This window comes from Podarcis pityusensis (genome assembly GCF_964106645.2).
Source record: "Podarcis pityusensis genome assembly, chromosome: 4".
Taxonomy (NCBI): domain Eukaryota; kingdom Metazoa; phylum Chordata; class Lepidosauria; order Squamata; family Lacertidae; genus Podarcis; species Podarcis pityusensis.
Window position 1 is genome coordinate 59,066,428 of NC_138027.1, and position 288,358 is coordinate 59,354,785.

General features: G+C 46.1%; 1 protein-coding gene and 2 long non-coding RNA genes across 13 annotated transcripts; 2 read left to right on the forward strand and 1 right to left on the reverse strand.

Moving 5' to 3' along the window:
* The first annotated feature begins 55,292 nt into the window (after nucleotides 1-55,292).
* LOC308476648 lies at nucleotides 55,293-134,159 on the forward strand. Of its 3 annotated transcripts, none has more exons than XR_013986026.1 (3): nucleotides 55,293-56,410; nucleotides 131,026-131,504; nucleotides 133,945-134,159. It is a non-coding gene; the product is annotated as an uncharacterized lncRNA (long non-coding RNA). The 3 variants fall into 3 exon arrangements; XR_013986027.1 differs by lacking the exon at nucleotides 55,293-56,410 and adding an exon at nucleotides 80,613-80,911; XR_013986028.1 differs by lacking the exon at nucleotides 55,293-56,410 and adding an exon at nucleotides 127,646-128,900.
* On the reverse strand, nucleotides 58,648-119,008 carry LOC308476650. 2 transcript variants are annotated; one of them, XR_013986031.1, is made up of 4 exons: nucleotides 118,832-119,008; nucleotides 86,083-86,392; nucleotides 68,714-68,800; nucleotides 58,648-64,804 (listed from the first exon to the last, which is right to left on the reverse strand). It is a non-coding gene; the product is annotated as an uncharacterized lncRNA (long non-coding RNA). The 2 variants fall into 2 exon arrangements; XR_013986030.1 differs by lacking the exon at nucleotides 68,714-68,800.
* A 499-nt stretch (nucleotides 134,160-134,658) lies between the features above and the next one.
* BCOR (BCL6 corepressor) lies at nucleotides 134,659-221,250 on the forward strand. Of its 8 annotated transcripts, none has more exons than XM_081004359.1 (15): nucleotides 134,659-134,732; nucleotides 174,802-174,932; nucleotides 176,581-176,659; nucleotides 178,304-181,108; nucleotides 181,746-181,799; nucleotides 182,226-182,409; nucleotides 195,488-195,766; nucleotides 196,099-196,452; nucleotides 199,419-199,747; nucleotides 200,231-200,368; nucleotides 209,459-209,625; nucleotides 217,222-217,367; nucleotides 219,229-219,306; nucleotides 219,457-219,607; nucleotides 220,126-221,250. In XM_081004359.1, the coding sequence occupies exons 2-15, from the start codon at nucleotides 174,847-174,849 to the stop codon at nucleotides 220,409-220,411; spliced, it is 5,136 nt and encodes a 1,711-aa protein (XP_080860485.1). In that variant the 5' UTR covers nucleotides 134,659-134,732; nucleotides 174,802-174,846; the 3' UTR covers nucleotides 220,412-221,250. The 8 variants fall into 8 exon arrangements, with proteins under 8 accessions (XP_080860485.1, XP_080860487.1, XP_080860482.1 ...); XM_081004356.1 differs by lacking the exon at nucleotides 134,659-134,732 and adding an exon at nucleotides 136,483-137,014; XM_081004362.1 differs by lacking the exon at nucleotides 134,659-134,732 and adding an exon at nucleotides 136,483-137,014 and having other exon boundaries at nucleotides 196,201-196,452.
* Nucleotides 221,251-288,358: the final 67,108 nt, after the last annotated feature.

A 288,358-nucleotide genomic window follows, 5' to 3' on the forward strand; every position in this document is an offset into this window, starting at 1 on the left:
GCTGTAGGCCAGACCCTTATCTCAACTATCTCTGTGAGCCAAATTTGAGAGCCTTCTGGGGCTACCCACATGCCAATCACCTGCCATCACAATGATGTCAGGTGGTGTGGTCCTTTGAAGTCTTGACAATCAGCTGGTTGTCCCTGAGGGTCCCTGCAAAAATCATTTGAAGCCCTGGCAACCAGCTAATTCTGTGCTGATCAGTTTTAGAAGCCTGCACACATAATACATATATATGGCACCTGGTGATAGACAGGTGACTGTGGCTTGGCCAAAATGACCTGGTGGACCAAATGGGGAGACCTGGTGGACCTAATTAGGCCCATGAGTTGGCATTTCCTCTCCCCTGCTGTATAGGATTGCAGCTGCATGTACCTCCATGGCCTCTTATATCATATATTTGTAAAATGCCCAGCATCATGATGGATAGGGTGTGTGGAAGGAGGGTTTCTATATTACACTGGTGCTGGTGGGTGGGTGGGTGTACACACACACACACACCACGCTGTGGAATTGCTGTCAATGAGGGTCTGGTCTCTCGCTGCCAGCGTCAGAGAGTAGGTTTGGCTGCAGCTGCAACAATGTGCTCAAAGTTGATTGCTTGACTTTTCCCCACATTGGGCTGAATGACAATCATTGCTTTATACTGAAGGAAATAAAAGGGTTTACTGAGGGACAAAACTGACAAAGAAGTGAAATCTGCTTCCTGCCCTTGGTGACTTCAGCAGTGAAGAAGAAAGGCAGCTGCTCTCTGCCCTGTTATATTCTGAGTTCTGTTTCTTGGTCATACTTGCTGGGAGAGTGGAATAACGTGTTTTGAACTAGCTTATAGATAGATATGATATTAGGGGTGCCGTGTGATCATTCATTGTTAGGCTGATTGCTCGCTAATAATCGGAGACAAACTGATTATTAAAAATAATAATAATAATCAAAGACAATCAGTTGATAGTCTCTGAAGGCAAGTTAATGAGTAGAAATCACTTTCCCTAACCCTTTGGAAAATAACATCCTTCAGCTAGTGGGAGGAGCAGAGAAATAATTGTGGTTTTGCAGATTGAATTGGAAGGCAAGAGAGAGAACTGTGAGGTTAGCTGGCCTGGGAGCAGCAGAGGGTCCTCACTACTGCACCTAGTGTGAAGCTAGGTCAGCAGTTTTGGACACTCCTTTAAAAATCTACCTTCACTATGCTCTGCTTATGTGGGGGGGGGTGCGTGCATGAGGCGGCGGGGAGAGAGAACATTTATTAGCAGTATTTCATTCACAGATGGATCTCTGAGCCATTTATATAATTTGCAGATCTTACCCTAAGTCCACATAGCTCTCCCACCTTAAGAATCTAAGTTCTTTGGGTAGGATTGGTAGGTTGTGGGAGATTTTCAGTCAAACCAAACAACATATATCTATGCTAGTTAGTAAATGAAGGGGTTAAGCTGTTAGGGACTACAGAGCTGTAAATTGTTAGAGAAGGCAAGGCTAGGTCACGCCTTCAGGGTGGGAGGGAGGGAGGGTGTCCATGTCCATATCTCCTCTTCAAACCATGTAACTGAGCAGATGTCTGAAACCGGGGCTGCAGACTCAGACTGTGTGTTTGAAACTGCATTTTGTAACCAAGAATACCTTGCCTGTGTTGTGTCTGCTGTAGCATTGAACAATGCATGAGTGAAATCTCTGTAAGTAAAGCATTTAAGCTTACTTAATGTTGTACTCTATTCATTCCAAGAGAAGTAGAGGCAGAGGAGCACACTGTAAGCGCTTAAGACCTATCTTTCCCATGCTTTGCAAACACTGCATGTATATCTGTTCGAAACTGCTGGGATCTTTTGACTAGAATCAAGCCCCACGCTTTTTTGAAATCAGGCAGTCAGCCATTTTTTCCTTTCTTAGTTTCCTGCACAAGTGGGCCTTCAGGATTAATTGGTATTCAGCAGTTATTTCCCAACAGTAACAACCTGGAGGTTCATGCTGTAGTTTTAAAGTGGAAGACAAGGCAGCTATAGCTTCTGCTCCTGTCCATTTCCCCCTCTCAGTCCATTTCTCTGTCTGATTCCTCCCTTGCCTGCTGTAACAAGCAGGAATCCAGGTGTGCGGCACAGCTGACAAAGAAGGGAGGCAACAGGACTAGATGAGAAATGGATAGGGGAAGACACAGCTCTCACTGCATGGGGAGATTTAAAGGCACATCATGGATCTTCAGGTTGCAACCTGCCATCCCTACCCATGAAATATTCGCTAACACTGATAAGCAATTCAGGCCAAATGCTTTTCCACACACAACCAAAAGCATTTCCCCCTCCTTCTAAGTGGTCGTGCAAAGAGGCTCCGGGTCCCATTTTAAGACAATGCTGTTTACTTCCTATCAGTGTATACACCAGTTTAAAGGCCTCTGCTGTAAATGCCCTGTGAACTGAGCTGAGCAATATGGTCACTAAGAATTCCACCTTCCAGGCAGGCAGGACTTGTGTGCCTTCAACAGCTGTGTGGCAAGCAGAAAACCAATCCATGGTGCTTTCCTCAATAGGTATACTCTCATGCCTGGAAAAACCGCCTTGGGTGAACTTCTGTCTGCCCCAGAGCCCTGCCAAAAAAGAGGTGGTGACCTTGTTCATTTGTTCTGTCCTAAACTGATCTCCCACTCTGGGTCACTGTAGGAAGGTCAGGTCAGCTGGCTAAAACCTTTCTAAAATAGATGTGTACTTGGATTAACATATGAACTATGCACAATGGAAGGGCTATGCAGAGAAAGATTCGTTAATGTTTATCTGACTGCTGCCAAACCTCCCATTTAAAAAAGTTAACTGAAGAGCATGAAGGAAACCCTAAGTGTGGGAAATTTATGGCATGCACTGTGACCTTGCTCTGAACTGAAGTCACTGCCACTTCCCTCCTGGGCTGAAAAAACACTGCTGTAGCTCTCCCCAGACTATTTACGGTACTTACTATCTGGTTTATAAGGTGTGTCTTATCTACGTTGCTCAGTGTGTATGTAGATTTCCAGTAAACTACAGTACTGCCCCTTTCACAGAGGGGCAAAAGGAAGAACATTCTCCGTAAAACAAACAACCCCACACAGCCACCCTAAAGCAGGCTTTGCATTGTGACCCGAAAGATAGCACTGTAACATCCACTAAATTTTGTATAATTATAAATAAGTTAACTGATAAAATTCACCTGACACATCTTTTCGTTTTACCAACTTTGTTTTGTGAAATAAATATTTCTTATATGTTCAGCTTCTGCCTGAGTCTCCAGGTATCAAGGTTTTACCTCACACACCCACACACCCCAAAAAGTTTTAGCTCACACAAAAACCATAAGATAACCCATGGTGGTTATACAGTGGTACCTCAGGTTACATACACTTCAGGTTACATACGCTTCAGGTTACAGACTCCGCTAACCCAGAAATATTGCTTCAGGTTAAGAACTTTGCTTCAGGATGAGAACAGAAATCATGCTCCGGCGGCGTGGCAGCAGCGGGAGGCCCCATTAGCTAAAGTGGTGCTTCAGGTTAAGAACAGTTTCAGGTTAAGAACGGACCTCCGGAACGAATTAAGTACTTAACCTGAGGTACCACTGTACAGTATACAGAGGTGGGATCCGCTTGAATTGATGGCAGGGCAGTGGTGAGTTCCAGTTCAATTGGTGGGAGAGGTGGGAATCTGCTTCAGACCCCAAAGATGGAAAACAAACAAATATGTATCCATGCCTACTAAAACTTTATGCAGAAGTAAAACTATGTTTGTTAGTGTCTGAGAGAAGGGAACTCTGTTGCTGAATCAAATGTTCAATGTTCACCTCAAAATATTGGTTCCCTCCCTCCTTCTTATTTTCCTGCAGAGGTGAGATACCTATTTTGGAGCTGAAAATCACATTATTTGGGTGGAAAGCTGTTGAGAGCTGCAATCCAATAGTGAGCAAGGATCCAAAGTAGTTGACAATGGCAAGGGCATACCTGGGGGTTGGCTAGGTCAGACCCTGCCAAAGGGCACAGGCCCAGAGTGGGTGGGAGCAAAAATATAACCTCTCCGTTCTTGCTCAACATGGCTAGGAGCTCACCCACCCACCTGCATGCTCCCCTGGCCCCTCTCTACTGTTCTGGGCAACTAGGCAAGATGGGGAGGTACCAGTGCAGCTCTTTGCCAAAGGTGCAAGCGAGCCCAGATACGCTACTAGAGACTGGCCAAGACACAATCATGTACACTTAGCACATACACACTTGTCACACAGTGAAGACAGACAGGCTTCTCTCTCACACACATAATCTCTCTCCACTCCCTCCCTCCCTCCTTCTCCCCTCCCCACTCCCTTCTCTTTGTGTGTGGTTGTGGCATGAGCGAGGAGATCTAGCAGACCAAGTGGGGTGTTTGAGCCCCTAATCCTCCCTACTGTCACCGCCCCTGCTCTTTAGCTTTATAAAGTATCTGAGTGTAGTCTGAGTCATTCTTAAAAGTATCTCTCCCTCCATTGTTCTCTGTCAAGTGCTGGAAAGGCCAAGAACTAATTATCAAGATCATGCTCTTGAAAAAGTGTGTTGCAGACAGCGTTTAATAAATTCAGGTACCTGATGAAGTGGGCCCAGGTCCATGAAAGCTTCTGACGGTCATAATAAAACTTGTTCATCTTTTTAAGATGCACAGGATTCTTTGTTATGATATCATCATAAACTTTTGAAAAGCTTACAGGAGCATTTTAGCTCTGTCCTCTGACCTATTATCCCCCATCCCCTGGGCCAATAAAACTAGGTCAGCCACTCTTAAATTTGGATTCATTCAAATCACATTCCTCAAGGTATGTTAAAAGCAAAAAATGCTTGTCAAAAACACCTACAAAAGCGAGACACTTCATGTTATCACGCTTAAGGCAAGAGAGACGGGATTAAAGCCTGTTTTCCGTCTATTCTGTATGTTAGTTTTGATAGGATCGCAAAGATCTGCTACTTTTGTCACTCAGGCTAATGCTAACTATGGAGCAAACAAGGTAAGTGTGGATTTCAGAGGCCAAAAGGGCAACTATGGGACTGAAAATCCAAAGTGCTCTGGGACGATTTAGCAGCTCAGATCTTGCGGGCTTACTGTAACTTCCTGTCACATTATTTGGAAACTCCCTGGATGGGTGGATAAATAAATAAACGAATGCTCTGCTAACACTTTAGAGCAGGGGCAAGTGAATGTTTTTCCAGCCTGAGAGCTGAATTCCCTCAGGAACAGCCTTCTGAGGGTCTGCATGCCAGAGGTGGGTGGGGTCCAGCGGTGGCCCATCCCATTTCATCACCTGAGGCAAAATAAGAAAGTGTTGCCCTGTGCCTCCATAAAGCATCCACCCCTCTTTTATCATCAGGTTTACTAGATACAAAAGGAAACAGGGCTCCTGCACGTTTGGTAAATCTATACACAAAGGAACGTTAGCAGACACATAGCTTTCTTCCTCTGCCAAAACGCCCACTTCTGCAAAGCGTTTGAAGATACCAAAGCCCTTTCTTCCTTTGCACCTTGCCATCCTACCTCACAAGCAAGTGAAGCTGACAGAAACCGAAGATTTGTGCTGGAGCCAGGAACTTATAGTCTTCTAAACATTCTTGTTGTTGCTGTTAAAGTAGAAGATCCCTGTAATATCAGAGGTACGTGGGGGAAAGTGACAGAGATTTGCTAGTGCTTGCAATTTTTTCCTTTAAAACTTTGCTGCGAGTAAGCGCTATGAACACAGTGAGACTTGCTTCTGAGTAAGCAGGCAAAGAATCAGGCAGCCCTGCAAGTGGGGTGAAGATGAGCACACACACACACACACACACACACACACCCACACACCCGCTTGGCTGGTCTGGCAGGGAAGGTTGCCATATTTTTAATGACCTTGCTCCCCTGCCTTTAGCAGCAGCCTGACACACTGACATTTGGGAGCCAAAGCTTCTCCTGGCAAGGAGATAAGCAACAGAAAAACTTCGGCTGCTAAAATATCTGTGTTGCCAGCTATGGTTAAGGGCACAGAAGTGGGACCGTTAACAAATACAAAAAGGTGGCTAGTCTAATGAGGTTTGGCTTTTATCTCTTGGGCCTTATCCAGGCTCCATTGCTATACTAAATGACAAAGAAGCTGGGATGTAATGGTTGCAGGAGTTACTGGTACCCACTGGTTTGGTAGTTCAGTCCCATAGTTGCCCTTTTGGCCTCTGAAATCCCCACTTACCTGGTTTGCCTCCTACTGTTTGGACTGGCAAGAATCAGCATGGGGATGTGCTGGGGGCAGAGTGCTGTATCAGTGCACCCAGCACCCCAGAAAATCTCTGTTTGGCACTGGAAGCAGTCATGGTGTGAGTGTTCCTTGCTCAACAGTCTCTTTTTCCTTTCTATCTTTTCTTTTTAAAGGTAACATTTGCATCCAGCGTTATTGTTGGGCTAAAGATAAATCACTTTTATGTCGGTGCTAAAATGCTCTTTGAAACATCATCCTTAAACAGGTTTCGTTCTTCATTTGTATTTTTTATTTTTTTTTTGCTGTTTGTCCCCTTTGTCCCACCAGAGATGTAACAACTTAGCCCAGGCTTAAAATAGCTTTCAAGGACACGAGCTCTGTGCTGTCCTCTTCTGAGCAGCCAATACCTTTTGCTCCACGGAATGCCTTTTATATTTCCCACCCCTGCTTCTATATGTCATAAATACCATCTTCTAAGGGCAATGAGTATTGCTGTCTATTGCCAAGGTAATTCAGACCTTAACTGGGGCTCAAGGGGGCTTGGTCTTAAAACTTGTTTCAACATGATTTTGTTGTTTGGTCGTTTAGCTGTGTCCGACTCTTCGTGACCCCATGGACCAGAGCACGCCAGGCACTCCTGTCTTCCACTGCCTCCCGCAGCTTGGTCAAACTCATGTTCGTAGCTTCGAGAACACTGTCCAGCCATCTCGTCCTCTGTCGGGCCCTTCTCCTTGTGCCCTCCATCTTTCCCAACATCAGGGTCTTTTCCAGGGAGTCTTCTCTTCTCATGATGTGGCCAAAGTATATGGAGCCTCAGCTTCAGGATCTGTCCTTCCAGGGCTGATTTCCTTCAGAATGGGTAGGTTTCATCTTCTTGCAGTCCATGGGATACATGATACCTAAATGCTGTCAGGAGTGGGGAACTTCAGCCCAGGAGACCTCCAACCCTCTCCATCGGCCCACTGGGACTCTCTCTGCAGGCCACACCTCCTCCCTATCCACACCCCTCACTTCACTGGTCCTGCTTCACTCTCTCCTTGAGTGTTTATGCCAGGCTTGAATCCATCCTTGAACTCTGCTGGGGTGGAGGATAAAAGAGGGATATGTGAGCATGTGAGGGAATGAGCCCATTGTGCAAAAGTAAATTTTACGTTTGTTGTTGTTGTGCCCACTTTTGACTCTTTCCCAGGTGGCTCCCCAGAAGGGAATGCAGCTTTTCTCTACATTGTGTGAAGAACAGAGTTCCTGTGAGCATCTGCAGAATGCCTGAAATGCTCCTCTGAGGAGCGTCCATAGTATCCTCGTAGAGGACTTCCATATATCAGAGGGTATAAGATTCAGGCTGCCTTGAGGTGCGGCAGCTCTCCTTTCAGAAACGAAACACTATATTTTTTGTTAGAACATGGGAAATCTTTGATGTTTCCCACTGTGAAGATTAAAAGGAATATTACAGACTGTTTAAACATTAAATCAAAGATTGTCAAACATTGTCACCATGACCCTTCAAGATTTAAGGCTGAAATCTTATGCACACACTTACTCTGGCTGGAGTAAGTGCCACGGAAATCGGCAGACTTACTTCTGCTGTTTTTGCTTTGTATATTATGAGTCCCCTTCAACACAATGGCATGGATCCTAGATGAGTTAAGGAGGTTTACCATGCTGGGATGTTGTTAGATGCCTAGGTCCATAGATACACATTTGTATAAAATTGGGGTGGGTGAGTGGGTGTGTAAATCATTACTAGAATTTAAATTTCACACAAGGTAAGCTGACTAATTTTCCATCTAAATTACTCAAGTAGCATTTTCAGTTTGTTTGCTATCCTCCTACCCCACATGACCCAAGTTGTTTCAGTTAATTTACCCTCACAGAAGCAAAGTTTCTTGTCGACTGCAGCCAACTGGACCCACAGAAAAGCCTCTTTCTTCAGGGCCAGAGACCCTCATGAACGATTGGAGATTAGTGTTGGATCTAGACACATCAAAGAAGTGATAAAAGCATTGTAAACTTCATACAGGGAAGTTCGGTTGGGGGAAAACGGAACTCCACAGTGCCATCTGGCGTCATAGTAAATATAAAGCATATAAAGCGCTTTATCTTTACAAATGTAGGTGTGGAGAGGGTTGTGGGAGGGGAGAATTGCACAAAACTGGGAACTTTTCTCCCTTCCCTAACAGCACCTTGTGCCCCAGCCCACATTGTTCTGGAGGACAGCTACCCAGAGAGGGAGTTGCATTTGGGGAAAGAGACTAGAAACTTCCCTTCTGTAAACTTCCCTTAATATAAACCTATTTTAGGATCCAACAAATTTCTTATGTGGAAACCCAGCAACTAGCATAGAAAGCTGCCTACCAAGTCCTTGCTCAATATTCTGGCAGTGGCTCTTTATCAGTCCTACTTAGAGATGCTGAGGACTGAACCTAGGACCTTCTGCATGCAGAACATCATTTCTACCCCTGATCTACAGCCCTTTTAGCCAAATTAAAAAAACTTAATCTAATTCTGAAGACTGGACTGTTTTTTGGACACTTCCTTGTCATAGGGTGTGATGCTTTGTTTCTCCCAGAGAAAAACAACAGCAGGATGTCTCCTCAGAGAGACAGAACACAGCTTTGATTCCTTGTTCCTGTGAGAAAAAACAAAATGGCACTGGCCTTTGTGCTCAGTAATCACGGCCTTGGAGTGAAAATGAAGTGCATTCAGCCTTGGAGTGAAAATGAAGAATGTTATAGCTGCCGGGGAAGAGAGCTGGCTCTCATCTACTGGTCAATCTTACCCAAAGGCTGGATTGCTGGATACGGCAGATCAGATCCAAAGCTCATTGTAGCCTCAGATTTACAGGATGCTGCTATTTAATATCTGTCTTTGTTCTCTCTTTTATGTTTGACCTAAAATGCAATTTTGCACCAATATGAAATTTGGTGATACTCCAGAATTTGAAGCTTTTCATTTTGAACATTCACTACGTTCTCAGTTCTTTTCTATCTTTCCCAAAACTCACATCCTAAGCCATCAGATTCGAACAATATCCTTAGCTGGGAATTTTGATAAGACGGGATTTACAAAAATATAAATTCTAGGGTAGAATGTAAGCAAACTCAATAATTTGCTTGAAGATCATTTCCCCCAAAACCTTTTAATTCCAAGCAGATGCCTTCTTGACACAGAATAAGCAGAATGTGAGCAAAGATTAGGTGAACATTCCTCAGCTAACGTATCACTGCTAAGTTTTCTTCAGCCAGGAGGGAGCAATTCAAAGCGTGGGCTCCACATGCATAGGACCGAAGGATTGTTATACATTCGCAGAGAACCTTTGAATGGGCCTTTCATCTGATGAACAACATAAGCAAAATAATAATAATAATAATAATAATAATAAGGCACAGATATGTTATTTATGTCAAAGACAGCAATGGTTTCAGTTATGGACACATAGGAGCGAACTCCTAGGGGTCAAGGTCACTTCGCCCTCCCCAATAAATTATTTGAAGGGGCCAGGCCCCCCCAATGTTGTTGGACATTGCCATTCAAATGGGGTGTGTGTGTGTGTGTGTGTGTGTGTGTGTGCCATGTCATGTCATGTCATGTGATCAATTATGTGGGATGGGGCTAAACTGCCCCCCAGTATTTTATTCAAGTTGGCACCCCTGTATGAACATCATGAAACTGCACAGAAAATTTCACATTCCGATTCCTATGCAGTGCATGAACACACATTCTAAGTTTCTTAACAAAGTTTTCCCTGATCACTGCAAATGTAGGGCAAGACACAGAGTTACCAGGAAGTTACTGAGCTGTTATCCTGTTTCATATGCAACTAGACAAAGTGGCTGTATCTTGCAGGTCGCAGAGGGCTGGAAATGCAGGATTTCTTCCATGATACTTGAATGAATTTCCTACTTCCTTCTCCTTCCTTCTCACCTTGGGAAAGGAGACATCTATTTTGGATCGCTCTCCATCCAAGATGCAAGAGCAAGGTTGTTGCATCTCCTCCTTATTTATTTAGAAATAGGACCTTTCTTATCAAGCATGTGTTCCCTGCAATAAAAGAAGCTTTCTTGTTTTCCTAAATTTAGAGTTTCATTGTAATCCAGGGTAAAGTGTGCTCCTTCCACAGTGATCCAGTGTTAGATTCAACTTTTGCTGATGCATGTAAACTACAAATGTCATCAGCCTGGGGGAAAGGCATGTGTTGGGAAGAGTCCAGAGGACCAGAGAAAGAGAGAGGAATGGAAGGCTGCAGTTGACCCCCAAATCTCCATCCCTACCATAAAGGATAACAATTGAGATTATCTGTAAGCACACTTAGGCTTATACGCTCATAAATTATAATGTCAATAAATCCAAAGACTAAACATGACTATCTGATACAGAAGCATAGATTAACCACAGCCTTGGATTCCAGAAGAAATCAAACATTGCTGTCAAACATTGCTCTGACTCTCCAGCTAGTGGCTTTGTTTCTAGGTCACATCACTGCTACTCTGCTCCAAACTCTGCCTTCATCCTTTGAACTAAACATGAGCTGGGGAGAGTCCCCACCCATTTGCCATCTCACATAGAGCCCCTTTCCTTTGTTTCCCTTAATGGCCTATCACCCAGGCGATCACCTCAACACAGGAAGCAAACCTGGCTTATATTTTAACACTTGCTGAATGCAGGGGTTAGAAGGGTCTTGCATGCAGCCTAATGCCTCCCCCCTCAAAACTCATAACAGTATTATTTTGGAAGGAGAGTAGCTGTGTGAAGACAAAGGTGGTTTGTTTATGTTAACCCTTCCGGCCACTGGGTGCCACTATTAGTTTGCTAGCTTTCTTGAAGTCTTGCAACTTGACCATCACAGAATATGCAAAGAAGTGATTTGTATGAGCAGACCAACACACGTTCACTCAAGTGTAAGTCTCTTTGCTTTTAGTGGGACTCCAAAATCAGAGTGTTCATAGAAATGCAGGTTTATTTATCTGACAATAATTTCCATAGGGGTAGCACTGTTAATCTGTATCGCAGCAAAAAATAATGACCAAGACTCTTGTGGCCCCTTAAAAACTGAGACATTTGTTATTCTGTAAGCTTTTGTGGACTGAAGATTGGAGATAGGGCAGTGAGGTGGGAGAAAGGATCAGGCGGTGAAATGTTGGGAGTGGCCCTGCTTTGCCCTCCAACATCTATGTAAGATTCTGAGAGAACAAGTCATGAAGAAAATGTGGCAGAAATATAAGATGCTGTTCACAGAGAGGCCCATTGGATGTCACTGTTATCAGCAATATGTTAGCTTGGCCAACATCCTTGGTTTCTCCAGTTTGGGCTGCAAACCCAAAATCACTAAATTAGACACAGGAACAAGCCCGTGCAGAGGTGAGGATAGCTTACTCTTGTCCCTGACCTCAGAGGGCTAAGATGGCCAGGGGGTCCTGCCAGAGAGCAGCTGCTTTTTTGTTTGTGTTTATAGTGGTACCTCAGGTTAAGTACTTAATTCGTTCCGGAGGTACTTAACCTGAAACGGTTCTTAACCTGAAGCACCACTTTAGCTAATGGGGCCTCCTGCTGCCGCCGCGCCGTTGGAGCACGATTTCTGTTCTCATCCTGAAGCAAAGTTCTTAACCTGAAGCACTATTTCTGGGTTAGCAGAGTCTGTAACTTGAAGCATATGTAACCTGAGGTACCACTGTATAACTTTATTCTAACAAGACTCCCATCCCGGGCCTCAGGCAAGCTCTGCACGGGCCTGCACTGCAGCATTCCCTGAACTGCAGGTCCTCTGCTATCATCATCCCTAACCATTGGTCATGCTGTCTGGGACTGATGGGAATTGCAGTACACAACATGTGGAGGACACCACATTGGCTGCCCCTTGTTCATACTAATTGGCAGTAATGCTCCAGGGGCTGTAGCCCATGCTGGTCCTACTCAGAGCAGAGCAGACCCACTGAAGCCAATTAATGTGACTGACTTGAGTTCATTAATTTCATTGGTTCTACTCTGATTTCAAGCAGGGATCCTTCCCAGTCCTACCTGCAGACATCAGCAACTGAACCTGGGACATTTTGCATGCAAAGCTCTAACTTCTATGGCCCTTCCCCAAGGGTTTTTAAGGATTCCTTATATATGTATCATCTTTGAATTCAAAGATGTTGGCATTGTTCTGCTGGAATATGATAATTTGGACAGTGAAATGAAAACACAGGAAAAGACACAGAGATAGCATTTAAAAATGACCCCTGGATGTTCATTTGGAAGCACAAATCATACCATGAAAAACAGGAAAACCATGTATACAGAATTACACTGGAAGTGGTCTCCATGTGCCAGAACTTGGTCATTGTGAAGGAATATATAACTCTTGAGCCTTGGAATGCATTTCTAGGGATAAGGTTCTGCCTGCTTCCTGCTTTTTTTATAATATGCCAGAAAGAGAACCTAATAGCCATTTGTTTCTTTGACAGTATGGAGTGGAACACATTTGTAGGGATGGAATCCTGATGGAACTATGCATAAGTCTGACACTGTCTGCTATCATCCAGAACTGCAAATGGCGCTGTTGCTCTCTGCATGTATGCTGGTGAACACAGTATGTCTTTGGCTCACTATTATATGCCCCTTGTAGAATTCTGAAGCAAAGCGTCTGTCTCTGTTTACTGTCAGAAGAGCCATCTTTTCCATCTGATTTTTAATGGGACTAAATGCTGTATGTTGTCATGAACCTGGAGATGAACACAGACCCTCCAAGTGTCCCCATTTTTCAGGGATGTCCCTGGTTTAGATAAGCCGTCCCGGTTTCTGATTTGATCCCAGAAGGTTCCACTTTTCCTTAGGCTGTCCCTGTTTTCATTGGAGAAATGTTGGAGGGTATCCAATGTTGGAAGCAGTCTGAAGGCAATCCTGTGTAGGGAAGTTTTTTAAAAAATGTTTAATGTTTATTATGTTTTTACATATGTTGAGAGCTGCCCAGAGTGGCTAGGGCAACCGAGTAAGATGTGTGAGGTATAAGTAGCAAAATTATCATTATGGAATGAGACGTCCCTATTTTCATTGGAGAAATGTTTGAGGGTATGTGACCAGTGACCCAGACCCAGACCTGGAGACTGAGGTGCTGCTTAGTCCTGCTGTGCCCAGAGGGCTCGTCATCAGAACCAGACCAGGGCATGTGTGGACGGATGAGGACAATTGCTCATTTTAAAAGCATGCTAACAGGATGCTGCATAATTTACTGTGGAGATGCAACACACTGTTTATTGATATAAGTGTTTTGATAGATGGTATCTACCAGCAAGGTCTAAGAAATACCTGACAGGTGCCAACCCTCATCTAAGGTGCTAGACAGGTAAGGATAATAAAGAGCTTGCACGATGGGGTTGTTGGTAGCGCATCTTCTGCTAAATTTGTACAACAGCACTGAAATGCACTTGGGCAAATGTAATAAAGAAATAAGGGCATTTTCAATATGTGAGACTTAAAATTGGTTTGCTTAAATCAGTCTCGGATGCAAATATAAAAGCTACCAAGGGTGGAATGTACCTTTTGGTTCCTCTTCTACGTTAACAACATTTAAAGACATTTGCACAAATAGTGTCGGGGACCAGGACCAGCCCTATCATTAGGTGGAATGATATGACTGCCTCCTGTGGCAGATTTCGAGCATCATTCCAGAGCAGGCAATTGTCACTTATTATATCCCATTAAATTGTTACATTTTTACTTGAAGGGGGAGGGGAGTCATTCGTAGTGTCTGCCTTAAATCTCAAAACTTATTGGGTCAGCACTGAGAGAAGCTATTATATACTGTTACTAATTGTATTTTTTATTGTGATTTTTTTAAAAAATTGTTATTTGTCTTCATTTATTTCAACATCCATTCCCCACCTTTCAACAAGAAGGCTCCCCAAAGAGTGGCTGTCACCTTGGGAGACCTTGTGGTTGAGAGATGGGAGAAACCAACATAGAAATAAACGTACCTTACAGTGAAAATGAGACTTAGCACCCTGTGTGTGTGTGTGTTTTGCCAACATTGTCTAAGCTTCATCCTCCTAACTGCTTTGCTGGGCTTTTCATATTAGAGAGGAATTGCTTTGCAAGAAATCACCATTTCATTAAGAAAACATACCTTGGGCTGATAATCCATTCTCAGAAGCTGGACAATCGTTTGGTCTCATTAGACCTCTTATAAGCTGAAGCCGTTAGCAATGTATTTCCAGATTACAGCGTTGTAGGCAAGAAAAATTGTACCAGATATCATTTAATACCCCTGGGGAGATGACAGGAAGGAATTAATCTTCCAGTGCTAATTCACCCAGTGCTGTTGGATCAAAAATGACCATCCACGGGGGGTCTTTTATGGTGGAGCTTGCCATACTCTTCCTAATGTGCACAGCCCTTTCTTCCCATTTGGGAAATGGAGGTTTAGGATAAAATCCTAAAGCAGGCAGGGAGGAACCAAAGGCAATTCATCCACTTTACCCAACACACTGCCAGGCTCTTCAGTAGGGCAGAAGTGAGAGTGGAGCTCTTGCATTCCTCCATCCTTTTCTGGTTGGTTGGTTTGTAATGTATTTCGTTTTCCTCCCGTTGGGTATAATAACAGTAAGAAATGTGAGAGGATGGCTCCCTGTCTGATCTGATCTGATCTTACCTTATCTTATCTTATTTATTCATTTATACCCCAGCTTTCTTCTAAGAAGCTCAAGGTGGCATGCACAGTTTTCCTCCTCCTCATTTTATCCTCACAATAATAACCCTGTGACGTAGGTTAGGCTGAGAGTGAGAGACTGGCCCAAGGTCACCCGACTGAGCTCTGTTGCTGAGCGGGGACTGGAATCCTGGTCCCCCAGATTCTAGTACACGCCACTGACTCCCCATCTCCTGAAAACTGTGCACAGCATGCACAGTGAGATTTCCTCTTCATTCCCCTAGAACACAAAGCACTCTAAGGCAATAACAGACAACAGGGGTGGGTGTGGGGTGTGATACATAAGTAGCAGTCAAGTACAACATTCCTTGTTTTCCCAGAGTGGACATGCGGGGGAATGTTTGGTCCAGCCAGGAGGAAATAGAAAGTTTTTGACTGGCTGGTGCATGCTTCCTTTTGCATGTGACTAGAGGCGGGCATGACCTTACTTGTCCAGGTAACAAAAAGGACAAGGCATGCAGCACACTCTCTCTCTTTGACTTCCTCGTTTCTGGAGCAGCACCTCTTAGGTAGAATTGCTCTGTTGGCTCTCAGCCAACAGAAGACACTGGGAATATCTCCATATGGGATAGTTCCACATGTATATACTTTGTAACTAAGTCTGCCTTCAGGGATCCAACTGTGAACTGATGATGTGAGTAAACTTCTTTTATATACTTTACACAAGATTGTGGCGTGTTTATTCTTTTAAGAGGGATATAATGGAACTTACCAGGAATCTAATATTGAGAGGCTGAAACAAGCCTGCAACCAGCTATCTGCTGTGCATTTAAAAGGGGAATGTAAACTCTGCTAAGTTATAGAACTTGCTAGCGCAAGTTAGGAAGGATATTAATAAACAATATATCCTCTCCTCCCTCCCTGAACATTCCCAGAGTGAGGATTTCCCTACTTCTGATAGATTTCTCCTCCTCTGAATTCTGCTAAAGCATTCCTGATGGGAACAGATATTCTCCCTGGCTTATAACAGGCACACACTTTGGCTTTGCAGTGCGCTCCATTGCACCAAAAGGTGAAGCTGCCTCTCCCTGCCCCGACCCCCTTAACATGTGTGAATAATCCCAGATCTACAGTCTTCACACTTCCTGCTCTCTCCCTCCTTTCAAATTATTCTGCTTTAGCACCTACTGAAGAATAGCATGTAGTTGCCAATGAACCTTGGGAACTATACATAAGTGAATGTTTTGTCTTTAAAGGGGAGAAGGAAAGGATGCGAAGGGACCCAAGGTTAAAACACAGAAACAAGTGTGGCATTTTATCTTCTATAGTCATTGGTTGACAACTAATGGAAAGGAAAAATAAAGCCAGGTATTATTGGCCTGGGACAGTATGGAAATACATTGCAACATTATCTCTTCTCATTACTAAATTAAACTAAATACAGTATCTAAGGAAATCCATTAGTTTTTGAAATGTTAACAGTACAGTCAGTGGCGTAGCGTGGGGGGTGCAGGGGGGGCGGCCGCACCGGGCGCAACATCTGAGGGGCGCGCGCTCGCACTCGCAGCTCTCTGCCCCTACTAAAATCCACGGGTTAGGGGGCGCAAATTACTTGCCTTGCCCCAGGTGCTGACAACCCACGCTACGCCACTGAGTACAGTTATTCTGGCCTGTTGCCATCAAATTCTCAAAAAACAAAAGCCAGGACTCTGGCCAAGATCTATGGTTCTGGCAATCCCTGAATCCTACTCCCAAAATTATGCTGGTACTGAAAAATGGCAGCACTTTTCATGAATCTGTCACATGTGTACTGTGGACCAGTTTTTATTGTCTCCCCCATTGGTACTTTCCTCAAGAAGCATGTTGCTCTCTCATAGTATCTACATTCTCGCTTCAGTTCCTCTCAATTTCTCATTTCCCCGATCTTCAGGTCTCCACATTTCCACACCAGTCTGCAATTTTAAAAATAAAAGTCATCATGAAAATACATTGGCTTTTAGTGCAAATTTCTCCTTCTATGTACATTTCTGATGCAACTTTCCCTAATATAATGAATTTTTGTATGTTATTTTTACTAATACGTGCATTTTAATGCATGCTATACCCTAGTATATGCTCTCCTTTTTTACATATTACTTGGCTTGAGATATGCATTCAAAATTCAGAAAAGTGTAATTTTTGAAGGAAGGCTTTGTTTCAATTCATATATTGTTAGGAATGTTCAGCTTTAATTGCAAACTGAATCAAATTTCTCCATCAGCAATAGTCTTAATTAAGACTACAAGCTTTAGGCTGCAAATCTATTTGATCTGAACAGGACTTATTTCTGAGTAGGACTACAATGTTTAGGACTGCATTGTGGCTGTCAGTTTATTTTGTTTTATCTGGTGGTGCAAATTTTAATAAGAATGTTAAGGGCACTCTTCTTTATTTTTTGAGGCTGCATTGAAGTGCTTTGTAATAGGGATTGGGAAAGAAAATATTAACTTTCTAACAATTAGCTTTTGTTTATGAGGCCGTTCATTATCTACAGTGCCGTCAATAATTCAAAATAGGTACTTATAATGAGGATTTAATAATATGCAAATATATTACAATTTAATTGATTGATCAGTTGCTTAAAAGGCAGATAGATGATTAATCAACTGAAATTATTGAGCCCAGCTGACAGCCCTAATTTTAACCCATATGCACCGCACAACCTGACTTCTCTTTCTCATGAAATCACCTTTCTTCCTCCTCTGGCTTTCAATATAAAATCTGAAGACAGCTTATAGCAGAAGATTGCAGATGGTCAAAGCCACATGGACAGAATGCAGGGGCAAATCAAAGCATGAGCAAAACACCACTTTCTTCAGAGAACAGCTACACCAAAATAAACATATAGAAACTTTCTCATGAGCAGCTGAACATGTGTAAGAAACTTGTACACAGGTATGAACACCCCCAATGTCACCTAAAACAACTAGCACTGTTTGGAATCGTGGGGACTAGAGTCTTACTTCCTCTTTAGGGGAAAGGCCGTGGCCTGCTTTGCACACAGAATCTCCTAGGTTCCATCTATGGTGGCCTCCCCAGGTGGGATTGGGAGTTACCAGCTAAAACCCTGGAGAGTGCTGTTCCTGGGCCCCTCTTTTTTGCATATACTTAGGTTTTGATCTAGCTGTTGATTTTTGCAGTGAAATCGCGCTGCCGGGGACGGTGTGCTCCCCCCGCACTCTTCTTCCTCCGCCAGCGTGTGCAAGATGGCTTTGGAGGGAAAGGTTTCAGTTTCTCCAAGGTGGGAATACAGACTGTCCCACTTACATACATTGTAATACTGGAATATTTATAGATATTTGTTTATATACCACATGCCCCCTGCATGAAATCCTGGAGAGCTGCTGAAAGCCAGTGTAAACACTACTGAGCTAGATGGAGCCAATGGCTTGACTCTGTAGAAGGCAGCTTCCTGTGCTGCTCCTATGCACTTTTCACTCCACAGACACACACTCCCTGCTCACAGCAAGCTCCCTGTACTTGGTGCCAGCAACTTGATTCTAAAAATCTGTCACATGGAAGATGGAACAGACTTGGTTTGAGTCCTACTCTGGCAGGTAGGACTCAAACCAATGGATTCAAGTTACAAAATAAGAGATTTCGACAAAATATCAGGAAGAACTTTCTTTGACAATGGAACAGACTCCCTCGGAAAGTGGTGGACTATTCTTCATTTGAGTTTTTAAAGCAGAGGTTGGATGGCCATCTGCCATGGATGCTTAGTTGAGATTCCTGCATTGCAGGGGCATGGACTAGATGACTCTTGGTGTCCCTTCAAATTCTACGATTCTATGATTCTATGAACTAAAATACAGCCACAGTAAAATGACAGTACACAGCCACAATTAAAAGCAGGAGCAAAACTAAAGGAATTATTATTTTAACCATTCAAAGCTGGGGAAAATAAAATCACGTCTGAAAGCCATTCAAATTCAACGCAAGGGTAGCAAGATACAGGGGAGGGAATTCCACAACTGAGGTCTCAATGCTGAAAAAGCCCAGTCCCTCAAGGTGGTTATGCTGGTGTGGCCCAAAAGCCAAATAACATGATCTTAAATTGTTTAGGACTTTAAAAAACAGTCTGGTAGGCTGTAAGGTTCTTTAAGAACATGATTAATGGTCTCCCTTTGGACACATGCAATTTGGGGCCAAGAAAACTGAATGTGGATTTTTGCCCATGATGCATACATAATTAAAAATAAATTAATGGAGATTGACTCTATTGAAATCTCTTGAGCATCTTGGGTGTCCTTAACCACACAAAATTACTGCCACTGTTTCCCCAGGACATTTGAAAGCTTTTGTAGGCTCTTAGTTCATCCTCAGCTTTCTAAAGCTGGTCTCCTCCTGTCTCTCTGAAGAGGCCACTGACGGTCTCATTGAAGCTGGTTCTGAGGATTCTAGTTTTTTTCTCTGAACATTCTAGACTTTGATGTTGGATGAAACCATGAATAAACTCTTTTGTCTTCTGTGTTCCAACCACAGGAAGTTACAGTTAAAAGTCATTATATCAAGAAATGCTCTTTTATATCGATACTTCAGGCTTTGATACACTTTATTTTGGGGTTGCAGTCAGGGGTATTGAATTATTAAATCAAAGATTGATTATGCTTCTGTGGAGTATGTCAGTATAATCCACTCTTAATCTGACCAGTATGTTTTCTTTTCTTCAGTATTTCAGCTTCCTGCAACCTCTCTGATACTTTTCCCCCAGCACCTTGCCAGAGTTCTTGGTTTTTTCAGTGATGGTCTAAACATCCACTTTGTTTCATTTCCTGCCATTCCTTGAGTAATGGGGAAATCAGGGTTACCTTTGCAAGATCAATATTTTGGAAGGAGAACACTGGGCGTTTATGGTGTCTTTGTTTTTGAAAACATGTTTCTTTATACATTTATAGGGACAAGGAGTAGGAAGGGTGCAGCTGGGAACTAAAGCAAAACCAGCAACCTAAAATTCCCTTGCCAACTGACTCTGTGTACACAAAGGCCAAACTGGTCCTCAATCTCCTTTTTAGCAGAGAAATAATATCTGCCAGGTTAAGAGATGAGATGAGAATCTAGATGCACTGGACCTTGGGCTTTCCCACCTGAGCCAGGACCTCCCTGGTATAAGTCCTGAACCTGGGCTGAGCCACCTGCTGGTATAAGTTCCTCACTGTAGCTCAGACAGCAGAATTTAAGCCAGCGGAATTTATACTGGCAGAACTCCTGCAAAAGGGGTGTTCCAGGGGCGTGGCTGGGGCAGGGCAAGGAGAGGTCTACATCTGTTTCAAACCCTTTTGAACTCAGTCACATGACCTCTCAACCTAGTCAAACGTAGCTGGCAAAAAAGGGTGGTGTAAGCCAAATTACTCCTGACTGGGATTTGGAATAGGGTTAATTTGAAATGGCATAAATTACACTGGCTTTCTATAGTTAAGATTGCTAGGACTGATGATGTTATCCACAGTCCACAGGTATCATGTCATTTTTTTCTGATGCAGTTTTCCCCAAGCCAGCTGCACTCTGACTTGAGAACCATAGGCTTACTCAATGCTTCATGGATCTCTGTTGGGCATAACTGAAACATCTGTCTTGCTGGGGGTGGTCCCACATGTCTGCAGAGAGGGATCACAGAGGGACATCCCACTTCCCACCTGCTGCCTTGTCTTAATCCTGTTCTCAGAATTAAGGCTGCAATCCTAACTGTGTTTAATGAGAAGTAAGTCCCATTGATTTTGATGGAACATTTCCTGGTAAATGGGTTAGGAATGTAATCTTTACTCCCAAATAAATTTGCCTTAAAGCAAGAAGGGGGTGATCTCTGCCCACCCAGAGCATCTGCAAACAGGAAGGGGAAAATCTGTCTCCTCTCACTCACTTTGATTTTCAAAAGTGCCAATACTGGGAGAACTCTCTATAGTCAGGAGCCATGGAGGGTAAAGAGAGCAGAGAGTGCTGCAAAAAGGCAGAGAATCAAGCAGCACAAAGACAGTCTGAACAATTCAAGCCTAGAATGCACAAGCAGCCCCTTCCCTCCCCCTTCCTCCCCCTTGCCAACAACACCCCGTCCATCTCTGCACAAGAGAGCATCAATTGTGCCACTCGCTATAATAAATGATTGCTGGCTTTTTTAAAAAAAGGTGACATGAGGGGAAGCTCTGTGTGTGAGAGAGGGAAGGAAGAGGGAGGGGCTATAAATGCTAGGGAATTTAAACATTGAATCTGTGATGTGTCCATTTAGATGTTTCCTCTCTTACTTAAGAGTAAATCCCATTGTATCTGGCAATGTATAGGACCATGGCTGCAGATGATTTCCAGGGGGATGAAAGCTTCACCAATAGGAATTGGGAGTGGAAGGAGGGGTAGCGAAATCAACCAAGCAATTTGCATCTGGTGAAGACACGATGCCCCCCTCATTTGGAGGTACAGCAGGGCCTGGTGTAGAAGCACATCAAAGCATAGTGGTGTGTACAACACTGCACAAATTATAATTTAAATGTGTTTTAAGCCAGCAATGTGTACCCAGCCTAAGACTAGTTGATTCCATGCAATATGCCTTCGAGATTAGGCAACTCACAAATGTCATTCTGTCCTCAGCCACTTCAATTTCTACATGATAATAGAAGAATTCCATCCCATTGTCTTCTGCCTTCCCCAGAATAAAACCCAAATGGACAGGATCCTTCAGTTTGCAGGATCAACTTCCATGATGAATACCAGACAAGACTGCTGCTTATGTACTGGCAAATGTTGCCCATCCCCTTCCTTACAATGAAAAACAATTATCCTAAAATACAGTGGGTTTCTGGGGGTTTTCCTGTTGCTATTCTGTCTCTCACAGCTACAATAAACCTACCATTAAAATTATGGACTGGTCATTTCTTCGTCAGAGGGCAAACGGGCAAATTTAGCAGGGGATCAAATACTTTCCCCCATCACTGTATATATATTTAAACAAAAAATACTATCAGGAATTGTGACTGTCCCAAATCTCAATTTGAAGAAAGCACGTCCTGCTCTAGTGGGTCGTTCCCCCCCCCCCCCGCCCAATGCTTTGTGGTTTCTTATTGCCAGCACAAAATGGAAGGGGCTGCTTACATTTCTTTTTGCTCTCATGACCTGGACTTATATTTGCTGAAGTCTATAACAGATACCCAACACACTTCCTCTATGCTACCCCTGTTCTTTATGCTACCCCATTAACTGATCCCACAATTTCCAAGCCAAAAGGCCAGTTTTTCATAACTGTACTTTTGTCCAGAAATCAAAAAAATATAACCCGGGAGTGATGATGATCATGGGTAGAGTAGAGTGTATACACACCAGAGCAGAGAACTTTTTCCTTACACTATTCTGCATTGCGCCAGGTGCACTGACAATACCCTATATAAAGTAAAATAAGTCATTATGTAAGAAGAAAGTTTAGCAATGTTGGTACATTAGAAGAGGGCTGGATAACCATTTTCATTTCCTTTTTAGTAGTCATAATGGTGTTATATAACCTCTGGGGGGGAAATATAGTGATACCTCAGGTTTCAGACGCTTCAGGTTACAGACTCCGCTAACCCAGAAATAGTACCTCAGGTTAAGAACTTTGTTTCAGGATGAGAACAGAAATCGCACAGCAGGAGGCCCCATTAGCTAAAGTGGTACCTCAGGTTAAGAACAGTTTCATCTTAAGAACAGACTTCCAGAATGAATTAAGTTCTTAACCTGAGGTACCACTGTACTGAATTTTAGGCTACAATCTCCAGTGTGCTTTCTTAGAAACATCATGTATTTATTACACTTTCATCCTACCCTTCCTCCAAGGGACACAGAGCAATGTAGATGGGATTTCCTTCCATTGCATCCTTATGATTATCCTCTGAGGTAGACAGGATGCTGAAGGATAGTAACTCGTACAAGGCAACTGCAGGGATTTCATGACCAAGCAAGGGCATGACCTGAGGTCTCTGGTCCAAATCCAGCACTCGGTTCAGTACATCACACTGACTCTTAATCAAGTAGGATGTGAAGAGTCATGAAGCAAACAGTGCTGAATCCACAGTCCTGCATATGCTTAGCTCTTGAAGTGAAACAACTTAACTTTGCCTGGATTATGTTCATAGTTAGGATGGGATACTAATAATATATACACAGAGACACCTTTTTTATATATGTAAGAATTCATATTGAGAGGAATTCACCCTTTAAAGTGAATGTTGGATAAATGTGAAGGAAAAATAATGGGGAGAAACCCATTTGAAAGCCATTGCTTGAGTATACTTGTTCCAAATGTTTGCTTCCGTGAAAGGTTGTCCCTCTTCCTAACTCAGCTGCATGAAATCATCATACAGTATTTATGCCATCACACTGTTGCCTTGGAAATGTATGTGATATAATATGCAACATTTTGCCATTGAAGGATTGAATGGGAACAGCAGATGGCTGAGTAGATGGAGGGAAAACATTGTTTAAACAACAGAGATATTTTATACATAGCAAAACTAGCAAAGGAAATTGCTACAACTCATCAGTGCAAGTCTTTGCTTGTAAAACTTTCCTTAGGCTCATAGGGCAAGGGTGAGCTGTGGAATAATACTTCCAAGGTAGGACCTTAGCATTAAATATTAGATTTTGCCTGCAAACAACAGAAGTGTGAATTTCCCAGAGGAGAGCCTACTGTTGCTTCTCAGTATTAGTTAGACAGTCACAACTTGTCCATCTTAGCTGACTCAGCAGACGCCTCTGCAAAACAAACAAGCAGAAAGGCTTGTTGTGTAAAATAACATAAATGCAAGCCATGTGAAATCTTTCAGATACAAAAAACATTTTGATACTTGACCACTACCAAATGAAGATAAATTATGAATGTCTGGAGCATCAGACAAAACTTTGGCTTCCGTTATCATTATCTTCTCAACTCCACATTCAACATCAGAAAGTTTCCATGTCTTCTTGAACTAGACTGCACATGTACCCACACATCTCTTTAATATTTAACACAAAACATTAAAAATAGTGAAGGCCTTAAAGTCAGCGAGAAAGGGATCCAGCCAGCAGCGATAAAGGAAATGAAATAGCCGCCCTATTACCTGGTGATGAGTCTTCCATTCAGTGTTGAGTGAGCATGTGGTAGGTGTTTGGCTGAGCCCAGGACATACAATAACAGAGATTATTCTTGCACCTTGCCTGGGCAGATCTCTCTTCATGGGATCAGGACTATAGAAAGACTGGTGGAGACAATCTTAATTATAATGGTTTTTAATAGAAACAATGCTGATGGTTTGTTAATCTTGGAGCTCTTCAGTGGCATTGCCAGTTTTCCTCTAATCTTTCAGCCAGAGATCTAGTCAAGCAATCTTATTATAAAGCATATTTTAAGTCCTATCTATCAAATACAGGAGCAGCTGGCCCAGGAGCAACCAATATCTACATTTTTTTTAAAGGGAGCTTAGACAACAAATGCAGCAAGGGTTCTAAAGCAGTGATTCCCAAACTTTTCCCCAATGGGCCAGTGAAAAATTGCTGACCACTTTTGCTGCCTTTTGTAGTTCCATACAATTCAAATTGTAATACAATAAAATACAATGTAAGAAATAGAAAAATGAATAAAATTACAATTAAAGCGCAATGCAAATATTCAATGCCATGGATGTGCTGAATCCCATCTTCAACCACAAATCCACAGATATGCTGGGGATCATGCTTAACTTTGGCAGGATCATGACCAGTGTTGGACTGGCATTAAAGATACACTAACTGGCAGGTGGTGGCAGAGAGCAGTGCATGGCGAGGTGTGGCCGTGTGCAGTGGCAGCAGTGGGTCGCGGTGGCAGGGGTGGAGGCCAGGCGCCCATAGAAAAAAAATGTGTGTGCCTGGGCTCCCTGGAGTTAGTGCCAGAGGCAATGCACATCAACTTTGGGGGAGCCCAGTCCCCCCCACATATTTTATTGGGGGGGGCTGAAGGGACCTCACCTCCTAGGAGTTGGCTCCTATGCTCCAAGAATACATGGCCTGCTGCTGCCTAAGTGGGGTCCTTGGAGGTCGGACTGATCTCTCAGCAAATATGAAGCACGGATTATCTCTCCCCCCCAATGGTGGGTGCTGCCCTTTGGGGGGGTCTCCTGAGCTCTGCTTCCATCTGGAGTGATTCAGAGCAGGGGTTGTTCTCTCCACCGTGGACCTTTGGTTCCCACTTCAACCATCTGGTAAGGTTGATTTGATTCCTCCCCTTGTTCCCGATGTAGATCTCCACTGTCCACTCTATTTCCCCCCCTATTTTTAATTGATTTTCACAAAATTATAAACACACTAACAAATAAACCAACAAACAGAAATCAAACCTTATTAAAACTAATCTTATTAACATTGTCAAGTGACTTCCTCGTATCCCCCTGGTTGAATTTCAATGCACATCATTTTAACGGTTTTCCAAATCAAAATTCTTATGAACTTAACTTAATCACTTAACATCATTCTTTCTTTCCAATTCAGCATTAAACACGTTACTTCATCACATTGCTTATTTAAATCCTAAGCCTAACTGGTAATTGCAAGCTTTTTCCGATCCCACTGTCCACTCTAGGGGAGGGGGGGCTCCCTTTTGTGGTTCGCCTCAGGTGCCAAAATGTCTTGTGCCCGCCCTGCTCACAAGTAAGTGTATCATAGGAGCAAACTCCTAGGGGCCGAGGGGTTTCAAATAAAATATTTGAAGCAGCCGCCCCCCTAAAGTGGATGGGGATTGCCGTTCAAAAGGTGTGCGTACACCGCGTCTTGTGATTGATTATGTGGGGCAGAGCTTACCTGCCCTCCCCCAATATTTTACTTAAGTTGGCACCCCTGGCAGCTGTATACTAATAGGACGGTGGCCTTGAGAGACGGATGAGAAGCCTCCCGGAGACTTTTGAATCCTCCTTTCATTATCGACCCTATGCTCTGGTGGTGGTCTCTATTATTTTCTGCTGCAATTACCCACGGCGGACGTTCCGCCCTCCCCCATCTCATCCCATTATAAACCAGTATGGCCGTGTGGTAGATCTCTGCATGCTTCAGCCGAATGTCGGTTGGGAGAAGCGAGCAAGCGAAGGAGAGAATACACGAAGAAGGAGAATCGCGCTCCTCCTCCTCCTCCTATTCGAGGTTCTCGGGAAGCAAGGAAGGCGCGGAGCCAAAGCCTTCCTCTCTGGAGGACGAGCTTCCACTCTGCCTTCCAGTCCTCTGCCTTCCCCTTCCTCCTTCCCCAGTAATAAGCAGACTCTGATCTGCAGGGCTGAGCATGTGTTTGGCGGCCGCGGCAGAAGCAGAAGCAGAAGCAGGCAAGCAGGCCGGGGCCGCCCTCGGGACGGCTTGTTTGCGCTCAGAACCCTGCAGCTGCTTTTGCTGGAGATCCGGGGACGGGGGTGGGGTGGGGCGGGTCACGTGCTCAGCAGCCCCAGAGTAGGAGGTTTCAGCGCTCGACAGCGGCGGCAGCTGAGAACCGAGCTGCTGAAGCCCCAGAAAAGAGGCTACGAGGGCGTCGCTCCCCCCAAGTTAGGTAGAGGCTGGTGGGCAACTAGACCGGTTTAGCAGGATGCAGAGCCTGGGCTGGGTCATCCGCAGTAAGCCAAGAGGGGCAGGAAGGGGCAGCTGCCACCCCTAAATCAATAAAAAATACATAGCTAACTGAGGTTCTGCCCCCCCCCCAAAAAACCCTGGCTACGCCCATGGCTGCAGCTGCATGCACACTTACCTGGAAGTAAATGGCAAGACACGTATAGGCTTGCGCTGGAACTGGAAGGCATTCCTTCCGACTGCACCGTTGGGTGCATCTATCAGGTCAGACCTGCTTGCTTCAAGCAAGAGCAAACCGCACTCATTCTGTGATCAGCTGCACCATATTCCCCTTACAGCCACCCCGAGAAACTGGAAAAAGAGGGGGAAAGCTTATCCATTTTTACGACAGCACAATGTACTTCAAGTTCACTAATTCAGAATAGCCACCACGCTCTAGCTCCGTGTTCACAATTTCAGGCTTTAGGTTTGCAAGAATGTGCCCTTCGGAAGTCGCGAAGGAGGTCGCGATTGGCAATACCAGTACACTGGTCAGTAAAGGAGGACTTATTTATTCAGTAAGGCTCTTGCATCCCAAGCTTGAATGTGCCACAGAGTTTTCTCAGCTGCCACTCGGAAACATGCAAAAAGAGGGATTCTGCTGAGCTTTGTTAGTCTGCAGCACCAGAAACCCAAAGGCTGGTGGGTTTTAACATGCCCCTCGTAAATCCAAAGCGGCTTCTCTAATTCTCGCTAGTCTGTAAATCCGGAATCCTAAAAATTGTTTCCCAAGAGCATTTGCTGGTACTAGGGTAATCCCCTCTAAAACGCTCTAGTCCGCCAGGAAACGATTCAAGGCCTGTATGTCAACCACATTCTGTTCCTCCATATTGCTCGGGAGCAAACTGTAACTGAAATAAGGGAAACTTTTTAGGTTCTACTCTTGGAACTGCGCTCTTTCTTATTCAATAGAACATGCTTTTAACGATGTTGCTTAAGAACCGAGAGTTAAAGGTTATCTTCATTTTTCAGTCCCCAACTTCCGCCAGCTGTAGGGCAACTTCAAACCCCAGACGGATTTGTTCTTCCAACAGAGGTATCACTGAGGTGCCGTCCTACCCTAGGGCTGCGATTCCATGCACATTTACTTGAAATAAAGTCGCAAGTAAAGATGCATAAAATCGCACCATTCCCTGGCTTTAATCTACAAGCGATTAATTCAGCATCCGGATTCTTAAATATAATAGGCAGAAGTTATAATAAACTTGCTCCTCTGCTGCACCCAGGAATCTGTTTTTAGGATTTTCTGGAATTTATGAACCGACAGAGAATGGAATGTGTTTGAGCAGGTGCAGAGTGCTTTTTTTCTTCGCCACTGAACAATAATTACAGTGATGCGCCTGACATTCTGGCTAAGAGAGCTTTGTGGAAGCAAGCCCCCGTCAGCCCGGAAAATCTGTTTTCAATGAACGTCTGAAGAAACAATATAACCATGCAGAAATGCTTTTTTCCCCGGTAGTAACCGCAACCTGCCAAACATCTGCGATTAGAAACCAGGATAAACACAAACTTGAGCTCCAGCATCTCTATTTACATAAGAGGATGCCAGGAAATTAATGTGTTTACCACTGGAGCGTAAGGTTGCGAACCTAAGCACATTGGAAAAGAGGCTCCACTGAAACTAGCCGAGGTTTTCCTTTCAAGGCGAAGCTGTGCAAGAGGAAGTGCCAGAGTTTTTTGACCCAGTTCGCAGCTGAGAGACTCGGTTACGGTCTGAGGACGAAGCAGCTAGCCGAACCTGCACAGCAGGAGAAGAATTTACAGCTGGAGGCGGGGGGGGGAGGGAGAGAGAAGCAACGTGAGTGGCAGGAGGAGGGGGGGGGGTCACACCGCAGCCTCCCTTCCCTTCCACCTCCATGGAAACCCGCCGCGCGATTTGCTTGCTAAAGGGACAGCTCCGTGGAGACGAGCGGGCTGCGCTTGCAAAGCGAGCGCGTAAGCGGGGCTGTCCTCCCTTGACAAGGACAGTTGGCATGTGTGACAGCTGCACAGTGGCGGGGGATTATCTCTCTGGCGCACACACCCGCCTCGGCGTGGCAGGCAGCGGGCGAGCCAAGCGGCGCAGTTCCGGGCGCGGCCGGCAGAGGCCGCCAGAGGGAGCCCGAGCGCCGCCTCGCACAAAGGCTCCTTTCCTCAGCGCCTCACTCGGCGGCCCCGCCCACAGTCTCGCAGCCAGGCTCCTCGGAACCACCCCGCTCTCGGGCGGCCTCCGCGAAGGCCTCAGGAGGTGAGCGCGGCGCGCTGCGGCCTCCCCTTCCAACCGCTCCAGGGCCGGCTCGCCCGGGGCCTCCGCCAGCAGCAGGTTCGGCCTGGGCAGCGCGGCAGGCGAGCTTCGGGCGCCCGCGAGGCTTTCCCGGCCGGCGCTCTCCCCTTTCAAGCGAGCGAGCGCCTCGGCCCTCGGGGCTTCCGAGCGAGGCCGCCATTTGCATCCCTGGCGGGTGAAGCCGAAAGGAGCCGCCTCCAGGGGGCAGCGGCGGCCGCTGCCAGGCAAGCGAAGGGGCGGGGCTTGGCTGCCGGCGGGGCTCTCTAGGCGCAGACTCGGTTGCCTGCTCCAGGGAGCCGCTGGTAGTTCCCGTCTGGCCCCTTAAGAAGAAGCAGCCTCGTGGCGGGAAGCCTTCCTCCTCCTCCTCCCAGCTGCAAAGGGCTCTCTCTCGCGCTCCCTGCGACTGAGGTCCGCTTAAAGCTGGGGGGGGGGGGGTTGCGGCCCCCTCCCGAAAAAGCGTGGCTTTGACGGGAGCATAGGAGCCAACTCCTAGGGGCCGAGGTATCTTCTCCGCCCCCAATAAAATATTTGAGGGGCCCGCCCCGAAGCTGATGAACATTGCCATTCAAACGGTGCACATTCAAACGGAGCGTCTTGTGATTGATTATGCCGGACGGGGCTTACCTGTCCCCACCCCCCAGTATTTTATTCAAGTTGGCACCCCTGGGTGAAAGGGAGGGACGTCCCTGTTGCTCGCGGGACTCGGGATGCGCCGATGTAACAAGGCACCCGGCCGTGTCCCTGCCACAGCCTCTCGCAGCCGTTTAAGCAAAATGCAGAAATGGATCCGATCTTTCCCGGCAGCCTGTGAGGCCTTAGTTCAAACTCCCAAGTGGCTAGGTCCTCCCTTGGCGATTTCTCCATGCGTGGCTTTTCCTCCCAAGTGAGATGGTCTGATCTCTGTCCTGCGCGTTAAACAAGAGAGCCGCTCAGTTGATATGAATTCTCTTGATCTGGTGGCATGGGCCCTTGGTGAGTCTACTGTACGTTCATTGATCTTATGAATGAATGACTCCATTCTCGCCATTAATGCGCTTAGGCATATTTCTGGGAGGGGAACTGCCAGCACGCAAGGTGCGTTATGCAAGGAGGCTTTTCTGAAGAGGCAGCTGAGGCGGGAAAACCCTGGGAGGCGTGTGTGGCCTACGAGGCGTCCTGGCTGGATAAGTGGAGAAGGCGGATCGCTGCTTGAGGCTCTCCCCTTTCCGTGGATTGTTCTGAAGCATCTTGTCTTTCAGTCGGTGCAGATCAGGATACAAGATTGCTTTGTCAAGGAATGCCCTTCACTCGACATATCAGCGGTGAACTGGCAAAAGTTGAGAGTCTTCCCTCCGCAAACCAGATTAGCAATGCCATGTTACTACGCAATGCTGCTTTAGAAAGAGCAAAAAAGTAGTTAAAAGCTGGAACCATCAATCCAGCATTTCCGGGCCTTTTTACAAAACAGGCTGAATTTTTCTCACACTGGTGGTTTCCATTAAAAAGAAAACTACCGTCCGTGGGCCATTCTTTCCTTTGACAAGAATACGTAGGTGTGCAAGCATTGTATACCATTTGCAGACAGACACCCGAGGTGATAGCCTCCGACTAGACAGTATTTAAGTGACAGGCGAGAGTGCCTTGGGCATTCTTAAACGCAGCCACGCATTAACATGCAAGAGCGCCAGGCGAGGTGTTTGCTCGCTCTCCAGTGCAGAAATGAATTCAGTTTGCGGATTCCACGGTAGGGCTCTTACTGGTTGTACTCGTGCACGGAATAGCATCTCCATCGTTGTTTCGACATGCTGGCCGTTTTGGCAGTTCACAAGATTTGGTTGATTTATTCTGTTGGGCTTTCCAGTAGTTCTCGTGGAGCTCAGTGACCCGGAAGGAGGATTGTAGAGCTTATAGTTTGCTTTCCAGGAGCTCATCGATTTGATTAAAATTCTGGTAAGGAAACTGGAAATGCCACTGATGGTGGCCTCCATGGAAGTAGGATTGCTTCTAAACAAAATTTAAAAGGATTACTGTTAGGAATTGGAGAAAAACATCAGGAACATTTGTTTAGAAGAAAGTAGGTACCACCATTGTTTACCTCCTTCCAGAAAGGCATTGTGGTTGGCTTGGGGGTGGTGGTGGTACGAATTCAAAGGATAGGAATGACTTGATCCTACGTTCAAATGCCTTTCCCTTTCAATCACTGTCTCTCACTTTCCCCACCAGTGAAGTACAGTGGTACCTCAGTTTACGAACTTAATCTGTTCTGGTAGTCCGTTCTTAAACCGAAACCGTTCTTAAACCGAGGCGCACTTTCCCTTATGAGGTCTACCACCACCGGTGCCCTTTCACTGTTGTGATTCCATTCTTAGACCGAGGTAAAGTTCACAAACTGGGACACTACTTCCGGTTTTGCGGAGTTCGTAAACTGAATCATTTGTAAACAGAACTGTTCTTAAACCGAGGTACCACTGTATCTTAAAGAGTAGATTTAGGGGCAGCAAACCTTATGTGCTCTTTACTTGCTCTAAGCTTAGTGGTGAAGCAGAACATTTAAAACACCTAAAATACAGTAACTATGACTCATTCAGGATTAACTAGCAGGTGTCCGCAAGAAGTAAACAACAAATACCGGTACTTGTTTTCGTGTTTGAGTAATTGTTACTTTTGGCGGAATCATAATTATATAGAATTCTGGGTTATCCCACTTCACCGTGTACTATTTATTTTTTAACCCTTTCAAATCACATTTTGAGTGTTTTTGTTTTTAAAGAAGAACCATATAAGGCTATTCTCTCACACAAACTCATTTGGGTAAAAGATATTCATAATTAAGTATTAATGTAATCATTTCCCATCTTTTTTTTAAATTTAAAGATATAAGACTATGTAGTATTCACTTTTCTGCTGCCAAACACTAAGGGAAGTGAATGGGGAGTCCATATAAACTAGTAATCCAGAATTTCAAATTATCCCTTAGGGATCTTTAGATTTGGCCCGTAACAAAACTTGCTCTTGTTAGCCCTTACCTGCTTGGTATATCTGAACCACGGTGATAATAGAGCAAGCATCTGTTCAGCCTATGGAGCTGGTTGCGGAGATGTTTCAGGGTTTACGTAAAAATCTGGCTGAGGGCCCATGGTGCTTTTCAAAAGCCTTATTTGATGGGATCCTATCAAAGACAAGGGTCTCTTGCATGTGGGATCTTCATGTAAACAGATATTTGCTAGCTACTATAGGGGTATGGCAAACTCCAGTTAAGTGCAAAAGGAAAGGCAGACCTGATCTTAAACCACATTAGGCAAATCTAAAACCTACTGAATTAGTTTTAGGATCTGAGCATACACACACTGATTATAAAGAGAATACAGTGGGACCTCTGGTTAAGAACTTAATTCGTCTGTTCTTAACCTGAAGACCACTTTAGCTAATGGGGCCTCCTGCTGCTGCTGCACCGCTGTTGCGCGATTTCTGTTCTCATCCTGAAGCAAAGTTCTTAACCCGAGGTACTATTTCTGGGTTAGCGGAGTCTGTAACCTGAAGCGTCTGTAACCTGAAGTGTCTGTAACCCGAGGTACCACTGTAGAGATGTACGTAAACTGAATAGCTCAGACTTACAGCCTGCTTTTTCTAAGTACTGGACTAAGGCTGCAAAGCCTAACCTTGCTTACATGGGTGTAAGCCCTGCTGAATTCCATAACTTACTTCTGAGTAGGCATGTTTAAAATTGCACTGCTACAGAGGTTTACTTACTAAGCCTTACTTGCAAACTAAGCCATTTTTTTCTGATGAAGAACTCTGTGCAACTGGAAAACTTGCACATTCCTTTACCAACTGTAGCCTAATTAAATAGTTCCGTCAGCCTGTTTTTTACATTTATTGATTCGGTAGTTACATTTGTATGCCACCTTTTCTTCCCCTGAGCTCAAGGTTCTCTGCATTTCGTCCTCACAACAACTCTGTGAGGTAGGTTAGGCTAAGAAATGGTGACTGGCCCAAGGTCACCCAGTGATGCATACCCTGCCCTCCCAGGTCCTAGTTTGACACCATTACGCACAAGAAGTCTAACGGCTGTCTATGCTGAACGGCCAGGGTGCTGGACCTAGATTTTCCCATCTGTAAAATGAGGCTAAAAGAAAGAGCGCTGGCGTGGAGACAGAGTTGCTCTCGCATGGGATAGCAAACACAGTCGCGGAACATTAATAACGGCGGCCTGGGCTCTCTTTTAACAGCTGCTAACGTCAACGCTGAGCGCGAATCAAGGTGTTGAAAAGAGGCGAAGCGTTTGCCAACAACCCCCTCCCCCCCCCAAAAAAAAGAAAGGGAAAAGGAGGGGATGGTTTCCCTTTTTCACGTAGGTTTCTCGCCCCCCCTCCTTCCACCAGGCAAGGCGGAAAGTAACATCTGCTGTTCATTGCATAACGATCTCTCGGCTTGTCGTTTCAATGCAACCTTATTTGCATGGAGGAAGAAAGGAGGATGTTTTTCGGCTCTCCTGCGAGCCCTCCCCCACCCTGCCTCCGGGCCCTGATATGCAGCCTCCTCCGGCGGGAGAGCTCTCCCTAATTACAAGATCTTTTCCAACAGGGGGCGTGTAAACCCAGCAGCAGTTTGACTTCAATTCTGCCTTGGCGACATTTAATAGATTCTGGCAGCGTTTTCACTTACAGCCCTTCGTTAGGAGGGGGAATCGGGAATAATTACCCGGCAATAAAATATCTCTCCAGCACAAAACCTCGCCGCGCGAGGTCTTCGCCAGGAGGCTATTACTCTTGTCAATATTTTTTAGAGAAATACATTCGTATGTGATTTCCACCCCCACCCCCTCCTCCAACTCCGGCACAAACCCAACAATTATAAGATTGGCACCCTCCTCCCCGTTTTCTAAACTCCCGTTGATTTCTGCGGGATGTGCTTCCTTCCCTACGCTTGACAGCGGACGAGGAACTCGACGTCGCCTCGAAAACGGATTTTAAGTGGGGTGAGGGGGAAGGGGGGGGAATGGTCCTGAATGTTTTGATGCCTAGAAAACCGCTTCATACTAAAGGGGATCGCAGCGCTCGAACAGTGCGATTCTGACGAGCGAGAGGTCGGCTTCCGTGTGGCCTGCGGGCTGGCGTGCAAACAATGGTGTGTATGTTCGTTTGGAGCAGGCCTATAAAGCGGAGGTTTTCTCAAAGCGTGGATCCAGGTCCCATCAGAATCAAGGAACGCGAGGGTTGAATTACATTAGGAAGTGTTGCATACATTAGTTGAATTACATTAGTTCAGGTTGGAGAGAAGCTGCGACCGGGTGGTGTTGGTACAGAAGGAGTTGGTCAAGCTGGCCAGGTGGAAATATATTTGTAGGGCTGCAGCCAAAGTAGCTACACCCAGCGCAATTTCTAGGAGGTTAAATTAAAAACTGAAGTGGTAGAGGGGCCATTTTCTCGCTGCCATTGGAGTCTGAGACTTACTGTGTGCCACCTGATCTTTTACGTGTTTACTCGGAAGTAAGAAAGTGTGCCCATGATTTCAGGACATAAGAATCTGAGGAATTGGTCTGTCTAGTTCCACATCCTGTTCCTAGATTTCTGTGGGAATCTTGGAACAAGTAGGATGCGGGTAGCGTTGTGAACTATTTGAACTGTTGTTTTAGAAGTTCACACCTTAATCCTAAATATACCTAATGGAAAAGGAGATTAACTGAAGTCAACAACCCTTACTTTCAAATAAAGCTCTATACTATAAGAAGAGGGTATTAAATGCTGACATCAGTCGTACCCTTGGATGTGCTAGATCACGACGGCATTTGCTTCCCAGGAAGGTCCGTGTTTAGGAAAGCAGAAATGCTAAGGACCTGGTATTAACATTGAAGTGGGATAGAAGTGTATGTAAAGCGGCGTTCAGGAAAGGAAACTTCAGCCGCTGGCTCCACTGAAGCCTGAGTCTACCCACCGGCAGATCTCTTGTGTTTCACATTCCACACAGGACCCCAACACACACACCCTCCTGTTTCCAGTCAAGCGGGTAGACTGAGCATCACCTTCCTCTGAACTATGAATTTCAGTCAAAGGCGAGTAGGACAGGACTAAATGTGAGGCTGAGGTCGACAGGGAACTTCTTTTCAGTGTCACAAGCCTGTGGAATGTGGGGAGCCATAAGGACAGGTTCTTGCTTTGGGGCATGTGCAAAGCGCTCGCCGCCGCCACCACGGCACTACATGGGGAGCCTCCCTATCCCTGCTCCTAAGGTGCCTTCAGTCAGATAGTGTAACTTGTAGGTCGGCTCGACGCCTGCCACTCCTGAAGCCCCGTGGGTGGGAAATGGCTTGGATGCTTCTGGGAGGAGAGATCGTTTTCCCGATCCTCGTGGGCGACGAGAAGCGCCTTCGGCTCGGTTCCCGGGACCAAGAGGTCCCGTCGCCTGCTTCCTCCTCCGCCTCTCCTCCTCCTCCCTCGCCTGGGGCGACGTCGCTGGCCTTTCGGTCGCGGAATGTAAAGCCGAGCCCAGCCAGGGTTTCCAGGCGGCGTGCACGCCCGAGTCCGCAGCCGGAGAGGGAAAACTCCGTGCGCGGCTTTGCAGGCGGCCAGCTGCCTGCGTGGGGCGCGTGTGAATCGGTCAAGCTTCCCAAAGAGGGGAACCCAGACTCCTTGGTCCGCTGGCCAGTTCGGGGACCGTCTAACTTCGTTAGCCGGTCTCCTCCTCCTCCTCCTCCTCCTCCTCCTTCCCTCTCGCCCGGACTGGGAATCTGATTACCTCACCGCCGCCCCATTGACATGCTGGTAGCGGCTCCACGCCACTGGCAGACCTTGTTCTGTCAGCAGCGGGATCTCGAAGGGCGATATGCAGATTTTGAAGCCTGACACTCTCCCGCTCCCCTCCCCTCTCCTCCCCACCCGCCCGCAAGTCGATCGATCAAACAAATTATATTCAATAAGAGCTGGCAGGAGGCGAAGAGCTGGAGCTGGCAGAGCAGCAGCAGCAGCAGAGGCAGACTGAACGTTTCGGAGAGAGCCTGCCAGACTCGTAAATAAGGGAGGGAGGGAGGGGCGCGAGAGAGAAGGGCTTCCCACAGAGGAACGGATTTGATCCGACGTGGTTTGGACTCCGAAACCTGGCGGAGGGAATGGCGGGGCATCTCTGGAGTCACAACAAGGAGAGGTGCTGTACTCACTCCTCGACCGTGCAGAGATTCCTCCCGCTCCTTGGCCGCTGCCCCCCACGTATCTGGGGTTAGGGGGTCGAGGCTTCCAGCCCGGAGCGTGCGATCTCTATGCAGGGCAAGCTTGAAAGCTCTTCTGGCACGTCTCCTGGGGGGTGTGTGTGTTGTACTTATGCCTAATGAGGCTGTGCGCCCCCCCCCCCCCGCCGGACCATTTCTCTGCAAAAGTCGACTTAGCAGTCCTGTTGGAGCGAAGAGGCGGCTCGCTAGTCTTCTGGAGGGCAGTTTGCATACACGCCGCTTGCTTCCTCAGCGCCGGATGTCTGGCAGCTTAACGTGTGAACTGACTGCATTAGGAAGCATTGCGTTTGGGGTGGTGTACAAGTGGCTTCTGCGGCGGCTGATGTATCACAAGCCCCCACGAGACGCCGCCGTCGTCCAGTGAGGGGCATAACTGTGGGAAGCAGCGCAAAAGTATCAGGGTTTCCCTTAAGACATCGGCTCTTAACATACTTATTTGGGAACAAGTAACATTGCGGGGGCGGAAATGGCCATCCACGTAAATGTGTTTGGAAGTGGGGCAATTTCCCCAAGATCATAATGCTCCCACTTGAATTAATTGCGGGTTGGGCAGATGCCCAAAGATAGCAATCTGTCAAAAGTGGGGTGTGGGTGTGTAAGAGAGAGAGACCCTTTGATGTGCTGCTGTATCACTTAGATGCACGCACTACAGTGTATACCTGCACGCCCCGTGCGATGAGAGTGACTTGTTTTCACTGTAGGTTCTTCTGAGACTGGAAGAATGTGAGTCAGGATTGTAAGTTTTAATAGATAACGTAAGGCAGACAGATCTGCTCCTTGAGCTGGAATGTGCCCGGTCCCAGGGAACGGCGTTCCTTCACGATCCTTCTCCCAGAAAGACGATGGCAAAGGCAGACCCTTCTTTGGATCCCTAACTGCTTTGCATTTGCTGTCCGCTGCAGAGGGAGGCTGTAGCCTTAGCCCCTCCTCCTCGTCGTCGTCTTTCCTCCTTGGGAACGCCCTTGATTGGCCCCCAAGGGGAGAAGGTAAGAGGCAGACAGCTGCAGTTCTAGACGACCTGTAAGGGATTTAGGCGGGCTTTTGCTGTGCCCTGGGCCCCAGTGCGCAGCTGCAAAGAGGCGAGGAGCGAGGAGGGCAAGGTCACAGTCCTTTTCTGCGCGTGACTGTGTAAGGGAGGGTTGAGTTTGGCCTCTGATTTCCCGTCAATCTCTTTGCCCAGCTCGCCTGGTACTCTACAGCTGACCAGTCATGTGCCTGCTCAATTTCTGTCCTACATAATGTAAAATCGAAGTGGTCTCACACCACAAGGATTGTTTCAAATGAATTAAATGATGAAAAGTTAAAGGATCACCGGACTGGGAAGAGGTTGAGTGTTTTTTCCTCTGTAAAAGTATTGCTGGTGTCCTCTGCTGTAGGGTAACACTATTTTCCAAATATTTAAGAGTAAATATAATACTGTGGCCCTATGCATGCCTAACTACACGCGTACAGTACTGCACTGCAGATTGCTTAGACAGCAGTCCTATGCCCACTTACCTGGGACTATGCCCCACTGAACTCCATGAGACTTGAGTCATCGTGGAGGAAGCCTACTTCAGTAAGCAACCATTGTCAAAGCAGTGGTGTGAAGAAATGCCTTTCTGAGTTCACAGTGGGTTTATGTTCTTCCAGTCTAGATCCTATGGATTTTATTTAGTATATCCTTTTCATATACCATTTTTCAGACAGTATGTTTAAGTCAGCGTATAAAATATTTCAGAACAAATTTAAGTGACACAGTTAAAACAACCTCACACAATCAATAACATAGCATACAAATTTCAAACAAGAACATTCAGTCAAAGGCCAGATCTTTAATTGCGGAGTTTTTAATTGGGGTCAAACACTCATGCTACATATATTATGGTGTGGAGGGGAGTTCCATAATGGGAGTGGAGGGGCAGGAACCAAAAATGCCTTGTCTTGAGTCATTGCAGCACCAGCAAGTGTCTGTCCCCACCAGATTGCAGTGCCTGATTTTCCGGGGGGATATTTTGGGTGGGATAGAATTCCCAGAAGAAGGGATTCTCTAGTGTAAATGTCTCCAAACTATTTACCTTTCTTTTCTGCAGTAACCTGTCTCCATTCATTAACAATAATGATGTAATTCTGAGTCCACTAAAATTAACAATGAACAATGGTATCTGAAGTGTGCATGCACACGAAAGCTTATACCAATAACAAACTTAGTTGGTCTCTAAGGTGCTACTGGACAATTTTTTAATATATTTTGACTACGTCAGACCAACACGGCTACCTACCTGAATCTATTAACAATGAAGATTCTGTTGAATGTTTCTGTTCTAAGGCTGCAAATCTATGCAGTTTCCTAGGAGTAAGGCCCCCTGAACTCTGTGAGACTTATCACTTAGTAGGCTTGGATATTATTGCACCATGCAGGGTTTTCTCTCCCTAGAGAGAGAAAAGGAAAACCATCATCTTGTAAGCTAAGCATTAATGAACAACTGTCCATGAAATGGTTAAATATTAACCTTGTTTTATTGCGCAGAGCTTTGCTTAACATCTTACTTGCAGATTAAGCCCAACTCCTCAAGGCAGTTCTATAAAATTCATGTACATATGCATATTTCACTCACATTAATGTGACTTAAGATGGAGGTGTACAGAGTTGGGGCCATAATCTATACACTCGCATAACAAAGTCCTCTTATTTCTGCTTCTTCCTTCTGCCCAGATTTTCACAGGAAAGAAACAAAAGACACAACTTCCAAAACAGAGCTGAATGCCAAATGGGCCCATATGTTAAGATCACTTAATGCATGATTCTTTCCCTTTTAACACACAAAGGGAGGTGTTAAATACAACCCTCTTGCTTAAGGAGTTGTTAAATGGGTGGTTCCCCCCACTCTTTCAAAACATGCTAACGGGTGGTTTAGGGAGTCTTGATATCCCTTTGTGATGCTGTGTGGTGTGATCCTGGTGTGGTGCCAGAAATGTCCTTACTTACACCAGGAAATCTTTCTGCCAGGCATGGGGAGCCTGTGGTCCTCCAGATGTTGTAGCACTACAACTAACCATCGGCCATACTAGTTGGGACCAGATGGGAGACAGAGCCCAGCAACTTCTAGAGGTCCACAGGTTTCCCACCTTGCTTACCTGTTTCTCAGGCTGAGACCTCCATATGGCATGCCCAAATGTGTATTAAGGATGCATTGGGAATCAACATGCAAAGCATAAGAGTATGTATAGAAAGATCCATACGTGCCGACAGGCTGTATTTAAAGCATCTCTGCTTGCCTGGTGAGAAGGGATATGGAATGTGATCAATATGCTGCGGTGAGTGTTTAGCATCGATGCCAAGCGCTGAAAGTCTAATTAATAGGAGGGTCCAGAGCATCATATGTTTTGCCTTGGGGACACAGCAGAATGCAGACAGGACGCAGGGTGGTGATGGAATTGGCCTATTCTTAAATAAAGAATTCCTCCTCCCTTCTCGGATTAATCACCGAGCAGCAAGAGCGCTGATTTGCAGGTAGAGGCGAAACGTGCTCGGGGGAAACCTCGTGACATCTTCCTCCGAAGGATTTCAGATAATGCACCAGGACCCCGCGAGGAGACGATCTCCCGGGCAGCTCCTAGGATGCTTGGCGTTGTTGTTAACACATGTTTCAATTTGGGCTGGAGACTTGTCAATTACCCGCTGAGCTGCGAGTCAGCCCTCGGGCGGACGTGAAAGAGAACGGTGTGCTTATTAACCTCCCAGGCCTGGCAGAGGCTTTTTCACTCTCTTTTCCTCATCCTCCCAACTACTACCCATCCCCTCCGCCTCTTTCCTCGCATACACCTTCCCCCACCCCCACATCGCAGCTTCCTGCAAACTGCGCCGGCCTCGCCTCTCGCCGACCCAGATGGCTGTCCTTTGCCTCCTCCAGCCACACGTTGCCGCAAGGCTGTCCATGGTCGACCACAGCGGAGGAGCCTTCATCCGTCATGTCACAGGACCTTGATTCATTTAACAGCTGGAAGGCCATTTACCCTTAAGGAGCCAGGCTGGAGTGTGTTGGCAGAGCCGGCTGCGTTTTGGTGCCAGCCAGTCCCGAAAAGCAGAACAAGTGCACGCGTGCAACGCCACGCTGTGTTTTATTTCATTCATTAAAAACAAAAGCCACGCGCCCCCCTCCAGGAAGAGAACACCTTTCGCAGGAGTAAGATATGTGGGGCTGGCCTTCCAAGTGTGTCTAGAATCGGGGACGGGGAGCAGGGCTACTTTGAGAGTGCATTGCGTGCATGATACGTTTATCAATTGCTGTTATTCTTATCGTTGCCACATTTTTAAAACGGTGAAAAATCCCTCGGCCCTTCCTAGTAGTGGCACTTCCCTTCGCTTGAGGGAAGTGTAGATATGTCATTTTCAAGGATTTGCAGGACTTAAAAGGTTTTCTAGTCCTTCTCTGTCTCTCCTACTCCCTCCATCCCACGGGAGTGTACTATACATTACTTCGAAATATGGTAGTGAGCTGAGAGCCCCTCTGTCCTTGGCTGGGTGGGTGGACTGGATCCTACTTGTACCCCACAAAGCCATAGCAAGAGATTATTCTCCACAAGGACGTGAAACCACACGGGCCTCCATCTCTAGCGGTCAGGGCGAATAGTCTGCTGATCTGCAAACATTCAGGGCCACAACGCAGAAAAGCGAATCTCGTGGCCAGTGTCTGGATCGCTACAAAACAACGTAGCGCCATTTTAACGTCTCACTCATTTTTTAGACAAGGTCCCAAGCCAGTCTCATAATGAACTGCAGAAACGCCTTGATACCAGCTGAACCCACTTCCTCGGAAATAAAAGTATGAAAAGAATATAGATATATAAAGCCTGAGATCCTGGAAGCAAATTCCACTGACTTCGGTGGGACCCCTAACATTCCGATTCAAATATGTTTTGCATTTGTCAGTAAGCGGGTTTTAAATCAGGAACATTGTCTCGGAAGTGTTACTGTGGATCGGAGTCACAGCCACCTACAACCCGGATCTTAACCGTGTTCCTTGTTTCCCCTTTTTATATTTTAAATTGCACTGCGGCCTTGGGACGGACTGGATTCTGGCTGGCAAAAGCTGGTGCCTTCTCCGACGTTTCCTTATCCCTGTTTGCATTCCGAGGAAAACATTTGCTTTTCGGCTCGTAGCCGAAGATCGCGATCCCTCGACCTTTTATGGCCGGCCCGCGGCGTTTAGGCGCTGAATTGCGAGCTGCCCGCTCCGCAACTCGACCGAAGCTTCTGCCTCTTCCTCGCTCTCGGCGGGGCCGCCTCGGGCCTGTCCCCTCGCGAAGAAGGACGCCGCCGCCTCCTCTCCCCCCCCCCCCCGGCTCTTAGACTTGGCGTGGATCCCCTGGGCGGCTCTATCCCTTCTTCACCCGCCCGCCTCGCGCGGCCCTCTCCCTCTAGCTCCTCCTCGGCCGACCACCCCGAGCCTCTCTGACGAGAAACGCGACGTAGGCGGCGGCCTATAAATAATTTCCATTATGTTCAGCTGACAGCGTGAGGCGATTAATTTTAATAGCTGTATATTTGCCTGGCTCTCCTAATGCCCTGTAATGAGATGAGAAGCCACCCAACCCCAGATGGCTCCCTCTCTCTCCACCCAGCCCTTGCGAAGGAAGGAAAGGGAGAGAGAGAAAGGAGTGTGCGCGGGAGGGGGGCGGCCTGTTCCGGCTCCCCTCCCGCTTCTGCGTTCTTGCCAGGCTCTCCTGTTGAATCCTGTGAAAGATCTTCTCCGACGCCGGCCCCGAGTAGCTGATCCCCTGGCCGCCCCTCCACAGCCACCCGCTCACTTCGCCCCCTCGGGTCGTTCCGCGCGTCCCTCCCGCCCTGCGAAGAGGGGCAGGCAGGCCGCGCTTCATTTCCCCTCCCTTCCTCCTCGGCTCCGCAGTGAATGGGAGAGAGAGAGAGAGCCGAGGGAGCCATTATTATGACAGGGCACATTTTCTCTCTCGCGGTCTGTAGGCCTGAACGGAGCCTGGGCTCTTTCTCCTGTTCCTCCAGAAGAAGGCGGCGGCTTCCTCGCGGCTTTTGTGAGGCGGGAGGTGCTGGCGGGAGCGTGGCCTGCTGCGTTTCTTCTCTGAGGCGCGCCGGTGGCTGTCGCTAGGGGCGAGAGGGGACCGCGGATCGAAGGCCGTCCTATTAACCTAAATCTCCCGAGCTCCGGGTCGAGCGACGAGCCTTCGCCTCCCGCCCTCCGCTCCCCCCGCGCTTCTCCTCAGGAGTGTCTCTGTTTGTGTGTGTGTGTGTGTGTGTGTGTGTGTGAGAGAGAGAGAGAGAGATGTGGTAGGGGGAGGGAGCCGTGGGGGAAGAAGGCGAGGGGCCTCCGGAGGAGCTGAATGTGTGTGTTTTTGGTGAGGGAGTTGGGAGTAAACACGCTGCGGCGGCGGCGCCTATTCCTCGGCAGCAGCCAGAGCTAGCGAGTTCCGCCGCGCGCTCTCGCTCTTTCTCTCGCTCCATGGACAAAAGCCGAGCGGGACTCTGCTCGCTTTCCTTCTCAGGCCCGGCGGGCGGGAACGAGAGCGGGGGAGGGGAGGGAAGCGCGCGGGAACGAGCAGGGCCCCCCCACCCAGGGGTAGGTAGTAGGTCCCGGCGATGGCTGGCTGTGGTAGGTAAGGAAGAGAGCGAAGGGGGGGGGGGGCAGAATACATCTCCCTCCTTGGCCTTGAGTCCCAGGCCAGCCTGCGTCTGCCATTTGCCTCTCTCTGCCAGGTGGGACTGCGCGGAGGAGCAGGCACCTGTCTTTCCCCTCCTCATCCCCCACCCTCCTTTGTGGGGGGGGGGGTTGCTTTTTTTTTTTTAAATGAAAGAACTGCACACTGCTAATTACCACAGGTAATTGCGTTTCTTTTTGAAGGTCATTTGAAGTCACAGGCTCTGTGTGCGCCAGCGTTTTTTGTTTTGTTTTGTTTTTAATTCCCTTTTATCCTCGCAGAGGACGTGTGCTGGCGCTTTCTCCCATCCACCCACCCCTCTCTCTCTCTCTCTCTGCGCGTTTTAAATGTAAATAGGCGGGGGTGGGGGGTGATTTCCGTATAAGCCTATTATCGGCGCAGAAGGGCTACAGTCAGTCAGTCTCCTCTCTCTCTCCCTCCTTCCCCCTCTCTCACCCTCCTCTCCTCCTCTGGGTTCACAACAAGCTGTAGGGTCGGTGGGGCGGGGGGACAAAAATAAGCAGCGCCACTCTTCATTCTCGGAAGCTGAAGCTGCTTTTACAGAAGGCGAGGAGGAGATCGGAATCGTGAAGTGGGAGGCGGAACGGGCAGCTAGAGAGAAGAGGGAGTGCTATTTATCAGGAGGGGGGGGCGGACAGTTTTTTCTTTTTTTTAAAAAAGCCCACCCTGGAGGTTGGCTCCTCTCAGGCCAACCTCTCCGACTCCTCCCGAAGCATTCATAAAGGAGAACGGAACGCCGGGGAGGAGAAGGAAAAGGAAAGCGGCTGCATCAGACAGCGATTGAACACACGCGCACGCAGACACGCCAAGGTTAAAACCGAGAAGCGCCGTACTTGTACCCAGCCAACGTACTGGAAGCAGCTAAGCATTTTTCAACAAAGGGGTGGGGGTGGAAGCAACGGAGGAAACGGGAGAGAATGGTGCTTCCTTCTCAGCTGTCAGGGTGAATGGGGTCGAGGACCTTGCAGGTTCGCCCTCCGCACCCCCCTTGTGTGATCCCCATCGAAACACTGCATCCTTCTGGGTACCTCGGTGGTGGTGGTGGTACAACTGAGAAATCAGATAAATGAGTCTACATCTCACTACTACATCTCAACTTCCTTCTTTGAAAATTAACAAGTGTGACACAAGAAGAAATGTCACGTGAGAAGAAGCTCATCCTTTTGACTTTTCTGAACTATTGGCAACACCACCCCACATCCAGTCTTGTGGGTCCAGTACAGTACATGTAAAATGGCAAAATACACATGTGTGATTCACACATGCCATGCTTGCTTCCATCCCCGCACACACAGGAAAACAAGAATGATTTCCATTTAGTGGGAGTACAATGTGCTTAGTGGCACATAAAGGGGGAAGGGGACACCCTCTTGAAGAAGAGTTTGGCTCCAAATATATTTAGCTTTTTTGTGGGTGTTTTTATGATAGTGGCATGTACAATAGTGGGGGGAAATGGACAGTTGCAGGGTGCTGACATCCATATGCCCCACCCCCACTTACCAGGCCTCTTACCAGATCATCAGAGTGGTGTCAGGAGGGCAAGGAGACCGTGTATGAGATTCCAGTGAGGTTTCGTCAGTCAAGCAAAAGAATCGACCAAACTTCCCTTTGCGAGGCAGGACCTCTTCAGTCACAGAAGACTATGAGCTAGCCTGCTCCGGTGCCTTTGAAACATAGCACCCTATTAAAGAGGAACTGGAAACTAGGCCACAGGCTTTTGAAGCCTCCACATGTAATAACATTTGAAACATCACTCTTTTTCTCTCTGGGCAAGTGTGGACAAGACTGATCTAGCCACCTGTCCACAGCTGGTTAGAAAAAGGAGGAGGGGGATGGTATTTAGTCATCTGATGCTATCATCCAAAACACCCTTATGCTTGCAGATCTCCCTCCAAGTCAAAAGACTTCTACTGTACAACATATAATCAATAGCTCCAAGTGTTCAGAAGTCTCTCTCTTGTTTCTCCAAACACCCTCAAACCCTTAAAGATGGCTGAAATATCAGTATCATAGGATGATATAGCCTTTCTATTGGCTGGATCTTCTAGATATTTACTCCACTGAGAGAAAGGCAGTCACTTTTCTCACAAAGACACATCACGTATATGCAAAAGTAGCAACACAGACTTTATAGCCAGTGCTAGCTCCACTCTTCCTAATAATCCCTCTGCAACAAAGCGGACTTTTATTTAATTGTTTGTTTAAAGCTCTTTTTACCCAAAAAACCTCCCAGAGTAGTTTACCCAAAGCAGAAGTAAGACGGTCCCTGCTCAATCTAAAATATACTAACACGGTAGGGGAGGAAAGCATGAAGTGTGTGCAGGGGAGCAAGCTTAGTTCTTAAAGTCAGAATTCTTATAATGACCAGCTCAAATAGAAACTGTTGCAAAACCACCTTGGAAATGTGCTAAAAAGGTCCATCCAATACCATAAATTAGAGAAATTGCAGTATTCCTTAGCTTTCCCCACGAATATTCTGATTAGGGGTGGGGGGAAGTCTATTTATTTTAGCATAAATTACTGTTTCCTGTCTGAGTTGTTTATGTTGTATTTTGCTTGCAGCAACCTCCCTCCTCCCCTTCAAACAGGCTCCTCTAACTTGTTCAAGGTTTGAAGCCAAAAAAAGGTTTCCTTCCTCTAACTGGAAATTAGAACTAGATCTTAAGAGGAGTGGAATAAATTTTTACATTCTAGCATTTCCAAAAAGATTGATAGCATGTGTGCAATAAACTCCAAATGGTGTGTTTCAACAGGAGAGCAAAGCACATGCTTAACTTCCACTGAAATCCATGTAATTTTAAAAATTCTTCATTTTGCATGCTTTGCCCCTCATTTTTGTACAGTTAGCAGTAACTGAAAATGCATATCTAGCTCAAACTGACAGTTCTTGATGTAAAAATGACATAATATGTGCCTAACTACTTATGTGGTTATTATGCAACCTTCTGATACCTCAACTGCCAGTGCAGTGGCTAACATGTCAGACTAGGACCTGAGAGAACTGAGTTCAGATGCCCACTTGACCATGAAGCTTACTGGGTGATATTGGGCTGGTCACAGCCTCTCAGCCTAACCTACCATATGGAACAGCTGCATATTCTGGCATTGCAGAGGGTTGGACTAGATGACTTACGGGGTCCCTTCCAATTCTAAAATTCTATGAATATTTGATGATTCTAGAGTTCACATGGGGATTAAAAGAGTGAGGTGGGGAAGAGTCATGTAAGCTACCAGGAGCTTCTTGGAGGAAAAGGTGGGATATAAATGCAATAACTAAATAATCCAGGGTGGGGAGCCTCAGGCCCAGGAGCCAAATGCAGCCCCCAAGGCCTCTCTGTTCACTCAGAACTATAGGAGCCAACTCCTAGGGGGTGAGGTCTTTTCAGCCCTCCCTCAATAAAATATTTGAGGGGGCTGCCTCCCCCCCCAGTTAATTGGCATTGCCATTAAAACGGTGTGGGTGACCACATCTTGTGATTGATTATGTGGGGCAGGGCTTACCTGGGCCCCCGATATTTTATTCAAGTTGGCACCCCTGCTCATAACTCTTTTTGAATGTGACCTTGAACTGTAAGGCATTTTGCTTGTTTGGATGGAGGCTAGAAAGGAGTGGGTGGGTGTAGAAATTAGCCCACAGTACAGTTGGGTGGCGCTGTGGGTTAAACCACAGAGACTAGGACTTGCTGATCAGAAGGTCGGCGGTTCGAATCCCTGCGATGGGGTGAGCTCCCGTTGCTCAGTCCCTGCTCCTACCAACCTAGCAGTTCGAAGGCACGTCAAAGTGCAAGTAGATAAATAGGCACCACTCCAGTGGGAAGGTAAACGGCGTTTCCGTGCACTGTTCTGGTTCACCAGAAGCGGCTTAGTCATGCTGGCCACATGACCCGGAAGCTGTACGCCGGCTCCCTCAGCCAATAAAGCAAGATGAGCGCCACAACCCCAGAGTCGGTCACGACTGGACCTAATGGTCAGGGGTCCCTTTACCTTTACTTTACAGTTGCTTCCAAGTAAACACTCACAGAACTTTAAAGGGTTTCTATCACACTCCTCACTTCAGGGATGCAGGTGGCACTGTGGGTAAAACCTCAGTGCCTAGGACTTGCCGATTGCATGGTCAGCGGTTCGAATCCCCGCGGCGGGGTGAGCTCCCGTCTTTCGGTCCCAGCTCCTGCCCACCTAGCAGTTCGAAAGCACCCCTAAGTGCAAGTAGATAAATAGGTACTGCTTTATAGCGGGAAGGTAAACGGCGTTTTCGTGTGCTGCGCTGGTGCTGGCTCGCCAGAGCAGCTTCATCACGCTGGCCACATGACCTGGAAGTGTCTCTGGACAGCGCTGGCTCCCGGCCTCTTAAGTGAGATGAGCGCACAACCCTAGAGTCGGACACGACTGGCCTGTACGGGCAGGGGTACCTTTACCTTTTTTATCACACTCCTCTGTTCCCTGGGTTGCAGGAGAGTGTTTGCCTCTCCTAAAGGTTCATTTAAAAAGAATTTGAAAAAAGACCATTGACTCTATAGTGTCACAAGTCTCCAAAGTCAACTGCTTCACAAGTTCTGGCTAATGGCTTCAGAAGTGTTTTGTTTAGCTAGAAAGAGTAAATTGCATAAATTGAGGGCAGCGCTAATAAGAACTGGATAAGAAAAGGTGGTGGTGAGGAGCTGGAGCAGCAGTTCTAAGCTATGGTCTGAAGGCCCTTAAGGTCACCACCATGCGGAAGCTAAGCAGGTCTGGGTCTGGTTGTCCCCTGGATTGGAAAGGGTTGGGGAACTCCTTGAAACCCCCTGTATCAAACCTGGGTGCAATTAAATTAAGAAGATTCATAAATGCAGTTCTAGACCGTGCTTGATAGACTAAAAATATAGTAGTTACTTTTGAGCATCTGGCAAATATGGGGGCTGAATGTGGGAGCTAGAGTGTTGTTTTCATGAAACAAATGTCCACACAATGCCTGCTGCAGGAAAAACAAAATAAAGGAGGTTTCTGTAGAACTTCCGCATTTCTCTCTCTCTCTCCTTCACATGCCCTCTGCTCTGTAGTTCTCAAAGTGAGTATTTCCTTTTTCTCTTGCAAATTCCTCCTGAGAAATCCCCTTGTTGGACCCCCTCCTAAGCTAGTTCATTCCAGCTCCTTTTCTGCCAAGGCCAACTAGCCATCTGGGCCCATTCAGGGTGTGGGTTTAAACAATGGCTTTTCATATGCAGGCTATCTTGCTTAACTGGACAATCAGGAGAGTTTATCAGATAAGAAAGACTTTATTATTCAAGCTGCTATAGAGCTCAGGACAATACAGCCCGAGCCAATGTTAAGCGCATTTAAGTCTCATTGATTTCAATGGGAGAGAGCTGTGCACACTTTTCCTCTGAAATAATTTGAACGTTAAATGCCTAACTTTGTCTGGATTCTGCCCAGTATGTTTTGTAAGTATGTGGGGATGAATGGGAACCCCAGGGGACATCAATGGCTGTTACAGTTATGTCATTTGTAATGTTCCCTGGTCATTTATAGCCAGGGGTGCAGAGGCAAAATTTGAAGTACTTTCCATTACAACCCTCATAACCTTGTTCTGCAGCCACCATGTTCCATCAAAGACTATGCAAGAAATATTAAGTTTTGACCAATGCAGACATTACTACTTCAACACCAAACCAATTTTTTTTCTTCCTCTGCCTCCTGCATTGCTTGACATCCAGTCTGAAGAAGCATTATTGATTGCAAAATAGTGAAACATTTTGGTTGGTCACAATACTAATACACACACACAAACACACACACACACACACACACACACGTAAGTTTCCCCAGCCGATATACGGGGACTCTGGTTTCTCCCCCCCCCCCCGCCATCATAAAAGTGGCAGTCAACCCTTAGCAATGCATGTTAATATAACATTTCCTCTGATGGGTTACTTTTTGAAATAAAGCTTATTTATTTGGCATGCAGAAGACTTGGCAAAATAGTGCTTGGGAGATGATACCATTGTCCTTGCTGTGAAATAAGTGGTGCCATTTCCTTCCTGCCCATCCCTGCTCCACTATACCACCGCTTATTGTCCTAGTTGTTTTGTGCTGCAATTATAGCTTAAGGGCCAACATTACAAATAAATGCATATCGATATGTGGGTGAGGGTCTTGCTTTTCTATACATTGCTAATCTGCCCAAGATTCCACTTGACATTCAGGGCTTATTTTTCACCCTAGTAATAGCTGATAGTTCAAAGCATATCTAAGATAGCCTAGTACAGTGCTGAATCATTTCAGACCCTCCAATTGTCTTATAACTATGGAACCTTTTTGAGCCATAGCCAAAACTATTAGAAGCTCAAAGATGTCACTAGCTGAAAATGGAAGACAAATTTTGAAAATAGTGGACTCAGAAATCAATATCTTATCAAGAGCTTCACTGTGTCTTGCAAAGTATGAGAACCTATGAACTGCATCTCGAGTTTTTGTGGATGCTAATTATTTTCTGCATAAATTGACATGGAAATAAATTTGCCTTTCTGGAAATATCCAAAGACGAAATAAGTACTTCCCAATAAAATCATTCCCACATGGAACCATCTCAATTTACTCTCTGCCAGATGACAACTATTAAAAAAAAACTTGGACATGACATGAAACAGCTAAGTAGGAAAGAAATGACACGGAGAGCACAATAGCAAACTATACTGGGGAGGAGAGGGATTTGAAGAATCACAGAAAATTGATGTGCCCAGAAACTTCAAATGATCCAAAGTAAACTGCACAGTGAATGAAAGGAAAGACAGGTTCTAAAAGAGGAATAGATGGGTTCAGGCAGCAATGGATGTCAAAGCAGCAGCAGAGCATGTCTTCATGGTGCCTGGGGCAGGCATGCAAGTGCACATCAGTCCAGCCCCCTGCTGCTGACGTGACGTCAGCCCCGATCCACTTTGCAAGGCTGGGATCAAAGGGCACATGGCTGTTGCGTCCTCCTCATGCCACTCTGCCAACGCCCCCTAGAAAAATGTGTCTGGGGCCATTGCCCCAATAGCACCCCACACGCTATGCCCCTGTATCCAAGTAAAATCAGAAAAGCAAAGGCACAAAGTAAGTTGCAACACGAAACATGGGGTAGTTTAATAAGCATGTTATGAATTAGGGGTAAAAAGGACATGAAATTATAATCTAGGGCAGGGTGGTCAATGGCTTTTTCGGTGGCCCTTGGTAACATTTGATGCCCCCCCAGCCCTTTTGCTGCCTTCCCAAAGTGAGGTGCTGGGCTTTGAGAAGGACGTATGAGAGCCCTAACAGTGTCCTATACTCAGAGTCCTCCTGCCTCCTTCACAAAGCCTAGTTCCCAGCTTTGGGAAGAAGGTGTGAGGGCTCTAGGACCCTGTCAGAGCTTCACACTCCTTCCTAAAGCCTGGTGCCTCACTCATCTGGCTTTGGGCAGGCAGCATGAGGGCTGAGGGGGCATCCGATTTTAGCCTTGCTTCCCACCCCCTGAACAACATGGCAGGTTGCAGCCTGCAGGTTCCGTGTTGAAGTACTCTTGCAGCCCATTTGGTCTGAGAGGTTGCCCTGATCTAAGGGCAATGAGGGTGTTGTAGGACTGATGCTTAAAAATGTGATAACAAATGAAATGAAGCATAACTATCTGAAGGCCACAATTTTGGGCATGCCTACTCTGTGGTACATGAATTGCCGTTAGCAGGAACACAGAGTTTATGGTTTGCTGGCAAGGTTTTTTCTTGACCAAGACACTGTAGTAGCAGAGATCCAAAGATAAGAAGTGATTCAGTTCTGTGTTGGCTCCAAACACTAGGCCACTTCTTTGCTCCTGTGATCCCATTTCAGCAGTGTCTTTTGTACGGTTGTATTGTGTGTTGCTGATGGGAAGCATACTGTATGTGAGCCCTCATGCTGCCTTAGAGACGTGATCCATGGAGGGGAAAAAGCAAAATTGGACAGCATCACAAAGCAAACAGAGGGGAACCAAGCCCAGTGCATGAGACAAAACAGATAAGGGGAGAGAGAGTGGTAGAGACAGGCCAGACATTATGCCTTTGGTCATTTCTAAACAGGAAGTGCAGCTTCCTAACCAGCTTAGGCATCTGGAAATAGTAGGTGCAATAGAAAGATCCATCTGGTTTTGACTATATTTATTTCTGCCAACTGTTACTTTTATTTCTAATTTATAGTTTGCTTGTGGATATACTGTAGGAACAAAATACATGATACTCTTTGCCAACATGTCTGAGCCCCAGCCACAACTAAGTTAAAGCAAAGTTGTAGGAACCGTGGAACACATTGCTTGTGAGCAGGACTGCCACTGTCAGAACGATGCCAGGTTAAACTCAGTACTTTTGTTCTCAACTCAATGGAAGTATGTCACTGTCTGTTACACTCCAGAATTTGATAATTAATCATGCAAATTCCCTGATCTCTGTGTGTGCCAAGGGCAGAGCCAATACTTGCACTAATGCCTCTGAGTGATTTCTTGAAGAAGCTTGTGAGCACCTTGTGAACTTCCATCTTCAGCATGTTTTCTAATATAACTTTGGTCCTCCTTAAGCCAGGAACATCATCAACCACGCTAAGATGCTGATATGTGCACTTTCTCTCAAATCTCTGTCATAAAATGAAGAATGCCAAGGATATACACACACACACACACACACACACACACAACCAATGACCTTTGATCCTGGAGTGGTTTTGGTTAAATGCATTCTGTGCAAGCTTAGAGGTGAAGTCTGCAGAGGCTGGCTGGTGGGAGCTTGTGTGTATGTGCGTTACTGTGAACCTTGGTGCTGAAAGCATTCCCAGGTTGAGCCCTGATTCAAAATTAAGTCTAATTTTCACTTAAATTATACAACAGCCATTATCCAAATAGGTTTGGAGGAAGAACTCGTGCTGTTAATTAGGAATATTGGCTCTCTGATTCTAATCATGTTACATGAAAGTAAGGATAAGTTCACACAAGCATGTTCATTGCTTGATGACAGTAAGGCAAAATGAGGATTTGCCTCTGTGGAATGAACCATCACCATTCAAATACTAGAGACCACTTTCGTATCATGTGAGCCACTCAGAGGATAAAGCTACAGGGTGGCTTATATAAATATGGTAAGCGGAACAAAAAAACCAAATCGCAATACCTTTCGGCATGTAGGCTAGATTAACCATGGAGTGATGTACAAACAAGTTGGTTTATTTGAACCAGACCCTAGTCTCTTAAAAATGAATACAATTTTTGTTTCCCAGGTGTGCCCCAATCCATAGAGGACTTAAACGTTCTTAGTTTTTGCCCCCCACCCAGTGGACATCCCGTAGTCATCACTGGGGAGATGATCCTGGCTCTGAACGCGATGCACGTGGGATTAGCAGCCTGCCCGATCCACAGCCCAATTACTCGGACGAGCTGGGATTTAAGGCTTTCAGTTAGCTAGGTTACGTGACGCATCGCGTGAAGAGCAGTGCGAAGAGCGCGCTTCCGGGAGAGGGACAGCGTGAGTTATGCTGCGATTTTATGCATTTAGTTCCTTCCACCTCTCTGTCTCTCTCCACCCACCCCAGCCCAAGTCAGACTGAAATATGCGAGGGGCTACCCACCACACTAATCTGCTCTTTAGCAAGAGGCAAAGTGGGCGTCGCCTCCTTTGCTCCGTCGCCACCTTTCCCTGCGCTCACTAGTAAGAAGTATTATCCCTGTCGAGGTCCCTTTTATCTCGCATCATAAAATATGTACAGCGATTACCCTAGACATCCTCTGCAAACGGTCCTGGAGTGGGGTTATCTTGGGTCGTGCGGCTTTAGCAGGCAACAACAGGATCCGAAGGTAACTTAGGACTCCCTGGGAGACGGAAGAATGAGTGGGGGACGGGGACCAATTGTTAGTCTGCAGTTGACTCCCCCCTCCCTTATCAAAAGTAAATAAAATGGGGAGGGAAGGAGTCGCAGGAGCGGGGAGAGAAACGACAGGCTGTTTTTTAAGTACGGGAGGCATTAACTGGATTGAGAATAAAATAGAAGGATCTGTTTTCAATGTCCCGGACTGGAACAGTCTCTAAATCAAGAATATTGAATCGGAAAACGTGCAAGATAAGGAGCAAATGAGAAAGGGCACTGAGACAAAGCCTGAGCGCATTTTCGCAGACAGTTCTGTCGGAAGGGCAAGATAGGGCAGTGGCTGTGTGGGTGCGGGGTGGGAGTGGAGATTTAATGCAGCCAAGATCTCACCAGTCCTGCCTTCCTTTCTTCTTCAACCTCTTTTTCCCCACCTCAAGAGGGGAATGGGAGACGTGGCTGCGTGAAACAAGACTCGTAATAGGTCAAATAAAAGAACAGATGATAAAGAGTGCCTCTGAGGGTGTGTAGAGTTGTCACCCTCTAAGTCTCTTGTCGCGGATTCCAGGAAGGGGCCAAACTCAGATGCGTGCACCCGGGGATCCTTCACCTCTCCGGCCCTGATCCCGCTGCCTCTCCTGCTCAGGGAGCTCCCGGCCCGGGGGAGTCGGAAGAGGCAGCCCGCGGCCCCCAGCGCAGGGAGGGAGGGGAACAGGCCGAGCTCTTGCAGAGGAAGGAAGCCGAAGCAGCTCGCCCTAGAGGCGGGCTGGCGGCTGAGACGGGTGGAAGGGAAAGAAGGAAGGAAGGGGTGTGAGGAGGTGTAACAACAGCAGGGGAGCCGAAGCGAGAGAGCCGTGTGGCCTTGCCTCGCTCTTATCTGGGTCAAGAGGGTGACAGCGCCAAGGAGCGCCCGATCGGGAGCGAGAGACAAGGCGAGCGAGCTCTGCGCTCCTCCTGCCACCGCAGCCAGAGGTAATACGGCGCCTCCGAGGAGGAGGAGGAGGAGCCGGCAGTGGTGGAGGCGGTGGCGGCGGCGGCGGCTTCGCGATGTGCCTCCTCCTCCTCCAGAGCCGAGCCAAGTCCAGGTGCGCTGTGGTTTCGCTCCCGCTCCGGCAGCCCGCCTCCTCCCACCCCCGAGGCACACAAGCGCCAAGGTGGAGCAGCCGAGCCTGCCCTCGCCTCCCCTAAGCGGACCCCGATCTCCGCGGAGAAGGAAACGCCGGCTGCGGAGAGCAGCCCGGGCGAAGCCGGGCCCGGAGACGCGCAGCGGGTGGCACTTGGCCGGGTTCCCAGCCGCTTCCTTACTTCCCCACCCCCACCTCCTTCTCCTCCTTCTCTCCACCCCCCCACCTCCTCCAGCCTCGCGGCTCTGCTCTAGCAGACAACAGCCGCGACACTCCCGAGGTTTCAGAGCGCGCCGAAGGTGGCAGCCTCGATCCATCCGGCCTAGCTTCGCAGGGGGATTAGCCGGCGTTTGTAGAGCGCGTCGCGCAAAAGCACTTGAGGCGCTTGTTAGCGGGTGGAGGGAGCAGTCACCTCGGAGCAGGGAGCTCGAGGAGGCTTTTAGGGCTTGTGGATTTCACAAGTAGCGGCGGGGAAACTGTGGAGGAGCCGCTTCGCCCCTTTAGTGCAGCGCCAGCCTCGCTACCTTTTTATTTTTTAACCAGAAAGTGCCGCCGTGTCACTCCGGGCTTTAGCACCGGGGCAGCCCCAATCCTTGCAGGGATAAAGATGCTGCCGCCGTGTGCGCGCTTACCTGGGAGCAATCCCCTTTCTACACAGCGGGACTGACTTCCGAATAAACCTATCTGGCGGCTGGGGGAGGGTGTCTTTCTTGAGCCAGCGCGAGCGCATCCTGGCTTCTTAGTCAATGTCCTCTTTATTCCTAACGAGGCGGGGCGGGGGAGGTTGGGGACTCTCCCTGGGGAGACCGCAGCAGAAGGCGGGACGGCCGGAGCGTTGGCTGCGGCCCCAGGAGCACATCGCAGCTCGGTATCTCAGCCAAGGCAGGCAGCCGATGAGCCCGGCTGCAACCACCCTGCCGGTGCTCGTCGTTGCTGCTGCAGCCTTCCGCTCCTCCTTCCTTCCTTACCTCCCCCCCCCCGCGCCACCCCTCCCCCCAATCTGTGCAGACGCCTCCGCTTCGAGCCCCCCTCGCATTGCAGGGGATGATGGATCGTGCCTGGCGGGGGTGATTTGGTGTTGATCGCACATTATCACTGGCAGGTTGGACTGGTTGCTGATGGACGGCTTCTACCAGCGGCGCCTGCCCGTGCACACCCAAGGAGGGAGGGAGGGAGGGAGGGAAGGAGCGGCTCGCTCGCTAATCTGCCCTTAGCTTTCTCCTTCCTGCCTGCCTGCCTGCCTGCCTTCCTTCCCTCCCCAGCCAGCCAGCCAGCGCGCGGAGGGCATAGCACTGAGCATCTGTCAGAACATCTCGGCGGGTGACACTTGCCTTCCGCCCACCAGCAGCCCCCCACGTTTTCGCCCCTGGCAGCTCCCGCGAAGGCGCCGCCGGAGGCTCGCGTCGCGATGCGCCCCACAAGGGGGAAAAAGGCTTTAAAAGCGCCGTGGGGCGAAGAGAGAGGCTTTCATCGCGCTTAATCCGTCCGCTGCCCGCCGCGTGCTCCGCAGCTCCGAAAGGGAACACGCGGAATGTTGACTCAGCTCAAATCGGGGAGCGGGGAGGAGAAAGGGCTTCACACGTACATCACGCGATCTTGGCCCCGGCCTGAAGCCCGCACGCTGCCCGGCTGTCTGACTCGCCCCCTGCAGCGCTGGGTTTCGTAATGCCGAAGCACGAACGCCTTGGCTAACCTTGGCTTCCCCCAGCCGCGGCCCGGGAACAGGCGCAGTTGAGTGCCTCACCCACGGAACAGGGCCCTAGCCACAGGAAAGGGAAGCCCGTGCCGCTTTCCCAAGGCCGCCCTTCCCCAAACCGGTTCGTCCGGGTCCCGTGTCTGGAAGGAAGCCTGTCTGTCAGGCCTGCTGGCATCGCTGGAATGGGGCAACGTGCTTGTCGAGCGTCAGCCCACAAACCGCAACCACCTCACGGGCAGCCCCACTGAACAATGGGACCGGCTTGGAAATGGAATACTCCCTCCCCCCCGCACGAAAAAAGGTTGTGGATGATTGAAGCTTGGCGCTCAAGGGCTTAGCGCGTTTAAATGACACATTTCTAATTACAAGGGCGTAGCAAAAGAGCAAAAAATAGAAATCCTCTGGCACATAAGCAAACAAACAAAGGGAGGGAATGTTTACTGCGACCTGAGCTTTTATGACCAAGGTCCCCCCCCAGTGCCTTCTCCATGCCCCTCACGAGGACGCCCAGTCTCCTAGCAGGCGGCAGCGCCTTGTGCTTCGGGCGGACCTCAAACAGCCCGCTCAGGCAGCCTACGAAAGTCGCTTAGTTAAGTGGAGGCAGAGAAAGAGGGGTTCTTGTGCCAGTGGCCGGTGGCCTTAGGCAACCCCCTCCCCATCGTCCCCAGTACTTTCTGTGCAGTTTGGGGGTGATCACAACAGTGACCCGTCATGCAGGGTTGTTGTAAGGTCATGTGAATGGTGGAGGACCTGCGGCCCTCCAGGCCTTGATGGGACTCCGGCTCACATCAGTCCCAAACAATGGTCAGGAGTCCTGGGAGTTGTAGCTCAGCAGCACCCGAAGGGTGGCGGGTTCCTTGTCCCTGAGGCACGAGAATCGCTCTGAACCCTCTAAGGCGCATGGTATGCGCTAAGTGTGAGCATTTCGGCCACCAGCAGGACTCGCTTCTCCAACTTCGCGCGGAACTCAGAAAGGCGCAATCGGGGGCACCTTAAGTCTGTTTCTGGTCCCGACCTGGTGCTATTGGAACACAGTCCTAACAAAACCTGCGGCGCTGAACTTGCAAGTACACGTTCCCTGGACTTCGACTGTGTGTGTGTGTGAGAGAGATCGACCCTACTGCGCAAGCGCCATTCATTTCCATGGGAGCTCGCCCTGCACAGCCCCCTGAAATGAATGGCGGTGGCAAGAGTCGTGCCTGGTGGATCGTTCCCTAAGCCATTGAGCAAGGTTAGTGGCCGCTGGAGACGCAGGGAGGGAGGGAGGCTGTCAGAAGCAGCGGGAGCCCACCCGGGCAGATTAACCCTTGGGCTGCTGAGTACCACCAGCCCATTCACCCGCTGCCTTTCTTCGGCTGCTTTCGAGAGAAGTCAGGCTAGGCGGCGAGGCTGGTGTTGCGGGCTGATGCAAAGGAAGGGGCTTGAGGAGCTGGGGAGGGGGAAAGAGATCTCTTAGAGATCTCTGCTGGCTCCAGAGAGGGATGGCTGGTCGGGCAGGCGGCCTCCCCAGCTTTCTGGGGTTAACTCCTCCCCGCAGGTTCAGCTCGCCGAGGATTGTTTTCTGTTTGGAAATCGGAGAAGCGGGGAGGCTATTGACAGGGAAGCGAGCGCTCGCTTTCCCTCTGGAGAGCTCAACAGCTGCTCTCGGGCGGGCAGCGCCTTGAAATCTATTTAAAGAGAGGGAAAGGGGAGGAGAACAAAGCGGGGATGGATGGAGGGAAGGCGGGAGGGAGGGAGGGAAGGAGGGAGGGAGGGAGGGGAGGAGGACAAGCCGAAGCCTCTGAGGGGGAGAGCGAGAGAGCGAGGAGACAACGGCGGAGCAGCCGCTTTGCAGCCGGCCTCAAGATCTCACATCTGTACACTCTCCGATCGATGGCAAGGAGGAATAATATTTGTCAGCTGCAGACCTCCCCCACCTTTTCCATCTAACCCAAGAAGGAAGGGAGCCGGAGGAGGCCGTCTGTCTAAGAGGCATTTCCTCTCGGTTCCAAAAACAAAACAAGAATTAGCCCGTGATAAAAGAGGAGAAAGGAACCCCGCAAGCGAGTAAAATCCGAGCACTGGGCTGTAAAATAGTCACCTCCTGCCTGGTCCATGGTGTAGCTAAATGCAAAACCTTGGATTTAATCAGTATTGTCTGCCTTTTTTTAGAGTGCTCCGATCGTCAACACTTGTAAATCCTATTGAGTTCAATGGAGAAGAACGTCCAAGCAAGGGGGCCTAAAGATCGTAGTAAGAATTGGGCTTTTACACAGCATATCCTTGACTTGGATCTCTTTCTGTGGGACTTGCTTCCAAGTAAGAGTGCTCAGGATAGAGTCTGAACATATCCCAATCCTAAACACAGTATTTGGGAGTTAGTTCTGTGAGAAACAGGGAGCTTCTCCAAATATACGTTTAAGTGTGAAAGGCAAATCAGAACATGTCTGTTATTTCGACCTAAGTGATTTGTGGATCGCAAATCATAGTATGCACAATACTATATAAATTGATTAACGGTCTAATAGACCCCCTGCAAAAAAACAACAACCAAAACCCTTCAAAACCCTTTTGGAGAGGAGCCTTAATCTGGGGCTGTCAAATGAGACGTGTAGTCTGATCTTGACTAGGACTGCAACCTTACCCTTGAGGCCCAGGGCTTTCCCATTTATTCATTTTTTCCAAGAGGGCACTAAATGCCGATTTAATGTTCTTACGGAGGAAATCTTTGCCAATGCTCTTTTGCAGAGGGTTTCTAACTGTGGGTTTGTCCTGAGTGTGGAGGCTTCACGGTGGTTTCAATAGGGCAAAGAAAAGCAGTGCCCTCCTAATTTGGGACACACACACACACACACACACACACACACACACAGCCCTACCCGCCTCGCTTGATGTCCTTGGACCGAAGCCGAACCGGCTGGATGCTACGCCCAGAGACACAAACGAGGCGAGGAAATGCGTCCGATTCCAACGGGAATCTAAGTGTGATTCCATACTCTACATACGACGGGGCACCAGTAAAAGTCGCTCCAGTTACCCAGGGACCTCGGCTTCACTGGGCTGTGTGTGTCGGAGCTGTCTTCCTCCCCACCCCCACCCCACCCTTGGCCTCCCAGCGAACGGTTCGCGCACACATGGTCCGCATTTTGCACAGAGGGAGCAGCGTGTTTCCTTTCGCTGCGCCACGATCTGCCGGAGGAAGGGAAGGAAGGAGGCTGCAGATCAGAAGAGGCCGAGGCCGAACTGCAGCCTCGGGGGCGTCGCGCACATGCAGAGCACCTCGACCGCGAGCAGAGGCCGGGGTCTCCCCTCCTCGAGCGCGGCCTTCCCCGGAGGCGCGGCGCGCCAATGGGCCTTGACGTGGCTGCCCCCAGAGCTAATCGGCGCTGGATCCTGCCTTCAAGCGGCCCTTTGTGCGTCGGCCCCTCCGAGGGAGAGGGTGGGAGGAGGCCGGAGGCTCTTAGTGCTTCCCCGCCGCCTGCGCTGGGGGAGGGGAAAGCTCGCCCCGGGTCTTGTTTGCCAAAAGAGAAATTTCCTGGCGGGATGGAGGGAGGCGGCGGCGGAGATCTCCAGGGGCTGTGAATGCCTCCCCCAAATCCCGCAGGACCCGGACCCGGAGCATAGGCTGACATGCCGTCTCCCACAACCTCCAAATAAAAGTCTAACTTATTTGGAATTTACTTTGACATAAAAGAGCCCATACCTGAAGCACCACGATTTGAAAGTCAGTCCTACTGAAATGAACCCGACTCTGATTTTCAAGTCATCGCGCCGAGAAACTCAGTTTCAGGACAGAATATGGATTTAAGGTGTTTAGGTGCTGCTGTACACACAGGTTTCATGACAGTGTCGATATATGGTCGTTGGTCCCGCCTGTATCTTTCCCCATTTAATCCGGATTTACCCTGTCCAAGAAAAAAACCTAGTGAGGTCACATCCAGCACATGGCTTTCCCCAAAGAGCCCTGGAAAATGTGATTTATTTCTCATACCATTATACTTCCCAGCACCCTTAAACTACAATTCCCAGGAGTCTTTGTGGGAAAACCAGGGTGCTTTAAATATCCTTTGAATGTATGACGTGGATGAGACTGGAGTTAAAATAGCAGAAGTGGCTGGTGTGGGTGGCGGCGGCGCCATGCTTATATACCAAGAGGGTGTAGGGCAAAGCAGAACTGTGGCTGCACAAGAGAAACTGGCACAGCCAACCTGGCACTCCCCCTGGTGCACTCACATAACCACAGCCTCACTATTGCTCAGCTCTGCTACATCACTGTAGGCAGCAGCAACACCCATTGAGGAGGACGGCAGGGCATTGCCACACCACACTGACCATTCCTGTGGGAATATAGGAAGCTACCAGACCATTGTTCCATATACTGTCTACACTGGCTGGCAGTGGCTCTCTGGGGCTTCAGGCAGGAGACATTCCTAGCCCTACCTGAAATGCCAAGGATTGAACCTAGGACCTTCAATTTGCAAAGCAGATGTTCCACCACTCTGCTGCCCCCCCTTCCCCTCTTGTTAAGGACCTATTTGCTACATCTGAATGGCCAGTTCACAACATTAAGCCCTCATCTGAAATCACCTTTCCCTCCATAGGGCCCCTGGAGCAAGATGGCATTGCTTCACATCAGAAACACTTTTTTTAAAAAATGAATTTCTGAGGAAATGAGTGTAGGGATCTAAGCCTACAACAGAGAGTGTAAAAGAGAAAAACTTTGATGCAGATCCACCAACAAATTGCATAGAACACTTAGTCTGAAAACTAATGAAGGTAGCAAATCTAAGGCCTATGGAAGTTAAGGAGACTGGAGGTCTAGTTCACAAAGTAGCAGGTGAGGTTAGGTGATTACCGTACACTCTTCCTACAGTCTGTATTAATGCAGTGGGGGAATCCCCTCACTAAATGGTCATCAGTATCAAAAACTCCTGGACACAGAAAAGTAGACATTAGAGAAATGAGTTGTAGCCTAACTTCCATCATAAACTAGTTTCATTTCTACAGATTTGGGGTGGGAGAGAGTCATTCAGCCATGAGATCTTTCACATGCAGGCTGAAGTGCTACAGACCAGGAACCTCATATGCTCTTTGTAGGAATTCTTCCTTACAACAGCAATGCTGTTGCCATATTTTGAAGAGCAAAAAAGAGGGCACATTTGCCAACTTCTACTTTTAATTATAGATCGTTATGGTGGCTCTCATTCTGCATACCCATGAAAATGAGGATGTGTCCTGGAAAAAGAGGACATATGGCAACCCTATAAGGTTCAGAGGGTAAGACTGTGACTGGAAGCATGTGTGATGCTCCATCCCCAAACTGTTAATTCAGTCTCCACTCAGAACCGAGTCACAATTCCTTTAGAGCAGTGGTTTTCAACCAGTGTGCCATGGCAATCTGGGGTGCCTTGAATGATGGTCAGGCATGCTGCGGGCAACACTGGCCTCTGTCTCTCTTTCCTCCCTCCCTCCCTCCTCTGATGCCCTCTTGCATCTCTTGCATAGCTGTTTGTTGCAGCAGCCCTGGCTGCAAACTCTGCAGGCAAATTGTGCCTCTGGGGCTGGCCAGGGAGTGCTGGTTGCCAGGAGTTGATGCAGCCTCAGAGTAAGTAAGCAAGCAAGCAAGCAAGCAAGCAGGTGAGGGAGCCCAGCCAGCCAGTCCACCAGCCCTTGTTGTTGAGAATGGACAGACAAATCCCAGGCCCCTTTGGGGCAGTGTGAGGAGACACCTCTCTTTGGACAGGGAGGGCAGATCAGAGCCCAGAGGACTCCCAAGGGGAGAGGAGAGGAGGCTGAGGGAACGAACACTGCACAAGAGACGGTGTTTGAAAAAGGGTGAGAGGCTGCCAGCTCTGCAGGCAAGGGGTGACATAACTGGGCTCCTGAGCCCCACAGGGGTGCCGCAGAAAGAACATATGGTAGTTGGTTAAGGGAGCCATGGACTCAAAAAGGTTAAAAACCTCTACTTTAGAGGATCTCTTAAGTGATGTCCATGAAAATAGCAGCATTTGCTTGAAATCACAGCTGGGTTGAAACATTCCAGGAGGCTTAACTGGATAGGGCTTAAAACCAGGCATGGCCAAACTTGGCCCTCCAGCTGTTTTGGGACTACAATTCCCACCATCCCTGACTACTGGTCCTGTTAGTGAAGGATGATGGGAGTTGTAGTCCCAAAACAGCTGGAGGGCCAAGTTTGGCCATGCCTGGCTTAAAACAAAAAGAAAACTCAGAAGGAAATTCCAAATAAACACAGTCAGTGTTGCAACCTGAGCAAGAGAGGAAGAGGAAGAAATTGAGTGATTTGGTGATAAAAGGTTAAATAATGCAAGAAAGTAGAGAGTTAAAGTTCGGAATGTCAGTTGGCTCAATAATTTTATATGCCTTTTCATCAAGTAATTAATTAAAAGGTAATATATTTTCATAATATGAAAATCTCAGGATAAGTACCTCTTTTGAGATACTGAAATAGATACATAAATAAGTTATGGTGATGAAGAGGATAATAATAAAAAGCATTCAGATAGTACAAGTGCAAGTGCTTGACGCGTTTGACTTCATATGACGTTAGAAAGTCCCCGATACAGAGTTGGAAGGGCAGGAAGACGGTACACAAGTGGTCTTCCTCCTTCTTTCCCCCCTGTGTGTAGATCATATATTCTGAACACAGGATATCCTGGGTCCATAGCCTCCTGTGTGTCTGTATTTGTTCTGGGAGCTGGTGCTGCTAGATGACAGTCCCAGCTTCATTTATGCTGCGTCTCCTTAACTAAAGCTTTCAGGGTCTCCTTGCCTGCATTCTCCCAACCCCTCCTCGCATTCCCGACTGGCCTTTTGCTGCGGGCAGGAAGCCTGTTATTTTGTGACCGCTGATTAGGCGGAGAGCAGCCCCGCCCCCCAAGCCATCCCTGTCCCCCTCTCTGCTCCTAGAGCTACGCTTCGAAGAAGAAGCCCCCTTGCACCAGCCGTTTCTCCCCTCTTGGCTCTTTAAAATAGAGAGGTTGTTGTATTCTCCCACACAGAAGCGTCACGAACAATGCTTACATTCAGCCCATACAGCTCCCTTCTGTGGGACCCTGGCAAGAGAAGAGCCATTCTTTAGAGTGCGCGACAAAGAAACTGCAGCCCAACGGGGCTAAGGGAAGGCTTTGCAGAATCAGAGGCCGAGTTCTTCAAGCCACTGTCTCGGAAATAGGCCTCGCTGTGCAGACAATGGGCTCTGCCGAGGGAAAGAGGGCTCTTGAAATCACTTAAACCGGCCTGTCTGATGGGAATATGTCTAACAGTGCGAGCGACGCTGACGACCACAGTTACAGCCCTATATGAAGCACATCCCTTTGGAGTGGCTGCGGTGATTGAGCCCTTGAAGCTCCGTGGGCCTTATTCCCAAGGAAGGTCTGGAGTGGCCAGACCTTCAAAATCTGCTTGTCGCCCATGTCATTGTGCAGTTAGTAAATAAGACTGGGGAGAAGTGGCCCCAAGTCACTTGTAGATCGTTAACATCACTTGGTTTAGTGGTTTGTTGGTGGCAACGTCAGCCACTTGGGGCTTACCACGGATCACTCAGGCAGGGAGAAGGGAAGAGGCAGAAGCGGGTTGAGATGGAGGGATTTTTCACAGCTGTTAAAGGCACATACACAGCCCACTTACTTCCGACTACTGTACTTGAATCTGTTGCTTTAACACCATTCAGGTTAACAGAACTACGAATTTGGACAGATTCATGGTGGAGAAGGCTATCCATAGCTACTAGCTATCATGGCTGTGCTTCAGCCTCCCTGTCAGGCAGTAATGCTTCTGAATACCAGTTGCTGGAAACCACAGGAAGAGAGAGTGCTTTTGTGTTCCTGTCCTGTTCCCACAGACACTAGGAGAACAGGATGCTGAGCTAGATGGACCATTGGCCTGATCCTGCAGGCTCTTATTATGTTCTTAAATACTGAACACACTTGGTATATGACTGGGTCCTCAACAAATAGCCGCCTTCTTTCAGCAGACATTATTAACTTTTTACTGAATGTTAACTCACAATTTAAAACTCAAGCAGATATAAATGCGAAAAGAAACAGTTCCGCATCAGTCACATGAGGTGGAGCTTGTGCCTGTTGGTAGTGGGACTGTACGTTCCAAAATCATCAGGAAATTTCTGTTTGGGCCAATCTTTTCTAGGTATTTCAGGAAACTTTCCACTGAGCTTTAGGTCTCAAATCAGTTTGCAACCAGCTTTTTTCATTTGGCTAGCTGGTCTGCTGTCCAGTATGGGCTGGGTGGGAGAAGAGAGTCTTGCATTTCCTAAGCAGCTGGTTTAGTTAGTAGTTTAAGTATCTTCATCTCAAAAGCAAGGAGCCCATCCATGGTCTCAAGTTGGGGAGGTCACTTGGGCCATCTCACTGCCCCATGTTCTTCGACCAAGGGCTCAGGGCCAAGGAACTGAGGGTCCCAGGGCAGGTCAAAGGTCTGGGCCTTTGGCTCTCTCCATTGAGGCAAAGGTCTGAAGACTTAACTCTTGGGCCACTGAATTGCAGCAGCAATGCATTCCCTGGGATGGCTTAAGAAATAAATAAATGGAAATGTCTGCAGGCTAGCAATGAAGCCAAGTTGTCTCTCCTCCACTCCTTGCGGGTATACTTTCTTTTTTAAGGCTCTTCACTGGCTTGTGGACGTCTGGCCAAATTTACAAGCCAACTGACTCTTTCAGCACTGCCTGCCCCCTCCAGTAAATGTACTTCAGATGTCACTATAAGGGTGTCGTGTTTATAGTTCCAGCTAACCAGCCTGGGACTACCAACCTTGGTTTCCTGCTCCCCGTCATCAATGATGTATATAGGCAAACCACTGGAGGTGGATTACTTACTCCTTATCTCCTTTTAACAACCAGAGGGGTTAAAACAGTCATTTCCTTCCCCCACCCTCCGCTCCACGGAAAGCCTACGAATAAAGTGGAGATTCTCATCTGGGTTTACTGACTACGATTGAGCAACGGCGGGGGGAGGTTGAACGGGAGGGAGGAAGCGCTGCTGTAGGTTAGCGCGAAGCATGTAGCTTAATTGGGTTTAAAACCTCACTTCAATACTAAGTATTCACCTAAGGGTGGGTGTGCAGCCGTGTGCGTGCGTGCAGGGCAGTGCAGGATCCACTCTCTGGCCGTCCTGTTTCAGCAAAACAGGGTGTTTAAAAGGTAGCTAATCCGCATGAAGTGGCCTTGAGCATGCGCCCCAAATTGCACGGGCTAGCAGAGCGCACGAAAGATTTCCAGCCAAAGAGGCAGCAGCTGTTAAATTTGTTGGGAGAAAAAGCCTTTCGCCGGGCAGAGGTTGTTCTGTTTTGCTCTCCGCCTAAACAGAACCATGCACCGTTGAAGAAGCAATGCCTTCCTCCCCAGCGAGCGAGCGAGCGAGCCAGCTTTGCATCCCTCCCGCCCCTCCCCCCTTCTTAACCGGCTGGATTTGACCTTGGCGGCCTTGGTTGAGGCTGTTGTTTAGCTGAGGCTGCCGCTCAGGGAATATTTCACAGGGTGAGTCTCTCTCCTCCGCCGCCGCTCCTTTCAGCAACTGGTTTGCTCTTTGTATTGCTTTTACCTTTCGCAAGGAAAAACACCTCCCAGGATCTCCTTTCATCCTTGTTGCTGACATACGCTTCCTCTTCTTATCTGAAACCGAATCAAATTATCTGAATTATACCGAATCTTCTTATCTGAAACCGAACCAAACCGAATCAACCCTATTTTAGGGAAACCGAAGAGGAAGATTTTGTTTGTTTGTGGACTTGGCTCCGTTTATTTCCCTACTCCTCCTCCTGATCCCAAGGGCCACCTTTTCTGGCAAGGGAACCCCACCGGCCATACGAAAATCGTGGTTTGCGTTGGCTTAGACATGCAAGCGTGCTCCACCGAGCCGGGTCGTCGATCGGGCTGCAAGACGGAAGGAGACAGCGCTGTGTGGCAGGAAATCATTTGATAGGCCAGGGCAGGGGAAACAGCAACAGCTACGAGCCAGTTAAAAAACACAACCACGAGAAAAGCCCCGAAAAAAATACAGCCTCACGTTCTAAATCCAAGAGGCATCTGAAAGAGACCTTTATGAAACAATAGATGGGGGGGGGGGAGGTGTGTGTGTGTGTGTGTGTGTGTGTCCATGACGTGAGCCCTCTCTGCAATAACAGCAGATCGATCCCTGCTTTTTCACAAAGGCACCCACGGACAGCATGTTCGATGGTTTTTATATACACAGGCCTCCGTAAAGCCGAGAATGTAAATAGTTGCCTACACGCTGAAATTTTAATGTAAAAGCAGAGCGCCGTATGTTTGGCAGCCTTTGGCTGCCGAGCCTAGAAAACAGACCGCAAAACTCGGGAGCGCGAGCGGATTTGCAGCAAAAGTTGACTCGCTACCAATCGCGATGCAAATCGGGGCTTTCGAGCAAGCAGAGGGGAGGATTTATTTATTTACATGTCCATACAGGCGCATACATCCGTGCGCGCTGGGGCGCCCGACTGCACCGGGAAGACCACGGGGAGTGGGTGGATTTACTGCAGCCCAGTGATCTAAGGTGAATGGCTGCGCACGGGAAGGGGAAAGAGGCTCCCGGGGCTGCGGCCCCATCCTCGCGGGTGGCAGCTGCCGAGCTGCAGCAGAATTCCCTCTTGCTTGCCTTGCCTGCTTCCTCCGCGTCGCGCCTGCGCGATGAGCTCCCGAGGAACGCCTGCTCAGGAAGCGTGCCCGGAGCCTTACCCGCCGCTGGAGCGGCCTCTCCGGCCTCTTGCTCCAGCAAGGCATAATGCCACATTAATATGAAACGGCTTGCTACACAGAAAGGCGTCGCTAATTAGGAAATTGATGGGAAGGGGGGCAGGGCGACAGGCTTTGTGAGCTGCCTGTCGGAAAAGCAGAACAGACCGGTCCCTTGTCCCGACGCTTCCCCAGCCCTGGAAACTTCTCCAGGCATCTTGGAGTAGTGGCCATCCGAACGTGCGGGAGAGAGACCAGTGGGCCAGTGTGGCTTTGCAGTTTGCCAGCCACACCCTCGATGCGTGGAAGGATTTGAAGCTCTTTAGGGAATGTTGCGCTTAGATGAAATCCAAGGCCTACTTCTCTCTCTCTAGTGGTAAACCAGGAGTGGGAAACCTGTGGTCTTCTCAGAAGTTGCTGGACTACAACTCCTATTGACTACTGACCATGCTGGCTGGGGTGGATGGGCGTTGGAGTCCTTTCCATTAACATCTGGAGGGCCACAGGTCTGGGTCCTGCAGAATCCAGATAGGGCTTAAGAGATTGAATGCTCCCGACATTTTAGGGTGAGCGGAGAGTTGCCAGCACACAGCAAAGGAGCATGTAAAGGAAAATGGCTAGGTGAGAACCCTGATCTCTGACTCCGTTTTTCTATGTGGAGTGGACTCTGCACGGAAGTAGCAATGGTGGCTGGTGCCCATCGGTAGGGTGGAAGGCAAGGAGGCCATCAGTAGGTGGAGCCAGAGCCAATAATTCCCAAAAACAAAGATGGATGCATGGATGGGGCCGGCTGTTTATTGGCTTGCCCCCATCCTCTTTCTGAGATCTACAAGGGTAAAACTGAGACTAAGGAGGAGGAAGCTGACAGCCAGAGTCATCCCCTGGGCTAGTTATACACCAGAAGGCTGGCAGGTAGGAACTGGCTGAGAGCAGATTGAGGTTGGTGGGCACTGCCCTCTTCGTAACTGGCCAAGCCAGCCTCCACTTAGTAATCTTGTTGCATGGTATCTGCTTTGAGCAGGGGTTGGGTCAGATGACCTCCTGTTATTTAATGTGAGCCCCCACCAGACCTCAAGAGATGCAGCTCCGACACAGGTTCAGCACCTCAATGAGAACTGGGCCTAAGCCATTCCTCTTTAATAGGGTTCTGAGACCCTCTGCTCACTTTGATGGAATGTAGACACCTCCTTTGCTGAGTTTGCATGTCATTTCTTAGACCTCTTCAGATTCTTTGAAGCCCTCATTTTCTTGCCTACAATTGACTCCTCCCTACAACCTCTATTTGAAAAAAAATAAATAGAAAAAGCATTGGCATTTGAGAGATGATTTACTATGCAGTCCTCAAACTGTTGGACCAACTGTGCTCACACTTTTGCTGACTTATTTGCACTGATTTATGCAACTGTGGACTGGCCTAAGCAAAAATATATCACATTTATATGTTTGTAGATCTGTCTAAAGTGAATGTCTACATTATGAATACATTTTGTTTTAATTATCAAAAGCTCCATGTCAATGAGAATGCATTTAGACAGGCAGTTCACTAACTACTTAGGATGCTTGTGGGTTAGAAGGAAACTTTGAAACACTTCAGAACTAAACTTAAGGCAGCAATATGACCTTTCATAGATCCTTTACTCTGTCTTCATCATTATGAAACAATGGTGTTACCAGTGAGCGTCTAAGAACTCCAGTTATGTATACTGGCAGCTGCCAGAATGCCTTTGGCTAAATTCTTGAGAAGGAAAGAACAAGAACAACAAAAGCAACTGGCTTAAAAATGTTTAGAAAATGATGACCTATCAAAAAATCTTCAATACAATATCCATCTGTATTAAATGTCCAATTGTCAGTGGTTCACAGTGTGTCTAGTGAGATCACCTTTCCACATAGTATATTTAAATTTCTTTTCTGTAAAAGTTATATTTTTATTGATGTATGCAAAAATCAATAAATGTTATTTTAAAAAATAAATATGATCCTGCATCTGTTATAATCTGAAAAAGGTACTCTGCAGCTTTCTGCTTTATTGGCATTAGTCTTTTCCATTTGCCAAGTTGTTTTAATCCTGCTGAACGTTTCTGAAACTCAGTAGATTCCTGCCACATACAAGCCAAGTCCCTAAATGAGTACCAATGAACTTTTGTGGTTGGGCAGACATTTCCATAACTGTGACAACTAGAAGGGGAAATTGTAATCTAATTTGAAACTAATTTGTCCTAAATTTAGCATGGGATATGGGCCTCTACTAATGCTGATCTGGTGCCACTGAACTTCAGGGATGTTGGTCTGCTGATGTGTAAATAAGGGCTTGCATCCCGTACATCAGGTGTGGAAAGCCCTTTTCTGTAGAAGACCACATTGGCTTGGGGACAATCTGTTGAAGGCCACTTGCTTGAGGTGGGTGAGGCTGCAGCCAGTGGTGGGCAGGGCCAAAGTCAGAACCAAAGTGGAAGAGGCACCCCCTTCTCACCTTTTCTATCACCCACCTCTTTCTTCCTTCCACCCTCTTTCTTCCTTCCATTTCCCCTTCCTTGGCACCCTCATGAAATTAGTTGGCACTTGGGCTGCAGGCTGTCCTCTTCTGCCATGGGTGAAAGTGCTACATGAAGGGGGTCCAACTGAAATGGGTAAAATCCATGAACCAGTGTTGTTGAAATTATCAAAGCACAAGGGTTTAACAATGCACTTAATTTGCATTATTTCAGAGGTCTTAAAAACAAGCTGAACTTTCTCTGAACTGTGGCTCTTTCAGTGGAAGTAAGTTCCATTCATCTATTTCTAAATGAATGTGTTTATGATGGGACACCAGATTGTAAAGGAACTACTTACTTCAAAGCAGTTCTGTAGGTTTAAAAATTTAAGAGTAGTCTTGATTATGGATTGCAGACACAGCTATGCTTCCCCTGCTGCAGTGTTCTATTGCAGATGTCCAGAGAGGAGACAGATGCCCAGAAGGATATATATGGACACAACAAAGATGGGAGAGAAGACAGGTTTTGAATACATGAGTAGTAGAATATTGTCATTTGAATGACAAAAGGAAGTACAGGAAATATGAGACTCTGGTAGCTCAAGAAGGCCTTGTGCAGTTGAGTACCAAAGGGGGATATGGCTTCAAATAGTCATGCAGGGTATCAAATGAGATGAAGAGCCAAATTCTTTACCCATAATATTGCACAAAAATGACAAGGTTACCTGAATTTTAAGCCATACCAGCCAGCCAACCAACCAACCATAATTACTGCTAGATGTTCCTGTTAGCATCACTAAGAAAAAACAGTAGGCATTATATACTGCCCCCCCCTCCAGGGTGGTATTAATAGTACTTGGTGAGGATGCAGTTTAGATCAGGAAAACAGTGTAGGGGGGCAAAAGAACGTTCATGCAATGCTGCTGCTCTGGTCAAAACAGAAGCCCCTGTCAGTTAGGTTGCGATTCACTATCAGTTGAAATCTAAGGCCCAAAACTCAAGGGATCTAAAACATCCAATAATCAAGCCAGATTAAGATTGGTTGGCGCCATTTTAGGGGGTGCACAAGAAAACATGACTGTTTATAGAACAGAGATGCATAAGTCTGGTTAAAGGAACCAACATCTGGTGTCTATGATGCCAGCACTAACGTCCATTTTTCAGCCATTTTATTCATCCTTCTATATCACCGCAATGACCATGTGAGGTAGGTTAGGCTACCCAAGGCAGGAAGTGTGCAAAGACAGTGATACTGTGTTAAGTGAACATGGTTAGAGTACTTTCTTTTTGTATTTTCTCCTAGTGGTGGTGGCAGCTTGGGAAAGGGCATTCTCTGTGGCAGCCCCTAAATTGTGGAACTCCCTTTCCACCTTCATAATGCAGCTTTCAGCAAATGCTGAAGATGCAGGTGTTTTTTTTTTACCATGGCTTCTGACATTTGATATGTATGTTTTCCAGACCCACCTTCTTTTTGTAAGTTGCTTTAAAAAACCTTAAGTTATTGTAACCTGTCCTGAGAGCTTTGGGTATTATCATTGTAATGATATCTAATTATTATTATTGTCATCAAGGTTGGCAAAAAAAAACCTGTTTTCAGCTGGCTGCATTGTTAAATGGCATGTGCTGAGGTGTTGTAATTTTGTTGTTGTTGTAAAACTTACGACATTATAAGCATGTTAGTGTTTAGGATACCACAATACTTTTTTGCAGTACCTTATTTCACACATTCAGTTTGAGGGAAGGGGTCCCTATTTTTGGGACTGTACCCCCTTAATCCAGCCATGCCTACAAAGGACAGGGAATGAAACCCTGGAAAGCTGTTGCCAGTGAGTGTAGAACAATTCAGTATAAGGAAGCTTCCTACAAATACCATCTTATTTATTTATACAATCAAGTCAGTCTGCTGCCCTTCATCTGAAGATCTCAGGGTGGTTCACAGCATAAAGATACAAGATAAAAACACAAAATACATAATAAAAACAGGTACAAAGCAAACCAGTAACACCCCCATCCCACAAACACATTTTAAAAAATATAGTATCTTAATCAGCAAAAGGCCTGGTTGAAGAAGAATGTTTATGCCTGGTGCCTAAAGGTGTACAGTTGTACCTCAGGTTAAGAACTTAATTCGTTCTGGAGGTCCGTTCTTAACCTGAAACTGTTCTTAACATGATCTGTTCTTAACCTGTTTTTAACACTTTAGCTAATGGGGTCTCCTGCTGCCACTGCACCACCGCTGCACAATTTCTGTTCTCATCGTGAAGCAAAGTGCTTAACCTGAGGTACTATTTCTGGATTAGTGAAGTCTGTAACCTGAAGCATCTGTAACCTGAAGCATCTGTAACCTGAGGTACCACTGTATAATGAAGGAATAAAAAGGCCCATTCTAGTGCTGCCACTCTCCGAACCTCTCATGGAGGAGACACACAATGAAGGGCCTCAGATGATCATTGCAGGCCGGGTCTGGGTTGGTTCATATGGGGAAAGGTGGTCCTTGAGGTTTTGTGATCCTGAGCTGTTGTAAGGTTTTATGGGTCAGAACCAGCACTTTTAATTGGGCCCAGAAGCAAATTGGCAGCCGACTTCCGGGGTGGCGCCATCGGTAATGGCGGATTCCCTCTGAACTGGAGGGACCAGCTCCACAGGAAACGGGTCTTTTCCACTACGGCGAAGCGGGGACCCTTTCAAAAATCACAGGCGGATGAAGCCTGTGACCATGGGACTCGGCGGGCACCTTTAGCGCCCCCCCAACCCGCAAATGAACCCACTAACGGGCTCCGGAGCGAAGAGGGGGAAGTGGCGCGGTGCTGAGAGTCAATTGCTTCTTCCGTGGAGCGAAGCCGCACAGCCGTTGCCGGAGAGCGCTGCCTTTTTCCTGGGACAATTTGGCTTTTAAAACAATCACCCGTGAGTACTTAAATTTCGGACAATTGGACTCTAAATAAGGATTTGCGAGTAGAAAGGAAAATTGGACTTAGAAGTTTATTTCAATTTGGCACTGAAACCGGAAGGTCTAAACAGGAAGTCAGCCTTCCGTTTCTTTGTAGATAGATTAAAGCAAAGACATGGCAAACTAGAGTTCAGAAAATCGCTTGTAAAGGATTAAATTTCATCATTTAAAATTGTTGAACCCCCTTCGGAAGCAGGAGAAGAGGGGGGATTTTCTTTTCTGGACTGTTTAAACCTGCAGAAGTGAGTGTAAAGCAAAGTAACTTTCCACCGTCTTGATCCTGGAGCGGGGTGTCAGGACTGACGTTTTTTGAAGCTCACTGACCAGAGACAAACATTTTTGACAGATAGCTAAAAGAAGAGAAACATAGTGATTCCATTGTTCCCTTTCGCACTTTAAAGGAACAAATATTGACAAAATATCTGAAAAAGGAAACTTTGTTGTTAGATCTGTCTTTAAAAGAAAAGAACAAATAGAATTTTTTCCCCTAGAGGGAGCCTGTGAAACTGTAACCAATTCTGAATCGGGGAGCTTGCAGCTGCTACAGATTACGATCGTGGGAATAGACTTCTGACCTTCAGGACAATGTATTCAGAAGCTCTGCTGTGTGCTTTCTGTAAAACAAGTGCCCTACTGGAACAGCTACATGAGAAGACGGACTTGATGACTGATGCGATCAGAAATTTTGGACAGGCGGTGAGAAATTATATAGAGCCCACCCAGGAATCAAATCAGGAGTGTGCCCTGACAGAACAGATGAGGGAAGAGGATATTGCTGAATCTTGGGCGCCAGAGATGGAGGGAGCTGTGGCCCAGCAGGAACATGAGTTCTTGGATTTGACAAATGAACTTGGAAAAAGCCAGATTTGGAAAGATAAAGTTTGGTTTGGTTTGGAAATGGGGGGTTGGATAGACCCCCCTATGTAGGGATGTTTGGACTTTTCAAGTCTGGCAATAGGCCGTGAGATGTTTGGGGTTGTGGGGGCTCTTAATTTTGGAGGGACTTTGAAACATGTTCTTAAATACCACATGGAGTTTAGTGTGGACTATGGAAAAGAGGCTGATTTGTCGAGAAGGGTCAAAAACATTGTCAAGCTGGAGTTCCCACGAGTGAAAGGAGCAGGAGACAAAGGAAAATACAGCTATAAATATGAAGAAGAGCCGCGGAAGGGACATGGAAGGGACTTAAGGGCCTCGGACATAAGATTACCAGGTTAATGAGCTAGATTGATGGGATAGAAAGGACTGACAAAACCCGGGACCAGGAGGAAGAGACGCTGGATGAAGATTGGATTGTTTTTTATTGTTTTTATTAGGACTGTTTTATAAAATTGATGAATGTTAGAAAAATGTTGGAACGAAATTATTTGGCTTTAGCAAAAATGTTTAAAGAATTATGTAAGAATATTATGGTTATGAGAAATTGGTAAAAATAAGATCAAAGTCTTAAGCTTTAAGGTTTTTTAGAGTAAGATAAGATTAAAATAGATTAAGGTAATGTAATGGCAGAATATTATGAAATATGGAAAGGATTTGCTGCGACAATTAACAACTAGGATACAAAAAAAAGGGAGGAGGAGGAGGTCAAAGAAAGAAGGTAATGACAGTTAAGGATTTAAGAATGTTGGATTTGTTTTTAAATGTTTGTGGTATATTTTTGTCCTTTGATCGTGTTGTGCTATTTTTTGATTTTGATTTCTATTAATTTGTATTGTTTGATTGTGGTTTGTTTTTTCTTTGTTTTTTCTCTCTCTTTTTCTTTTTTGTTTTCTTTTGTAATTCTAAAATTTTCAATAAATATCATTAAAAAAAAAAAAAAAAAACAACCAGAAGCAAATTGGCAGCCAGTGCAATCAGGTCAGAATTGGTGTAATATGTTTAAACTGTCTTGCCCTTGTGAGCAACTTGGTTAGCTGGCAAATTCTGCACCAGCTGAAGTTTCTGAACCATATAACACATTGCACTAATCTAACCTAGAGGTTACCAGAGCATAGACAATAGTAGTTGGGCTGTCCCTGGCCAGATAGGGGCATAGGTGGGCCACCAGCCTAAGCTGATAGAAGGCACACTCACAATAATTATACTACACAGCTTTTGTAGAGTGTATCTTTCAGACTGTAGGAGAGAGATACAGGTTTGTGGTAGGGGTTGATCCTTGACACCTGGGTCAAAAATCTAGCCTTCAGCCTACACCCATCAAAGCTCTTCAGCCAGCTGAAACACCTCATCATCCAGCACCTCTTTCAGCGCTGTTTTTCTATCTCACATACCCTTCCTCAGTTTTCTCTCCCTGGTCTCTTCCATCTATTCCTGCAGCTCCCAGCTCCCTATCACTAAATCCTTTCTCACGTGCCTTTTCATGCTCTGCAACATCCTCCCACCTAATCATCCCAGACAATTAGCCCTGCCATCTTTCCTTTCTGATTCCAGGCCACAACCATGTCATATCCCGGCAGTAAATGCTGGCAATTTGCAAGCTCCGCAAGGCCACTCTGCTCTTCTTCACTTGACACAGTCCTTGACACTTGGGATGCATAGAGGGAAATGAGAGTATGATGAAAGAAGCATTTGCCCAGGCCATGCAGAAGCAGCCTTGGTGAATCAGCTCAGTCTTTTTTATTGACTCATATCGGTTTTGAAAAAACTATGTTTTGAGGGAATTTCACAGGATACTATAAAATTGGGTGCAGCAATCTCCCACCAAATCTACTTATTTAATAAAGCATATTTATTTTCTGTCTCTCACTGAAGTCCTGATGCATATTTTCCCCCACTGATGACAATGCAGCCTCACCAGGAAGAAATAGCAAGAATTAAAACTGACCAATAGGCAGCTAATCTCACAGTTGTGGGTTCAAGTCCCACACTGGGCAAAAGATTCCCACATTGAAGGGGGTTAGATTTGCTGGTCCCTTCCTACTCCACAATGCTATGATCTCATGTGTCAAATGGGATCCAATATGATCCAATAAATGTGCTTAGGATAAGGAAGCAGTCCAACAGATGGTACATTCCAGTGCAGGCAAGTTGCACGATCAAGGCTTCTAAAACCAGTGGACTCCAGTGGTCTATTAGAGAAGCTAACAATCTCATCCACAACTAAGAAAGAACTCCAACAGCCACAATTCTAAACATATGGAAGGCAACAATATTCACAGGAACAAGAGGTTCAAGCCCTATCTGTGTGATTTACTTTGCAGGTACAACATATGCTAGGATTTGTTTCCTTGTTTATTTGAGCAAGTATTTTTACATTGCCCTTCATTTAAAAATCTGAGGGAGTTTTGCAGTACATAACAATAAAATGGCACATTAAAAGCCAACACATATAGTAAAAGCAGTAACAACTACAGAAGACGGACAAATCTCAATAGTACTGGAATCAATGACCAGCAAAGGTCTGAGTGAACCAGTAGGTTTTCAGAAGCAGGACTGGGACTGGCCTTGGGATAAATAGCAGCCTGGGTGTGGTGTGCCTTCAATGTCCAACCCCCCCCCCCACAGCCATGGTCAGCTTTACAAGGCCACCCAGAGGGTTTATGGGGCTCGGTACTGGTGTGATGTTGGGATCCCTGCTGATGCCCCCTGCAAGGACCCATGCATGTGTGCACAAATGTGGGAGTCTACATACAAGAATTACTGCATGCACAAGCTGCAAATTCTCACCTGCAGATCTTCCTTGCCCTGGGATCAAGCAGAATGACAGATGTGCTTCATTATTTTTTTTTATTACATGGGAGTAAGGGAATAGGGATTAGGTTATACTTCTCCTGCCTGAGTACCTCCTCCAAATTCCAACCTCCTTGTGGCAGAGATTTTTTCTGCTTCCTGGGGCTCAGTCTCACATGTCTTCTGGTTCTGGGCTGCTGTTTGCCTTCTCCACTACTCACTCAGGAAGGATTATTCCCTTAAGGCCTGGCCTCACAACACTCCTACAGCTTTCCTGTGGCAACTGCCGCAGAAAATTACTCTCTGGTAGCACCTTGCCTTGAAATCTTAGGTGCATTCACTTACCATTGACAGCCAATGTTATGCACAGGACCCGAAGCAGGGGGCCCCTAGCTTTCTGCATGCATGGGGCAATTGCCCCATGCTCTGAGCTGTCCTGTGGCTTTCTAGTGCTGCCAAGTTGTATGGCTTGTGCAGAATTGCAAAACATATCAGTGTAGCAGGCCTACTTCCAGACTTTCCCCCAACAATATTTGTGAAAGGGCCCAGACTCAACTTCCTATTTGCTGTTCTGCTTTCAATGAACTCTTGCACCAGTTCTAGAAGCCAGGGCTGACCCAAAGCATTTTGCCCATGCCCTGATGTCAATGTCACCCACCCCACAGATCTAGGTTCTCACCCAGTCCCCTCCCTGCCCCCACACTGCTGCCACCCTGTCAACACAACTGTATCTTCACCTGTGACTGCCCCCATGACACAGTGGCAGTGGTGATGATGCAGTGGATGTCGGGTCAAGGACAATGATGCCTTGTCGGTGCAGGAAGCCCCAGCAGGGCTGGCAGCAATGCAACAGCAGGGGTTGGATCCCCTGCCTGAAATGGCTTCACCTGACCTCATGCATGAGCTGCCCCTGCTAGGATCCCAATGAAGTCTCTGCCATGTGGTATGGTGGCTCTCAAATATTGAATCTCATGGGTTTTTAGGACAACATTCTTCATTTTGTTCAGCAGGCACACAATGTGGGGGCTGCTATAAGTTCTCTGCCAGCTCTAAACATTCCCTCCTCAGCTACAAGAAGCAGGCCCTCTTTTGGAGTAGTATAACAAGCCTTAAAGGAACAATATATCATATACTACAGCCCTCTATGCTGTACTTTCTTCAGTCTTCTTCCCTTTTTGTTTTTCAACTTTGAACATTACCATTGCCCCAAAATATAGAACTGTAGCAACCATGTGGCCAAGCCAGCCTTGTTTTACTGTTAATTTTGTTTGTTTTGTAGCCATTCCTATCTTTTGGTAAGCTTTATTTGTTTTAGAGTATCTGTTTTGATATCTGTAAAAATAATGGAGAAAAGCTATAAACAAAAAAGGTATCCAGCTGACCTCTTACAGCTTACGTCTTGATTTTATTTGTCACTTATATAGTGCTTATAACATTTATAGTATTTGAAGTGCTAAGTGCTTGGTAACCTTGCCTCAAAGTAAAGCTGTGTTCCACGTCTTTTTGCCTAGCACAAATAACATCAAAGTGGAAATTGGAAAAGAAAAACACATTAAAGCTAACTGAAGGAAGATCATTTTTGTAGTCGGTAGCCAAACAACTTTGAGAAAAAGGCCACTTGCATTTTGCCACCCTGGCTCCAAAAGCTCAAAGAAGTTGGCCCCTGCTTTATTTTAGGGGGGAGAAGGTTCCATGAGCTAGGTGCCCTAACAGAAAGGGCATTTCGGGGAGCCATTGCTCCTCTCATGAAACACCCACTTAACATGAGGCCCATTAAAAGTCTTGAGCAGCATTGAGCTGAACTGAAGCACTTAGCATGAGAGTATAAACATTTTGTTTGTTTGAAAATGCTACAGTCCTCTTGCAGAACTGCCTGCGTAGGATCAGGACATTTCCTTTGATTTCAGTGGAACTTCATTCCAATTCTGGATTAGCAGTCTCTGCTGGATTTGCCTTCTTTGGAGCAACATGCAGGGATTGGGGCCTACTTGATTCTCTCTTCGTTCAAACATGGAACATAACTTAACCAAAAGGAAACACGGGCCAATTGTTTCCCCGCTCAGGCCAAGAGCCCTTTCGACAAAAATCAAAAGCCCTAACGAGGAAACACACAGCTAGTTCTATGCTTTATTCCGAAGAGGACCATCTCTTGTTTCCCCCCGCCTTCCATATTGGCCGCCCCTGTCTCCCCCTGCAGTTCCTGTGCCCTTTCTGGTTGCCTGCCTCTCTCTCTGTCTCGTGAAACTGACTAAGCTTGGCGCTGCCAGGCTTTGCATGTTCGTCAGTTTCACTCGGTGGCCACCAGCACAGGCGGTGCGGCAGGGAAACACAAAGCGGGGAAGGGAGGAGGGAGAGAGAGAGAGAGAGAGAGAGGCAGGGAGCGAGCGAGCGAGAGGAAACAACAGCCGGGGGGGGGGGAGGAGGAAGAAGAAGAAGAAGGGGAGGAGGGAGGAAGTAGGAAGGAAGGAAGGGGGGGGGGTCATCTGGCATCGCTGAGCAAAGGGGAAGAGCTGGCTGCGAGCCGGGAGGTTTATCACCTCGCCCTTGGTTGCGCTGGAGAGGAGGCTGAGAAAAGTTGAGCCTTCCTGCCCGCCCTTCTCCTTCCCCTAAGCCTCGAGACGCGAGCGAAGGCAGCCTCCTCCAGCTAGCCGCATGTCGGCGGCAACTCTCCGCCACGAAACGACTGGCTGATCCCCCCTCTGCTGAGAATAGCGTTTAACCGTTCATGCATCATGTGTGTCAAATAAATGCCTGATTGAGGCCCTCAGCGGAGGAATTAGCCTGCCTTGCGCTGCAAATGCACAAGAGGAAGGAAAGTGCTGAGGCATCCTTGCCTCGCTGTTTAGCCACGTTCACGCCAGGCTTTCTGATTGCTCCGGTGCTGTCGCGGATTTTCTTTTTCTCACTCCCGCAGACGCATTTTTTCTCTCCCCCCACCTCCCCCGCAGAAGAGGGTGGGAGAGGAGAGAGAGAGAGAAAGGGAGGGAGGGAGGCAGCTGGGTCACAGGAGCGTCAAACGAGGCTGAGAGACAAGCTCCGACGGAGCGCTCAGTTTAATTAAACCAAACAGCATTCCCGAACACTGCTCTCGGAGTCGGAACATTCAGCGCTCAACCAGCCCCCGGGTTTTTGTTTGCTTGTTTTACCTCCTCATCCTAACCGTTTGGATGAAAGGTCCCCTTGATCTGAATGAGAGCGGTTTCCGACTGCATCTGTTTCGGGTTTGGATGCAATCCTTGGCCAAATGCCCTTGGCTGGACCCTATAGGTTTCAGACTCATGACGCAGGCAAACCCTCGCGTTTTAGGTTACGTCTGGTTCAGGTCACGGAGAAGTCGCCGGGACGCAAAGCAGCTTTAATTCTGGACAGGGTTGTGGGTCTCTAGCCGATGGGCAGACACCAAGAAAAAGGAAGGAAGAGGTGGACGTGGACACTTCCTTCTCCCACCTCGACCTGAGCTGTTCCCGAGGGGAACCCGAGGACCAGGACTCGCTGGGGCTCCTCCTTGGCTTTCTAGGCCACCGCTATCTAATGCAACAGACTTCAGGCCTCCATCTCTGATGCCCCAATAAAGGTCAATGAGGGTGGAGCCACTGAGTTGAAAGAGGCGTTTGTGTAGCCCCCAGCCCCAACAACAGGGACACAGGAAACGGCCTTATACCGAGTGAGACCATTGGCCCGCCTAGATTGTGTACAGTGTACACACTGTGTACCTTTACAGTCGAAGCATATCCTTTCCCTCAAATGATTAGGGGCACTGAAGTGTTTTAAAGGTTGCTGGGAATCGTAAAGGGGTACATGGCAGTGCCCAGAATTCACTGAGGGAAAGGATGTATTTGGGGTGTGCTGCAAAGGAACAGAGTTTACGCATCCTCAGGATTGTCATCCACCCTCATTGACAGAGCCGCCGTGCCGCGCCACACACCCACGCGGATTTCAGGCAGGTGATTGAACCTGAAACCTCCTGCATGCACACGAGATGCTCCACCATTGAATTAGGGGCGGCGCTTCTCCTAACATAATAACAATAGCAGTGATTATGATGATACCAGTTCACAGACCTTTGAGATACCGAACACTGAAATTAATGCAAGCGGATGGCGCCCAAAGCCAGAGCTCCTCACCTAGCGAGGTAATTAAGCAGAAAACCTTCCGGCAATGACTGCGCTGTTATCCTCTTTCATCTCTTACGCGAACCTACACATTTTGAGTGGTAGTAATTTATGTCAGCGGGGCATATTTCCAAGCAATGTGCTTAGAATTGGGGTTTGGGGTCTTTATACAGATTGATTCCCCCTACACACACACGCTTAGCATCCTTTCCATGTCCCTGTCCCCTGTGGTAAAGGGATGGATTTTCATTTTGCTTCCCTTCCTATAGTGTTTAGTAGGAGTCGGCACTTGGCTCGTCTCTGGATGGATTAACAGGAGACATAAGGAAGCTCAGTCTGGTGTAGACCTCCTTCAATCACACGTCTTTGAGATTTGATGGACAAGTGAAAGGCTCAGGAGTAGAAGGAAGCGGTGGAAACTGGAAGGAAGCAGAGTTTGGCCAAGCATTAGGAGAACCTATCAGCCAATGCTGCCTGCCTGCCTGCCTGCCTGCCCCCGGAGATGGTGGTTTCTCTCCTTTGCTGAAGAGGCTGGAAAGGACAATGCAATGGCAAGATTTCTGTATTGCGCAGTGTGTGTGGAAATGGCTGAGCTCCAAGGTCCCTTAGGGAAAGGCTGCAGCTTAGTGGCTGAGCGTCTGCTTTGCATGCAGAAGGTCTCAGGTCCAATCCCTGGCATCTCCAAGCAGAGCAAGAAAAGACTCCTTGTCTGAAACCCTGGAGACCCACTACGGTCACGAAGTTGACAATACTAAGCTAGATGGACCAATGGTCAGAGCAGGACAGATGCCTATGAAAGGGCCCTTTCAGAATCTCTCCTCCTGTACTGCCTTTGGCACCCAGGGTTTAACTGGCGCTCGGGTTCCTGAGCTTCCTTCCCCGTCTTTTCTTTCTTTCAGTGCCAGAGTACAGTCAGGGAATTTGAGACGAATTAGATCAACCCAACAGTGCTCCCAGGTCAGAGCGGTGGCGGTGGTAGGCTCCCACTTCTCTGCTTCAGAGACTTAAGTGCCTTCATGGGCCGAGGCCCTCTCCTCTGTTTTGGTTCGTTACCTGTAAACAGCAGGTGAGCCCCCTCCCTTACGGCTACTCCGGCTTCGAGGAGCAGCTCCTGGCCAGCGCACCGAAGGCCTTTCCTTCCCTGGGAGAATTTCCAGTGACAAAATTCACCCGGCTGCAAAATACATCTATTTGATCGTACAAGCATTTTAAGAGGAGAGAGGAGAAAATAAGATAGCGCCAAACTATTTCAAAGTGAACTTAGAAGACAAGATGGAGACGTTTGGGGTGCGTGTGCTGGACCAGAAAGAGAGAGCCAGGGGAAGAGAGGAGGAGGAGGAGGCAGGAAATTGCTTCGGGCTCCTATTTGTGTGTCAAGTTTCAGTCCTCGCTGACATTTCTGGCTGAACGCCACAGTCCTGGAAATGGAAAATCAGGTGGTGCTGAGGGAGGCAAGGAAGGCGAAGTAGAGCGGGGTGTGCGTCTGTGTGTGTGTGGGGGGTGCGCGTTCCGCTGGCAAATGGGGCAGACCACCGCCTCTCCCCTCCCCTCCCCTCCCCTCCCGCGCGCGTCCCTCGGGCAGAGCGGCCGTGGCGATCGTCACTGTGCAGCGGAGGGGATGAATCAAGCAGGCATCTGAGCGGAGCGCGGGCACCTTCCGCAATCCATTCAGGCACTGAAGCGCGTGAAAGGCTGCTGATCGCTGCCATTGTTACACGCGGCCGATGTGGGAACCGGAGCCTCAGCTCTGGCAAAAGATAAATAGCCTCTGACAGCGCCTCCTCGCCAGGGGATCGCCTCCAATTGCACGCGGCGGATGCTCCCAGGTCGGTGTTGCTCTCTTTAATGCACTCAGCAGTCGCTCGTTCCCTTGGCCCCGTCCCTCCCCGCTTACACTTCCCTCCCTCCCCCACTCCCCTCCCCTCCCCTCCCTCCCTCTCTCTCCTCCTCCTCCCGCACCTCCCCCCGCCCTTCAGTGTTTGGAGTCCGGGATCGCCCTGCTACTGCATTCGCTTCACCACAGCGAGGTTTTCGGAGCCGCCGCGATTGATGTTGGCCACCTCCGCGTTCAAAGTCTTACTAGTCATGGAGCCCCCGAAAACCCCAAACAGCTCAAATCCACAAACCCCAATAAGCCGAAAGCCTACTTATTCACAGGAAGGCCCGGTCCGCAAATCCGTTCAGCTAATCCATCAGGTTTGGTGTATATACCAAACACAAGCCCCTTATAAGTCGACGTCTTTCCTAACAATCCTGAACTACGACCCCTGAAACCAGTCGCTTCACACATCTCATTTCGTCTTAATGGTGCTGTGGATCGGAGCTGTTCATTTCCTCTCCTTTTCCTGGGTAGCGGTAGCCTCCGGGGAGCGGGTTAAGGAAAGACCCGAACAGCGCAACCCATTGTTTACATGGAAGTAACTCCCATAGAGTTGAATGGGTCTCACTCGCTGGGCGGTGTGCATAGAACTGCAGGCTCCTGGTGCGCTTTAAAAATGACCCTGGCAAGCGAGGGTTATAATGATTAGGAGTGACCGCAGCCCTCCGTTCGCTCTCTGCTGGAATTAGTGCTGTCCGAGATCGCAGATCCCTATGGATTGGCAACGGAAATCGATCGCCTTCCTGACGGTGCGAGGGGAGGGTGAGCAGGGCTTGTAGAAAGGATAAGAGGTTTCCCAGAGGCATCCTGGACACATAAACGTCTTTTTTTTTTGCCTGAGCGGACATCTCGATCCGCCTCCCAGTTGAGCTGGAGCCCAACAAGTCAGCCCACCTTTACAAAGAATGGAAGGGGCCCCCGCGATTTTAGACTAAGTAGAGTCCCTTGGAAGGCAGGAAGCGAGCAGAAGTCCAGCCCAGCTCCAGGCTGAAACAGCTGGGGCTTCCTCCTTCCAAGCAAGCGCGTTCGGGATGACGTGTTGCCTTAAACACGGTTGTGGAAAGAGACGGGCCTTCCCATCAGCGTCCTGTCCAGCCATCTTGGCTATATATAGCAGCTTCCTTCCAAAGCCAGGAGACTGAATGCAACTTTATCGGAGTATCGTGCCCGGCCTCATGTGGAGCAATGCTTTGGGAGTGCGCGCAGAACACGCCCCCCCCCGCTCCATATTTTGCCTTCCAATTGGTGCAGCCTTGCAGCCTTTCCTGAGACCTGGGCATTGGCCCACACTGATATTTCGCTAAGCAGTTTGGCCCACAGGAAGCAACAGCTCCCTCTGCATGCAGCAGCCCTTGCACCTAAAGTGGCAAAAGACCCGCAGTCTTACTTGCGAGGTAAGCCTCTTTGAACTCTGTAAGGCTTACTCCCAAGTACTGGAATTGCAGTGCGCAATGAAACCGACTTCCCAGGGTGTTTAGTGATCGGCCAGGCAGCACCCTTGAGCCGGAAGTGAAAAGTCCCATTTAAACTGGAGCAAAACCCACTAAATAGGCTCGAACTGGGAGTAAGGCACAGTAGACACTCTCTCTCCCTCTCTCTCTCTGTGTGCTCATCCATACTGTCTTTTAGTGTAGATAGCAAGCTTCATGTACCTCCATTAGTTCTCCGTTGTCCATATCATGCTCCCCTCCAGACTACTGCCTTCCCTCCCTCAATCCGGATTTTCTCATACCAAGAATGCTCCGAAAAGAAGGCTATGAGAAAATCCAGACTGAGGGATGGGAAAGTGTGAAAAGGCAGTCTGCTGGAGGGGAACACGATACGGACTAGGAAGCTTGCTATCCACGTTAAAGGGCATTGTGGATGAGCCCTAGGCTTGCATCTGAGTAAACGTCCATAGGGTTAAGGCGGTTGATAGGAAGAGTTCCAAGTAACTCATTAAGTGTCAGCGGCTCTGTAAGCCTAGGAGAAGGACTCGCCTTTAGGGCAAGAACTCCGGCTGAACTCGTTTGCGGATGGCACTCCGGCGCCGTCCTGGTCTCGCTTTCTTCCTGGCTGCAGCGCGCTCGCAGGCAGCCGTTTCATGTCTGGCCACAGACGAGTCAAGCGGGAGGCTCCCGGAGAAAATCCTATCCTCAGGCTTTTCCTGTTGAGGGAACTTGGAGGGGCGCAGCAGAGGCGAGTCTTGCAGCGGACCTGAAGCAGAGCGGTGGGAAGAAGGCTCGGAAGAAAACCGGTTCCCCTTCCCAGCCTGTAGTCCCCGACTCCTCGGCAGGGGAGGAGGAGGGAGGGAGGGAGGGAGGGAGGGATGTAATGACAGGCAGGCCGCCAGCCTCTCCTCCCCCTCCTGTGCATAATCGGGCTGCTAAATGTCACCGTCAGGACTGGCGGTGGGTGCTGGGGCTCGTGCTCGAGGGACCGCCGTCTCTGACCTGGAATGAGTTCCTTTTTATTACCTCCACCCTTTCCAAATAATAATCATAATCCTCACAAGACACGCTAGTTTCAGAAGAAATTTATTTCAAGAGAACGAAGCCATATCTTAATACAGGGTTACTTCGAAGTACATACAATACGTGAAACTCCTTGTTCAGAGCATTCGTTAGTTTAGAATTAACCTTGCCTACTCCGCGGTGACCCTCCAGACGCCGCTACAGCTCCCATCATCTCTGACCATTGGTTATGCTGGCTACGGCTGAAGCCCAAAAGCAACTGGAGGGTCACCGGTCCACCATCCTTCCTCTCCTTCGGGAGTTAAAGGCTCTGTTAAATGGCCCTCAAGCAGAGAGGGATCTTTCCACGGCCCGGAACCAGAGTTCCAGTTAAATGGCAATGTCAGGGATCGAACACGCAAAGAACCTGTAAGCCGCCTTGAGTTCCATCCAGGAAAGAAGAGGGGTATCAGTAACAACAAGTGTTTTACCGCTCATTATGCCGTCTCCCTTTAGGAAGTCTCCCTGGGCGCAATGGGACTTGCTATTCCTGCTAACTAAGCCTGGGAGATCCTAATACAGTACGTATTCAGAAATGAGGGGTCTGGCTGCTCAGCGCTGAGACGAAAACACTCTGCGCTTGGTTTCAAATACAGTATCCTAGGGTTGAGTCCTGGCACCGGAAGCACGTTGTGGGACTTTGACGTTGCCAGACCAGGCTCCCTGTGTGGCCCCTGTGCAAGCCCCACCCCACCCCTCCTTTCCTCAGCATGCTTTGTTCTGTGGCGTCAGTGAGCAGGCTGAGCTACCGGTCTTTATTTTTTAAGCAGGCTAGTAAAAATATTTATCTTGTTTCAATGTGATCTAATGCTGTCTGGTGGTCTCTTCCACGATTGTTTCCCGTGCAGTCCCGGTAAGAGCACAGCCTTCTCTCTCTTGACTGCAACCCAGTCCTACCGATGTCTTGTGTCTCCCGGTGTTTGGGGGGGGGGGGTTGGCTGCGGGGAGAGCTTGGCCCAGGAATGGGCGAGCTGCCCTTGGAAAGGAGACGGAGACTCGCAGCCAGAAAGAAAAAGGGAAGGGAAGGGAGAAAGGGAGAGCGCCCGCGCCTTGCTTGTTCCCAGTGAGTCATCCTTTGCAGCGGAGCCGCGTTTGCAGGTGCAGCCAAGCTGGGCGCTACCTGCTCAGAGGAGGCAGGAGGCTTTGGCGGGGTGCAGGGAAGCTGTCTCCAGCCAGACCTCCAGCTTCTTCCGCTTGCCGCGGAGGGGTTTTTTCAGGCCAAGTCCCCACCTCCCACCCCTGAACTCGAGAAAGCGGTTTTTGGCAAGGCTTCATCCTCGACACTACGTGCTTCGGGCGCTCTGCGCCCCAGAGAATCCAGGCAGTGTTTTGCTAAGCGCTGCTTTCCATGCGCGGCTGCTGCGCTTTTAGGGGGATCGGTTCCCCCACCCCCAACTTCCCTTCACTGGTGTGTCTCAGCCTCGTCTCGTAAACTGCTAATGATTTATTACCTAGGCTAAGTGCTTAATTTGTGAATATGAAACAGATTAAAAGGAGATCGGCATATTTTAGCAGGCAGACCACGGCAAGGCCAGCAGCTGTTTCGAATTTGGAGGTATTTCCAGCCTCCTGGAGAACGCGAGCCAACCCCCAGCAGGAAGGGGGGCGGCGGCTGTCGCTCCTTCCTGGGATAGGAAAGGCCACCTTCGCCTCCCCCCACTTGGCTGGCTCCATCAGGACATCCCTAAGTTCCCTAAGCACTCACCGAGTTCCTTCCGTTGATTTCTGTAGGGCTGAAGACCCCATCTCATCATGTGTGCTTACTTGGAAATAAGTCTACTGGAATTCATTGGATATATTCTACCAAAGGATAGCTGCTTACCCCTTCAGTTGATGCTCTGTCACGGGCTCCCCGCCGCCCATAAGAGGCCTATTTTAAGCAGGTCTGTTCCTGCTTCTGTTTTATAGGTTTAACTGAGAGTTACTTTCAGGTAAGCGTATACTTAGAATTGCAGCGTAATGGAGTTTTTTAGGTCCAATGTCAAGATCACGGCAATTTCTGAATAAGAGTCACCTACAGATCCTACTAGCCGTCGAATAATTCAAGACTAGTTAGGGTGTTTTCTGTCCATTCATGCTTCTACGCGAGGAATTATAACCCCAGATTAGAATCGTGAGCAGAAATTTAGTCAACAACCAGTACAAGGTGGTTCCATCTTTGGGGTTTGGCTCCTGGTTTTGATAACAAGAAGCAGGCGTAACAGAGCTGGAAGTCAATGAATGAGGCTTCCGTGACACTTGATGATCCGGGGTTTGTTCCAGGGAGGCAAAGAGAACCATTTCAAATGGAAAGTCAAACCCACCATTAGAGAAGTTTCAATAAGCTGTTAGAAGAAGCTGGCGGCGCAAAAAAAACTAGCTGACACCTAAACAGTTAATAAAAGCAGGGTTACCCGCCGCCGCCGCCGCCGCCCCCACCTTCCCCTTCCAGGATTAACTCCAAATCAAGCCAGTGCAACCGCGGGCTGGTGGTCCCAGCAAAAGGCACGTGATGCTAAGGGCAACGTAAACATCCAGTGGAGAACAAAGACGAATCATTACAGTCACTTCTGCCGGCAAAACTTAAGCAGCGAGAGAGGAGGAAAGTTCTTGCCAAAAATAGCCAGGAGATAATCAAAATAAATACCTTTGATGTAGCCGTGCTCCGGCTGGCCGCCACTTTGTGCGGAGTTCCCTGCCGCTCCCTCCCCAAACAAGGAGCCCGCACAATTAAGCGCCTTCCTTTGAAAGGAGGCCGGGCGGAGAGGAGAGCTCGGCTTTTGTCGCTTCCAGGCGGCGTCGCACATCAAAGGGGTGGCGGCTCGGTCCTTGAAGGTTCCTCCGGCTGCGCAGACTTAGTGGAGCAGAGCCAGCGTGCGAACTGCCTCTCCCGCCCCGCTTGGGTACTTTTGTTAAGGGGCAATCTCGACCACATGGAAGCCTCTGGGAATCGGGGGCTGGGAAAGGAGGGAGGGAGAGGCAGACAGAGAAAATTAAATAGTATAGGGCTAGGAAAGCGTGTCAATATAGGCCTCAGAGATGGAGTATGGGCTGTGGGGGAAAGGGCCGTCTCCAGTCCTCAGCGCTTTTGGTTGTCCTACGCTATGCAAGCTGATTTCGGAGGGGGCCAGGGAACTCAGAGGCACTTCCGAGTCATCACGTTGTGACAAGGACCAGTAGCAGGGCTAGCAAAGACCTCTGGCTCAGGTGTCTGCCAACCTAGCAGCGAGTCCGGTTTCCCTTGGCTTCAGGCATTGCCTTACATGTTTTAAGGACTTCGCAGCAAGCTGTGGCTTCGATCCACAAAGAGCGTGCTAAAACCTAAAGCCAGTCAATATGTTTAGGACTGCCGCCTTCTCTTATCGGAGAACGGAACTGAGGTAAGCAGGCTTTGCCAAACAGAAGTCCAGGACTAGGACTCTTAAGACCAGCGTTCTTCGTAAATACGACCAATTGAAACGAGTTAACTTCCTTGTAAGAATGGCTGGGATCCTGCTTTCAGGACCCTTTGCGGCAGAGGCGGGGAACCTGTGGGTCTCCATTGCTAAACTACAACTCCTATCAGCCCCAGCAAGCATGTCCAGCGGCCAAAGAGGATGGGAGTTGTAGTCCAACAGCAGCTGGAGGGCCAAAGGTTTCCCACCATTGCTCCACAGAAGCAAACGATGCAAAGGTGGCCCAACATCTCGTTGTTTAAAACGAGCCCTCGGGAGCTAGTTTGCGAGCAGAGCGCGCGGTTGATGGGCGCCTTGATGGGCGTCCAAGGAAACGCAGAAACGCGGGGGTGGGGGGAGGATTCTGCCTGCAGTCTGTAATCTGGGTTGTTGTTATCTGGGTGATGAGGATGACAGCCATTTGTTTGCCTCCCTCCTTTTTGCGTTGGAGAACGAGAGCAGGATTCCGCCCGGAGCCTGAATAACCTTCAGGAATTCCTCTTGGCCCGCTTCCAAGCGACGCCTCGCACTCACCTCCCTCCCTGAGCCCATCCCATCTTGATAAGGGCGTTCGCCGTCTCCCTCTCTTTTCCCTTCAGAATCTGAAGGTGAAAGCTCATGGAAAGAGGAAGAGGAAGAAAGCGCAGCTCGGGCTAATTATATATCGCTTGCAAAAGTGGCTTCCCTTGGCTGCCTCGCGCGTTTGGCTGCCATAGCCAGCGAGCCCGGCCGCTCCTGCCCCTCCCGCCTTCGTCGCCACCGAAAGGCAGCTCGCTGTCCTGTATTTCCAATGACTAAGCTCAGGGGGACGGGCGAATAAACGCGCAGAGGACAGATACATAACACCAGGCTTTCCTTTCGCTTATACAAGCATAGGATCGACCTACAACCTCTAACTGCCCTAGGACGTGCTTCTCTCGGTAAACGTGCTTAGGATCGGATCGCACAAACCTGAACTTAGGCGTGTTGACTCGGAAGTAAGCGCACGTCTATCGCTTTTATAGTAACAGTGCTTGGCATTGACTTCTAGAGTGTTCAGAGAGCTTCCTATGCAACCATAGAACCCAACTCTTAGGGACCGATGTAAAATATTTGAGCCCCACTCTCCAAGTTGATGGGCATTGCCATTCAAATGGTGTGCGTGCGCGGTGTCTTGTGATGTGGGGCGGGCATTACCTCCCCCCCCCCTAATGTTTTATTCAAGTTGACACCCCTGGATGCAGACTTATGCGGTCGGTCGGTATTCTGAACCTCCCGGCCGCCGGCCTAGTAGACAGTGGGCTTGATGCTAAAAGATGGTGGGCTTAGTAGCCAAGGCGACACTTGAACCCGGGACTCCTCGGTCGGTGCGCTGCCCTCCCAGCCTCTCCATTGCACTAGCGCTTGTTTTCCTTGGCCGTAGGGGTCAAGCAGCTTTCCGGCCCGATCCCACGGTGCTCATTGTACTTCCTCCTAGGGAGGCTCAGGCCTCAGCAGCCTTGGCTGAAAATGGAAGCAGCGAAGGCTCCGGACTTGGATCGGATTTCACAGCGGGAGAAGGCGCCGGGCGGGGCGTGAGTGCAGCTTTCGCGCATTTTCCAGCCCAAGTGCCGGCGGGGATCATTAGCTGCGAATGGACAAGCGCTGCCTGCCTCCTGGCGCCCTATCAGTCAGCCCCGCGTGCTGCGCGAGAGAGAGCTGAGGGCTGTTGCCTGCCGGCGCGAGACCTTAGGGGAAAAGAGCAGAGACAGCTCGGCTGGCTGTGCACGAGGCGAGGGCGGCGGGTGGGAAGGGGCGAGATGGGTGGGGAGAACCCTTGCGTTGTATGGAGCAAGAGGGGATGTATGGAGGTGTACTGCGGAAGAGGTAGCTGCCGCCGCCGCCTTTCCATACTCCTTTCTGCGCAAAGGGAGAGCGGGTCTCTTACAGCCGCCGCGTTTCTTTGGGCATTGCTTACGAGCGCCGAGAAAGAGCCCTGTGTCATCCTCAGCAGAGCAGAACAGACAGTGCTGGCTAAGAGAAAAATGACTCGCGGTGCCCTTGTTGCGCCCAAAGTTATTGCTCTTGTGAGCCACGGACGCGTCTGGTGCCGGAGCGGTATAAATAGCTGGAGTGGGAGAGGGAGAGGATGCGAAGACCAGGTGTGCAATGTCACTGAACAGATTGCAAGCAACGGTTGATCCCTTGTCAGATGTTGCTGCCAATTACCAGGAGAGAGATGACAGAGAGCCGAGCAGCCTTTGGATAAAGGAGCGAAAGGAAAGGAGGAGGAGAAGGAGAAGGGCGGGAGGGGGACACCCACCAACTTTGGGGTGGGGAGGCTTAAGTCGAATACTAGATCATCACGGCTGACGATGCCTTTGTGAGCAAAGATATCGGAAAGCAAGGCTTGCGGGGATGGCTGGTGTTAACACCAAGTCCAAGCAGGCGCAGATGGAAATAAGATTTAATTTAAAATCAATGGGGCTTATTTCCATATATGCCAGTTTAGTGCCTGCCTCCTGCGAGATGGAAAGAAGTGGCTTCTTGGCTTCAGTGGGGCTTCACTGTGGGATATTCCGGTCCCATCCAAGTTCAATTACTAAGCCCAGGTTTTCAGCTAGACTTTATCTTTTATCCCAACTTACTTCCCAAGGCTGTTATGAGGCTAAGGTGCTGCTCAGAATTTCCTGGAGGAAGAGCCAGAAGCCTGAGGATGCAGTTGCCAGTATGCTCAGTGGGTTTTTACTTCTGAGTAAGCATGCATAAGATAAGATGGGACCAGAATATCTTATTTGGAATTTTGGGAGAGGACGCCTCATTAAACTAGGTGGGATTTTCTTCTTAGTAAATATACATAGGACCTGGCTATAAATTGAAGTTTAGCTAGTTTAAATGCTGCACACTGCTGCAAAAAGCAGTGATTTTAAAGCACAGTGCAGGAACACTGTTCCAACATGGCAGTAACATTTTGGCAATACAGTACAAACCAGGTTGTTTAGGAAAGTGACTAGGGTCTCTTCCTTTGGAATTTTTCATGGCCTCCTAAAGAAGAGGAGGGGAGTCCACTTAATCTTTCTGTTGGTAGTAGAAAGATAAATCATCCAGTAGCACCTTACAGATGAGCTGGATTATCTGGAGGCCTGGTTTTGTTAGGCTCAATTCTATCTCTTCAGGCGGCTGGTGGTAAACTGAGAGAAGAGTGTGTTCGTTACATACATAGACTGAAAAATTAAGGTGTGCATGTGTGCTGCTGCTATACCTTTGATTATTCTGGCAAGATGCTGAAACTTTCCACAATACTGAAAAGGAGTTGCAATTGCAGATTCTGATGTGATAAAATGCATACCCAGTAGTAGCCTGTCTCAAGGCTGAATTGCAGATGTATGAATGTAGGTCATATGACACCATATTGTTCAATAAGAATGAACTGTCTCATTGCAATTATTTGGTTTTAAATTCTGTTACGAGTAGTATGAAACCCCTTTCTTGTAGATGTTTGATAATTTGTGCCTATTTCAAATATACAAATTATCACCTGATGTTTTCAGCCATCAAAAGTGATGACCATGTGTCTGTGAATTTCCTTTTTCTTGAAGAGGTGAGAACCCCAAGACAACTCATTGATTAGACAATTGCCAAATTTCTCATGCACACAAGACAAGCTACTTTTTGAAGTGAGAGAACCACCTGTAATGTTTATTCAGTGCCTAAATAATTTAAACAAAGTCATACAATTAACTCCAATCTTGAAGTTTCCCATTCACTTTGTCCTTCAGAATCCTTCGGTTTAATAGGAGAACTCAAAGATTTATTGACCATCCACAGCAGGCTCTGGTATTTTTAACTGAGAAGAGAGGGGCTGGGAAAGCCTTTGTTTGGTATTCAGCAAAAATGCACTCCACAAGGCCTAAGCACATTGTGCTTATCCTAAGCTCACAGGGATGGACCAGAAAGCCTTGATTGTTCAGGCTGAAGTGAAAGCATTCCTGCTTAGGACCCGTCTCCTTTCTCTAATATGGAATCAGAGTAAAACATATAGGAAAAGTAATATCATTCTCATGCCATGTAATGTTGAAGTATTGCATTGTAATATGTAGTGTGAAAGAGCATACAAAAGGACATACATTTTAACTACATCCATTTCTAGTGATTGCTTTTGAGTTCTTCAGGGCTCTTTGTCTGGTTTATTTGGGGATAAGAGGAGATTCTCATTTGTATCCAGATTAAGGATGCTTACTAATAAACATACCATATTTTTCGCTCTATAACACGTACCCAACCATAACACGCACATAGTTTTTAGAGGAGGAAAACAAGAAAAAAAATATTCTAAATATTCTGCTTTAAAGGAGCCAACCGGACAGGAGCCGCTTACACTTATGTAAGCGGCTCCTCTCCTCTCCCACTTTGCTCCTTTAAAGCAAGCAGGCTCTCTGTCCCTTTCTCCTCCCCAGTCAGCGGCTCTTCTCCCGCTTCGCTGTTTCAAAGCGAGCCGCGGAGGAGGGAAGGAAGGGGAACCATGGATCCTCTGCTCACGACTGCAGCAGATCCCCCCGCCATCCGTAGGCATTCGCTCCATAACACGCACAGACATTTCCCCTTACTTTCTAGGAGGAAAAAAGGGAGTGTTGTGGAGCAAAAAATACGGTATTTAGTATACGATCCTAATTTATATGCCGATTTGGCAGAAAGTGAGCCTTACTTTCAAGGACACTTGCTTTGCATTCCCAAAACATTCTCCATATGAAATACAATGTAATAGATTAGCAGAAGGTTAAAAACTATGGCAACAATTTGGGAAATCAAATTTTACTTGAGAGTACTTTTCTGCCAGTAGAAAGTAACCCACCTTGCATGATTCCCTGACCAGGGCAACTGCCTGTATTTACCAGCAATACAGCTACTAATAATATTTACATAAGAAAATGTGACATTTGTAACTATTGTTCTGCATTACTACACTGTTCACCACACAAAGAAAACTCCTTGGTTTCCTGAGCTGTACCACAGTTGTGGCACACCTTCCATCGCAAAGTACTAGAAAACCAAAGTTTCAGTTCACACGCTCCCTAACCCATGATCCTGTAGTATGGCTGACCATATTAAATCCTCAGTGACCAACGAAACAAATAAACCATACATAAGAGATACACAAGTGGATCATTCACAACTGCAGGAGCTTTCTGCAGATAACTGGGAAATCAACCATGAAGTCATCATCAAACACCAGCCCCCACCCTGGCGTGTCTCTTTTGAAACTGACTGACTTTTCAAATGCAATCACTAACACAGAATGGGAGGGTCTGGCATTAGGAGTGGGGGGGGGGGAGTCTTAAATCCTATTGCGTATGTACAAGCCCTTGGGCATACCTAAAGTAGCACTTTGGATCCCAGCCAGAGTGAAAGCATCTAACTCTCTCTAAATACAAAGATGAATATTACATGGTTAGAATCAGAGGAAGAGTTTTCAGGTTTCAAGGGTACAAGGGCTACTTATTTTGGACCACGTTAGTGGGGAAATCGACAGGCATCTTGCGCGGTGCCAAGGCCCGTCCCTTCAACCATAGCTATATGATCAGTATAATGACATTTGAACTTGTATCCAGTATGCTGACATATTTTGCTAGATATGGAGACATTTTTTATAGATGTGAAAAAGAATGAGGGGAGGCCTGATCCTCAGAGAGAGAAATAAATAGCAGATCTGGCATCATGTTGAAGTGTTCTTTATCTCTGAAATATAAATGAGCCATATGTGAATTTGGGTGACCTTACACCAAATGCAAACATTCCAGAGGGTGGTGAGAATATCACCATTACTTTCTACTGGTAAAATGTAAGGCAGGGCAACAGGGATGTGGTCCTCACAGATGCTATAGCCTCTCAGATGCTACAGCCCAGCAGATTACCATAAATACAACTGCTGGAGCCTTCCCACCAACTCTACATTGTTCCTTCCTTGCCCCTCCCCTGCTGAATCAGAGTTGGGGGGAAATGCTTTCTCTTGTAGCCAACCAGCCAGTTCTCCATATGGAAAACAGACAGTTCACCACATGCTTGTCTGCAAACCCTGCTAAGTTCCCACCTATACATTGGTACCTTGGATTAAGAACTTAATTTGTTCTGGAGGTCTGTTCTTAACCTAAAACTGTTCTTAACCTGAAGCACCACTTTAGCTAATGGGGCCTCCCGCTGCTGCTGCACCACCAGAGCACGATTTCTGTTCTCATCCTGAAGCAAAGTTCTTAACCCGAGGTATTATTTCTGGGTTAGCGGAGTCTGTAACTTGAAGTGTATGTAACCTGAAGTGTATGTAACCCGAGGTACCACTGTACTCACTCAGTGGGTGTAAAAATTTGCAATGCCATCATGAAGTCATGGCTTCTGAATATGATGAAAAGAGTGATACATAAACCCCATTCATGCATTACATGGATGTAGGGTGTGAATCTACTGGAGAAGCAGTAGGGCTGTGCTTCTGACCCCGCCCACATGTCACATTCCTGGGCTAGCCCTGGCTTGAGTGTCCACATGCTGAGTGGTGAGATGCATGTTGAACACGTGAGCACAGCTAGGTCAGGCACTCAACATGTTTTGAATATGCACAAATAATAAGCGGGTAGCAATGATCAGAAAATGGCATTGGCCAAATTAAGTTATTTGAAATGAAAAAAACATATTAATGCTACAGTTATGCAAGCCACTGTCTCTGTACTGTTTGACAGACCTGCTTTCAGCTGTTATGGTCCCATGGATGGAAGACTAGCCCTTCATTTAATGTTTAAAGCAGGACTACCATGTCCTGTATACTATTTGTACATGGTGTCAACCCAGTACTCAGTTTACTGAGGGCAGGGATGATGCCCACCAGAGTTTCTGCCCCCTTTATCTTTTATGATGGCCACTTTAACTACTGTTTTTGGAAGGCTTCAGGGACATTTTTTCTTGGCTAAAACTCAGTGGAACCAGGAAGGGGACCTTATTTGTTTCATTAAGGTCACCTATGTTTCCCCCTGTAATTCAAGTTCCAGGTCAGCCTGCTTGTTAGACAGCACTATACTGGCACTTCTGTTCCGGAGTAAATAATCACCATGAAAAAGGGTCAGAGGCTGATAAATAACACAGAGACATATAATTATTGGGGACAGAAGTTAACCCTTATCTGTTTATGGGTCTGAGAATTATATCTGGGAAGTATATCAGTGGGAAGAGTGTTAGTTTTCAGAATACAATACAGTATTAAAATATTTTCTAGCCACCACGAGTGGTGGAAACACTTGCACTCTTTGGGCCACATTGCTCAGAATGCTTCACTTGGAGAAAGAACCCCTTTCTCCAGAGCAAGAATGGGGTTTGTGAGAACACACTGGCACTTCTTCTGCTAGGATGCAAAATAGTGTTAATTCTGGGAGCCCCAGTTCCTTCCTCTGTTCTCTTGGGATTGGTGTTCAGATTATTTAGTTTGTCAGGTATGTGTATGTTGCAGAATCCCCAGCCCAGTTTCACTCCCTCTTCTGAGATGAAGGATAAAGATGGCATCCCTCCCCATTCCACATTCAGAAGTCAACTAGATTGGCTGTTGAATATTACTACAGTATTGCAGCTTAGGTAGCAGGCTAATTTAGGGTGGCCAGAACAGGCTATATAAAATACACAGCTCTGTCCTCCAATAGACTGAACTGCCCAGAGGGCTCTTATGAGCAAACAGGGGGCTGCCACTGCTGCCCCAACATCTGCCACCTAAAGCAGTTGCCTCATTTTGGTAGGGCTGCCCCTGCTTACACACACAATGTTGCCTATCCTCCTGAAAATTACAGTGCACAACATAAAGTTTTATTTATCACTTTTTTGTTTTCTAAAAATTGTTAAAGCGATAGCTTGGGAATAGTATAGTAGATGGTCACAACCCTGAGTGTTGTTCATGCATGCTACTGGAACAGGAGGGAAATTTAAGTGAATTGTTGTTGTTTTCTCTCAGCTGAAGAATTACCAGTGTGTCATGCTTCAGGATTTCACTGCTACTGACACCAATCTCCTGCATTTAAATGTCATGGCTGCTGGATAAATGCTGTGTTTGCCTTTTGTGAACTGTGAATTTCTTTTTAAACATGCCTGAATTTATTTGGCACTTAGCCTGCATGCTAAAGAGGCAATTTGCTTGACTTCAGAAGTCATATATTGGCCCTGCATTGCTTATTTCAGGGGTAGGCAAACTAAGGCCTGGTGGCCGGATCTGGCCCAATCGCCTTCTAAATCTGGCCCACAGATGGTAGGGGAATCAGCGTGTTTTTACATGAGTAGAATGTGTCCTTTTATTTAAAATGCATCTCTGGGTTATTTGTGGGGCATAGGAATTCATTCATCCCCCCCCCCCCAAAAAATATAGTCCCCACATAGTCTGAGGTACGGTGGACTGGCCCACAGCTGAAAAAGGTTGCTGGCCCCTGGCTTATTTCATTGGATGTTACATAATTTATCATATCAATGTTCCTAAAAGAGGCTGCTTTTCAACTTTTAATTTTAAGGAATACAAGGACTGGTCCTTGCACCTTAAATTCCCTATGTCCCCCCACTCTGGGCTGAAGTGCAAAATGAATCTCTTCTCCTTCCATAGTGCACTGCAACAAGGAAAATACCTTGTGCAAAATCCATTCTTCACAACAGCAGGGTCCACCACATGTCGAGAAATCCTGCGGAGCTTGATAAACCAGCTTTGCAGCTACTAGTGATGAAGGTTTCAGCCCTACCAAACCACGTAACCCAGGCAGTGTCTTGTTTGTTCCATGATCTCATTATGCATACATTTATGATTCATCTAGTTTGAATGTGTACATTAGTGGCCTATAATAATAGATGAGCCATAAAAAAGCGGTATTGAATTGATAACACACCTGCATTTCTAGAATGAATATTTTTCTAAAGAAGTATCATAGTGATGAAAACTGTGAAGTCAAACTATTGATATGACAGAGTCTGGGAATTCTGACAATATAAATGTCAAAAATGTTGAGAAAATAGTTTTTTGTAGATTTAGAAAACCAACAGGGTGAAACTTTATTTTGCTGTTAATCCGCTACTGTTCCGGAGCATATGCATCAGATGTTGGCCAAAACCTACTATACAGCTAGAGAAGCTCTATGATCTTGATTACAGGATTTGACCAGGAAAGCCAGGCTTAAACCCTTGCTCAACCATGGATGACATTGGGAGCCAGCTACTATCTCTCTTCCTAATCTAATTTACAGGATAAAATGGGACTTGGAAGACTATGTAAGCAGATGAAAACATAATAATAAGTACAGTGGGTTGATGGGAATAGAAAATGGAGGCTTGGCATTATTGTGGTTTTCACTCAAAGGACTGCAGAGTCGTGTCAAAAACTTGTAATTAGGCCCTGCACTCAAACAGAAGGATAAGGTATTGATCTCAAAAACAGGAGCGGGAAGGCTGAGATAAATGAAACATGTTTTCAGTCCTCTCCTTAGGCAGGAGCCTTGGATGTCATGCCCGTGGAAAGCCAGTGGGCCTTCACTGCCAGTGTTTATCACTAAACCCAAATGGATATCACAGAAAAAGAAAACTGGAGAATGAACTCTCTATCAGAGATTAGGATATGAGGGTATATTTTGCCTTGCCTTCCATATTTGGAGTTCTGAGATCCTCCAATCCTGCCCCCCTCCAAAAGGAAATTTCAAAAAGCCCTCTAGCAGGGTTGTACCTGGTGCTTATTAGGTGGTGACTGCAGGTTTTTTTAGTGTTCCCGGAGTATGAAACTGCTAGGTAGTGGTAGTTACTCAATACAGTGGTACCTCGGGTTACATACGCTTCAGGTTACAGACTACGCTAACCCAGAAATAGTACCTCCGGTTAAGAACTTTGCTTCAGGATGAGAACAGAAATCGGGCCCCGGCGGCGTGGCGGCAGCAGCGGGAGGCCCCATTAGCTAAAGTGGTGCTTCAGGTTAAGAACAGTTTCAGGTTAAGAACGGACCTCCGGAACGAATGAAATACTTAACCCGATGTACCACTGTACATGCATCTTTCATTTTGCATAATACAGCTCATTTCTGATACGCAGTTAAATTACTGATAATGCCCTGTGATCCAGGAATGAAGATTTGCTTACAAAACCAGGTTTCTGCATGCACAGCCAGTACAGATGGAGATGTGAATCTGGATGTGTATCTGCACATGCCATGGTAGAGACACATCTCTATGTGCTGAGGGACAAATGGGGTCAGAACAAACGGGCAGTTGGAGGTGATAAGATGTATCCACAGTTTATTGTTATAGCTGTTTCTTGTTAGTTTCTAGCTCTAAAAAAAGAAAAGCCTGTTTGGTCTTTAGATAAACGACCAGGAAAGCTACACGCAACACATAGGGGCCCTGTTAAAATGGCTGAAAGGATATTTTAATGCAGATAAGGACGCACATCCCTATCCGGACTCATTAGTTGTTGCAAGTGACTGACTGTACATGACTAGAGCTGGATCTCGGTCATTCACAGATGAGCAGAAGGGGAGCAGAAATACAAGGCTATGTTCAGGGCAGTAAATATTTTGAGGTAAGAAATATATATCATAAAAAGAATTGAGCATGATTTTAGGGGGAAATATAAACGTATTCAGTTTACATATTATGGTCTGAAATCCGAATCTGCAGATTTATGACAGGTGGAACTTTTGAGAAGGGGGAATAAACGAGGGAGCAGTTTGTGTTTACCAAATACCGTCATATAGAATTGCATGCCAATGGCGGGGAGATGGCAGCAATCTTCCTTCTTCCAGTTAGAGCTCAAAGCCAGAGGAAGTGCCTGCCTATTATAAGAACATGATGTTGCTAGATGACAGAACAGTGGATTATGACTTCCCAGAGACCCACATTTTTTCTTATATGAATGGAGTGGGGCCTGGGAACAGATGGCCACACCGGCAGACAAGCACCACCCTCCAATACTAGATTGTGGAAATTTTCTGCACTGCACTTGTTCAAGCTATGGGAGTGGAGATTCTTATTTCTAATTTTGAAGCTATTAGCTTCAATAAGGAGTTCTACCTAATAGATGCCCAGACAATGGAAAGTCCCGAATAAAGATGTCTAGAAAGTCTGACTGCATCATGAGGAACAAATAACACAAAAATTCCATCAGAAGTTGACCAATTTTATCCTCAAAATGTATAGCCAGTTGGGCAAAGAATGCCCTTGAACGTCCCAAAGATCTCACACCCACGGTGGGAGTCATCCAAAATAACTCCATGGATTGGCTGCTAGAGGATGCAATGGAAGCTGCAAAATGAGCTGCACAATGAGGCTTCTTGCATTGTCCACACTGTCATATGGTAGGCATGATTATATGCCCAAACCAGTGTTTGTTGGGTTTCAGAGTGAGACTTGTGCCAGTTGTATTCTAGACTTTGACCAACTTGCTTCATAGCCTGAAGCTCTCCAGAGCACCAAGGAGCCAATCTGGCTCTACAAGATGGGAGAGTGAGTGATTGTGTCAACCGCCCATTACATCCTGCTATCCCATGGCGGAACCAGAGCTCTAACAGGATCATCAGCTTTATCAGCTGGAAGATCCGTCAAAGGATTTGGTAACCCCTCAGGTTCCATCAGCCTCTGAGGGTGGGCAATGTGAATGGGTCCACTACCCTTAGAGAGGGAGATTGCTGATACTAGTTCAAACTTCATCAGGTAATGACCCAAAAATGACAAGAGAGTGCAAGAGAGTCATGTGGAAAGAAAACCTAAACATGACCCCCCTCTGTCAAAACAAGTAGCATGTACTGCTTTATATTTCTTTTTAATAATACAACTCTCATAATTCTGGGCTTTGCTATCTGTGTCATAAGATGTGTACATTGTATAATTTCTTACATTAATGTTTTAACTCAGTTGATAACCTCCCAATGATCTCATTAGGCACTGGATCTTAATATCTTATAAGCATGCAAGACTAAAGCCATCTCTCTTCCTTCCCTCCCTGGCATGGCACCTCTTTAAGCAAGAAAAAATGTGGTGTGCAATAAGCCAATCATAACACAGCTCTAAAGAAAGTGTAAGCTGTAGCCAATCAATGGTCTGCCCATTTAGATTCTGCACATTGATGTGCACCAGGAAGCAGCCAACACACAACATTGGGGATTCATGCTGGTGCAAACATTTCTCCAAAAGTACTTTCCCTGTTTCAGGAAACTGGCACAAGATCAACCCAGCACAGGGTATCCCCAAGGCCAATTTCAGATTGTGTAAATTTGGAGGACAAGGTGCCAGATGGCAATTGACTGGTGGCTAATAGTCTGAATCACAAAGGAATGAGTATTTGGATGCATGCCATTTTAATCTTCCACTGTAAGTGGATGGTGAATCATATCCCCAGCTCACCTCAGATTTTTAAGAGGCAATTTTGTTACCCATCTACCACTTGATAGGTCACTGGATTCACAGATCATGCAATAGGTCCCCTAAATCACACTATTGGGACCATCTATTGTCAGTTGCAATAAACAGTTAACTTTTCTATTAGCTGCTCTGTGCTGAGTCTTGCAACATCATGAAAACATTAGTTCTCTAGACATACTGTAGTTTATCAGATCAGATGAGATTTGATATTTGGAAGTGAAACCCCCCCCCCAAATCTTCTTTTTTGCTCTCCACAATCCTTTGTTCAAAAATGTATGTGGGGGAATTTAATATATGAATCTCTGTGGACCCACATGTGTAGGTGAACAACCAAAGAAAATAGCTGGGTTCCCGGATTCAAAACATGGGGCTGTGCACACTCTCCTGCAGGGAGAGAGCCCCGGTAGCAGAGTTTAATTCACAAAGTTTAATGCACAAAACTTAAGAAGCAGTATAGCATTAGGAATATGGGTTGTTAAACCTTTTTATCCTACTCAGCTGCACACAGCACCTGACCTCTTTCCATGTCTCTTGCAATGAGCAGACCACACATTGTTAAGTACGTTTAAAAAGCTTTACTTACAGATTTAAAGTCTCAGTCTTGCATGATGCCATGCTGCAGCAAGGATAATACAGTACAGGCAAAATACGCTTGGGTAGAAAATAACAGAATATAGTTCCAAACATGTGCTGTAAGCTCAGGAGAAAGCTTACACATGTCCTCTTTCACTGGTTACATGATGCACACAGAGAGAGACAGAGAGGAAGTAGAAATGCTTCACTTCCTTCCTTTCCAGAAGAAAGGGGGCATGACCTGAGTCTATCTAGCAATGCAGTTCTGTGGTCCTTTACCCCTTCATGCACTATGCTTGCTAGCTGTATTTGACTGCAGCCTCCCACAATGTATTCCCACATAGACACAAACAAGCAGTCACATGGTGTCAAGTGTAATGTTCTAGGCAGGTCACCTTAACAATGCGAATCAATCCTACACAGCTGGCTGTGGGACTGGGTGAGGACTGCAGGGCCTGCTCCCTTCCAGGGCCTTTTCCAACTGGCCCAGGGGGCGTGGCCCAGGCCCTCTCTCCCAGCTACAAAGGGACTCCTGCTGCGGGGAGGCCTCGGACCATCGGCTGGGTGAGGACTGCAGGGCCTGCTCCCTTCCAGGGCCTTTTCCAACTGGCCCAGGGGGCGTGGCCCAGGCCCTTATTTGGAACAAACTTTTGGGGAAGTGTGGGAAGTGTTCTGCCATTGCTTCCCTGTTCCAGGTGGTTAATGTGCTTTAAAATGTCCTCAAGCAGTCGGTGGCAATTTCAATTTTTATTCCTTTTTCCCCTTTTTTCCTTTGTTGGGGGTGGGTGGGTGGGTGGGATGGATAGTTGGTTGGGGATTAATTTTAGCATAATTGTTCTGTTCCTTTTTGTTGTTGTTGTTTTATTGGTTCTGTATAGTTTGTGTTTTGTTTTTAAGGGGTGGGATCAGGGCTGCCTGGGAGTGGCTACCCAGCCAACACGATGGCTGGGACAAGTTCCACAGGGGGGGAAGCACTGGGACATCCGATCTCGGTGATTATGGGCAGGAGGCGGAGTTACGCTAAGACCAGACCATGTCATTACCGAGGAGGCAGGTTTAGTCGTTGTTTGAAGACTATCCCTGCCTCCAGGTCTGGCCTTGACCGGATGGATACTGGAATCAACAGGGGAAACCCACATGACCTGAAAGTGTTGCTGTGCAATGCCAGGTCAATGATGAATAAAACCACTGCCATCCACGACTTGATTGTGGATGGAGGATTTGACCTGGCATGTGTGACGGAGACCTGGTTGGAGGAAGCAGATGGGCCTGTCCTTGCCGCTGCTTGCCCACCAGGTTTCTCTTACGCACAGCAACCCAGGTCATGTGGGCGGGGAGGGGGAGTTGCAGTGATTTTTAGGAAGTCACTAGCTTGCACCAGGCGTCCTACTGGGAAGATCCAGTTCTCTGAGTGCATGTTCTGGAAGTTGGGCAATAGGGGCAGTACAGGATTCCTTTTGGTGTACCGACCTCCCCGCTGCACCAAGGATTCCCTGTCCGAGCTGCTTCAGGTCGTGGCGGATTTTCTCCTGGAGACACCTAGTTTGGTTGTCCTAGGGGATTTTAACATCCATGCCGACACGACCTTACAAGGGGCCGCTCGGGACTTCGTGGAAAGCATGGCCTCCATGGGGCTGTCCCTGAATAAGTTTGGCCCAACTCATAGTCATGGACATGCCTTAGACCTGGTGTTCACCTCTAGTGACGTGGGTGATCTGACACTAAGTAAAAGTGAAACAAAAGAAGTGCCATGGTCAGATCACTTCCTGGTGCAACTGGACTTCTCCGCGACCCTTCCCCTCTGCAGGGAGGTGGGACCAATTCGGATGGTCCGCCCCCGCCACTTAATGGATCCAAATGGTTTCCAGAGAGTGGTAGGGGATGCTTTAGCCCATGTTGATGGCCTTTCAGCTGATTCCCTGGTGGCCCGCTGGAATGCGGAGTTAACCAGGGCTATCGACTGTCTGGCTCCGAAGCGCCCTCTCCGATTGCATGAAGCCCGGACAGCCCCGTGGTTTTCTTCGGAGCTGAGGGCGATGAAACAATCGCTGAGACGGCTAGAGCGTCGGTGGCAGAAAACTCACTCCGAATCTGATCGGACACAGGTTAGAGCTCAACGTCGAGCCTACCAAGTGGCGATAGCGACGGCGAAGAAGACTTTCTTCACCGCCTCTATTGCATCTGCAGAAAATAGTAGCAGGAGACTCTTTCAGGTGGTTCGCAATTTAACGGAACCACCTTTACCACCGGGGCATTGTAAAGATCCCAAGATCTCCTGCAACGATTTTGCAAAGTTTTTTGCAGATAAAATCACTCATATTCGGAAGGAGCTAGACACCACTGTGGGAGCAGGGCCAGGGCGGGAGAGTGCTAGAGCTCTGTCTGGTCAAGTTGCATGGAATCAGTTTCAATCCGTTACCCCCGAGGATGTGGACAGGCTGCTTGGACGCGTGAAAGCAACCACCTGTCTCCTTGATCCTTGCCCATCCTGGCTAATAAAAGCAAGCCGGGAAGGGCTGGGCGATGGGCTCTGCGGGGTGGTGAATGCTTCCCTCTGTGAGGGAACATTCCCAGATCCGCTGAAAGAGGCGGTCATTAAACCGCTTCTTAAAAAACCATCTTTAGACCCGGCCAGTATGGCCAACTATCGCCCAGTCTCAAATCTTCCATTCTTGGGCAAGGTGATTGAGCGCGTGGTTGCTGAACAACTCCAGGCACGCCTGGAGGATGCGGACCATTTGGATCCCTTCCAATCGGGATTCAGGCCTCACCATGGGACTGAAACTGCCTTGGTCGCACTGGTTGATGATCTCCGGCGAGCTAGGGACAAAGGTGAGAGTTGTTTCCTGGTTCTGCTGGATCTCTCAGCGGCCTTTGATACAATCGACCATAACATCCTTCTGGACCGTCTAGAGGGGCTGGGAGCTGGGGGCACTGTTATACAGTGGTTTCGCTCCTTCCTCCTGGGCCGTGTTCAGAAAGTGGTGGTGGGGGATGAGTGTTCAGACCCCTGGGCCCTCACTTGTGGGGTGCCTCAGGGTTCCGTCCTCTCCCCCATGCTTTTTAACATCTATATGAAGCCGCTGGGAGAGATCATCAGGGGATTTGGACTGGGTGTCCATCAATATGCAGATGATACCCAGCTCTACCTCTCTTTCAAATCAGAACCAGTGAAGGCGGTGAAGGTCCTGTGTGAGTGCCTGGAGGCGGTTGGAGGATGGATGGCGGCTAATGGATTGAAGTTGAATCCTGACAAGACAGAAGTATTGTTTTTGGGAGACAGGGGGCGGGCTGGTGTGGAGGACTCCCTGGTCCTGAATAGGGTAACTGTGCCCCTGAAGGACCAGGTGCGCAGCCTGGGAGTCATTTTGGACTCACAGCTGTCCATGGAGGCACAGGTCAATTCTGTATCCAGGGCAGCTGTCTACCAACTCCACCTGGTACGCAGGCTGAGACCCTACCTGCCCGCGGACTGTCTCGCCAGAGTGGTGCATGCTCTGGTTATCTCCCGCTTGGACTACTGCAATGCACTCTACGTGGGGCTACCTTTGAAGGTGACCCGGAAACTACAATTAATCCAGAATGCGGTAGCTAGACTGGTGACTGGGGGCGGCTGCCGAGACCACATAACACCGGTCTTGAAAGACCTACATTGGCTCCCAGTACGTTTCCGAGCACAATTCAAAGTGTTGGTGTTGACCTTTAAAGCCCTAAACGGCCTCGGCCCAGTATACCTGAAGGAGCGTCTCCACCCCCATCGTTCTGCCCGGACGCTGAGGTCCAGCGCCGAGGGCCTTCTGGCGGTTCCCTCATTGCGAGAAGCAAAGCTACAGGGAACCAGGCAGAGGGCCTTCTCGGTAGTGGCGCCCGCCCTGTGGAATGCCCTCCCAACAGATGTCAAAGCAATAAATAACTACCTGACATTTAGAGGGCATCTTAAGGCAGCCCTGTTCAGGGAAGCTTTTAATCTGTGATATTTTACTGTATTTTTTGTTTCTATGGAAGCCGCCCAGAGTGGCTGGGGAAACCCAGCCAGATGGGCGGGGTACAAATAATAAATTATTATTATTATTATTTAAACAATCTGAAGCTTTTGGGGCAAATAAAGTTCAGGTATTTAAGCTCAGGTACTCATTGCTAAAGCACACCGCTTCTGTCATGACTGGGTAAAAGGGGAACGTTTTCAATGCATTACAGATGTTTAAGGCAAATTAAAGGGGTAAAAAACCTAGCTAGGTCTCAGAGCCTTGTAAATCATTCCTACTGCTTCTGATAAATACACTTAAATGTTTCCAGTCATACCTCTCACTGTAGGAGATATGCAGCAGACAGTAAACTCATGCCAGAGGTGCTAGATTCCTTCTTGTACTACATTCTTTGCAGCTACTGACCATGTATGTTGTATAAACTCAGAATATATATTTTCCAGGTTCACACAACATACGTGTGACATAGAAACCATTGATATCTATTTGTTAGTCACTCTGGGTAGTTTTTTTTTCTTTTTTAAGTGTAAGGATAATATATACGCCTCATACAGATCTATTCTATACCTAAATTATGCAGGACTGGGAAATATAACCATCCACATACAAAGACAACCAATGAACTCATGAAGATGGGAAACACCTGCAGTACACATACCACACTACAATGGAACCTCGGGTTACATATCGTCCTCCTTACGAACGCTTCGGGTAACGAGCTCCGCTAACCCAGAAGTAGATGCTTCTTGTTGTGAACTTTGCCCCAGGATTCGAGTGGAAGTCTTGTGCAGGGGCGTGGCGGCAGCGGGAGGCCCCATTAGCGAAAGCACACCTCATGTTAAGAACAGTTTCAGGTTAAGAACAGACCTCCGGAATGAATTATGTTTGTAACCGGAGGTACCACTGTATACACAGATGATGCCACAGCACCCTCACTTGATCAGCCCCCACGACACAGCTAGCAATGAGCTTTCTACTGCCAGTCCCCAGGCATTCCTCCAAGTCAGGGACTTCAGAACCCCTTATGTTCTTTGTTACTACAGTGGCGCACAGCATATCCTAAGAGAAGTCACAAAACACACCACTCACACAGCTCCCTGGGCAAGGGGCTTGAACAGCACTCATACAGAGAAAGAGACACATGCAAACCTTCTTGGCATAAAGGTTCAAGATCCACCTGGGAAGGGAAAGGTATTTTTTAACAAACAGGTGAAAGCAGAGACCAGGACATGCAACAAGGGTAGATACACACTGACAGCAACAGCCTGCTGTGGTTCACTGCATGGTACATCAGTTGGGAAGTAGGAGATAGGAGTTCAATACTCCCAATCATATTTCCTATGCTGAGGAGGGGAGAATTATGTTTATGGGCAAAAAAGAAGGAACACCTCGGACTCAAATTCACGTTGGAAATACCACTGAGCAACTCCCTGATTTTTTTTACTTAATGGGGTTTGTATACCAATTAATCATCTAAGCCTGAAGTGGAGAGCTTTTGGCTCTCCAGATGTTACTGAAATACTGTATAACTTCCATCAGCCTCAGCAAGCATGGACAATGGTCAAGGTTTATGGGAACTGTAGTTCAGCCACACCTGGATCCACTAAGATCCCCATACCTGCTCAAATTGGTTTATATAAAATATACATAAAATATACTAATAAAAACCAAACATTAAGAACAAGCTGACCATAAAAAATATAAAATATAAATAAGATCAGCAGTGTTAAAAATATCTGTGATAAAATATAATTACATATTAAAATGCTTGTCGAGTGTACATGTCTGGGTAGGCTCGCCTAAACAATTTGTTTTTCTGCAGGTGTCAAAAATACACAGCAAAGACACTTACCTAATATCAAATGGTCCTTGAGTTCCAGAGTCTAGGTCCTATCACACTGAAAGATTGGCTCCTTGCATGTGTAGAATAAAAATTATGAGGCATTTGTAAAAAGATCTGCACTTGTTCTGCGGATCAAGGAAATCAAATGCCCACATATGGAGTACAATAATCTTACCACTCAGTCACAGCAGCAGAAAGCAATCAGGTGCACCATGGAGTATGAGAAAATAAGAAGAGGCCTGCTGGATCAGGCCAAAGGCCCATCTAGTCTAGCATCCTGTTCTCACAAGAATCTGAGCAACCAGATTCTTTCCATCAGATCCCCCCATTCAGCATGTATGGCATAAGGCCAGAGAGGTATATTCCAATGTCACATGCCTAATAGTTGAGTTATGGTCTCACTGTGTGGGGCTTATATACCAATTGTGGTGTCCTGTGTTGAGTTATACCATATCCTGTGTTCTGTCACTGAGGTGTGGGCAGTGTGGTCATCGGTGCAAGGAAGCTATTTTTACATGCGCCGCTCCTACTGAGATCAATGGAAGAGTGAAGTTTTGTCACCAATGGGGGCATGGCCGTGGATTGAGAGAATAGGATCTGGTGCAAGTGTGTTCCTTTCTTGTGCATCTCAGCCAAAGACTGCCCCCGTTTCAGCTATTCTGCTGTTGTATTGGGGAAGCTTCACAAATCCGAAAGCCTCTCAGCCAGTATAACACCAGTAGAGTATTGCACCCCAAATGAATAAAAATAAATAAATAATGAATGTATGAAGATGTCTAGCAAGGTAGTTGTGTTTGTTGCAGCAAAAACATCAAGAGAGACTTGTGGCACCTTAAAGACAAATAGATCATGCCACAATAAGACTAACAATAATAAAACTAACAGCTTAAGCCACAATAAATCTGTTAATCTTTAACATGTCACAAGATTCTTTGTTGAATGAAAAGGGTCTCAGTATGGGTGCTTTCTCAATAATAGTGAGATACTACCATTCTTCATCAGCTGGTTTTTAATATTTCCTTTCCTTAGTTTCCCCCAGAAGTGGTGTCTTCCCTGGGAGTGTTTCAGTGTTGTCTCCCACCCAGTAAACGCCAGATTGCTCTGCCTTCCTCTTTCTGGGAAGTAACAGAAACAGCAAGCATGCTCTCTATCTGCAATTCAAATAATTTGTTTGAAAACAAATGAAATGTATAATTGCTGTTGGCATCCATAACTTTTACCAACTTTTATTGAGCCTACACCTTTTGGAGACAAGATGATTGGACCGTAGTTAGTCAACTCTAGTAATATACAGGCTAGATTATTGTAATGCTGCCTCTGAAACACATCTAGAAAGTTCTACTGTCACAGCCAACTGCACAGTGCACATGGTATGTTAAAATATATTCACTGTCTCCCAGTTAATTTCCAAGTTCAGTTCAAAGTTCTAGTTTTCGCCTTCAAAGTCCTCAGTGGTGTGGGGATGGGGTATAAAAATGGTTTTTCTTCTCGCATTTGAACCTGCCAGCCAGCAAAATAATGTGTAGAAATCATTTCCCCAGGTGCCCCCCACCTTCTTAAAATTGAATGGGAGAATAACGGAGAGGATTTTTATTGGGTGACACTCAAATTATGGAACCCACATTCAGTGAGCATCAACTCTTACCTTATGGCACCAAGTAAAGTCCAGCCCGTTATCTGGAGTGTTTAGTGCTATATGTGATCGCTTAATGACCCTTTATCTACTGGATTTCTGTGTTTGGTTGGTGTAATTGCATTTATTATACTGTATTAGCTTTATTGTACTTTGTTATTATAAGTCACCTTGAGGCCATTTTACACCAACAGGTAGGACAGAAATATTATTAAATCCATGCATCCACCCATACAAACATACCCATGCCGAGTTAAAAGAAAACTTTAATGGCCAACAACTGTGGCCAACAATTGTCAGTTTAAAACAAAAAGTAACACAGTGCTAATGAGAGGTGGCTTTAAAGCTTTCCAATTGTCATTTAGCCAAAAGGCAAGTCTATATAATGTGTTTTGTGGTTAAAGTATGACGCACATGTAGCATTGTTAGGCAGAACAGGAGATGTGTTAGTCCATTGTTACAAAAACAAAGAGCTCTGTGGCACCTTGAAGGCCTACATAGCATTCTGGCATGTTTTCATATTCATGAGCCTATATTTCATAAGATCCTTTCCCTGGTGCCTTCCTCCACCCCCATATTATCTTTACTTCTTTCCTTCCACCTCCCTTGATGCACACACTCCAATTTGGGCTGCTCGTTGAAACAGCCATATTTTCGCCCTAGCTATTCGCTGGATCCTAGAATAAATATGTGCAGTGTGATTTCTAGACAACTTCTGGATAGGCTCCACAGGCATTTCCAAGTTGGCTTGTGGGGGCTTTTGGCACTGTGTCCTATCATCACCTGCTAAATGCAACACAGCAGCCTCCTTTCCTGGATCTAGTAAAATCATCTCAGTAGGCTGAGGCTTGGTTGCAGCAAGCAGTACCACAACTGCAAATGGCACCTAGCAACTGCCTCAACACTCCTTGTAAGTCTAAAGACTAGATAAAGAGGTTGGCTGTATGCCTGAGAAGAAAGTTGGAAGTAAATTTTCTCTGACTGCTTCCTACCTTGTCAGTCAGAAAAGGAATAAGAGAATATCAGCAAACCAGTTGAATCAGCATTCAATCCATTTTAAAGCTACTGCAGAAACTTGTTAAGATGGCATGCTGGACTTAAGGTGGTCTGGTTCTGTCACATAACTCTTCAGCACATTTAGACAATAGCCCTGCTAAATTTAGTTAAACCATCAATAGCTTTATTGGACTGGATTACATCTATCAGTGATGCACTTGGAGGGATATGTTGTTGGCATCTGTCTGTCTCAAGAGACAATGGACTGCGCTTTCAAGGGTCAAACTACTGCATTAGTAGCACCGAAGTGACCTCCCCAGAGTGCATGTTTAGGCAGTGTGTATGAAGGTCCTGGGCTGCCCAGACAACAAGACCCCATTCTTGGTCTCACTTATGTAGTCCAAAGGAAAGCAGAGCAATACATTTGACACCAGCTTGGCTACAGCAGTTGCCAGAAGGAGGCATACAAGCTTGTGGTAGGCATGGCTGGATGCGTCATGAAAACATAGCTGACATTTCCTTCCGAGTTATCATGTTCAGGGCCAGCACTACCATTAGGAAGAATGGGGCAGCAGCCTCAGGCAGCAGATGCTAGAGGGTGGGCAGGGAGTGGGTGGGAGGTGTTGGGGGAATAGATGCAAGTATTGGTGTTGGGGACAGATGTGTGTGAGTCATGGAAGGCTTTCCTTCAGGTGTGGTGGATGCTATCTGTTCCCAGTGATTTCCAGCTTGATTTTCTTCTTTCTATATGTGGAATGGGGAGGGGTGCCATCTTGGCCTTTCCTCAGGCACTGGTGGAGGAAGGCAGGTGCGGGGGGGTGTCAGCTGTGAGGGCGAGTTACATCGCAGTGCCATCCCCAACCCCACCACACGCTCTCCGTGTGGGTGGCAGGCAGCTAGGGATGCTCACCACGTGGGCAGCTAGCAGCACCCCCCTACACTCACCGCGCAGGCGGCTAGCCCTGCCCCCACGCCACTCCAGGTGCCAGGGCAGGTAGCTCTGCCCCTGTCCTCAGGCAGTAGAATGCCCTTCTGAGCATGTTTATGAACACATATCTATCTAGAACTATTTTGCCTCGTGTTTAGTCTCAGTGACATCAGTGGAAGGAGGCATACAAGGCACCATCCAATCCTTTTAGGGACTCCACTCTAGATTTGTGTAAGGTTTTCTCCTTAGCCTGTTCTTCTCTGAGGATATCCCACAAGGCAGCAGAGGTTTAGGATCAGAGTTTTCCTTCTCCTGGATGAGCTACTTTCCCAGGTTGATGAGCCCCATCTGCCCCTCACTTCCCTCTATAGCATGTGCAAAAACTACCTTCTTGACCTTTGGACCCACTATTGTTCTCCTCCTCTCAATCCATCAGAGCCTGTCTTTCCATGCAGGGAAAGTCCCTAACTTGCCAAGGATTTGACACCCACTGGTTTAGCCAGTCGAAGCCATGTGGGTGTAGCTGCTGTCACATGCTTACAGCTTCTAGGAGCCACAGGAGAAAGCTGAATGCTGGGTGGGGACCAGAGGTACTACCCCTCCCATAACACCCAATACATCCCTTGGAGGGGTATATCAACTAGATAACCTCAGCTGAAAACAAAAGCAGAATGTAAACCTCCTGTACTTTTTGCATATTAGTTGTGACAAAACTGAGGCCTGAAGAAGAGTGGGGAGAATGATACCTTTTGTAGAAATCCTTTTTATCATTCAACTTTGGGGAACGTGGGAATGCATGGCATGAGAAACTAGTGTGATTCTGTGGTTTGTTTTTTTAAAAAAAAAAAAACGGTTCAAGGAGCTCTGTACCTCACTTTATATGGCCAAAATACATTATCCTGCTCCATAATGGAAAGGGATCATTTTGAGAAAGTTTTGATCAAAGGGGACAGCATCACAAATATTTGCATAATTGCAGCATTTCAAAGCTTAAGAAGCCAAGGCTGCTTAAGAAGCTGGGCATAAATCTAGGACTTCTGCCCATCTTAATATCTAGGGTAAGGATGTATATTTACTGACATGCTCCAAGACCTTATTGGAGGCCAGAGAGGGGGGATTTGGAGATGTGGTAGTTACAAAAATAACCCAGGCCTCCTGTGACAAAAAGAATTAAAAATAGACTCGCTTAGCTAGCGGTTTCCAACTCTGGAGCACACACAGCCTTATGGTAAAAACTCTGGTCATTAGGCAGTGAATGGCCTTGCCTGTAAGTAGAGAATTTTCAAGAAGAGAAAGGAAGGACTTTGCTGTCCTTAGGAACATTGCCTTTCCTGAAAAAGCAGCTCTTTTTCTTGTTAATGAACTGGATGGAAAGTTAAAATATAAACAGGGCTGCAGGAGAAGAAAAGCCTCTAGGTCAAATATACAAGCTCTTCTGATGTCAGAAGGTATGGTAGGGGGAAAACCTGCAAATTGCTGACTCTGGGGTCTTCTCATTTCAACAATACTATATTCCAGAGTAACAGATTTGAGGACTAAGGTGGTGATTTAGGGACAGCACAACTGGTTATCCTCCAGTAGCTGTCTCATACCACACTCACATTACACTGAATGATTAAATTCTTGCAAGTTCAGATGATAGTTTTATGTTGTAGTTCACCTGGTTTGCAACAGTAATGGCATTTTTTGTAGTTCAAATGGTTTGAGATAAAAGGCCATACTGCATGCTTCTTTTCTTTCCCTTGTTTATAAGCCCCACTATGGTTAAATTCAGTGACAATTCCTTTGGTTTGGTCACAGTTTTTCCCTATGGAGTAAAGGACATGATGGGACCACTAATGTTTATTTTATTTAAGGATGCAATCCTAAACACACATATTAGGGGTTTCCCTTGGGGCTTACTCCTTCCTAGTAAGTGTGCTTCAGATCAAATAAGACAAAAAGCAGAATTCCAGAATGCCCTCTACTCTATGGGTAAAATTGTGGTGAAACTGGTGTCGTTAACTGACAATGAACTGAACACAGGCAAGTTTTAATCCATGATATTTTAGCATGCACGCACACTGTATTTCCCATCACCCCCTCAACCTAATTATGTAGCATAACTGTCACAGAACCAACATGCTTAAGTCTAATTAATGCATGAAAGGGTTAAAAGCATAGAGCAAGCTGTCCTGCCAGGCTCAGCGCACCTTTGGAGGGAGAAGGTATTCAAGCATTTGTTCCCCTCAGTCTACCTAACAAGCTCAATGTGTGAGGAAGTCTGAGCTAGTTATCCAAGCTCATATTGGATGGCTTTCACAAGCCACTCTTGAGTTTGTATATAAATCATTTCACCACTTGGGAACTAAACTAAGTTTTACTGTCTGTGCAACTGTGCATACTGATGTATGGAAAAGCACATGAACCTGACCTTTAGAGAGTTTGTAAGGAAACCATTTTTAACTTACTAAACATATGGTATTTTCCTATATTGGCAGAATAGGAGACTATTTCGGAACTTACTTGGAAAGGCATTTTTAAAAGGTCTAACTGCCTAAATTTCCATGCTTTGCTTTGCTACATATTTTGTGATTTTAAATATCTGCTGGGGTTCTCTCACCAAAGAGTGCATTCCCCAAACTTGGATCTTGGCAACCAATGAATGCTTTTATACACACACACATTCTTCTGAATCAAAAGGTTGCATATGGAAAGGTGCCATGCAGGATTTAGCCAAAAGCTAAGTAAAGACCATTTTGATAAGTCATATGGCTAGCCTAGACAGAGAACATGCCAGAGGTGCTAGTGGACAGGCAAAATTGGTTCCTTTTCTCCCTCTGTATAGTCCATTAGGTACTATTGTAGATTGCACAGTGCTCTTATTATGTGACATGTGCATACACCATGTTTAGCACACCTATGACTTGCACAGCTTCCTCCCAAGATATTGCAAATAATTTAAAACTTCCTATAACTGGGATATGTGGCATATTCACATATTTGTATGAATCTGTATTATAGATCTTCACTAAGCAGTGTGTGTTCCTTTAAATTAAAGAAACCAACTATGTGGCCAGTCTCTAAACACAGTCTCATTTTAAAAAGAAAACGGAAAGGGGGAAATAATGCCCTGTCTAGGCACATTATTTTAATGATGGCAGAATAAACTTTTCAAGACTTGAGGATAAACTGTAAGCTTATTGAGTGTTATGTAGAGTAGGAAAATTAGAAGGTGATTTCACACAACCTGCTTTTCCTCTATGGTACAAAGTATTCATAACTATGTGGCAGGATTCCCAATGGAAATGTTTTTTTTTGAGCAAGACCCAAAATTACTAACATGGCCCTGAGCACATTTGTAGGCTAAAAATAAAAAATATGCAAAGAAATTAATGTACACTGAGTTTGTGAGTTTTATTCCCAACTTGCTCTTTGAAATGATAGGTTTCCTCACCCAAAGCATGTGACAGAGAAAAAGACAATGGGAGCCTATGAATGAAAATGAATTACTGGGGGCCATTCAAAAGGGGCAAGTAATCAGTCAGGGTTTTGAAACTCAACCCACTCGCTTTTTAAAGGAAAAGCCATAGCCATTACAATGGTACCTCGGGTTGAGTACTTAATTCGTTCCGGAGGTCCGTTCTTAACCTGAAACTGTTCTTAACCTGAAGCACCACTTTAGCTAATGGGGCCTCCCGCTGCTGCCGCCACGCCGCCGGGGCCCGATTTCTGTTCTCATCCTGAAGCAAAGTTCTTAACCAGAGGTACTATTTCTGGGTTAGCGTAGTCTGTAACCTGAAGCGTATGTAACCCGAGGTGCCACTGTATTGAGTAACTACCACTACCTAGCAGTTTCATACTCCGGGAACACTAAAAAAACCTGCAGTCACCACCTAATAAGCACCAGGTACAACCCTCCTAGAGGGCTTTTTGAAATTTCCTTTTGGAGGGGGGCAGGATTGGAGGATCTCAGAACTCCAAATATGGAAGCCAAGGCAAAATATACCCTCATATCCTAATCTCTGATAGAGAGTTCATTCTCCAGTTTACTTTTTCTGTGATATCCATTTGGGTTTAGTGATAAACACTGGCAGTGAAGGCCCACTGGCTTTCCAGGGGCATGACATCCAAGGCTCCTGCCTAAGGAGAGGACTGAAAACATGTTTCATTTATCTCAGCCTTCCCGCTCCTGTTTTTGAGATCAATACCTTATCCTTCTGTTTGAGTGCAGGGCCTCATTACAAGTTTTTGACACGACTCTGCAGTCCTTTGAGTGAAAACCACAATAATGCCAAGCCTCCATTTTCTATTCCCATCAACCCAACAGCCAGATTGGGGGGCTCGAAAAGTGTTCATTTAGCGCGCCAAGTTCTCGGGTCTGCACAAGGCCAGCCAGGCTCTCTTGGTCAGATGCACGTCCTCCTGCTCACTCCTCACCTTCCTCTAAGCCTACCAAGTGGCGGGGAGATCCTTGGCTCTCATCTTCTGCTGCCTTTACAGGCTCGTAGGGCAGCCTGATCACGTGCCTCTGCTGTGTTTGTCTGGCCTTGGAGAATCTAGTCTACGCGTGGAGCAGGAGCTCGCTTTCCTATTTACATTCCGCCTGCCCTGGGCCTAAACGAGAGGCCAAGCGGAGCTCTCTCGCTCGCTCCTGTAGCATTTGCGCTGCGGTTCCCCACCGGCTCCCTCCCTCCTGCCTCCGTGCGAGACGTGGGAAGAAGGAGCGAGTGGAGAAGATAAAAGAGAGCTGCGTGCGGAACAAATGTGCTCGAGGGTGGCTTTCGGTGGCGGAGCAGAACCTTGTAAATGAGAGATTTCCGTTCACAAGACTCCGCTTCCACGATTCCTGTCCTGCCCTTGAACTGCCAGGCGAAATCTCTGCGTCGTAACCAGAAAGTAAATCAAATCGAGCCTGCCTGCCTGGCTCCGGGAAAGAGCGGGCGAGCAACGCTTGGCTCGGTTGCTAAGTGCTGAGAAGTGGAAGGTTTCTGCTTCAGCCCCAGCCAAGCCGGTGGTCTGTTTGCCAGGCACTGTTTACTCGGCGCGCCTGCACAAACGCGCTCGCTGTTTACTAGGCAGAGCTGGCCCGGGGGCTCTTATTTTCACCAGTCTACCCAGAAGCTTGGGAGCTGGGGGCTCCCCTGCACTTGGCAACCATGCCGACTCGGCGAGGGCGCAGAGGGGATCACGCCCTTTTCGCCCCGGATTAATTAATTCAGAATACTTGCTTCTCCCACCACCCCTCCCCTCCCTTCCTCAAATTGCACAGGCCGTTTGGAGTCACACACCGCTGCTAAACATATGTCGAAGGAAAAAAATGAGCAGGGAAGCCTCCGTTTGACGTCCTAATCGTGGGGATAACTAGTCCACTAGAACGGCTCTTCTTGTTTACCACGAAGTAAGGTGTTGGGGTTCCGTCCTTCTTGAGAGCCGCACCCTCTGATCTAGAAGCCTTTGTGTCCAGTCCCGGGTGTGCTTTGCATAGGGAGTAGGGAGAAGATTTGTGGTTAAAGGAGGACGGAATAAAAGCAGCTTTCTCCATTAGCCTGGAGCGAGGCTATGGTTTTATTTAAAAGAGCCCAAGGGAGCACCAAAGAGCCCACCCCCACCCTTCCGTGGCGAACGCACCATCGCCACCGGTCAAACAGGCTTTGCAGGTTTTTTGACAAAGCACAGCTAAAACCTGAAAAACCTGTCTGCACTGGCACAACGCTCAGATGGGGTGGGAGAGAAACGAGTGCGCACCCGCGAAGAAAGAAGATTCTATCGCCCTGCTTCCAGACCTCGGAAGACAAAAAGGAAGAAAACATCTGTCTCCAGCTCATACGCACCAGATCTGAGCCCAAATATTGAAAACACGTGCTGGCGTTTTTAAGCACTGCTTCAAATTCAGTCCTGAAGGGATCTCGGATACGTGCTCTCTACCCCCCCCCCCCGCCCCCATCAGTAAGATTAATTGGCCCTGGGAAGGCGCTTCCAAACTTCTACTTTATAGCTCCACTTGGTATTTATTTGACATTGCTCATCTGTTACTGCCTCCCAACGATCCACAAGCCATTTAAGTCCGAGAACTTCGACAGATCGCTGCTGGAGTGCAGGAAGAGCCTATGCCGCATTTATTTGGAAGTGTCATCCATTTCAATAAAAAAAAAAGTATTTTCCCCTAATCCTTACATTCCACTGAAATGAATAAGAGTTACTTCCACACAAAAGGGTTTGCCACCCGAGGCTTCTGGCGTCTTAGGTTTCAGGACTTTCATCTAGCCGAGTGGTGGATCGGGCTTCCCAGTGAATGCGTTTCGGCTGCAAGGGTGCCAGCAAGAACTTGGGATTTAATTAGCACGTGGTGGAAGTCCTTTAACCCTCCTGGGTTAGGAAGTCAAACCAAACGCCGCTGGAGAAAGAAATCAACACCTTCGGCCAAACCACGGGCCCGCGTAGGTAGGTGCTGTGGCCTTGGGGACCCCTGCACCCGCTTTCTAAATAGTCAAAATTGGCTCTCCCGCTCCTCCTCCTCCTCCCCATCGGCCCCACTGTAATCCGATTAGCCCCAGTGCATTTAAAGAGGAAAGTGCCTGGTGCCTGCTTGCCTTTAGAAAAGCAGACAAAGGTCTAGAAGGCAAGGCCTCGGGACCGACCGCAGGAGGCTGATGTCTGTTAATATTCAATCCGGAGCGAGATAACAGGTAGAAGAAAGACGCTTCTCCGCATTCTCACTATCAAATCACCATGCAAAGCTGAATTCGCTCCTCAAATTTGACCACGATCAAGCAAACATAAAGAGAAAACAAAAAACAAATGAGAATATGAAGGACAAACGTTATTTCTCTCGAGACAAGACGGAATTCCCGCGTCATCCCAATAGTTTAATGCACAGAACCCCCTTTGCAAACTGCTAGGAATCAGATAACTACTTCAAAATAACAATAGGAAATACGATATTTCCTGGTCCGCCTTTATTCTTGCCAAACAACGTACTTGAGGACCGCAGCCCCTGAGGCTTCTCGAGATAATTTCTGTTTGGAAATCAGGCTAAAATTACATTTGCATTCTGAGCGAGTGGCGGGATTCGACTAACACGGTTCTCATTACGTGTGTCTGGAGGTGAAAGAGCAACTGCGCTTGCGACCCGGGTGCCTTGGCAGCAAAAATCAATCGTCTCGAAATGAAGAAGCATAGAGCTCCTGAAAGCCTCCTGCCCCATTTCTTCAGCACAAATGGAAGACTTGCTCCACTCACTGCTAAATGTTAACATGCTGGCGGACGTCACTCATGCGCCTCTCGAGCTCATCTGATCAGAGGTCAGAATTTTCCTGACTTTGTCAGTCGCAAACAACCAAATCTGGCCCCTTCCACTTTTGTACGCACATTCACAACGATGGATACTCCATTTAACTGGCAATCAGACCAAGCAGCAAAAACAATTAAGAAATCAGTTTGCCTTTAGAGACGATGGGCACTTGCCTGGAACAAAACTGCACCACCGGCTTGGATCCAAAACACACTCCCTAGAAGTACGTAAATCTCACTGAAATCAGTGTATGCAAACCGCGCGCCCCACCCCCCAGTTACTATAGACATTCTTGCTACGATTTATCGATTTCTAATTAACTGGGATGTGGTTCTGGGTGGCAGTCTTTTCCTAATTTTGCATTTTCTATCCCAAAAGGAAAATATTTGCTCTTCTTTAAAACAGACCGCTACGAAGCGCTGGCAGACAAGGCAAAGCTCTGGCAACGTTTAATTTACACACACACTCCCTCTGTAAACCAGCAGATTTACAATCTCATGTATTATGTTTATGCGACAATTTGGAGGGAGTGGGGTGGGGAGCGAGTCGGATCTCACCGCTGACTTGTCCGCATATTTGGGGCTGGTAAAGAGAGCACGCGAGGCCTTTTCGCCTCTCTAAGCAGCATCCCAGTACCACGACGTGCAATTATCAGGCCCTTAAAATAGGCGACCGCCACGCTGAATTTCATTTGCAGTCTTCACAAAAACAAAACAAAAAATTTTCTTAGCACTTTAGGGCAAATCTGACTGCGTTGCGTGTACACGGGGGGCGGGGGATTTCTGGGGTTTGAGCAGCAGGGCGAGGGGGGAGGTAGTTTGGAACCGATTCAAAGGGCTGCTCGTTCGTTCTCCCTTTTGTGACCGAATTTCCAGGCAGTTAAACTTCTCCGACGGCTGTGACATCTGAGTTGGCGCATCAACTCTTTTCTTTTCCCTTCCAGCAGCCCAACCCCCTTCCATCCATCAGCAAAGGTGATGGGTGGGGAGGAAGTGAACAACAACATCAAACAACCAAAAGGGGGAAGAGGGGGAGAGAGGAGCACGATGGAGAGAGGGGTGGGGGGTGGGAGGCACAGACGCATAAAAGCTGGCAGGCAGGGAGAACCAGAGCCACTTGGGCCCACGGCAGCCTCTAGTCCACAACTCCGCTAAGCAGGGAAGAGCCCCTGGATTGAAGCCCACACCAAGATCCGCGGGGGGGGGGGGGAGGCTTCGATGCGAAGCTAAAATGCTGCCATGACCGGAAGAGTGTGTGGTGGCTTTTGCCTCCCCCGTCCCCAGTTAATGGGAAGCGGTAGGGGTGGACCTGATGGAGAGGGCACTTTATCGACGGCCTGTTCCCAGATCCAATCTGACGCATTATTCCATGCGCTCGCAGCAGCTTGAAGCCCAAATCCGCAAGGCTTTGATTCCTGCTCGGGTCTCTCTCTCTCTCTCTGTTTGTGTGTGTCTCTGAAACTCAGCCAAAACTCTCTGGCGAGGTTTCCTTCCTGCTCCCGGGGAGTCTCGAGCAGCCCCCACCCCACCCGCTCCGAGCTCTTTGGCCTCCCCGCCCTGGTGGCTGGGGGGGGGGTGCGGAGGGGGAGAGGAAACGGAGGAGGGTGGAGAGCGGAGACGGAGGGAGGGAGGCCGCGGCGGAACTTTTCCTTTCTCGCTTCTCGGGCTTTGTCCACCGGCTCCCCCTGCTCCCCTCCCCCACGCGGCAAGCTGCTTGACATTAAAAGCGGGCTGGGGGAGGGGGAAGAGAAGGAAAGTTAACAAGCCAAATGGAGCGGGGAACAAGGACACTGAGCCAGGGAGAAAAGGCAGAAGAGAGACCCACTAGTGTCCGGCTGCAAAAATAAAAAAATATATATGAGGGAAAGCCTTTTAAAACGGCCCGGCGAGGCGGCTGGGAAGGAAGTGGCAGCCGAGAGGGAAGGAGGCTGCTGGAGGGGGAGGGAAGACGAGGCAGCGCCATCTTTTCGTGTCACGCAGCAGGACCAGAGACTGACTGCCTCACTCGGCGGCGGCGGCGGTGTCTGCCTCGCTCGCTCTGCAAAGCGCGCCCTTAGGCAGGCCGAGAGGTGGAAGCTCCGGGCCGCGCAAGGCATAGAGCAGGCGGCAGCCGCCACCGCCGCTCCGCCAGCCTCCCGCGCCAGCCTCCCGCTCCCAGCCGTGGCTGGTGCGGAGCTGCGCAGCGAGCCCGCTTCTTCAGAGCAGCTCTCTTCGCCCTCGTCGGGTGGGCGAGCGAGCGCTGCGGCGAGAAGAGCGGGAGGCCCGCGCCGGGCCTAGAGGCAGCGCTGTCTCCAGACGCCGTGGCTGGGTTTCCCCTCTCCCACCCCCGCGCTGCCGAGACTGCCGGCTGGCCCCCTTTCGGTTCTCACCGTGGGCGGCGGAGGCCCCTGGCCTCAGGAGAGGAGCGAGGCGACGCGCCAGGGAGGGCAGCCAAGCGGCAACTTCCCGCTTTGGAGAGGCCTGTCTTCGCGCCCTCCCCCCCCCCCCCGCTTAGCCTGGCCGTCAGCAAGGGGTCTCCTCGCTCCCCGCGGCGAAGGCCTCGGAAGCCCTGCCAGGCCCGCGCCCGCCCGGGTGGCGTTTCCCAAGTGCTCCTCCCTAGCCCTCCCCCGCCAGCCAGCCAGCCAGCCAGCCCTGGGGCGGCTGAGGTGGCTGCCGCCGGGCTTTGTTCCTCGCGCCTCTTCCCGCCCTCAGGGCAGGCTTCGCTGTACCGCGAGCTCTGGGGCCTGCGCCAAGGAGGACTCGGCGAGAGCCGCCGCGTTCCCCGCAGGAAAACACCAGTTCGCTTGTCCCGCCGCCCCGGGACGTGGCCAAACCGCTTGGCGGAGGGTATCGCCACCGCAGCTGGCCTCCCAGCGCTTTCGCTTCGCTCTCTTCCCCGCCACCCGCCAGCCAGCCGCTTCAGCTCAGCGCCGTTTAAACCGGGAAAAGGCTCTCTTTCATTGTGCTCGGCAGAATCACCTGCCTGCTTTGCGAGCAGAGCTTGCCGAATGGCGTTTCGCACAACAGCGGCTCTGCCCTCGCTTTGGCACCGACAAGCTCCCCAGGGCCTCCAGCGCGCTGCAGAGCGCGAGGGATAGGCAGGGAGCCCGTTGGCATCCAGAGCAAGCGTAGCTCTCCCGGCGGCGCCCGGGAAAACCTCGCAGCCTCGCTCGCTCAATCTGGCCGCGCTGGCGAACGAGCACAAGCAAATACGTCGCTGCTGCCTCTCAGACCTGCTGATGCGGGGGGAGGGGAGGGAGGGAGCGGGAGCAGCGCCTGGCGAAGGGGGATTTGATGGGTGGTTGGCTGCGCTTCGGGAGGGGAGGGAGGTTGGCTGCGCCTGGTAATGAGGGATTTGAGGGAGAGGGAAGGGCGTGTTAGCTTCGCCTGAGAAGGGGAGGGCCCCCTGCTATTAGGGGTGGGAAAGCGGGGGCGGTTGCGCCCGAGGTTTGGTTTTTTTTGTGTTTTTTTTTAATTGGAGGGGGTAAGGCGTGCCTTCTGTTTCTAATAAAGGAAGCGACTTTTCTCGAAGGAAGAACGAAGGTGCTCCGGAGGGGGGGGGGGCTGGTTAGGATGATGGAGGTGTTGGATGCCTTGCTAGGGAGCGGTGTGTGTTTGTATGGTCTTAGAAATGAATAGATTGGTTATACCTATGGGGAGAGAATGGGGGAAGGGAAGAGGATTTGAGTGTGGGGGTTTTTTTGTTTTGTTTTTTTGCGGGGGGGGGAGCGACGGATTTCAAACCTTTGCCCCAGGGAAGCGGGGGATTTGCTACTGGTAGTTTGGCTGCCCCTGGTGAGAAAGAGATTAATAGTTTGCAGATTCGGGCTGGCTGCCTCCCCCGAGGGGAGATTTCAAGGGAGACGTTGGCTGCCCCCCTCCCCCGCGATCGAGGGTGTGCTGTGGGTTACTAACTCCCTGCACCAGGGAGGAGAGGCTGGCAGGGGCTCCGTGTGCCTTGCTGGCCGGCCCCGGTGTGGAAGCAGGGGCAGCCACCGGCGTCGGGAGGGCTTGGCGGTGGCTTTGCCAGAGGGGAATCGATGGGGCGAGGAGGGCGCGTAGAGAGGTGTCGGGCTGCGCCTCGCCAGTTGGGATTTGAGAGGGGCGGTAGGAGACGCGCCTCCTGTTTCTAATAAAGGAATCGGCTTTTATTGAAGGATAAACGCAGGCAACTAAAGTCGTGTGGGCTGCAGCCGCCGAACTTCGTTAGTTGCTAATCTGGCTGCCAAGATGAAAACCTTTCGCGAACGTTTGAAAGACGGCAGGAGCTTTGACACACGCGGCGGCGGCAGAAACGCACACTGCCCCCCCCCCCAGCTCCCCAGCCCCTACCGTGCCCTTCCTAGGAGGAGGGGGTGCTGGTGGTGATGGGGAAACAGGAGGCGTAGCCCCTCCTAACGGTTCCGGCTTTGGGGGATTGCCAAGTTTTCTTTGATTTAGGGGAACTCTGGGGATGACTAATCGCACGCCAAGCTGGGGTTTACAAGGGTTTTCTTTTCTCGTCACCCGCAGTTGCTGACCCCGCTCGCTCCAAGAAAGGAGCTGCGACAGGCGGCTTCTGAGAAGGCCGAACAGCCAGGAGCCCGAGTCTGGGCCGCGGGGAAATTCCCTCGCCAACCCCGGAGAGAAAGGTGCAGCTCAAGGCCAAAGCCTGGAGATCGGGGGCGGGGGGTGAGCGGCTCTCTTCCGGCGCGGAGCTGCTCAGGCGAAAGCTGCCAGCCTGTTCGGACGCCCTTTACCCGGGCGCAAAGTCTTGCTCATTGCTCTGCAGTACCCTCTCTCCTGCACACTTTCACTTCGGAAGTTTTTAAGGGCTGCAGCCTAAAGAGGGAGGCTCTGGAATTGCTGCCTCCTCGCAAACTCCTGCTCATTTTAATAGGGTTTACTTTCACCGCCTGCCAGCGGCTTGGCTGTGCCGCAGCAAAAGCCCTCAGGCAGCAGGGCTAACACATGCGGTGCCATCCTATGCCTGTTTACAGGGAAGTCGATTCCCGCTGTACTCCGGGGGGCGGGGGAAGGCTCATTCAGCAGCGTGCTTAGGGTTGCAATCCTCGATGCGGGAACACGGTCAAAGAAGAAGATAGCTGAATCGATGTGCGTCCATACTACGTTGCAATCCCTAATCACACTTACTTGGAAGGAAGCCTCGCCGGTCTACCTACCGATCAGAGGTGTTTGAAACACCAGTGTTATACACTAAGACTTAGATATCATGTACACTGATGCGGACTTCATCCTCATTTAGTTTCTCAACACAGAGTAGGCATGGCTGGATGTCTCATGAAAACGTAATTGACATTTCCTTCCGAGTTATCATGTTCAGGGCCAGCACTACCATTAGGAAGAATGGGGCAGCGGCCTCAGGCAGCAGATGCTAGAGGGTGGGCAGGGAGTGGGTGGTAGGTGTTGGGGAATAGATGCAGGTGTTGGTGTCGGGGGACAGATGTGTGTGTGTCATGGAAGGTTTTCCTTCAGGTGTGGTGGATGCTATCTGTTCCCAGTGTTGAAGCAAGATCTGATTTCCAGTTTGGCTTTCTTCTTTCTCTATGCGGAATGGGGAGGGATGCCATCTTGACCTTTCCTCAGGCAGCAGAATGCCTTTCTGAGCATGTTTATGAACACATATTTATCTAGAATTATTTTGCCTCCTGTTTAGTCTCATTGACATCAGTGGAACCTGTTTTGAAGCACAGTAATGATTTTAGGTTCTGAATGCCAGAGTTTGACACTTCAGGGCCCCTTCACTCCACATTGGAGCTAAGGACAAATATTCAATTGACTTTTATGTCTTCAGAGACTACCTGGCCTGCTTTATTAATTGTTTTAACTGTAATCCTCCAGATTCTGATCTGGAGTAAGCACTTTGTACCTGATTCCTGCTACCTCAACATTAAGGAATACTGTGGAAATCAGCTGAATTATATGGAATTTATAAAATCTGCTATTATTCTTGCACATGGGGCAGTGCTTTCAAAATAATATTTTTATCACAGCCCTGTCCTTGAGAGGAAGCTTAGCTGCAGTAAAAATGAGTTGCTAAAAACAACTGGAGTGGTGGTTGTGTGAGGTCTGAAGGCTCATTCCATTCACTTAAGGTGTACCTCACTGCCTCCTTTGAAAAGCATTGTCTTTGAGGGGGTGTCAGGAAACCATTTGGAACATAGGAAGTTGCCTTATGCAGAGTCAGACCATTGGTCCATCTAGCTCAGTACTGCCTACACTGATTGGCAATTTCATAGCAGGGTCTCCTCCAGCCTTACCTGGAGATCAAGGGATGGATGGAACCAGGGATCTTCTGCATGCAAAACAGATGCTCTACAACTAAGCTATGGCTCTTCCTGTATGCTTGATCTGTGTTGTTGGTTTCACGTTGGAAAGTATTGGAATTATGACTTCACAGTCAACAGTGATACCCTCACATGTGACAGTGAGATCAATTGTGAATATTGGCTTCCATCCACCTCATTTCACTAGCAAGTTTGCTTGGGCTACATTTTTTAATGTGTGGAGCACTGTGGCCTTTACATCCACTTTTTAAAGCAAGTGACACATACCTGTGCTTTTATCCTGGTTGCCCATTTGAGTACAATCACTGGAGTTTGAAACAAATGGGCTTTACTTCAAAGTATTGCATCTAGGTTCAGCTTGGTAAGAGGTCTGCGGACAACCTCCAAGCTTGGCTTTTCATGGTCCTGCTTCCTTAGTCCTTTATCCTTCTGAGGAGGGTTTTAGGTAACCACAATTGCAGAGGAATTCTGATTTGCGCGTCTGGTTCTTTGTTGGTACTGGGAAGGAAGCTGCCTCTGCCTTACCTCACAACTCTAGTTCAGATGAGGAGAGCAGAGGGAAAGCTGGACCAGCCAGCCCAATATGTTTTGCTACAGAAAATGTGCCCCCAACCTCCTCCTCTGCCACCCGTGCTGCCTCTACCTGAGGTGACTGGAGGCAGCCTGGAGAAGCCCAGTGTGCTGAAGAAGGTGGGGGAGGGGGAAAAAGAGGCCAGAGAAGGGGTGGGGAGAAGGTAGGTGACAATGTACAGGAAGCAGGAAGCAGTACGTTCCTTGGGGGGCCTGAATCTGCCGCCCCCTTCCAGCTGTTCCCATCCTGCTGTCTGCAGTGACTGCCTTGCCAAGCCTCCTGAGTTGGGCTGGCCCTGAGGGAAGAAGCTACTGGGCCTCAGCATAACTAAGGTCCCAGGTGCCTGAGGAAAGGTGTTTCCTTTATAATGGCTTCTGAGACCTCAGTTCTGCTGTAAGCAGTCCCCACATGCTGACACTCCCACAGGACCCTTGCGGACAAAGAATTACCTACACAGTTTCTACAAAGTGATCAAGCCACCAGCCCCTTCCCCTACTTTTTGCACAGCTGTTCTGGAAATTGGCTATTGTGTCTCTGTGTTTCAGAGATGCAGAGGCTAGATTAACAAATCCTTGTAATTTCATTACTCCCTAATGTGGCCAGTTATGGCCTGGAATAGAGGAAATGGGTACGTTTTAGCTTGACCAGGATTAATCAGGCAGAAGGAGTTTGAAATTTTAGATCGTGTTTCTTGTGGTTTTAAGGAGTGTGCTTGTAAGCAGATGTTTTTCCATGGATAGCCAGTGTGCTTGATTCATAGCCAAACTCACAACCTAGTTAAGAAGGGTGCAGCTGAGGTTGTGTCCATGTGGCTCTGTTGAATTTCCATGGGATTCTTTGTTAACCTGTCTGTGTATTGGGCTGCTTTTAGACTGGGGAAGGAAGCAAAAAAAAATTTCTCCTCATAACAAAACATATTTTGGTTTTAATCCCATGTTGATTTTTCTTTAAGTCCTTCCCTTTGCAGGGAGTTGGACTAGATGACTCTCCGGGTCTCTTCTATCACTGTAGGCCAGATTGTAGCCACTGACTACCTAAACTGTTTCATCTGCATTCCTAGACCTGTAAGGTTCTGAAAAGAATGTCCATGTTTTGTATCTAGAAATAATGGCATTCACACATGACACATTCCTTACTTTAGAAAGTTCCCAAGGACATTTTGCTAATAGGCTATTACACTGGTGTTGCCTCTCTAACTTAAAACACACACACAAAGAAGCCAGGAAGTGTCTTTGTTAAAAGCTTCAAAATAATCAGTGGTTTTATTTTAACTAGCACACTGTTTAAAACACATTTTGGTTTTTTTGGTTTTTTTTTAAGAAATGAAGGCTTTATCCACTTCACACAATTTCTCCGGCCCTGCTCTAACAATCCGCATTGTCATTTCCTTCGTGCTCAGGCAGGCCAGAAAATTTGCTGTTGCTGCGTGAGCTCCTCAGCATGAACGGAAAATCCAGCTTGGCCACAAGGACTGTTCAGCGCTACGCTCTCTCTCTTTCTCTCTGGTGTTCCGGCCTGCTTGCTGCTGCGGCTGTAGCTGCTGCTGCCGCCGCCGCCTTTAGTTCTCAATAAAAAGGAGCCCAGATACAACCACCATGGTGGCTCCAGAGAACCAGCTGCACACAAGGGCAGCCCAGGAAAAGAAATGGCTTCCTCCTCCCCTCCTTTTCAAGCAGAAGGTGGCAGAGAATGATTCATCGCCTGCATCCAATAATTAAAACAAAAGCCAGTGTCGGCAGAAAGAAACCCTCTCTGGAAACTAACAGCATTTCCCTTTCCCGGGAGTTGAGAATGCAATTTGGTAGAGGGATCACGATGGCTGGTTTCCGGGCCTAATTTTCACAGTGAGGTGATAAACCTGTGCCTGGCTGTGTCACCTCAGAAAGCAGATAGCGGTCGAATGCTCCTTCACAGAACACACACAAATCCTGCACCCAGAAGACTAGCATGCCATAGAGAAGGATTCTAGCCTATATTTCTACCTAGCGTGCTAGTTTTCTAGGTGCACAGAATATGCTTCCATGACGGAGCATTTTGTATTTTCCAAAGTCAAGTGGCACAACCCAGAAATACATTTTACCATCACAGTGAGAACTAGGCTCTGGTCCTGAGGGCGCGAGGGCTGTCTCTCTCTCCACCCCCCACCCCCAGCCGACTGCACATTTATGAGTTTGGCTGTAGCCTCTTCCCAATTTCTAAGGGTATTTCCTGCACCTCCCCACCTCAGAAGGAGGATGGGGAATCCCCAACATAGAAGCATATTACAACGCCAACCAAATATGCCACATAATCCCATATATACTAGAAGATGAGACAAAACAATGGGTACACCTAGAGAGGGACACAATTGAAAACACCTGCACCACAACATACCCACTCCTCCCAAACAAACTAAAGAAAATTCCCACAACACTTAACAGGTACACACAGACCATGCTCAAAGCATGGAAAACACAAATAGGCAAACTATCCCCAACCCCATCCCCACTAATCCCCCTGGCGTACCACCCATTATTCCACCATGCAGCACAAAACCTCAAGATAAAAACCTGGCGAACCAAAGGCTTATATCGCCTAATAGACTTTTATAAAAATAACAAACCCTTGTCAACACAAGAAATACAAGACAAACTAGAAGACACCCAAATGCCCTGGTTAACACAACACCAACTACATGCCCTCTTAAACAACCCAACAGTAAAATCAGCAGCAACTAGGCCCCTGACAACCTTCGAAAACCTCCTCCTAACAACAAAGGGAAACGGTAAAGGGACGGTATCCGCAATATACAAAATACTACTCCAAAATCCCACAAATCCCCTAGACGCAATCAAAAAACAATGGGAGAATGACATAGGCTATGAGATTAACCCCACTCAATGGACCAGAATGTGGTCTAAACCCCTCTTTAAATCCATATCAACGAAAAGAAAAGAACTCACACTGAAACTCACCTACAGGTGGTACCTAACACCAAGGAAACTAGCGCTAATACACCCAGGAACCTCACCAAAATGCTGGAGAGGGTGCACCTCCACAGGCACATACCTCCACATGTGGTGGGAGTGTCCCAAAATCCAACTATTCTGGACAACAGCCATACAAGAAATATGTAAAATAACTAAGCAAGTAATAGACATCACCTCAGAATTGGCCCTACTAAACATCTTCCAAGACAACAATGCCCATTTACACCACAAAGAACTCATAACCCACCTGCTCTCAGCAGCCAGAAACACCATAACCAGACACTGGAGAGACCTGTCAGGAGTAAGCATGGACCAATGGTACCAAATAGTATGGGAAACAGCCCTACTAGAAAAATTAACTAATAAACTGAAACTGACACGGGGACAAACAGAAGAAGACGCCTTCACCCCGGTATGGCTCCCCTTTACCACATACACAGCCCAACAGGACAATGACAATAATCCACCAACAGCATACAAATCAATATGGCTAACCTGATCCAAAACACCCACCCACCTCACTCACACACGAAAACAAAGATCACCACAGCCAATCACAAGCAAACAATCACACCCTAGGCCAACCCCAACCTCTCTCACCACCAAAGGAACACAAGTGAACAACACAAGCAACGCTGACACCAAACTCTACATACATTAAACATAATAGAAACACCGCCACCCAACCCCACCCCCATCCATCTTCCCTCTCTCCACCCCCCCTTTCTTTTTTCTTTCTTTTTTCTTCTCCCCCTAATGCCTCAACAAATGAAATGGATTTGTAAAAATGTTACATGAAAAAAAAAATACAAGGCACTACACTTCTGTAAAACAAGAAAATCCTTAATAAAATATTTTTTTTAAAAAAAACCAAAGCCAATTTCTAAGGGTATTTATGATTGAAGGTTTTTGTTCTCCAGCCTGTGCTTAAAGTAGTGCTAACTACGGTCACTCTTGGATAATGCCAAAAATACACTAATACACTTGGCACAAGTTCAGGGTCACCCCATAAGTTATTGTGGTGAAGGGCTGCAGCAGACATTGAGAGCAGGATAAAAGTGACCACTGGTTCAAAATGAGTCCCATCCATTGAGCTGGCAAATGCTCCTACCTTCCTTGAGATCCCTCACATGTCAGTGAAGGTTCAGATACTAAATATGTGATTCAAATAAATTTCCTATACTTTCCATAGCCCCGCTTCATAAAGGTCACACAATAAGGCATTTAGAAAGTAATCACTTTGAAGTTGGAAGCATTGTGAAAACCAACCAACCAACCATGGGCTGCCTTGCACATCCAGATGTGCAAGGCAGTCTATGGTTGGTTGGTTTTCACAATGCTTCCAACTTCAAAGTGATTACTTTCTCGAAGGAGCCCTGTCTGTGCACAAATTGAGGGATATGTATAGAATTGTAGAGTTGGAAGGGACCACAGACTCATCTGGTCCAGCCCCCTGCAATGCAGGAATCTTTTGCCCAACATGGAGCTTAACCCATGACCCTGAGATTAAGAGTCTTCTGCTCTACGGACTGAGATGTAAATCTCATGGAACTCCCCAGGACTTATTTTCCAACTCAACATGCACAAGAATTGATTGGGCTGGTCTGAGTAGGAGTTGCTTCCAAGTAATGACTGTTAGGATGGTTCTGCACTCTAACGCTGGAGGGGAAGCCGAAAGTTATTTCAGCTAGACATTGTGAGTCAGAGGTTACTTGATGTGGAGATAAAGGCTGCAGTCCTACTCATTAGGGCTGAAGAAACTCCCATCCTCCAGATCTAGTGACACTCCCAGCTCCCATCAAACCTAGCCATGGCCAGTAGTCAGGGAGGATGGAAGCTGTAGTCCAACAACAAGTGGAAGAGGAGGTTCCTCAGCCCTGCGATACACACTTCCCTGAGAGCAAGACCCATCCAGCTTAACAGGACTTCTACTTAATACTTATGAACCCAAGGAAAGCTAATCTAGTCAAGTATCCTGTTCTCACAGTGACAGTGGTGGTTGTGGGACCTGTGACCTTCGAAGTGTTTTGCACTACAGCTCCCATCATCCCTGACCATCGGCTGTGCTGGTTGGAACTGGTGAAGTCCAGTAGTAATAGCTGGGGGGCACAGATCAGCCATCCTTGCTGTTCGGCATCTTGGCCTCTTGCTTTTGTTTTAAGGGGGGTGGGGAGATGTTTTTTGTTGTTTGTTTCTGCAGGAACTGAGCCTTTTGCTGAGAGGCAAAGGTCGAGACGTGTGAGGAGGTGATCCTTTTGCGCTCTCCTTGTTTATCTTCTCCGCCTCCCCCACCCCACCCCACCCCACGGCACAGCAGGGCCCTGCGTCGCAGCTGCATCTGACTGCGAGGAGAACTGGACAGGGTTGAAGACAGTAGCCCTTTCACAGACTGTCACCAGCGCTCCGTGATTGGCTGTCAGAGCAGCGCGAGGCTTGTCCTACACTCGCCCCCCTTCCGAGCCGCCCTGCAAGGCATGTCACTGCCTTCCCTTTCCCGGCTGCACCCCAGAAGTGACAGGCAGGCGGAGGCCGAGGTGTGCGCTCTGCTGGGAAGAGCTGCTCTTGGCGAGTCCCCTTGGAAACACTCCCAGGATTTCCAGCCCCAGCATGCAAGACAATCAAAATGGCCGAGGTAGTAAACAGCCACAAGTGGCTGCCGTTCAGCCCTCGATCAACGGTGTGCTGCTGCTGCTGCTGCTGCTGCTGTTGTTGTTGTTGTTGTTATGATGGTGGTGGTGCTGTTGGTGTTTCAAAAGCGGGCTTAAATTGAGCCTCCCTCCTACAGGACGGCCATCTAAAGCCTTCCCAGTTAACAAAAGTGTTTCCTGTGTCGCTACCTCAAGAGTAGGAAACCTAAGATCCCCGACAGTTCTTCTGGCACACCAGGCAGGATGGGCTGCATTGCCTGAGGCGGAGAACCAGTTTCTGCAATGCAAGGAAATCTTCCTCAGGTAGATCTGCCTGAAGAAAAATCCCGTGTAGTTGAAAGGCTCTGCTCTTTCAATAAAATATATGCCTCGAAGCATCCGATACTGCACCTTTGTGGGAGAGCCACTTTATCGGAGGGAAGGATGAGGATGAGCTGTTTGGAAATGGCTCTCTCCTTTGCTTTGGCCTCCTGGCACGACCAATTTCTGTCTCCAATAGGGCTAAAGGGGCGGTTTCACTCCACTGTTTCCAATGCAGGTTTATGGTCATGTCCACAGAAACCCCTATATTCCGATTTCAACAACAAAAATACCCAATTGTTAATATGCTTGAAGTCATTTTCTTACAAATGGCAGATGAGGTGCTAAACCGACACCTGAATTGCCCCACTAAGCACTGCAGGTCTGGTACCCAGCTTGACTGAATGCCCTCTCCTTGAAAATAAAAACAATCCGATACAGCGCAACCAGATGTCAGGGACAGAGGTTCTGTGTAGCCTTCTCCTTAACGTGCTACCCTGCAGCGGCTCTATACACAATACATTTAAAGCACATTTAAAGTGCATGGTTCTCCACAGAGATTCATGGGAACTGCAGTCTGTCGGGGTAAACTACAGTTCCCAAGACTATGTGGGGGAAGCTAGGTAAAGGTACCCCTGCCCGTAGGGCCACTCTTGACAGACTCTAGGGTTGTGCGCTCATCTCACTCTATAGGCCGGGAGCCAGCGCTGTCCGCAGACACTTCCGGGTCACGTGGCCAGCGTGACAAGCTGCATCTGGCGAGCCAGCGCAGCACACGGAACGCCGTTTACCTTCCCGCTGGTAAGCGGTCCCTATTTATCTACTTGCACCGGGGGTGCTTTCGAACTGCTAGGTTGGCAGGCGCTGGGACCGAACGACGGGAGCGCACCCCGCCGCGGGGATTCGAACCGCCGACCATGCGATCGGCAAGTCCTAGGCGCTGAGGTTTTACCCATAGCGCCACCCGCGTCCCCTCCCACAGCGCCACGCGCGTCCCCGTGGGGGAAGCTATGTACTTTAAATACATGGTATAGAAATAGGTGGGTTTTTAAAAATTATTGTTAGCAGGGTGATGGTGTCTCGAAGCATTCCATCAAACGAGCCCTCAGGTACTGTCTGAAATCAAGACAAATGATTGCCAGCGACACAATCTGCTGTTTGTGAGAAGTAGGCCTGGAGGAGACTGGAAAATGTAGGTGAAACAGGAATACTCCCCTCCCACACACTCTGGAACCCTTTGTTCATTGACACTTTCACCCATTATGAGGTTGCTTCTGTCTCCTGCAGACAGAATGGCTGCTTTCTCCCTAGGAAGCTCGAGTGGATTGTGGGACAACCTCACAACAACCTGCGGAACAGGGTCCGTCCACCACAGGCGCAAAAAGCAAGCAACAGACCCATAGATCTGTACATGGGGTGTGCGGCCCCGTCGCCGCACACCCCTCCCCTGCTCCTCCTCCTCCTCCCCCCTCCCTCTCCGACTCCTTGTATCCGGATAAAAGGAAGTATTATAATTGTGACGGCTAGCAGAGTAAAACAGTTGTTCCTCAGCTATCCAAGGTTGGAGCCTTGGTTCGCTCCAGTCTATCGGGTTGTGGTGCTGAACCAGAGAGAAGACGTTAGCTTGAATGAATGGATCTGGCTCTTGTTTAGGCCTCATAAAAGAAGAAGAATAAAAAGAATACTGGCAATTGTATACGTATACTTTTAGGGTTGAGAGTGTTTTACATGCATACTAAGCTAGAGGAGGCAGAACTTTATCTGTGACTCGTCTGCCTTTCATAGCTGCTTCTTTTTTTAACGTTTCAGGGTTAGAAGTCGAGGCCTTGTGGCTTCTCTCTCAGTTGCCGGTGCGCTGCATCTGTGTCACATGCCTCACAAAATCTGAAACATGTTCTTTCCTGTCTGCCGAGCGCGCACCGGCGCTCTGTGTGCGCCAGGGCCAACGCCGGCCGACGTTTCCACTCCAACTGCAACCGCTGAGAGTTGAAAACATGGTCGTCCCCCCACGCCTACTTAAGTTTACGCAGAAGTAAGCCCCATTGATTTCAGTGGAACTTGCTCCCCAGTCCGTTTGTTTAGGATTGCAGCCCAAGTGTGTGACTTTCCAGGACGGAACACAATCCCTGTTAGAAACTTGGCAGCGGCAGCCGGAGAGGTTTTTCGCCTGCGAGCACACATTTCGATCACTTTGGGGCCAGCAGAAAGCCACGCATTGCTGCGCCACCCATTGGCCCAGAAAAACAGCACGGACTTCCAGCCCCGGCCCCCCTCTGCTGCCGCGCCAGGTGTGTGTGTGTGTGTGTGTGTGTTTTAAGTGGGGGGAGGGGGAAAATCTTAATTTCAATGTCTTTTGTTTTCCTGATGGTGAAATCAGGCGTGCAAGAGTGGTCAGAGCCTCTGTCTAAGGCCAAGCCAAGGTGGCCTTGTTTTGTTATTCAGATTTCTACACTCCCATTAAAGCAGGCTCCCAGGAAGCGGCGGCAACGGCTTGATTTAACGCACACTCAAGCAGGGCCATTCAGAGCTCGGGAGAGCGCCGGGTTATTTATAGGCTTTTTCCTCGGCGCTGTGCGCCGCCGTAGCCGAGCAGACCGCTAATGAATTTAATCCTGGCGACACCCTTAGGAAGGAGAAAAGGACTGAGTCACGGGCCGAGGTTGATCAGGCCCGGGGCCTCCAGCGCGGCGCGGCTCCGGTGATTGATTACGTGCCTTGCCAAGAGACTGGCCTGCTGCTTCGGGATGCAGCGCTGCCTGGAAAAGGGGCCAGCGGGGAGCCACGTGGAGTTCAGAAAAGAAGGGCCGGTGCCGTGTGAATCCATTGTCGCGCCAAACAGCCAGAGCGAGGCGAAAGGCTGCAGCTACGCGGTTCCCCTCGCCTCCCAGCTCCGCAGAGAGGCGCTTCTGGCCCGTCCTCCACAGCAGCGCTGCCTTCAGGAGGTCTTTAAACGCTCGGCGTGCCCGCAGCGGCTGTTTTTTTGGCGTGGATTTCCCTCTCCGACGCTTTCGGTCCCGAGGAGCGCCAGCGTCTACGGCTCGCTGGCTCCGCTCGCTCTCCAGTGCTCCTCTTCTCTCCCCCCCCCCCCCCGCGCAACGCACAACGGCCTGACCCGAGGGTCAGCTCTCCGAGGAGGCGAGGGAGGAAGGGAGGGAAAGAGGCCTGGCGATTTGCGGCCTCAGTTCCTTCGGCGAAGGCTCCCTCGGCGATTCTGCTTAGCAAAACACAGGCGGGGTGAACGCGGGGCAGGGGTTAGACTTAGCGACCGAGACGACCCCCCCCCCCACACACAATGCCAGGGGAGCTCGGGAGACGTTGCGTTTGCAACCTCTGGGAATCCTCACCGGGTGGGGGTGGGGAAGACAGGCACTCAAGGAGCGTAAAATAAAATCTGAAAACAAAAACAACCCGTGTGATCGCTAAGAACTTGCTTGGAAAGACCCTGCGCCAGCAAATGTTCCGGGTCCCTGAGACGCGGAACGTCTAGGCAGCTCAGTCCATCGTAAACTGGTTAAACAATGGCGTTAATGAAACCAGTCTTACAATCCGAGGACTTCGACTCAGTTGTGTTGCTCGGCAGGCAGGTTCAGTATTTCAACTGTATTTTTTATTTTATTTTTAAGGAATTTGTCCTTTCCTTTTCTGAAGGCTCGGCCATACACACTCAGAGACTCAGAATGTTTTTTTGGGGGGCTAGAGTCGCCGCACATACTGTACTGTCGTGACCATATTCAAAGGTTCCTCAGAAAATTAAACGGATATGATTTTAAAAGCGTTTTAAATACAGAATCAACCCACTTTGCAAGCATACATCTACACTTGCTTGTCCAAAAAAAGAAGTGAAAGTAAAAGCAGGACATTTCGACAAGGACTTCCTTCTCCCAGTTTTCCCTTTTTTACCTCTGGATACGGAGGAAATGCATATGTATCTAACAGAGGCCTTCCACCCCCACCGCCATCCAGCTGCATGTCTGTACCTCACGTGTGCTCCGTCTAATAACTTTTAATGTCTAGCCCTAAAACGTCTTTATAAAAAATAGCTTTACAATGTAATGGGCCAGGTGTCCTTGCACTCGTTGCCGGAGATTGAAAAAACGTGTAGGATGGTTTTCAGATGCAAAGCTCATAAACTGGGAACAATATGCAACCCCCCCCCCTCCATATCGGATTTTAAATTCCACTTCCAGGCACCTCTGAGGGAAAACCTTCCCGACGCATTTGCAATGCACACACTTCATTGGCAACTTGTTTCTTTACTCTCCCCTCCCCTCCCCCTTAAGAGTATTTACCCTCCAGCTTGGGAAAGCGATGCCTTTTTGCCATTTCTATCAGCTGGTTTTAAGAAGCTGAAAAGCTTGTGTGCCCAGCGTTTCGGGTTACAAACGGTAGATATCTTTCACTTCTGCTTTGAAAGCGAAGAGGAGGCTTTCCACCCCTCCCTCTCTCTTGTATAGATGCAAGCTAAAAATAAAATCCAACAGAATATTAGCTTTCTGGCTAGAAATAGGTATCAAAACAATCAAGCGATTATTCATGAGATAAGAACTTGGGGTTTAGGTTTCCAAATCCTTCTAGCAGACTCTACTTTTAAGAATCTCCTGCTTTCCATTAAAACGTAAGAGATTCGCATAATTAAAGAAGGAAACTGCATACTGAGTAAGCAACTTTTTTAATCAAGGCAAATGTTGCTAGGGACCGGGTTTAAACATTTCCCCTTCTTTCCCACAGATTCCTGGACTTCGCGATGAACAGGCTGGCGCGCTCGTCGGCGTTGAAATAGCTAATCGCTCGAGATGCCGCAGCTCCTAGCATACTTACCTAGGTATAAACAGCTTATGCAGGCAACATAAGAGTGTTTTAAGGACGCTGGAGCGAAAATTAAGAGCGAGGGCTTGGTATAATCACCTCTGTAGTCAGTGACAATAAAATTCCGTTCAATTCCACCCGGCTGGTTTGTGCTCCCCTCCCCCCACGCCCTCCTCTTATAGCTAAAAACCTAGACACGTCTAATCCGAATCAGATAAATCCGGGACCCCAAACTTTCCTGGCCAGCATGTTTAGGGTTGCAGCCCTGTCGGATTACCAGTGGAAGCTGCTCTCTCGCGAGTAGGGACCCGATACCTCTACAGCGCAATCCTGTGGCACGTTTCCTCAGAAGCAAGTTCCACTGTGTTCAGTGAGGCTTACTACAAAGTAAACGTGCAGAGAGGAGGACTGCAGTGGGAGCCAGTGATTCCCGCCCTGATGCTGCACACACCATCCTGGTTAAAGAAGTGTCCCTGAATGAGCGAGGGCGCGCGATCGCGAGCGCGCACCCCCAACACACACCACCACTTCCCGAAGTCTATAGGGTTAAATCTTGTAGCCGGCGCCTTGCTGTTAATTCCAGCAATCGCTAGGAAAGCCATAAAGAATCACGCGCTGTGCGAGGGAGAACCGAACAAGCGAGGATCAGTCAAGATGGGCGTCCTGAACCCGACATTTACTAGCTGACCTGCCGAGTCAGCGCTACCAAAGTAAGTAGATACGCAAGATAACGACCATCCCGGCGAACGAGAGATCAAAAGGCCGCAGAGAAATCTCCAGCCGGTACTAGAATTACAGCGAAGGGGGGGGGGACCCCTCTCGCCCCACCTTCCCGAGCGATTCACACGCCGTGACAAAATAACGTGTTTGGGAGTTTCAGAGGTGGGAACCACGCGGTACCTTGTTTAGACACCAAGGGGAGGGAATCGGTTTTGGGGGCACTCCGGAAAGTAGCTTCTTAAGAACCGAATGGTTCTCCTCACCCAGAAAGGCTCGAGGGCAAAGGGGCGAGAAAGAAAGCCCCATGTCGGAGTATGAAAACAGCGACTGGTGGTAAAATGAAGGATGTTGAAGAGTCGTGGGTGCAAGGGGTACACTGGAGGGGAACGGTGGCTTGCGTGCTTCTGGAAAGGAGAGATAAAGGGAAATTGCTCGTTTGGAGGGAGTCTTTAAATACAGGTTGGGATGAAAGCGGGACACCACACAGTTATCTAAAAAAAGGAAAGAAAAGAAAGGGCTGGAGAGGCATTTTCCCCCCGGGGGAGAGTGGTGGCCAGATAAGACTGGGAGAGAGAGAGAGAACACGAAGAAGACATTCCACTTTGGGCAGGCTGTGCGCGACAATGGAACGCGCGCGGGTGGGGGGAAGGGGAGGGAGGGGGAGGGGAACAAAGAAACAGCCCATTTGGGGTTCTCAGGGAAATGCAAAGAGAGGCAGATGAACGTGGGGGGAAGGAGGAAGAGCGCGGGTTTCCACACCTGAGGGGATATATATATATATATATATATTAGGCGCGTGAGGGGAGGGGGAATGAATAGGCAGCGCCGTCCTCCTTCCGCCTCATACAAGGTTATGAGGATGCCGTTTACGAGGTGGAGGGCTTCTCCTTCTCTCTCACCCCCCTGTTTGAAAAGACTCTTAATGAAGGGCTGAAGAAAAGGGAGAAAAGGGGTCACGAACAACACACACGCGACACGCGGGAAGGTGCTCTTGCGAGAAGCAGATATTGAGGCAGAGAAGAGCCCGCGCTCGCTCGGCTTGGCGAGGAGGTCGCGGAAGGGGGAGAGCGAAGCCTTCGGCCGCGGGCGAAAAAAGGAGAGGAAGCCGGGCGGGCGGGCGGGCGGGCTGGCTGGCGGGGGTCTGGCTGCGCCTGCTGCTGCCGTTGCCGCTGCTGCCGGGGCTTTGACAGCTTGGCGAAGCGGAGGGAGAGGAGCTTTATGGTAATTGCGGCTCTCTCTCCACTGGCCTTCTGGGTAGCGAGCCGAGCCGAGCAGGGAGTCTGGCGAGGGGGCGGGAAGAGACTTTCCCCCCTTTTTTCCACCTCGCCTAGTCAAAAAGGAGAGCGGAGTCTCCTCAGGGCGCCCTCAGGCAGGGCAGGGCAAGGCAAGCAGAGCGAGGAGGAGAGAGAGGGGAAGGGGGGGGGAAAGCAGCCAGGAAACGCCGCCGGAGTGGAGGGGGAATCAATTAAGGAGAGAAAGCGAAAAGCCTTGGAGAAAGGAAAAAAGGGAAAGAAAAGAGGCAGCTCCGGGAGAGCGCGGGGGAAAGAGAAGCCTCGCTGCTGCTGCTGCTGCTGCTGCTGCTGCTTGGGAGAGCGGAGTGGAGGTGGCTGTGCTGCCGCTGCCGCTGCCTCTACTGGCGGCGGCTCCCTGAGTGCTGAGCCCGCCGGGGGGAGGGGAGGGGAAAGAAGAGAGGGCGGGGAAGGGAAGGAGGAGGCGGTGGAAGAGGAGGAGGCGAAGGGGGGCAGCGTGCAGCAGACGGAGCCTGCTCTCCCAGCGGCAAGGTGAGGAAGAGCGGCTTTCCCGGTGGATTAAATCCCCAGAGCCAGCCCAGCCACACACACGCACACGCCGCCGCCGCCGCCAGGACGCGGGGCTCTCGCCAGGGAAGAAAGAGCATGTAGGCGCCGTCGCCAGGAGCCGTCGAGCCCAGCCCGGAGCAGCCACACCAGCAACATGGCGCTGCCAGAGCCGAGCCGTCGGGCAGCCGGAGGGAGCCTGCTGCTGGCGGGGTGCTGAGCCCAAGCGATAGTCAAGCGGAGTGACCGTAGGTCTCGCTCCCCCCCCCTCTTCCAACCCGCGCAGCCCCAGCTGCCCTGCCGAGGTCCGCCGGTGGCCGGATTGTCCGACGTGGGGGCAGCCCGGGTCTCTCCCCCCCCTCCGGGCTCGGAGGTTGGCAAACTTTTCTCGCCCACCCAGACTGAGAGTGGCTCGCTTTGGAGAGGACACGACGCCGGAGCGACTCCGCGGCGGCATCTCCGGAGCCGAGGCTAAGGTCAGCGCTCTCCCCTTTGAACTTCTCTCTCTCTCTCTCTCGTCTCTCTTTCTCTCTGCGGAAACGCCGCGACGGCCAAGTACCAAAAAGGGCGACGATCGCATGCGGTACGCTTGAGTCTTGGTACACTTCTCCCGTGTGTGGGGAGGGGGGACCTCGACGAGGCGACCTTTTTCCTCAACACCCCCCGCCCCCAGACCTGGCTGGGGTGCGCCTCTCTCTGTGTGTGCGCGTATATGTGTGTGTGTGCGTAGGAGAGAGAGCGCGCGCGTTGGTCCCAGCCTGCCTCTCCTCGGTTGGGATCGTTGCCAGAATGTCTCTCAACCTGAAACGATCCGGGCTCCGAGGAGGAGGGCGGCGTGGAGGCGAGGGAGATGTTCGCGAGAACAGCGGTCACCGCCTGAATGCGCCTTGGCCGGGGAGAGGCGGGACGCGGAGGCGTCGGGTGGGGGGAGTGCTCCGAGGGGCGGGTGTGTTGCGCGGGTTTGTTGAAGTTTGCAGGGTTGTGAAGAGAGGCGCGAGGTGGGGGGGGGGGGAGCGAGCGAGCGACGAGGAAAGGGGAAGCTGCCGGTCGCGCTCTGTCTGCTCCAGCAGGAAGGAGGTGGCGGGCAGAGGGGGATCGAGAGAAGAGGCTTCCCGGCGTCTCGCTCCTCTTTTATCTTTCGGATTTGGAAAGGGCTATAAAAGCCCCACCTCTGGCAGCCGCCACTTCTGGGCTCCCAGGGGGGAAGGGGAGAGTGGGTGGAGGGGAAAGGAGCGTTTTTTGAGAGCTGCTTGGCTCTCCTTTTCGCCCACCGGCAGCGAAGTTCAAAGATGAGTACCGGGAAGAGACAGCCAACGTGATTGAGGTAAAAAGAGGCTCTCGTTTTCGGTGCGTGTGTGGGGCGTATTTGTTGCTTTTCTGAACGCTCTTGGAAAGAGACTGCGGAGGCTGTGGGAGGTTTTCTTCCCGGTTGTTTTCGAGGCCACTTTTTTGAGGGGGGTGTCAGAGTCGGTTGGGCGGGTTGTGTGTGGGGGGGAATAAACGAGAAGGTTCGGGGGCGGCGGAGAGGCGATGTTCTAGAGCTGGTGGTTCCAGTTCAAAGACTTTGTGTTGCTAGTCTGGGGTGGGGGTGGGAAGAGGTTCAGCGCCGCCGTTAGGAATTTCGGGCGTCCTTTGCACCTTTCATTTCTGGCTCCGGGGAGGTTGAGAACTTGCCTCCCAGGAGCGGATGGCGGAGGCTGTTGGCTGGAAAACCCTAGCCAACTCCGGGGTTGCTTGTGCTCGGCATCTGAGGCACGTAGCTTGTTTGTTGCGAAGCCAGTCCGGGGGCGATCTCTAGCTTTGCGAAGCCTTCGCCTTTCGTTTCTGCCTCGCCGGCTGCGTCTCAGATTCAGAAAAGCGAGGTATGTGGGTGGAAGGAAGCGGTGGGGGGGGTGGAGGAGAGAGAGTGGAGGGAAGCGTAGATCGGAAAACCCCAAAACCCCTTGAATCAGAAGCTGCGAGGAAAATACGTGCTGGTGTTTTAATGGCAATCGCCTCGGAGCTTGTTTCCGTATTTAATTCTCCCGAGCAATTCCCTCCTCGGCTCTCCATCTGCTCGGTGGAAGCCCCGCAGCTTCGCGTTCGCCTCCCTTGGCAAAAGGGCGGTCTGCGCTCGTTCTGGTCGCGCGGGCTGGATCTGTCAAGCTTTTGTAAACTTTTCCATGAGGCCTAGGCCAAAGGGCTCCTTAGACGGGCCCCACGAAGACTATCTGCCAGCAGAGATAAGGAGAGCGAGACTTCTCCCCTCCCGCATTGTAAAGGGAGTAAAGCGAAGCGCCCTTGCAAGATCGCCCTGGGACCTTGGAGACAGAGCCCCGAGGCCAAACTAAGTTGTCCCCGGGGAGTGGGGGTGGTGTCTACATTCAGCGTTGCCGAAGTGGATCCGCTCCCACTCCCCCCCCCCCGCCATATTTGCATGCTGTTAATCTTGGGAGTCCCGCTCCTGGAGGCGGCTGCTTCCAGCTTTGCGCTCTCTTTCTCTCTTACGCACACACACACAGTTCCGTCTAGGCAATGTTGGTGCTGGCAGACATGCCTGCGGGATGCGGTGCCCTCGCGATAGGGCCTGGTGGTTATAAAAGCTCCCGTCCCTTGCCTTGTGCTCCCTTAATTGAGGCCAGTGGGACTGCTCTGGAGCAAAGCAGGCCAGGAGGACTGGGCTCAATTAAGGTTTTGTCTTTTTGTTTGTTTCCTCTTTATCAGCCTTGTGGGGGTGTTATGTAGGTGTTTTAAGAGGCAGCTGGTGGGTTTTGTCTTTTTGCGAACAAGACAACCTTAATGGCTTTTCGGCGGACCGTAAAAAGCAGGACTTGGAATTTCCTCCCCGCTCTCCATCCCGCAAGGTTTGCCACAGTAGACGAGATCTTTGAATTGGTGACTGGGAGTTAATTAGGAAGTATCCTCTGGATCAATGAGTCGCACATCCCATTAGCTATTTCCCAGCTCTTTGCAGAATCGGCCTTTCCATCTACTAAGCCGGAAACTGCCTCGTTTTCGAGCTGGGTCAGATAGAGTCAAGGAGTTTTTGGACAAGCAAAGAAGAGTGAAATCTGGGAACCAGCCCTTCCGACGCAATGATTAAGTTCTCTACTCTCTGGAAGGCTTGGAATCTCGCCTCTCCCCCTCTTTCCCCACACTTTCTCCGAGGGGAGCCCAGGCCCTTCGCCCAGGGCAACTGCGGGACACGAAACGTGCCGCGCGCATTTAGCGTGCGCTAAACAGGGACAGACAAAACCCCGTTTGTCAGCCATGAGGGTGGGCTGTTTCAGGGGTCTCTGCAAACCCACCAGCTGTTGGTACTGCGGATGATGGTTCTTTATTACCCCATTTCATCTCGAAGGTGAGGTGCGGTGCTAGAGGAGGAGGAGAGAAAAGGGAAGGCGGCTTTTCTCTCTCCCCCCCCCCCCCGGTATTGTTTCGCTCGCCTGTGATAGATCGGTCTAGACAGCCGTCCAAGCTCCCTGCGAGCGGAAGAACCGGAGCCTGAAAGGGAGAGTGGGGGAGTCGCAAAGGAAAAGGTCACCGCGAGATTCGGTGCGTGTGGATGTGTGTGTTAACCCTTCAGGAGTCAGAAACCGAGGTAGATTTTTCCGCGTGAAGGGCTGAGGCTGGCAGCTGCAGAAATCTTCTGTCTCCAGGGGGAGGGGGAAGTTGGGAGAGACCGAGGCGCGATCCCTCGGGCTGCTCTAGATGCTCCGTGAAGATCAGTTTCCCACCATCAGGAACCTCCTTTTCTAGCCGAGTGCCAGATTCTTCCGTTCCCAGAAGTTTCGTCGTTTGGGAACTCCGCTGAGCGCGCTTAACCCCGTGTCCTGTTGGGGCAGAGCCAAGCAAGCACAGAGAAGCACAAGGCGAGCCAGGCGTGGTGGTGGAGGAAGAAGAAGGGGTGGGGGTCGAGCTGGAGCAGGAGATCCACTCAGCGCTCTCTTCTCCATCCTGGGGAGGGGGGAGGGAGGAGGAGGGAGGGATAGCTCACAAGGACAAAGCCAGAGCGGAGAATTCGGAGCCACTCCGGCCAAAGACCTCCAGGCGAACAACCGTAGGAGCAGAATCCAGCTCTCCCTTTCTTAGAAATGGGGAGTGGGTGGTGTGGGTGCTTTGTTTTTTTGAGTGTCCAGTAGGAACTGACTTTGTTCCATACGACGGGGCTGGGCGAGCCTCACCTGTGTTTGGTCAATATATAAGCTGAGAGAGCCGGGGCAAAACTTACCTGCGGCTGCCTTGAGACACATTAGACTTGACAGAAGCAAACGGGGGCTCTGGCTGTCTGTGAGCGCTTCGGATTGGGGTCTCCTTTCTGTGAGAAGGGCTGGTGGTTGGGAGGGGAAGAGCAAAGCCCTTCTCTGCGGAATATAAGCGCGCCTGCCTTCGGAGCTCCCCTCCCCCCCTTCCCACAGACATCGGCTGCCCCCGAATGAGGTTCTCTGGCCCTTTATCACCCCGGAGGAAAGCTGCTTTGCGTTGGATTTGCCCGCGACTCGGCTCAGTTCTTTCCCTCTTTGTCTGGAGCCCTGGCTCGCAGCGCTCCAGCCCTCGCTGGAAAGCTTCCCGACGAGGAGTCCGCGCAGAGCCAAGCAGGCAGCTCGACAGTTCTTTGCACGTCACATCTAAATACATCGGTAATTAGATGGAAGCACCGCCGGAAATGATAGATTGGCTGCATAGCTAATAGGGACGAGGACAAATAAAGCCTACAGCGTCTCTTCCCCCCCTCCCCCCTCTCTCCCCTCTTCTCGCTTGCTCCCTCCCTCCCTCGGATAAGTGGGCCCCTGGAAATCAAGCCCACGATCTGGAGCGAGAACTGAAATTACACGTCGTCCGTTTTAGGGCTGTAATCAACCACGCAGATGAGAGTCTCGGTTGCTCCCCTGCTGCCTGCAAGCAGTTCTTCTTGAACGTGTTTGCTGCATGATTGTGGGAGGAGGGAACTCGGAGTCTTTTTAAACCCCTCTGGGTGTCTGCTAGCTAAATATATACACCTAGGAGAGCGAGCGAGCGACGGATGGGAAGGAGCGGGTGTGTGTGGGGGGGGTGAGAATCCGATCATCTAATCAAGCCTCAGTCCCTGCGGCTGCATTTCCCACACCCTTGCGCTTAAGCCGGTTAAGCTCCCTTTGCGACGTTAATGGGCCTCGGTGCACAGACGTAATTTAAGCGCCTCCTGGATCGCAGGCACAGGAAGCCTTTCCAGGGAGTCGTAAACGGCGGAGCAGCTAGCGCCTGGATTCTAAAGATAGTAGATGGAAGCAAACCCCGTCCATTTCAGGGCCTCGGATTGTGCCTGTGGAAGTTTTCTCTCCTGGAAATCTGATGGCTTCCTCACTTTTCTTTCTGTTTAGGATCTAAGGGCTAACCTGCTGTGGGCAGTCCAACGTGGCGCTGCTTCGAAGTACTTGCTTTGGGAGCATCTCGCTCCCCCTTTCCCAGCCTAGCCTTTTCCCTCTAATGGGATTCCCCCCCCCCTTTATTTCAGTGTTTTCCACAGCGCTTCGCATGCCCTTGGCTCTAAATAACTGTAGCAGCTGCAGAAATACTGAAGGAGCAGCAAGCAATCTCTGGCTTTACTGTAGGTGTTTAGGGGCTCAGGGCATGGGGCTTAGAGTCCCGCTACATCTCTCTCCTCCCCCCACCTTCATCCGGCCAGTTTGCACTTCTAATTTAAAAGTCCCTGTTGCAATCGCCACAGGCTTCCTACAGCGTTCTGTAAACAGGAGGGTTGAAAAGGGAGCTCCCCACAGACACTATGATGCAGGGCGTATTTTTTTGGGTGGCTTGCCTAACTTCATGAAGAAGAGAGCAAGGCCCATTTTCAAGGCCAGCCAACGCCTGTTTTCTGTTGTGGCCAGTCAAAAGACCCCCGGCTTCAAAACACATTTGGTTTAGCGGCTGGTGTGTCCCGTGTAAATTTGGAAAATTAATTTCTCCAGTTTAGTCTTGACGGGGCACCCTCCGCCTCTGTATACGGTTATCTGCCTGATGAGGAGAAGGTGATATCAGCATACAGTGGTACCTCGGGTTACATACGCTTCAGGTTACATAGGCTTCAGTTTACAGACTCCGCTAACCCAGAAATATTACCTCAGGTTAAGAACTTTGCTTCAGGATGAGAACAGAAATCGTGCAGCGGCGGCGCAGCGGCAGCAGGAGGCCCCATTAGCTAAACTGGTGCTTTAGGTTAAGAACAGTTTCAGGTTAAGAACAGACCTCCAGAACGAATTAAGTTCTTAACCCTAGGCACCACTGTAGTAGTTTAGCTATTCGCTCCTTGGAGGGAGGATGAGAAACCCAAAAGACCTTATATCGCAAGACCTCGTTCCTAAAGTGTTCTGTGCATTTTATCAGAGGCAACCTGCGCAGCCATTTTGAACCATCAGGAGTGCTTTAAGCACTTCCTCAGTATTCCTTAATAACACCTCTGTAGGCTAGTATTGTGTTTGGCTTGCCCAAGGTCACCTAGGCTGCCTACACAACATACATTTAAGGCACGCACCTCCAAGAACCCAGGGAACTGTGGTTTGTTAAAACTGCTGAGAATTGTAGCTCTGCGAGGGTAAACTACAATTCCCAGGATACTTGGGAGTGGGCACTTCATATGTGCTTTTAAGGCATGATATGTGTAGTAATGAGTTCCTACTAGGTGAGCTAAGATTTGAGCAGATGATTTCCAACCTGACACTCCTTTCTACACAACACCAGCTCTCCACCGGAAGATACGTCTCTGATAAAGGCTTTAATGGTCAGCTGGGGCAAAGGCATTTAGTTATAGCTGAGTTGGGGACTAGGCTGGAGACAACCCTCCTTCTTAAAATAAGCTATCTGATTATTATTTTTAATGGTCTGGCTTTTGCTGTGGGTTGGAAGGTGTTAACCGAATGTAGAAATGAACTGAAGCATTTTAGAAGCCCCTTTGGATCAGGCCCCCCCTCTCTATCTATCTATCTATCCTGTACAGCAGGCTTGTCCCGGCTTCTGTTCAGCGGCTGCTTGCTTGCTTTACATACCAGGCGTCGCGGCGCAACGCACCATCTCGCGTTTAGCCCTCCATTTCCAGGGAGGCCTCACAAACAGCCATGCAACACGATCGGCACCGCAGCCTCCGGTGCTTTCGCCTGCTGGGCTTGCTTGTTAAAAATAAATGCTAGTGGTAGCGAGGGTGGGAGAGAGAAGGTGGGGAGGAGGTGGGTGGGTGCGTATATTCCTCCTCTTCCTTCCTCTCCGCGCAATGTTGCACTAGCCAGTTAAATAGATCAAGCAGATTCTTTCCAGAGAGCCAGACTAACGTCGTTCTCGTGTGTGTGTGTGTGTACTACATCCGAAGGAGGTGGGGTGGGAGGAAGAACGCTAGAGCCCTCCCTGACTCGAGCGTGGAGCGGAGGCCTCGTTTGCAGACAGGGGGAGTTCCCATTTCCGCGAGCAGCGCTGGCTGCGTTTAATCCTTGTGTGTCCTTTCCCCCAAGCCGGGCTGATAAACGAGAATTACGCTGAAGCGACCTCCCTTTTCCTCGGCCCTGTTCAACTGTCGGGCCCTGAATCGCGAGCAAGCAGCCGGGGCGTGCTTTCCTGGCAAAAGTTAACGAATGTTTCACAAGGGCTCCTCTGGCGTGCGCGGTGACTCTTCCTTAATGGATGAGCTGACTTTCGGGCAGAAAGCAAGGAGGCCACCAAGTCGAAGGAGCGAGCAGCACCCACCCCCCATCCACACCGCGTAGAAAATCAGCTTGTCCTCTTGAAGCGTCTTCGTTTTCCTTATTTGCTAGGGAACCACAGTACTTTGCAGCTTAGGCAACACACACGGCTAAACTAAAATTCCTCATCACTTGAGAAACCTATGCACGCGGTTCTTGCCTCGTGGTTACCTGTCAAAGATTAGAAAGCCAGGGCAGAAAAGCGGTGATAGCTGCGGCAGCAGCTCATTTCCTGGCCCTTCCGCTTGCATTTAAATTATGCACACACACCTGGCCCATTTCATCCGCTGCGGTGCTGTGAGGAGGGCAGGTAGGAGGAAGCCCGCGTGGAAGACGATCCTTTGGCTGCATGAAATATAATTTCGTGATCTGCAAGACACTTTCCAGTATAATCTCATTATGCACCACAGGCTCCCGGTGTTATTTTGTAGGAGGCGGACAATGATCAATTTACATTGACCTGGGGCTGGGCAAGCTTTTAGATGGTAATTGCCATATTGATTTGCATGAGAGGGAGAGAAGGGGGCGGGGAAGGGGAAGGCTGGCTAAAATTAAACACCGGAAGCTAAATTAAACTAAATTTAATGTCTAGGCACAAACGTAAAAGACCTGCTAAACTCCCGGGTTCTTAGCTAGGCGTCTATTTTTAGAACTCTGGAACTTGGAGGAAGAGGGAGGTGGCTTGGGTCGCTTTGAACGTTATCCGGCTCTGCTCCAGACAGAGAGCGAGAGTGGGAATCCTGAGCGATCCCACCGTGGAAACCCGCGCCAGTCCCTTGGAAGAGTTCCGACCCTTGATGGAATTTCGGCCGTGTCCTCTCATACGTTATAAAGTAAAAAGAATATATTGGATCGCGAGTGAGTCTTGTCTTCCAGAAGGCAAGGACAAGGTTTTAATTTGATCATAAGGCAATTAGAGGAGAAAAATACAGAATCCGGCAGCAGTCGCTTCCCTGGAAACTGGCTGTGCGGAGAGTTGAGTGTAGTCAGCGAACCGTTAGGAAAGGGGGTGGGTGACTGTTCCGCTCTGCGGCACATCTCCTTAGAGGAAAGCATTCCGTGCACTTTGTATCGCCTTAATTTAGTAGCAGCAGGAGAGCTGGGCGGGGGAGGGGAGGCACCCCACTTCCTCCCAAAGTGCGCTGCAGCCGCTCTCTGGAACACGCGTGCAAAAGAAGCCACGAAACAGCGTTGACCATTTATATTGGGGACACTTCTCTTCGCAAATGTGCTCTGTGCAGTTGGATCCTATGCAAGCTTGTTCATTGGTGTGTGTGTGTGTGTGTGGGTTCATTCAAATAAGTATGGATAGGATTGCAGCTTTGACCTGCTTTACTTAGTGTCTAAAGCTACAGTCCCGTGCACGTTTTTCTGGGAGTAAGCTTTAATTAAGGCGATGAGACTAGCTTCTCAGTTACCTTGCAATTTAAGCACATTTAACTTGTGGGCATTAAGATTAGCCAAAAATTTGAGGTGGGTGTGTGGGAATTAAAAGGGGGTGGAAAGAGTGCCTGTGTCTGGACAGAAAGACTTTGGCGATCCCATCCACCATTGCACCCTATATGTTTTGACTATATGCGATGTTAGCTTTAGGCGGGATCCTTGAGCGTAATGCCTGACTACCGTAAACTGAGACAAACAAAAACACAACAAAAAACCTGGCCACTCCTCTAACACCTAAATCCGAAACAAATTAGTTGGAAGGAAGGCCTGCTAAAATAACTGGGGCTTCCATCCAAGTCTTTAGGGCTGATGTCTTAAACCTCAGTGCTTTCATTTGTGTGCTGTTGTTGTTTAACTTGAAAGCATTCTGCTATTAGTCAGTCTACGGCAGCACGGAAAGATCCTGTTTTACTCAGAAGCTAGGCCCACTTTGCTCAGTTAAGCCTTCTCCTTAAAGAAGTGCGCAAAGGACTGCAACTTCAGATTCCTAAAAATGCACGAACTGGGATACTTGTCAGACTTCAGGAACAGAATACTCTGCTGCTATTTCTTTTGTTTAAGAAGGGAGAGCATGCCGACTTAATGTTTGTATTGAAGGGTACAGCTCTAGCGATCAGGAATAAAATCAGTTTCCCACATCTGAACAAAATTGCAGTTGTGGCTGCCCTTAGGATGGGAGGCTCTTGAAAAGTGAAGGAAAGTGAATTGGTAGAGTTCAGGCTATATTTACTTTGTGCTTGTTTTGGTGGGGGGGGGGGGAGCAGTAAGCGGATGTTGTCTATTTTTGCACTGCAAGGTTGTGCTTTCCATCAAGGAAGTGAATTGTAGGCTTAGATGAAGACAATCTTGCTTAGGCTTTTCAGAAGACTTCAGTGGTGTTATTAAATGCAGGAGGGGGTGCAGGCTTAGAGAAGCAAACTTGCTTGCTTGGAAGTAGGTCATATCCGCCATCCTATGCACACTTCCTTGGAAGTAGTTTCCATTAAAATCCTTGGGGCTTTCTTCAGAGTAAATATTTAGGATGGATTGAAACTACCCAAGCATTAAACAAACAAACAAACAAACAAACAAACAAACACAGGGTAGCTTATAATAATTCCCTGCATAAATTAAACCAGGGATATCTAAGCCACATTAAACCCACATTCATAGAAAGTGAGATTTGGAGCCCAGATTATTGACAGGGATTGACAGATTCCTGGGGGCTTGTGATGGCCCTATTTGATGGGGCACTATATTTGGGGCTGTGCTGGTTTCAATTCTGATGTCTGTATATATAGATCTGAGCATGCACAGCCTATAATAAGACCTTAAGAAGTGCAGTGCTGGACCAGACTGGGGGTGGGGGGAGATGCGTTTAGTCCGGCATTCTCTTTCAACAGTAGCCAGACTGATGCCTCTGGGAAATCTACAAGCAGGGCGGGAAGGCAACACAGCTGTCCCCAGACTCTGGTATTTATGTAATAATAATAATTTTTTAATGTATGTGGCCTGCTCGTCATTGACAAACAAACCCAGTGTGAGATACAATTAATAATATATAAAAATTGCAGTATTCCATAAGACAAAAAGGGGAGCAGATAATAAATCAACACAACCAGCAGCTCTGCACAAATGATGGCATAGAAGGAGTCTTACTGGCACTAATACCCACAAATGCCTGGGTGAAAAAGTAGGTCTCCAGCTGGCAGCAGAAAATATTCTGGTACATTGGCCTTTGAAAATGGGGGTTCCATTTAGCTATCATGTGATGGAGCTGTGATATCATCTTTATGCATTTATTTAACACATTAAAAGCCATCCTATTTAGTGGCATTACCACATCCTGTGACAGTGAGTTCCATAAATTTACTTTTGTACAGTATTTACTTTTGTCAGGTCTGAATTGACTTCTGATTCATTTCATTGGGCAATCTTAAATTCTAGTATTTTGAGAGTGGAGAAACTTTTTTAAAAAAAAACATACACCCTCTTCAAACTATTCACAACTTTAAAAGTCTTTATCCTGGTAAGGAATTTGTCCCCCTTCTGTGTACCTTTTCCAATTCTATAGTTTCCTTATTTAGAGGGGGCAATAGAATTGCATGCAGTGCTCCAAAGGTGGCCACACCACAAATATCCATAAAGGCTGAAAGGCTTATACTTCTAGCCCTGTTTGTTCGGCACGCTTGCATGTAAACAGTGATGTAGAGGCTGGTGTGTCACCTCAGCCTATTCACAGCCCGCAACAAACTTGAAGGCAAAAGTCTGAAGCAGAGAGCCTCACCTATCTACTCATGGAGGCTTTATGTACAGCTCAGAACCCTGCCGTTTCTACGTCATGCTGGGAGCCTTCTTGCATGGAGGAGGGTTCCCTGCTTTAGACTTTTCCCCTCAAGTCCATGGAGGGCTGCAAAAAGGATAAAGGTGATGTACTGGAGAGGGCAAAGACCTGCAAGCCTGTCTCTGTTCCTCCTTGTATGATTGTCCAGATATGACTGCAGTGAATACCTAGAGTGGCAAGTTGACTTTGCCTCTTTCAATACAGTGGTACCTCGGGTTACAGACGCTTCAGGGTACAGACTCCCCTAACCCAGAAATAGTACCATGGGTTAAGAACTTTGCTTCAGGATGAGAACAGAAATTGCGCCGCTGCGGCACAGAGGGAGGTCCCTATAGCTAAAGTGGTACCTCAGGTTAAGAACAGTTTCAGGTTAAGAACAAACCTCCAGAACAAATTAAGTTCTTAAGTACCACTGTGCTTCTGCACACTGACTGAGTTGGGTCGGTCTGTCCCTCCCACATTGATTTGTCTGCCATGATCCCTGGATCTTTCCTGGTTGGTCACTGCTAGGTCAGCTCCCATCATACGAAGTTAGGATTTTGTGCCCCAGTGTGCATCACTTTGCACTTAGATAGAATCTTGTTGGCCATCTTGTCAGCCAATTGCCCATCTTGGAGTTCTTCATAGTTTACTTGGGATTTTACCAATCAGAAGGATTTGGATGTTATCCATAAACCTGGCTACCTCGTTACTTGTCCTGGATTTCAGATTCTCTGTGGGGGTGGGGGACAGGTCTCAAGTCTGATCCTACCCCACTGCTTATTTCTCTCAATTGTAGGAAATTGTTCCTTTATTTGTACCCTCTGCTACTCATACTTTAATCAGTTACCAATCCTTAAGAAGACTTGTCTGGATGGTAATAATAATAATAATAATAATAATAATAATAATAATACTGCCCCTACCATCTGGCTGGGTTTCCCCAGCCACTCTGGGCGGTTTACAACATATCTAAAAACATAATAAAAACATCCTTAAAAACTTCCCTAAACAGGGCTGCCTTCAGATGTATTCTAAAAGTCAGATAGTTGTTTGTTTCACTGACATCTGAAGGGAAGGTGTTCCATAGGGAGGGAACCACTACTGAGGGCCCCATTACTGAGAAGGCGCTCTGCCTGGTTCCCTGTAATTTTGCTACTTGCAGTGAGGGAACCAGCAGAAGACCCTCAGAGGAGGACTTCAGTGTCCGGGCTGAGCGATGGGGGCAGAGATGCTCCTTCAGGTATACCGGGCCAAGGCCGTTTAGGGCTTTAAAGGTCTGCACCAACACTTTGAATTGTGCTCAGAAATGTACTGGGAGCCAGTAAAGATCCTTTAGGTGTTATATGGTCCCGGTGTCCACTCCCAGTCACCAGTCTAGCTGCCACATTCTGGATTAGTTGTAGTTTCTGGGTCACCACGTAGAGTGCATTGCAATAGTCCAAGCAGGAGATAACTAGAGCATGCACCACTCTAGTGAGACAGTCTGCAGGCAGGTAGGGTCTCAGCCTGCGTACCAGATGGAGCTGATAAACAGCTGCCCTGGACACAGAATTGACCTGTGCCTCCATGGACAGCTGTGAGTCCAAAATGACTCCCAGGCTGCACACCTGTTCTTTCAGAGGCACAGTTACCCTGTTCAGGACCAGGGAGTCCCCCACACCCACCTGCCCCCTGTGCCCCAATAACTTCTGTCTTGTCAGGATTCAGCCTCAATCTGTTAGCCGCCATCCACCCGCCAACCGCCTCCAGACACTCACACAAGACCTTCACTGCCCTCACTGGTTCTGATTTGAAGGAGAGGTAGAGCTGGGTATCATCTGCATACTGGTGGACACCCAGCCCAAAGCCTTATAAAGCCGTATATTATTTTAATAAATGTTAGTTGTTATATGCACTTAGAATTTTGCTTCTCAATTGCTGTGCTGGCTTCTTTTACCCAGCACATTGGTTTTGCCATAACTTGTGTGTTTTTAATTCCCACCACCTAATTAGGACAAGACTTTCATTTTGGAATAGGGGAACCTTCTTACCTTTTTATACCTTTGTTTACACTGCTCTTTAACCATGCTGGCATCTTCCATAATGTGAACTTTAACCTGTAGATCAGGATTCAGTTATCAGGGTGTGCACTGTGGCAACAGAGCTTAACGCATGTACTTCTAGGTACACTGAGTTCAAAGCAATCAATCAATGAATCAAGTGATTCTGGATTTAATGTGGCTTGGGCAACATGGTAATGGCTGCAATATGATGAATACTATACTTACTTTGGAGTAAGTGCCAGTGAACTCATTGAGGCTCACTTATGAATACACATGCAGTTTCAGGTTACCCATTTGCACATTATAATTGGCATAGGCAAATTCTTATCACGAGGATGACTGGCTTCCTTGAAGGAAACCCCAAACCCAAAATAAGATGTGTGGTTGCAATCCATGAGCTATGTTTGCTCAGTAGTTCTATGCCACCTCTGCAAGGCCTTTCCTGACATAGTGATAGATTGGAGAGTGTGCATAATTTTGAGTGCCTACAGCATTTTCAAAAGGAGCAAGTAGCTGGGGGAGGCCAAAAGAAAGCAATTAAGCGAATTCCGGGTTTGCTAAATAAGTACAACATTAAAGAGAAGGGGAGCACTTGGGAAAAAATATATATGGGGGTGGTGAAAAAGGCGTATTTGGCAATAATCCTATTCACTTTCTGAAGAGTAAGTATTTTGCTTACTTTCTAGTAGACATGCATAAGGACTCTACTCTGGTTTAACAAAAAAATAAGCAAAGGGTTTGGTGGTGCTTTCAGGCTGATATGTTTGTTGTGGTATCCGCTATCTGGGGTAGGCCAGGAGAGAGTTCTTTTGTCCCCTGTGCTCTGAACAAGCTGAGATGTTACTTGAACCATGGGTTGTTAGTTTCAGGAACCCTTTACAAGCAGAAGCCAAGCAGAGTTGTAAAAAAGAGAGAGAGGAGTGGCTGAACGCCCCCTCCCCCCAGTTAAGGAACCTCAGAGCAGGAAGTGACTGGTGCGCCTTCCTCCCCACTGAGTCTCGGTTCCTGTCATCTCCCTTTCCTCCGGGCTGCTTCTTGGCCGGGCGGGTTGTGTAAACCACACTCGCAGTTGGTCTTGCACAAGAAGCTGCAGTTCCCCATCAAGAATCCTTCCTGATCATTGATTGGAGAGGAGGAGGAGATGGGGTGGCCCGGGTGGACAGTGGCCTTCCTGAGAGCATTGTTTCTCGCCACAAGGTTGCTGTTTGGGCGCGTTCCACCTGACCCATGCCTGGGCTCCCATTCTAGACAGAGCTTAAACTATTACGCCGATCAGGTTGCATTGTTTTAGTGGAACTAACCGGATCCGTGAAACCAAGTGGTTCGGCTAATCTGGTCTCGGGTCGAAACGAAGCGAACCGTAAATATGTTTCCAGTGGCTTCGTATACCTGACCAAAGAGCCCGATCCTACAAACAGTTGAGCGCGCCTAAATCCTGCAGGGGGTCCTCGGGCTGTGACGCAGCCCTCCTAATAATGGCCAGGAAGCCGGTACCATCGGCTGAGCATCCTTGCTTACTGCTGAGTAACGATGATCTGGGTGCGGAAGCAAACATCCAAAGGTCCGCTCTCAGGCACATTTCCTTGGAGGTAAGCCCCACTAAGTTCAGTGGGACTTCTTCCCAAGGAAGTCTACCCAAGAGGGCTGCAGCCTTACGCGCCGGAGATTCCTTGTAGGTGTAATCAAGAGCATAAAGAATACGGGTGGGAGGAGGAGACGGCTTGCGAGCTTGGAACAACGGCTTCGCCCCGGTGGATGCGACGCGAGGCTGCCCTGCGTGGATGTTTCGAGGCTGTTTTGCTTTGGCAAGAACGGAGAGTCCCCGACCTGATTTCCCCGCCCTCCCGCCTCATCTCCTTTTCAATCAGGAATATTGGATCTCGTCTCTATATACAAATTGCTGGTATGAAAGGGAAGGCGGATGGGGGCGTGGGGGGAGCCCAGCCCGTGTAGATGGAGGCAGGCATAAACTTGTGAGATCAGGTTTCCTGCTGAGTTCCCGAAGGAGAAGTCAGCATTTGATTGAAGCTACACTTGGTTCTTGGTTCCCAGGGGGACAACAGCCCTGAAATACGAGAGCGCTCTCGCTCCCTCCTCTCCCTCCCCCGCCCCCTCCCGTCTTCCTCTCTAAAAGCCTTTGTGCTGAAAGAGCCTCGGTAGGCACGAAGCGCTGCTCTCTCGCAAGAATGTGTTGCAGCCTTTGCTGACATTATTTTGTTAGCAATGGTTTTCTCTTTCTCCCTCCTCTCTCCACCCGCCCCCCCCACTTTGTACAGCGGCAAGCAAATAAATTGCCAGCTCGGCTGAGGCACGGGTTGTAACTGACCACAGCAGGGCTACAAAGACGCGGATGCTTGGAATCGCTCGCCCGGGAGAATTTGGCTCGGAAGTTGGGTGCTGCGGAGGCAGCGGCTCGTCTGTCGGAGACACAGGAGCTGCGCTAGCGAAACCTTTTAACCTTTAGTAGCTAGAGCTGGAGTCTGCGGCTCCCGCTGTCTGGAGCACAGGCAGAGCCCCAGATCCAAAGACCCGCGCAGGCCGATCCTATGCCTTCTCCCTCGGAAGTAAGTTCCCTCGAGCTTACTTGTTTGCCTTGGTTGGGGTGAGATGTCGCCTGGGGTTTCGGCTTGCAGTGGAGCAAGTTCCCTGCTTTTCTGTGGCGGCGAAGGCACAAACAATCCTTTGCCGCGGCGGCAGCCCAATCCAATACGTGGTTACTCGGAAGTAAGTTAAATGGGACTTATTTCCAGAGAAGTATTGCGGTCTACGTTTGCGACCCCACGCGCAGTTAACGTGGGGGAAAGGCCCATTTAAGGACTCTTGTGCCTTTTGCTTCCGGCGGGTAATCTTGCATCGGGTTAGGCTGTTACAGTTTCTAAGGTGAAGCAAGACGCTTAGGCTGCCATCTCTGACACACTTTAGGAGTAAGACCCAATGGTTTAATAAAATTTAGGAGTTGGCAAGTAAGGAAATGCACCGCCAATTTCCTCCCTTCACACCCGCTTTAGTTTCCCTGCGCCTCTTTGGTATCCTAGTTTTTCAACTGTATTTTCGAGAGTTTTTTTTAAAAAATATTTTTTATAAAAACAGTAGTAATAAAAAAGGGGCAAAATGGAAAACAAAAAGAAACGGTCTTAAGTGGTTGCTTATGACACAGGCCTGTTTGTCAGTTGCCAGGGGTCTACGGAGGTACAACCACGAGATTTACTCCCTTTGCAAAGTTAACTGCATTTGCACACTGGAGCCAGCCAGCCTTCTTGACTTGAGCAGGGCCGGCTGCCATGTAAATGTGTTTAGGGTCAAGAGTTAATTTTCGCGGCTGTTGGTGCCTCCCAAAGCTGCACTCTTGGAGACCGCAGCTGAGACTCGGCCTGCACAGCTCCAGCCACCTGGTCTCCCCGTCATAATCGAGATGAATTGCACTGAACCTAAAGGCCAGCTACTCGAGAGGAGGAAAGCCGCAGGCTGGACCGGGGTCTCTTTCCCAAGTAAAAGGCTGTGTGTTTGTTCCGCGGTGACGGTCGCCTGGGCTTTGAACAAGTGGTTGGTGGCAAATTGCCCGCTGGCCCAGAGAGACCAAAGCAGCTTCCTTCTCAGCTATTTGCCCAAAAGATCAGGACACCTAAGCAGCTGTTCCTCCGGCTGCTGAGGACTTTGGCATACAAGAGCTGTATTTTACGCAGCAGGGTTTTTTATTTTTAAGGATAGGCAAATAGTTCAATTGCTCAATGAGTACATATAGGGTGCCTAGGAGGACACGTGTGTGTGTGTGAGAGAGAGAGGGGCACTCGCTGGGATCACCGTCGGGCAGGGACTACAGCTCCCATAATCCCTAGCCGCTGGATACAATGACTAGGGGTTGATGGGAATTGTAGTCCAAGAAAATATGGCAGGCCTCACTGAGGTTGCTCCTGTCATGCGGCATAAGATCTTCCATTTCCGTTTTTCGCTCCGGGCTTGGCCAAAACCATAGCGGAGTATCAGCAGCAGCAAGGACGTCCGGGAGCAATATCCAGTGGGTCTAGGTCGCTCTAGCAGGGGGAATATTATATGCACTTGCCTTGAGAGCAAACCCTAACTGAACACAGGGATTTAGGACCGAGTCAACTTGGATATTGTCGAGCGGTTAGAGGGTGTGGGACGTGGGAATAAGAGCTGAGCGAGGCCCCTTTCATCTGAACTGGGACAAGCCAGAAGGTGGTACCCAGGCAAGGTCATGGGTAGCCATGAGCTGCGCCTACACTAATGTGGACGCCCTGCTTCCTACCTTCATATGGGAGAGCTACATAGTCCTGCATTGGGGGTTGGACTAGATGACCCTCAGGGTCCCTTCCAACTCTACACTTCTATGGTTCTACCCCTTTCTTCGCCCCGACAATCACCGACCCAGTAACCCCTATCTCTTCTACCGGGTGGAAGTTTCCCAGCATCAGAATAACCCCCCGGGCGCTTTTTCTGGCAGCTCGTTCTTTCTCCAGACAGCTACGACTCGAGTATTTGGGCCTCAGCTGGTGCGGGGAACAGAAAACCGACCTGCAAGTGCTCGCTTCAGGTAGCGGGCGCCGGGTGCGGCAGGCGCTGGAAAAAAGAGGATTTCAAACCACCACCCCTCCCTCCGCGTCCCTCTCGCTTGAGTGACACGGCGTCTCTTCGTGTCACTCAATGCAAATAATCGGACCCACGTCACTGTCCGGGGCCTGTAGCGTCTGGGGAGCTGATGAGAAGCGCTTGGGGGGGGGGGCGGCGACGGGGTGCGTCTCTTAAGGACCACGAGGGAAAGAAACTGTTAAAAGCAGGACGGCAAGAAAGCAACAGTCTCTGCTCTCTGCTCGGCGCCCCCCCCCCCCCCACCGACGCCCGCGCTTGCAAATGCAGCCAGCTGAGGAATTTCTCCTGCGGAACGAGAGGCATTAAAGCTTCTAAGAGCCACAATGAGCGAGACCCGGGCAAAGGCACGGGCGGGCGGGGGGCGCACTAAGCTACTGCAGCTGGACTGGAGGCAAGCAGAAGAGGACTCCAGCTCTGACCTGGCCCTTCGGGGAGAGGGCGACTTGGGGAGGAAATGAGAGAGAGAGAGAGACGCGTCAAAAAAGAGCAAAAAGAGGACGGGGGTGGCGCGCGGGGAGGCGGAGGAAAGCTTACTTTTTAAAAGACCCCATTTATTGCCCAAGGAGAGTTCGCGAGAGTGAGGGACCGGCTGATACAAATAGTTCCCTGGCCTGGGGGGAGGCGGGGGAGGGGAGAGGGGGGCTCCTTGTTTCGAGTAAACCAGCTGCAGGAGTGATGCTAGAGCAAGGAAGGGCAGACACAATGCTGCTGTTGTTGGTTTGATCTCTAACTGTGGATTGTTAGTCTGGATTTAACTATGTGGTGTGGGGAGGGAGGGAGAAAGGCGGAGGGGGGGGGGGCCCGAAGGCTGTTTACAGCTAGTGCAAATAATGTGACAGCTGTTGGAGCGCGAGCAGCCAGCGCCTCTTCGGCTTTTACACAAAGCTCTCTCTATGGCGAGGGAGAGAGAACTAAAGGGGGCGGCGCGGCGACAGGGGACAACGGTTTCGCCCCGGGCCCTAGTAAAGAAAGTAGCGAGCATGCCCGAGGGAAAAACAAAACAAATATTAAACACAAGAAATCCACCCCAGCATCATCTTCCTCGTCGGTTTCCTGGGATGGAGTTTTGAGGCCCGCCCTCCCCCTTTCTCCCCTCCCCCTTTGAATAGCTTGCGGCGCAGTCCCCAACCAAGCCTGTTTGTAAATTCCAGTCTTGCGGGGTGCAATGGCCCTTACTCCTTTGTAAGTGTGTCTGGTGGTTTTACCGTAACCACAAAACTGAGCTGAAAGAATAACACCTCCCAGTGCTACTGGGAGGAATGAGCTTTTTGGGGCCAGTTAGAGGAGGGGGGACACGACCCTCACCTGCAACATTCATTTAGCACGCGTGTCCCCAACTGCATACTATTCCTCTGAAAGTAGGAAAAGGATGTATGCGCCCCCGCGAGGATGTTACAGAGTTCCTTGTAAGCAGCTTAGCTGAGGGTTGATTCACACATGCACACACACTTCTGCCTATCTCATGCCTCCGATAAAATGTGTGAACCTGCGCCTTTGAAAAGCCTCCATCGTGGAACCCCAAGGAAGTGCTGTGTGTCCTCTTCCTGCATTGCAGGGGGTTGGACTACACGGCTCTTGGGGTACCTTCCAATTCTAAAATTCTATGGTTCTAATTGTGATGGCTGTCAACACTTGATACTGAGGTCATGTAGTTGAGAACACACACCTGTGAATTCACTCTTTTGAAAGATTTATTCACCTAAAAACAAACAACTGGCCTGCTCTTAGGCCAGACCAGATATTTGTTTCCCAAATCCCACCCGCACTGTGGACCTCTTGAAAATTGTTGATGGTCTTTACAGACCATTTAATGATATTCTGCCTTTTGTAGCCATTGTATTGTGCCATGCTAGGAGCTGTATGATGTTTAATTGCCTTTTAATTGCTTCTTTTATTTCTTATACTGTATTTTATTATATTACAACTCACATTCCATAGAACTCAGATTGTAATACAATAAATTACGACATAAGAAATAAAAGAAGCAATAAAAAATATCAGTAAAAATCATTATGAATATTTAATGTGGGCATGCTGCAGCTCACCTGAATGAAACCTGCAGACCACACTTTGGGAACCCCTGGGCTAGATAATCCTGCATGGAGTACACAGTGTCCTGGAACATCTACCTGAAGCCAGGGAGGAACACTGTTCTTTAGGAAGTAAGGATTGCAGTCTCTTCCTGGTGTGGATGGCAGAAGCACATGGGAAGCTACCTTATACTGAATACAGTGGTACCTTGGATTACATACGCTTCAGGTTACAGACTCCGCTAACCCAGAAATATTACCTTGGGTTAATGAACTTTGCTTCAGGATGAGAACAGAAATCATGCTGCGGCGGCGCGGCAGCAGCAGGAGGCCCCATTAGCTAAAGTGGTGCTTCAGGTTAAGAACAGTTTCAGGTTAAGAACGGACCAAATTAAGTACGTAACCAGAGATAGCACTGTATGGCCATTGGGTAAATCTAGATCTGCACTGGCTACAGAGATTTGCAGCTGCTCTCTTTCAGTCAGGGATCTCCCAGTCCTACCTGGACATACCTGGGTATGCAAAGCATACATCTCATCACTAAACTATGGCCCTTCCCCAACCACATCCTTGGGAGTTGCTAGGATCTAAGTACCTGGCAGGGCTGATGCCTGCTCCTTGCACACACACCCCCGGCCTTGCATTCAAAGCAGTGCCAGGGAGCTGGATCTAGCTATTCTTTTATGATAATAATTCCTACCTAGCATTGTTACAGGCAATTGTGGAAAATTAAGACAGAGGCTAGACACAGTGCTTCTCCTTGGAGCCTTGCCCACCACAGCCAGATAAATCCACATGGGCCCACTGACAGAAGAGGGGGCCTAACAAAGGACACATTCCACTTGCATCTAAGAAAAAATCTGAAGATGTACAATTTTGCAGGTGTTTTCAGGACCACAGATTCAGTTACTTTTGTACACACAATTTCCAGTCTACAAATGGCTTAGTTCAGGATTCTCTCCTTGAAGCCCATTGGGCTATTCTCCAGGATAATTGTCCTGAGGATACAGTTGATCCCTGTTTGTTTCACTACGTTTAAAAATGGCACATAATCTTTCATATTTGTGGGAATGTTAAGGAAGGTAGGAGAGGATATATTGTTTGAATATTATCCCTCCTCACTCACGCTAGCAAGTAAACAGCCTGCAACTTATTGGAAGCAGGTTGATGATTCGTTATAATCCTTTAATTAAGCAATCCAGCCTGGCTTGTCCAGTTTGGATTGTTCCTGGTAAGTTTCCCCTTTATTTCCCTCTTAAAATAAGAATAACACAACACAGTATTCTTTAAAAGTAAGAATAAACTTTTTACTCACATTCAGTTCACAGCAGTAATCTGAAGGCAGGTTTTATCTTGTGGCTACAATGAAAAGAAGTCTGAGCTACATCTCAGACTTTCTGCTTTTGGGCTCCATCCTATTTGACGGTTGAGCGGTGTGCTGGATAAGAGCCAGGACAGCGAGGGTCCAAGAGAGCAAGAGGGAGATGGTTGCGTGGCTTGCCCTTTTATCTGGTCAGCTAGGGTCACACACAGGGGGAAGAAGCTCCAGAGAAGGTATGACAGGAAGTCCTCCCTGTCTGGAGTCACATTCCGCTGTGTGTCCATTCTAGGCAACAAGAAAACATTGTACTTGACTGCTCTAGTAATAATGCATCCCACAATATTTTTTCTCCCCCCCCCATCTGTTATATTTTTTACCCTGTCCTCCTTCCAATAGGAGCCCATGGAGACACACACATAGTAAAGGAAGTGTTTTTGCTTTCTGCTCAGCACCCTCCCCCCACCTCCATATATTTTCTATATAAAAATACTCAAAACAGTTTAGGTTCACAACACAGCAGGCAAGGAATAACAGACTGCCAACCCTTGTCACCCAACTGTCAGCAAAATGATGCCAACATGGGAGACATATGCAACTTTACAGGGAGGGAGTGTTCCATAATCTGGGAGCCACCACAGAGAAGGCCCCTGTCCTTCAAGGATACTGGAAAGTTGTTCAAGACAGTCTAAATAGTTCAGTAATAAGTGCTTTTGTTAAACTTGTATGATTTATTACAAGTACTTGCCAAAGCACCTTCACTAACACCTGCCAACTTGTGCCTTAAGATCTCTGGGGGAGGCTCTGTTTGTCCTCCTGCCAGTGAGCATGGCATGTTTGGCACTTAGGCAGGATTCATTCTGTTGTGGAAATAGTTGTGCTCCACCTTCTAACACACCAATTGTGACTTGCAGTCTAGGTGTCTCAAACTGAATTCAGAGAGGGACATACTAGCAGGATTGGATGATCACTGATTTCTTGATATTTCTGCTGCAATACTCAAGCCATAGATTTTAGAGTAAGTTCATTTATACATGCATGATAACCATATTGGGTCATTCGGAAGAAATCCAGGTGTTAACATTCTGTGGATCTTAAGTTATATAGTGCCTTGGACACTCTATAATGGAAAGGCAGGATAGAAATGTTTTTTAAAATTCTAGAGGAAATGGTTTGAAGGCAGAACTGTTGGTAGTGACTTGTGTACTACTAATACCTCAATGCTTTCACATGTCTCCAGTGCATAGTCTGAGGACTGCCAATGCTCAGGAATTGTAGTAGCCAAACTCTCTTATCCAAAAGCCTCACTTTTCATTCCAGGCGCACTCTATGTATGCTAACTGTAGTCTCTAGCCAGCTTGCAGGTGCAAAGAAAAATGACTCTCGCCAGATTCTGGCTCCAGATGTCAATGCAACTAGGTTTCTGCCCTGGAGAGTCCTATCTGAATTTAAGCACTGAAGCTGTTTTTGTCCCACCCTGGGTAGGAACCAACCTATTCCAGTATCTCCTTGTGGAATAAGAGTTGGCATGCCTGGGACCTTCTCCTTTAGCAGCCGATACCAAGGCACAATTAGCAATGTCAATGCAATTTATATATGCAGGCACTGAAAGGGAAATTCCTGGTTCAAATGAAACCCTTTTCATAATTCGGGACTAAAACCAAGTATAAACTGCACAATTTTAGGCAGATCTCACATTTGATCTTTCCAAATGGGTTTATTAAGGGGAGAATTAAATTGTGGGAGGCAAGTGGGAAGTAAATTTTCACATTCTTTCAGGATTAAAGAGTATTTCACCTCGCACAAGACCAGCTCCAGTATGCAGTCACACCCCTTGCTAAATGAGTATGGCTTTGTTTGAAACCAGAACATAAAAAATACCAAGGAAAGCTCATCCAAGATGGGTGAGGTCTAGGGCTGTGATCCTAAGCTTACAAGTGAAATCCATGAATTTACTGTGTTCTAATCACTCTGAAATAATCAAACTGGTATTTAAAAAGTGATAGAGGAGTTCAAGATAGGCATACCTTTTGCACATAGCGGGAGAAAACTGCTTTTTACTGAAGACTGAGTCAAAACTGCCTGGCTTTCCTAGGAGAAGAAAGATAAGGTTTGGCGTGCATGTATGTGTGAGTGAGAGAAATAGAAGAACAGGGCTACACACAGTGTGTTTTGTGTGTTCTGATTTGCATGGTAATTTAAAACAGAGTTAGATTAGTTTGTAATGTGAGGAAATTTCCATTGTATTTATTGAACAAATCTGTTAACTTTCCATTGTTTTTAAATATTGTACGATCAAGTTCCGAAATAAACTGAATCTATTCTGAGAAAACTAGGCTGCTATTCTCACAATGTCTAAGTGTTAAAACGTGAAGCAAAACTACTTTTGCAGCAAAAGGAATCTATCTCATGATGCTTTGTTTGCAGGTTTTCTCCCTGCTTTTACATAAACAGTAATGTCAATGACTGAGGTACACCAATTTTGTTAGGGGCAACAACATCCTGTTTGTGTGATCCTGCTCCTGATTCTCTTGATTGAGAGTCAGGTTTAATAAGAAAATGAGTGCTGAATCAGGGGCGTGGCCCATGTGGTATTTTCTCAGACTGGTCCACCAGATATCTATGGGAAGCATGAAAGCAGGCCATACGTTTAATAGCAGAAACTGATATACTGAGGCATACTGACCTCAAAAATGGTGCTTACACAATGCTTATTTCAATGTGGCCAACATTTGCATAACAGTAAACAGAACAAAACCCTCAGTTGTATAGCATGAGAATCTTAATCTCAGGGTTGTGGGTTCAAGTCCCAGGTTGGGCAAAGGATTCCTGTCTTGCAGGGGGTTGGACTAGATGATCCTCGTGGTCCCTTCCAACTCTACAGTTCTGTGAAATTTAGCAATGTGCAATTCTAACCTTGTCTACTCTGCAGTAAATTCTATTGAATTTAATGGGGCTTACTTACAGGTAAATGTAGTTAGGGACTGTAGCCTGGACCATTGCTTTACTTGCATCACATTGACATGGTTCCTAGACTTTGCTTTGGCTCAGCGGGAGTGAAACCTGTTATCCACAGTGGCTCTTTGATCACACATGCGCAAGAAACACTCTGCTTTGCCACAGCCTTCCTGTCCCCCTAGCAGAGTGAGGTAGCTTCACTCCTCTTCATAAACTTTTCAGATTAGGTGGGAATCATTCTGCTACAGAAATTTGACGCTTCCTTATGTAGGTAATGGAAGGAGCACTTCTTTGTATATCAACTATATCAATATAGCCAATTAGTAGCCTATACAGCTTTCCCACCTTGGAAAGTGCATCAGGGCCTTATTGCTAATGACCCAAAATGGCTAGAGACATGATGGCAAAGTGGGCTTTTAATGCTTTGGTGTAATATGTGAAGAATGCACCCAATTTCTCCTTGCATGGAATGCACGAACCACCCCCCCCCATATGTTTCCTGTGCATCTCACTCGTGCAATTTCCTGTTTCACACATTAATCTGGAAGTACAAAAGTGTGTCTGAATTCCCACACTTCATAAAGTGAAGCTGAAGCAGTTTTCAATATGTTTTTTCCATCTCACTTGTGCCATTTGAGTGCATCTGGGAAAGACCTATAAGGGCACATGCACACAACATGAAATATAATTCTGAGTATTCTCTTGCACTACTGATACACTATGGCTGCAAAAACACTTAAAGTGTGACAAAGAGAGAAAAAGAGCCATGTTTAAAATGAACAGGCATTGTAGCTTGTTTAGGTCTTATATTTGAATTAAAGATGTGGGAAAAACAAAAAAGAAAAGAAAACTTGTAACATATTGTGTGAAAATGTCCTAGTGTTTTCAAATTGATTGCGAGTATACAGGAAAGTAGATTTACACTTGGCAGTTAAATCTTTCAATGCTTTTTAAGGAACCTGTGATCCCAGTACGATTCACATCAATTGATTTCAATGGGATCTGTTTAATAAACTGGTTTAGTACCGAGATGATTAGTCTCGCTAAAGTGAGGGGTCAGCCTGTCTGAAATGCCCCCCCCCCCTTAACAGCTTGGAAATATGTCATTTTGATTTCAACGGAAAGCCATTAGTGATACAGCTCTAACCCTGCTTGGAAGCGGATGAGCTCCATTCAGCACTGTGGGACTTGCTTCGGAATTAACATGCATGCAGCGGGGAGGCAAGTCATATAAAACCTGGGAATAAGGATTATTCTATTTTGTTTTGGATTGTGGCGCCGATCGTCTTCAATCCGAGCACTTCTGGTTTGTGAATAGAATTTCTGTTTTGGGCAATGCCGGCTTGTTTCAGGGCAACTGGCAACTGTACATCGAATTTCATTCCTCGTCACTCTCATGCGGCATATCTGTCACTCTCCAGTTTCTGTGCACGAGGCACTCTGGGTGGAAGATACCCCCAGCAGTCATTCATTAAGCGCCAGAGCAATAAATCGAGCTCTAACGTGACGTCTGCCATTTTCTGCAGGAATGTTGCTTGCGAAACTACTTTTGCCTTGGAGCAAAGGCGGAAAGATAAACACGGCTGCCTTGCCAAAACACTGGCAAATCTTTTCCTGCTTCCACAAATTTCTAAAAGTCACCCAGCATCTTTCTCTCCCCCCACCCCCCACCCACGGATTAGACTGCTGCCTCTGAGCGGGGCGCGCGAGTGGTGGTGCTGTTGTTGGCTTTTTATTTTGGTCGGGGGGGGGGGAGAGAGCTAATGCAAATGAGAGGAAAATAATTTTCTTTCAGCGATATGCAATGTATTAGTCACTTGTTATCGTGCTTGGAGGCAGACCTCATTTGCGCGTCTGCCAACTCGCTCACATCTGCTCAGAGCTGTTCCAGGCATTTTAACCTTGGCGGTGTCGTGTCCTAGTCCCACGGATCAAGAGCCAGTAATTAAGGCTCGAAGCAGCAGCAAAAATTCATAGCCGCCCATCTGCAGCGCAGTTGCTTCCGCGCTCAGCCCCCCTCACCTCCCTCCCGTTTCGGAGCCGACGACTTCAAGATGGCAAGGCAGGCTGCGCCGGGGTCCTTAAGTCTTCCGAGGAAGGCCGAGGGGGCGCGCAGCTTCGCAGCCAGAGGAGCAATCCCAGCTGCGCCGTGAAACTTTGTCCGCGAGGCCCTGCTCTGTGCTCCCTCGGCCGGTTCTTGCCCTGCGCATTGCTGGGATATTAAAACCGGAGGATTCCTCTAGATCGCTGCTTGCTGCTTGAGGACACGTACGATGCTTTTAGTAAAGGCGGAATAGATTCTGCTGAAGATGCCTCTGGGAGACTGGAGGGTTTTTCCTTAGGGTGCTAGGCGATGTACAGTTAGAATTGAGGAACACTTCCTATCCCCACCAGCGGCCCTGTTTGGACTTGGGGAGTCCCTGGCTGAGTGGTAGAGCGTCTGCCTTGCACGCAGAAAATCCCTGCTTCAATCCCTGGCGTCTCCAGGTAGGCCTTCCTGAAACCCTGGAGAGCTGCTGCCGGTCAGTGTAGACAATATGCGCAAGATAGGCCCATGGTCTGGTTCATGATAAGCCTTTGTTCCTATGAGTGATGCCCTAGCCCTAGTCGTCTTCGCAAAAATTGTCTTTCGGCTCCATCCTATGTATGTTTACCTGGAAGCAGGTGTCGCTGTGTATTCTGTGTCTTCCTCTCGGTGAGCCTTGGACCGCCTGCAATCCTGTGCTCATTTGCTTTACGATGGAACCCACCCCGGGGGTGCAGGAATGCACTTTAGGGGGGCTAAAAAAAGTTAAAGGAGCGGAAAGCACTTGGGACGGGACAGTTAGCTAGAAATGCTAATGTAGGGAAATCTGGATTGGAGAACATGATTCGTGGAAGAAACCCTCCTGCAACTGATAGGCAGGTTTAGGGACTGGGCCCAGATTTCACATTTAAGGCGGCAATCCTATGCGCGCTCACCTGTGAGTAAGCCCCATTCAGCTCAACGAGGTTTACTTCTGAGTAGATATAAAAAGGGTCGCAGGGCAATTGTGAAGTCATCCTGGATCAAGCGGCTTGCAGATGGTTGCCACACAGCTCCTTTTCTGACATTTATGTCTGCTGCGCTCATCTTTATTTTAAAAGGCACGTTTAATGTACATTTTCCAGAAAGCGCTGGCACCAAAACTCCTTACTGGTAGGAGTTGTACAGACGAAGTGTGGCGGTGCTGGTGGTTTGGATTTTCGCTTCTTCTTCGCAGGAAGAGATGGCTAAGGACGCAAGCCAACGGGAAGGTCTCCTGCGCAAGCCCGGCTGACAGAGCTGCGCAGGGAGCGGCTGCTGTTCTTTAGCAATTAATTTCAACCGGGGCTTGTGAGCGCTGGATTGCGCCTTAAGCTGCTTTGCTATGGCGTCATTTCATTGAAAGGAGAGCGAGGTTGCTCCTGAGTTAAGTTTGCGGGGGACGAGTTCGCCACCTCGGCGTGGGGACTTCGACTGAGCGAGCGCTTAGGCGACGAGGATTGCAACCCCCCGCCCTGTTAAAAGCTCTCCATTCGCGAGCGCTTAACTCGCGGACCAATCTGCTGGCGGGCGAAGAGGAGGAGGCGGCGGCGGCGGCGGTGGTGGTGGAGGCGTAGGGGCCGACGACGCAGGCAAAAGCAGGCAGACGGTCCTGCGGGGGGAGCGGGAGGATTTAAGGCTACTTAAGCTCGCCCGAGCGCTCGACAGCGAACCAACCAAGCTGCATCTCTAGCTGCCGGCGCGCCGGCCATTTGCTGAATAATGAGAAGCTGCTGCTTCCCCTCCCGAGGGACTCGCCTTCACACAGGCTCCTCTCGGAGGTGGCTGCTCGCCCCCCCCCCGTGTGTGTGTGTCTGCCGGGAGGGAGAGCGGGGAGTGGGAGGCGCTGCGCTCCCAATCAATCAGACCCTCGATGCTGTTGCTCCGTAAATGAGGAAACCACAGGCACTGTCAGCCACAATTAAGCAAAATCAACTCGCCCGTGATCAATATCTGCTCGTTTCCCCGGTGAATACGGGGGCCGACGCCGACCTCCTTTGGGCTCTCGCAGCGCGGCCGCCGGGCCGAAAAAGCCACAAAGGGCAGCGCCGACCCAAGCGGGGCAGGCAATGGGAAAGAGAAAGGGCGGGGGGCGCATTCATCACGAAGGGGGTGGGGAGAAACTCGGCTGTGGGTGTGCGCCTCCCCGGTGCACGCGCGCTGCTGTAGACCGTGGGGCTTAAAAAGCAAGAGGGTGTGGACCAAGCGGGTTTACCATTTCATCCTGGTCTTCACAGCAACCGACCTTGGGTCTGGGCTGGTTTTTTATGTGTACTAGTCACGCACATAGCTCGATACTTGTGCTGGTTTTCCTTCTTAAACTTTCCTATTAACAAACAGGGTTTTGGTTTTTTTAAAAAATAATTTCTTTCAGCCTATTCCCCCTCTAACCTGGATTCTTAGCACACCCTTGTGAGACCAAAACTGGTCTGGGAGGAACCTCTTCCTTCTGTCTTTGCAAGCCAGCCAGCTTGCCTGCTGTCCGGGCTGGGGGGCGTGCGAGGGGTTAATGGGCCGCAGGCGCCGACGGGGCCTTGCCTGCGTTTTCCCCCGCTCTCGCTTGGCTGATACCCAGGGAGGCGGCGTCCGCTTAGGTACCTGAAAGACCCATTGAGTGCCAAGCGGGTAGGCTCCAAGGAGGCCCTTCTCCTTTCCTCTGGCCCGTTGCTGCTGCCGCCGCCGCCCCTCCTCCGCCTCTGTCACCGCCTGCTTCTTGTCTCTCCAAGCAGCAGCAGCAGCAGCGGAAACCGAGCCCGTGTCTGTGCGCGCGCCTAAAATGGCGCGGCCGGTCGGGGATCTCAAAGACGAAACGGGCTGGGATGACTCATTCGGTCTGGCTGAAAGAGCGAAGGAGAGTTGCAGGAGGCGGCAGCGCGAGGAGGTGCCTGCGCTCCGTACAGGCCAGGCGAGCGCCCTTCGCCGCGGTGCTGCCAAGCCTATAATCCTCTCCGAAGGGTGGAGGAGGGGACCCCGCGGGACGGGGTGAGACCCCCACATCGGCGCCCGAGGCGAAGGTGCTTTTCGCCGTGTACGTAGTGCGGAAACTGGGCCTTAATGGCACAAGTCAATTCGGGGACTTTCTCGGATCAAACGGCGGGTGGGGGGCGGGGGAGAGAGATGCGAGGTCGCGAGAGAAATACTTCTCTCCCCTTCATTCTGTTTCGCTGCCTTCGTTTCTGCTTCCTGCAACGTCCCGTGTGCCTGGGCTATTTCACGAGGGACCAGATTATTAAGGCGCACGACGACCCCCCCAATACCCCCCCCCGCGTGGCCGCTCCACCTCCCCCACCTCCGAGTTCATCTGGGTGGAACAAACGGGCCCCACAGCTTCCCCCGGGTCTCGTACTAGGAGAAGCGGGGGCGCTATTTCTCCACCGCGCAGAAAACGTTGGCAAGAGACGACGTGTGTGAGAGAGAGTGAGAGAGAGAGACAGAGACGGCGGGCAGGGTTATTTGAAGGCTCGCCAGCCATTTTACCTTTCCCTTATTGACGGCCTTCCGTCCTCCTCCTCTCCCTGCCCCTCCCCCTCCCCGAACATCACTTATTCACAAGTTTTCCTGGCAAATGGCGGTAAAGAGTCGAAGTCACTGCGCTTTGCTTCGCGGTTGATGTGCCAAGGAGGCTGCTGCGGTCCTTGCGCACGGCGGAGGAGGAAACGACGGGCTGCTGCCGGAGGTCTTTGGCTGCGCTGCCGGTCTGTGCACCGACCCCTTTGAATCCCGATCTTCCAGGGAAACGAAGGCAAAGGCTGTCTGAAGCCACTCTCTCCCTTCGAAGCAGGGTCTCCCTGGCAAACGGCAGGAAAGTCCTTTCCTTTCCTGCGGCTACACAGCAGTTGGCTGGGGTTGTGGAGTCCTCTTTCCCCTCTTCCTCCTGCTCTCAACATCTCACCCCTCACTTTTGCAATGCATACGGCTCCTTTCCCCGAGGCTTGGAGCTCCTGTTCCTTACAAAAGCCAAGGGAAAACAGGAGATGGGGAAAGATCGTTCTCTCTCTCCTTCCCGTCCCGTTTTATCTGAGTCTCGAGTCCGGAATCCCCCATTCCGGATGCCGTTGCCTGTGCCCAATAGATCGCGGCCGCCCCGTAATGCCTACACAGCGCTTTGTTTACATGAGAAGAAAGTCCGGATCGCGAAGGCGCACGTGACGGCGCAGGAAGCCTCCCGAGGAACGTGGCGCAGACAGAAGAAAGAGGAAGTTTAAAAGCCCCTGAAATAGCCACCCAACCGGTTCTTCTCTTTTTCCGCGCGGTGCTTGGGCAAACTTGGGCATCGTTCTGCGCGCCTCCCTTACGCACATGAGAAAATCGGGTTGGAGACGTCGCAGGCACATTGTGCTTAGCTTTGTGGCCAGATAAAATGCCACACGTCCCGGCTAAAGGTCAGCCGCCTTCCTTCCAGCCGTGGATACTTAGTTTGCTGTTTCCTACTTTGCTTAACAAACGTGCTTCAAGCTCTCTCGTACAACGTAGCTCCCCACCACCTCTGCGCAACGGCGTGCTCAAATTTATGCCACCGTATTTTGCACGACCCAGTGCACGCTTATTCATAAGTTTTTCTGTGTTCAAGGGGGCTTACTCCGAGGCAAGTGTGCACAAGACTGCAGCCTTGTTTAAAATAGCAAACTGCACTAATATCTTAAGGTTACAGTTGTAATACCGTGGGGCGAGGCCCGTTTAACACAGCGGGGCTTGGTTCAGACATAAGATAGGAAGGGCTGGGCCAATTCGAAATTGTAAATGGAAGAAAAGGTGGTTTGACTTAAACGGAAGCCGGGACAGTGTAGTGCTTAGTGCAGACCAAGATGCTCCCTGAGTGACCTTGTCTCGCTCTGCCCTTTCCTTTGATCTTACCTCGCGCGATTGATGTGCGGCTAAAATTGGGGAACGTTTGGCACCTTGACCTCCTTGGAAAAGATATATAAATGCAATAAATACATTTCCAGTAATGTAGAGCCAGAAAGCGTGTAGTTGCCCCTGAGTTCAGGCTTGAGTACATGTGCAGGCTCACGAATAGGCTAAGTGTACGTCGCGCCATGATTAAAATATAGGAGAAAAGGCTGCCTCCCCATCAGATGCTCTGCAGCTTGTTTAGGGGAGACCTGAAACGGGCAGGAAGCTAGAGATGGGCGAACTATGTATGGTCTTGTTTTGATTACAGAGGAGGGCCTTCTCTGATTAACGCGAAAGCCCCGCTGGGTTAGCGCCATTCCCCCCTGACATTCGCCATCCCCGTCCGCTTGCTCTACGGCTCTGACCCGCCTGCCGTGCAGCTGACCGCGGGCCTGTGGTTTATGCAGTGGAAAGTGGCCGGCTGCCAAAAGGAGCAGGAGGTGGAAAGAGGAAAGGCGCCAACAGGGAACTCGTGTGCGCTCGCGGCATTCGCTCTCCTTCCTGGCTCGCTGGAGCCCGGCTGGGGCTTACTCTCTGGTTATTTTTCCTCCTTGCACCCTTTTTCGTGCCCTGGTTGGCAAGAAAGGCGCCTTCGCCACCTTGAATGGCGGGAAAGAGAGGCCGCCAACGCGCTCGGCATGGTTTCTCCGGACCCTCCTTCCCGGGGAGGCGAAGCGCAAAGCGCTGCGGCTGCTTCCCCTGGCCGCGGGCACCAGGTTTGTTGAGTTTGCGAAGGCAGGAGCGTGCGAGCAAAAGTTTGCTCCTGCGCCCGCCTCCAGTGGCTGCCAAGAGTCTGTTGCCGTTGCGAGGGCGATGCAAGTGGTTCCCTTTTTGAAAAGAGAGAGAACGAGAACGGGGAGGGCAGAGGAGAATCCAACAGCCAAGCAGGGCGCTGCGTGAATGCATTTGCCTCCCACCCAATGATGTGGAGTTGCGGCGGCTGCCAGTGGTGCCCGGAGAACTGGGTGTTCAGCCAGACACGCCGAGCGCCGGGGCCGCTTTTTTCTTTTCCTTTCGAGTCTGCTCTGTAACATGAGCGCAGCAGCTTGAGGGGGGGGGGGGGGAGAGAGAGGGAGAGAGAGAGAGAGAGAGAGAGAGAGAGAGAGAGAAGAGGCTCCACTCGGCAGCGGACACCGAGCAGGTTTTGCAGCGAAACCCGCCGTGCAGCTCCCCCCTTTTCCTCCCAGGCGAGCTTGACGGATTTGTCAGCCGGACACCTCCGGGGAGGAAATTCCGCGTGGCCTCTTTGGCGCTCGGAGCCTGCCTGCCTGCTGCTGCTGCTGCTGCTGCTGCTGCCTTAGGCCACATTCTCGCGCAGCCAGCGAGCTCGCCTCGCTCGGCAGGAGGCGCGGCGCGATCCCCACCCCGGGGAGGAGGTTTTGCTTTCCGTCGCGGGCTGGTACGGTCGGAAGCTACTGCAGCTATGGCAGCTTCTAGCAACTCTGGCCGAGGTGCTGGGCATGTGCTGGCAGCATATAAACGAGGTGGAGGAGGTGTGCTCTCCAAAGTAGCATGCGGGAGGGGGAGGCACCGAGGAGAGCTTTTTAATCAAGTTTTTTTTTTGGGGGGGGGAATCGTGACATATGTGCGGTTCTGTTATTTTGTGTTGTCTCCTGCCTTACGTCCCCTCCGCCCCCCTTCTATGTATAAAGCAAAAGAGTGTTACCTAACGGGGAGATTCCCGAAGGTAGAAGACTTGCGGGGACTCGGAAAAGTAAAGTGCCAAGCCCTGAATCGCTCCACGGAGGCGGAGAAACAGCCAGGGAGGTGGTTTATTTAATTTTCAGGACGAATTAGATAAAACTGCGGTCTTTAGTCCAACTCTCTAGTGTAGCCGGAATCTCAGCTAAAGCATACACACCAATTCAACGTACTGATTTTTTGGGGGATGGGGTGGGAAATAATCGCAATAAACACTAACAAACTTTAGCAGCCACGGCCTACCCGCCCTCGTTATGCCCAAACCCCACTTCTTTTTGACAGTGTCTCTAAGCGTGACTTTCTCAGACGCTTGTGCATTTTAATTTACACTATGCATTATATATGTCGCCTTTTATTAGCATGTCAAGGGAGGCGATTAATACCTAGAGCTAACAAGTAGTCCTGAACAGCCCCGATTCTGCGTGCACTTTCTGGGGACTAGGCCTCGCAAAATACAAGCGGGACTTGGGTCTGTCTTTATTTCGGTGCGGGGGGGGGGCACTCCTTTTCAGCCTGAGGGTCCCACCTGAAGGAGCCTTCCGGGGCCGGTGGTGGGCGAGGCCAAAGGATGTTACGGTAGCCTACATTCTAACCGCGCAAGAGTCAAAAGGTTTCTGTGTTCTATTTCTCTATAAAGTGCGTCAAGGCAAGCAAAGAGGCATTATCTTCGGCCAAGGACACATTCAAACCAGACAAAAGCGCTCCGAAGGGTTTGTGGGGGCAGGGCCAGTGGGGTGCGGCCTAAGGAGAGTGGGCTTCCGGTCCCCCATCCTTGTTTTACTGGACCTCTTGGGATTTACCTTCAGGTAAGAGGGTAAAGGAAGGTTTGGGTAGTTACAGGGTAAACCAGTGCATGTCTACTCTAGTCCCAATGCGTTAACTGGGGATTACTCCCGGGTAAACGAGTAGTGGGTAGGATTGCAGCCTTGAGCGCATTTCTTTGATTTCACAGGGACTTGCGGGTAAAGCCTGCTCTGGACCGTAGATCCAAATGCTCGGACTTAACTCAGCTGTGGATCCATTGCTCCGTAAGCGGAGTGGTTGCTTATATGTAACCTTCCAGGCTCACAGCCACAAAGCAGAAAGAGCTGCTGCTTTGCCAGCAACGTCTCCTCCTGGAGCCCGAAGGGTTAAAAGTCTGTTGCTTGTTGCAATGAAATTATGGCTGGCAGTGGCGCCGCTGTTTGTTCAACAGACCTCCACTTTTAAACAGTTCACAAAAAGTTCATCAGGGCGGCGGTGATTATAAACAACGTATGTATGCGCTGGGAAGCGCGACCCTGAAAACGAGCAGAAACGAGCAAACATCTCGCCTCGCCCACCTCCCGGGAAGGGATCGCGCGCGCTCGGTTGTACTTTTTGCACAGAACCGGCTCAGGCGCTGCGCGCTCCCGGCTGCTGCAACTCTTCTCCCGGCCTCCGAAAAGGCCTTTCTCTCCCAGCCCGCGGATCCCGCCTCCCTTTCGCCTCGTGTCGCTGGGATGGAGCGGCGACGCTCCAAAGGGGAATTTGGCAAAAGCTCCGCGGCAGACCTTAAGCAATCCCTGCCTCGCTCTGGGCCCCTTCTGTGCAAACACCTTTGCCCGGGGCGAGTTTCGCGGCGTGGACTAGCAAAGAGAGATGGTTGTCTTGCAGCAAAAGGCAACATAGTTTTCTTTCTCTCCTTGTTTTGTTGTTTTATTTTTAAATACGCACTGTAGCGTTTTGGGAGCTATCATAATCTGGGCCGATTATTTGGCAATTTGCCTTTGACCTTCCTCTCTTCCCAGTTTAGGAAACCTTTGCATTCAGGGCGTAGCTTCGCTTGCATATCTGCCTTTGGAAGCCATCGGCTCCCCCTCCCCACACAGCGCCCCAAGTATCTGGTGTCGACTCAGATCGCGCTCTTGGGCTCGACTTTTGCAGATCTCAGGAGTACCAGCCGATTGCAACCAACGATACATTTCCCCGCGAGGAAACCCAGAGCCTTAGCTCAGTTCCAGCCTATAAAAAGCAAGATTAGGCTCCCGGGCATGTCTCCTGCTTTTCAGAAAAGGGGTGGGGGAAAGGGGAGAGGGAGCGGCGTCCCCTCCCTCCGTGCAGACAGCCCTATCTCTTTGGACTTTGTGTCCCCTCCATTCCTTACAGATGAGGCAGCGCTCTGGGCGGCTACTAACCGTATGTAAAACTCTCAATCACTCTCCAGGCTGCGGCTGCTCCATTTGAAAACATTACGAGCCGTGCATCTGGAAAACACTAAATCTGGTCAGCAAAACCCGTCTTTCCCCTGGAACAACAACTTTTGAATGATAGGGCGATATTTCGTCCTAGCCTTTACTGGGGCGGTGGGGGGGGGGTGCGAGGAGAAGGAAGGAGAGGAGAAGGGGCCAGCTCCTCTTCCTTGACAGCAATTGGGGTCAGCTCTTGCAAGCTAGCTGCCTGCGCAGGGAGGGAGGGGACGGTGCCATTTCAGTAAAATATGTTCCGTGCGTGGGGATCTGCACAAAAGGCTTCTTCAAGGAGCTGGGAGGGGTAACAAGAAGGGCTCATGAAATGCTTGAGAGAACACAGGGCTTTCCTTGGCGCTTATACGGAGGTCCTCCTCTGATCGTGGTTGGAGCATTTGTGCGCAAACGCAACCTAGGTTTTGCCTCCGCTCTGGTTTTAAGGGTTAATTCGTCTGTTTTGGAGCACGGGGGCTTTTAAACTGCGGTGCGTGCGTGCGTGGCGCTCTCCACTGGCCTCTGCGTGGATAGGTCCGACCAGACCCCTGGGCTCCTCCACCGTTTACTCTCGGGTAATCCCACTGGGCTTGGTTGAGCCACAGGGGTTGAAGGGCTGCAGCAGCAGAGCCCGATCCTAATCGCATACTTATATTGGATAGTGAGTTAGTTTCAGTGGTGCTGTATCCCCAAGTTATTAACCGTGTGTAGGATGGCCCCTTATTAGGAATACAAAGGTTAAGGGCTCCATCCATTCCGCGCGATCCTAAACGCGTTTAGCTTAGAAATGGGTCCCGATTTGTGCAGAGCGACTTCCTCGGTGGTAGCTACGTTAAGGATTGCTCCCTAGTACGTCTCCGTTTAAAAAACTGAAAAAGCCCGGGAAGCCTCCCTTCTCTGCAGAAAAGCAATTTAGCGCAGCGCGTCCCGCGTTCGCCGTTCCTCCCCTTGGCGAGGCATTTTGTGCCTGCGCGCACTTTCCCCTCCCCTCCCTCCTTTTTGGTGAGAGGAAGAGCTGAAGGGGTATCCTGTGCATTAAAGGCTCCCCCTACTTATTAACCCAGCATTTAACAGCGGGATGCAGGCTGAAGCTCAGTCAAAAGAAACGACTGAACCTCCAAAGAGCAATTAAAATCCGGCACTGGAATAAATCACGCGCCGCGATAATCGTGTTAATAAAACGCAGCTTGTCCTGACACTTCACTCATGCAGCAAACTAGAATTTAATGCGGGCGGAGATGGCGCGTTCGGGAGGGAAGAAAGGCAGGCGAGGCCCTTCTGTTGCTGGACGCGAAAATCCGGTTGCCTTTCACCTGCCTTCCCTGCTGCACGCAGCGCCGATCCTTTCGGACTGCTAATGCTTCTCCAGTGAGCCCGCTAATGATTTCTTTCCCTGGAGTGAGCAGGCGTCATTGAATTACTGAAAGCACTCAAAGCAGCAGCGGCGGCGGCGCAACAACAGCAGCTCCAATGGTGGAAGCCACCAGGGTTGGGTTACTTAATCAAATCAAGGGCCGGGGATCTCACCAACCAACTTAATGGTTTTTTTCCCCTCCCCTTAACCCTTTTCTGGGCTGGGAGACGAACTTCTAGGAAAATGGTTGCCCTATTAAAAATAGGAGCTCTTGTTTGTCTCTGGCATTCTACTTCAGCTTGTTTTCAGAGATAGAAACGCTAGAAACTTCATTTGAAGTGGAAACTGACATTTGACACCTTGCTTTTTTGCTTTTTTAAAAAAGTGAGTGTTAGGATATCACTCTGTGCCTTCAGTCTGGCCCTGTTCCCACTCCCAGGCAGTGTTTTCATATTTGGATTTCCTTCTTGCTAAAGTTATCTCTTCAAACACAACCTAGTTCTTTTGTGCACTGGGTAAGATCCCGCCAATGTTGAGCCCTGCTTTGTGAATAAAGGAAAACCTGCGGGAATTTGTCCTGCTTAATTTTGGTTGGATCTTCCCTATTATTTGGATTTAAAGTTTCACTGAAAGTTACTTCAACATAATGGGGACAATCAGTCTAAAAAGTACATTTAGTGACACTAGGTACCATTGATTTCAGAGGGATGGGGGTGTCACAATTGCCGCTGGATCACACACACACTGGTGGTGCTACACGTGGAAAAGAAAATCCACTGAAAAGAAAATGATACATTGCTGCTTACGAAGGGTTAAACACACACAGACAGAATCATGCCGCCAAAGTCGAGTACTCTTACATCCTGTAGAAGTTACGCAGATGCCCAACACTCCCAGTGAATTTATTTATTTATTGCATTTATTTCCTACCTTTTCCCCCAAGGAGCTCAAGGTGGTATATACATGGTTCTCTTTCTTCTCATTTAATCCGCACAACAACCCTGTGAGATAGGTTAGGGTGAGATAAGAAAGTGAGTGCCCAAGGTCACTTAGTGAGCTTCATGGCCAAGTGGGGATTGGAACCTAGGTTTCCCACTCAGACAATCTCACCACAACAATGCACTAGACTGTGAAATCAATAGGATGCAAAAGCATTTACTTTTGGGTGGGTTTTTGCTGGTCCCGTTTCCTTACTAAGTTTTATGGGTATATTGTTGTGTGTGTGCTTTTGTTTTTGCAAAAGTCTCTTATTTTTTGTATGCCACCTTAAGCAATTTTAATCAGTAGTGTGGTAACTAAATGCTATAATGTCCCAGTTGGTTTTCATTTGCTTGTCTGTGTGCACCATGAATTCCTGAGATGTAATTCACTTGAGTATCAAGCAAATATCTCTGGCTTCATTACAAGTAAGGTGTGCTTTGCTGATGGGCGTGCAATTGTTTTTATTTCAAATTAAACTCAGTGGGAGTAACATTCTTCCCCTGTCCCGCACAACGTTAGATTTATAGCTTATCTGACCAGTGCATTCCCTCAACTTCCTACTTTTTGTTGCTCACGACCTTGTACCAAGCCTATATTCCTTGTTAATTATCTCGAGGGAGACCGGTGATTCCACTATGATGTCTGCCCTTCCTCCGCGGTCAATCTTCTCAACTTCTTTTTTTTCTTTCCCACCAATTAGATTATACACACGTGTGAAGAAAAGCCTCTGTTTTAAGGTGAAGTCATGCTTTCTGCAACTCCCCTGTATGGCAACGTTCATAGCTGGATGAGCAATGAGAGAGTCCGCATGTGTGGGATTAACGAAGAGAGGTAAATATTTTAAGTTTCAGGAAAGTTAAACCACGCGGTGTTTCTGGAGAAGGGGGCTTCAGCGTTAATTTGTTAGCTTTCTTTTAATAGCTTGCATGGAGATAACTCATGGAGGGTGCTTTTATGAGACAAGAGTTGGAGAAGAGAGATGTTATGGGCGCAGACTCTCCCTTCGTGTACTGTTTTAACAATCAGTGTTGCTCAGGAAACCAGAAGGGGGCTTATAAAAGATTAGCTCCCAAAGTCACCTCTTCCTCACATATATTGCATACATTCTCTCCCAATCTTCAGTGTATTTACTGGAAAGCAAACGCCTGTGATTTTTAATGAAACTTATTTCATGGCATGCGTGCTTAAGGTTGTCCCTGTAAGTTAATTATTTTATTATTTTTAGTTTATTATTTTTATTTGTGAAAAAGACAAGAACAACATGGATTCAGGTTTTTAATTTTAATTGGTCCGCATTACGTGGCCTGCAACTTAAGATAATTTGCCCAGCAATTAGATATTTCTATAACTTTCCATAAACTAGCACAAAGGTCAGAGTTTGGCCCCAGTTCAGAAACCATTCGTCATTCTTCATTGAAATGAATGGGGCAAGTTAGTCATGATTAATCTAAGCCACATTCGCTGCAACGAGACTGAAGCAGGGCTAACTTTGGATTGGGGCCTTGTAAAAGCACACCAAATACAGTTTTTTAAAGAGACTTTACAAAATAGTGGACAATGCTATAATTCTTTACTTCTAATTATTAAAATGAAGCAAGCACACTGCTTGTGTTTGCAAGTACTTTTGGTCAGAGTTGTGCGCTATAGAAAATAAAATCAGGACACCATCGGGTCATTTAATAACTTTCTCAGATAGTTTGAAAACAGCACACGAAAATTATGAGTTCCGAGACACTGAGGGGGAATGCCATGGCTGTGTATATTGTTATCAAATGTCAAAGGAAGGAGGTGCACATGAGCAAAATGCTATTGTTCTGTTTCTATCCAATTGCATCCTGTGGCTATTCCAGTAGGTGTGGGTTGTAACAATAATAGCTGGAAACAGGGCAAAAATGTGGGTGTTGCTTTTACTTTAAAAATTGATAGTGCCACCACTTTAAATATCCTTCTGGGTAATGATGAAACTTCCCTTCTGCTGTATGTCAGCAATTGTGTCCCTGGGATTTGAAAGTTGGCACTGAGGTGCATTCTTTTATCTGTGTTTTCTGTGATAACAAGTCCCTGAGCTGCTACGCTGCTAACACACAGATGTATGGTTCCTTCTACAGCACTGAACAGCTGACATTTGTATGATATTAGAAGTGTGTGGGTTTTTCCTGTCTCTGTATATGTGTGTGTATGTACATATATATATATGTATATAAACGAAAATATACAGGGTTGTTTGTTTTTAAATAAATAAAGCGTATTTACCACCACGTATTGCTTTAGCAGAACTCCTTAACTGGAAATAAAGTCCAAAAACATTTTTTCATCCCTGAACTCTATAGAACCCAATTAGAGGGCAAATCTGTTGATTTTCTTCTGCACTGATGTATTGATAAAGGTAATTTAATAGAAACACTGCAGTCAGATCAAAATGTCAAACAATTAACGTTGTGTCTGTAAGTCACTTTTTAAAAATATCTCTTGAAAATAGGAAAATCCCAGTTAATGATGGAGATGCTTCGAAAAGCAGGTTGGAATTAAGGGAAGAAAATCACCTGAACCACAGTGTGGTAAGAAACCGATAGTTCCGTTTGACGACAAAAGGTTTTTCACTGGATTTTTGTGCTATGGCTTCAGTTTCAAATAACTATTTGGGACTAATGAAAGTTGCTGTTAAACCAGAGGTGGCATTCAAATATCGGGTTACGGTTGCATCCTTTTGTATATATTTCTAGTATCTGAGTCTTAAGCATTTTTTTACTTCGTCATATGCTTAATAGCACATCATGAACACTCTAAGTCATGATTGCTCTAAATAACATTGCTTGGCATATTTCAGTTAGCCTTTTGAGAATTTCAGTGACTGACAGCTGGTAGCCTTGGGTGGACAGAATGGGGTGTGTGAGCCTTTGCTATAGTTTCAGTGTCTAGAGAGGAAACACCTAAAGATGATCCTAAAGATGTCACAGACTTCTTGAAAGAATGGTGGGATATAAATATAAGAAAATTGGAAGAACTAGAACTAGTACAATTTGCAGTTTAGGGCTGGCTGAGTGTTAGGAATGAGATTGGAGAGAAAGTGCCCCAGGGCCAATGCTTTTATTCTAGAAAAAAAGGGTGTTGGGGCTGCGTACCCCTGAGTACCCCCGGGAAAAAGCACTGCCCAGGGCTGCTGTTTTTTCTTGGGGCTTAGAAGGACTGTGGAGGCAAGGCCTTTGTCTGCTTTCACTGTAGTGTTGTTTTGCTTCTTAGAATTGGGTAGCCTACTTTCTCTCATCTTGTGTAGGAGCAAACATTTGGAACAGAGGAGAGACCAGTGTTTCTGTTTCTTCTTCTTCTTCCTCCTCCTCCTATCCCCCTTCTTCTTCTTCTTCTTCTTCTTCCTCTTCCTCCTCTTCTTCTTCTTCTTCCAACTTATATACCACCCTATACCCAGAGGTCTCCTGTAATACAACTACATGACGCGATCTTGCTTTCTCCTTTCCCGCAAGCTCCTCTTTGTTCATATGAGGATGCTGGGAAAGGCAGTAGTTTAGCTCCTCTGCTGGCCTGTGAAAGTTATTAACGCACAATGCTATATGTGTCTACTTGGAAGTCAGCCCCATTGAGTTCAGTGGGACTTTCTCCCAGGTAAGTATGTATAGGATTGCAGCCTAAATATCACTTATTTTGGCTATCAATAAGCAGAGGAACAGAAGTAAAAAAAAAGACTCAGTGTCATTATTTGATTTAAATGATTTTTGGAATATAAATAACTTTGCATCTGAGGGTCCCCCCCCCCCCCCGGAAGCATACCTTATGAAATGTCCCTTGTTGGAAGCGAGTACACACATGGTTCTGGAAATCATTTTTTTTAAATGGGACAGTTGGTTGAGTAGCAAAGATTTAAGGATATTATCCTAAAATCCATGTAGATGTTTTGCTAAGTATGAAAGGATCTAGAGACCTATTAAACTAATCTTACTTAAAAAATAATAATCAAACTTGGCAAGACTCAGACTCCACAGACAGAAGAATGAAGCAGGCTAAAATTTTAAAATTTGATTTACTTTATTCCTCTGCATTTATCAGTTTAATCAGCCCACATTAGTTTTTCACAATGAAAACAATGTATTTGCTTCCTTTTGTTTCCCACAATGTTTTTTTTTAAGTACCTGTAGTCTTGAATAGTACTTGACTAAATGCCAAAGTCACCTCTCTCTTATTTCACAAAGGTGGATGCCACAGCAGTGCATCGCATTGACAGCCTTGCAGCTCTGAGCATGGACCGGTCTGGACTTATGCGGGAAGGGCTTAGAGTCCCCAGCAGTATTGTCTATTCCAGTTTGTGTGGACTTGGCTCAGACAAGCCCCGGGACACTACAAGTGCTATTGCTGGCCTTGGATTTGCTCCTGAAAGAAATCCAGAGATGCAGTTCAAGTCTAATCCCACTGAAGCAATTGAAAATGCAGCTGGAAAACCCCCAAATGGCTTCAGTGCTATGTACAAAACGCCACCTGGAATACAAAAAAGTTCGCTTCCGACTGGGGAGACCTTAGGCTTGGACAGAAGCTCAAGCGACAAACCGAGTCCTCTCAATGTCAATGGTGCTAGTTACCTAAGGCTACCCTGGGTAAATCCTTACATGGAGGGTGCTATTTATCCTTTTCTCGAATCACCAAATAAGTATTCGTTGAACATGTATAAGGCCTTGCTACCTCAGCAGTCCAATTACAGCTTGCCACAGCATCTGACCTACTCGCCCGTATGTACAAATGGTGAACGTTTTTTATACTTGCCACCTTCTCATTACGTTGCTCCCCACATTCCGTCATCGTTAGCTTCACCAATGAGGATCTCTGCTGCAACCGCAGCTCCAGCTATTCCCCCTCTAGGACACTGTCCAGAAAAGAGCTTGTCTTGGAAGATGGGAGTCGGTCCCGGAACTCCTGTGGACTCTCATGCCTATCCACATATCCAGAATAGCAAGCCTCCCAGGGTCCCTTCTGCAAAGCCAGCGGCTAGTAATATGCCAACAGACCCCACTGTTCTCTTGTCTCATTCACCGAGACCATCACCTAGAGTTCACCTCCCGACACAGGTTGGGGACGCTTACTCGGAGTTTCAGAAACACTTTTCCAGGATTTCGACATCTCCTTCTTCAGTTACACTCCCAAAGCCATACGTGAATGTAAGCAATGAGTTTCCTCCAAGAGTCTCCGGGGGGAAAGCTCCTAAAACACACGACACAGGCGAAATCTCTCAGCAGCCTACAGTGCATGCAAGGAAAACAGGTCACGACAGGAAGGACAGCAGATCCCCTCCACTGTTAGAAAAACAACAAACTGTTACCAAAGAGATTATAGACAAACCATTGGATTTGTCATCAAAAGTTGTTGACATGGAGACAACCAAATCTGATCATGTTAAGAAAATGGCGCCAACTGTGCTGGTTCATAGCAGGGCCGGAAGTGGCTTGGTTTTACCCGGAGGTGATCTTCCAAAAGAAACCATTTCTCCTGGAAGCGGTTGCCCTGTCTATAGACCTGAAATAATCAGCACGGCGCCTTCCTCCTGGGTTGTTCCTGGTCCAGGTCCCAATGAAGATAACGGTGGTAAAAACATGCAGTTGAAAAACAAAGCATTGGACTGGGTGACGCCACAACAACGGAGTTCTTCTTGCCCTAGGATGGGGGGTACAGAAGCAGTTGTCAGTAATATTTCAGGGTCTGTATCAAGCGGAGGTCGCCCAGCATCTGCTTCTCCTGCCCCAAATGCCAATGTCGATTGCCCTAAGACGACTAGCTCAGTAGAGACCACTGCATCTGTCATACAGCACATAGGACAACCTTTAGCAGCAGCATCTTCAAAGCATAGTAATAAGGCAGCTAAATGCAATAATCCAGAACCTATCTTCAAAGCAAATGAGAACACCCTTGCACCAACTTCCATATTTTTCCCTCCCAATGATGCATTCCGATCTCCACCATTGCCCTATCCAAGAAGCTATCTCCCATATCCAGTTCCAGAAGGCTTAGCTATAGGCCCTTTGTCTCTACATGGGAAAGGACCTGTATATCCTCACCCTGTTCTGTTACCCAATGGGAGTCTTTTCCCTGGACATCTAGCTCCCAAACCTACCATTCCATACAGCTTGCCAGCCAGCAGAGGTGAGTTCATGACCTACCAGGATGCTTTGGGTATGGGTATGGTGCACCCAATGCTGTTACCCCATACAGCTTTGGAGCTGAAAGATGAGAAATCGGAAAGGAGGTCTAGATCGCATGAACGGCTCCGTTATGAAGACCCTGCCTTGAGAAACCGATTGCCTGAGATGCTGGAAACCAGCACAAAACTACATTTTGAAGTACCTGCAGACAGAAACACGAAATTGCACCAAAGTTCAAGTCATGGTAAAAATACTACCAAAAGTGACAAGCACCTGTTTGCAGAACCGAGAGAGGAGCAAGATGTGAAAGGTGAAACGAACCTGACGAAACCTAGCTTTCCTGTTGAAAGCAGTAATCAAGCAAGCGACCCCACAAAGCACAAGGTAGAACAAGGCTTCCCCCACAGAGATTTCATTGTGATGAGAGAAGACTGTGGGAGAAGCAATTTCCATGAAGTTTATAACTTCAAGCAAGCCCAGAGCCCACACCCATCGATGTTCAACTTAAGGAAAGAGGACCTTTCCTTAAGCCAGAATAGGGAGAGGTTAACGGTTCCCACTTCCTCTGTGTTCTTGGAGGCTGCTCACGGAAACGATGGCCTAGCTATGTCCTTTTGCAAAATGCCAGATGATGCTAAACAGCTTTGTATGGGAAACACGCAGTCAAGTATGGAAGTCAGTCAGGCATACGCCAAAGAGGGAACTGAGGGCGCGGAACCTAATGATGGCAAATTCCTGAAACCTAAGCCATCTAACCTGGCAAAGAGAATCGCAAACTCTGCTGGTTACGTAGGTGATCGATTCAAGTGTGTTACGACAGAACTGTATGCAGATTCTAGCCAACTTAGTCGAGAACAGCGGGCTCTGCAGGTGAGTTCTGAGGCTTAACTACCAAAGCAGTTTTTAAAAAAACACAGTTCACAGTTGAGAATGAAATATGTACAACTCTATAAGTCTATCTTGAACTTAACTAGCAGTGGTAATCTTGTGTATATTTGGGTTCTGCTATGAAGCCAGGGGTATTGGAGCGTTAATAGATAAGAATTATATGTAGTTAATTGGTGTAACAAATAATTTAATCTCATAAGCATAACATGTAGTAGTGAAAGGAAGCTGAAGAATGCATGACATGTTTGTTTTTAAAGGTAGTTTGCTATAGCTTGCCTGTGTTTGGCTAGCACTATTAAATACCAAGGGAAAGGCAGAGGTTCTGATGATTATTTCATACAGGACATTTGATTAAAAAGGAGTAGCAGCCATATGTTAGCGGGTTTAATGCAACTTCTTTACCAAGCAGAAATGTAGCTTAAAGGAATAGAAGCTGTAGTGAATTTGACGTTGAATGATGGCAAGTATTGTAGGTTATTTTTTAGATTTGTGAAAGAATTGAGTTAAGCCAAATTGTTTTGCGTTGTTAAAAAAAGAAAGAATTAGTTGATGCTTATAAAAATGGATGAAATTATCTAAAATTTAAATGATCCATTGAGTGCCCATTTTAATTACATAGATGGAAGGATTACAAGAGGACAGTATTTTATGTCTACCTGCTGCTTACTGTGAGGTCAGTTCTTCAAATTTTTATTACTAGAATCTTGCATAAACCTTTGAGTTAAAATTTCATTTCCAAGTACACAAAGGGAAGTTGTGGGCCATGGTCATCTTTATTCATTGTACAGTTTATGTTTTGTTTCTTTGTTATACCTCTCAAAAGACAATGCTTTTTAATACACATATATAAATAAATATATATATATAATGTTATTTACTTTTATATATGGAAGAACTGTATATCATTTGTGCATAGATACTACATGCCTTGCATATTGAACACATGGCATTTTAAAACTTTATATAGAATTGCGTGTATCTCAAAACTTTGGGTTTGAGCAGATATTTTCTTTCGGAAATACTTTTCATAGAAGGTAAGGTAAATGAAGTAGCTCTTATTGTGAGGTGTCTTTCTTCCCCATATCAATTCTCTTTCTAGCGTGCAATGATGCGCTTCTCAGAGTTGGAGATGAAAGAGAGAGAAGGCCACGTAGCAACCAAAGACCCGGAGGTCTGCAGATTCAACCAAGCAGACTGGGAAAACTTGAAAGGAAATAATGAAAAGAAACCTAAGTCTGTCACTTTGGAAGATGCCATTGCTGGGCAAAATGACAATGACAGATGTAAGCAAAGTTTTTATATGCCTTTTTGAAATTTCTGTGTGCCTCCTGTAGTCATTTAGAGCAAAACATGGCAATGCCATTACAGTGGTACCTCGGGTTACATACGCTTCAGGTTACAGGCTCCGTTAACCCAGAAATATTACCTCGGGTTAAGAACTTTGCTTCAGGATGAGAACAGGACACTGTGGCGGTGGTGCGGCAGCAGCAGGAGGCCCCATTAGCTAAAGTGGTGCTTCAGGTTAAGAACAGTTTCAGGTTAAGAACGGACCTCCGGAACTAATTAAGTACTTAATCCGAGGTACCACTGTACGTAGATGTTAAAGCATTCAGCTCCAAAAAGCTGCTGCACAGTCATAGCAATACCTACTGGGTGATATACAACATTAGTCATAGAGTAGACCATTTGATAACAGTAGATGTCAGTGGGTCTTCTCTGAATATGACTAATGTTGCATATCGCCCACTAAGTTTCCCTTGACAAGAAGTGAAAACAAGTTTCTTTCATGTAAACATTTGTCAACTGCAGCTCGTCGTTTGTGTAGCTTAAAAGTTGCGTCGGTCTTAGTGTGGGTTCTCTGTTGTCTTAAGCAGGGAGAAAGGAAGACAGGTAATGGGAGGGTTGAGCTAAGTCATATAATCAGAAAACCTTCCATTTAGTTATTTGAAGTGTGTGAACGTTAACATTGTGTGTGTCTTGTTGCTTTTTTTGCAGAAAGCCACTGCAATGTGGTGATCTGTATTGTGTAGTAGAAGCCTGCCCTCTCCCTCCATATCAGCAAACTGTTCTGTGCACAAATTTTCCATTCATAGGCTTGTCAACTTCCATCAGACCAGTAAAGAATAAAACTATGCCATGAATCAACAGGGCCAGCTGGTGTGGCAGCACCGTAGTTCTGAACTCCTGCCAGCACTGCTGCTTGCTGCTTGCTGCTTACTAGGGTGATGTGGGAGCTGGGCAGTGGTGACGCCAACGCAGCCTGGCCATATTGGTGGAGCCAATCTAGTGCCCCAACAGCTGCCCATTACCTTTTAAAATTGGGGGTGATTTGTTCTTGATTTTGGCTGTATTCTTCCCACCATTAGAATGGAAGAAGTACCTGCTAATTTCTAATGATTTCAGCAGCAGTAAGTGTGCAATGAACAAAAAGATTGGAGGGTTTGTCGCTTCAGTGTATCTAAACCTCTTCAGATGTGAGAACCTATTACTTCTCCCTTTCCACAAACTTGCTAATAGAAAAATGGGTGTTCTTTAGAGTGTGTGTAACTTTGTGGGGGCGGGTCTGCCATGGCTGGTAAACTGAGTCAATAAGAGATGTTAATTACAAGTTGCTATCCCATAATAGGTTGGCCACAAATTCATATATTCATCTATAAAATCCAGATCTACAGGCAATGATTTGCGTGCTTCCAATTGACGTGCAACCTCGCATTGCAGTGACCTGAAAGTGCCTGGGGAAAGGGGGCAGGCAGGAACGTAACCCCTGTGTAAACCAGTTGTTGCCTGTATTTGATAAACACTGTTAATCCAGCATAGAACAAGGTTGGGGAGCACTTGGCTGGTCTAAGACTCTTGAAGAGAGTCTTCTCTTCTCAGCTGTGCTCAGCAGAGTTCAGGTAGTTGAAGAATGCATCCTAGGCTTCCTTCTGAACCTGGAGACCTGATGCCCCATTCTGCTTGCTCCTCCTCCTCCGTTTTGTGGCTTCCTTCAGTTTCAGTAAATGCTTGTGCTTCAGTGCACTCCCCATGAGCCCTGAAAACTCAAAAGTCCTGTTCAGTTAAAAGGAAAGCAGTTGCAGGCTGTCTATTCCCCCAGCTGATACAGTGGGTGGAGGGGCAATTCATACACATCCTCATCAAGCAGTAGGGTGAAGGGAAGAGCTGTCTTTTTGAAAGGCAGCTGGAGCCCAAGAAACTAATGGTGTGAGGAAGGAAGGGAAGGGCAAATCAGGGTGTGAATAAAAGAAGGAAGGACACAAAAAGGTCTCTCAACATGGAGGTTGATTGGGTGCATATCATGCTGCGGGGGAGGCAAACATCTGTTTTGTGAAGGGAGCACCATGTTGCTGTGATCCTGCGGGTGCAGATGTGAGGACGAATTCTGTTGGAATGGGTTATCTAGGAACACAATTCAGGTTATTTACTCCACTGCAACTGTTCTTGTATGCATGCAAGTGTCAAGTTTTATGTAAGATTGAGCGTAACTTGACACTTTACGTTATCCAGCAGTGGCATTTTTTTCTTCCAAGTTGACATTTACTCCCTGCTATGATGCCTCATTCTTCAAGGCACCATTGTTTCAAAGGCACTGAAATCTTTGGGATGTTGTTGTTACTAAAATTATTTTTTATTATTGACAACACCAACAACATCTCAAAGATTTCAGTAGTTGCTATTACTATTATTATTTATTATTGAGTGGTTTCTCTAAAAAAAAGGAGTGGCCAAAACAAAATCAGAGTGGAATTCAAACTCAATGAACACCAGGCAGTATAAACAGTTTTTATAGCCTGCCTAAAACTAGGGAATGAGTGCCACAAATAGGATGCACCAATCTAGGCTCTCTGGAGGATGGAACGTACAACAGGGTCCCTGAAAATGAAAATGGGCATTGTATGTTTTCTGTTATTTTCATTTGCTTTTGCAAAAGGTGAGAGGGGTGGAGTATCTGCACTTTTAGGTTTGCTGAACTAACAGGATTTTATCAGTTCTTTAAAATTTGCAGTATTTAGAACACCTGTGTGAAAGAAACAAATAGTTGATAAAATTGATTACACTATGTCTTGGAGCCAGATTACATATTGCTGTTGCCAGGGGATTGGCATCCTGTGGCAAGGTTTTCATTTCCTGCGGCTATTAGATTCAGATGTACTCACTGCATCAATCAGGGCCATCAGGAGAATTTCCCTGCTTCTGCTCCACGCAATTGGTGGCCATTGAAGGGGGAGGGGCAGGACAACTCACTACCTGATTATCTTGATGCACATAGTAAATACTATCAAATGTTATCTCTGCAGGGAGGCAAAGGTGCCATAGGGTTGTTGATCCCCACAGTGACTGTCCTATATAGCTCGGTTCTTTCTTCTTCTTCTTCTTTTTTTCTTTTTTTTTTTAATAAGTTTTTATTGTTAAAATAGTTCATCATTAATACACATATACAAGCATACAAACATACATTTCATACAATCCTTAAAAGTGTTCAAACATACTTACACTCAATCCCACAAATAATTCCTTTCCCCATCACCATCCACCACCCCTCACCCCACCTTTGTGTTTGACTTCCTATCTACTCAATTACAATTTCTTTCCACTTCTATTACTTTCTTTCACACACCTTTAGCCTAATTTCATACTTCTTTTTCTATTACACATTGTTGTCCATCTTATTTGATATTTCAGTATTTGAAACGGAACTTGTTTATTCTAATAGGAGTTCTGATTTTTTGATATGATTTTGCAAGTATCTTTTAAACACCTTCCAGTCCCTATCTATCTTTTCTTTTGAAATCCTTCCAATTTCTTCCATTGTTTTGGATATATTGTACTACTCCAAAAATTTGGCAAGCCACTCTGTTTTTGTCGGTATTATACCACTTTTCCAGTTTTTCGCAATCAATAGCCTTGCTGCTACTGTTGCGTATAAATATAAGGTCTTATCTTCTTCCTTTAGGCTTCCTGGTACTATTCCCAATAGAAAACCTTCTGGTGTTTTCCTAAATGAGTATCTAAACATTTTTTTCATTTCATTATATATTATTTCCCAAAATTGTTTGATGTTTAAACAATTCCACCATATATGTATCATAGTACCTTTTCCCGTGTTGCATCGCCAGCAGACATCGCTACTCGGTTCTTAACTTCCATGTAATGTGATTAACTTCAAGTTACTTTGACGTGGCAGTTTGTGATTTTTGTTTATGTGTGGACTGATAAGGTGTTTACAAAATAAAAGTTTTGTGCACATCACAGGGCTTAGCTTTGCAAAAAAGTTTCGACACACAAAGGCTGGAATCTTGTCAATTCTGTTCTGCTTAGGCCTTAGGGAATAGACATACAGTGGTACCTCAGAAGTTGAATGGAATCTGTTCTGGAAGTCCATTCGACTTCCAACACGTTTGAAAACCAAAGCACGGCTTCTGATTGGCTGCAGGAAGCTCTTGCAGCCCACCGGAAGCCACAGAAGCCACATTGGACATTCGGGTTCCAAAGAACATTTGCAAACCAGAACACTTACTTCTGGGTTTGCGGTGTTCAGGAGCCAAAGCGTTTGACTCACAAGGCATTTGTGAACCAAGGTATGACTGTATTGATTTCAGCAAAACGAAAGAATGAGACTACTGCAGACTAAGCCGTCTGAAGGTGGTAAAGGAAGGCTGATTGCATAAAGTTTTTAAAAATTAATAAACAAATTAAAACCAATGTGGTAGACGAGATGCTTAAAAGTGCATTTTTCTTTGATGTGGTGATGTCTATGGTTACTATGCCTGCAAAGCACGGAAAGTTTTCACAGCATCACTACAAAATTTGCCACGTCTATTCACTTTTTGCTCCTTGCAACAGCAGCTAGTAAAGACAGCTGAGCAGAAAGCCTTTAGCATTAGGTTTTTGGTACTTCAGGGCATTTTGAACCTAAGCACCTGACATTCATCATGCCAATTGGCATAAGTACCTGATGTGGTCAGAAAGTTTTCAGGTTCAGCTTTTCCCATGGAGAGTTGCTGTTATTCAGTTGATCAGTGTCTTACATCTAATGTTACCACGTTTATAGTCAGTCTTGAGAGCCTTAAATCTGGATAACATTTTGATCTTTAGTAGCATAGCTGGGAGCTTAACAAAACATTGCAGTGTGGAGTATTCCTATTCAGGATTCCAGCCAGCCATGTCTCTCCCAATGGTCTCCATTCTGCCTGTTCCCCAATTTTCTGCCCCTCGCCAGACATTCATTGTTTTGTGGCCATTGAGCAAGCTCTGTCCTTGTTGGGCTGTTTTGGGTGGTTTTCCATTCCCTTCCTCCCCCGCCCCCTAAATATTTTTTGTTATATGTCCATAAATCTTGGGGCTTCCACAAGCCTTTTGATACTTCCCTCTTGTGTGTGGATGGTGGTTCTTTTTGGCAACATAAGGACGGGTCCTGAGAGTTCACTATTCTTATGTACAATGTGACTTGGAAAAGGGGTTTACACATACAACAGAATGGATTGTACACAGACTATAGTGAGGTGAGGTTTCTTTTTTGAAGGTTTTTCTATGTGTAAAAAGACCCTCAAATACAACCGTCTACAATTAGAAAACTATAGAGGCCAGTGAGATCCTTTTTCTCTACTGTGTTAGTCCCCCCCCCGTGAGGTGGGGGCATTTACAAATGGTAACCTCACTTGCCATCTGAAGTGCTATATTATAGTCCACTTTACCACTTAATTCTGCTGCCTGTTACCTTCTGGATTGGTAGATTTCTTTGCTTTGCTTTTTTCGTTTATAGATCTGAGATTGGACAGAATGTTCTCAGGCCCTTATGGGAACTGTTAGCTGCCTCCTTTGGGGCTCTTATATACCTATGGCAAACTTTTATTATCATTACTTTAAAAAACCCCAAGTTAAAAATAAAAAAATCCTGGTAAAAAGCATTCTTTTCTCCACCTTTCCCCCTCCAAATACCAGCAAAACAAAGTTAGATGTGATAGTAAAAGACTGAGTACTGGTGATTTTCCTTATCTCTGACCAAAGTGGAATTAGCTGAGGCCATGAAAGGCTTTGGCATGTCTTAAGTTCTCCGAGGGAAGGTTCTTGCCAAAGCAGGAAGTCTGTGGAGAAGTAAGATGCCCCATTGGTTCTCAGTGCTGCTAATTATCTGAACAAAGGTGGTCCTTCCCCCCCCCCTGCCCCGTTTGTGGGCCCACTCCATACATGCAGCCACGTGAGTTATTAGTGAGTGGGGCGGGGAACCTATGAGGTCCGGGTGGTTTTTAAAAAACTCCATAGGAACCCTTTTTTCAGTGCAGAGTTGTGCTGGCTGAGTAAACCCTTTGGGGAGCCACTTGCTCAAGCATCTTCCAACTAGGATTAGGTGGTGCTAGAGGCCAGCCACCTGGGTCACTGCAGCAGACCTGAAATGGTGAGAGGGAAAGTCTAGGCTAGGAAGAGATTGCATGTCTGCAGGTAAATGTCTGTACTTCCCTTCCTTACAGCAAGAGTAGTTGGGCTACTGTGAATTTATATGAGTGGAGTCTTTTGTGGTGTGCATATGGAACTGCCACACTCAGGCAGAGTCTCATTCAAGCAAGCAAAATGCTGGGGAGGTAGAAGCATCTGCCTGCTCAAGTGCAGCCTAGAACATGCCTAATATAGTGGAAGAAAGGCTGTAACACTTGCCGGCAGTTTGAGTCAAGTTTCGGCAATGCCCAACTCCTAGGTCTGGTTGCTAAGTTTAAATGGTCTGAATAAAAGCTGTGGCTCTCACAGGATTGGTCAAAGTGTTAATTTCTGTTTTCTAGATTCATCCTTAATAATCAGCTAATTATTTTCATTCTCATAAGTGCGCTCTGAATGTTTTTTCTGGTGCAGTGGTGCAAAACAAATTACAGCAATGTTCATTGTGCTGCCTGCAGACAGATTGGTGCAAATTTATTTCATTTTAAATAATTTTTATCCATGCATCGACATGTACTGAAGCAGACTTAGAATTGAGGCACAGAGAGAAAGTTTCCTAAAACCAATGATTCATCTGACCTCCAGGATATTTCCACTGCATTTGAAAATGCGTAGCAATTCTCTACCGGTGAATTGCATAATTTTTTTGGGGGGGGGGTGTGGTAGAGGGCCAAACGGTGCCAGGTACATCCAACCTGAAAATGCGAAAACCGAAATGAGAAGCAAGCCTCTGTATTCTTTTTTCCAGGGAGTTTAAAAATCAGGAGGAACGGGGAGAGCCATAGCAAAAACTGCTTTGTTGCCAGGGAGACTTGTAAACGTTGCTATGGAGAGCTTCTTTCCCACAAATATGATAAATTATGGGATGTGTTCAGCAGAGGAATGATTTAAGCAGCCTGGTATATGGATCCATTTGAAATGGGCATGGCGGCTTAATAGTGCTAAAAGGAAGTGTCATTCGTTCTTTGAGAAATACTATAATTTTTAGGCATCCTGACCCTTTTTAAGGCTTTAGCTGCTGCAGCATGACCACTGTTGTGCACCAAAGAAACCTAAAGTGGGACAACTAGTGGAACAATGAATCTTCCCCGCAGGCCATGTAGCAAAAGCAGTGAGATCCATAACCCTTTTCCTATTTGTTTTGGAAAGCAGAGTGCTGAAGTATAGGATGATTCCTGTCTGCTGCAAGAAATAAATTAACCAATTAAAAAGCTCTTGCAAGTACCAAGTACTCATTTGCAGAGGAAGCTCTAGCTGGGTCTCTGCATGATTCACTGCTGTGGACTTGCCTCCTTCCAATCAGCCTCTGCTGATTGGCAAGTGATCCTCTTGCATCTCTGCTTCAGATGTCATTGGATCTTTCAATCATTCCTCATGCAGAAATTCAGCAGCATTACTCAAGCTCAAGAGGAGGCTACCAGTTGCATCTTTGCAAGAGTTGCTGCTCTAAGCTGGCCCTTCTGGTCAAGAAGCACCCCTGACTTCATGACCCTGTTGAGACAAAGGCATAGTTTCCAGTGAGGGGGATAATTGTTACTCCTGCCTTCAACCTCTAAAGAAGCAAACATTTTTCAGGTGTAAGGGTGATGTATATCAACTTTAATTCAGGAGATAAGTGTTGTTCAACTACCAGAATGTAAGAAAACATTGGAGTAGATGATTTTAAAATGCACTTGTTGTTTAAAATGAATTTATGAACAGTGGGTATAATGTACGACAAGCAGAAGAGAAATGCTTATATCTGTCAGGCTGTTAGGAATTATATTGAGAATGAATCTGTAGCATGTTGGAGATATCTGGATTCCTCAAACCAAACTTCTTTATTTTTAACCCAAGAATTTAGGAGATTTGGGTGAGTGGGTGGGAACTAAATTATGATCTTTACATTTGACATTGTGCCTCTGATATTTTCCATTTATTCTACAATAAGTTCAACCTGTCTAGGAATATTTTTCCAGGGCTGTCATTCTCTTTCTGCTGCTTTATAAGGTTCATGAGGAAGAGACATACACAGAAGTTGTTCATTCTTTTAGGAGGAACAGACTAATTCAGTGCTTCTCCATTGCTCTGACAGATACTTTTCATTTATCTCATTTTGGGAAGATCAAGGCCATTTTGGGGAGATTGCTCAGAATGAACAAGACTGTTAAGCACAATGAAAATGCAAAGTGACAAACATTTATTTGTCTTGCATGCTTGCCAGTGATAAAAAAAGCCAAATCCATGATTTGTTGTGGAGGAAGAAATAAACAAAGGTGGAAACATCCTGCATGTGGCAGAAGTATAGGATAGCTGATAGTTTGTATTCCTTCATGTAGGGCTTGGAATAGGGATGTATTACTCTGTCAATTTCGATTTCTTATTTTTCCAGTCTTAAATTCTGTTTGGCCAATTTCTGTTGTCATTCATGTGTGTTTTTTTAATTTGCAAGAAATAAGTTATCTTACTATACACATTTTTTGCAAGCACTTTTCCCATAGGTAATACATTTTTAATGTTATCTTCACTAACGTAAGCATTTTTCTTTGTGCTTTTCTCAATACACATTTTTGTATGCATATTTTGGTTGGAGAGAGGCACTGTAAAATTCAGAAAAGCATGAAATTTGATGAGTAGTTGTGCTTTGGTTTTCATATGGATTCAGGAAGTGAAAATTACCGTAGTTTCAAACCAAACAAATATCTCTCCCCTTTCCCTAGACTTGGGTAATATATTTATTATACCTATTTGATAGATAAGACGTGACTTTCAGTGCATACTCTGATGTAAACCCAATTGAGTTCAATGGGGCTTACTTCTAGGTAAGTGTCATAGGATTGCAGTTTGGGTCCCGTTTATTTCCAGTGCAGGTAAGAGTGCATGTGAATGGTGTATAGTCCTAGGGTATTTACTCTGGTGTAAGTTTCCCTGAGAAGTAACTTCCATTAAATTCAGACCCATAGGAATGTAGTCTAAGTTGGGCTTAGCTGTGACTAACGTAGGCTGGCTTTTGCCAATTGTGATATACTTTTGGATGAGGACACTGGATAATTTTAGAGTCTGGGTGGTCTAATAACATTTCCTAAAGAAGTTCCCGGGGTCAGAACTAAGCTGAAGAAAGGAAACGTGCCTGCTACCATGTTTGAAGAAGATAAAGGACTTCATTTTTATAATGAAGTGAACTTGCTTGTTTCCTGTTCGCATATACTTAAAAGGTAAAGGTAAAGGTACCCCTGACCATTAGGTCCAGTCGTGAACGACTCTGAGGTTGCAGCGCTCATCTCGTTCTATAAGCCGAGGGAGCCGGCGTTTGTCCGCAGACAGCTTCCGGGTCATGTGGCTGGCATGACTAAGCTGCTTCTGGCGAAACAAGAGCAGTGCACAGAAACACTGTTTATCATCCTGCTGGAGTGGTACCTATTTATCTACTTGCACTTTGACATGCTTTCGAACTGCTAGGTGGGCAGGAGCTGGGACCGAACAACGGGAGCTCACCCTGTCGTGGGGATTCAAACCGCCGACCTTCTGATTGGCAAGCTCTAGGCTCTGTGGTTTAGACCACAGCGTCACCCACGTCCCTTCACGTATACTTAAGGCAAAGTTAAAAATTATTTGTTGCTCCAAGTATGATAAGTGTACTCTGGGCAACAAACAGTCCTTGAAGTAGACTATTTTCATTCTTGCTGTGGAATGCAAGGTCGTATTTTAGTTTCTGTGTTATCATGGTTGGACTGAAGCTGGAAGATGCATGCAATTTTGTGGTGGTAGATTTGGAATGCAAGAAAGACCTGAAATGGCCTTATCCTGAGGAGTTGTAAGGAAAGCTTGCATAAAACACACACATGCAGCAGATGGTTACTTGACTTCACCATCTCTGTAAATTCAGGGTCTCCTTTTTGCCTGATTTTTAGATGTAGGGAATTCCCAGATTGTTAAAGGAGGGAAATGACCTTGTTGTAGGCTGATATTCCTGTGTGCTTGCTTATCTGTAAGAAGAACTGTCTTTGATTTAAAGCTCCTTCCCTCCCCAAACAGATTCTCAGTAGGTAGCAAACTGGTACGGAATGCTAATAAAAAAGTTTAGTGAAGTCATCTTCTATCAGGCTCTTGTGGTAGAGCAGAAACTTTCCCCCTATATTTGACTTCTTAGTTGCTGGACTTATCAGTCAGTTGGGTTTTGTTTTGTTTTTAGCCCTGTTTCAATTTCACATAGAGACTGGTTTGTTGACCAAATCCCTGTGTGCATTCCTGCCCCCCCCCCCGGCCCTTCTGTTACTGCTGATTCTGAACTGCAAGTGTAGCACACATGTGGGCATAATGTGTTTTTTAAAAATCCACTGTTGATAGAATGGGGGTTAGGGGTTGGTCCAAACACCTGAACTTGTTTTAGAAACTGGACTTAGGCTCTAACCCAAATCCTAAGTGAGAAGGTGGTGGCATCAGAGGAAATGGTAGAGAACCTATTCAGCAGATTTTTGTTATGGTTCAGGTCAAAAACAGGTTAACAGCCTGGAGTGTAATCCATCTGAGGTCCACTGGAGCTCTTGTTATTCAAGGCCCATTGGAACTAATGATGGTTATATGGGAGCTGTGCTTGATGGTTGTATGCCTTAATGTTTCGTTTAAATGGTTGGTCTATTGGTTTAAGCTTGGTTTGCAAAATTCTTATGTAACTATGAATTAATACTCCAGAACTAAGGCCCGGGGGCCGGATCCGGCCCAATTGCCTTCTAAATCCAGCCCATGGACGGTCCAGGAATCAGTGTGTTTTTACCTGAGTAGAATGTGTCCTTTTATTTAAAATGCATCTCTGGGTTATTTGTGGGGCATAGGAATTCGTTCACCCCGCCCCCAAATATAGTCCGCCCCCCCCCAAGGTCTGAGGGACAGTGGACCCAGCCTCCTGCTGAAAAAGTTTGCTGACCCCTGCTCTAGAGTCATATTTCAGGTTTACTTATAATCTTCAAAACAAGGACTTTTCTCTGGGCTAGCAACATCCCAATCCTCTAAATATTTGCAAGAAGCTTGCTAGTATTCACTAATGAAGCTTTATACAAAATTAGAGCGAATGCTTTCTTCCAGCACCCAGTCAATAGAGCATCAAATAATAAAGACTATGAAACACCACCAGTCAAGTCTTTATACCAGAGGAAAAATAAGTTGTAGTATTTTCCTTCTTTCCAAGTTTGCAAATCCAAACGTTTTGTAGATTTGATCCAGTGTTGTGTGCCTTGCTAATCATTTTTGAATGCAAACAAATTTCTATACCTCATTTTCTTCATTATCTGTAAGAGATCATCTATTTCAGCAAAATCACACATGCTAAAATAGGAAGTCTCATGTGTGTCATATTGAGATATACACCCCCTTTAAAAAAAAAATCACACTAAGAACCACCTAGAACTCTGTTAAGGGAAACACCTGTTTAGATTGCTGGTCATCATGAGTTCATCAAAGCTAATGTTTGGAGCATGATATTGTTCTCTTCACCCTATAATCTCAATACATGTTGAACCCGTCCTATAAACCAGTCCCAGGCAAAACTTGTTTCAATGTAACTAAAAATATTATGATAGGAGGGTAACCTAGTCCTATTAATCTGCTGTCAGTTTTATCTGCATGTAAATCTAACTCATAAACTAAATATTGTGTAGATTCTTGTGCTTTGACATCATCAAGTTTCAGTGTAAAAGAGCTGCTCCTGTAAATTGGCTCAGTTTAACCCTCACTGTTTTATAATCTTCCTTTGCTGGGTTTCAAAACTCATTTCAGTCTGCTTTTTGAAGTAGCAGGTGTCAGGCAAACTTTTAAGAAGGGGGCTGATGGAAGGAGAAGATAAGGCAGGCAGCAAAATGGAAGAGGAGGAAGTTAAGCGGGTGATAAGATTGATGGGATAAATTAGAGGAGGAATGTGCGGGAGGGTGGGAACAAAGGAGACCAGAGGCAGATACATGAGAAGAGGGCTCCGGCTGCATCCTTTAAAAAATCCTTATCTACAGAGAAAGATAATGTGGGAAGGGCAAAGAAGCTTTAACAGGATTGCACAGGGGAAAAAAAAGTTTTAAAAATTTAAAAATTCAAGGTTCAAGGCGTGGGATCCTCCTTATGCATTGTTGATATACAACTTTGATTTTTTTAGGTCTAGTTCAGAAATGTTTGTCTGTTGGTTGAAGACTGTGGTTTTTGTTATATTGTATATATCCTTGACTAAGGTTAAGCATAACCTTGAGGATACAAAATGTCAGCCAGGTTTTCAAGGCCTGCTGCACAAAAGGAGGAAAGTTGTAGACTTTTTGAAGACGAGTGGCATTGCAATATGTTAACTGCACTACTAAATCCCTGAATACGTGGATACTGGTGGTGTCATAGGTCAGAGAGGGCCACCTTCAGCGTCAGCCTAATTTCATGCAGGTTGCAGGGGCAGGAAGCAGAGAGAGTGAGCAAATCAGATTGGCCCTTCTCACTTTTCACTCTGGCCCTCAGTATGTGGCCCCTGATTAATTACTCTCCAGGGAACGTAACTCTCAACAGAAAAGGGTTTCCCATCCCTGCAATAAGTGTTTCCAGCAGTTCAGGTTATGGTGTATCGTCACACGTCTTTCATTCCCTGGGTTTGCAAATTTGACTTGGAGCTGCTAGAATTAATTCATGACAACTGGTTATTTTGCATCATGAGAAAAACAATATTTTGCATCATACCTACTTTTCCTAGTGAAATACCAGCAATATTAGTGTATGTCTAGTTTTCCTGTTGGTCCTTGATGTAATAATATTCATCCTTACCAAAATCCATAGTTGTGTCTAAACTTTTTCATCTACTTTGTAAATTCTCTTTACAAGCACGTACTTGGTGCTACAATTGCTCTGAAGAGATGGAAGCAATTGCGCAAGATGCTCGTTGAGTTAGTGATGTGGTAATCCTTTCTGTTTTTTGTTTTGTTTTAAATGAAGGTGATTTTCATAATACAGAGAGCACCCAGGACCACGGTTTTGAAGTTCCTGAGGAGAAAGGTCCTCCAGCAGACAGTTGTGTGGAGAGACTTACTGTATATGAAAAGGCCAGCGACCAGTCCGCAGAAGATGTCAACCAGGCCCTGTGCCCCCACCAGGACAGGAAGCGTAAACATTCTGGTGAGAAAATGCAGAACGATGGAAGCCTTAAAGAAAACTTTGTAGAGGAGCAGGAAGATGAATTTGCATCAAAAGCAAAAAAGAGGAAGAACTCCAAAGGTAACCCGGCCAAGTTGGTCACTCTTTAAGGCATGGCTTGTGAAGTGAACACTCTTTGGATTAACCTATGTCCATTTATGACCTGTGTTGTGCCAATCCCAAATCCTCGCCTGAATTATGTTTGGGTACCTACAAGGTACAAGAATAGTCATTGGACAACGTAATCTTTGGCCAATGCAAATTGCTGTAGTGCATGCAAACCCCTCCTGAGCTAATCTTTTAAAAATGCATAGTGTGGTGGTGAAGCTGAAACAATCTGCCCCACAAGTGAACTATAGCTTTTGTTTCAAGTTGAGGGCCTTTTGATTAATTTTTAGTTATTTTTCCATTAGATGACTGGCCTGAGAGGGAAATGACAAACAATTCCTCTAACCACTTAGAAGAGCCCAATTGTAATGAGGTGACCAACCTGAAGGTGTGCATTGAATTAACAGGGCTCCATCCCAAAAAGCAGCGTCACCTGCAGCATCTTAGGGAACTGTGGGAGCAGCAGGTGTCACCAGAGAGATCCCCACCCGGCAAGTTGGGCCGGCAAAGCAGGAAAGATTTAGCTGAGGCTGTTCAGCCAGAGGCCACTGCAAAGGTCAAAGACTGCACAGAAGAAAGGCACACCAAGAAAAGGTCAGAGGTCAAAAGCAATAGAAGTTGGTCTGAAGAGTCCCTCAAAACAAGTGACAATGAACAAGGTATGCAGAGATTACTAGGGAAATCTAGCATTACTTAGTGACGCATGCTGCCACCAGTGCTAAGAAGCTGTCAGTAGTTTTTTGGGTAGAAGTTTTATATTATATTATATATAATATAAAATTTTACTATGACCATATAAAGGACTTAAAGTGCCACTATTAAACCACTTATGCTTGTTTTGCCAAATCTGTAGTGTGTGGTGCTAATTGTGTTTTAATGCCACATCCTAGATGTGTGTGCTGTCTGTGTCGTGTGATTCCCTCCCCGCTTCAAATTGGGGGGGGGGGGGCGGGGGCGGGGAAGAGAATACCAAAACCCTAAAATATTTTTGTCTGTAGGTTCTTTTTGGTCATTTTTGCTTTTTGATATTCTTAACAGTTTTTGACTTCATAACAGTCCCCCCCCCTCAACTTTACCAGTCAGGAATGATTTTGATTTCATAACAATTTTTGACACGTATGAATGAGTGTAGATTAAGGAAGATAGTATGAAGAGTACTGCGTCTTTTAACCACTTGTGGGAATTCACTGCTCCATTAGGTTTGAACTTCTGAGTTAATTTTTCCCTGCTCTGGAAAGCTGGAGGGAAGAAAGAGGCCTCCTTGTGTTCCATTCTCTTTATGCCAGGAAAGGTGCACAGGTGTCTTTCCCCAAATCTTTTCTGCTTTGTGGTTAAATGCAGACTAGCTGAGTTCTTCTACCTAGCCTGCTTTACCACTTCTTTCTTCTCTTTCCTAATTAGTCGTCGTCACTTTTGTATATACTGCATCTTCTACACATAGATTGTACTGAAAGCCAGTTCACAGGAAATAAAATGACAATTTAAATATAACGACAAGCAACGTAGCTGTCACACACAATAAAAATCTATAGAAACCCACTATAACATTGAAATATAAGATTTCATCTCCAACTGGGAGCAGGTCTTTGGGAAAGAGCTTCTGAGGGTCAAATTATATGTTATGTTAAATTCTTGTTTAACCCTTTCTCCTTGCACTGTTGTTCTGACTAATATCACTCCTCAGAGCTGCTATAGGTACCAACAGCAGGTTCCCTGTAAGAGCAAATAGCAGCTGGAGAAGGGAGGGATTTTAATCAGGACCGTGGTGCAGGGGGAAAGGGTCAATGCCCTTCCCATGTGCTGTACTCCAGATCACAGCTGCTGTGTCTTAAAATAAAAACAAAACCTGAAACATATTAAATCAAATCATGCATTTAATGTAACACATAGTTTGGCCTCTACCATTTCAGACCGTGATAGGCAGAGTTTTGGTTTTTTGTTTTTATATGGGAGAAAATTCTGTTACTGAGAGCAGAGATCTGAATCGTTGAACGTTCTCCCATACAAAAAGACTCCCTGCGCCCGGAAAGCAATCATATGGAAAATGAGCCTTCTTTGCAACATGCTAGTTTTCCAGGTATGGGGATATTTATTTATTTTGGAACAGAGGAACATTGAAGTGCAAGTCCCTACTTCCTGCCTGAAAAGTCCAGCCACAAGTTTCACCCTGGTGAAAACTAGGCCTAAGTCTACAACAGCTAGAGGATTCACCACTTTCTTATATGTTTTTTAAAAAGTTTTTTTAAGACAAGAGAGAGAATCCTTCATTAGATAGACAGATCAGACTCATGAGTCAAGCCCTTGGTTTCTATTCCATTCAGACATTGCTTGATCTTACAGAAACAGAATTTAAGAAACCTTGATCTGATGCACTGTGAATTCAGATACAGTCATACCTTGAGTTGAATGCACTTCGTGTTACTTCCGGGTTTTGCCGCTCGCGCATGCACAGACGCTCAAAATGACATCACGTGCATGCGCGGTAGCGGCAAAACGCAACACACGCAGATGCGCCGTCACGTCTTTTGTGTTCCATTCAGGATGCGAACGGGGCTCCGGAACGGATCCCGTTCGCATCCCGGGGTACCACTATATTGTTCTTACTCTAAAACCACAGCTAGTCATTCATTTTTATTCATTTCAGTTGTTCTGTTGGTCCCTTTGGGGTTCTGAAGAAGTTTAGTTCTGATTCCTCTTACCTGAAAATTGTCATGTAAACAAACTCATCATGAACCTCTTTGCTTTCTTTACATTTCCTTCATGTCTTAGGGAATCCTTTTCTCTCTTCAGGCATGGTCAGTAGAATGTTACAAAAGTGGAATGAACATTGAAGCTATGAGAAATGCATTGTTGGTATTTTAGAGAAGCTGAAAAGGTCACTTAGGGTCAATATATCCTGTTTCTGTACACGACATCCTTGCAAAAGGCAACTCTTGAAAGTTAGGTCCTTGCAATGCAGCAAACAGGAGAGACAGCTGCTTAATGGTTAAGAGCCATAGAACACTGAGAAATTGCTGTTTGGATCTATGAATCCCTTTTCAGAATGCTGCAAGAAACAGACCCAATGCTTTCCTCATTTTTGGTGTACAAAGGGAGACTTTTTCAAAGGCAGAAATGGGAATTGGGCACTCAACCAGCGTTTCTGATTATGGAAACCGTTTCTGTGTCCTTTGAATTTTACACTCCACTCTGCTCTACAAAAAGCAAAAATGGGTTTCCTGAGGTGGAAAGGTTTCAGCAGTTCTATACCTGAAAGAGCAGTATATTCCCACTTTGCTAGCATGTCATTACAGGTAAGGAAGCCTCTTCTCTCATCTGCATCCATATAAACAAGTACACTGAGAAGGAGGCCTGATTCATATCTACTTTGCCACGATGCTTAGATGGTGCAGTGCTAGACTGTGTGGTTGTTTACTGTGCTTAGATCTCGGAACAGCAAACTTTGTTTAGCAGATGTACCCACCCATTACAATTACTTTTTATCGCTTATAGTCCAAATGTGGAATTGCTTAATGCAAATGTAAAAGTTTTAAAATAATGTGTCATGTGTTAGGTGTGTGTGTGTGTGTGTTCTCTTTCCTTTCAACACACTATGCAATGTATGATGCCTTTCCTCCCCATTTAGGTATCCCTCCATTCCCAGCATCTCCGCACATGAAGACCCTTTCATCTACAAATATAAACAGCAAAAGGCAAGCCCAGCCAAGCTGTACTCCAGTTTCAAGGTTGGCTGCCAAGCAGCAGAAAATTAAAGAAAACTGGAAGACAGATGTGCTGTGCACAGACGAGGAAGAAGATTTTCAAGCTGCATCCCTGCTGCAGAAACATGGCGACTGTGAGAAGCCACCAGGGAAACGTCAGTGTAAAACAAAACATTTGGCACTGCAGGAAAGGAGAAGGAGGTCATCCCTGACAGGAGATGATGTCACTGATCTCGAAAGTGCTGAGGAGAAGGTATCTTTATTCCAACCCAGTTGTCCCACTAATATTTCAGGTTTGGCTAATATCAGCCACTTTAAACGCTTAGCTTGTTGTCTTATGTAGTGGCCCTTCCAAGCCCTTTCTGTTTACTTTAAAACACATTGTATTGTTCTGCAGTGCTCAATCCACTTTACTCCAGGACACATCTGTGAGGGCTCCTCAGATTCTTTCAGGATTTTGATCTTAAAACTTTTAGAGGGTATAAATCTAGAAGCCGACACTACTACACTTTTAAAAAGAGAGAGAAAGGAAAATGGATTTTCAATGAATTATTAAGGATGGATGGGTGGGGTGTGGAATCCAGTAATGATTTTGACAGGTCATAGTTAATGAGGAGAATCTGGAAGCGACCAGAGGCTCCTTCAGACTGTGACTCTTCACCAGTCAAATCACATGAGCAGGCATTGTACAATCGCCTGCAGCAGCAGAGTCCCTCATTATTGCCTGTCTCTTCAGCCCTCACAGCTGCAGATTGCAAGTGCCCCTCAGGAGACTCCCCCAAGTCGTCCCATGCCGCCAGAAGCCCGAAGGCTTATTGTCAATAAGAATGCTGGAGAAACTCTTCTGCAAAGGGCAGCCCGACTGGGATACGAGGCAAGCATTGTTTCTGAAGTTCACTACTCTGAATTACAATGTGGAAGATGCTTGGTGTCACACATAATTCTAACTGTGCACGTGGTTGGAGTCTCTCTTTGTGTTCCTTCTCAACATGTCGAAATATCTCCAGGCTCTCTGTTCTGTTTCTTTATTCAAGCGTGCAATTAGTATATTTTGTGAGAAGGGCTAGGAAAGAAACAATATAAACCCCTGTAAGTTAATAACCTTGAGCCTGAATAGGCGCCAGTCATTTTCAATAAGAAGTCAGTTCTTGATGTGCTTTGCAGGATGGGGATCGTGAGTAAGTAGTGGGGGATGGGGATAGATACCCCGATACACAGCCAAAGTTAACATATATGCTACATTTCAGGAAGGTTAATTACCGGCACAGCTTTGGCAGTGTGAGAGTGTGGACACGCTTCATTTCAGGGCTGCTTTTGAACTTCACATTTTAATGTTATGAATATATATTTTGTGGTGCATTCCCATATTTGAAAAACAAACTGGCATTTAGAGCTGGTAAATCACTGGGACTTACAGACTTCAGGTGAAAATAGTCATATGTACAAATAGTTTGGAGATCAGACTTATTAGCAAAGCAGCTCTATAGGTGCCTATGTCTTTGGGTTTATTTTCCTTTCTACATTTTTAGACATTGCTTGTAAGAATGCTGCCATCCTTAAAATGCTATATATAGAGAGAGAAAGAGGGCGGGGGATGAGTCCTGACGAATCCTTCTGTTAATTTTGTTTTATGGAAAGGTTTTGTTTACTTCTACCTGTAGCAATAAAATATGAGGTCTTCAAAAGCAGGGGTGTGGACTGGGGAACTGGTGCCCTCCATATGTTGCTGGACTCCAGCTCCCATAAACCGCAGGGATGATGGGAATGACTTGCTTCCAGTGGTGGTTATAGAGCTTAGTCAAGCACAAGTCAATCAGAACTTTACCTGTTCTGATCCTTAATCAAGAAGCAGTCAATTTGCTGTACCCCTTTTCCTTGATGAAAAAGAGAAGAGAATCAGTTCAGTATGTTGAAGCCTGTGTTGAGGGGCTAGATAGCAATGTGGCAACTGAAATACGGGTAGTGGTGATATATTTAACTTCTTGTGTGGTAGGGCAATGTGGCATCTTGTATATGGGAAAAGTCCAGTGATTAAAGTCACAACAGACAATTTCATTCTCCACCGCATCATGGAGCACTTTCTAGTCTTGTTGTGTTGGATGAGTTTCAGTTAGCAAGACTTATGGACATGGACAAGGTGCTTGACTTGGTTTGGGCAACTACTTCTGCTCTTCTTCCTTGATGCTCATGGTTTTTTAAAACGGCACGGTTGACCACATCAGAGAGGTGATTAAAGCCTCCTTGCAAGAGGGGGTGGGCCCCCCACCTGTCAAAAGGAGATAGTGTTAAGACCACTCCTTAAGAAACACTCTGTGGATTCAGAAAATCTAAATAGAAATTGGTCAGTCACTAATGTTTCCTTCTTGGGCAAGGTTCTTGTGGGGTTGCAGGACAGATCTTGGGTATCCTGGGTGAAACCAATCTTTTAGTTCCATTTCAGTTGGGATGTAGGCTTGCTTTGGGTGACCCTGTTAGGAGAGAGACAGAAGAGTGTGTTCCTGTTGCCGCTAATTTATTTCTCAAGGGCTTTTGACACCATTGGTCATTCTATGCTTCTGGAATGACTGTCTGAGCTGGGGTTAGGTAGCACCACTACCAATCTGACTTGGATGGTTGTTTTCAGAGGGTGGCGTGTGCTGGTTTTGACCTATGTGGCTTTGACCTATGTGGCTCAGCACCCCAATTCCTCAAGGGCCTCTTCTTCCCACATGAAGGAACCCAGACCCTACTCTGTGTGACCTCCTGTGGGAGGTGTGGAGGGTGAAAACAGGAGAAGGAGCCTTTTCCATGGTGGCCCCTCTCCCCTGTAAGTGGAGTGCTCTCTCCAGGGAGGCACACCAGTGCCTGTTTCTAGGTACCAGGCAGAGCCATTCTTATTCACCTAGGCCTTGGGATCTTAATTTTAGCAGGGTGTGGTGGATCTGGAGCTGTTTTTATGTATGTTAGTTGTGTCTGCTGAGTGCCGATGGGGTGTGTTGGAACAGAATAGAAAAGGAATGGTTGGCTGACTAGGAGCACTCCCATGCTGCAGCATTTTGTTGCAGGACCCACTTGTCTCTGTAGGATCTATAGGTGTTAGTAGTGGAGACAGTTCTGAACCTCTGTTCTTCAGCCACATTGGGCTTCTGAGGATGGACATTGAGCACGAACAACAAGAGTTCAGCGCCACCTTATTTATATATGTAACAACATTTTACATGAGACGCCCTTGGAAACGTTCTGCTTTTATAGCTACCACATGCCACTGGGAATCTTGCCTCTGACTTTGACGAGGTGTCCCATAGCTTAATTAATTCAAACTGTATTCCACGAGGCTTCAAGGAAAACAAATAAGGACAGTGCTGAAGGCCCTTTCCAGAGTAAACAGCGGCAAATACCAGATTAAAACTCCTCCTGAAACAGCTGTACTGAATGCACAGTTTGACGGGGAAAGGGAGAGGCATTCCTAGGTGGTACTCTCTGTGTCTTGACTTGGAGATATCAGTTACATGTCTCCTTTTCCTTCATCATGTCTGCTCAGGGCCAAACGAGATGTGATTGTTTCAGCTCAGTTTTGTGTATTGAAACACTCTGTAGGAGGAGGATTTTAATAGCAATGTGAGTGTAGTAGGTTGGGTGCCGACTCCACTATGTACCTATTGCTTACCTCTTCATGGACCTTCTCTCCAGAAGCTTTTTGCTTGGTTGTGTTTCAGAGCTTGGCTGTGGGGCTGGGGCGGGCAAGAGATGCGCCGTAATACCCAGATCACCAACTTTCATTAAGGAAAAAAAGAAAAAGAAAGTTTATGGCACTTTTAGAACCCAAGCTGTGAAGCAAAATGTGCAGCCCAATTGTGGAAACTCTAGAGAAGAAACACCCTTGCTTGCTTTTCACTTTTCCACCTTTTATTCTGGTCTTCCCTGGTGGAGAAGGGGTTGCTGCCCTATAGAAAACAATGCGTTTATTCAGGATTCGTGTGTAGCTGTGATTGGGGAATAAAGTGTTGTTGCACTTATTTTGGAGGGATTTTGTGTAGTGCACGTCAACCCTCAAATGTTGTCCAGTGCTATCCTGGTGTGTGCGGTTTATTTTTTTAGAGAGAGATGCAGCTGGCAGGGAGGGATGTGAAATTGATTATAGCAGCAGTGCCATTCATGAAGGGCTAGAGGTGTGTGAAAGGAGCAGGGAAAGAATTGCAGGTTTCAGCATTGAGTGGAAAGATGTTGCCTAGAAGAAAGTCGGATGTATAAATTGAAAAACAACAGAGAAATAGACCTGGAGCCCAATTTTCCCAGAGGCCATATCTACCCAGGTCTCTTTGCCACTACTCAGTCAACAGATCTAGTTTGATGCTAGCTATGTTTTATTTATTTCTTTGGAGTAATAAATTAACACTCTCCCCCCCGCCTCCCGCCCATCACCTTGCAGATGTGTAGGCAGAAGTTAATGGCAGATAAGCCATAGGTGAGGGAAAGTCTCTACTCAACACCTGTACATTGCTTTAAAGTCAGGCATGCACACTCTTTTCTCTCTCTGAGATTTGGACAGTTTACGTGTTTACAACATGCACAACCGTTGTCAGGACTAGATTGGCCCTGCACTGGTGTGCAGCTGGCAACCTTTCAAATGACCTCTCTCATGTGACAGGCATAATCAGCTGAAATGCTGTAGTCCGTAAGACAGCCAGAAAAGTGTCTCAGACCCACAATACAACAAAGTTTTGAGATTTGTTTGTTGACAAACTTGTTTTCTTCATCTCTTAAATATAAATTGACAGGGAATATATTATCTTGAGGGATGTTAAAATAACTTGTTTTTTTGTGGTGGTTTTTGTATGACCTTTCTAGTTTTTTGTTGTTGTTTTTTAAAATAAAATTTCTCACCCAAGTGTGTGCTCTCAACATTTTCCCTCTGTTATTGTACAGGAACATGCTAAAAAAGTCAGTTAATTTGGGAGCGGTGGTGAGGGGTGTGTGTGCATTGTGGATAGGGTTGTAGACAGGAAATCCGAGGTTTTCTTCATGGTTTCCCCAGAGGAATGGGGTTTTGCTGGTAGAATGCATTGCAGGCCTCAGCCTAGGAAAGTCTGTTGGCTGCCATGATACTTTGGCTGCGAGGGATATTTGCTCATAGGCGTTGCGTTTCCAAATGCCCTTCTTATCTGACTGCTTTATAGAAGGACTCCCCCTGGAACATTCCTCTTCTCTTCCCCCTCCCCAATTGAAACACTTCCCAGATGAATTGCGCCCCTCCCTCCTGTTTTCTTTAAGTGATAACCTCTGGTGTTAAAGATATCTCCATAGCAACAAACAGTTTCTTTTCTCCACCCTTCCTGCCTTTCTCCAGGAAGTGGTTCTGCATTGTTTGGAAAACAAGGTCTGTGATGTAAATCACTATGACAGGGCTGGCTGTTGCGTTGTAAAGAGACTTTAGGCACATTATTCTTTCAGTGATTTCCTTTGCTGGCTTGGACGGAGGATGATGCACAGAATGCTCTGCGGATCCGTACTCATGGAACATGGATCTAGAGAGGCAGCCTGCCACACGTACTAAAGCAGCAAATGAGACATGCACACACCCCTCTCACACGCAGACACACACATTAAATAGGATTCCCATTTCTACTAGGCTAGAATGCATCACTTTCTAGCTGTCACGGAAGCATTGAAAATAATTCTGTGCTTTGGTTGGTGGAAACTGAGATGACTTTATAAATAACTATGCATCTTATAAATAACAACACACGGTTGCATGAATATGGCATATGGGCTAGAACTGGCCAGTAGGTGTCATGGTGAATGCAGTTTTAAATTCTCTATATTGGGGTTTCCAACCCTTTTGGGCTCAGGGGCACATTTGGAAAATGTTAGAAACTGCCACGTGATGACAAAATACACGTGTTGCAGAAGAAAAGCTGGTGATACACCAAAACCCGACAAATAACCCACATACTTCCTAAAACAAATAAAACACAAAAAGCTGAGCTCTCCCTCTCCCAAGCAAAATGCTCACAATCCAATGGCAAAACCAGGCAAGGCAATCTGCATCCAAGCAAAAGAAAAATCAGTTCTCTCTCTCTCTCTCTCTCTCTCTCTCTCTCTCTCTGGCGATCACTCATAGCTGAGTAATATTGTCTTCCATAAACACGGTTTTAACAATGAGTCCGTACCACAAACACACAGAGCCCCCTCCAAAAAGCAGATAACCCCAACATACAAACACAAAAGTCAGGTGAAACACACACCAAGAAACAAAAAAAAATTCTGGCAAAGTGCCACCATTTGGAACCCAGAGGCTTTCCTAGTGGAAAGGGAGGTAAAAGAGCCAGGGCAGGGTGGCTTTCCAGTCAGTTTAGCATCACCAATGGTAATGAAGAAGGCTTTTTTTTTTAATAGAAAAAATTAGGAGAGTCGGGTGCAGTGGTGGTCACCAAGTGGGCATCATGGTGCCTGAGGGCATCACAATGGGGAATTGGGGAATTAATGGGCATAGCCAAGGGAGTAAATAAACCAGGTAAATAAATAGAAATACTTAACTAGCCGGCCAATTGCATCACAGAAAATTCTGTTCTGCCCGCCCCCCCAAACATAAAGCCTGCCCCTCTAAAATAAATCCTGGCTACACCCATATTTATATTCATCAATCTTAATTGTTCTACACAAGCTTCTGCAATGTGTTTTTTCCAGGATTCCCAATTTCAGATCCAAACTAGTCATGTGCTATCAGCCACATGTTGTGGAATTCGACAGAGAAGGCTGAGATTTCTATGAATTGAATAAATCATGTTTAAAGAGTTAACGAGGCATTTAATTAATTAACCATAAAACTCTGCATTGTTACATCTCATGGTTAATGACACTGGATGAAATCCACTGGGAACTTCTCTAGTTCTGTGGCAAGAGGCTGAGTGTATGCAGAATGGGTGCCCTCCTTCAGGGATCTTCGTGCAGATTGAATGAATGGGAGTTCAGCAAAGGCATGTGCTCGGGGTTTATGGGGTGGGGTTGGGGGAATGACAACTAGCCCTGACAATTTCTGACGTACGTGTCACTTAAATATAGGCAAATGCTTATTGCCTGTTGATTTAAAACTCAGAATTAGTCCTGAGTTTTCTGTGCTAATGTTTTTTGTTTGAAAGCCAAAACTCTGGATGGTCCACAGCTCAGTGTGGCACAATGCATAGATTGGGCACAGAAAGAGGCCCAGGGTGCATCTAGATAAGGTCTTGCAATCTCAAATGGATCATTTAGAAACTGCAAATGGTTCATTTGCAACCTTAATGAATTTTCCGCAGAAGGGATAAATCCAGCTTAAATGGAGAAAAAGAAGGGCTGAGCAATTAGATGCCAATGACATTGTGTGGCCTCTGTGAATTGCTTGCATGCATGAGCTCCATTGATCCCACAACACTGTCAGTCCCTGGGATTTCCAGGCAATGGATTTGGGGTTGCAAGGCTGAGAAAGAGCTAGTTGTCGAGCTTAGCTCTGTTGCAGAGTCTCTGCCAGCCAGAGTAGATGATGCAAGCTAGCTGGACCAATGGCCTGATTCATTACAAGGCAGTTTCATATGTTTAAAAGCACCCTTTTTTTAGTTCAGTTTAAAATTAAACAAGTGGCAGTTGTTTGTACTAACAAACTGCCCACTCACAGATGATTTGGTACTGTTTCTGCAAGCCAGAAATGGAAGGAAATGTATGAAACAACTTTTCCCAGATTTTTATTTTTTAATTGAATTATATTGCTCATGTCGGTGCTGTTTGGACCAGCAGAGAAAAGCCTGGGTACCAGACTGACAGATTCCATCATGGCTGGCATTGGGGTGGGCAGGGAACACTATCTGGGAGAGCCTTTTAAGTTTTCCCCATTTTGACAAGACAGACCTTGTTCATAGTATGTGGCTGAAGCACTTAGTAATCCTAAAAGTCATATGGCTGGACTTCTTTCTTTAGCTTGGACAGCCAGTTCATTAGATTCCTGCGATCCACTTTAACCTGGTTAGCAAAGGCCTGCTACACGAACAGCTTCATGCTGTATCCTAGCTACCAACTCCTCAGGTCAGGTATGTGAAGAGTGCAGATTACTGTGGGCTTTCCGGCAGATTTGGAACTGCAAGGATAAGTCTGTGGCGCTGGGGAAATGGGCTTCCTGCATTTCACAAAGTGGACTCTAGTCCGTGGAAGCTTATGCCTTAATAAAATAGGCGTCACAATGCTCTTTATTCTCTTTTCTTCTCTCTGCCTTTACTTGAGAACAAAATGGTTAACTGAACTTGTGAAGGGTCCTGCTAAATTGACAGCATTTGTATCGGGTTCCTTTCACAGCACTTTGTCACCTACTGAGGGCCAATAGAACAGGATCTGCTACCCCAGGCCTTTGTTCCAGGTGACTGAAGGATCACAGTCTCATTTTTGCAAAACCGCTTTGGTTCCCCCCCCCCCTTACAGTCATGCAGTATACACATTTTATTTAATAAAAGAACTAATGAAATGTTTCCATGACTGTCAAGAGCTTGGGAAATTTGCCTGTGAGCTTGATTGTGTTATCACTACTGCCAAAGCACTACCTTGGGTTCCATGGTGCAAGAAAGGAAAGATATAAATCCTGGGGTTGGGCTAGATGACCCTTGGGATCCCTCCCAACCCTACATTCCTATGAAAATGTAAGGAGTGTGTATGTGAGACACAAGCACACACTCCCCAAAAATTATCTTGGTCGTTCTTGTTTCCATAAAGGCATCTCAAATCAGTGATAAAAATGTAGACAAAGGCCACAGTATTTAGACTAGTCTACTCCTTACCTTACCTTGGTGGCGCTGTGGTCTAAACCACAGAGCCTAGGGCTTGCTGATCAGAAGGTAGGCGGTTTGAATCCTCGCGACAGGGTGAACTCCCGTTGCTCGGTCCCTGCTCCTGCCCACCTAGCAGTTTGAAAGCTCATCAAAGTGCAAGTAGATAAATAGGTACTGCTCTGACGGGAAGGTAAACGGCGTTTCCGTACACTGCTCTGGTTCGCCAGAAGCAGCTTAATCATGCTGGCCACATGACCCGGAAGCTGTACGCCGGCTCCCTCAGCCAATAAAAAGAGATGAGCGCCGCAACCCCAGAGTCATCCACGACTGGACCTAATGGTCAGGGGTCCCTTTACCTTTACTCCTTACCTTACCTCATGGCAAATTTCCATCTGGCACTGCAATGTGCACAGACCATACCCTGTGTAGTCCAGCATCATGATGTTGTGTTTCTTTGTTCATGCTAGTGGCTGCCATTGGCATGGAGCAGAGGCAGGGAAACTCACAACATGATGGCTGCTCCATGTCTTCATGGTGTTTGTACACATTGTGGCGCTGGGGTGAAACTAGTGACCCCAGGGAGCAGTTGAGGCACAGATAAGTTAAAGTATAGATCAGCTCTAACATTATTTGGAAGGAATTAAGATTTCAGTAGTTAATATACAGGATGCTGCAAAGAGGTTTAGTCAAACAAAAGCAGAAGCTGACCTGTTTTCTTCAGAATCTAAAAGAAGAGAAAGGCTTATGATTATACTTTCAGCGGCTAACAACGTTCCATTCTGCCATAGAGGAAATATTCAGGGTTACAATAGCAGCTGTAAAATGTTGGCATCGCCAAGGCACCCTTCTGTTAGTTTGGAAAGTTACTTGTAGTATGTGAACACCCTACATCACAATCTTAAGTATGTTATTTGCATATTCATTCTGCTCCTGAGACTTGCTTATAAATAAATGGGTTGAGATGCGGAGCTGTTTGGGTTCTCTGAATCTTCCTTTGGGGGCTAGTGGCTTGTTTTGTTTTTCTAAGTTTCGACTTCTTCAACGGGGAGAAGAGCTGTGTGGTTTCTTCCCGTCTTCCTTTTGTTACTCCTTAATAGCCCAATGAGAAGGGTATTCCCAGCATGTTAAAGTAAAGGTATGCATGTCTCCACAGCAACAAACAACATGGTCTGTTTTCTCTTGCTTCTCTTTTCCAGGAAGTGGTTCTGTATTGTTTGGAAAACAAAGTCTGTGATGTAAATCATCGTGACAATGCTGGTTATTGTGCCCTGCATGAGGCCTGCGCCAGAGGCTGGCTGAGCATTGTGCGACATCTCCTAGAATATGGAGCCGATGTGAACTGCAGCGCTCAGGATGGAACTAGGTTAGCAACACTTCAGTTACTAAGAGTAAATGGCCACTGCTTTTGTCCCGCATTAATACACAGCTGGGTTGATGTCACCAATGGCTTTGAAATTATGTTTAAAAGAAATGTCGCTTTTCTCCAACAGTTGAGGCCTGGAGTCTCTCAAACTTCCGGAACTTGCTAATTGCATTCTACTGCATAAAATTTGGTTCCTCAAAAAATGCTGTGTCCTCCTTTTGCAATTTAGGCTGCATATCTATCCACATTTAAATCCTACTGGAAACAATATAGCCTGGTTTTGTGGGAGGTCCAGGTGGCTAGTCACTCACAATTCTTGTTCTGATATTTGAGAAACTATACTGGACAATAACATTCTGCTAAGAATTTCTGATATATTCCTCCCCTCACCCTACCTTGTACGCTTTAATTTTCTGTGTTAATTCTCTTTGTTATGTGCCTAACTCTTTTTCCATTAGGAAACTGTTTGTGGCTATAATTGTTATAGGAATAGGATCTCTTGCAGTTTTACCGAACAATTGAAAGATACTACTTTTTAGTCCTGTTTATATCTTACTTATACTTCTAAATATCTTTTTAAATATCAAACTGGTCAAAAGTGCAAGTAATTTGTACACACACCTTATAATTTAGTGTACAACATTGCTTAATTTTACTCATTCTTAGTGATATGCAGGCAAATCACTTTCTTCAACCTTTTATCCTTCTACCCATGCCCTCTAATGGCGATGTCTTTTTCTAATTATTAAGTCCTTCCTCTTTTTCTTTTTGATTCACTAAACATTTCTGTGCATAATGTTGATAATTGTTGCTTTTAAATAATTGTTGCTTTTAAATTACTGTACTAAGATACAAGATGAAGGGTGCCTTTTGGAGTTCTTCCATTTGAATGTTTTATCATTTACCACCAAACCTGACAGCCCAAGGACATTAAATTAGCATGTCTGTGAGCCAAGAGCTCTTAAGTTATTGGTCTTTGCCTATCAACTTGCAATAGTCAAAAGATTTCAAGAAAACACACACCAAAGATTTAATCTTCGTTAAGGTGGCCTATTACTCTTGAGCACTCTGTCATTATCACCTTATCAGTCTATAGGAACATGCTTCCTGGAAGGAAGAACAGTGAAAGAGGCTTGGACAAGGGGGTCAGCCTCTTTTCTTTGGTCTTAGGCCCACCCCCTGGCCAGCCATCCATTGTCCTCTCTGGCCTAGGGTGGGTCAAAGGCCTGCCCAAGCAGGTGGGTGGCACCCGCCTAGGTGAGCCCCGCTCAGGGCTGCAAACCCCGCCCACCTGTGGGGAAGGGAGGGCGGAAATTGTCCCTTCTCCCCATCTAACTAAATCTCTGAGGCTGGGCAGGCCCCCCCTGTGTGGGGTTTTTTATTGAGCGGGTCAAGCCACTCAGACCTCCTTAGCACCATAAAAAGAAGGTGCTTGTATCTCCTTGAAAACTGGGGATTCGGCAGCCACTTCTTTTCTATAATGTGCAAAGCTCCAGGACCATAATTCAGCGGTAGACAGCACCTGTTTTGCATGCAGAAAGTCTCAGGTTCAACCCCCCGGGTAGGACGGGGAATGTCCTCCTGTCTCAGACCCCAGAGAGCTTCTGCTGGTCATCACATAGACCATACAGAACTAGATAGGCCCAATGGCCTGACTCTGGGTAAGGCGGCGGGTTCTTATGCTTCTACATTAGCACTGTTTCTTAACACCAGCTTCCTGAGCATTTCTTACGTGGCTAAAGGTTGACATACCCTTTCACCTACCAAGCACCAGAATCTCTCATTGCTTAGTGCTAGGGTGCCCTCTACCTGCCCTCCCACGATGTAGGAGCAGCAACCACTGGATTAAGTACACACCCACCACCCTCCTTGCATGGGCCTTCCATTTCCATCCTTTGCTGCCGCATGATGTGCTGTGAAGTGGAGCTCAGCAGATGCATTTGTCTCCCTTTCCTGCTGGACCGGAGAGTCAAATCCGCAATGTTCTGCCTCTACATTTTCCTCTCCCATGTATTTGAACGTGACTTCCATGGCTCCCCACTCCATCACGAAAGTGACACAGGCGACAGCAGGAAGGAAGTGCACATGTATGTCTGGGTTTAACGGTGCTCTTATCAAGGTAGCAGGCGCAGATTCAGAGCCCCCAAGCAGCAATGCAATGGTATTCTGCATTACTGGGGGTTTTTTTTTACCGTAAATCACTGCTTTGCTATGGAAAACCAATGTATGAACCATCCTATGGCAAAGTGAATATGGCATCAGCAGTGCTAGCATTGCATAGAACGAGGTTGTGCAAACTCTGTAATTTGATGTTGACAAGGAAAGGAAATGCAAATTATCAGTGGGCATGTTTGGATTGGGGATCCCAGCAACCACAGAATTTAAAACAGGGGGAGAGGGTACTTTGAGATCTCAGCACAACTCTGTAGAACAGGCTTCCTCAAACTCGGCCCTCCATATGTTTTTTGGCCTACAACTCCCATGATCCCTAGCTAGCAGGACCAGTGGTCAGGGATGCTGGGAATTGTAGTGTCAAAACATCTGGAGGGCCGAGTTTGAGGAAGCCTGCTGTAGAATCCATGCAATGGGACCACTTGGTGCAAACCACATTGCAAGGTTTTGTACGTCCACCAGCTGTGGTATAGAAATCCTGTGTCCATGCGCTGTTTTCAGTGATGAGAGTTTGTCTTCCAAGATTCACATGCCATCCCCACAACAGCTACTCTCCTGGAACTATAGTATTCTGGGAGCTGCCGTCTCCTGAGAATGAGCCTAGCAAGCATAGTATGGTCTCCAGGCTGGCACTTCTCCTCATATTTGTGACTTAAGTGTGTAGCAGTGATGTCTTGCACAGAAAGGCATTGGTATTAGCCTTCAAACAGCTGCTAGTAGTCAGTTTATCTTGACCTATTAAGTCCTCTTTGTCTTGGGCCCAGCAGGCCGATCAAACACTCCTCTCTCTCTCTCTCTCTCTCTCTCTCTCTCTCTCTCTCTCTCTCTCTCGATTTGCCAAAGAGGCCCCACCCTACTAAAAAGCTAATATCATTTCAAGGGGGAATGTCTGTGAAGGAGCAGATCAAGGCTGTCTTCTTTCTTTAGAGACAGGTCTTCCAAGTATGGCTTTTGTTGCACTTCGATTGTTTTTAGATAGTACAAATTCACTCATTCAACAGAGATTATGTACATAAAATGCAATCAGATTCACTCGTTCAACAGAGATTATGTATATAAAATACAATCAGAATCTATCAGGTCCTTGACTGTTCTGAATTTTAAAGAAACAGGAAATAAATTCAGGCTCCTCGCAACAATTTGTCACTGCCCCAAGGAGTGGGCAGAAACACCCTCCCATGTTCCTAGTGAGTCGTGCCTTGTTGTCTGGATAAGCCCCAAAATGGTTGGTGTGTTGAACAGCATGTGTAGGATTGCATCCCAAAATCATCCACATATAGGAGCTGGGAGAAAATCCAGTAGGGTTTTCTGCCCTGTTCCATCTGACGTGCAACTTGATCTGTCCTCTGTAAGTGTCCTTGAGAGTTTTGAGAGTTCTCATCGGATGTCTTTCTATTTATCTGTAATCTTGAACCTTTCGTGCACTTATCAGAGTGGGAAGTGGAAGGACCTCAGCTTCTCATTCCCTACTTTCACAATCCCACTCCCCTTCCGTGCGGTTTTAAAATTTGCTGTTGAGATGCATTTGTTTTTATGAAATTCCTAATTCCCTTCACAGTAACAAATGCATGTGCTTGGAATGAGCTACCATCTCACTCAGATTCACATTGATTTGGCTACACATGCTGAAAAGCCACGACTCATCACGCCAGGCTACTTATGCCTTTCATTTCCCCCAACCTGGTGCCCTCCAGATGTTTTGAATTAAAACTCATTAGCCCCAGCCAGGAGTTGTAGTCCAAAACACATTTGTGGCTGGCAGGACCGGGCTGTGTTGCTTCCAAACACTGCACTTCACTGCCAGTTACTGAGAAGAGGAGAGGCAAGGCGTGTGTGTATGTGTGTGTGGTGTGGGCTGCAACATCAGGAACATCTGCATCCACACCGAGCTCCCCTGCCGCCTTGTCCCTCCCTCTTGCAGCTGCAGCTGCCAAACACATCTGGAGGGGAGCAGGTTTGGCTGCATTTGACCCACTGGCTTCTCCTTCTCTCCTTTCCCATTTCATCAGTGAAATAACCTATTGTTATCAATTCATATATTTGCATACTGCTTAATAGTAAATCAGTTTCTAAGCAGTTTACAAAATAACAAATGACAGCATGTATATATATATATATAACAAACAACGAACCTGGAAAAACTAGTATTCAAAACGACAACACAGTGCCATATAAAACAAAATCTACCCAAAGCAAAAACCCAGCAGCACGTTTTGGAAAAAATCTTAAGTGTTAGGGACTGCTTCCCTCTTCAGCCTCCCTCTTGCCATTTTCACTTTGTGATTGGCAGCTGTGTGTGTTAAGGGTTAGGAAGATGAATGTGATTTTTTAAATGGGCAGTTTTCAAGCAGCTTGTGGGGGGCAGGTCTCACCTTAAAAGTTGGGCATCATAAAAGTGTCTTCAATTCACCCCACGCCACCCCAAGGAACTAGACTTTTTCACAGGAAAGTATACATACTCTACTTACTTACAACTATGTATGACTCGTTTTATATATTGGTATATATTTTTTCTAGGCAATACTCTTCCATTTATTATGCCTCTCATAATTATATTATATTATATTATATTATATTATATTATATTTATTATCCTGTTGCCCTGACCTTCCATGTTAATATCTCTGCACAGCAATCATGATGGCAGATAGATTTAGCCCATTTTCCTTTAAGAGAGGAACATGGCAAAACGCCTTCGTGTTTTTTTCTTACTGTAGATCTGCTGGCTCATGAGCTGACATCCTGTAACAGCTAATATTTATGAGAGGAGCGGGGTGGGACATTGCCACTAGGTTACACCCAACCTAATGTTCTTCAGGGGAAGCCTTGCACTGAGATATTAAAAACCGCCAACCGAATCAAGAGGTCACTTATGTCATGTGAAATATCTTGTCCGGTAAATGGACCAGGGCAATTTAGCTAGTGGTGTGTGTAGAGCTTCATGGGAAGGGCCTAGCTTGATAAACTTGTTTTGGATGCCAGGGGCATGGGAAGTTGTAATTAAAGGTATGGCATCTGAGCATATGCAGAGTGCCTTTCCCTTAGCACCCAGTGACTTCCCTCTCCCACTATATATATTTGGATTCTAGATCAAAAGGTTCAGCTTCCCCACAGCTTAAACTATGGTGAACTGCATCCCACTCGCACAACCATTGCTCAATTTCTGTTTCTGTATGGATATTTAACTTCTCTGCAACCTGATACTGAAGCTGCCCTGTCCTGTTTGATGCCCCAAAAGACCACTGTGCTTCTTTGGTGCTTGGTAGCTGCTGTAGATTAAATGAACCAAAAGATGGTGTTGTGCATGTAATCTCAACCATTAAGAAACTTAAAATGAGTTTACCTAGCTATGTGGTCCAATATTATTTACTTTAGGGTGGCTTTATTATTACTTGCTGGATATATAAAATGTTTGCTAGTATAATCTCTCCCTTGCCCCCTTGCTCCTGTTGTCGCTTTCCATTACTTCTAAGTTTGCTCCCCATTCAGTTTTACGTAGCCTCTTTCCTGTCCTCTGGCTCTCATACACTAAGATGGAGCCTGTCAATGGGGTCAGGAAACCCAGACAACTTGGTTAGCCACTGGTTGGTGTGTGTGTGTGTTAAGAGAGATTGGGTTATGAGGCCTGAAGAGCAGCTGCTTCCTGTGCTGGCTGCCTGCAACAGCTGAGATAGGAAGCAGTTCTTGCAGGTCGTGAGGCTGGTGGGAGGATGAATGAAGCTACAGCCTAGGAAAGGCAGCTGCTGTTGAGAGTGATGTGATCTCTATAGGCAGGGAGCTGGGGAGCGACTGCAGTAGAACCGACTCTGTGTGCCGCAGCCATAATGGGAACTCAGGCCAAGTCTTCCCCCAGATGAATTACCATGAGCACAGCAGGGTCTTTCAGTATCTCCCCCTCTCTTAAGCCTGAGCAGGTGTGCATGCCTTGTGGTCTTGAGGTACTCCTGTTTTCTGTACCAGAAAAAAACCTGCTCTCTCGTTTAAAACTGGGAGAAAGCACTCGCTAGATCAGAGTTGCACAGATTTGCTGGATAGATTTTGCCCTTTCTAGAAGTGGCAAGGACTGGGATTTCTAAAGCGTTCCCCCAGTTCATAGGGGCATCCAGTTTTTGCTTTCGTCGGCCTTGTTTTGCTGGTCACCAATCTAAAGGTTGCAGGCATCTCTCTGTCTCTGAATGGCATGATGCCCATATGCACTTCTGGGGGGAATTTGTGCAAAATACGTGTGTTGCTGCTTCATTGCACTGGTGTAGATGCTTTGCCAGGCCATTAAGGTTGTCTGCTTAGCTCCCTGTGCTGCTGCGTTTGCCTCCTATACAGCAAATGTGTGGAAGACAGTTGTATATTCAGTGCACAGCAGCCCTGAACAATTTGCCATTCCCAAACAAATGCAGCCTCCCCAGCTCTGCATGCTGCCTGCCAATTTCTTCACAATCCCGTTTTTACTATCCTAGGCAAACAGCGAGAGCAGGAATTTTATTGTCTCCCTAGTTGGTGGCTTTCAAAACCTGTGCTGCTCTGCTTATAGCAAATCTGTATATAGCTCATAACTTCCTACTTTCTGTGCATTTGAAGCTTAAGACCTCAGCCCTAAATAAAAGTGTGTGTGTGAAAATCTTAGGAATTATTGTGCATTTAGAGTTGGCACATTATGTTCTGAAATAGCTCAGCTGGTAGAGCATGAGACTCTTAGTTTCAGGGTCATAAGTCTGAGCCCCATGTTAGGCAAAAGATTCCTGCATTGCAAGGGGTTTGACTAGATGACCCTTGTGGTCCCTTCCAACTCTTATGTTTCTATGAATTCAGGAATGTTGCTCTCCTAAGCTAGCTCCAGGTTTTTATGTGCAGGAAGGAGGCTGGCAGTAGAGCCTTCCAGTCCTATTTTGTTATCAGACATATGGGGAAAACTAAGAAAAGTTTTTTTGAGTGTTGAAAGTGTTTCCCCTTGCATTTGTATCATCACAGCCAGCTTCATATCCAAGTCTAACACTGATGATCATGGCCATATGCACACACACACATACACAAATGCACCCTGTACACACATACACCCACACCCACACCTAGACCACCATGCATAGCCCTGTACAACAATTTTATTAAGTGACCTCAAGGTACCAAACATGGAAGCTGAATAGAATTCGGTGGTTGTTAAAAATGGGAGTTTGTTTAAAAGATGAGATTGAAGTTACTTGGTCAAAGTGATCACAGTAGGGATTAATCTCTGATGCCTATCTTTAAGGGAGCATGCCATTTAATATAGTATGTGTATTCATTTGCCATGTAAGCTTTGTTTACTTCCTGAAGTTAACATTTCATTTTAAAATGTTGAGACAAGCAATTAGTAGATGGTCACCCACCATACCTTATGGTACAGTATGTGAATTTGAAACGAAGGTGTCCTTTCCCCCTTCCTGCCCCCAGGCCTGTTCATGATGCTGTGGAAAATGATCACCTGGAAATTGTCCGATTACTACTTTCGTATGGTGCTGATCCAACGCTTGCAACGTACTCTGGTCGAACGATTGTGAAAATGACACACAGCGAACTAATGGAAACGTTTCTAACAGGTGTGCAACACTATTACTTTGTTTCTTTGTTTATGGTAGTCATCGGTCAGACTACTGACCAGGGCAAGACAGTTGAAGCCTATAAAAGCAATTCTGGTATGACTGCAGTGGATACCAATTAGTTTCTGGGTTCAGTTCAAAGTGCTTGTTTTTACTCAAGATCCCAAGTACCCAAATTGCTGCTTCTCTGTGGAGGAACTTACCTGGGCCTGTGTTTGACATTTGAGGCAAACCTCTGAGGGAGGTGTGGAGGGTAGCAGCACGGGAATGGGCCTTTTCATTGGTGGCTCCCTGCTTGTGGAATGCTGTCAGTATCCATTTTTAGATGCTAGGCAAAAACATTTCTATTCACTCAAGCTTTTTGCCTCTTAATATGGAGGGTATTAAGTATATCTCTCTTTTTTGCTCATCTTAGTGGATTGAGTTCATCTGCCACATACATGGTGTGCTCTTTAGGTTTTTATTTCTACTTTGTTTTAATGTTTGCTTTGCGATGTGAGACTCTTTGGGTCATTTTTTGGTGAAAAACGCAACTAATAAATGCAACAGGTAAATAAATAATTTTCTACCAAAGTCGATGACTCATCTTAGGGAACAGCAGTACAAACTCAGGCTGTAAAATTTAGTCCATTAATTGGCTAGTTTAGAACAGAAATACAGGTCTTTTAGGACTTCAGAAGCACTGTTATGGAAACATAACCACTATGTTATATAATAATATGCCATTGGATTTAGGCTGCAACCATCAATACATTTATGAGAGAGCCAGACGCAGGACTGTGCTGTTAGCTGCATTAAAAGATGCAATATCAACAGCTTGGTCTTGCTAGCAGGTCAAAGGGTCTTTCCCACCCATCTGGCAAAAGTGGTGAGGGTAAAATTACAATCCTTTGGGGCTCTGGTGGGATGAAATGCAAAATTCAGGGGAGTTTACAGCAAGAAGGCAGAGATTTACTATGGTCCATATGCTTCTTTTCCTTCCTGCCTATCAAAGCTTCATGCAGTTGGGAGTATTTGAACCATTTTCTACAGAGCAGCCCAGCTCACTGTAATAGGCTTTGTTTCCTTTCCTTTTTTTAAAAATAAAATAAAATCCTGCCTATTTAAAAATGTTACTTCCAAGGGTTACTTTTGAGGCAGTTAAGAATTAAAACAAAACAAAATAATAAAACCTAATCAAAACCAGCAATAATAAATAAATAAATAACAAGCAGTATAAAATCAAAGAAAAGCAGGCCTGGAGCAATAAAACAAGGTACAAGCAGAAGGAATTGATACTCTGAAAGGTCAAATCAGATGCTGTTCAAAAGCCTAAGGAACATGACTTGATATTGCCTGGTACCTAAAAGATAATAAGGAAGATGTTAAGCACATGTGCTGGGGAGGGACTTGCAAAGTTTGGGCACAGCCACTGAAAAGGTCCCCTCTCTGGTAGCTACTCCTCTAACCTCAGAATAATGTAGGGATGTCTGGAAAAGTGTCTCTGAGGCTGGGTGAGTTCATATAGAGCACATGTAATCTATAGCAAGATTAATCTAAGGTCATTGTAGCCTCTGTGTTCAGAGGCTGTTATAGGAATGTGCCAAATGAGAATGCCGAGGACAGGAATGGAAAAGGACAGAAGAGATAAGTAGGTGGAAACAGGAGAAGGGTTTTAGAAAGGAAGTAAGATGAGAGATAGTGTCTCATTTGGGCATCTGTAGTGGTCTGATCAATAAAACAGATCACATTGTATTCGAGAGCTTTGCAAAAGCAAAACTTCTTAGAGTATGAATATTGTGACGCTTTATGACAAGATTGTCTGCAAAACTTGCCGACATTTTGTTTTGACTAAATTTGTTGTTATTGTTGCTGCCCCTAGAGTACTTAACTGACCTGCAAGGTCGAAGTGTCGATGACCCTGGCTTGTCCTGGGACTTCTATGGCAGCTCTGTGTGCGGTGAGCAAACATTCCTTTTTTGTATTATGCATGGGGTTTTTTGTGTGGGTGGGTGTATAGGAGGTGCAGGTGGAAAGCCACGCAAGATGCACATTTTACTGTATGTTTCACGCTGGTTCTCATTTCTTTTTTTCTTTTTCTTTTAAATAGAGCCAAAGGGGGAAACAGGTTTTGACATCCTATCTAATCCACCTGGCTCAAGTGATGAGGATGAAGATGGTCTTAGTGACATCTTTGAGTTTGAATTTTCAGATGTACCTCTGTTGCCATGCTATAACATCCAAGTGTCTCTTTCTCAAGGGTAAGGAAATGGAGATGGTATAAATATTTGAGGTAGTTGTGAAGTCTTGTAATTTTCATGTAGCCTCTCCAAATGGGCTTTGTGATTCTTTTGTCATTGGTTTTGGTGGAAATGGGCTTTGGCTTGCATTTTTTATTTATATTCAGCTTCTGGGAGGGTACAATCCACCCATTGAAATTGTTTGTGCATCTCTCTTGATGATTTTGTGTGTCTGTATCTGCATGGATTGTGTGCTGATTTAGAGCTACATGCAGAACAAAATCCACTCCTGTATTTCGAACTGTTATTAAATGTCCCCATTCCTGTCAACTGGCTACTTAAGAGTTCTTTTCACATTTTTGCAAGGTCCAAGTAAAGTATACAGCATTGACTGCCTGACGTAGAGCTCTTTCTCGTCAATATCACAAAAAAAGGGAATGTGGCCAGTTACGCAGTTATTACTGACATAATTGAAATGACTGAAGCCCTTGTGCCATCTTACTGGTAATTTGAACTTCTTTCTTTACTTTGTTCTATAGACCACGGAATTGGTTGCTGCTTTCTGACGCAGCAAAGAGGCTGAAAATGTCGCCCCGGATATTTCGTAGCAGTTTCCCAAGCGTGGAAGTTGTCAGCATCATGGAGGCGGAATTTTTCAAACAGGTATCTTTGAGTCAGCTGTTCTCTTGCCAAAAGGATCTAGAAGCTTTCAACCCGGAAGGCAAGGAAATGCTGGACTTGGTGGAATATACAAGTGAGCTACAGACTTTGCTGGGAGCTTCACTCGAGTGGTTGCATCCAGATGAGGATATGGATCATTGGTGAACTTCCAGGCCGCTTTAATGTACAGTTCTCTGTAAAGTTATGTCTTTATGTATATGTGTTAATGCCACCATTTCTGTAAATAAAGGACACTGTTAAATAAGATACCTTTCCTTTATATACATATTATAAATATATAAATAAATTCCAGATGGGTGGACTTTTGGAAGATTTCTTTTTCTTTTTTTTTAGAGATGTCATTCAGTTTTTACAAATTGTTATATAATATTCCTTCAAATGCACACAAACTTTGGTATAAATTTGTTTTTACTTGGGACTTTTTTTTAAATAAAGGAAGTGGTTTTGCTTCACACAAAGCTTTGGTTTCACAGGAGATGCCTGTGACAGGCAGTGTGATCAAAGTCATGTGGTTGTCTTGGGAGACTGTATTGGGTAAGGCACTTCATAAAATTTTCATTTTTGTTTACAAAGTTGCCTGCTTTGGCCAGGTAAACCCTATTGAATATAATTCAATGGACTGTAATATAAATTTAAAACATATCCATGCGCATCAGCTAGTTGTGTGAACTTTTATATCTTAATTTAAAAGATGTGAAATTTAGTTTTCACAAGGCAAACTGGATTGTTTATATATATATATGTATGTTTAAACATTTGATGCTCTTTATTTAAAAGAAGACTTTGAACTATTTTTTCTGTATCTTGTAAAATATTGAAAACTAACATATGTTGAGGTTAAAACTGTACAGAAGCTAAATCTTTTCTGAATTGTGTGTTTATGTTTGAGATCCGTGTTTTAACTTTGTAAGTAAATTCTTCTGCCTTTGTATTTATATTTTACAAAAAAAAAACCTTAAAGACAATAAAACTGTTGAAAACTATATTGATGTAACTTGGTTTTGTGCATGACCCTATCCAACCCCAGCTGGCACCCATGCCTTCATAGGAGTAAAGCTGCACCAGAAATTTCCCATATCCCCCTAGCTACTCCTTATGGTACAGGTTTGTCTTCTAAAAACACCTTGTCACCATTTTGAATAGAGCAGAACTGGGCGGTGTTGCAGTTTCAAAACTCCTGGTGGTCACAGTGCAGTGACAGAAGGAGAGGTACCTTTTAGCCTTTGTTGTCAAAAGGCAGCAGCGGAGACAGGAAGTGCTGCCCCCCGTGCCACGCTGCCAGGGCTGGAGTCAGATGCAGGTCAGCAATAAAGGAAGCAGATCTCTGTTGTCAGTGAAGTTTTTTAACTGTTCAAGGAAATGAACATACACTCAGCCTAGTGGCCTCAGCAGCACTTCCCAACAGGCCTTGCCCCTACAGAGCAGTTGCCAGGACTGAAGGTCCTCGCCTTCCACACCTTTCTAAGCCGCCTCCTCTCCTGGATGTTTCCCAAGCAGCCTCAAAACTGTGTCTGTGCACCTCTGGCTTCCGTTCAGCTCTTTGCATTGCTCTGGGAGTCCTTAGAGACCAAGGGGGAGGGGAGTTTTTGGCAGCAGGAGCCCCTGAGCGGCAGCCCTTCCCCAACTAGTTGCTTGCAGGGTTGCCTTCCTAAATGGTACAGGTTATCTAGGATGTAAACATGTGCTTCTCTGTTTTACAGTGTACTAATTCAGGCTAAACTTAAGCTAACGGGAAACTTTACCTGGATTATTGGGTATTTCCATTGAAGCAGGGCTTAAGTTAAGAAAACCACGCAATTGGCTGTAGACTAGTCCCAGTGACTTTGCTGTATTTATTTCAGATTACTGTACGGCTTGGTTGCTGCAGTGTTAGAGCGGAGGTAGCCATTGTGTTGCTCTCCAGATCATAGAATTGTAGCATAGGAGCCAACCCCTAGGGGCTTTGGAGGGCTTTGCCACCCACAAAATATTTGAGGGAGACAGCCCCCCAAACTTGATGGGCATTGTCATTCAAATGGTGAGCATGCACTGTGTCATGTGATTACGTGAGGTGGGGCTTACTTAGGCCTCCCCCAATATTTTATTCAAGTTGGCACCCCTGAATTGTAGAGCTGGAAGGAACCCCAAGGGTCATTTAGTCCCAACACCCTGCGGTGCAGGAATAAATGTGAACTACAACCCCCATAACCCCCAGCGCGGCTGGTCAATGGTAGTGGACTATGTGTGAGTTCACACCATTGGGAGGGCACCACATTGGCTATCTGACCTAGAGTATTATTTTTCTACAACTTAGTACGCAATTGCAGAAGCAGTGGTTCGAATCCTCTCTACAGGGTGAGCTCCTGTTGCTCTGTCCCAGCTCCTGCCAACCTAGGAATTTGAAAGCACACCAGTGCAAGTAGATAAATAGGTGGTTCTTCTTTGGCAATCACTCATAGCCGAGTAAGATTGTCTTCCATAAACTCGGTCTTAACAATGAGTCCGTAAGTGACTGTGGAGGCCAATTCTGGATCCACAAGTCCTTCCACAGTGGGGACTTTGTTTTCTGGGCGGGAGTTGTTTACGGTGTGGATTTGCCAAGCATGCCTTCCTCTTAGCACGTTTCTCCCTTGCGTCCTGAGTTTGAGTGTCTTCAAAGCCCATGACACCTTTGGTAAAGGCTGTTCTCTAATTGGAGCGCTCGCAAGCCAGTGTTTCCCAGTTGTCGGTGTTTATACTACATTTTTTAGATTTACCACTGCAGCGGGAAGATAAATGGCGTTTCTGTGCGCTCTGGCTTCCATCACGGTATCCCGTTGCGCCAGAAGCGGTTTAGTCATGCTGGCCATATGACCTGGAAAGCTGTCTGTGGAGAAACACTGGCTCCCTTGGCCTAAAGCGAGATGAGCGCTGCACCCCATAGTCACCTTTGACTGGACTTAACCATCCAGTCCTTTACCCTTTACCTTTTTTAACCTATGCAATTGTAGGAGCATTGTAGAAGATTAGCTACGGAGAATGTCGAGCAGCAGTAATGAGAAAGGAAGAAATTGCAGAATGCCCAGGTATTTCCTATGGCAAGAGCCACCCACAATCACTGCATTAGGTATGAACCACAGTTCTGCCACTAAATAGATTTTCCTTTTGTTGTCACATTAATTTGCAACTCATTAATTGTGACAGAACTGAGGTGCTATGCTGATGCAAATTTGCATATTCATGAGTAACTTATTAAACAAACAAGATCTCCCTGGCCTTGGGAAGTGCCCAAAGTAATGCTTCACAGTACATCACACAGCCTTGGATGGTTCATTCTCTCTTTATTATGTTAACAGATGCATCTGGTTTAAAGAAAAAAAGTAAATAACCTATGATTTAAAAATTCAGAATCATTTAAACAATCCAGTTGACATGACTGACCATAGCTTCCCAAAATGTGTACACATTCCTAGTCATCCTCAGAATTAATTTGAAAGTGGGATATAAATGCCTACATTAAATAATTAAGTGAATGAATGAATAAATAATGCACATAGTAAAATAGTTGCGTGTGCGTTCTTCATGCATGGCATACATGCATTGCTCATCTTATTTCCTATACGCAACTGATCTCCATGTAGAAAAACTATAGGATATGTATACAGAAGAAAGGATCATTATGTGAGGCGTTCCTTCCGGGAATAAGCATATCTGCTTCTCTTTTTCTTTAAAGGCACACAGAAAAATGGTCTTTCATTAAGGTTTGTACTGATCTTGTACAAATCAGGGAAACAAGGTAAGAAGAGAGAAAGGCAGAAGGGAAGTACAATAGCAGCACATGGAGACAGAGAATATACATCTCTTGCCATGTGCACAGGAAGGTGCTGAGGTGTCCCTTGATTCTAGCTCAGGGTTCAGCAACCTTTTTCAGCCATGGGCTGGTCCACCATCCCTCAGACCATGTGGTGGGCCAGACTATATTTTGGGGGGGGAAGGGAACAAATTCCTATGCCCCACAAATAACCCCAGAGATGCATTTTAAATAAAAGGACACATTCTACTCCTGTAAAAACACGCTGATTCCTGGACTGAGAAGGCGATTAGGCCACATCCGTCCCTGGGCCTTAGGTTGCCTCTTCTAGCTGATGCTTAGCTTGGCAAAAGCATTGAGCATACCACTAACACAGAGTACCGCCAAAGGGGAAACATGGGACTTCCGGACTGCAAAATGATCATTTTGGCCGCCAAAACAGCTCTTTGAATCTGATGCTCTAAACAGAAAGATATACCAGGTTTACAAAGAGAAGGCTCGTCAAAGAACATAGTACTACTTTAGGACCAAAACTGTACTACTTTAGGATGCCCCCCCCCAAACAAGTGAACCAAATGGCCATTATTAATCTTCACAGCAACTCTAATAATCTTTATTGCTCAGCTGGTTTAATTTAATAGGCCCCAATGTATCTGGAATGCCATTTTGGGGTGGATAAACTTTGAAATTCAAATCTAGGGTTGTTAATTTTATAGATTCAGTGGGAAAATGTTCTGCAGTCTTCTGAACTGGAATAGTTAATTGCAAAGTCCAGTGGTTATGTAGATAGTAAGTTGTACATACCAGTAGTTTGTTTTCTAATAAATTGTACATTAATATTGTAGGATCTGAAAGCATTTCAAGAGAGGAGAGAGAAAAAGAGGGCAGTATTCTGAAGCCCCACAAATTTCAGGGGCATATTTATCAGCCCACCAGACCCTGACAGTAAATTGAATTCAGGTTGCAAGAGTTCAGATTTAAAATTGTCCCCATGTCTGATTAATTGAGATAAAGTTATATGGTCACAAAATCTTTCCAATAGTTATATCTGCTGCATGTCCAACAGGTAGATCGTGATCTACCAGTAGATCAATGGACGTCTACGGTAGATCACTGGTAGATCATTGGCTCCCCCTAAAGAAGCTGAACAACTGTGGCTCCCCTTAAAAAAGCTCAACATTTTACCTCCTCCCTGAAAAAACTCAACAACTTTGACCTGAACCCCAAAAAAGGGGGTAGATCACTGCCAGTTTTTAACTCTATGAGTAGATCGCAGTCTCTTGGGAGTTGGCCACCCCTGGTCTAGTCCATAAGTATATAAGGATTAAAACCCTAATGACCTACCCACTGCACATTCAGTCTTAGGACCTGGAGTTTGACACTAAGGGTCAGGCAAGATACAATGCAGGCGATCCAATATCATAAGTCCTGGGGCCCCGAAACTGGACCAAGTGCCCAGTGCTGAGCAGAGAGAGGGTTATCCTTTCCCCTGCACCAATTTGAAAAACTTAAAAGCTAATTATTAGCCACAGAGTGGAGAAAAGGATTCCCTCTTCAATGGCAAAGCTTCAAGGGAGCTTTATTTTATTTTAAAAGGTATACAGCACCCTTTGTCAGAACTGAGAAAATGCAGCAGCAGGGAAAGGACCACAGCCCTGATTGAAATATCTCTGGTCCCCGCACCTCAATCCCTGGCTGGAGCTGTTTTTAAGTGTTGGGATACTAGGTTATCCAAGCATGGATCTCCCCCAACATGCCAGCTAAGGCCCACAGTTATTCAAGAGGGCCCAGTCCCAAGTCATAATCTGTTTGGCGTCTCTTCAAATTATCTTGTAGCTATTTCTCTTTGAACCTGGACCCAAGCAGGAACAGGGCTGCTAAGCATTCTTTTCATCCTTCCCAGCCCACAGAAGGCACCTTGCAAAACTCCTCTCACTGATCCTTTCCTTTTTGGCCGAGCTGTCAAATGATACAGGATCAACTCTTCGAAGAGAGTTTCCAAACGACCTGATAAAAAAGGCCTTTCGTTTTTATCAGCACCTATTTTTAGACTCCCCCTGACAAACGTGTGTGCTCTTTTCTATTTTAGATTGCCGGAGCCTGCAGCCTTTGAAGTAGCCGTGTGTGGATCAGCACTCCTAGGCTGCTGACGGCAGCTGAACAAGCGCAGCCACCAAAACCGAGAGCGGAGGGCTCAGGGTGATAAATAGAGAGCTTCGGGATGGGTTCTGCAACATCTGGCCGTGAGGTGGCACGGCAAGAGCAAGAGCGGAGGGGAGAGTCAGAGCAAGGAGTTGAAACAAAGGCAGGAATAAAATGCTGCTCTTTCATAGGGAACTCTGTTGCAAGCTGCCGGAGCATACAAACAACAATACAGTGGTACCTCGGGTTACAGACGCTTCAGGTTACAGACTCCGTTAACCGAGAAATAGTACCTCGGGTTAAGAACTTTGCTTCAGGATGAGAACAGAAATTGTGTGGTGGCAGCAGGAGGCCCCATTAGCTAAAGTGATACCTCAGGTTAAGAACAGTTTCAGGTTAGAATGGACCTCCGGAACAAATTAAGTTCTTAACCCGAGGTACCACTGTACTGCTGTGTGCCTGTGTGGATAGCTCAGTTGGTTAGAGCGTGGTGCTGATAGTGCCAAGGTTGCAGGTTTGATCCCAATATGGAACAGCTGCATAGCCCTGCATTGCAGGGGGGGTTCAACTAGATGATCCTCAGGGTCCCTTCCAACTCTACAATTCTGTGATTCTATGTGGCTTTTGAACATTCAAAATGATTCACTTATATACAAGAAATATGCAAAAAGTTTTAGAAGTCACCCCAGAACTGGACCTGCTAAACATCTTCCAAGACAATAATGCCCACTCACATCACAAAGAGCTCATAACCCACCTACTTTCAGCAGCCAGAAACATCATAGGCAGACACTGGAGAGACCTGTCAGGAGCAAGCATAAACCAGTGGTATCAAATAGTACAGCCATACCTCAGGTTACAGACGCTTCAGGTCGCTTTTTTTTGGGTTACGGACCCGCCAAAACCCGGAAGTACTGGAACAGGCTACTCCTGGGTTTCGGCGGTCACGCATGCGCAGAAGCACTGAATCGCAACCTGCGCACGCGCAGACATGGCACTGCGAGTTGCGAACGCTGCAAGTTGTGAACATGCCTCCCACACGGATCACGTTCATAACCCAAGTGCCCACTGTATGGGAAACAGCCTTATTAGAAAAACTAACCAACAAACTGAAACTGACATGGGGACAAATAGAAGACGCCGCCTTCACCCCGGTATGGCTCTCTTTTATCACATACACAGCCCAACAAGACGACAACAACAGCATTCAAATCAGTATGGCTAACCTGATTCAAACACCCCCTTCCCACTTACACATGAAAACTTATTTCACTACAGCCAATCAAAGACAACCAACCGCACCCTAGACCACCCCAACCTCTCTCACCACCAAAGAAATACAAGTGAATAGTAAAGAGAACCCACACAAGTGACGCTGACACAAAACCCCACACATACACTAAGTAGAACAGAAGCATTCCCACCCGACCCCACCCCACTCACCATTCCCCCCTCCACCTCTTGCCCCCTTTTCTTCCTAACGTAACACTAATGTCTCACAACAAATGAAACTGATCTGTAGAAAACGTAACTTGCACATACTTTTGTAAACCAAGAAATATATATATATATATATATATATATATATATATATATATATATGATTCACTTACATTATCTCAGTCTTGCTTGCAACAGCCCAGTAAGGAGGCCAGCCCAGGATTACTGTCTCCATTAGCTGATAGGGGTGGGACTGAAGAATAGCCACTTGATGAAGGCTAGCCAGCTGAGGAAACAGCCCAGATGAGATTCAAACCAGCACTATGCCATTGTTGTGCTTCATTCCCAGGATATTCTTGCCTGCTCCAAATCCTTTCCACAGACTGTCCCAATGAATCCCATGGAACCCTAGCCAGTGACTCACCGACTACAGTTTGAAAACTTCTGGTGTATACAAGATGGAAATGGACTGTTTGGGCAGTATCCTATGAGATTTATTTTAGAAGCCTGTTTTCCTTCCTTCCTCCCAAGAGCCAAAAGAAAAGCGTATCATCATTGTTTTGAAAGGGAGAGTTAAATCACAGTTTCAGAAACAGCTGGACACCTCCCTCTCTTCATGTCCAATTACACATATACTGGGCTGAAAATAGGGAAAGAAATTTACCCAGCAGCTAATTTGTTTGCAGTTTGCAGCGAGAAATTTTAATTTTTTTTAAAAAAGCTCATTTAATCACTTTTATTGCTTGCTTCAAAATCCTATCTCTTCTCTGTATGGGAGATATTGAAAGGATATTGAAAGGAGACTGGACACCTACCAAAGGATTTGCATGGACAAATTCACAGCTGAAAAAACACAGTTTTGGAATTTATACCTGGAATATCACAACAGCCCTAGTTTTAATCTAGAAACAACGGTAACTCAGGCCAGCCACACAAAATTGTTTATCTGCCGCTATGGTTTGTCAAGAAAAATAAACAAATTACGCTGGAATGAAATAAAAACATATCCATCTGGGCCTCGGGCTGTTAAAATAATTGTGCTTCTGTGCTAATTTACAGCCTCTGTTGCAGTTGCAGCAGGGATTAAAAAACATTGGCAAGATTAGGAGGTGATTAGAAAACTTTATTACCAAGATAGGGCTGTGTATGCAAGGGTCCTGGAAGCTACCCTTTCTGAGAAAAGAGCTATAAGCCCAGCAGCATGGAGAAGTTGGTTGGATTATAACACTGTAAAGCTGGTCTTGCAGCAAAAAAATAAATAAAAATAAAATAAAATTAAGTATAATATTGAAAATGTTAGTACAGAGAGTACAATTACTATTATTTATTTTTATTTATTGAATTTATCTACCTCCCTATACCCGCAGGTTTCAGGGCAGTTCACAGAATAAAATCACTTCCAGCTTCTCCTGCTAAATATTACTAAGCAGAGCAGTTGGGTAAATCTTTGCTGGGCCATGTTCCCCAGATCTGGACCCAACTAAATCCCATAAAGTTTTCTAAATATGCATTTTGCCTCTCAGTCTGTGGTTTATTGAAAAAGCCCTGGGGCCAGAGCTATGTAAAAGAATCACTTCAAGACCAGCTGATACAAGTGAAGGCAAAGGTGTTATCTATAGTGTTACTTTATAGACCTAGGCCTGTCTGCACTAACCATTTAAAGCAGCATAATACAATTTTAAGCAGCCATGGCTTCCTGCAAATAATCCTGGGTACTGTATTTTGTTAAAGGTGTTAAAGGGAGTTGTTAGGAAGCCCCCACAATTTTCAGAGTGGTTCAACAATCAATTCCGGTTGCTTGGGAAAGAAGTGGTATGATACTGTTATAAATTTATAATACAGATGGGCATTAAAAAGAAAGAAAAAAAATATGAGAGGGCACAAACTGTGTAGGGAAGATGGGATCGAGTATGCCCACTCCATTCCTGATCTTTGCATGCTGAGTGCAAAGAGTTGTAGGGAAAGTCTACATCCTTTGCAATCCTGACCATGTGGTAGATTTTAAGTGAGTCAGTGGACAGTACTTAAAGGTAAAGGGACCCCTGACCATTAGGTCCAGTCGTGGCCGACTCTGGGGTTGTGGTGCTCATCTCGCTTTATTGGCTGAGGGAGCCGGCGTACAGCTTCCGGGTCATGTGGCCAGCGCCACCCATGTCCCGCTCGTACTTAGTACAGTACTTAGAATACCCCTATAGACGCTCACACTCAATGCACAATGATTGGGAGTGTAAGCCACCCCTCCACACAACCCCACACACTGCACACAATTTGTGCCTCACATGTTCTTTCATATTCCCGAATACAGGGATCTAGTCATGTGGAAATCATGTCAATAGCTCTCCTAATTAATATTGCTCCTCTCCAACTACTGAGTAGTTGAAACGAAGTCTCTCAAGCCATTTGGATGAAAGAAGTTTCACTGGCGATTTGTGGCCAGTTCTTGTACTAAACTTCTTGTCACTGTCACAAGCATCCCAAAGTGATATAGAGTGTTTCATGTGAACAAACCTGTAAGAGATTATTTTCAATGCACACCATAGACCTCTCCAATGCCCAGGGCTTCTGTAAAATAAAATTTATTTGACAGGTTTATTTCTTTATCAGGTATTTGTTTAACCCCACAATACCAGGAGGGCTAACTTCCAGGAACTGAGCTAGAAGCCTAGATTCCTCTTCCCTGCTAATACCACAGACCAGAAGTTGTTGACCTCAGGGTTTTAGGCTTATTTATGCCTTCCTGTTAGAAATGCCTGCAGAGTTGCAGCATCCTAAGCTACTTTTCATGTAGAGTTGGAGTAGGAAACCGTTTTTTCCTCCCAAGGGCCACATTCAATTCTAGGCAGCCTTCTAGGGGCCACATGCCAGAGGCAAATGTGGACAAAGGAAAGGATGGAGATTCTACTGTTGCACAGGAGACTAGTTTCTACACACACACACACACACACACACACACACACACCCTTCCTCTATCCAGCCATTCAAGAGGCATTGTCAGAACTGAAGAGCACTCTCCAGCCAGGTAAAAACACTCTGAGTCAGGCTGACTGGCCTGGGAAGAGTTCCAAGAGCCAGATAACAAGGCCTGGAGGGTCACCTTTCCCACCTGTGTCACAGTGGAACTGGAACTGGAAGTTGACTGAAGAGACTTGGTTCAAAATTTTCACCGGGTCATAAAGCTGGTGGCCTTGGGCATCTCTCTCTCAGCCTAACCTACCCCACAGAGTTGTGGGAAGAATTAAAAAGAAAAGACCCACATATGCAGGCAGCATGCCTAGATGATAATATCATTGGACAATACATTTTATCAAATGTTATTAATTAAATTGGGTGAAATCCAGCACTTTCTTTTTCTTTTGCATGGAATGACTTATGGAGCTAAACAACTACTTTTTATTATTTATTTATTGAGGGTCCTTTTGAATTCATTTACCCATCTACTTTCCCCCTCATTCCAAGGGACTCTGAACAGCATAGGGTTAAAGAAACTGCTTCCAATAGGATGCCCGGGTCCACTGGGGACAGGGAACACAAACGCCTTAGTTAAACAGCATTTCTTATTCCACATGCCTTGAGGTTTGCAGTGCTGCTGGCTCATCAAATGCAAATTAATATTTAAATCATAAATCACTGTAATTAAAATTAGATGTATTTACAAACTAGGGATGGGTACTTAATGATTTGGTGTATGATAATAGTAACAGCAGTGTGATAAAACTCTAGCATGGTAACCATATTCCACTGAAAGAGAGGTTGCCTCCTTTATTGTTATTAATCATTTCTGTGTCACTTTATCTCAGCCCGAGGTGCTTTATCATTCTAATCTCGTTTTCCCCTTAACAACCTGTGAGGAAGGTGTGGCTAAGGCAGCCTGGATAACCCAAGGTCAACCAGTTAGTAATGGGAGTGAGCAGGCACCTGAATTCCATTCCCCTTGGCCAAATGCAACACTCTTGTCCTCTTACCACTTGGGATCACTTGCTAGACTTGTTTTATTTCCCTTTAAAAAATTAAGAGAAATGTATTTCACTTAAGTAGGTCAATAATATTTTTGCTATCATTGTCCATCCTAAAGTTGACTGCCAACTTATGAATCCCTTTTATCTTAAGGATAGCTTGTGCAGAACTGGAAAGCCATTTAATCCATGGCCATTGCCACAACCCGAATCCTATAAAAACCTAAAACATTTCCATGCATGCTAAGAGAGTAGGACTGCAGTCCACAAAGTGGTGATGGGAAATCTGTGACCCTCTGGATGTTGTTGGACTACAACTCCCACCTTCCAGACTAGTGGCTGTAGTAGTTGTGGCAGATGGGAATGGGAATCCGACAACTTCTGGAGAGCCAAAAGTCCCCCACCCCTGTCAGCTTAAAACTGTGAATGCTTTAAAAAAAGAATAATTAACTGCCATTCCTTCTTGATTTTCACAAAGGTATTGAGTACTGGCTCAATATGTTTCGCTGCTTAAATCAGAGCCCTGTGTGCTATAGGCAACAACTTAGAGAATCTCACTACACCAGTCAAACACTGGTTCCTGTCACTATCATCTCCCCCAAACTTCCTGCTGCCAAAGCAACGTGCTTCACCTTGCTGCATGGTAGGGACTGACTAAGGCTGAAGAGATTCCCAGAGCCACTGATGAATGGATGGATACTGAGTGTGATTTTCAGGCTCTACAGTTTGAACAGGAGGCTGGCAGATGCATGCTATTTCTAGGAAATTCTTCTGGCACAGTGGCCCACTGCCAAGAACATGCTCTGGCATAATATCTGTCCCTATGTATTAACACACCCCTTTAAAAAGGCTGGTGCTTGGGGCATTGCCACCACATTTCCTGCCCCAAAGAGGCCCCAAATGGCCCTGGGATGCATGTATGAAATGCTGATGAATATCAACTCAATAAGCCTTCTGAATGATCATCTCATGGCACATCCTTGCCAGAGAGTAAACTGAAACACATTTTCCAACCTAAGGGATCTCCATTAGAATAGTAGAGTTGGAAGGGACCACAAGGGTCCAACCTCCTGCAATGCAGGAATATTTTGCCCAACTTGGGACCCATGACCCTGAGATTAAGAGTCTCATGCTCTGCCAACTGAGCCAGCCACAGGGCTTGTGAGCACCTCTGTAGGACAGATCGCTGGAGACATGCAGGCCATAATTCTGTTAGTTGCATTTCTTAGTGCAGAAAGTATTGATCTGATGTGCAGAGAACTACTTAATTCAAGAGGGTTCTGGAAGCTTCTCTGTGTGAAATAAGCAGAAGGTTCATGATGTTTGGGTTATATACCTTCAGAGAAGCTGAGTACAGCTGGTTTAAACTGGTTCTGCTATCTGTTTTGTCAAGGTCATGCTGACTATAAAAGTAAGGTCAGAAGAAGCCTGGGTCTCACTTTCTCTATCTCTTTTCCTTCTGGTGTGGTGTTCTGTAAATAGTATGCTTACTGTTAAGGTTTAGACTTATTATAAGTTATTGTAGGATTAAGTTAAGTCTACTGCAACTGGATTTCTTATGGACAGTGCCAATCCTGAATGCATTGGATTTGTGACCATTATGCTCATTTGCCTTCAGTATCAGTAAAACTCTGTTGGATGAAATACAATTGTCTGTGATCTATTTTTTCCCCCGGTGGCAGGGGGATATCCTGCAATGTGTTTGCACTTGGGCAAAAAAAATGAGAGGCACAAATACAAGATGGGGGACACCTGGCTTGAGAGCAGTACATGTGAAAAGGATCTAGGAGTCTTGGTTGACCACAAACTTGACATGAGCCAACAGTGTGACGCGGCAGCTAAAAAAGCCAATGCAATTCTGGGCTGCATCAATAGGAGTATAGCATCTAGATCAAGGGAAGTAATAGTGCCACTGTATTCTGCTCTGGTCAGACCTCACCTGGAGTACTGTGTCCAGTTCTGGGCACCACAGTTCAAGAAGGACATTGACAAACTGGAACGTGTCCAGAGGAGGGCAACCAAAATGGTCAAAGGCCTGGAAACGATGCCTTATGAGGAACGGCTAAGAGAGCTGGGCATGTTTAGCCTGGAGAAGAGGAGGTTAAGGGGTGATATGATAGCCATGTTCAAATATATAAAAGGATGTCACATAGAGGAGGGAGAAAGGTTGTTTTCTGCTGCTCCAGAGAAGCGTACACGGAGCAATGGATCCAAACTACAAGAAAGAAGATTCCACCTAAACATTAGGCAGAACTTCCTGACAGTAAGAGCTGTTCGACAGTGGAATTTGCTGCCAAGGAGTGTGGTGGAGTCTCCTTCTTTGGAGGTCTTTAAGCAGAGGCTTGACAACCATATGTCAGGAGTGCTCTGATGGTGTTTCCTGCTTGGCAGGGGGTTGGACTCGATGGCCCTTGTGGTCTCTTCCAACTCTATGATTCTATGATTCTAAGTTTTTACTCTGCTAACTATACATTGGAATCTACTCTGGATCAATACTGAGTAGAATTTCATGACAAATTCCACATAGAGCTAGACCCACTTAAACTTAGTGGCTTGGGCCCAAAGGCTGCATTCTACTCAAGCAGCTTCCAATCATGGAAGGGACCCTTCTGCCCACTGAGAAACCCTTTCAGTTCACAGAAGTATTCTTCCATACAAGCAAGCTTCTTCTGTGAGAAGGATAAATCCAGCTCAAGGAAATAAATGGGTTTCTGTGCATTTAATTCCGTACTGGATTGTGGTCATGGTGTCCAATCTTTGTATTCTTTTGTTGAACGACTTTGGGCAGATCCACACCCTACAGTTAAAATACATCCAATGTACATTTAAAGAATCCTGGGAACTGCAGTTTGTTAAGGGTGCTGGAAATTGTAGCTCTATAAGGGTGAAACTGCAGTTCCTAGGATTCTTTATGGGGAAGTAATGTGCTGTAAATGTGCCTTGGAAGTACTTTAAATGTATGGTGTGGATTTGGCCCAAGTTAAACAGGCATTAGAAGATGCAGAACCAGATCATAACAACATCAAGCTATTCCCCCAAATGCTGAAACACAGCTGCAGACTCCTCAAGTGTCCCAATTTAATTGGGACGTCCCAAATTTACAGAAGTTGTCCCAGCTTCTGATCCCAATCCGGGATGTCCCGATTTTCCCAGAGGCCGCTGTAGGCATTGTGGTGTCTCCTGGCACTGCAGGGCATAGGGCAACATTACAGATTCAGTGAAGGTTTCTACATAAGACAACAAAGTACAGGTAAGACAGAAAATAAACTGACACCAGCACCCCATAACAACCCCCACAGAGGCAATTTCTAGGGTGATAAGATCAGTTGCATCATTTGATCAGTTGCTTCATGCAATGCATGTGATTTGAACACTAAAGCTCTATATAAAGGCACAACAATATTACTAGAATAGCAATAATGATGAAGCAACAGTTATCCTGTGCCAATCTGCAAATTAACACCAGAGGCACAGTTTTGTGACCTTTGCTGACCTCTTCTTCAAGCCTGCACAAAGATCTACAGTAAGGCGGTTCCTCTTGTGGGAGTATTTTAGGGAACATACAACAGTTGAATGGGGGAAGTAAAGAGACTGTAAGTGTGGTTGTGCAACAGTAGCCAGAGAGACAGAGAGCTTCAGAAAACTCAAGAGCATTTGGCAGTAATTCAACGAAGATTAAAAACAAAACCAAAAACCGGAAGAAGAATTAGAGGGTGGTTCAGTGAGGGAGTACAGGTATTCCTCTGACTTTAGTTAAATGTTCTCTGAAAACTTCTGGGTGCTTGAGAAGTTGTGCTAGAAGCTGGCAGAGTTAAACAAAACAAAAATTTAACACAGAGCCCTTGGTTTATTTTGTTGTAGGACATTGTATAAATCTTTTTAAAAAATAAAATTTTTGGGATACCTTCCTTAGTATAAAAATATGAATCTGTGTCAAGAGACATCTGCAGCTATTTTCTGCACCAGTTGCAGGCCACATGTCTGCTGAAATGACTTCTTTTTTGGTATGGCATTCAAAAGCCATAAAATATTTGACTTTGGGGCATAAAAAATGTATTTGTTTCAGATGGTGTTTAGGTGCAGAAGAGGCTTAGCAGGTCTCTGGTTTAGTGCCAGGTAGCAGCTGCATAAAATCTGAAAAATGGTTAGAATGACAAGCATTTTACCATCTGGACTGGGTTGTTGTGGGACAAAGTGTGTCACTGCAATTGAGGATGGGGCAAAGGGAGCTCAGATGAACAGTGATTTAACCTTTCCCCCTTTCAGTCTTTGATCAGCATTAACCACAAAATGTCAAAACAGTGATATAGTGAGTCTGAAGGTGATTCAGCTCAACCATCTGAAAGGAGTATGCACTACTGTAGTACCTTTCAGTTGTGGGCTGAACTAGCCTCACCTGCTTTTGCAAAAGCTGCCACCTGCCCTGTGCACCTGCTCGCCATGATGGCTGCTACAAGCCGAGTCCCAGCCAGCATAGTCACTTTGATCACTGGCGGAGGAAGAGGAGTGCGGGGGTGAGTGCACTGGCCCTGGCAGCGTGATCCCGGTGGGGTGCCATCATGGCTGCCCCCCTGCCCGCGATGGGCACCACGCCCCCAGGACGCGTGCCAGTCCCGCCTGCCTGATCTCCGCCCCCGAGTGCCGGAGCACGAAGCTCTGCCACTGGCTTTGATACCATACATAGAGAGACAGCGTGGTGTAGTGCAAGGACCGTCAGACTAGGACCTGGGAAATCAGGGTTCAAATCCCCACTTGGTCCATGAAGCTCATTGGGTGACCTTGGGCCAGTCACTGCTTCTCAGTCTAACCCACCTCATAGGGTTGTTGTGGGGATTTAATGAAGAGGGGGAGAACCATGTATGTCACCCTGAGTTCCTTGGTGAGGAGGTATAAAGGCAGTAAATAAATCAATTATTTGCATTAGTGAAATATGCGAGGGATAGGAGTTGGCAGGATGGGGACCAGCAAGAGATGTGGGGGCTATGGGAGCTGGGAGGGCAAGAGGTGTAAACTCAGGGGGTCAGTTGGAGAGGGATGGTGGCACTGATGTGGCTCACACAGCACCTATTGATAAAGGGTACACACAAGCACGCAAACATACGCACACACTCTTAAGAGATTGAGCCCACTTAATAGAACACAGCCTAGTCTGACTCATTCTGATCACAGAGTGCTGCAAAGAGAGCAAAGGGAAATGAAATACCTGTAAAACGAGATACAGTATAGGAATAGTAAAATCAATCCAGATGGCTCAAGCAAATGTGTTATGCCACATGCTGAAGGAAGGAGGAAGGAAGGAAGGAAGGTGAGAAACACACAGACTCGCAGGCCACAGTGGCCAATGTGATCCGCTGAAGAAACTTTCCTCTCCATTTCAGATAAGGAGTTCAGTGAGTGACAAGAACCTTGGCATGCAAGCCTGATCTCTCTAGCTGACAAGTCACTTTGTATCCGCTTCACCTCTAATACCTTCCCTGCAAATAGATATCACGTTAGTGTGGCATGATCTATTTTTATCATGCTGATTCTATGCTGCACCATTTTCCCTTTGTGGTCTATGCATTTTTAAAAGTTTAAAACGTTAAATCATTAATCATACCTTGGTAATGATAGCACACGAAGACACCACTGTACATTTGTCTGTAGAATATCAACATTATAAAGTTAACAAAAAGTATCCAGATTTTGTTACCTTTTAAAGGGCTCCAACTTTGGCTTTTCAGGTAAAAGTTTGTCCAAGAGCCTGCCATTTTGAAGTATATGTACCTGGTGCCATTGATGCAGGTAATCTCAGCTGCAGTATTGGAACCCCCAAGACTTATTGTCGCAGGAGATGCCAGCGTTCATGGAAATGCCCCACTAGTCTGGTGTTATTCAGTATTTCAAGGCTCCCATGACAGCCATGACCCTTTGCCAACAGATACCTAGTTCCACATATATGGCAGGTCATACCCTTGATTGATTTGTGTGTTCGTTTGTTTTTTGTATGGGGCGGGCAGGATGAGAATTATCTGGTTGTCCAAACAATTGTAGTCATTCAAACACGTTGGTAGGATTGCAAGAAGCTTTGTAAGGAAAGGTATAAAAATCACTGCAGAGAAGAAGAAGAAAATATGATGCTTTGATGTTTTTGATTTGAAAGCAATGGTTAAGTAGTGAAAATGCAGAAATTTTAAATGAAAGATAGAAAATCATAAGGAAGGTTTGAAAGAAGTCATGGCCCTAAAAAGTCAAATTGTATAATATAAGAGAAGAGATTGTAATGGAAAGCATTATTGTAAAATTAATAAAAATGATATGGCAGGGGGGAAAAGAGAGAGAGAATTATCTGGTTGTCTGGACTGTTGGTTTGATTCCCTTGATGTGATCACTGCAGCTTTCACTGATGAGCCACCTCTGCCAGTGGTGAGAAACCAGTTAGAACTGTCGACTCCCAGAAACTGATAGAATCAAATAGCTTCTTAATGGTGCTAAGAGCAGAGGTGGGTTTAGGGTAGTACAACTGGTACAGAGCCTTGCTGCAGGGGGTGCCACAACAATGCTGTAGAATGGAGCGTGAGAGGCCGGGGAAGGCGGACCGAATTCTAGTGTTGCACAAGTTGCTACTGAAATTTGTGAGCCCAAAGTCCGCCACTGCTAAGAGAATTTCCTACCACCATGACCGACTCTTCTGTCGATGATCTTGTTAGTCTCTGGAAGGCACAGAAGACTTGGACAGCCAACACCATATCTCCTAAATATCTCTCCTTTAGTAGAGTTCAAATGGCTCTCTGGTTTACTATGGAGTTAGAAGTGTACAAGAGGGCCAAGGGTTAGAGTGGTACTGGACAAATGACAGTGGAGGACCAAACACAGACTAGAACGTCTTTGCAATGAAATGGCAGCAAACACTTTCCTCCAACCATCCCATTTGCTCAGTGTCATCCAGCAGAGCTATTCTAAGCAGTGAGAAACCTATTTTAGAGCTGGGCCTCAACAGGAGATGATGGAATTCCCGGAAGCTAGCTTCAACCAATTTTCAAAACACTTTACAGATAAAATTGCTGACATGAACTTAAGTTGTCTACAACTTCCTTTTACCATGGCTCAGCTAGCATTTTTAAGCATTAATAATGCTTCGTTTGGGTACAGGAATGCTCTAGTAAGGTACTCAGAAAGCAACCAAGAATGTCCTGTCCTGGAATGTAAATGGTTTGAACAAAAAATCTAAAAGGAATAAAATTCAAAAGGTGTTAAAGAATAAAAATTATGATGTGATCTGTTGTCAGGAAACACACGTGGCAAAAAAACACAAACATATACTAGCAAATAAAAGGTTGGGGGTAGAGTTTGTTAATTCAGACACTAATAAAAAAAGAGGAGTTGTGATATACGTGAAGGAGAAATGGGACCCAATATTAATATGTAAGGACGATGAAGGAAGGATCTTAGGAGTACAAATCAACCATCAGGGAGAAAAGATTAACGTTATAAATGTCTATGCACCAAATATGAATAAAGCTGAATTCTTTAAAAATTTGGAACAAATGTTAACAGAATTGGAGGATCATAAGATGATTTTACTTGGAGATTTGAATGCCGTGCCAACACCTGAATTAGATAGAAGCGTGAAAAGAAGAAAACTTAAGCAGGGGAAATTACCAAGAACATTTAATAATCTGGTGGAAAATCTAGATCTGATAGACATCTGGAGACATAAAAATCCAACAGCGAAACAATATACACACCTGTCAGAACCACACCAAAGTTGGGCCAGGTTGGATCAAATATGGGTCTCAAGAGAATTAACATTAAGAGCACTTAAATGTGAAATCCAACCCAGAACTCTTTCAGATCATAGCTCAGTAACGTTGGAGATAAAAAGCAGATTACAAGGAACATACAGATGGAGAATGAACGATTATCTTTTTGAAAATGAGGAAATAATTGAGAAGGCCAAAAGAACGTTAAAAGAATATTTTGAGATGAATTTAAATAAAGAGACTAATATAGAGATAGTTTGGGATGCCAGTAAGGCAGTGTTAAGAGGATTTTTAATTAATCAGAACAGTTATAGGAAAAAGTTAAGAGAGCAAAAAAAAGAAGAAATACTCAATCAATTAAGAGATTGCGAAAGAAAACTAGCAATAAATCCAACTGAGGAGCAGGTTAAACAAAATTATAGAATATTACAAACACAATACTCAAATTTAGTAGGCCAAGAAGTAGAATGGAGAATCAAGATATGGAAGCAAAAATTCTTTGAATAAGCAAATAAAACCGGAAAATTACTAGTGTGGCAATTACAAAAAAAAACAAAAAAACAAAAATATGATCAACAAATTAAGAATAGAAGAGCAAATTGTGGAAGAACCTAAGAAAATAAAGGAAAATTTCATCAAATTTTATGGTAAATTATACAAAAGAGAAAAAGAAGACAGCACAGAAATAAAGAAATATTTAGAAGAAAATAGACTAAAAGGATTAACAGAAGAAGAAATAACACAATTAAATAATCCTATAAAAATTGAAGAAATCCAGGATGCGATAAAAAGAATGAAATTAGGAAAGGCTCCAGGGCCTGACAGCCTTTCAGCTAAATACTACAAAGTTCTAAAGGAATATTTAGCCCCGGTGCTGTGTGAAGTAGCGAATAACATCTTAAGCGGCGGAAAGACACCAGGCTCATGGAAGGAAGCCTATATTACATTAATATCTAAGCCAGACACAGATAAATTAGATATGAAAAACTACAGACCAATATCATTATTAAACAATGATTATAAATTATTTGCGGAAGTAATGGCCAACCGTCTTAAGAAATGTTTAAGAAACCTTATCCATTCAGATCAAGTCGGATTCTTACCCAATAGACAATTAAAAGACAACATAAGACATATAATTAACATCATTGAATATCTAGAGGCCAAGAATGAAATACCTGCGGCACTAATTTTTATTGACGCCGAAAAGGCCTTTGATAATGCATCTTGGCAATTCCTTGTAAAATGTCTAGAAACAGTAGGGATAGAGGGCACCTTCCTGGAAGGGATAAAAGCTATTTACTCAAGCCAGAAAGCAAAATTGATTATTAATAATGATTTAACTGATTATTTCGAAATTTCAAAGGGTACGAGACAGGGGTGCCCTCTATCACCTCTTTTATTTATAATGATACTAGAAATTATAGCAAATAAGATAAGAACAACTCCAGAGATACGTGGAATTAAAATTGGAAAAAAAGAATACAAACTGAAAGCATACGCTGATGATCTGATGGTATCATTAGAAGATCCACAAAAAAGTGTCCATAAGGTAATAGAATTGTTAGAAGAATTTGGAAAGTTATCGGGTTTTAAGTTAAACAAATCAAAAACTAAAATGATGACGAAGAACATGGAAGAAGTTATGAAAAACCAGCTGGAGGCTAAAATTGGAATTAAAGCGGTAAAAAAAGTAAAATACCTGGGAATTTGGCTAACTATGAAGAACATAAATTTAATGACGGACAATTATGAAACAACCTGGAAAGAAATTAAAAAAGATTTAAATATATGGAACAGAATAAAATTATCATGGTCAGGAAGAATGGCCGCAATTAAGATGAATATACTTCCAAAGTTGTTATTTTTATTTCAAAATATTCCGGTGATAAGAAGAAACAAAGTATTTAAAGATTGGCAGAAAATTTTATCTAAATTCATTTGGCAGGGAAAAAGGCCTAGAATTAAATTTAAATTGCTTACAGATAGAAGAGAAAGAGGAGGTTTTGCGGTACCAAATTTGAAACTGTATTACGAGGCCTCATGCCTCTGTTGGATTAAAGAATGGATTGTAATAAAAAACACTGACCTACTAGATTTAGAAGGCTTTAACACCAGATTCGGTTGGCACGCATATTTGTGGCATAATAAAGCAAAAGTACATAAAGAATTCTCCAGTCACATCATTAGAGGACCTCTGCTAGAGGTTTGGGGAAGAAATAAAAATCTTCTTGAAAGGAAAACTCCCTGGTGGTTGTCACCAATAGATATTTTAACAATTAAAAAAACAAACATAGAAGGTAAGAGATGGACATATGAAGATTTATTGGTGAGAACAGAAAAAGGTTGGCAGATCAAAACGTATGAAGAACTAGGAGATAAATTAACGAGTTGGTTACAATTCCATCAAATTAATGCACTGTGGACAGAAGATAAAAAGATCGGGATAAACGAAAAAAAATCAAGATTCCAGATAGAAATACTGGAAGGAAATTCAAAACTCTTATAAAAAATGTATAATCAACTGTTAGAATGGGATACTAAGGACGAGGAAATAAAAGAAGTTATGGTGAAATGGGCGATAGATCTGGGATATAATTTGGAATACGATAGTTGGATTAAGCTCTGGAATAAAGATATGAAGTTCACTGCTTGTGTTGCCTTAAGAGAAAACATGGAAAAAATGATGTACAGATGGTACATCACCCCTGTAAAATTAGGAAAAATCTATAAGAATGGAGATAAAATGTGCTGGAGGTGTAAAAACAAGGAAGGTAGTTTTTACCACATGTGGTGGACTTGTGAAAAAATCAAGAACTTCTGGGAGCTCATTTATAATGAACTAAAAAAAATGTTTAAATATACTTTTGTTAAAAAACCTGAAAATTTTCTTCTGGGAATGATTGGCAATGAAATTAAGAAAGAGGACCAGACCTTATTCCATTTATTGCTTGTTACAAATCTATAGCACAAATACAAGCTGGTTAGCTGCATGGGTGAGACCAATCCTAAGCTAGCACCAAGCCAGTCAACTTTATTAAATGGTTCAACATAAAGCAAGCGAGAGAAATAAGCTTTTACAGCTACCAGTATATTCTAATTAGCTTTTACATTTGATGATATACATACTAAAACCCATTTCAGCAACTTACATATAAAGAGCATAGCATTGTTCTACATGCCAATGGAGCAGGTTCCATTCTGGAAGGTAACAGGCAGAGTTTACCCAGGCAAAAGCATGTCCCAAACTGTCCATTTTTATGTTGCGTTCCGGGGTAATGACAGGGTAGAAAGCATGTGAGCAACCAGCCAGTGCGCTCTCTCTCTCTCTCTCTCTCTCTCTCTCTCTCTCTGTGTGTGTGTTCTGGGTTTCCTTGTGTTTCATGCATACACAGCATAGTGGTACTTCACACATTGTTTCCCCTGTGGAAGTAACTTTCAAAGGTGTAAACTTCAGGAGATGTTTGTTATCCTGCCAGACAGGATCAGCCCAAGGAAAGCACTATCTAAAGGATTTATATAAAGCTTAGGCCACATGACTTGGACGCCTTGTTGTTATGGAAGGACAGATATAGTGAAAAGAGGGTTCATGCTTTGGATTCCATTGCAGTTGGCATGCCAGCTGCATCCTTCTTGGAGAGGTCAGATCTGTTCGCACTTACCCATGTCTTAGTAGCTTCCTGGCTTGAGTATTGCAATGCACTCTTCATGCGGCTACCCTAGAGACACACCCAGGAACTTCAGCTGGTACAAAATACTTGTACCGATTATCTATTAATTTTCAGGCTCAGTTCAGGATGGTGGCTTTTACCTATAAAGTCCTGGTCAGCTTTGGGCCTAGGTACTTGGAAGAGCTGTCTCTCCCTGAGTGTCATCCCCTTGAGTGCCCAATTAACACCTGAAGTCCTCCTGTTCCCAGGAGAGATGTTTTCTCAATGGGGGCATTGCCTACTCTCAGCACTCCATGTCTTCCAGCACCAGGGGGAAACTTGTATTTTGTGGGTATTTCTGTTTCCCATGCTTCTTCCCACTGTTATTATATGTTTTGTTTCATTATTTGCTAATCTGTTTAACTTGTTGCATGTCTTATTAGTATTTTTATTTTATTTTTAAAATATTACCTGCCCTTCACCAGCAGGTCCCAGAGCACGTTGCAACAATTTAAAATTAAGAATCAAAAACAGTTAAAACACATTTATAAAGAAAGGTAGACTATATCACCACCACCACCACCACACCATCTTTATCTCATTTCTTCAACACAACTTTGTTTTTTTTTACATTGCCACATACTGTCACATTTTGTCTTAGCATCCCTTTGTTTGCATTTGTGTTTGCTTTTGGTATCTAGCGGTGGGCAGAGCCAGAGACAAAAGGAGGTGGGGCAGAAAATGTAATATTTATATTTGTACAGTAGGCTAGCTTCAATACAAATTTTCATCCCATATATTTAAAGCACCCCGACCATGAATCCTGGGAACTGTGATTTGTTAAGGGTGCTGGGGATTGTAGTTCTCTGAGGGACAAACTACAGTGCCCAGATTTTTATTTTTTTGGGGGGGGGGTGTTTTAAAAAAAATGTATGGTGTGTATGCAGCCTCTGTCATCCGTCCTAGCAAACAAAGGCATTATCAGTGTTCAGTGACACATTTTAGGCAGACAAAAACACTCAAGGTAGATGTGATGCATCACAAACTAGACATGTGGCTTAGGACGGTGTGTGGCCTGAGGAAAGATTTCAGAGCCGGATAGAGAAGCCTGGTAGGCCCAATTTGTCCCTTAGATCTGAGATTCCCTACCTCTGATCTAGTGCATTCAACTCTAGCCGCAGTAACCATGCATATATAGTTTTGCATGTTGCGTAGGTACACTATCAGCAATATACTTTAAAGGAAAAAGCACGATTACACTTTTGAAAACAGCTTTTAATCTCCTATTTGTGTGCCTGCCAGAGAGAGCAACTAGACTGGCAGACGTGTGTGGCAGAGCCTTTTAAGGTGTAGCCCCACAACTGTGGAATGTATCCTGACTCCAATATGTATAATCAATTCAGGCCTTCAACACACTCCAAAGACCCATTCATTTCAAGCTGTTTCTTCTTGGGAGCCGTTATTTTAATTTTATTATTTTTTTAGCTGGAAATTTTCCACTCTGTGAAATTTAAATTTGCCAGTATATAATTGAATCCCACTTGAAAACAGTGACAGCCTGGAAGTGCCCTCAGACAGTGGACATAGTATTTGAAGCAAAAGCATATATGTGAAAACTATTTGCTAATAGAATCAGATGTGTCAGACAAACAGTTGACTTTCCCAGGTTACAGATTTTCTTGACATCTTAGTCGAGGAAGCCACTTATGCAAATATAGGCACTAGTAAATCTTAGATAGATATTTCTGCCAATGTTAACTTTTCAATGGCTTCCAACGAAAAGTAAATTGAGCCTGGGCTCCTTTTAAAATCTCAAGATTCCCCCCTCCCTGTCAAAATATTGAACCAGGCTTGAACTTTTCAGAGTCACTCCAGGTGAAAAATGAAGGACCGCAGGACTTTAGGAGAGAGGAATCTCAGAGAGTCGATGCACATTATCAAAACTGGGAGTAGGGGTGGGGAAATCAGCAGTATAGTAGTTGCCCATGGAATGTTTGAGCAGAAAACAACCCTTATCACAGCAAAAGCAAAGCAGCCTCGTCCTGGGAAGGCAGGATCATGCTGAGCAAGATTCAAGGAGGGCCTAGAGGAGATTGGGGGAGGGAAAGGGAGAGGGGGAGGCAGCTCCTCAAAAGAACTGACACTCACCAAATGAAGAAGCCTTAAATGATTAAAAGGCTCCATTTGCACAGAGCAGCGTAAAAGCGGGAATTTCAGTAGGCGCAGCTTCTCTGAGGCTTGCGTTATAATTCGAAAATACTGGCCAGCTGAACATTCCTCTTGTTTCAAGCATGGGAGTCCTGTGCCCCCGCGAAGGGCAATATTTAAAATATTTATAGCTCAATCTTCATTGGAGCACAAGTGTTTCTGAGGAAGCACTGGCCTAACTGAGCTCATCTTGAACTAAGCTAGAACTGAAAAGGAAATAAAATAAAGAAAAAAAAGAAAAGAAAAACAGCTACAACTCAGCCTATTGCTGCCTTTAGTTCATTTTAATACAACTGAATGTGGAGTGTCAATAATTTTGGGGGGTGAAGAATGATGATGTTACTGTGAAAACTTCTAACTTCCATAAAACAAAGATCCTCTAATTGTTTTTGCCTTCTTAATTATGAGTGTCTTCTTTATTACCACATTTAAAATTTTGATCAGGCATTCGCTTTCAGAAATTCACAACTTGATCTCAGGAGACCTGCTGTGAATTCAAATGCTTTTGCTTGTTGTGTGTATAGTTTTTCATCTTGAAGATGTTCACAGTGACAAAATTTCTTCTCCAGATACTCCCTCTCTCTGTTTCCTTGCTTGGTTTTAGATTAGATTTTTTTGCTTTAGCTCTCACTCCATCCTCTGACATAACATTTTGCATACAACTTTGTATTATTCATGCCCAGTTAAGAAGATAACAACAACAACAACCCCCCTCATGAAATCAGGCTGGAGGCAGACAACAGGGGTCTGGAAACAGGTATAAGAGAAGCATTGCTGGCTAAGGCACACTCAGGGCCAAAGGAGAGAGGACGGGGTCAGCAAGGCAGCCATCGACATTTCTGCCCTCTCTGCATATAAAGCAGGGGTGAGTTTATTTGTTACAAACGAAGAAGTGCTCAGGGGAGTGTACAGCACCAGGTTCCCTTCCCTCAATTTAATTCATGCTGCTCCTTTGCTTTAACCATTTTTATCCTAGCCCAGCTGGAATAGCAGACATTTCTGAAAGCTTCATAAGTGAATTCATGCGGCTGCCCTATCAAGCTCTACCTACTGAGCAATCTCAGCCTGGTTGCTCCCACCCCAGCCTGCAAAGATGCAGACACAGACCCAGGAGCCCAAGGGAGCCCATTTGGGCCCCAGGTTATGGGTGCCCAGTGAGCATGACATCACGTTGTGATGTGACATCATGACATTACACGCGCCCCCTGGCCTCGGAACTTGACTTCCGATGCCACCGGAAGTCAGGTTCCTGGACCTTGGAAAGCATCTCTGAGGTCTCTTGAGGCCCAAGAGATGCTGTCCAAGGCCTTGCGAGACCTTGGAAGTTCTGTGGGGCCTTGCAATGTGGGTGGTGAGCACTCACAACAAATTTTTTTGTGGGTGCTTGGGCACCCAGAGCCCACTATAGTTGGCGCCCCTGCAGGAGGCCGTGCCAGCTTTCTGCACAAGCTGAGTAAGCTACAATTCAGGGCCTCCGATTACGAAGGGCCTCAAAATACAAGAAAATAAATAAATAAATTTCGAGCTTTACATAATTGGTTAAAAAATAAAGGGGAAACAGACTCTAAAACAGATGTTATCATTCTGATATGACAAAAATACACCCAATGGCTGCACAATTATCTGTCATGTTGTTTGTAAATCTGTGCAGAGATAACTATAATATAGTTTTCATTTACGCTAAGTGAGAATTCATAGGGTATTTTCATTTGAAAAATATTTCATATGCAAATAGGTTTATTGCAAGTTGTATGTTAACTTGTTAGATTCTTAAGTTCTTAGTTGCGTCCTTGCCTATCTATCAGCATACGTGCAAATATAAAAGTTCATTATTTCCATTTTTCTTTGTACTTTCCATTAAATCTGACGTAGTTCAGGGCCTTAGCACATCTCATTCCAGTCCTGCTTGGAGGAAAGGGAGGAAGAAAGCATGGGGAGAAGCTACCTGGTTGGTCCCTGCTACTTGTTAAGTTGTGGGTGAACATATCAGACGACACAGCGATTCTTCAAACAGCTCTTGTTTATTCGTAGGCCAGAACGGAACTGGGCTGAAGGGTTCAACCAACCTGCTTATATAGCGTTCAACTACAAAGCAACAGTAACAACTTTCTGTAACTATGCAATCACTGAACGTCACTTTCAATTCCTTATTTGCATATGCGGACCTGAGTGAAAACTATCTACAGTATCCCACTGCTGGCCCAGGGTGAGAACTTCAGTACATAACACTACTCACTTGCTTTCTTCTTCCACTGACACTCCACTCCCTGCACACAGACAACCCTTGCTGTGCCTTCCTCTGCAGGGCCCTTCCTTGTTGCCCTCCCACCCACCTGCTAGCCAGCTCCACAAGTGCCAGAAAACCCAGCAGCGAAATATATTGGCCCAGCATGCCCAGCAGCAATGCAGCCATTTTAAGTCTGCAAAACTGCCAGGGAATTTAGCACAAGCTTCTCCCTCTTTCCCCCCAAGCATAAGTTATTTGCACTATCCCACCATCACCCTATTTCAACTTTTAACGTCCAGGCTGTGCTTGCTGCACTGCACTTTTGCTCATTTCTACAAAAAGATAAAGTATGTGTGAGTGACTACATCACAAAGAAGCCAAATTAATTTGCCACATTGCCAGGGCACCCTAGCACTATATAGTATTTCAGGTATGAAAAGCTACAGGAGTTCCTTTTTTTTTAAAATAAATTTTTATTAGTTTTCAATATAATCATACAATTTTATCCAAATTTTACCTAATTTTGACAAAATACAAATTTTGGACTTCCTTCCACTTCTCTGGTAATAATCCATTTTTACCCTTCAGTACGCATTCCTTTATTTGCATTGCCATTTGTCTTCCCTTCCTTTTCTATTTACTTTCAGCAATACCTCTTAAAATTTTACAGTGCTTCTTGAAACCCCACTAGCGTTGCTTGCACCTCACATATATTTTTCAGATAATCTGCAAATTTTCCCCAATCCTCGATGAACTTTTGGTTTCGGGCATATTTTATTTTCCCGGTCAGTTTGTCCAGTTCCGCATAGTCAGTCAATTTCATTCTCCATTCTTGAATCATCGGTATTTCCTCTTGTTTCCATTTCTGAGCCAATAGAATTCTTGCTGCCGTAACTGCATACTGGAAAAGTTTATAGTCTTTTCTTCTTATATCTTTTCCTGTAATCCCTAAAAGAAAGGCTTCTGGTTTCTTCACAAAAGTGTATTTTAACATTTTTTTCAATTCATTATATATTGCTTCCCAGAAACTCTTTACCTTCTTACATTCCCACCACATGTGGTAGAAAGTTCCCTCTTTTTCTTTACATTTCCAACACTTATTACATGTTTTATACATTTTTACCAATTTTACCGGGGTGATATACCATCTGTAAAACATTTTCATTACATTTTCCTTCAACCCCATGCATGCAGTAAATTTTAAACTTTCCTTCCATAATTTTTCCCAATCTTCAAATTGAATGTTATATCCAAAGTCTTTGGCCCACTGTATCATTACCGATTTAACCTCTTCGTCTTTCGTAAACCATTCTAGCAATATCTTATACATTTTTGACAGAGTTTTATATTCATTGTTTATTATCTCTGTTTGGAACTTTGAGTCTTTTTCTGCATATCCACTTTCCTTTATATCTTTTTTAAACATTTCATTTACCTGAAAGTAATGCAACCAATCATACACATAATCTTTAACATATACGTATGGTTTTAATTTCCATTTTCCTCCTTCTTTAGTTGTTAATTCTCCGTATGTGGCCCATTTCCCTCTCATATTAATTTTCTTTACACTCATAGCCTCTAGCGGAGATAACCAGTGTGGAACTCTTGGCTCCAGAAGGCTTTTATACCTGTCCCAAACTTCTATTAATGAACTCCTGAAGATGTGGTTCCCAAATCCTTTATGAACTCTCTTCTTATCACACCATAAGTATGCGTGCCACCCAAATCTTTTATCAAAACCTTCTAAATCCAATAACTCAGTATTTTCTAATTTAATCCATTCCTTTAACCAGCAAAGACAGGCTGCTTCGTAATATAGTTTCATGTCTGGCAGGGCGAAGCCTCCCCTTTCCTTCACATCTGTTAGTAATTTATATTTTATTGGCTTCTTGCCCTGCCAGATATACCTTGAAATCGTTCTTTGCCAATCTTTAAAAATCCCTACCCCCTTAATAACGGGGATAGTCTGGAATAAAAATAACATCTTTGGGAGCACATTCATCTTTATCGTAGATATTCTGCCCCAAAAGGACAGTTTCATTCTACCCCACACCACCAAGTCATTCTTAATTCCTTTCCATATCTGAACATAGTTATTCTGGAACAGCTCAATATTTTTAGGAGTCAACCAAATTCCTAAGTATTTTACTTTCTTTACCACCTCTATCTCTAACTGTTGTTGCAATGTTTCTAGCTTATTGTACTCCATATTTTTCACCATTATTTTAGTTTTTTTCTTATTCAATTTAAATCCGGCCACATTTCCAAATTGTTCAATCTCCTCCAATACTTTTTTGACACTCTCCCCTGGTTCCTCCATCGTTTTATATATATATATATATTTATATATTTATAATATATTTATTAAGATTTTTTTTAAATATTACAATAAAAATGAAAAAAAATGACAAAAATACAAAATAAAAATAGTTAAAAACACACAGATTTTCCATTACTTATTTTCCTTTGACTTATTTCCCAGACCTCCTCATACCTCCCTTTTTTGTATTCCACTTCAATCTGTTGGTTCAGCAAATCCTTTAAAAGTAATAATATTAAATTTTTACCTATTTATAACCCTTTTTTCATATTCCCTTAAAGCATTACAGCTGGAAACCACTTAATTACTATCCAACATCATTCTAACATTCATTAATTTTACAATATTTCTGTAGATAATCTTTGAATTTCTTCCAATCTTCTTCCACCGACTCTTCTCCCTGGTCTCGGATTCTGCCAGTCATTTCTGGCAGTTCCATATAGTCCATCACCTTCATCTGCCATTCTTCCAGAGTGGGTAGATCTTGTGTCTTCCAATACTTTGCAATGAGTATTCTTGCTGCTGTTGTGGCATACATAAAAAAAGTTCTGTCCTTCTTTGGCACCAATTGGCCGACTATGCCTAGGAGAAAGGCCTCTGGTTTCTTCAAGAAGGTATGTTTAAATACCTTTTTCAGTTCATTATATATCATTTCCCAGAAGGCCTTAATCCTTGGGCACGTCCACCAAAGGTGAAAGAATGTACCTTCAGTTTCTTTACATTTCCAGCATTTATTGTCGGGCAAATGATAGATTTTTGCAAGCTTGACTGGGGTCATGTACCACCTGTATATCATTTTCATAATATTCTCTCTTAGGACATTACATGCCGTAAACTTCATACCTGTGGTCCATAACTGTTCCCAGTCAGCAAACATAATATTATGTCCAACATCTTGTGCCCATTTAATCATAGCAGATTTCACCGTTTCATCCTGAGTATTCCATTTCAACAGCAAGTTATACATTCTTGACAAATTCTTAGTTTTGGGTTCTAACAGTTCTGTTTCTAATTTTGATTTTTCCACCTGGAAGCCAATTTTCTTGTCCAAAATATATGCCTCCATTATCTGATAATAATGAAGCCAGTCTCGCACTTTATTTTTTAGTTTCTCAAAACTCTGCAGTTTCAGTCTATCTCCATCTTGTTCCAAAATTTCCCAATATTTCGGCCAATTGGCCTCCATATTGAGCCTTTTCAGAGCTTTCGCTTCCATCGGTGACAGCCACCTTGGGGTTTTGTTTTCCAACAAAACCTTGTATCTTATCCAAACATTAAACAGTGCTTTCCTGACAATATGGTTTTTAAATGCTTTATGCGCTTTAACCTTGTCATACCACAGATATGCATGCCATCCAAATACATTGTTAAAACCTTCTAAGTCCAAAATGTCTGTGTTTTCAAGAAGTAGCCATTCTTTCAACCAGCAAAAAGCTGCTGATTCATAGTAAAGTTTAAAGTCTGAAGTCTGGCAGTGCAAATCCACCCCTTTCCTTTGGATCAGTTAATATCTTAAATTTTATTCTGGGCTTCTTGCCCTGCCAGACAAATCTAGAAATATCTCTCTGCCACTTCTTGAAACAGTCCATCTTGTCCACAATTTGCAATGTTTGAAACAAAAACAGCATTCTAGGCAATACATTCATTTTTATCACAGCAATACGACCCAACAGTGAAAGCTTCAAATTTGACCAGATTTCTAAATCTTTTTTCACTTCCGTCCAACATTTTTCATAAATATCTTTAAATAAGTTCCCATTTTTGGCTGTCATGTTAATCCCCAGGTATTTCACTTTCTTAACCACAGTCAGGCCTGTCTCATTCTGAAACCTCTCTCTTTCAATCAGTGTTAAATTTTTCTCTAAAACCTTAGTTTTTAACTTGTTCAGTTTAAATCCTGCCAGTTGACCAAATTCTTGAATTAGTTCTAAAACCCTTTTAGTACTAGATTCTGGCTCCTGTAACGTCAATACTAAGTCATCTACAAATGCTCTCAGTTTGTACTGTTTGGCTCCGACCTGTATACCTTTAACCAACCGGTCCCTTCTAATCATATTCAGCAGAACCTCCAGGACCGATATAAAAAGCAGTGGGGAGATTGGGCACCCCGTCGTGTCCCTTTTTCTATCTTAAATTCTTCCGTCACCACATTATTTACAATTAATTTAGCCTTTTGTTCAGAGTATATTGCACCTATACCATTTTCAAAACCTTGGCCTACCCCCATCCCCTGTAGGTTCTTCTTCATGAAGCTCCAAGAGATATTGTCAAAGGCTTTCTCCGCGTCCACAAATATCAGAACTGCTTTAGTGTTTATATTCACTTCTAGTTTTTCCAAAATATCAATTATATTTCTCAAATTATCAGACAAGTGTCTTCCTGGGAGAAAGCCCGCTTGGTCTTTATGGATCTCTTCCATCAATACTTTTTTCAATCTCTTGGCCAAAATGTCTGCAAAAATTTTGTAATCCACATTAAGTAACGATATAGGGCGGTAGTTCTTAAGCTGAGTCTTTTCAGTCTCTGTTTTCGGTATAAGTGTAATGTATGCCTCTTTCCACGACTCTGGTGCCCTTTTCCCTTCCAATATTTCATTACAGACTTCCTTCAAAGGTTGTAATAGCCACTCTTTCAAAGATCTATAATATCTAGAAGTCAGCCCATCCGGTCCTGGAGATTTGCCCAATTGCATATTTTGAATGGCACCTTCTACTTCCTGTTCGGATATTTTATAGTTCAACATTAATTTGCTTTCTTGGGAGATTTTTTGTAGTCCATTTGTCTTCAAAAATTTGTCTATGTCCATTTCTTTCTGTGGCCCTTGTGTGTATAATTGTTTATAATACCTCTGGAAACAGTCTCTAATCTCAATTGGGTTATGTATATTCTTTCCTTCCACTTCTAAGTTTGTGATAGTATTTAATTTTTGTCTTTTTTTCATTTGCCAGGCCAGCAATTTCCCACATTTATTAGCTGATTCAAATGTTTTTTGTCTCATTTGTTTAATTTTCCATTCTATTTCCTGATTCATCATTTCCATATATTGTACTTGATATAATTTTATTTCTCTCAAAATCTCCTGCGACTTTGGTTTTGCTCTCAGTTTCTTCTCACTTTCTTTTATTTTCTCCAAAATTTTATCTTTCTTCTCATTTTGACTTCTCTTCTTTATTGCATTCTGTTGTATCAGAAACCCTCTCATAACAGCTTTACTTGCGTCCCAGATTACTCTTTTTTCTACATTGGTGTTCATATTTATTTCAAAATAATCTCTCAAAGTTTTTTGGGCCTTTTTATAGACTTCTTCATCTCTAAATAAGGTGTCATTCATCCTCCATCTGAAGGAGCCAGCTGATATTTGTTTCATCTCCATCCTTACAGCATTATGGTCGGAGCAGGTTTTTGGGCAGATTTCCACTTTCTTTATCTTTGGTGCCATTCCTCTAGTTACCCATATTTGATCAATTCTAGTCCATGTCATCTTGGCTTCAGAAAAGAAAGTTCCCTCTCTTCCCAGGGGGTTCTTTACTCTCCAAATGTCCACTAAGTCCATATTGTCTGTCATCTCAAAAAATGTTTTCGGTAGTCTACCATCCTTGGTAACTACCTGTCTTTGTGCCTTGTCCATGTTTGTAGATACTACTCCATTCATATCCCCATCAGAATCAGATTGTAATCCAAATAGTCCAATAAAGTCTCATGCAACTTTTTAAAGAATTCAGATTTCCCCTCATTCGGTGCATAAATTCCTATGATCAAAAATTTCTCTCCTTGAACTTGAATTTCAATTGCCAAAAATCTGCCTTGTTCATCTTTAAAAATTAATTTCGGTGATAGTCTCTCCTTTGCATATATCACAACTCCTCTTTTTTTAACTTTGTCAGATGAGATAAACTCCTGTCCCAATCTTTTATTAATCAGTAGTTTCCTGTGTAACCTTGTTACATGTGTTTCTTGTAAGCAAATCAAGTCCAATTGTTCCTTTTTTAGTAAATGAAAAACACTTTTTCTCTTTCGAGGAGAGTTCAAACCATTACAATTCCAACTTAACAGTTGCAGAGCCATGATGGGGTTACTTCGCTTTACCTCCAACTGCGCCAAGTGTCTGTTCTTGTTCTGTCGATGGTGTCTCTTTCTCTGGGCCGTGCAATCCAAAAGATAAGTTTGCTATGTCCAGTATTCCTTTTTCCAGTGTTTTTGGCTCTTCTCCGGATTCCGCTTCTTTCTGTAGGTCTTCTTCGTGATCTTTCAGAAACCTATCTTTATCGTTAACTGATCTTATTTTTATCTTTCTTCCTTTGTATTTAAAGGACAGGCCTTGAGGAAATTCCCACCTAAAGAGAATTCTATTTCTTCTCAACAGGGCTACTAGGTCTCCGTAGTTTGACCTTAAGTCCAAAAGATGTTTTGGAATGTCCTTAAATATCTCCACACTTGAGTCGTAAATTTCCAAAGTCTTTTGATAGTGCAGATTCAAAATTTTGTCTCTCTCCTCTTTTGTTTGAAGAGTAATCAAGCAGTCCCTAGCCTTGTTCCTCCTTTGTCCTCTTCCAAGTCTAAATGCATTCACTATCTTAAATTCTTCCTTCCCCAAGTCCTGTTGCCAAAAATCTGTAAATTCCTGTGTAAGGAATTCAGCCAAATTGTCTTTCTCATGTTCTGGTACAGCCCTGATTCTTAGATTTCTTTGTTTCTCTTTCAATTCAATCATAGACAATGTCAAACCGTGGTCCTCCAATTGCTTATATACCGGTGGTATCTTCTCTTGAGTAGCAGTTGCTATATCTTTTGCTTCTTCGGCTATCTTTCGGGTCGAAGCAGATTCCTGTAATAATTTTTCAATAGACTCTGTATTGGTATTCACCTTCTGTCCCAAATTATTAATGCTTGTAGTATTCAGGTCAATTTTAACTGATGCTTCAGCTACTTGTTTGTTTGTCTCAGCTACCTGTTTAGCTAAATTTTCCAAAAATTCATTAATTTTTCCAAGTGCATGTGCCAAAACATCTTCGGACGACATAACTTTTGGTTTGACCTGTGGAGGAGCAGCCCCTGATGTTCCAGATGCTCCAGATGTTGAAGCCCTTCGCTGCTGCGCAGTATCTGTCCGATAGGGTCTGCCAGACCTGGTTGTTTTTTCCTGCGCCAGCTCTAACTTTCCTCTCCCATCTGCCATAACACTCTCATGAGAATTCAAGGTCGATCCCACAGTTGAAAGGTTGTTTTGGAATGGAATTTTCCTCTGACCCAGTTGTTATTGTAGCAATGTCAAACCTCCTCTAGGGGGACACAGTAACCACCAAAGCTTGCAACTTTTAAAAATGAAAATAGTCCTTATAAGTCCCCCAATTCATCTAAAAACAACAGTTTCAGTTGCACTTAAACAGTTACTTTAGAACCAGGAGAAGTCCAGAAATACTGTATCTCTTTTGTAGAGTTAGCTGTCAAAAGTCTACTGCTTACCGATAGGCTTTCCACTGAACGGCGTTCTTTATCTAGGGGCAGCCCGTTCCCAGGTTTTAGGCAGCGGATTTTAGCTTCCTTCCCCCCCTTTTTTTTGCAGGTAAATACAGTTCAAACCTTCCCCCCTCGTCTCCTGCAATCCGGAGGGGAGACCGCTTTCCAGATGTTAAGATTTAAGTCTTTTTCCAAACGTCTTTCCGAGTTTCCACTTTACAGTCTCTTTGCTTTGATCTATTTACAAGAAAGGAAAGCAGACTTCCTGTTTATACCTTCCCGCTTCGGTGTCGAATTAACTTGTTTTTTCTCCTTTTAAATCCAATTTAATCCTACTCACGGGTAGTTGCTTTCAAAGTCCAATTGTCCCAGGAAAAAGTCAGCACTCTCCGATAACGGCTGTGCGGCTTCACTCCGCGGAAGAAGCAGTCGACTCTCAGCACCGCGCCGCTCACCCCGTCCCGCTCCGGAGCCCTTAAAAGGGTCCCTTTGCAACTTGGGGGGGGCGCAAAAGGTGCCCGCCGAGTCCCCATGTTCACAGGCTTCCCCCGCCTGTGATTTTTAAAGGGCCCCCGCTTTGCCGCAGCGGTAAGACCCGATCCCGCGGAGCTGGTCCCTCCGAGACTCAGAGGGAATCCGCCATTAACGATGGCGCTGACCCGGAAGTCCGTTATAACCAGATCATCGGCAAAGGCTTTTACTTTATATTCCTTCTGACCTACTAACACCCCTTTAATTAATTTATTTTGTCTGATCGTGTTTAACAAAACCTCCAGGAACATTATAAATAATAATGGCGAGAGTGGACAGCCCTGCCTTGTCCCTTTAGATATTTTTATGTCTTCTGTAACCACATTGTTAACTATCAGTTTAGCTTTCTGTTCTGTATATATTGCCTTGATTCCATTAAAAAAGTCTTTACCAACTTCCATATATTCTAAATTTTTCAACATAAAATCCCATACAATGTTGTCAAAAGCTTTTTCAGCGTCCACAAACATCAATATCGCTTGTTTCTCATTTCTGGCAGTCAAATATTCCAGAATATTAATTATGTTCCTTACATTATCTTTCATTTGTCTGCCTGGCAGAAAACCTGCCTGATCTTTGTGGATAATATTTGTTAAAATCTTTTTCAGTCTCTTCGCCAAAATTCCTGCAAATATTTTATAGTCCGTATTCAACAGAGAAATAGGCCTATAATTTTTAACTTGAGTCAAATCAGAGTCTTGTTTCGGAATCAAAGTAATAAATGCTTCCTTCCATGTTTCTGGGATTTCTCTTCTTTTTAAAATATTGTTCATAACTTCTTTCAATGGGAATAACAAGACATTTCTCATTTCTTTATAATATCCTGAAGTAAATCCATCTGGTCCTGGGGCTTTACCTCTCTTCAGTTCTTTTATCGCCTCTTTAATCTCTTCAATTTCTATTGGGGTATTCAGCTGGTCTTTTTGTTCTGTCGGGATCTTCTGCACCTTTTTATCTTTTAATTTTTTTTCTATTTTCTTTAAGTTGTTTCTCTCTTTGTTTTGGTATAGTTGCCTGTAAAAGTCCAAGAATCCTTTTCTGATTCCTTTCGGGTTAACAATCTCCTCACCATTTTCAATAATTTTATTAATCGTATTCTGTTCTTTTCTCTTTTTAATTTGCCAAGCAAGTAGTTTTCCAGATTTGTTAGCAAACTCAAAGTTTTTCTGTCGTAATCTCTTTATGTTCCATTCCAGCTACAGGATTTCAGCAGGAAGCTATGCAGCGATTGCCAATGATGCCATGTGGCTGCCCTTAAAGTTTTCAGTACGCCAATTCTCTTGGATGAGGGAGCGTGTATGATTCTCCTGATTTTGTCAAGAGCACAAATCATCCTGAATGAACATGAAAAGACCCGCCAGGAGGTGCCCTTCAGAGCAAGCAGGGATTTGAGCCTAGGTCTCCCTGGTCAAAGTCCTTTACAGTGGTACCTCGGGTTAAGAACGTAATTTGTTCTGGAGGTCCGTTCTTAACCTGAAACTGTTCTTAACCTGAGGTACCACTTTAGCTAACGGGGCCTCCCGCTGCCACTGCGCCACCGCCATGCGATTTCAATTCTCATCCTGAAGCAAAGTTCTTAACCCAAGGTACTATTTCTGGGTTAGCGGAGTCTGTAACCTGAAGCATCTGTAACCCAAGGTACCACTGTATACTGAATCATCTTTCAGGCTATAAGCCAAATATTATTTTGTTTTCTATATAAGATACAAACTTACACAAATAGCTCATTGTTAAGTACACTCCACTTAATGTTTTCCTGTGTGAAATGTTGGTGGCAGAGCATATTCCAGTGTAGAATATTGATATTCTTGCCAAGAGATGGCAATTATCTCTGTGCATTCTTTTATTCCATTAGTTGGTCTCTAATGACCAATACAAGTTACCGTATTTTTCCATGTATAAGATGATTTATTATTATTATTATTATTATTATTAAAAAATGTTAAAATTTGGGGGGTTGTCTTATACACGGATAGTGCAGAGGGGGGACTGGCGATTGGTGGCAGCTGTGAGCACGAGATGGTCAGTGGAAATTGGGTGGGTGATTGGTGGCTGCGGCAAGGCCTGCTGGCGATTGGCTGCTGCTGCGGCAATTGGGCAGGCAATTGCCGCCTGCTGGCAGTGAATGGGCAGACGATTGTTAGCTTCAGTGAGGCATGCGACTGGCAGTGGCGACCAGGCGGGTGAGCGATTGTTGGCAATGCCTCCCCCCCAAGAGCTCAACAACTCTGGGCAATCTCCCCCATTTCCTTAATTTGGAGTCCCAAAAAATAGGAGTTGTCTTATACCCGGGGGGGGGGGGGAATTCTCTCACATGCAAAGCGTTTTGTTGAGAAAAATCATTCTAGGTCATACGAGAATGAACAACATGCGAAGCTGCACTGTCGTTGCACCTTTCCTTTCATTGTCACCATTTTTTGGCTCACCTTCTAATATGATGGGATAAAGCAAGTGGGATACATTTGTGTGTAAAACTCATGTGCCTTACAGGATTTGCTTCGTTAACTAAAATAAAAATTAAAAAATCCTAAAATCTTCAGTATGGTGCATGGTGCTTTTATTTTTATCATTAATCTCATTAATCTTTGAGTGCTTGTGTAAGGCTTCCCTTTGCCAGAGTTGCATGAGTGGGAATAGATTCTGTGCAATTCCATTTCTCTGGAGAGGCTTTCGCGATCATCCAGCACAATGGACTGTGAGGAAGAGAATTAATACGGCACGGAGTTGTGGTGCTTAACCTCCCTGCAGCCTCCGAAAACACCACCCAGCTTCCTGGAATGTTCTTCTCTGATTCTCTTCTTTATCCCATCTCCTCATAGATCACTGGTAGTGTAGCTAGAAAGTTCTGGCACATGCCTAAAGCTAAGAAGGTATTTATACACTCACTATCTAAAAACAAGAGATGGTGACTGGAAATTGTACCCTGAAATTCCTCATATGCAACAACAGTCCTCTGGGAAGGGACTTCTCCGCTTTACAATGCAACCCTCTGCATATTTACTAGAAGTAAGCCCACTGTGTTCAATGGGACTTAATCTCAGGTGAGTACAGTGGAACCTCGGTTTTCACACTTAATCTGTTCCAGAAGACCGTTCGGCTTCCGAAACGTTCGAAAACGGAGAATCAATGGGCTGGCTGCGAAGTCAATGGTGAGAAAAGAAGGAAAAACTCACTGGAAGCCATTTGACTTCTGAAAAACGTTCAAAAACGGAAACAATTGCTTCTGGTTTTTTGGAGTTCGGGAACCAAATTGTTCAGCTTCCGAAACCCTCGAAAACCAAGGTTCCACTGTAGCAATAGTTCCCCAACTTTTGCGGGCTACTGGCCCCCTGGTTCTATAAACTCATTCCCAGTGGCTCCTACCTTACTCGATACAAAGAATTATTCAGAACAGCGGTTTGCACACTAAGGAAGATAATAACACATTAAAATTCAAAGTATTAACAATTAATTGCCCATTTATTCAAAATTCAGTTAGAACTATTTAGTTCGATGAATTCAAGAAATAGAATCATAGAACTGTAGAGTTGGAAGGGACCCTGAGTCTCATCTGTTCCAACCTCCTGCAATGCAGGAATCTTTAGCCCAACATGTGGCTTGAACCCACAACCTTAAGATTAAAAGTCTCATGCTTTACCAACTGAGCTATTGAGAAGTGATACCTGCTTTTCAAAATCTGATAGTCATTTACACCTTCAGCACACCCCTACTACCCCCTTGCCCCTCAGCGTCCCCCCCCCAGTAATCTCACTGCCCTCAGATGGCAGTAACACCCACTTATGGAAACCACTGGTCTAAAGCTTTGCATCCTTAATCTCCTATGAAGCATTGCAGTACACTATGGGGGCTTTGAAAGCCCAGAAAAACCCATGTTAAAGGTACTTATGTTAAACATTTGAGCCATTAATAAGAAACAGAATATATTTCAAATGTTCTTTCAACCCTTTATTTTATTTTAAGGGGGAAACATTGAACAATACGATGTTTTATTTTCCTCCACTTGCTATAAATTAATGACACCGTCTAATTTTGAAGAAGACTCACCAGATGTTGTTTCTCGAGAGCGGATGTCCAGTGATGTTTAGCAATTCCCCCCCACTGTTCCATGCGCTGCAGTCCAGCAATTCTGCATGGCAGTAATCAAAACGTGTTCCCTCTCAGCAAATCCAATTCATGTCTCCCCCTTCCCCTCCCCCCACCGGCAAGAGCAGGCTTTTGGGCCATCGATCTGTACAAGACAGAGTGGTCTTTGGGTACTGTTTATTTCCAAGGGGGCTATAAAAGGCAGATGGTCTCATTAGAAACAATTTATGCATATCTATTTCTAAGAGAAGAACGCTGCCAGAGTAGGCTGAGCTGTTTTCACCGTGCAGGAGGAAAATATCAGCGCTTGCAAATGTTTCCAGTTTGCAAAATAACAACCCACCTGAACCAGCTAAGCAACCAATTCCTCAAGTTGCTGAAGGCTAGATGCCACCGTTATCACGCTGCTGGTTTCCGGGGCAAACGGCAGCCACATTCCTCAAAGTGCCATTACATTTTGCAGGGAAGCCCCCTCCTCAGTGCCACAGTCACCCCTGTGCTAAGGCCATTGTTTCCACTATTATTTCCACTCTCCAGGTCAAATGGGCTCATTAATTAGAAAGATGAGCCTAGCAGATCCAATTGCTCACCAGCAATTTCCCCTACTCTCAGGTGTCATTTCCCACCTTCAGCTAAGCCTAGATATCCCCTGGTGCTGCAAAGAATTGGAGTTTCTCTTCCTCCTTAAATCACGTAACTGGCTGCCAGGTATATATGCTGTCACCATGGGGAGGAGGGAGAAACATTTTTCACTTCCTGCCATTTGCTTTTCTCTCTTCTTGACATGGTCCTCTACCTTCAGAATTTCCTTCCCGCATTTGCCCTCTCCTACCCATCATGTCCTTCTGCTGACAGCTCCAAGCAGAGTTCTCTTTCCCTGTCACTGCAACACCATAAGTCCAGAGCATCAGGCCTGTCTGGTTTCTGCTGCTGCTGCGGTTTGGGGTCAGAAATGCCCAGGGAGGTGGGTCTTCTTTGAGTGACAACCACCAAGACACCTTTCTTGTTCTCCTGCATGGCTGTGCCTAAAGCAGAGCATGTTCTCCAAAGCTGATAGATGAGAAGTCTTTTTTGTTTGTTTTCAAGTGGCTGAGGGACCTTCACAGGTGCCACAGAAGTCGCTTATAAAATGTAAGGTTCTATACAGGTACCTCCATGATGGTGTAAAAAGGCTGGTGTTCACAATAAACTCCCTACTATTAGTCTCCTCCTTCCTCCTTACCTTTGTGTTTCAGATTGGAAGACACCACACCCTAAAGCATAGAGCCAGATGTTTCATTTTTAGCAGGTGTGAGGAAATTTTGCCCCTCCTGATGTTGCTGAACTGCAACTCCCACCACCCCTGGCTATTGGCCATGCTTGCTGGGGCTGATGGGAGTTGTAGTTCAGCAACATCTGATATAGAGAAATAGGGTTTGTGTGCCAGCCTAAGACTGTGTGGGTTCACAGGTGGCAGAAACAGTACATCACAATTATTGTTCATAGCCAAGTTATCAGGCCAGTTTATAACAGATTTAAAATAACATTGTGTTAAAATTATTTAAAATACTCTTTCCCCAACAACCATTAGCAGAAAAATTATACAACAGGAAAGACTGATCATCAGCTGAACTGAATGTTTACTGGCAGATTGGTTGTTCAGGGTTTCCTCTCCCTCATCACTGTCTCTGAACTCATTATTTGCTATTATCTGCAAGAATCCGAGGCTCCACCTGCACCATACATTGAAAGCAGTGTCATACCACTTAAACAGTCACAGCTTCCTCCAAATAATCCTGGGAACTGTAATTTGTTAAGGATGCTGAGAGCTGTTAGGAGACCCCTATCCCTTTCACACAGCTATGATTCTCAGAACTATTTAAACAATAAACCCTTCTTCCCGGGGAACTCTGGGAATGGTAGTTCTGTGAGGGGAACAGTGCTTTCCTAACAATGCTCAGCCCCCCCAACAGACTACAGTTCCCAGGATTCTTTGGAGGCAGTTGTGACTACCCAAAGTGGCATGCTGCTGCTTTATATGTTTAGGGCAGGTGGGGCCTGTGTGTTGGAAGTTCTCCTCATTCTTGCCGCTCACGTTGCTAAGAGAAGTCTCGCAAGCAGCACATCCTCTTCAGTTATATTTGCGTGGACAAAGAAGGGGCAAACTAGATTCTCAGGGGCCATGTAGAAAGGAAAGGTTAATAAACATGCATATACACTGCCATATATGCAAGTCTGCACCCTTCACTAGTCTGTATTCAGCCTGGAACAACTTCAGCCTTTGGAGACTTTGGATGCTTCCAGGTGATCTGTTTATTGAACATTCATCCTGATTTGTTTGCAGGGAGATTAGACAATGTTGGGTATTGACGTAACATTCATTCCGATTTGTTTGTGGGCAGGTGAGGTCAAAGGCAGATCCAGGGAAGTGTGGCTGGTTTGGTTGCACCGAGCGCAGAGCTTCTGGGGTGCTGCAGCAGGGGCTGCAGCAATGACATCAAACAGAAGGCAAGAGGTGTCACAAAAGGCACTGCTGAAATTTGAGATGCCAAGGTCCATCACTGGTTAGGTGACTTTCCTTATGGTAGAAAGTCTGATATTTTGGGGAAGCAGCTTTGCTGCGCAGGACCTCCGAATCAACTATAATTGCACGGGCTGAACGTGTCAGTACAGTATGTGATTAAATCCCACTTGAAAATAGTGACAGTCTGGAAGTGCCCTTTGTGTTTTCTCCCGATAAACAACTGAGTCCAGAAGGGCTGTACTGTAGCTCAGTAGCAGAGCACGACCCCATTCAATCCCTGGCTTCTTCAGGTAGTGCTTGCGGGGGTAAGGACCCTCTCTGAAAAATCTGCTTTTCAGTGGCCTGCTTCCAGTCAGTGTATTCAGAAGTTATATGAACCTTTGGTCTGTTTTGGGATAATTGGTAAGTCTTTACAGATTTGAGTCAGGAAACCATTCCACAATTGTGGGGCCACAGCTTAAAAGGCTCTGCCCCACATGCCTTCCAATCTAATTGCTCTCTCTGGCACACAAGTAGAAGCTCTGAGGCTGGATTCAAAGAGTGGTCAGCTTTATACCTTTTATTCCCTTTAAAGTGTGCATATGTGTGTGTGTGTGTGTAATTTGTTTTGTTGAAAGATTTTCATGGATAACAAAGGTACTTACAAGTCAGTTACATTCGGTGTGAGAGGCTGCTTTTTTTGGGAAAGGCAAGGTTGTTGAACTTTTTCCAGGGTGTGGGGGAGAGGAGATCACTGAGGGGCCAGAGATCTACCAGGAACACTCTGCGAACTACCAGTAGGATATGCCTGACATAGTGTATGTGTAAAGTTTTTGTGCCATCATCATGAGAATTGGCTCTTTATTTGACTCTTTTTGTTGGCAGTGCAAGAGGTTGGAGAGCCGCTTTAAAGTATGTTGATGGCAGCAAACCCTATGCGTGATGGAAAACTGATTTTGCATATATGGTTACGATGGCTAGAGTTGTATGTTAACGGAGAAATCTGAGGGCTCCCTTGGACAAACAACAACAACAACAACAAGGACACCCGACAGGAATACCAGAGCAAAACAGCAGCCAGCAGGCTTGGTCTTTATTGAAGACTGTTGCGACAGGACTCCCACCTGCCACCAGGTGAAACAAGATAGAAGCCCAGAACAAAAGAAGACCCCAACTTTTATTAGCTACTAATCCCCCAAGCTACACCCCTAGAACTACATCACAACTCCATCATGACTATATCATTGATACATCACAAAAAGGAGGGGTTCCGGAAGGGGTTTGTGGAGGTAACCTAAGTATCTTGTCACCTGGCTGGTCCCTCCTTTCCCCCTCCCCATGAGTATTTTCCAGAGGACTCCCAGAGGGAAGAGCTGATCACTGTCCTTTGTTTCAGTCTGTGTTGAATCCAATCCCATATGCAAGTTCTTTGTGTTCTTGATGGTCTTCTGTCTAGGACCATCAAGGTTGGCAACTGGGTAGGGCTCCTGTGTACCTATCAGTATGCTCAAGGGATTATGGCTGTCCTGTATCAAACCATCCCCTTTTGATAGTCCTTCCTTCATGGAGCAAAATAAAAGTGGACTGGTGTAGATCTGATGTATGGTTGATTTTCTATGAATTTATAACAGAAACATCGCGTATGTCGTGTGTGTGTGTGTCGAGTTTGTACAAACTAAACGTGGTGGTTTTTTTTGGGGGGGGGGGGGTTCCTGCAACAGTTTGCAGACGTTCAGAGCTTGGGAATCTCAGGTCCAGGAGCCCAATGTGGCCCTCCAGGCCCCTTTGTCTTGCCCTTGGACTGATGATAAGGCAGCCTCCAAGGCAAGCTACCAATAAACCGAAGCAAAGCAAGGTAATCTTAAACCACAGCTGCAGCAGGAGAGACAGTCCCTGGGATCTCAGTTTGGGATATTATTACCTTGCTGGCAAGTGAGAGGTTTCTGTTCCTTGCTGCTTCCAGCTCATCTGTGCTTCCTTCTCTCGCCTTTTCCTCGCGCAGACTGTGCCAAGCATCCGATGAGGAAGTGGCTTGGCCCCTTTTCTCGAATGCCCTTTCTTCACAAATCCACGCAGCGCCTGGAGGAAGCTGTTGCAACTGGCTGGAACACAGGCAGAATGTTCCAAGTCATTTATCTGCAAAGGGGCTCGAAAGAACGAGCTCATAAACTATTTAATATATTCTGCCAGAGTCCTAAGTTCCAGCCAGCCGCCGCCAAGACAAGCAGCATGGCTGGGAATCTGTCTTTGCCATGGATTTCTGCCAGCTAAGGAGGGCAAAGGATGGGCAAAGCAGGTTTCCAGAAGGGAATTAGCCCTCACTCGCCACCCAATGGCATTGCACACAATCCCTGAGTTTAGTCTAAGTCCAAGAGGACTGGTGCTGTCACTCCACTTGTCTCTACTGCTTTTGCTCGCTCCCCAACCTTCTTATTTGTCCGCTGAAGGGCAAATGGCTCCATTTCTAATGTTCATTTTTCATGCTGCTCCAAAGAACAGCATGAAGTTTTGCCGAAAACATCATACAGGTTCAATGGTTCTGGGCCCTGCATTAACAATTAGATAATCTACACAAAAATATACCAAACTGCCTGGTAGTTAATCCTTCTGAATTTGCAGTCTGCATTTTCAGGTATATGACTTTTGGACTCAGGGAATTCTACATTTCCTGAATAGGCTCTTGAAAAACAAATAAACTTAATAATGGTGGTAGTGGGAATAAATTCCAAAACATAAAGCAGCTGTATGTGATGCAGCTGTGCTACAGTCTGCAGTGCAGCTCCCAAGCTGTTGCGCACCCTCCAACATTTCTCCAATGAAAATTAGGACATCCTAAGGAAAAGTGGGGCATTCTGGAATCAAATCAGAAACTGGGACGGCTTCACTAAATCAGGGACATCCCTGGAGAATAGGGACACTTGGAGGGTCTGCTGTTGCACATACACACATAGGTCTTTAGGTGGCACCTGACAATTAATAGTCTTGCAGCTTGGCCTACCTCATAGGGTTGTTGTGGAGATAAAATGGGATAATGTCAGTTTTGACCCACACAGTTCCTTGGATTAAAGTTGGGTATAAGAATGTGGTGAAAGAACTTAATCTTACATTCAAGTGCCACATTAAAGTGAATGAAGAAATTAAACAATTTAGGCATTGTTCATTACTTGTCTATTTAGCTCCCATCTTCATTCTATATTTGAAATTATCCAGCTGAATGCTGCCTTTCAAGAAACCCCAGAACTAAGCAGGATAAAAAGCTTGCTAGTTACCATAGTCTCCATTTTAGTACCGTCAGTAAAATTCATGGGTAATTTAAACCAACCAGAAATGTTTACATTTGTGTAAGGTGCTGTGCAAAATACAAAGGAACAAGTTAAAAAAAAGAAAATGCTGTTGAATGTGAAAACCCGCCTCCAGCTAAATTAAAAGCAGCATTCCTTTTGCAAGACAAGGCACCATCGAAGGTGAAAACAGGTAGAGAAACCTGCACCTGTCATGTGTGCTGATCTTTACAACTCGTGAGTTCAACGCTAATGAGTTATGGGCAGGCCCACGAAAACATAATGTGTAAATTAGGAATTTAATGATGTGTAAGATTAAAAGCTGTGTGGGGCTGCATGTATTTAAGGCTGCCATCTTGTGTTCAGATAGGAATTACTTGATCACACCACGTCCTTTTCTCTCAGCTTAAAATAATTCGATTATGTCCAATAGACAAGGCAACCAGAGTTCTGGCCGCTGCCAGCTGACAACACTTGTGACTTTCTCTCCAGATCTGTGAGGAAGATTTATTGGGGATTCACCCCAGTGTAAAAGAGCAAACTGACCTTGGTAATACCCCCTCCTCCCACAAATAAGGTAAGTGCAAATCTAGGACTGATTTGAAACATGATTTGGCATCTCTCTGCACCCCCTCTCCCTTTAACTGTGGCTGCATTCATATTAATAGAGGTGAACTTTGCGAAACACTTCTGTTAGCAGCCTTTAGGAAGAAGCACCTTCCCTCCTTACTAAGAAATTTCCAAGAATCTCAGTTCCCACATGTTGTCAGTACTCCAAAGCACATCTGCGAAACAGGAGGAGGATTCTCAGCCCAGCCGGTTTCGACTAGAAAGCACAGCCAGGACCTTCCAGTGCTATGGTTCCATGCGCACCTCAAAGGTACCTGGGTTCATTCCCCAGTTTACTACCACTGTTTTATGTAGCAGAGCCTACAGCAAATGGAAGGCCTTCAATCTATTGAGCAGCTGTTTTGTGTCTGTAATTTGCAAAGCACCGCTCCTCTGCTACATCCTCCATACTCTACAAAGAGACAGACCCACCAATAAGAAACCACCGGAAGGAAATAGCTCTGAAGACTAGATTTTTCTTATTTGGGCAAACAGGCAATGGGGATGGGTGAGCTTAGTTTGTCATGTGCACTTTTAACCTATAGTTTAACATCTGTTTTAAAATATGCTCTTGGCCCTGAGCTTTCAGAATGTGTGGCACAGTGGTCAGAGTGGCAGACCAGGACCTGGGAGAGCAGCGTTCAAATCCCCACTTGGCCATGAAGCTAGTTGGGTGTCCTTGGACCACCCAAGGTAAAAGAAAGAAAAAATACATTTTCAAATAGGTTTTTTTTAAAAAAGGGAGGGACCTCTTTGCATGACTAGGGGGATGCCTGGGAGCACCTTGGCGCCCATGGAGACCATGTTGGGTTAGAACAGCTGCGTAGAAAGGATTACAGAGCTGGTAAAGACAGCTGTCACCCAGGTAATTTTGGACTCCACACTTAATAGTCTTATTGGGTGGGTGGATGTGTTCTTCCTTAGCTGGTAACATGTATGACTTCTTATTTCAAAATGTGCTATGTCTGCTCCACTAGCTCGACAGACCCTCCAAGTGTCCCTATTTTCCAGGGATATCCATGATTTAGAGAAGCTGTATGGGTTGCTGATTTCATCCCAGAATGTCCCGCTTTTCCTTAGGATGTCCCTATTTTCATTGGAGAACTGTTGGAGGGTATGGAGTTAACTAACCCTGAGCCATCTGGAGGCAATCCTGTATAGAACAGCTTTCCAAACTCTGTGTCGCAACACGTTAGTGTGTCGGCTGCAGTGTGTAGCGTGAACATTTCCCATGCTCCTCCCAGGGTTGGAAAGGGGTTAGTTTAACCTAGTTTGCTAGTAAAACTAAACTACTGTGTCGCAAAATGATGCATGTCTAAAAAGTATGTCACCAACGTGAAAGTTTGGAAAGCTCTGCTGTATAGGGAAGTTTTTGTTTAATGTTTTTATAGATATTGGAAGCCACCCAGAGTGGCTGGGGCAACCCAGTAAGATGTGTGGTGTATAAATAGTAAAATTATAATTATGGAATGGGACGTCCCTATTTTCATTGGAGAAATGTTGGAAGGTATGGTTTGAGGGCCCTTCTGTTCATTCTGCTGAGTGTGGCCCAAAACATTTGCCCCAAAGTCCTGTCCTGTTGACACCACTGGGGGATGGACATGCTTTGTGGGACATACCTGGGCTTTGTTTTATTACCTTAGTCAAGAAGGAATTTGCGTTCATGATACAAAGGAAAAGAATTATAGTGACTGGTCTCTCTCTCCGCCCCTCCCACCCCTGGCCTTCAGCTCACGCTCGTAAATACTCCAGGACGAATCTGATCTGGCTAGTCTATGCAATGAATTCTGATAGCTTTCTTTGAACGACTAGTCTTGATGTTGTTGCGTTTCCGTTTTTCTTTTAATGTCACACTCAAAAGTGCAGCTTGCTGTTTCTGGGGAAATGTGACTCTCCCCCTCCTCCCAACTGGTATTGGCGCTGCCGGTCGGACTTCTGTGTGAATGCAGCTGCAGGAGGAGAGTGGCAGTCACTTCCAGGTTGTGCCCGTGGAATTCCTTGTGATTAGTAACACACTCCCCTTTCCATATGGGCTTTGAAACAGAAAAAGGGCCTCAAGGGCTTTCAAACACTTTAAGATTTGTTTTTCTGACTTTAGCAGTATCAAGCCGATAGGAGTGCTCAGGTTAGCCATCTGTCATAATTCATTGCAATTGTATCCAGATGAACAAAACCACAACCCTGGTGAATAGCGGCACGTGCTGCCCCATTCATTGCTGAGGGAGTGTCTCTACCCCCATCGTTCTGCCCAGACACTGAGGTCCAGCGCTGAGGGCCTTCTGGCAGTTCCCTCCCTGCGAGAAGTGAGGTTACACGAACCAGGCAGAGGGCAATTGCCCTGTGGAACGCCCTCCCATCAGATGTCAAGGAAATAAACAACTATCTGACTTTTAGAAGACATCTGAAGGCAGCCCTGTTTAGGGAAGTTTTTAATGTTTGATGTTTTATTGTATTTTTAATATTTTGTTGGAAGCCGCCCAGAGTGGCTGGGGAAACCCAGCCAGATTGGCGGGGTATAAATAATAATAAATTGTGGTTGATGTTGCAGCCTGCACTAACCCCTCTGGTTGATTTACAGTATGACTCTGCCATTTTGTGAAGCTTGGTTTTGCTTTTTAAAAATGTGGTTGAAAATGTTAATTGCATTAATTGTGATTCCCTCCCTCTGGTGCTCTTGCAAAAAATGTTTAAAATGGTAGTAGTACCCCTAATGAAGAAGAGATCCCATTCCAGAGCGCCGCTATTTCATCTTGCTGTGAGTCCTGGAAGACCTGCTTCCTGCCTTTTTCCACCTGGCCTGGGAGGGCAGGGTCTAACTGACTCCAGCTATAAAAATGGAGGCTGCTGAACAGAATCAGAAAGTTTTGTTGGCAGGGGGTTTGTTGCTGTTGTTGTTAGTTTTTTTGCACCTTTATTCTGGATCTTATAATTTATGTGGCAATTGTTCAGTTTGATTGTGTACTTGTTGATGTTTTGTTTATTGTTTATGGCTTCCTTTGTTAGATTTTCAGTTATGTAATTTTGTAATATGTTGGAAGCCTCCTTGAGCATGGTATTAATTTTGGAAAGATGGCATACAAATAAAATGATTATGTAGGAACAGGATCATGGAGAAGAAGCCTTTGTGGCTCACTCCTGTCCTCTCCTTCCCTCACCTGGGAATATGTGGGCTGAGAGAAGAGTAGCTGCGGCCTGTCAGCCTTCTCACGCTGCTCATGCACAGCTAAGGCTAGAATTTTTGTTGCCGGTGGAAAATGGAGGAGGCTCCCCCTGTCTCTTGCTCTTGCCATCCCTGTCAACAACCTATTGCCCACATGACAGCCTTTCATCTGTTTTCCATTCTTCATGAAGCACCTAACAGCACTGCAAGTCTGAAAGTGTGTTATGCGGCTTTGATTGTCTTTCTGAAAGCAAATGGGCTGAAAGCTCATCGTGATAAGAGCTTAGGGATAAATCCTAATGGTACATGTGAGTTTTTCAGCAGCTGGGTGGGGTAGACTATGGAAACCTCCAGCAAATCTTCTTGGCCCATCATCAAACACCTTTCAGTAATGTGGACAGGTGGGGTGGCCTAAGTATTACTAAGAGATCTTGGACAGCACAGTTTGTACCATCAAAAAAACGTTATCAGCCTTATTTTCTTTCCACTATGCCATATTATTTCTGCTGTTCAGGGATTTATCCAATATTTCAGTTTAGTACTGAAGCACCAAACGGGAATGTAGAAAGTCCTTGTGTGTTGCCATGCCCTAACTCAGGGTTAGCCTGCCAGATGTTGTTGGTCTACAACTCCCATCATCCCTGATCACTGGCCAGACTGGCTGGAGCTGATGGAAGTTAGAGTTCAACAACATCTGAAGGGCACCCATGTTGGTCATCCTTGCTTTAGCTGGGTATTTTAGTATCTGGGTACAAATTAAGTTTATTTATTTATTTATTTATTTTAAAAAACCCAATTGGAATGGTGTTTACTGATTAGTAAGCCCCAGTCCTGAACAAATGTAACTGAAGAGGGAAAAGGAAGCCTTGCTGTGGGGGGTGGGAGTCAGTTTGCTTTTTTTAATTTTTCCTTTTTTCGTAATTGCAGCCATGCCCCCTGTCCTTTACAGGTCAGTGGAGTGTATATTGACTAAGCCACCCCTTGCCTAGTCAATTTCACTCCTCCATGACACTTTAAAGAAAGAAGGAAAGAAAAAGAGCATATTATTGAATGGTGGGAAATTGCTGATAAAGGTTGGCAGCTGAACAAGTGCTTTTGCGATAAGAAAGAATGTACTCATTTAGATACTAAAATGCCCGTCTTTTTAAAAGCTTCATCCCTATACCTCTATAGAGACTGGGGAATGTGCTGCCTGTATTGAGCTTGATCTCTCAGGCACCCATGACAACCACACCAAAACCCACACATGTATATTGCCACACTAGCTGGGCATCTGGAGGAAAGTATTGGCTTTTGCAATCAGCCCTGAGTGCTCACTGGAAGGACAGATCCTGAAGCTGAGGCTCCAATACTTGGGCCACCTCATGAGAAGAGAAGACTCCCTGGAAAAGACCCTGATGTTGGGAAAGATGGAGGGCACAAGGAGAAGGGGATGACAGAGGACAAGATGGTTGGACAGTGTTCTTGAAGCTACCAGCATGAGTTTGACCAAACTGCGGGAGGCAGTGGAAGACAGGAGTGCCTGGAATGCTCTGGTCCATGGGGTCATGAAGAGTTGGACACGACTAAATGACTAAACAACAACAAACATAACTGTTTTTAAAAATGCTGTGGTATGGACTCCTAGATCTTTGAGGCAGGACACAACATGAATCAATAATACTAGTCTTCTACACTTCTGCCCTTGAAGCAAAAAGTAAAAATTACCTCTTTTCATTCTTCCCCCTCCCAATGGGAGTTCAATTTTTATAATGACACACAGGAATGAGAGGCAGGGAAATGGGGAAATGACACCGTTCTGAAATATGCTGCCTAAAGCAACTGCTTCAAGTTCATTCCTGGTAAGGCCAGGCATGTGAATCAAAATAAATAAAAAACAATCAGAAAAACAATGATCATAATGAACTTCACGTGGTTCTCAATTTTCTTTTGTCTTTTAACAGGCTGACTAAATTTATAGGAGAGGTTTTTCATCCAGAGGCTGAGAAATTCTCCTTCCCTACAACTATCTATCATCTTTTCACGGTTGTTTCATAAGCTTCTTTAACAGGGAAAGATGCGATTATATGGAGCCATTGATAACATTCCACTCTGCTACAATTAACAGAGGAAACCTGTAGAGAATTGGGGTGGTAAGGTTAATAAATTTAATTACACTCTCAGATGAGAGCCAAAACCCATTTTGTGCTGAGGTTTGGCAACAGAAACAACCAAACAGTAGACTCGCTGTTTAGAAAAGTCTACCAAACAATCTGCAAATTCTGCCCCATAGTGATATTGTGTAAAAGCTCAAAAAGGGATTAAAGAATGATACAGGATGAGATGGTGACTATCGCTGACAGTACAGGCCTTTTCACATGATATTGAAAAGCACCTTCCTTCAAACCTCTCTTCTACTGTTTTTGGGCGTGGTATGAATGTTGCAAGTGTTGTGATAGATAGCCAATGAGATCCATTTTAAAATCCAGTGTACATTCTACTCAAGTTACAGATGCAGAAAATAAGTGAAATCCTGTCAAGAGACTGGAATTGTCCTCTCGAGCTATACGTCCAGCTGTTTTGGACAACTTCATAAAGTCAAAGTCTTTTAATTAGGCTAATTGCTCTTTGAAGTAGAGCGTGCAAGCTTTTGATTTACGCAGATCTCTTCATCAGGCAGAATGGAAAAGAAGCATTTTAATTTTCAGCTGTAAACATTGGGGGGGGGGAATCATACTTGTGAATATACTTAAGTCACCATGTCACGTAGGTAGTGGCTGAATCCCAATGCATTTAGCACGTCAAACAAGCATTTCATACGACACATTAATCAGCAGCATGGTTACAGGCCATTCTGCTCCTTGTGCTATGATTCTTGGAAGGTTTCCAGGGTGTTAAATTTCCCTGAAGCTGGGAATATGGCCATTACACCATTCCCTTTTCATGAGAAGCTGGAACCATGGCTGTATTCAGAGTTCAGGGAGCAGGATGGACATACTCCCAGTTAATTAAATTCTATGAGGATGTAGACAGAGTTCTGCACTATGCAGCAGTGAGTATTGTTGTTTATCTGTCTCTGTCTACTGCAGAAATGACCACTGTTTCCACCAGTTTGATCTCTTCCCCCAGTGCTGCCCTAAGCACCTCGCTAATGTGTTTTCAAAGTCAAAAATACCCTCCCCTTTGGAACACATTCAGTAGACAGGGCGAACTGGGTTGGGCACAACTTATACAAGTGTTGTGCACAAAAGCCATTCTTCAAACCAGCCCGGCTCGCAGTGCATCATTCTCATATATGGATATTAATTTATGTGCTCACTTGTATACAAAAGCTCCACTGTCTCTATAAGTTATAGACGCAATCATCCAAGGAGGCATCAGAAACACCTAAAGTCAATTCTGGTGTCATAATTTCCTACTCTAACCTGAGATGCCAAATCATGGCTCTTTTCGATGAGAAGCAGGTGTATGAAAAGACTCCCCCACCTTTTCGGAATGGCAGGTTTTATTCCTCCATAAAATAAATTTATGTTAGGAAATAATAGGTGGCTAGGCCAGTGCTATAATATAGGGATCCAGGCTTGGGTGCCAAGCATAGTTTACTGCAGGAGAATTTTTTTTCCTTCAGAAGAAGGAAGAGCCTTACACCCCCATCCAAAAAACATGCCATAGAAATATGTCTTCAGTAATTTCAACAGAACTTACTTCTATGAACTGTACTTGGGGACGGGGTGCAAGTTGCCTCAGCACAGGCACTGCCTCTTGATGAGTAAAAACTGATATACAAGGGGAGGAAATTCAACCAGTAGTGTTTTCAAATTGGAGTTGAAATACTTTCCTCGGTGGAGATGCTACCAGTGAAATTTTAATTAAATCGGGAGAGTTATAACAAGAAAAGCATGGAATTATTACCCCAGGCATACCTGTCAAGTGTGCTTTAAAGGAAAGGACACCTTATATTTGTTTATTTTTCTAAGCTGTCTTTGATTCTTTGGTTAATTTGATGTGGCTCTGACTGTTCATATACCTTATTTTTCCGTCTATAATTTTTTCCGTCTATGAATTTTTTGTTTTTGTTTAAAATAAGGTAAAAAATTGGTGGTTGCCTTATACACGGAGAGTGCATAGGGTGAATGGGCGATTGGTTTCAGCTGCGAGCAGGCGATTGTCAGCGGCAATTTGGCGTGTGATTGGTGGCTGTGGCAAGGGCTGCTGTTGTTTGGCTGCCGCTGCTGCATGAGTGTGTTTAATTGGTGGCTCCTTGCTGCGACCGGGCGGATGATTGGTGGCTTCTATGACATGTGGTATTGGCAGTGTCGATCAGGCAGGTGAGCAATACCCCCCCAAAAAGCTCCACAACTGTAGGCAATACCCCCCAAAAAGCTTAACAACTCTGGTCAATCTCCTCCCATTTTGAGTCCCCCAAAATGGGGGTCGTCTTATACACGGGGGCATGTTATACACAGAAAAATACGGTATGTTCTAGTCCTCTCAGTGCTTGACTTTTGCCACACATTTTTGCTGTGAGGTTTCTACTTCAGTGTTCCTGATCCCCGCAGTCCAGAGCTGCTCCGCTGTGTTTCAGACCCCCACAAGCTGGTAAAAGAGACAGAAACAGGCTGGTGTAGCATTAGGAAAGAAGGCAGTTGCCTTTACCTAGGGAACCAGCCCCACTCCCAGGTCTGTTCTACAGTGCCAATAACAGTCTGCTTTATTCAGTGTTCAGTGATGCTTTGCTTGCATACGGTTTCATGCCTAAGTCTTTTCACTGCCACAGGTGAAAAGGCTAAATTGCTGACCTACCTTAGCTAGTTACATTTCCCTTGGTCCCTGTACTGCTTTGGCTTCCTCTTCCACTGATAACTTGAAGGGGTAGAGATCAGTAGAAGAGCACATGTGGTGGGTACAAAAGGTTCTTGGTTCAATCTTCAGCATCTGCAGATGGGAAAAGTCCTTGTCTGAAACCCTGGAGATCTGCTGCTAGTCAGCACTGTCATAACACTGATCCAGGTGGACCAGTTGTCTGATTCTGTATAAGACACATTCATATCTCCAAGAAGGTGCAAAATACACCGCCTTTGAACAGCTGTAAGGTGCCTTTCCTCTAGAGATACTGTTGTACCCTAGGAAACGTGTGCAACACACATGCATGGGACCATCTTAGAACTGCTCTCCCTTGCACCCACAATAATTGCAGGTGGTTGGACGAGATGACCCTCTGGGTCCCTTCCAACTCTACAATTTTATGGTTCTATAAGAGTCCTGCAGCATATTTTGGATACAGTATACTATAAATCTGTCATCCCTGAACTGTTTGACAGATTTGACAGATTTTGCAATGTGTTCAAGCCATCTAGGGTAGCCTCCTCTGAGCACCTTAACAAGCTACTGCATTTAAGAAAAAATTTAGGACTCTTGCTGGGAAGACAGTTCTGTGGTTGGTTGCAAGTGTAGTCCTGGAAATATTGTGTGTTGACAGTAGCAGGAAATATAGTGTTGTTTATTATAATAAGAGTTATTAATGAGGAAGGAATCATGCCTGTATTGGTTTCTGGGGCAAGTTTGGTTGGTAAGTCAAGAGTGTAGAAGTGACTTGGAAGAGCCATTCCTGATGTGCGAGAAGTTACAGGTATAAATTCTCTAAGTAGGGCTGGAAAATATTTCAAATGTTGAGGAGCTAGCCAAGCCCTGCAGAGATCTGAGAAAAATATTGCCATACTTAATCATCAGGCTCCTGAGATGATTCCAGTTGTGTTCTTGTGTTCATCACAGGAGTGACTTGGGGGATTTTTTGTCACAACTCATGATTCTAAGATGGAATTTTGAGGCTGCTCCAATTTCCTTTGAAACTGTCAATTCCTTTGAGACAATGCAGTTCCCCAAGACCTGGCCAAAACTTTTTTGTTGTTGCCTTCATTCTTATATTATGTTGATGTGGTTACCACCAAGGACATTACTCCCATGAGACTCGTGTCAGTGTACGATGCCAGCAAAATCAGCTCCTCACTGCCCCCACTCCCCAAAGTATTGGACTGGTGTGTTTGAAATTGTTCAATCCCATGGAGCAGGTCTTTCAGGTGCTTACAAACCTTCCTGGTTTGTGTTTTCAGGAGCAACCTCAACCCAGTGGTGGCTGGTCCATTAGGACAAATGGGTGACTGCACCACTAGCCTCAATCTGCCAGCAGTCAGCCACCTGCCTGCCTGCCCTCCTCCTCAGTGTTGCCTCTCATAGAATTTGGGGGGGACGACGACTAGCATTTGTTGGCTCTGCCACTCATTGGGTCTGCCTCTGGCTCCTGCTGGCGCCTCTCCTTTCCACCCTACCAGTCTTAAAAAGCATCAGCCATTGCCGCTCAAGGGCAGTGTAACATAAAAATCAGTTCCCAGTAGACCAGCTTGAAAATATTTAAAACCACGAAGGCTTTTGAGTTATACAAAATTTGAAAGACTGCATTCCTTTGCACACAACCCAATACAATAACATTACTTTACCTATTGTGGTGTCTCCAGAAGGATGATAGACAACCTTTCAGGAAGCAACACAAACCAGGAAATATTCCTGAGAGGGCACCACTGCAGGCTGATATAAGGCAAGCCCTAGTGGGTGCCTCCCCACTCCCTCCACCAAGTGTGGGAGAGAGCTTTGCGTTACATTGTGGAGCAGTGCCGGGGAAGAGTTAACTGGGAAATGTGAAGATGAAATTTCTGTGCAAGGATGATATACTAGACCTATGCATTTTATAGCACTGGATAAGTAATTTAATGTCTCAGCCAATATCAAACACTTCATTTGCAAATCTTGGTATGCCAGGCTCCCTAGTGGTTCAGGCAATAAAATGGGATAGTTAAAGGGCACGTCCTTGCATTAACTCTTCCTTCTAAATTTGAGGGGCCCTGCCATTATGTAAATATTTACTATAATTAACTGGTGAAGTACTTCTGTTGGCCTAGTTTGTGGCTCTGATCAGAACTTGCTAGTTTCCATAAGCTGCAATAGGTTTAATTAACACATCTTCTACATCAAGGGTCAGGTAGGGGTTAGGAGATGGGAGTCATTTGTTGTGAAGGAACCAACACCTCCTCCCATTTAACACAGACAAATCATTTTTAGTGTACCAATTCATGACACATTTTATCATGATTATAATGCATGATGCCGGATATGAGCACCGACAATCTGAAATCCAATTCTTGCTCAGTCCCCCTCTAGGAACAAGGACACTGCTTTCTACTGAGCTACCAATCCCTAAACTAACCATGTCTACTGACTCTCACCTAATAGCATGGGGCAAATACCTGAATCTCAGACGAAGTTGCCAGTCTTAAAAATAGGAATCACAACAAATAAAGAGTAGATTGTGACAAAGCAAAAGCGTTAAGGATTGTAAAACATGTTGCTTGTTTTAAAATTACCATGATTCACTCTGTCAGGAGCCAAAATAAGACCAGGGTTAGTACACAATAATTGCATGTCACAACACTATGGTGCATTGTTGTGGGCAGTGCCAGTCTGCTCTAGCACCACCCTTGTAGTGTAGCCCACTAGCGACAAATGTCCTGTGCTATTTTTCTGTCTGCTTGCTACTACCTGCATAAATGTCATTCAAGGCAAGGAAAATGCTATTTCCACTACCTTGCAGTGGTATATTCAGGGGAAGGGAAATGGAAATTCAGGGAAATTCATGCTTGGTAACTTCAGCAATCCCAGGTACTTCAGCCACCAGTAGCTTAGCCCAAATGGTTCAAGCAACATAGACAGTGGGGTGGGGATGGGAACAACCAGCCCTTGAGTGTGTCCAGAAACCAGTCCACTTCAGAAATCCAATTAATCAGTTTATTCAAAAGGATGTTAGAAAACAGGGTAGGGGGAGAAACAGAAAGTGTGCACAATCAACATGAAAATAAAACACTGAAGCAGAACATTGGCCCATCTGATCTAGGGTTGGCCCACTGATGAGGAAGGGTGAGGCACCCGCCTTGAGTGGCACAAGTCCAAGAGGTGACCTGCCTCACTAGTGGAGAAGTGGCAGCACCTCTGGTTTCCACCAAGATCTCACAAAAATCTTGGCAGATCTCACCGGACGTTGGCACCCCTGCTGCTGTTTCATGGGTGTCACTGCACAATGCAAATAAGAGAGGTACAGCGCTGGTGGCGGTGGCAGATCCCTGATCTGATCCCACACCAGGCAAAACTAATGTAGCAAAACTTGCTCTCCTTGGTCACCTCTGGTGATGATAGCTTTTGGAGGAGGGAGTCTAGATGGACAGCAAAATACAGGGACCATATCAATATTTATGGTCTTTTGTGGCCAAGTGGCTCAGAGCGGCAGGTTGCTAAGCCCAGGAAATTGCAGGATGGTCACACACTACAGACTTCTTTGCCTGGACATGATGGAGAACTTGAGACACTGGGCAACCTTAAAGTGACAGGCTGGGGATGCCACGTGTGTTCATCGTTTTCATGCCATTTTCCTTGCCATTTAATGCTTCCTCTGAAACTACTGTGCAAGGGTTTTTTTTTGGAGCTGAAGCTGAATCTATGCCCAGAGGAGAGAATGCCTGAAAAGAGCAAATGCTGTAAGGCAGCTTAGCAGCACATTGGCAAGGCAAAGCACGCCGCAAACAGGAAAGACCCGTTCCTGTGAAGTGGACTCAGGATCCTGGGCAGGGAGCCAAGTGAGGTGATGTGCTGCTAAGTCTGCTGGCTAGAGGGAAGCAACTTGCCCTGCACTAACAGCACTTGTGTGTGACCTTTCTGTGAAGCAGAAACAGCAGCAGCTCTTCAAAGGCGCACTCCCGGCACCCACCCAGGTAGAAACAAATGCATTTCCCTCTCCTCCCTGCTTGCAACACAAAAGGATCAGCTGGAGAGTAAAGGAGGCTTTGCAGTGTTCTGCTGATGCCAAAACTGAATACATCAATCAGCTGGGTTTTTTAAAAAGACCACATTTTTTCCTGCATCACCACACTCCAGGCCAGGCAATTGTTATTATTTCCTCTTTATTGTGTTTGGCATGGAAATGTTGCTTTCCTCCATGCACAATTTGGGATTCTAAACCGATATTGGGTTTGTGTTAATGTCTGCTTTACTGTGCCAGTGCCACCCTGATGTATCTGGTACCCTCAGAGTTCTCTAAAGCCCTAAATGGCCTCGGCCCAGTATATCTGAAGGAGCGTCTCCACCCCCATCGTTCAGCCTGGACACTGAGGTCCAGCGCCGAGGGCCTTCTGGCGGTTCCCTCACTGCCAGAGTTGAGGTTACAGGAAACCAGGCAGAGGGCCTTCTCGGTAGTGGCACCCACCCCATGGAAAGCCCTCCCATCAGAGGTCAAGGAAATAACAACTATCTGACTTTCAGAAGACATCCAAAGGCAACCCTGTTTAGGAAAAGTTTTTAATGTTTGATATTTTATCACGTTTTTAATATTCTGTTGGTAGCCAGCCAGAGTGGCTGGGGAAACCCAGCCAGATGGGCGGGCAATGAATGAATGAATTGTTGTTGCATGCAATCTCTATCGTCATAGATAAGGGAGTCAGACAGCATAGGTGTAGATGTTGGAGGCCTAGATCCAAATCAACATGACTTGCTAGTATCCTTGGTATCCTTAATCCTAACCATGCTTCCTAAGGAAGCCCCACTGATTTCAGTTGGACTCAGTCCTTGAGAGATTTCACACGTAACACTTAAAAGTGCTTTTGGGCCTCTCACCCACCACTGGTGCTCAGATGTGAAAGACAGAAATGCAGTTTTAAATGCACTTTTGCATTGAGTGTGTGGTGTATATTCACCTTCCTGTGTTGACAACTGCATTTCAAACTCCTGTATTTTCTTTTGTGAATAGATGCAGTCTGTCCGAAGCACAATTTTACTTCTCCTTCCATGTTTTTCTCCATAGAGTTGTATATATATTTGGAATGGCTTTTTACATTTTACACATTCCTCCTAGTGCAGAAGTGTATTTTTGACCACTATTACTAGACATGGCTCCCTTACCTGATTCTTCCATTCTTTTTGGAATCTTTTTGGAATCATTTATTTTTACTTTTCCACTCTCTCTGGTGAAATTCACAAAGTCTTGCCAATTTCACTAGTATGAAAAGACTAAGGCTGCATGCACAGTAACCTGCCTGTAGTACAAAAACGTAGTTTCTCTCAATCCAAGTTAATTTGCTATTGTCCTCAATATGCTGGTTTCCAGCCCAGATTGATTCTACAGCCTGCTCTCCATAACAGCTGATGAGCATTTGAAACCCCTCTCTTGCTTAGGTTAGCCATACCTCTTCCTCCCTGCACATGCCCCCGGTGAATGAAAAAGGAAACTGTGATTGAGATCTTGGTACATGCTACCCTAAAATGCCATTGGGCAAGTTTGGATACACCCACTATTGCTGTTATGGATGCATCTGGATGCATCTGGCCACACTGTGGGTTAATGCAGAATCAATCTGCAATGAGATTTTGTTTTCAGGTACTAGTTAATCAAGAAACACTTTTCAGGAGAAAAATATACATGCAACGATCTAGATTGTGGGTAGACTACATAGGGGAAAAAAACCAAGTACACAGTCCTCATTGATTCCAAAGCCATACGTTGTGTGTACACAGTCTAAGAATAGCATCCTCTTCTAGAGCTGATGCACGTAGTGATATTCAAAGAAAGCATCGGTGAAATTGATAAGGCTTGTCAGTTCCTCCAGAGACAAAAGAATGAAGAAAACTGGCATTAGCGAAACTGACAAGCAGCCGTGAACAATATCAGACCATCACCAACCATGCTTGAAAATGCACCCTACCCTGGTGTGCAAAGGGCTGTGGCCCTTTTCTACTGCCCAGAGTGCTGTGAAGATAAAGGGGACAAAAATTGCAGAGCACTTTGTTTACTGAAAAGTATAATTGAAAACATAGATAACAATAAAGGGAGAGTGCCAAGTACACGTGGCAAAAAGGTTTCTTTTTCTTCTCTATCTCCCCTCCCCCTTTTTTATTTTTTAAAGAGAGCTTTATTAAGCTACCCACCGCACCATCTCCATCTAGAGCATCTTTAGTAGTCCCAGCATGAAGCAACAGAACAGGGACGCTGTATTTTCCGTCTAAAGAATTCCGGTTGGTATGACCCCTGCATGTCTGATGATTCTGCCGCAGAGGGAGCTGCAGTTTTATGACATTAAATATTAACAGTGGGATATTAATAATGAAGGCTGACAGCTCCTTTCCCAGTGCCTGTGGTTGTCTCTCTCTTCCAGTCTGCAAGTCCAGCAGGACTGGTGCTTTTTCCCTGCCTAAGCAGTGTGGTCAAGGCCCTCTGATCTTTAAGGTCAGGGGAGGTATGAAAAAGAACACAGTGGTGTCATCTGTGTGAATGGGATTCGTCTGTCTGTGGAGCCCCTGCGATGTGCGGTCTGTCTCCCTCTGTCGCAGAATGGATTGGGGAAAAGCAATTTATTGCGAAAGGAAAAGAAAGGCAGAGATAATGTACGATGCTAATAAAAAAAAAGGCATGGCAACAGAGAAAATGCAGGCCTCCCCCACCTTGAAAGAAGAATAAAAGGTTCTCATATTCTGTGCAACCATGCAAACTCAGGCAACTGGGAAAAAACAACAGCTTCCAATTTGGGTTTCCCACAAAATCCCCAAAGCTTCCCACCCATAGATGCTTTGCTTTCCGTTCATCAGTTGCCGCATTACGTGGGTCGCAAATGTTAGCGGAGACACAGCTTCTGTCTGCAGCTCTATCACTCTTGTTCATTGGATAATTTACCGGGGACAGTAATGCACAAGGCAGATTGCCCTCGCCTTCCTCCTATCCTCAGCGTTGCTGCAGCTGAGTATCATGTCTGTGGCTCAGATCAGGTGGCCTGAGGTTAAAGGAACTAGTCTTGTCTTGAACTCATGACCACGAGCCCCGTTCTGCAGCCTGTGAAAAGCTGCTGGAAGTGACCGCGGAGCAATAAAACGGCTACGTTATTAGAATGTAGCAAGCGTGCTCAAATAGAGTGTTGAATATACCACAATAGCCAATAAACACAAGGTCATTTTGTTAAAATCAATAGTGCAGCCCTTATAATTGTCTCCTGTGCTAACCCCACCGTCCTTTCCTTCTGTTGTCGTCCTAATTGGTAAAATTCAGATTGTAAGCTCTTTGGGGAAGGTTCTTATTTGTTGTGGGTTTTGCTGATGTCAGTCTGTAGCATGCCAGCTATAGGGTGCTATCTAAGCAGTGTTGTTTTTGGATTGCTTTTTGCTAACTGTTAACACAGAGGTCGCCAACTTTTTTTGCCCCATTTGCAAACTGGAAAAACTGCCATGCCCACCCCATCTTTTTCTACAGGATACAGTAGAATACAGTCATACCTTGGGTTACAGACGCTTCAGGTTGTGTGTTTTTGGGTTGCGCACCACGCTGAACCCAGAAGTACCGGAATGGGTTACTTCTGGGTTTTGGTGCTTACGCATGCGAAGCACTAAATCACGTTTTGTGCATGCGCAGAAGCACCGGATCATGGTCGCAACCCAAGCGTCCACTGTACGTCTTCCAAGTCTCTTCCAGTTTCAGGGAGGGGATCCCAGAGGTGCCAGGGAGAGCCTGAGGGCACATGCATGCCCATGGGTGACATGTTGGGGATGACACCTGTATTAACAAGTAACCTCCTGCACCTGCTTTTTCTTTATGCTCAAACTCACCTCTCAGCTGCTTTGTTCCTTATGGAGGAAGGATGTGGTCCCCCTATCTTCCCCATATATGTGGGAAAGCAGCGGAGGGGCTGGTGTAGAGTGAACAAATGGTAGCAAGGGACTATATTAAACTACACCACCCCTCTGTTCTTGATTTCAGCTTCCTGAGCTGCATTTTCTTAAATCTACTACTAAAAAACTTTTTTAAATGCCCCAAAGCAGCAACCCCTGGAAAGAAGAATCATGGCTCTGTCCATCATTATGTCAGTACAGGACTTTTTGTGGTCTGCTTACCAAATGTTGCACCAAGGAGGGCTCTTTTTTAGGGATGACTCTGTTGCCTAAAGGTAAAGGGACCCCTGACCATTAGGTCCAGTCGTGGCTGACTCTAGGGTTGCGGTGCTCATCTCACTTTATTGGCGAAGAGAGCCGGCGTACAGCTTCCGGGTCATGTGGCCAGCATGACTAAGCTGCTTCTGGCGGACCAGAGCAGCGCACGGAAACGCCATTTACCTTCCCGCCGGAGCGGTACCTATTTATCTACTTGCACTTTGATGTGCTTTCGAACTGCTAGGTTGGCAGGAGCAGGGACCGAGCAACGGGAGCTCACCCCGTCACAGGGATTCGAACCCCCGACCTTCTGATTGGCAAGTCCTAGGCTGTGTGGTTTAACCCACAGCGCCACCCGCGTCCCTTGACTCTGTTGCCTACTGATCACCAAAATTATTAGCCGGCCTGATTTTTTGCACCACCCCTAAAGGCACTGGGGAAAAGAGTGGGATCTGGTGCAGCAGCCCCCCCCCCCGCTTGTTCTGGGCAGGAGTTGGGTGGGTTGGGTTGTTCCTTAAGTCTCTTTGCCCTTACCTGGCTTGGAAAGGGAGTATGTGTGTGTTTCTTGCCTCTATTGCTGGATGCCAGGAACAGGAAAGGCTCATACAATCAAGAGACAGAAGATGTGATTCTAGATTCAATAGGGACATTTGAAGCTGAACAAAAGGAGGGTGCCAGAAGAAAGAGAAAGCAGATGAGGAGAACAAAAAGAGAGAAGAAAGGTGATCAAAGTGATGAGCATGATAGATCCAGCATGCAGATGAGTTCAAAGCAGAAGACATTTAAGGAAAGAAGCAGGAAGACCAAGAAATAATAGGATGTTACAATAGAGACTGTGAGGGATTATGAGGGAGTTAACAAGAACTTTAGCAATGCCAGAAGAAAGAAGAGTGTTGCATTGTACTTAAAATAGAGGGATTAAACATACGTATGTAAGTTAGATGTTTCTCAAAGATTTCCCTCCTGTCTCTTTATCTGTATTGTATAGAAAGTTCTTGAGGGCTGTGTGTGAAACGGGCAAATTGTACTGTAGAATCTTAGTGTTGTGAAGGCACCCCCAGGATCATCTAGAACTTTGGCAGAAGTTTTTGGCACCACAAAAGAAAGTTATCTTTGTTGTGAGGAGAGCGAGAAGAAATTTTAATCTTAAAAAAGCTTGGGTTTTTTTGTTTTTGCACTTCTGATGAAAGAACCCTGTACATTTTGACCACTCATATTCTGTCCGGTGGGGAGATACAGACATTTACCATCTTGTAGAAACATGTTTTACTCTGCTTTTAAATCTTTGCTAAGTGTGATAGTGGTGGTGGTGTGAAAAATGCAATGCCAATCCATCTTTTCAAGCGCCTCCTCATCTGTCGCCTTCTCCAGAGGATGGATGTTTCACTGGAAGGTTTCTGTAAGTCCTTCAAGAATGCCTCTCCTATGACTTGACATATCAAGGCAGGTTGTTTGCTGCTGCAGCAGCAGGAAGCCTATGCAGAGCTATGACAAATAAAACTACAGCTAAGAATGTTGTATGGAAGGACTGAGAAAGAGCAGCCAACACGTTTAATTTTTGCTAAGGCCACAAAAGTCATCCCCCCATTCTGCCCAAACAGACACTAATAGTCAGAATACATTACATATATAACAAAGTAGTCTTCATAGTAAACTATGTCAATCATCTCCATGGTTTTAGGACAGAATAAGAAGCTCATTGAGGAATCTCGAGTTTAAACAGCTTTAAACGATAACTCTTAGGGCTGCAGCCAATGTGTGCCATGGTTTAAAAAGCAGGTCCTAAGCACAAAGTTAAATATATTTCCGCACCAATGGGGAGGAGGAACTCTTAGCTCAAGCCAGGTCTCTCAGAGAGTTGTTCCTGGAAAAGATCAGGTGCAGTATTAGTGTTGGCAGCCAACAAAAAGTTGTTCCTGGATATAGTCTGGGATAATATTATGAAAGTGAACACAACAGCACATTTTCCACCCTTTTCTTGGAGTTAGCCTAGATGTCCATAAAATGCACATCACTGGGTTTGGGAATTTCTTGAGAGAATCAATTTCTGAGTCGGGAGAAATTGCTGAAAATACCCTAATAAAATCTCATCATGCTTACTTGACATATGCTGGAAACTCTTATAAACGTGTCTTCAGATGACTATTTTTGGAAGGGAAGACAAATTCAAATGCTCCCAAAGCAATTAAAAACAGACACACAGTCCAACCCCTAAACACATTACCTTGGAAGTACATCTCATCGCTTTCAACGGAACTTACTAAGCACCACAGCTAAAATTGATAAGGTTTAATTACAATTTTTTATTCTCTCCTACACTGAAGATTATAGGCTAGTCACTCACTCAGAAATATCGTATCAGATTGACTCAGCGTGTCTGATGAGAGCTGTTCAGTAGTAGAATGAATCCGCTGGTGTGTCTGCACAGTATCGCCCCATTCTCTTCACTTTCATCTTAGAAGCAATGGCAGGAAAAAGGAAGCCAAATTGTGTGAAGCTCTGTGTGCATGTTTCTGGCCTGTGGATTTTCGAAAGGCCCAGGTACCAATCTCTGGACCATGCACTGTTCTAATCCATATGCTTCACAATTCTTGCGGTGCTTGGAAGATCAGTGGATAAGGCAGATCAAAAGGTACAGAAGCAAGTGACGGGCACACTCTCACTGGCAATGAAACCGACCTGTTGCCCAGGCCCCCACAAAAAAACCCTCAAGCAAGCCCTGACCTGTCAAGTAATAATAATAATAATAATAATAATTTTTATTTATGCCCCGCCCTCCCCAGCCAAGGCCGGGCTCAGAAAAGTAGTGTTTTAAGCAGTGGCTTCCAAAGGAGCAGTGTAGCAGAGGGGCCTCTCCTCCACTGGCGGTATTCAGTGCTGAGTGGCCATCTGCCAGGATGCTCCAGTTGCAACATTCCTGCATTCAACAGGGGGTCAGGCTAGATGTCCTCCAGGGTCATTTTTAACAACACTAAAATTCTACTCCCAATAATCTAGTCAGGGCAGTGGACGTGCAGCTACTGAGCTCTTTTCAGAAGAGGAACAAGTGACACACAATACATAACCTGAGACTGCCTTGTCCCTTATAAAGCAGGTCACTGCTTTATAAAGCAGAGCTGCTTCTTCAAGAAACTGTGCACACGTTTGCAGGCACATGAACCCTAATAAATGGAGTATTATGCTATATAGTGCTTGGGGTGTGTTTTTATTTACATGGTTCCCCTTCCCATTTTATCCTCACAACAACCCTGTTCAGCTGAGAGCAACAATGGCTGGTCCAAGGTCATGCAGCGAGCTTCATGTTGGAGTGGGGCCTTGAACCGTGGCCTCCCAACTCCTAGTCCAGCAAGTACCTACACTGTACATGAGTGCGTACAGCAGATCAGCACAGCTGCCTGCATTTTTTACTTTCCTGTGGGGGCGATCATGATGAGTTCTTGGAACTTCATTTACCAAGGGATCCCTGACCGTTAGGTCCAGTCGCGGACGACTCTGGGGTTGCGGTGCTCATCTCGCTTTACTGGCCGAGGGAGCTGGCGTACAGCTTCCAGGTCATGTGGCCAGCATGACTAAGCCGCTTCTGGCGAACCAGAGCAGCGCACGGAAATGTCATTTACCTTCCAGCCAGAGCGGTACCTATTTATCTACTTGCACTACTTGCTTTTGAACCGTCATGGGGATTCAAACCCCTGATCTTCTGATCCGCAAGCCCTAGGCTCTGTGGTTTAACCCACAGCGCCACCCGCGTCCCCTTCATTTACCATTACTGTACACTATTGCATAACAACACTGGAGTGGCATCGTTTTGACTTTTCTGCTCCAGTGCAAAAAAAGCTCAAGATCTGGCCCAAGCACAGACACTCCTAGAATTGTAGGGTTGGGAAGGACCCCAAGGATCATCTAGCCCACCCCCTGCAAAGCACTCTCCCACTCCTCCGTGGCTGGTATGCAGACTATCAAAGAGAGAGATCAGTCTCTTGGATTTGTGGGGGCAAAGCTCGAGGTGGCAAACTGGGGTGCCATTTAAGGGACGGAAATGGCAATATGTTGTTTTTAGTTTTGAGCCACCGAGAACAGGTCGTCGGGAATTTCTGCCTCGACCAGCCTGGATGGTGGTGTTGGGCTCTCCTCCGCATCTGACACCCTACAAGGAGCAGCTCACGTGACCCACGTCCTCGAGGGGGCGGGTGGGGAGGAGCTTTTGACGCCCCTCCAAATACAGTCGGATAAGCGGCTGCCTATCGAAGCGCACCAAACCCATTCATCAGTTAAAAATGTAAAGGGCTTCTTCCACCCCCCCCCCGCGCCCCAAACCACTTTGCGCGGCTTGTGTGCTCCTTCTCAGAGATGCGTAGAGTTTCGACGTGGAGTTTCCCTTCCTTCCCATGGCAACAGACCAACTTTGATCCCTCTAATGATTGAGGTGGTGAAATATGTAAGGTCTCCTGCGTAAATCCCCTCGAAGTTGCAGCCACGAGGTTGCGTAGCTGCAGAGAGTGAGAGGCAGAGACCAGGGAGGCAGGGCGCAAGCGTGGCCGAGATCGAGCAAGCCGAGAAAGGCTGCCGTCGCCTACCTCGGCCTCGCGGCTTCCCTGCTGCGCCTGGGCTCCCGGGTTTGGCTCGCGTCCTAGCGGATTGGCACCGGGGCAAGGAAGCAGCCAAACTGTGGCGGCGGCGGCGGCAGAGCGGACTGGACGGGGTTGCTCCAAATTGCCGGGTTCCGCTACCGAGGAGGAGAGGGAGGAGAAAACAAAAGGCTGCACCTCCAGAGGCTTCTCTGAGCAGACGCCGAGACTCGCTCGCAGGCGAGAGACGAGCAAATCAGATTATGTTGATTGGCGACGGTGCGCGCTAATGGGCCGCCTTTTCCCTTTGTTCCTCGTCACAGAAGGAAAGCTAATCAGCCCTCCTACCGCCTCGGAAGGAATAACAAAAGCGTCCTTCCTGCATCAAGTTGGCAGGAAGAAAGTTCTATATATTTATATATACATTATACGGTTTGTGTGCGTGTGTTAGTCCCCGTCCACCCTCCCTCTGTTTCTTCTGGCTCCAGCAACCTAATTGGTTGATTGCAAAGCCTCTTCTGTTTCAATTACTTTTGATTGATTCCCAGGTCTGTGTCAGCCGCTCAGCGCGCCCAACATCGCAGGAACAAATCTGTAGCAGCTGAAGATGAAAATAGCTTCCCCTGCCGCTTCGGATGGAAATTCAGGCCTAGCCGCCGGCTTTTCCGACGAGCAAGCGGGACCTCGGGTCAGCCACAGCTGTTGATCGTGGACCAGGGGGCGGCCCACCTCACAGCCCAGTCGCTGGTTGCAAAAAAAGGAGCGTAATCCGCTTTGCTTTTTGGCTTCCTTCCGCTCTGCCCCTTCCAATATCGCCAGTGGCCAAATTGGCCTTCAGGGCAGCTTTCAGCAGCCCAGAGGACTGTGGGTAATGCACTTTAGCTATTGTGTATGTGGCAGCAATCTGGAAAGCTAGTTTTGGCATCTTAAATACTCATATGCGCTCCCCTGAGTTGCTCTTTTGTCGAGGGCAAATGGGCAGGGCTAGTTTTGTTTGGCAGAGAGATTCAGAAAGAGGAAGAGAGAACTAGATGTGGCACTATTTGTGTCAATGCACATTTTTTGATATGTAAACTGAGGAGAAACCTGCACAGGGGATGGGGAGGAGAAGTTTATTTATTTTTTTATAACAATTTTTATTCAAATTTCCATTATACAAATTTAGCATATTACAAATTTTTCACAAATTTCAACTTTTTAGACTTCCATCAGCTTCTCTGCAAATCATCCATATTTTTACATACTTTACGCATTTCCAATATATAATCTTGCCTTTTAGCATACCCTTACTATCCTGTTTCTTTTAAACAATATTTCTCTGACTTTCACAAAACTTCTTTAAATCCCACTAGCGTTGTTTGTTCATCACATATACTTTTCAGATATTCTGTGAATTTTCCCCAGTCCTCAATGTACTTGTGATCCCGTTGGTATCTAATCTTCCCAGTTAGTTTGTCCAACTCTGCATAGTCCATAAGCTTCATTCGC

Bases quoted from the DNA above. Each gene is read 5' to 3' on its own strand.
- BCOR (XM_081004359.1), top strand. From the start codon at position 174,847: ATGCTTTCTGCAACTCCCCTGTATGGCAACGTTCATAGCTGGATGAGC. The intron at 181,109-181,745 runs GTGAGTTCTGAG...TTAATTACATAG, and splicing joins GAGAACAGCGGGCTCTGCAG to ATGGAAGGATTACAAGAGGA. The intron at 219,307-219,456 runs GTGAGCAAACAT...TCTTTTAAATAG, and splicing joins CTATGGCAGCTCTGTGTGCG to AGCCAAAGGGGGAAACAGGT.